The 272,765-nt window shown below is 38.9% G+C and overlaps 42 protein-coding genes, 2 long non-coding RNA genes, 1 other non-coding gene and 1 pseudogene across 66 annotated transcripts in view; 22 read left to right on the top strand and 24 right to left on the bottom strand.

Annotated features, from left to right (window-relative positions):
* Positions 1–2,835: 2,835 nt before the first annotated feature.
* Positions 2,836–7,212, bottom strand: LOC133741164 (probable protein phosphatase 2C 59). 2 transcript variants are annotated; one of them, XM_062169113.1, is made up of 10 exons: positions 7,059–7,212; positions 6,849–6,890; positions 6,607–6,651; positions 5,499–5,626; positions 4,708–4,806; positions 4,449–4,607; positions 4,154–4,240; positions 3,982–4,073; positions 3,588–3,662; positions 2,836–3,377 (listed from the first exon to the last, which is right to left on the bottom strand). In XM_062169113.1, the coding sequence occupies exons 2-10, from the start codon at positions 6,869–6,871 to the stop codon at positions 3,219–3,221; spliced, it is 867 nt and encodes a 288-aa protein (XP_062025097.1). In that variant the 5' UTR covers positions 6,872–6,890; positions 7,059–7,212; the 3' UTR covers positions 2,836–3,218. The 2 variants fall into 2 exon arrangements, with proteins under 2 accessions (XP_062025097.1, XP_062025096.1); XM_062169112.1 differs by having other exon boundaries at positions 6,607–6,693.
* A 4,449-nt stretch (positions 7,213–11,661) lies between these two features.
* On the bottom strand, positions 11,662–18,619 carry LOC133740350 (uncharacterized). 2 transcript variants are annotated; one of them, XM_062168297.1, is made up of 14 exons: positions 18,405–18,619; positions 17,994–18,126; positions 17,646–17,892; positions 17,301–17,342; positions 17,072–17,143; positions 16,826–16,951; positions 16,537–16,701; positions 16,126–16,210; positions 15,302–15,504; positions 14,757–14,918; positions 13,827–13,976; positions 12,912–13,172; positions 12,298–12,579; positions 11,662–11,961 (listed from the first exon to the last, which is right to left on the bottom strand). In XM_062168297.1, exons 1-14 carry the CDS (start codon positions 18,469–18,471, stop codon positions 11,725–11,727), a joined length of 2,232 nt encoding a protein of 743 aa, XP_062024281.1. In that variant the 5' UTR covers positions 18,472–18,619; the 3' UTR covers positions 11,662–11,724. The 2 variants fall into 2 exon arrangements, with proteins under 2 accessions (XP_062024281.1, XP_062024280.1); XM_062168296.1 differs by having other exon boundaries at positions 16,537–16,694; positions 16,816–16,951.
* A 5,157-nt stretch (positions 18,620–23,776) lies between these two features.
* LOC133739877 (protein ENHANCED DISEASE RESISTANCE 2-like) lies at positions 23,777–25,025 on the top strand. The gene has a single exon (XM_062167697.1). The coding sequence runs from the start codon at positions 24,009–24,011 to the stop codon at positions 24,891–24,893; it is 885 nt and encodes a 294-aa protein (XP_062023681.1). The 5' UTR covers positions 23,777–24,008; the 3' UTR covers positions 24,894–25,025.
* Positions 25,026–27,069: 2,044 nt separating this feature from the next.
* Positions 27,070–30,650, bottom strand: LOC133739876 (aspartyl protease family protein At5g10770-like). The gene is made up of 3 exons (XM_062167696.1): positions 30,401–30,650; positions 28,377–28,808; positions 27,070–28,099 (listed from the first exon to the last, which is right to left on the bottom strand). The coding sequence occupies exons 1-3, from the start codon at positions 30,585–30,587 to the stop codon at positions 27,267–27,269; spliced, it is 1,452 nt and encodes a 483-aa protein (XP_062023680.1). The 5' UTR covers positions 30,588–30,650; the 3' UTR covers positions 27,070–27,266.
* LOC133739878 (uncharacterized) lies at positions 28,003–28,300 on the top strand. Its single transcript, XR_009860871.1, has 2 exons — positions 28,003–28,126; positions 28,163–28,300. It is a non-coding gene; the product is annotated as an uncharacterized LOC133739878 (long non-coding RNA).
* A 5,888-nt stretch (positions 30,651–36,538) lies between the features above and the next one.
* On the bottom strand, positions 36,539–38,853 carry LOC133739582 (peroxidase 46). The gene is made up of 4 exons (XM_062167367.1): positions 38,214–38,853; positions 37,897–38,076; positions 37,625–37,790; positions 36,539–37,377 (listed from the first exon to the last, which is right to left on the bottom strand). The coding sequence occupies exons 1-4, from the start codon at positions 38,436–38,438 to the stop codon at positions 36,962–36,964; spliced, it is 987 nt and encodes a 328-aa protein (XP_062023351.1). The 5' UTR covers positions 38,439–38,853; the 3' UTR covers positions 36,539–36,961.
* Positions 38,854–38,988: 135 nt separating this feature from the next.
* On the bottom strand, positions 38,989–41,449 carry LOC133739580 (lariat debranching enzyme). The gene is made up of 9 exons (XM_062167366.1): positions 41,269–41,449; positions 41,020–41,177; positions 40,820–40,941; positions 40,534–40,727; positions 40,263–40,445; positions 40,054–40,172; positions 39,773–39,912; positions 39,552–39,671; positions 38,989–39,408 (listed from the first exon to the last, which is right to left on the bottom strand). Exons 1-9 carry the CDS (start codon positions 41,389–41,391, stop codon positions 39,320–39,322), a joined length of 1,248 nt encoding a protein of 415 aa, XP_062023350.1. The 5' UTR covers positions 41,392–41,449; the 3' UTR covers positions 38,989–39,319.
* Positions 41,450–41,573: 124 nt separating this feature from the next.
* On the bottom strand, positions 41,574–41,647 carry TRNAI-AAU (transfer RNA isoleucine (anticodon AAU)). Its single transcript has one exon. It is a non-coding gene; the product is annotated as a tRNA-Ile (tRNA).
* A 91-nt stretch (positions 41,648–41,738) lies between these two features.
* Positions 41,739–43,905, top strand: LOC133739579 (protein TIC 55, chloroplastic). Its single transcript, XM_062167365.1, has 3 exons — positions 41,739–42,315; positions 42,423–42,525; positions 42,615–43,905. The coding sequence occupies exons 1-3, from the start codon at positions 41,903–41,905 to the stop codon at positions 43,734–43,736; spliced, it is 1,638 nt and encodes a 545-aa protein (XP_062023349.1). The 5' UTR covers positions 41,739–41,902; the 3' UTR covers positions 43,737–43,905.
* A 54-nt stretch (positions 43,906–43,959) lies between these two features.
* LOC133739578 (dynamin-related protein 3A-like) lies at positions 43,960–51,799 on the bottom strand. The gene is made up of 20 exons (XM_062167364.1): positions 51,338–51,799; positions 50,968–51,250; positions 50,823–50,851; positions 50,645–50,746; positions 49,634–49,702; positions 49,472–49,531; positions 49,250–49,363; positions 48,783–48,831; positions 48,268–48,377; positions 47,915–48,007; positions 47,694–47,786; positions 47,466–47,603; positions 47,192–47,278; positions 46,712–46,789; positions 46,167–46,206; positions 45,880–46,010; positions 45,618–45,761; positions 45,440–45,492; positions 44,625–44,724; positions 43,960–44,412 (listed from the first exon to the last, which is right to left on the bottom strand). Exons 1-20 carry the CDS (start codon positions 51,719–51,721, stop codon positions 44,224–44,226), a joined length of 2,346 nt encoding a protein of 781 aa, XP_062023348.1. The 5' UTR covers positions 51,722–51,799; the 3' UTR covers positions 43,960–44,223.
* Positions 51,800–52,433: 634 nt separating this feature from the next.
* Positions 52,434–61,092, bottom strand: LOC133738761 (dynamin-related protein 3A-like). Of its 7 annotated transcripts, XM_062166358.1 has the most exons (22): positions 60,612–61,092; positions 60,236–60,518; positions 60,091–60,119; positions 59,912–60,013; positions 58,887–58,955; positions 58,723–58,782; positions 58,501–58,614; positions 57,981–58,029; positions 57,471–57,580; positions 57,116–57,208; positions 56,896–56,988; positions 56,680–56,817; positions 56,406–56,492; positions 55,940–56,017; positions 55,399–55,450; positions 55,149–55,240; positions 55,044–55,085; positions 54,782–54,925; positions 54,604–54,656; positions 53,832–53,931; positions 53,498–53,621; positions 52,940–53,323 (listed from the first exon to the last, which is right to left on the bottom strand). In XM_062166358.1, the coding sequence occupies exons 1-22, from the start codon at positions 60,993–60,995 to the stop codon at positions 53,241–53,243; spliced, it is 2,379 nt and encodes a 792-aa protein (XP_062022342.1). In that variant the 5' UTR covers positions 60,996–61,092; the 3' UTR covers positions 52,940–53,240. The 7 variants fall into 7 exon arrangements, 6 of the variants coding, with proteins under 6 accessions (XP_062022343.1, XP_062022342.1, XP_062022340.1 ...); XM_062166359.1 differs by having other exon boundaries at positions 52,434–52,966; positions 55,044–55,240; positions 60,612–61,091; XR_009860268.1 differs by having other exon boundaries at positions 52,940–53,274; positions 53,356–53,621; positions 55,044–55,240; positions 60,612–61,091.
* A 9,840-nt stretch (positions 61,093–70,932) lies between these two features.
* On the bottom strand, positions 70,933–73,690 carry LOC133741078 (zinc finger CCCH domain-containing protein 22). Its single transcript, XM_062169017.1, has 4 exons — positions 73,537–73,690; positions 72,991–73,302; positions 72,629–72,689; positions 70,933–72,153 (listed from the first exon to the last, which is right to left on the bottom strand). Exons 1-4 carry the CDS (start codon positions 73,660–73,662, stop codon positions 71,171–71,173), a joined length of 1,482 nt encoding a protein of 493 aa, XP_062025001.1. The 5' UTR covers positions 73,663–73,690; the 3' UTR covers positions 70,933–71,170.
* A 120-nt stretch (positions 73,691–73,810) lies between these two features.
* Positions 73,811–75,684, top strand: LOC133741081 (uncharacterized). Its single transcript, XM_062169021.1, has 4 exons — positions 73,811–74,087; positions 74,172–74,297; positions 74,807–74,846; positions 75,308–75,684. The coding sequence occupies exons 1-4, from the start codon at positions 73,869–73,871 to the stop codon at positions 75,376–75,378; spliced, it is 456 nt and encodes a 151-aa protein (XP_062025005.1). The 5' UTR covers positions 73,811–73,868; the 3' UTR covers positions 75,379–75,684.
* Positions 75,685–75,832: 148 nt separating this feature from the next.
* Positions 75,833–77,100, bottom strand: LOC133741080 (uncharacterized). The gene is made up of 3 exons (XM_062169019.1): positions 76,739–77,100; positions 76,173–76,322; positions 75,833–76,094 (listed from the first exon to the last, which is right to left on the bottom strand). The coding sequence occupies exons 1-3, from the start codon at positions 76,970–76,972 to the stop codon at positions 76,017–76,019; spliced, it is 462 nt and encodes a 153-aa protein (XP_062025003.1). The 5' UTR covers positions 76,973–77,100; the 3' UTR covers positions 75,833–76,016.
* Positions 77,101–87,599: 10,499 nt separating this feature from the next.
* Positions 87,600–91,418, top strand: LOC133738785 (probable monogalactosyldiacylglycerol synthase, chloroplastic). Of its 2 annotated transcripts, none has more exons than XM_062166402.1 (8): positions 87,600–88,475; positions 88,763–88,935; positions 89,389–89,550; positions 89,633–89,774; positions 90,130–90,354; positions 90,699–90,761; positions 90,853–90,927; positions 91,088–91,418. In XM_062166402.1, exons 1-8 carry the CDS (start codon positions 87,948–87,950, stop codon positions 91,322–91,324), a joined length of 1,605 nt encoding a protein of 534 aa, XP_062022386.1. In that variant the 5' UTR covers positions 87,600–87,947; the 3' UTR covers positions 91,325–91,418. The 2 variants fall into 2 exon arrangements, with proteins under 2 accessions (XP_062022386.1, XP_062022387.1); XM_062166403.1 differs by having other exon boundaries at positions 88,335–88,475; positions 88,749–88,935.
* Positions 91,419–92,042: 624 nt separating this feature from the next.
* Positions 92,043–95,338, top strand: LOC133741079 (uncharacterized vacuolar membrane protein YML018C-like). Its single transcript, XM_062169018.1, has 8 exons — positions 92,043–92,296; positions 92,608–92,928; positions 93,133–93,347; positions 93,817–93,887; positions 94,023–94,130; positions 94,525–94,642; positions 94,728–94,863; positions 94,941–95,338. The coding sequence occupies exons 1-8, from the start codon at positions 92,216–92,218 to the stop codon at positions 95,001–95,003; spliced, it is 1,113 nt and encodes a 370-aa protein (XP_062025002.1). The 5' UTR covers positions 92,043–92,215; the 3' UTR covers positions 95,004–95,338.
* A 420-nt stretch (positions 95,339–95,758) lies between these two features.
* LOC133741076 (RNA pseudouridine synthase 3, mitochondrial-like) lies at positions 95,759–98,791 on the bottom strand. 3 transcript variants are annotated; one of them, XM_062169014.1, is made up of 10 exons: positions 98,549–98,791; positions 98,015–98,421; positions 97,878–97,937; positions 97,632–97,790; positions 97,490–97,537; positions 97,304–97,384; positions 96,982–97,098; positions 96,763–96,864; positions 96,523–96,681; positions 95,759–96,429 (listed from the first exon to the last, which is right to left on the bottom strand). In XM_062169014.1, exons 1-10 carry the CDS (start codon positions 98,766–98,768, stop codon positions 96,055–96,057), a joined length of 1,728 nt encoding a protein of 575 aa, XP_062024998.1. In that variant the 5' UTR covers positions 98,769–98,791; the 3' UTR covers positions 95,759–96,054. The 3 variants fall into 3 exon arrangements, with proteins under 3 accessions (XP_062024998.1, XP_062025000.1, XP_062024999.1); XM_062169016.1 differs by lacking the exon at positions 98,549–98,791 and having other exon boundaries at positions 97,878–97,931; positions 98,020–98,196; XM_062169015.1 differs by lacking the exon at positions 98,549–98,791 and having other exon boundaries at positions 98,020–98,196.
* A 12,524-nt stretch (positions 98,792–111,315) lies between these two features.
* Positions 111,316–112,079, bottom strand: LOC133737907 (importin beta-like SAD2; annotated as a pseudogene).
* Positions 112,080–112,510: 431 nt separating this feature from the next.
* Positions 112,511–114,333, top strand: LOC133739749 (uncharacterized). Its single transcript, XM_062167544.1, has 6 exons — positions 112,511–112,744; positions 112,826–112,882; positions 113,144–113,297; positions 113,464–113,561; positions 113,652–113,717; positions 113,957–114,333. Exons 1-6 carry the CDS (start codon positions 112,616–112,618, stop codon positions 113,993–113,995), a joined length of 543 nt encoding a protein of 180 aa, XP_062023528.1. The 5' UTR covers positions 112,511–112,615; the 3' UTR covers positions 113,996–114,333.
* A 253-nt stretch (positions 114,334–114,586) lies between these two features.
* Positions 114,587–115,167, top strand: LOC133739750 (probable steroid-binding protein 3). Its single transcript, XM_062167545.1, has one exon. The coding sequence runs from the start codon at positions 114,643–114,645 to the stop codon at positions 114,949–114,951; it is 309 nt and encodes a 102-aa protein (XP_062023529.1). The 5' UTR covers positions 114,587–114,642; the 3' UTR covers positions 114,952–115,167.
* A 1,775-nt stretch (positions 115,168–116,942) lies between these two features.
* LOC133739747 (ubiquitin C-terminal hydrolase 22) lies at positions 116,943–120,153 on the top strand. The gene is made up of 3 exons (XM_062167542.1): positions 116,943–117,982; positions 118,489–118,607; positions 118,924–120,153. The coding sequence occupies exons 1-3, from the start codon at positions 117,207–117,209 to the stop codon at positions 119,685–119,687; spliced, it is 1,659 nt and encodes a 552-aa protein (XP_062023526.1). The 5' UTR covers positions 116,943–117,206; the 3' UTR covers positions 119,688–120,153.
* Positions 120,154–120,356: 203 nt separating this feature from the next.
* LOC133739748 (probable folate-biopterin transporter 2) lies at positions 120,357–123,759 on the top strand. The gene is made up of 5 exons (XM_062167543.1): positions 120,357–121,501; positions 122,160–122,419; positions 122,512–122,607; positions 122,676–122,846; positions 122,918–123,759. The coding sequence occupies exons 1-5, from the start codon at positions 121,126–121,128 to the stop codon at positions 123,521–123,523; spliced, it is 1,509 nt and encodes a 502-aa protein (XP_062023527.1). The 5' UTR covers positions 120,357–121,125; the 3' UTR covers positions 123,524–123,759.
* Positions 123,760–124,526: 767 nt separating this feature from the next.
* LOC133736209 (protein RRC1-like) lies at positions 124,527–132,231 on the top strand. Of its 2 annotated transcripts, XM_062163654.1 has the most exons (18): positions 124,527–124,762; positions 124,872–124,959; positions 125,037–125,172; positions 125,349–125,394; positions 126,372–126,432; positions 126,529–126,681; positions 127,101–127,220; positions 127,328–127,493; positions 128,047–128,159; positions 128,609–128,680; positions 128,771–128,992; positions 129,105–129,163; positions 129,288–129,372; positions 129,452–129,589; positions 129,716–129,940; positions 130,036–130,835; positions 130,985–131,151; positions 131,416–132,231. In XM_062163654.1, the coding sequence occupies exons 2-18, from the start codon at positions 124,885–124,887 to the stop codon at positions 131,718–131,720; spliced, it is 2,943 nt and encodes a 980-aa protein (XP_062019638.1). In that variant the 5' UTR covers positions 124,527–124,762; positions 124,872–124,884; the 3' UTR covers positions 131,721–132,231. The 2 variants fall into 2 exon arrangements, with proteins under 2 accessions (XP_062019638.1, XP_062019639.1); XM_062163655.1 differs by lacking the exons at positions 124,527–124,762; positions 124,872–124,959; positions 125,349–125,394 and having other exon boundaries at positions 125,035–125,172.
* A 232-nt stretch (positions 132,232–132,463) lies between these two features.
* LOC133738271 (enhancer of rudimentary homolog) lies at positions 132,464–134,945 on the bottom strand. 2 transcript variants are annotated; one of them, XM_062165768.1, is made up of 4 exons: positions 134,791–134,945; positions 134,227–134,320; positions 133,047–133,167; positions 132,464–132,838 (listed from the first exon to the last, which is right to left on the bottom strand). In XM_062165768.1, the coding sequence occupies exons 1-4, from the start codon at positions 134,791–134,793 to the stop codon at positions 132,748–132,750; spliced, it is 309 nt and encodes a 102-aa protein (XP_062021752.1). In that variant the 5' UTR covers positions 134,794–134,945; the 3' UTR covers positions 132,464–132,747. The 2 variants fall into 2 exon arrangements, with proteins under 2 accessions (XP_062021752.1, XP_062021753.1); XM_062165769.1 differs by having other exon boundaries at positions 134,735–134,886.
* A 995-nt stretch (positions 134,946–135,940) lies between these two features.
* Positions 135,941–138,484, bottom strand: LOC133738270 (probable phospholipid hydroperoxide glutathione peroxidase). Its single transcript, XM_062165767.1, has 6 exons — positions 138,061–138,484; positions 137,785–137,861; positions 137,600–137,661; positions 137,222–137,340; positions 136,941–137,108; positions 135,941–136,295 (listed from the first exon to the last, which is right to left on the bottom strand). Exons 1-6 carry the CDS (start codon positions 138,334–138,336, stop codon positions 136,266–136,268), a joined length of 732 nt encoding a protein of 243 aa, XP_062021751.1. The 5' UTR covers positions 138,337–138,484; the 3' UTR covers positions 135,941–136,265.
* Positions 138,485–141,079: 2,595 nt separating this feature from the next.
* On the top strand, positions 141,080–145,588 carry LOC133738267 (eukaryotic translation initiation factor-like). Its single transcript, XM_062165765.1, has 9 exons — positions 141,080–141,438; positions 141,860–141,931; positions 142,083–142,181; positions 142,407–142,580; positions 142,896–142,993; positions 143,189–143,276; positions 143,367–143,717; positions 143,804–144,046; positions 144,346–145,588. The coding sequence occupies exons 1-9, from the start codon at positions 141,313–141,315 to the stop codon at positions 145,396–145,398; spliced, it is 2,304 nt and encodes a 767-aa protein (XP_062021749.1). The 5' UTR covers positions 141,080–141,312; the 3' UTR covers positions 145,399–145,588.
* Positions 145,589–145,796: 208 nt separating this feature from the next.
* On the top strand, positions 145,797–147,885 carry LOC133738269 (pentatricopeptide repeat-containing protein At3g29230-like). The gene has a single exon (XM_062165766.1). The coding sequence runs from the start codon at positions 145,827–145,829 to the stop codon at positions 147,360–147,362; it is 1,536 nt and encodes a 511-aa protein (XP_062021750.1). The 5' UTR covers positions 145,797–145,826; the 3' UTR covers positions 147,363–147,885.
* An 829-nt stretch (positions 147,886–148,714) lies between these two features.
* LOC133738591 (probable protein phosphatase 2C 60) lies at positions 148,715–154,199 on the top strand. Of its 2 annotated transcripts, none has more exons than XM_062166164.1 (11): positions 148,715–149,027; positions 149,437–149,561; positions 149,787–149,850; positions 150,398–150,506; positions 151,190–151,343; positions 152,090–152,215; positions 152,435–152,558; positions 152,831–152,907; positions 153,121–153,173; positions 153,467–153,521; positions 153,683–154,199. In XM_062166164.1, the coding sequence occupies exons 2-11, from the start codon at positions 149,445–149,447 to the stop codon at positions 153,899–153,901; spliced, it is 1,098 nt and encodes a 365-aa protein (XP_062022148.1). In that variant the 5' UTR covers positions 148,715–149,027; positions 149,437–149,444; the 3' UTR covers positions 153,902–154,199. The 2 variants fall into 2 exon arrangements, with proteins under 2 accessions (XP_062022148.1, XP_062022146.1); XM_062166162.1 differs by having other exon boundaries at positions 148,719–149,020.
* Positions 154,200–154,393: 194 nt separating this feature from the next.
* LOC133738593 (uncharacterized) lies at positions 154,394–155,950 on the top strand. The gene is made up of 3 exons (XM_062166166.1): positions 154,394–154,846; positions 155,313–155,383; positions 155,477–155,950. Exons 1-3 carry the CDS (start codon positions 154,739–154,741, stop codon positions 155,769–155,771), a joined length of 474 nt encoding a protein of 157 aa, XP_062022150.1. The 5' UTR covers positions 154,394–154,738; the 3' UTR covers positions 155,772–155,950.
* Positions 155,951–156,361: 411 nt separating this feature from the next.
* Positions 156,362–160,337, bottom strand: LOC133738590 (pentatricopeptide repeat-containing protein At4g31850, chloroplastic). Its single transcript, XM_062166161.1, has one exon. It carries the CDS (start codon positions 160,121–160,123, stop codon positions 156,773–156,775), a length of 3,351 nt encoding a protein of 1,116 aa, XP_062022145.1. The 5' UTR covers positions 160,124–160,337; the 3' UTR covers positions 156,362–156,772.
* A 90-nt stretch (positions 160,338–160,427) lies between these two features.
* Positions 160,428–162,597, top strand: LOC133738592 (uncharacterized). The gene is made up of 6 exons (XM_062166165.1): positions 160,428–160,721; positions 160,812–160,867; positions 160,969–161,023; positions 161,119–161,199; positions 161,293–161,546; positions 162,339–162,597. Exons 1-5 carry the CDS (start codon positions 160,511–160,513, stop codon positions 161,526–161,528), a joined length of 639 nt encoding a protein of 212 aa, XP_062022149.1. The 5' UTR covers positions 160,428–160,510; the 3' UTR covers positions 161,529–161,546; positions 162,339–162,597.
* A 520-nt stretch (positions 162,598–163,117) lies between these two features.
* Positions 163,118–165,562, top strand: LOC133738694 (nucleoid-associated protein At4g30620, chloroplastic-like). The gene is made up of 7 exons (XM_062166275.1): positions 163,118–163,320; positions 163,617–163,750; positions 164,533–164,633; positions 164,727–164,766; positions 165,032–165,103; positions 165,257–165,313; positions 165,405–165,562. Exons 1-7 carry the CDS (start codon positions 163,248–163,250, stop codon positions 165,474–165,476), a joined length of 549 nt encoding a protein of 182 aa, XP_062022259.1. The 5' UTR covers positions 163,118–163,247; the 3' UTR covers positions 165,477–165,562.
* Positions 165,563–165,950: 388 nt separating this feature from the next.
* On the bottom strand, positions 165,951–166,884 carry LOC133735842 (early nodulin-like protein 14). Its single transcript, XM_062163270.1, has 2 exons — positions 166,595–166,884; positions 165,951–166,490 (listed from the first exon to the last, which is right to left on the bottom strand). The coding sequence occupies exons 1-2, from the start codon at positions 166,779–166,781 to the stop codon at positions 166,123–166,125; spliced, it is 555 nt and encodes a 184-aa protein (XP_062019254.1). The 5' UTR covers positions 166,782–166,884; the 3' UTR covers positions 165,951–166,122.
* A 121-nt stretch (positions 166,885–167,005) lies between these two features.
* Positions 167,006–168,350, top strand: LOC133735843 (uncharacterized). Its single transcript, XM_062163271.1, has one exon. It carries the CDS (start codon positions 167,389–167,391, stop codon positions 167,746–167,748), a length of 360 nt encoding a protein of 119 aa, XP_062019255.1. The 5' UTR covers positions 167,006–167,388; the 3' UTR covers positions 167,749–168,350.
* LOC133735841 (transmembrane 9 superfamily member 8) lies at positions 168,083–171,653 on the bottom strand. Its single transcript, XM_062163269.1, has 7 exons — positions 171,437–171,653; positions 170,650–170,814; positions 170,463–170,572; positions 170,270–170,378; positions 170,020–170,132; positions 169,750–169,903; positions 168,083–169,477 (listed from the first exon to the last, which is right to left on the bottom strand). Exons 1-7 carry the CDS (start codon positions 171,557–171,559, stop codon positions 168,320–168,322), a joined length of 1,932 nt encoding a protein of 643 aa, XP_062019253.1. The 5' UTR covers positions 171,560–171,653; the 3' UTR covers positions 168,083–168,319.
* A 19,102-nt stretch (positions 171,654–190,755) lies between these two features.
* Positions 190,756–195,896, top strand: LOC133736973 (BTB/POZ domain-containing protein NPY1). The gene is made up of 4 exons (XM_062164597.1): positions 190,756–191,690; positions 193,367–193,436; positions 193,638–194,816; positions 195,113–195,896. Exons 1-4 carry the CDS (start codon positions 191,629–191,631, stop codon positions 195,644–195,646), a joined length of 1,845 nt encoding a protein of 614 aa, XP_062020581.1. The 5' UTR covers positions 190,756–191,628; the 3' UTR covers positions 195,647–195,896.
* Positions 195,897–196,072: 176 nt separating this feature from the next.
* Positions 196,073–198,845, top strand: LOC133736974 (uncharacterized). Its single transcript, XM_062164598.1, has 7 exons — positions 196,073–196,358; positions 196,441–196,645; positions 196,775–196,976; positions 197,096–197,289; positions 197,513–197,666; positions 197,905–198,069; positions 198,171–198,845. Exons 1-7 carry the CDS (start codon positions 196,145–196,147, stop codon positions 198,630–198,632), a joined length of 1,596 nt encoding a protein of 531 aa, XP_062020582.1. The 5' UTR covers positions 196,073–196,144; the 3' UTR covers positions 198,633–198,845.
* A 666-nt stretch (positions 198,846–199,511) lies between these two features.
* Positions 199,512–203,861, top strand: LOC133738264 (small ribosomal subunit protein mS47). Its single transcript, XM_062165760.1, has 14 exons — positions 199,512–199,733; positions 199,846–199,926; positions 200,048–200,116; positions 200,213–200,276; positions 200,458–200,537; positions 200,857–200,940; positions 201,255–201,339; positions 201,460–201,545; positions 201,639–201,760; positions 202,633–202,693; positions 202,962–203,060; positions 203,144–203,245; positions 203,328–203,369; positions 203,470–203,861. Exons 1-14 carry the CDS (start codon positions 199,617–199,619, stop codon positions 203,587–203,589), a joined length of 1,212 nt encoding a protein of 403 aa, XP_062021744.1. The 5' UTR covers positions 199,512–199,616; the 3' UTR covers positions 203,590–203,861.
* Positions 203,862–203,995: 134 nt separating this feature from the next.
* LOC133738265 (chorismate mutase 2-like) lies at positions 203,996–206,030 on the bottom strand. Its single transcript, XM_062165762.1, has 6 exons — positions 205,804–206,030; positions 205,365–205,608; positions 205,093–205,179; positions 204,812–204,955; positions 204,474–204,566; positions 203,996–204,370 (listed from the first exon to the last, which is right to left on the bottom strand). Exons 1-6 carry the CDS (start codon positions 206,007–206,009, stop codon positions 204,116–204,118), a joined length of 1,029 nt encoding a protein of 342 aa, XP_062021746.1. The 5' UTR covers positions 206,010–206,030; the 3' UTR covers positions 203,996–204,115.
* Positions 206,031–216,406: 10,376 nt separating this feature from the next.
* LOC133739446 (protein POLAR LOCALIZATION DURING ASYMMETRIC DIVISION AND REDISTRIBUTION) lies at positions 216,407–218,093 on the bottom strand. The gene is made up of 3 exons (XM_062167221.1): positions 217,518–218,093; positions 216,981–217,438; positions 216,407–216,858 (listed from the first exon to the last, which is right to left on the bottom strand). The coding sequence occupies exons 1-3, from the start codon at positions 217,837–217,839 to the stop codon at positions 216,574–216,576; spliced, it is 1,065 nt and encodes a 354-aa protein (XP_062023205.1). The 5' UTR covers positions 217,840–218,093; the 3' UTR covers positions 216,407–216,573.
* Positions 218,094–224,536: 6,443 nt separating this feature from the next.
* On the top strand, positions 224,537–233,107 carry LOC133741309 (formin-like protein 6). Of its 5 annotated transcripts, none has more exons than XM_062169247.1 (18): positions 224,537–225,073; positions 225,590–226,321; positions 226,562–226,783; positions 226,897–228,875; positions 228,956–229,085; positions 229,499–229,570; positions 229,979–230,077; positions 230,224–230,265; positions 230,346–230,426; positions 230,519–230,569; positions 230,659–230,740; positions 231,079–231,173; positions 231,353–231,424; positions 231,517–231,633; positions 232,059–232,127; positions 232,236–232,302; positions 232,446–232,809; positions 232,887–233,107. In XM_062169247.1, the coding sequence occupies exons 1-17, from the start codon at positions 225,071–225,073 to the stop codon at positions 232,637–232,639; spliced, it is 4,107 nt and encodes a 1,368-aa protein (XP_062025231.1). In that variant the 5' UTR covers positions 224,537–225,070; the 3' UTR covers positions 232,640–232,809; positions 232,887–233,107. The 5 variants fall into 5 exon arrangements, with proteins under 5 accessions (XP_062025231.1, XP_062025226.1, XP_062025228.1 ...); XM_062169242.1 differs by having other exon boundaries at positions 224,538–225,073; positions 225,621–226,321; XM_062169244.1 differs by having other exon boundaries at positions 224,538–225,073; positions 225,621–226,321; positions 232,890–233,107.
* A 4,038-nt stretch (positions 233,108–237,145) lies between these two features.
* On the bottom strand, positions 237,146–239,401 carry LOC133741310 (probable WRKY transcription factor 40). Its single transcript, XM_062169248.1, has 3 exons — positions 239,012–239,401; positions 238,500–238,859; positions 237,146–238,374 (listed from the first exon to the last, which is right to left on the bottom strand). Exons 1-3 carry the CDS (start codon positions 239,045–239,047, stop codon positions 237,751–237,753), a joined length of 1,020 nt encoding a protein of 339 aa, XP_062025232.1. The 5' UTR covers positions 239,048–239,401; the 3' UTR covers positions 237,146–237,750.
* A 4,676-nt stretch (positions 239,402–244,077) lies between these two features.
* LOC133740609 (probable WRKY transcription factor 40) lies at positions 244,078–246,317 on the bottom strand. 2 transcript variants are annotated; one of them, XM_062168555.1, is made up of 5 exons: positions 245,978–246,317; positions 245,770–245,838; positions 245,235–245,660; positions 244,931–245,047; positions 244,078–244,788 (listed from the first exon to the last, which is right to left on the bottom strand). In XM_062168555.1, the coding sequence occupies exons 1-5, from the start codon at positions 246,080–246,082 to the stop codon at positions 244,303–244,305; spliced, it is 1,203 nt and encodes a 400-aa protein (XP_062024539.1). In that variant the 5' UTR covers positions 246,083–246,317; the 3' UTR covers positions 244,078–244,302. The 2 variants fall into 2 exon arrangements, with proteins under 2 accessions (XP_062024539.1, XP_062024540.1); XM_062168556.1 differs by having other exon boundaries at positions 245,235–245,657; positions 245,978–246,316.
* A 2,565-nt stretch (positions 246,318–248,882) lies between these two features.
* On the bottom strand, positions 248,883–249,371 carry LOC133737908 (putative ubiquitin-conjugating enzyme E2 39). The gene has a single exon (XM_062165374.1). It carries the CDS (start codon positions 249,369–249,371, stop codon positions 248,883–248,885), a length of 489 nt encoding a protein of 162 aa, XP_062021358.1.
* Positions 249,372–263,317: 13,946 nt separating this feature from the next.
* LOC133736127 (CBL-interacting serine/threonine-protein kinase 5-like) lies at positions 263,318–265,444 on the bottom strand. The gene has a single exon (XM_062163567.1). The coding sequence runs from the start codon at positions 265,157–265,159 to the stop codon at positions 263,837–263,839; it is 1,323 nt and encodes a 440-aa protein (XP_062019551.1). The 5' UTR covers positions 265,160–265,444; the 3' UTR covers positions 263,318–263,836.
* Positions 265,445–270,516: 5,072 nt separating this feature from the next.
* The window catches only part of LOC133739311 (uncharacterized), a 2,552-nt gene continuing 303 nt past the window's right edge, over positions 270,517–272,765 (bottom strand). Inside the window, exons 1-5 of one of the 3 annotated variants that reach the window (XR_009860534.1) lie at positions 272,593–272,765; positions 271,908–272,061; positions 271,363–271,470; positions 270,940–271,111; positions 270,525–270,671 (exon numbers count right to left, since the gene is read on the bottom strand). The exon at positions 272,593–272,765 is cut by the window's right edge and continues 302 nt beyond it. This is a non-coding gene — a long non-coding RNA (uncharacterized LOC133739311). Of the gene's footprint in view, positions 271,112–271,362; positions 271,474–271,907; positions 272,062–272,592 lie in introns of all 3 variants that reach the window. The other 2 variants (XR_009860535.1, XR_009860533.1) reach the window with 2 other exon arrangements.

The raw sequence follows: 272,765 nt of genomic DNA on the forward strand, positions 1-272,765 counted from the left end.
CAACAAGCTCAAAATAGGAGCTGGCAGTTTGGATAATCTTCAGGTGATTTTTCTAGCAGGAGTTGGCAGTAAGTTACTCTCAGGTGTTTATCTAACTAACCAAGCAAAGCTAGAGCAAACAGGAGGTGGCTAGTCTACCTATAGGTTCTAATTATTACATCTTCTAGTATAAAAGAGGTATTTACCTGAAGTAAGAAAACACAAGTTAGGAAACAGAACAGAAAACAATATAGACTCTGGAAACAGCAAAGTCCATAAACAAGCTTTTAGAGGTCTAGAAACAAAGCCTCAACTTTACTAAACCAGGTTTAAGGTAGAGGAAGTTCTAGGGAATCTCAAGTATGATTTTATATATCTATTAATATGTTTTTGAATGATATTTGCTGCTGATCAGAATGTTTATGATATGTAAAATATATGCTTAGTTCATCATCATAATATTGTTTTTATCTTGTCTTAGTTTGAAGAAATAATGAAAATAGTTGTGTAGTTGAGTCTAATACTTGTAAGGGACCAGCAATGTCAGCCTATTGTACATACACTTGGGAAGAGAAACCCCTTCAATTATTATTGATAAAATGATCTTTTGTTTGGCAAGATGACACTGGTGACCGAGATTAGTACAAGATTACTAAAAATTGGAGATTAAGGAGTTATTTTATGTCTTACACCATCATTAAAGTATATGTATGAGGTTTGCTCTACTGAGCTTTAAGCTCACCCCTTTTATGACCCCTTTTAGAACTTAAATTCTGGAAATCTAGATCTAGGAGAAGGAGAAATAAACTATTAGCTTGCTGTTTTAGTTTAACTTTGTACAATAAAGCTTATCTTGTAAGAACAAACCTATGTAATAAAGTGTTCTATAACCAAGTCACCTCTGATTCTTATTTTTCTATATAGTTTTTATTTGCCAAAGTGTTTCTTGTCTTTGACAACTAAGAGCTATTCACATCCTAACTCGGAAAAAAAAAAAAAAAAAAAAAAAATCAGATTTTCGGGATAGGGTGTGACAGTGTAATACGTATAATTTAGTGCAACTGATATATTTTTCGACAGATGTTGGTGGTTGAAGTTGACACTAGTGTTACAGATATGGCTAATACCCCTCAGGCTAATGTTCCCCTGGTAGCCTCAGCTCTAGGGAAGCGGACGGGTTTAGGACCTATCTCTTCCACCACAAGAAAGGGGAAGACTAGGACTTACCGTGACCCAATTACATGTGGAGGAACTAGACCGTCTACCGGGGTTGGAAGAAATTGTAGAGTGTGTTGAAATAGTTATTATTATGTTGGATTCTCCTAGTCCCTCAACTAAGAGGAAAAGACATATGGAAGCTTTAAGCTTCAAGTTTATGTCTCAGGTGGTGGATATGGGGAATGATTCAGGGCATACGACACAGCTGCAGACGGTACAAATGATGGCGGCCCAGGCGGCCAGGTCAAAACCCCGGACTGGAAACGGATTCTGCAAAGGCGATATTTTCTACTCCTTCTACTGAACCCTTACAGATTACAAGTGCTAAGCATGCAGCTGAGTTGACTTTGGTTATCTATGCTAAGAGGTTGAAACAGGTTGTTCCTTTCGAGGCGGTGCAAATTGACTTTAATCCCTCTCAAGTTTGCCCTCGCTTGAAGGGGCTATTGTAGTGTCTCTTACTAAGAAACGCAAGCCGGGATGTCCTCGGGGAAGCATGAATAAAGTGAAGTTGAAGGAGGCTAATCAAAAGCCCCCTCGGAAGGTGAGGAAGAAGAAGCTTCAATTAAAGGCTGAGTGTTCTGTTCAGGTGGATAGTGCTTCCGAGGTAATCCTCTCTGCACAGGGAGGTTCTAAAAGCTTTATGGATAATTTAGGGTTTGAAGTTAACCTGGCTCAATTCTTTTCCTAGTAGTGTCAGGCTACTTGATTACTTAAATTACATCGTTGTCCAGTGTGTCTTTACTTAGAGTTTTCGGTTTTCTAAAATCTCTAGCAGTAACTTGATTTTGATGGACCTACTGCGAGTGAGTTACTGTGTTTTGTACGCCTCTTTCTATCTTTATTAATGGATTGACACTCCCTTGATTTTCCAATATATATATACAGATTTTATCCAGAGCGGAGCTCAACTTTGAAATTAACGTGTGAAGTTAGAGTTTTGGGTCACTTTCGGTTGCATATCCACATCTCGACCGTTCAGTTTTTAGGTACTAGTGTATAGATCATCTCAGCAAATTTTCAGCCAAATTGATGATCGTTAAGGTATCTAACTCGCTTAAACCAATGGACGAACTAAATCTGTCAACCTGAACCGTACTAGCTTTAAGGCAATTATCAATGCCTTAACGATCATCATTTTGGCTGAAAATTTGCGGAGACGATCTATACACTAGTATCGAAAAACTGAACGGTTGAGATGTGGATATGCGACCGAAAAGTGACCCAAAACTCGAACTCCACACGTTAATTTTCAAAGCGGAGCTCCGCTCTGGATAGGATCTGTATATATATATATATATTGTTTAACTTTTAATCCTTTAAAGACAAAAGATTTGTTAATGAATTCACACCCCTTAATTTCCCAAAAAGAAAAAATATTGTTTAATTTTTAATCCTTTAAAGATAAAAGCTTTATTATTGGATTTGATACCCCCTTAATTTTGCCAAAAAATAAATAAAAATTCTTAAAGATAAAAGCTCCAAAATGAACAGATCAAGAATTCAGATGATTAAATGCTGTACTAAACAATTATCATCTTTCATAATCAAATTAGATATCAACTCTCATAATCAAATAACTAAATGATCTTTGATTTGCTTGAATAATTTGGGAAAATAATATTTGAAAAGTCAATAGAAAATTAACAATTTTGATCATGACATTACAACGTAAAACTTGGGCGGTTATAACAAAAGTATCTTGGGAGTTGGGACATATTATCCTTCCGTACAGAGTTTAACAATTAGCACGGGATTTACAGCAAATGAAATGAGAATACACTTTACAAACAGATAAAACATTTCTACTACACTTAACACCCCATAATACAAGAACTAAACTCACATGGTCTTTCTATGCTAGAGGCTGAGGACAAGTAATAAACATAAGCAGTCTCTATCCTTGTAAAAGTACAATGCTACCATAGATTTTCTATGACTATCACCACTGAATTCTTTTATTGCAGCCCACCTACCAGTCTGAAGGAATCAAAGCCCTTGATCTGAGCTGGATAAGGTGCTTAGCCAGAACTGCTTCGTGATGAACCGCCTGGATTAGCCAAGAAACGGACAACAACGCAAGTAATATTATCAGCACTTCCTCTCTGATATGCTTCCTGCATTAGCCTCTCTGATGCCTGTTTTGGGTCCTGAATTGGTTTGATCATTGCAACGGCTTCCTGAAAACAGGGTATAGAATCACTCAAACCACAGTCATAACTTGACAGTCCCAGCAAAAGTACAAACAACAAATACCACATTCTTTAATAACTGTGTGGCAAGTCAAAAATGGTATGGTACGAGACGTGGCAGGATGTCATTCACCCTCCACCCTCAGTGCATTGACAAGAAGTACAGAATAGTAATAAGAATGGAAAATCATGGTAAACCTCATTGGTGACAACATCCCACAGTCCATCACTTGCAAGGATAAGAAACTCAAGACTGTTGTCAATCTTTTCCTCCTGCCAAATTATAAAAAAAAAAAAAAAAGGCTAATTAAATACTCTGAAAAGCTGAAGAAAGAAGCAAGCAACAAAAGCATAAGGTATATAAATCAACCAATTCTTCAATTCAAAAATGCAGAAGCATAAGGCCTACAAATCAACTAATTCTTCAATTCAAGAAATGTCTATTTAAACTGGGACTTGAAATCGCATAGGACTGTTACAGATAATAAGCCAGCAATATCTAACTTCCAAGTTCATCAGATAAAAGATTACGAATGAACTAAATCACTTAAAAATAAGTATTGACATTAATTATCAATAATGAGAATCAAACCTGGATTTCTGGATCAGCAACAACATACTGCTTCAACAGCCTATCTCCAAATGCACGAGAAACAGCAAGAACACCTCCAACTCTCCAAGTTCCTGTTGTTATCATCTCCACCATTAAGAATGCAAACTACAAATCATGTGAACGCTTCAAAACAATCATTGAAAAACCTTACCTGCCCACATTACAAATCCTCCTGCATCCTCAATCCGTTGCCGCTCATCAGTTTGGTCCGGCTTGTGATCTCTTGAAACAGCTATTGCTGCAGAATATAATAAGATCATATTATTAAACCGTGATACATGAATACTGTAACAAATAGACAATCAGCATATAGTTGCAAGTCCATATCCTATTTAGATAAAGTTGCAAGCCTCTCTAGCCATAAGCCCATCTCACCAAACACTAGACACGGGGATAAATTCACTACTCTAACATCACAACTGAGGGAACAATCTTCAAATTCTTACCATTACCACCCCTGCATATCACTGCTCTGGAATCCCCAACGTTTGCGACAAGCAAACGGTCACCAACTAGGATAGCAGTGGAAGCGGTTGACCCAGCATCTCTATTCTGGTTATTTTCTGACTTCAGGAATTCAGAGTCTGTATGGCTGTATGCATCAGCTGAGGAAAGAGGCAAATTTAATTTTACATAGTGTTAGTTTCTTCAAAAACAACAAGAAAGCAACAATAAGGTTACTGGCTATAGGTAATAGTGCCAAACCTATGGCAGATTTGGTGTCAGAAATAAACTTTGGATGCCTGATCAAATTACTAAACAGATTTTGCTTGACATATTCAGCAGCACGTGCACCCCCATGACCTGATTCAATCACAATGCAGAATTTTTCTGTGTCATCTATCTGCTTATTTTCAAATGCATGCAACTATATAAAGATCATGAAAATGAATATTTTTTGTTATACAAACAGGAGAACAGTAATTAAGTACTTAAAAGACTTGCTAAGAAAACTAATCCAACAGTAAAAAGTAGAAAAATGACTACAACAGAGTCCATCAGAACTCAGAAGCTATTTAAGTTTGATTAGCAATTAAAGTGAATGAAAGCATGTGAAGCTTGAAACCAATGAAGAGGGGGTCATCCCAAACGTTCATCTGGTCAGAAGATCATCACAGTGTTGTAAAGACAAAAGTTCCAGTGTCCATATACGGTGAGGTCTCAACTGTGACTCAAAGCTAAACCCACTCAACATTAATACCATATTATACCGTACCAACTGCTATCACATCCAGTGAGCTTTTGTTGATACCCACTAAAAGCCACACAGGATGTGCAGGTGAAAAGAATCATATCAATACTAAAGTGGAGAAAAGAGATACCAACACTAGAGAATTTAACATTAAGAAAGAATAGATATCCATGCACTCACAGACATCTGACAATTGTCTATACTCAATACATTGCATGCCAAGCACACCATATTCACTTATTAAATATTTACTTATTCAAGTTTCACAATCATGGATATTAGTGAGTAATAGAGAGAGATGTACCATCAAAAACTCCGAAGAGACCAACTATTTCTCCCTCAACACCATCAATTCTTGTCTCATAAAAATCTTCCATAGAAGATCTTTTTCCCGGAGAACTTGCATATCCATAGCTGAACTTTCCATTCTGACTGTTGCCACATTTAACATCATAACTAGTGTCAGACAAATTTCAACAGTGGATGAATTTAAAATGTAACATAAACACTTAAAATTAAAAGGTGAGGAATAATATTCAATTCCAATATGGCAATGATAAATAGCCCAATTTAAAGGGATCCATGCATGAATGGAATTAAAGATGAGTTTCTATAGCAAAAGGATATGAGCTACATGTTTCCATATATGAGTTCAGCACTCACAGACATACATTGAGAGAAAATGGCACTTTGTAGAAAAATCATAACGCAAACGGAAAGATTTTCTAGAAGGTCCTCAATCACAAAATTCCAGACAATATTGTTTGGAAGATCCATCACACAGGCAAAACAAAATAATATGCAAAAACTTGATTTTTGCCTCTGGCGAACACGACAAACCATAATAAAGTCAGATGTACAAACCATGATGCAGCCTGACACGACAGAACAATGAAACATAAATTGCAAGTTTCTATAAGTGCCGACTCTTGTTTATTTTAACATTTATAATTGGTCGCGTCGCTAACTAAATTTTATCACCCTTTTGCCCTTTCCCCAGTTAAACAAAGATATACGACATAGTTCAGGGTTAGTGGAACAACCAAATCAAAGAACATTATGCGTAAGCAGTATATCATCAGGACCCAGAATAACAAAGGTCTCCTCATGTACGTATGTATACAATACATTACAATAAAACGCGTCAGCAGATCCTTGTTATGAAAATTCCCCAAAACATAAACATTTGCAGGAAATTAGACAAAGACAAATTGATAATCACTTGCTGTTCCTGAAGAGCTCAATGACAATAAACACATCATACTAGAAACATAGATAGCATTTCAGCTCTAACAATGCGAAAAACAGAAAGTAAACAAAAATAGTTTGTTAAAAGCAAAATAAAATTATGATGGGGCAAGAGCAATTGAAAAAAAGAAGAAGCCCTAGATCCGAATTGAGAAATAAGCAACCTGAGGCCACCACCGCTTACGGGTGCGTCGTCAGCATGAACCTGGCTTGAAGATGACAAAACGGAATTGAGATAACCCATGTTATTGCTGGAATGTTGAAATTGCCCACTCGTTATTTCTTTTGCCAGAATGAGAAACTGAAATAATAGGGCTCTACTGCAATTGCTATATTTAGAGAGCAGATTACGACCTATATAATCGATTGTTATTGTTGTTGCAAGCAAAAATAAAGCTCAAATCACCTAGGGATCATCTCTGATTTCATAAATTACTGAGAGTTTGACCTGTATATCATGCCAAAACCAAAATTTAAATAACAAACTTGATGTAATTGAACAACAAAACAAATCCATGGATCGTGTTGTTCATCAATACAATTCGAAAAGAAAAAAAAAATTGGAAAATCAGGTAATAATTGAGATTAATATGAGATTTAGAGAGAGAGGAAATACCCGAAGGGGAGAGGCGTATAGAAAAGAAAATGAAAGGAGGAGTGAAGAGAGAAATTAAAGGTTTGTTTCAAAGCGAAGACAAGGACGAGACGGAGTGAGAGAAGCCAAAGCGGATTCTCTGCTATTTTTGGTTTCAGTTTGGCAACGCAAGCACAAGAAGCAATTATTACAAGTTGAATTTTCTCAAACTAAAATTCCGAAAATTCTAAATAATAATTGTGAAAAATTAAAAATGCAAAAAATTTTTTTTTTTTTTTTTTTTTAGAAGATAACAGAAGGGCAATTGATAAAAAAAGTTATTAATAAAGAAATGATGATGTCATGGTAGTACTGTTTGTTTGTTTGGGTGGGTACTAAAAGTGGTGGAAAGGAGCGAATCATACGTAGGATTGAGACCTAGTCAATGCAAAATACTGATTAGTGGTTACAGACTTACAGCCTTGCCTTCAACAACCCCCTCAATGGAAATTTGTATCAAAAATAAAACCCCTCAATGGAAATTCATTTTTTAACCAATGTTACCAATTCCATGAGCTTGGGCTTCTTTTGGTGACATGAATACATCTCTTCCCATGTTTTTGGATACAACTCGTAACGGTTCGAGACACCTTCGTGCATAAGAGTTGTGACGATTTCGTGCAGCTTTAGCTTTTCTGCTTTTAGAATAAATTCTCCTGTTTGTGTGACTGTAAAAGACAAGATATTGACTCATATAGCCCAAGAGACTGACTCATTTACGTGCGGGATTATGAAAGAATGTGAGAAACTTGATTTAGTTTAGGAACTCGTCCATCCATAAGACACTATCGTAGTGAGGGAACTCTATTTTTAACTTGACATCTTTAAAGTTGAAAATATCATAAAAAAAATTATTAAAATTGAGGACTAGCAATTCCCATTAATCAAAGGGAATTAAATTCATTATAGGGCTTACTCTTTTTATAAGGAGAAACTGTCCATTTACCCAAATTTGAGCTACAGTACTAATCCCATTTATCCAAACATTTAGGGCATGTTTGTTTCACGAGACTACCATGCCTCACCTTAATTTCTACAAGAGTCCTGGACTTCTCAAGCCTGGCTTATGCTAAACTAATCTTGATCCATGTTTGGTGCTCCGTAGGACTACAACAGAAGAACGAACTCTTAATAAGAAAGAACAACACAAGAAAGAACACCAGGAGAATGATTGGTGGAGTAGAACAAAGAACCAACTAATTGATTAAGGATTAACCAAGCCTTGATGAACTATCCAAAAAACATAGAGACAGATCTCAACTTATCTGAAATTTTTGAAAACAAAACATATGGTTTGGCAAGGCAACCAATCCCCCAATCTCTCTCTGCTCTCCCAGACTTTATCACGTAACACCACAACTAGTTTGAACAATTTTCCGAACATTAGATCAAATCTCAAATACCAAAAGCAAAAATCAAAATCAAACTCAAATTCACAAATATGTCTTCTTTGTCCAGCTCTTGCTTCAATGGTTCTGTACTCCGACTGTCTTTTCTTATTTCTTCTCATAATCTAAATCAGAGGTCTTTATTGCCACTGACTAGGAACCCAACTCGAATTTGTGGTAATCGAATTGCATGCAAGAACTCAAATTTCTGGTGAGTAATTAGCCTTTGAACAAAAAACATTTCTTAAACCCAAAAAAAAAAAATAGAAGAGCAAAGCAAAAACGTGAAATTGATCACAATTCTTACCAGGTCAAGCTACTCAGACAACAAATTGATCAAAATCTTAGCAGATCAAGCTACCCAGACACCAAAGAGATAGAAGAAGAAGAAGAAGGTAGAGGGGATTGAAGGAAAGAGTGAACAATGATTAACGCAAGAAAGGGAGTATGATCGAGTAAAGAGAGAAACTAAACCTGGTCTAGTTGAAGGAGACCGAAGCGAAAGATGCAAGTGAGCGACGAGAAGCGAAGAAAGACCGAGCGTTGCTTTCACAGTCCGGTGAAATTTGGGGAGACTATGTAAGAAGGTGCGGAGGTAGATTCGGGGACTGCATAGTCTCATTTAAGTGAGTCCTTGTTTCAGCCAAACATGGGATAACTCTTATTCTAATAAATAAGACAGTCCAATCTTATACAATCCCATGTAACAAACACCACCCTATAGGATTGCCCACTTACCAAACAAATTACATATTTTTTGGCCTAATACCCAATTAAGTTATTTTTTATTGTTTTTTGTTTATATTTGGGACAATTTTTCCCTCTCTCCCTTTGTCACTTAGAGAGAGAAAGACTTCACCGGACTGCGATCACCGGTCGTCGGAATCCGGTTCTATGACAGGAGTCCGGCATCCAGTTTTATTGCCTCTCAATCATACCCAATAAACTTTTTATTGCCCCCCAATAAAAATTTATTGGGTTTTATTAGGGGATAATAAAAGTCTCCGGCGACTTCTTTGGGAACCTCTAGCGGCTGGTGACGGGATTCTGGCGGCCTGTTATGGGATTCTGGTGAAGTCTCCAATGACTTTTTAATTATTTGGAGGGCAAACTTGTCTTTTTATATTTAAATGGGGTAAGTGGGCACACAAATCTTTTATAAAGTAAATGAGCATTTGTTGGGCCCAAATTGGGTAAATGGTTAAGAACCCCATGCCGCCACTAGAACTTGAACATAGATGCTCCAACAAATCATAATATGTTTATTTACTTTAAATGAAAATAAGTTGGAATAAAACTTGTCAATGAGATAAGCTCTTGAGGTTAGCTCAAGTGGTGAGCAAATTAATTCTCTTTACATGTTACTAGCAGTTTTGGCACACGAGGTCAAAAGGGATTAGTCTCTTCTTGAGGTTGGCTATAAGAATGTTTCAGAACTTGTAGAATATCTTCATCATATGTTGCCCAAAAAAAGTGATTTTTGTGGTTAGAGCTTGGACCCTATCGGCTGTAGGCATCTGTAACCAACGATTCTACATCAGGGATTTGAATAGGTCCTTTTCTCTAACTAGGGTAGTTGAAATTTTTTGGACATTCCCACATTATAATCTTTTAGATTACAAGATTTTTTTTTTCAAAAGGATATTAACTTCATTAGATTCAATAGCCATTAAATGTCGCTGAGCCGTGGCCTGTTGGTTAGCTAGCCTAACTAACACCGTGGAGGTCACAGGTTCAAATTTCACTAACATCAAGGGTGGGGTGGGGAGTTACATTGTCGTTCAGAATCACACAAAAAAAACAATAGCCATTAACAAGGGCTAGAGTCTACCATGTACTTGAATCTCCCGAAATTCTATCAAGTAAATGTAACTCATTACAAATCTGTTTTGAGCTTGTTATAGCAGCGCACTTATAATATAAAGAACCACTCTGTGTCTTGTAAGGCAAAATCATCAGCTAACCTCCCATTAGCCAATCATCTAATTGTGATACCAACAGAATGTCACTTTCTAGCAAATAAATAGGAGCAACCCCTTATCCATATATCACCAACTCATGTAGCGGTCGTGATCCGAAAACGGTTGGTCCTCAACCATATATCGACTCAAATGCCCAAGAATGTCGATCTCTTAGGTCAGACCCACCCTCATCACTAAATGATAGATGAAGGTAGTAAGGCACCCTCCTTATAGGCCCACAAAATAGAAGCATTGACCATCCACCACTAGAAAGAAATCAACCCGAGCAAAATCAACGATCAAGATATCTAATCCGACGCTGATGGCTAACTCCGACAGTAAGAGATCCAACCCGACACCGATCTGCTATCTTCGATGTGCCTCAACTCTATCTGCTTCCGTGCTGCCAAATGTTGATCTCGGTTTCGATGTTCTGTGGCCACCACTCAGCACTGAAGCATTAACATGACGCCTTGCCGGAGCCAGAACAAACAGCAATCAGAAAGTAGTTCCGCCGCCACACTTTGTTAAAAAAACCTAGGGCTCTAATCTTGCGCGTTTTTTTTTTTTTAGATTTACTCGATCTTGTTTCTTCTTCAAAAAAAAAAAAAAAACAAGAAAAGAAAAAAGTTGAAATAGTTCTCCTTATCTTGAAAGTTGCAACTCCTTCAAAGTGAGAAAACATGGCAATAATTCATGTGACTTGGAAACTCTCTTATCTTTTCATATGGAGCCGCATACATTCAGTTCTGTTGGATTTACTCATTTTTCTGGTAAGCTCGCAGAGAAATTATGAATTGGAATGATTTAGCCATATCTTCAAACTCGGTACATTCTGACTCCAATTTATGAAGGAATTGCAGAACTCAATTTTTCTTACATACATTCTGATACTGCTGGTACTAACTATTGGTATTAATGCATGAGAAGGCATTCACTTTTCTGATCATTAATTCTTTCAAATTTGTTCAGGTCATTAGCTATTATATGAGAGAATATTCTAATATTTTCTGGTCCCATTAATTCCCTTCTGCTGAGGGCAATAACCTAAGGCTGGTATCCGATACAATGCCAAATCTTTTGAGCTATTACATCAATCAATATATAATACCGTGCACTATGTTTCAAGTGAAAGAAACAAAAGTCTTTAACTTGACTACAACGTTAATGCACGGTGACCTTTACCCTTTCATATATAAGTGAGAAGTCCTATATACAAACTAATGAAACAAGCAGTAAAAATGGGTTCTGATAAAACTTGAGTAAATAAATAAATATATAATACTGTTATGACTTAAATTAGCTGCGGTTTTTTACCAACTTGTGCATAAGTCTAGATAGAGAAATGAAAGTAGTTTCTGGGATTTTGCCACTAAAATGAATGAGTAGCGACGAAAAGATATCTAAAGTAAACCTATGAACCTCTGGTGTAAACGCCACGCGTATAAGCATTGCTGTCCACACCTCTGGGGCCAACTTTACAGCTTGACTGAAATAGTGAAACCCATTTACCACCCTCACGAGCATGGTATGTCCCTGCAAAAACAGGAGAAAAAACACATAAGTAACCTCATCTCTCTCCATCAACTCGCTTTTATTATTTTCCACCAACATCTTTTCTCATGGGTGTGATAAACTTTGCATATTAATTGATGTGGTAATCAGATATATACATCTCATGCATTTTCCTCTGCAAAAACTGGGTGCAACTCTTTAACTTAGCATACAAGCTTGAGTTAAGTGTAACTTCTGAATTTAGCATACCAACTTGAGTTACTTCAAGGGTGAACTTTTGTTTGGAGTTAATGAAGCCTACTTTAAAAGTGATTATTATGATCCCTCTGATAATTTGATAGGAGAAAGTGAGAGAACCTCTGAGTCAAGTGTGTCTCTGGCTTCGGGATTGTCATTGAACATGTTACCAACAACTTCATCCTGAAAAAAAGCATCAGCTGCACCAATTATATCCCGAACAAGGAATACACGTACCCTTTGACCCTTCGCAGAGAGAATGAAGTGTAAAAGATCTTCAGTGGCGGCAACAACAGCATGCATGTCAAATGATTTCCTTCTCAAAGGATTAGGAGTACTACTCTCCTCCGAATTAAGGGACTCTCTAACAGACTCAGAAGCCTGTTCAGATATTGCTGCAATCTGGAAAAAGATATAGATGCCTATTAAGAATTGGATTTATGGTTTTAAGGAATACAATTAACTTGAAAGGAATTCTATGTTGTAGACTGTGGGTGAATTGCTTAATGTGAACAATAAACTAAGTCATCTATCCCAAAATCAAGGAACAGAGGATTCTTTGTTCAACAACTTGGTCAATGACTCCTAATCAAACATATACAATGACACATGAACTTTGAAGGACCTTTTTAAAACTCCATACATTATAGTACATAGTATCTATTATGTACATAAAAATGTATGCTTCTATATGCATGAACTATCAAGGGAAAATGAAAGAATAAGCAACCTACCAGGCGTTCTAGCCTATTCCACCTTATGGATCCATCACTGCGTATGAGAAGTTCTCTTAAAATTCTTCTCATATCAGGATTTGGGTCAGCCAAAAGTCTTCCAACCACAAAAGGATATGCACTCTCAACAACTTTGAAATCAGGATCCAGAACTTTGGCCGTGCCTTCTAGTGATCCCAGAGCCCTTATCACCAGGGCATAGTCCGGAGGAAGAGAGAAGTTGAATTCATACATAATATTGTATAGTTGGTCCATTATTCCCTACAATTCATTGAATGAGTGTCTAACAAAGGGAGAAGCAATGCAGGAAGACAGTTCACCAAAAACCCCATTGTTGTTGCATAAATGTGTGTGTGTGTGTGTATTCAAAATTTCAAACCAAGTTATCATGTACAAGCTTAGATAATTATCGAGAGTGACCTAATTTGTTGATACTGAAATTCCAGGACCTTAAATTATTATTATTGTTTTCCAAAAGAAAAAGAAAAGGAAAAAGAAAAAAAAAACAGTTGTATGTTAACAGTCAAGTAGAGAAAAACTGGTGTAATACACTTCCACAGTTCCACACAGGATTCTCAGTTGAACATGCACATATATAAAATCTGTTGTTGTTGTTTATTTATTTATTTTTATTTTTTATTTTTAAATCCCTTGCTCCAACTAACAAGATCCCGTTTCAGAGGTCATAGTCACACCCACGCCATCTCAATTTAAACGCGGTCACATACTGCTAAAATTCAAAATGAACAGATCTGATGGACCTAATGCGTGCAATGAGCTTTCAAGTTCTTAGAGTTAGCATAATACTTGTACGCACTATTAATCCCATGTATATATTCAAAACAATAATTGAAGAGATCACATAGCCAAAAGTATGGTCTACATGAATATGCATACACGGGCTGAAGCACAAACCTGAAAATCTTGAGATTGTCTGTTCCTGTCACTAAAGGATGCTTTCATTGCATCTGCAACTGGTTGTATATCAACCCCTTCAGGAATAAATCCCAAAGAAAGAAAGTCATTTGCCAAACCCAGAGAGTCACGATTAACAAAGTGCACAAGCTGAAAGAAACAAAGACTTATCAACAAACATGTCAATCATCTGGCAGATAAATATAGCTATGTCATATACAAAAGAGAGAGAAACCACAAAAATACACAACCTAATGAGATACTTTCAGTGAGGCCACTGACTATAAAATTTACATGAAATGATGCTAGATAGATTAAGAACATGATGTGGCAGTTCATGTGGAATTTAAACATCCAATAATTCCAAAGAGACCAATGTAAAAAATGCCCACATTAATTTGCACATCATGTGGTACAAGAAAACTTGGTCTGTGTAGCATTATCTTTTACATGTTAGTAATTGAATGAAAACATCAAAGGGCATGAAATCCAAGTATAGAATACTATTTTAAGAATGGACCAGTGCCCTGAAGCCAACAAGAGATAAAATTGCAATTTAAATATTTTAAAAAGTCAAGAATAGTAGTAGAAAAGAAAACTGAGCCACCAAATGTTAAACGATCAAAACAGAACTAGCTTAATAAAATGTAGCAGCCACTGAATCCACTTGTCCATCTATTTCTTTCTAGCCATTGAACTCGTTCTCTTACTTTTGTTCCCAGACCTCCCATGCAACTCAATAGTAGGTTAGCATTAGGGAAAGTATACATGAATGGAGAGAAAAAATGGGCACGATGCAATTACTCTTAACAAAATGCCAGACCTCCCATCTAAATTATATTTTTTACAAAGGGAATTTAAACTATACTCCTACATACACAACAAATCTAAACATGAGCCCTGAGCTTCAAATAATTCAACAGTACTTACCATTTGAATAAGCCCCACGCGATAATGTCGCGGAATATCACCCATCATTCCAAAATCAAAATATGCAAGAGCACCACTATCAGTGGCAACAAGATTACCAGGATGTGGGTCAGCATGGAAGAATCCCACCTCAAGCAGTTGTCTCAAAGAACAGTATAATCCCTAGAAAGACAGATAAAGGAAAATGTAAGAGCCAAATTATCTGCAGTCTTAGTTTCTAACATACAATGCAAACTCATATTCATTGCTAGTTGCTGCAAGAGCATCTAGGAATACTTCTACATTTGAGCAAGGCAAACCTTTGACCAGCCCACTAGTTGCCATTTGTTATTTTACATGCCGACTTAGATAATGACATCAGATCTTAACTTGCCTAGGGTTTAACTAGAAAATTAAAATTCTAGCTCAATTCAATTATTAAACTCTCTTTGCTGTAGTGTAGTAGCCTATCACTTTATTTTCTATTTCTGCAATGCCACAAGTGGAAACACAGATTAACAAAAATTGCCACTGCAGATAGACGTGGAGTGATTCCATCCAAGTACCTGGTCAATGAGTTCTTTTCTGTTCAGAAAGGCCGTCTTTAGGCCAATTTCATCTGTAAGCTTTATTCCATCAATCCACTCCATTGTCAGCACTGCCCTACGGGTAAGGTCCCAATATATTTTTGGCACTTTTATACAGTTTGCCTCTTTATGTCTACGAGTTTTCCCAGCTGTAGCATTTGGATAATCCTTTTTCTCGTCACCTGTCAATCAGAAAGAAACCTCTACTGATATAAAAGCTCCCTTTTGTAGAAAATACACATCACAGAATATGACGAGTTCTCATATATAACAAATTCCTAGAAGTGAACTGCCATCTGGTATAGCAGAATAATATCACAGGATGTACTAGCTTTTTAAACTAAGCTACAGCAATATGTTATAGGGCACTCATTTTGGCACTCCACTTTGCCATATATTTCATCTCTTGCATTCCACTTTTATGACTGCCAAAATCACTCCCCATACTATATAATAAATTCCTAATTCTTATACACTAAAATTAAGACCATGCTATTTAAAACTTAGCATTCTCAAATAACATGAAGATATGTATTTAACAGTGATAAAGCCAAGACGTGACCATCATAGAAGGTGTATTTAACAGTGGTAAAGTGGTTTAGGCATATTTTGAAAAAAAAAAATTAAAAAAAAAATTCACACTGGAATGTACCCAGAAGACATGATGTCCCAACAAGCAAGCATTCCTCTAATCACTGGTGTGAACATCATAGAAGGGGTGGTACACCAGCTGACCAACATTGTATAAAGACTTCAACATCTACTGAACACATTGTGCTTGTTACATGTGGAGGAAAACTTACGTGGATGTGAAGCATAGAGAGAAGCAAAACGTTCAGCATTTTTTGCCTCTAGAATGTAATCAATTTCATCAAACATGTGCCTCACCTGTTCATTCAAGAGAGACCATACAATGCCCCCAAAGTGTCAGGCAAATTGAATATACCAAAAGAAAGAAACATAAAGGTGAACAAAAAAAATGGAAACACAAAGGAAGGAATCCTACTATAAGAGAACAATTATAACATGAAAAAGTGAAAATTTTGTTGTCGTTATCATGGCGACCAACTTACAATGTAAAGATGTCAGCACATGCATGCAAGCCTACTATATTCATAAACCCTAGAATAAGATCAACAACTCTAGATTCTTATACATAATGGAGACTTAAGGAAATGAAAGAAACCAGTCCACATGAAATCCAGACCACTCACCATCTCATTCACTGCCACTAATAGATCTTTGCGGGCCTTGGCAAATCGCTTTAATTGGCCCCCAATCATATGGAATAACAAGGCATCAAGGGTCAATGAAAGTGACATGCCAGGCCTTTGTACTTTAACAGCTACCAGCTCCCCAGAGTGCAGGTGAGCTGCAAACTTGAACAAAAAAACAAACCATTCAGCAACAATAGAAGTCATTATTTAAACATTTTCTAGGAGAATCTACATCCATCTAATTAAGCATATGACCATTAAAAAGACTTCTGTAACCTTTATAGACCTGCCCTAGGGATGCTGCAGCAACAGGCTGTGGGCTAATATCAGCAAAAATGTCTGAAACACGAACTCCAAGCTGGGATTCAATAGATTTAATAGCTACAGGGGTTGGAAATGGGGGTATTTGATCCTGTAACATACAGTCAAGATTTGATAAGAAAAATTTAAGAGATCTATCTCAGTAAAAGCTATAACATTTAATTAAATGGCTGCTAGCGAAGGGGCTCATGGATGAAAGAAATCTAGTAACCTGTAACTTAACAAGCTCTTGGCAGTATTGAGTTGGTAGTATATCTGGCCTAGTGCTCAAAGCCTGACCAAGCTGTACTTCAAACATCATTGAGTTAATTAGTTACATCCTTTTATCGTGCAATTAGAAAGAGCAAATCATATAAAAGTTGCATTCATTTAGATGCTACAGATCATGAAAAAGAAATAAAATTGGTCTTGAAAATTTCACAACAGATATAGTGACTTGCCTTGATATAGAAAGGTCCCAAGCGGATAAGAGTTTCACGAAACTGCAATAAATCACATTAAAGTTTCTGTAAAATTTAGTTAGAAACTTGTTTACGAGAATAAGTTACATAAACTGAGTTATACATAGCATCCAAAGTTTCCCATATGATGCTATTAAGTCAGTAAAAATAGGGGTAAAAAGTTGGTCATGTTTAACCTGAAATGACAGAAATGCAAAAACTTAAATTCGTAGTGACCAGCCACCAGAATTCAATTTCTCTGGGGTGTTTCTAAATCAACAGACACAACTAAAAAACCATATGAAACAGAGCATCATGTAACGGAAGTAAATATTAGTCAATTACCTTGATGGCACGTTTCCTTATGTCTTGAACAAAAAATTGCCAGATTGTTAGCTTCAACACATGAAACGAAATAATTGCTGCTCTATACAAAGCCAAAAATGGACCAAAACGGTAGGCAGCAGAAAAACTTCTGGAGCGATTAGCTCCAAGAGCATGTCCAAATTCACTTTCTAGTGACTCCTTCCTCAACTTTGCATATTCGGCGGACGGACTCTCACCGTGCACGCTGGTGAAACCCGTGGAAAAACTGCATAACAGGAGACAAGTTAAGCAAAAAAATCCAAAAAAAAAAAAAAATGTCTTGCATCACCGGTATTAAAAATACTGATAAACTTGTCATGAACTCACGAATGTCGTTGTAGCCAGTAATATGGAGACCCATTGTGTTTGTGTTGTTTCCATCCAATTTCAATAAACTTGTGGCATCCCAAAGGTATGCATTTCTGTATTATGGTCTCCACATAAATTTCATGGCATAGAGCTGCACAATTTTTAATTAGTAAGTTGAGAATTGTAAATACCAAGCTAAACCACTGAGGGCACTATAACATATTCAGAATTCGACCTATGTTGTCTATGTATGTATGTATGAATGTATGTATTTGCCAATATGATTAAGCAAAAAATCAAGAGAATAAGCAATTGGATTATAGTTTGATCCTGCATTTCCTCAAATAAACAAACAGAAAATAAAATAAAATCCTAAGTGAAGGGATGATGCGAGCGAAAAAGAAAGTAAAAGAGAGGAGCGGTACGTACTTTGGGAGAGGAGAGTGGCATGGCGGTGAAGCTTGACAGTGGCAAAGACATTCCTCATCGGCAGCATAAATTTAGTGCAGCGGAGCTCGCGAACCCATCAGGTATTGATTTTCCACAGCAAGTGTTTCTAGTAGTGCTCCAGAGGAAAAGAGACCCAGAAAGCTGCCACGTTTTATCAGCAGTGAACTCCTCCACGCCAAACCGCCTCCTCTGGTTTTTTCCTGTTTTTTTTTTGGGATCAAATAGTTTTAGTTTCTTTTATTATTAATATTCATACAATAAATATTCAGCAGTGAAATTGGGGTTAAATGTAATAGATAAAAAATAAAAAATAAAATCTTTTTTATATTTTTGACTGCAACAATCAAATTTAATCCATCACTGGTAAGATTGTTCGAATGACCTAACATAAAACCTAATGTTTAGCGTTCAAGTCCAAAACTTTGATTAATTTGTGGCCAACAGATTCAATATGCATTTGGTTGCGCCAGCGTGGCTCGGCGGGTTGGATCGCGGATATGGTACAGCGGTGCAGATCGTGGCGACGCGGCGATGTGGTTGGCCGGACTGTGGTGCACGACGGGTGAGGGAGGATCGGTGGACTGGTCCAAACCAAGAAGATGGGCCTGAGTGATCCCTTTGGTGACCTTTTTGGGCTCAAGTTTTGGGCTGGGGTTATGCCCTAATCCATTAAAATGTTTTATTTTATATTTTAATGTTTTTAGTTACTAGTATATTTCCTTGTTTTGGAATCCTAGGTTTGTATTACTCTCTAATTTTGTTAGGGAACTACGCACTTTCGTGCCTCTAGCAAATCCTCTTGAGTAGTTACGACTGAGGATTCTCGAGACAAGGGCTTGGGAAGCTTTTGGTTCCCGGGTCTCCTTGCCTAGTACTTGACTTTGAGTCTTTTACTACTTGCTTCTTAGTTCTCTCTAGTTGTACACCAATTGAGGTCTCTAGGCGACTAGGTTTACTTTTCAAAAGAGAGGTTTTGTAGTAAGGATTTGATCTCCTGTATGTAGGCTCAATAAGTGAGCGCATGTGTTAACAGTGAGGGTCACCTGTCCTTTGTCTGATAGCTTATACCATGTATGATTTTGGTGTAATACAGCATTCGATGTACGTGCCTTCTGGTCATGGATATATGAATGAAAGTATCTCATTTTCTCAAAAAAAAATATGCATTTGGATTCATGCACATGTAGCGGGAGATTAGTTTGGAAAGTGTGAATTTCACTCCCCTGCCTTAATTACACAATTCAGACCCAAAAATAAAAAACTTAATTACACAAAGTTCAACTTAAAAGATCATGCTTAGGGTTTAAGTTCAAACTTACATACTACCTGATAAATCTTGGATTTGATTGGGGAGATTGGGCTTGGAGTTTTATAAGCCGGCAGCTGTGGTGTTAAATCGACCCAATTCTAGATCCGACCCACTTCTACCCCCGGTTCTCACATACTCGCATTCTGCTCCGGTTACTCGAATAAACCTTGTGATTGATTGCAGGAGAGTTTGACTCATCACTCTCCGGAATGGCGAATCAGCAACCGCCATCTCTACGGCCATGGTTTCTCGAGGCAGTGCCATTCATCGTGCTTCTCCTAATAGCAGCTCATGTCCTCGCTTTGGTATGCTCAAGCTTTTTTACTTCCGCTCCGTTTTGTTTCTTCTTTTAGTCTCTGATATCTGATTCTGTTCTCCTTTTGCATCATCATGATATAGGTCTATTGGATATACAGATTAGCTACTGAGAAAGAGAAACAACCCCAGAGGAGAAAAGCACACTAAGCAACAGGTTTTGATCTGCGACAAAAAAAATTGTTGATTTCTTGTGGGAAGAATGTTAATTAAGTTTGATTATGAGCTAGTCGTCCTTGTTATTTACTGCAGTTACTGGTTCGTGTACTAATAGATTATGGAGTGCGACAATTTACTTAATTTAAGAGAATTAACAGACACATTTGAGTGTTGTTAATTTCTTGGGTTTTTTAGCTTCCACTCTTTTAATATTTCGATTCATAATTTGTTTTCAAGTAACAGGCACTGCAGTTCTCTTGTTATATATCGGGTGATCTGTGCAATTTATAAGGTCAGTGTGTTCTATATTTGGTTTCCTTTTGGTTTATGAGAATGTATGAGCAAGAGGAACCAGCCTTGTTTGATTCTTGTGCCATTTCCCATCTTTTAATTTAATACTGTTTTTCGGTTGCTGATTAATTTAAGGGAGAATAATAAATGAAAAATGCTAAGGGTTTATCTGCTTGAATTATATAATAAGTTTGATAAATGATTTCATACTAAGTATTTACTGATTAGTTGAATATTACTGGATGAGACAGATGGAATGCTATATACTTGATCAAACTTAACAGGAAGTTAAACATACGTATATTACAAGAGAATCTCCAGTATGGTGTATTACCATACCAATGGAAGTTCACTTTATCATACTTATGAAATTCACTCAGTTCGGTGATTCATGATCTCTAGTTTTAATTGGCCAGTACTTTGCCTAAAGCCTCCTTGTCTTATTTTCTTTGCCCAAACCAATTATTTTTGCATGAAATAATTTGAGCATCCCGAGTGACAAAATGTTTTCTTTAGATGGAATCTTGAACTTGATTATTTACGTCTTATATCACAAAGCAACATCATGTGAATGTTGTAGACTATTCTAGCGTCGCAGTATATGGGAAACCCTAACTGGTTCAGAATGATATAATTGTGGTGGTCATCATTCGTTACCTGCCATTTGTATAGTTTTGGTCTTCCCCTAAAACACTTTAAAATAATAAAACTGCAAGCATACATTTACGATGATACCTGAAATGACAACACCAGTGACTCTATTACTTAAAAAAATAAAGTAACGTATATCTCTTCAGTTCAAGAATGAGATGCAACAAATGCGCCTTTTCTTTTGTTTCCTAAGCTGGATGTGAGAATTGAACAATGAAACTCGGTTCCTTCTTTTGGGGTTTACCTTCATGCTGCATTTTTGGATCTGAAAATCGAGTGCAGCAGCTTCTCTCGTAGTAGTCGGCTTGGCTCTTATTCTGTGGCGGCTGATGAGGAGAATATGTTTGGGATTTGGTTCTTTTGGAGCAGTGATTGTTGCAAGATACAGCGAGAATGATAGAGAGAGTAAAGCCTCATCTTCATTTCTCTAACATTAGAGTATCTCATCCCAATTTTCTTTATATCATGTCATCTGCATAAGAACTGATAGGACAATTGATGAAGAATGATGAAGCATACAAGTGGAATCTTTACATGGTGATGGACTTTGTGGAGATCTTGCCTGGTGGGAAAGTTTAAGTAAATTTAGGCTGATATTATTAGGATATTACAACTAGGATTTCTTTTCGATTCTTCTTAATCTAGAATAGGAAGGTTCTTTATTAGTATGATTTTACTAGGACTTTATTAGGGTTGTTTTATCCTAGTTTATGTAGAATTATCTTAACCTCTCTACATATAGATGCCTCTGTAGTCTTTTATTTTCAGATTTGGGTTAATAAAATTGAAAGCTTCCTAGGTGTGATGCATAGAAACCCTACTGCTATTGCTAGTAATCCTATCCTAGAACCTTACTACTATGATGCTAGTTGTTCTATCCCTTTTCCCATAGTTTTCCTATCCTTAAACTCATAAAATCCCTACTGTTCCTTGAACAACCAGAAACCCTATCCTACTGGTGTAACCATAAACCCTATTTGTCCTGCATCAACAATCATCTTGATGTAACAAATACTACAACAGTCTTTCTGAATAGATTTTTGACAAAAAATCAGGTTCAAGGAAGAATTTTAGATTGAGATAATGCCTGAAATGTCATGCCCCCTACTCATCACTAATCTACAAATACAAATGAGTAATGCAATCAAGGAGGGAGAGAGAGAGGACACACCTGGTCAGTATCCCTTTGAGTGGCAGAGGGAGGTACAGCCGGTGTGGTAAGGATAAAGTAAACGATGTTAAATTTGTGGGGAGGTCACATGGCAAATGCAGAGATCCTATTAGACTGCCTTAATCTTTAATGTTACAAAGTCCAAAGCTATCTATTTTTATGGTGTTCCTTAGCATTGCTATTTTGTTATTGGTCTCTAGTATATTTGAAAATGGAGGTGTAACACTGTTTGATAAGAACTGCTATTCTCCTCCCTGTCATGACATATTATCATCTGTTTGCAAAAAGTTGATCTGTTACTAATAAGACTATTCAAGGTAGATTTCAGAGGCTATGCAATTGTGATGGAAGCTTCCATTCTTGGTTGATAAGCTAAATACTGATGCCAGTCTCAACAATCATAGGGGGATTAATTTTATGTGCTGGTTCAGAAATGACTGGTTTGTGGCTTAACAATTTCAATGTGAATCTAGGCACTGGGATGGTACTTCAGGGCTTAACATATTACTATTGAGGTCTATGGCCTTGTGCTGGACTTTAGATTGCAGTATATGTTGCTGATGTTTATAGCCTGATACTGATGCCAATCCTTCTCTCATTTTTTTGGTTTGATACTGGATTGCTGATTTTTATTTAGTTTGGTCAACACTAGCAGAGTTTTTATGATTAGATATTGGCTGTGGTTATCTCTCATATTTATAAAGAACTGAATGGAGACGGCCAGGCACGCAGGTTTTGGTACTCTAAAAAATTATTTGACTTGGTGTAAAACGTCTCATAGTTTGTTGTAAAAGCTATTGAAATCCTCTATTCCTAAGGCCCATAAGTCCAATCCAGAGTTGATGCCGGGTCCAAATAGCACCCAAATCACTTTAGCCACCCAAATCACTCTAGGCACCCCAATTGGTTTGGGCACCCCTTCATCACCCTTGCCATTCTCAACGCAACTTCATAACCCCGTCGTAGACAATACCAATCATCTCCAGACCGGCAATCATCTTGTGGTGGAAGCCTCTGCCGCGCCACTCCAAAGCCAGCTCCGAGCCGCCAAGCCACTCATGTCCTTCAAAACCAGCATTGATCCACTTCAAACATTGCAAAGCCTCTCATAGCCTACAAAACCAGCATCAATCCAAATCAACAAATCCTTCCAAGTCACCGATCTGTGTCGCACCGCTACCGCCTCCATATCAGGCTATCAACCCATACAATTCCGGTTAGACCCCACGCCGTTGCTAATTCAAATATTTGTCCAAAAGAAAAATAGACCTTTTTTTTTTTTTTTTTTTTTGAAATAAATAGCTGGTGCGACTGCCCTCAAGTCTGTATTAATGAAACTGTCGAATACAAGGGGGACTAATTTAGATAAACTATAAACGGAGGGAAAAAAAATAACTGAAAAACTAAGCCAAATGCCCCAAATGGGAAAAGGAGAAAGCACCGGATGCTTTAAAAAAAAAAAAAATAGTAATGGGGAAAAGAAAAGAAAAATTATATGCTTTGTACGGAAAAAAATTTATATGCGCTTCCAGCATAAAGCGCTCTTATCGTAATATTCTTAAAACTTAAGGGCATCTCTGTATGGTTCTTATCATACACACCCGGTGTAGCCATCCTATTGAGGTTTCCACTCTTCACTTGTATAGGGAACAGTCGCACCGAGAAAACCAAAACCTGGGAGAGTAGTATGTGTCCGACAAAGCCGAAGCACCGGAGTTCCGTCGTCGATCACGCCGGCAAATGCTCCAGATCCGGAGAGTCCACAACCTCCACCGCCGACTGGATCTCCGAGACAATCCAAGGCGGATCCTTACCCCACGTCGACCTCCACACCGGAACGAACGGCTGGGCATCACCTCCCGGCGACCTATTCTCTCTCCGTGGAAAAAACTACTTGACAAGACGACAAAAAGCGCCCGCCGGAGACTACCTACTGACCCCGGTGGCCACCGACTGGCTCAAATCCAGTTCGAAGCTGGAAAATGTACTCGCCCGTCCCGATAACCGTGTGGCGCACGCGCTGCGGAAGGCCCAAGCCCAAGGCAAGTCCCTGAAGAGCTTCATCTTCGCTGTGAATCTGCAGGTGCCAGGTAAGGACCAGCACAGCGCGGTGTTCTACTTCGCCGCAGAGGATCCCATCCCGTCGGGGTCACTCCTCCACCGGTTCATCAACGGCGACGACGCGTTCCGGAACCAGCGGCTCAAGATCGTGAATCGGATCGTGAAGGGGCCGTGGATCGTTGAGAAAACGGTGGGGAATTACAGCGCGTGTTTGTTGGGGAAAGCGCTGACGTGTAATTACCATAGAGGACCAAACTACTTGGAGATTGACGTGGATATCGCCAGCTCCGGGATCGCCAAGGCCATTCTGCGACTGGCATTGAGATACGTGACGAGCGTGACGATCGACATGGGGTTTCTGGTGGAGGCGCAGACAGAGGATGAGTTGCCCGAGAGGTTAGTCGGTGCCGTTAGGATTTGCCAGATGGAGATGTCCTCCGCAACGGTAATCGACGCGCCACCGCACGTCGCTCGTGCCCAGAGTTTTGCCAGGGTTAATCACAACTGTTAGTTTATTTATTTCTTTCTCTTTTTTTTTGCTTTAATTTTTGTTGTTATTTATGCCTAATTGGATCGGCGGGTGTACGTAGTAGACAATAAAATTGAAATCGGAACAACAAATAACAATATTGGTTTTTGTTCTTCTCCGTGATTTTACTGGTAAGCAAGCAAACAACACTGTTAAGATTTTGGTGGTGGGATCAGTTAAGTTGGAAAATGACATTCGTCATTGTCATTATTCCATTCTCCTACGTCATTAACCATTTCCCAGGTTGATATTTACATTTATTCACATTGCAAAAATGCAAAGCAAGCTTGAACCTTTTTTGCGGTGACATATACATCTACCCTAAACTTGTGGACAAGGATGGGGTTGATGAATTCTGGTCGAAGCTAGGTTAGCCATATAATTGATTCTTGAATGAGTTGTACCGCAAGAAATGATTACTACCTTTCGGCCGTTGATACATTATCAAATTGTAGACTGGTATTTCAGGATATTTTTCTGTGTTTTTTTTTTTTTTATCAATAAAGTAGAAACAATTATCTTGAGTTGTATGATTAGCTTCCAAGTTCCAATATTTGCTTTACTCTAGCTTTACTCTTGGCACATCTTTTGTTTTGGGAATATATTTTGTTAGGCTTTACGCCTTTACCTTAATTACTCTAGGCCCTTACTCTTACTGATTTGTTTCTTAAACTTTTTTTTTTTTAATCAAATCAACCAAGTGCGTTAGATAAACATCAATAATACATCAAACATTCAGTAAATGTTACTAGCAAAGATGATAATGTCAACAAAACAATAACAATAACAACTCAAATAAAACGTCAAGCGGACAAATGCGACACTGAGACATCACCAAAATCAACTTTAAACCCTAACCAATCCCACTCAAAATAACAAAAATAATAATCACCAGCAAAAGAATTATTCAACTTAAAATATGATTATCACCACGAACTGAAGCAGTATTGTCACAAGGGCCACTGCATCTAACCAAGAATCGACTGCAGAACTTGGGCAGTATTTGAGAATGATTTTGTCTCCAACGATTCAACTGCGCACAATAGCAAATTGCCCAACAAACTCCTTCTAAACCCATAAGAATATGGATTCGACGAAGATGGCCAAAAACAACTTTAGCCTTCAACTCGAGAAGAGAACTTAACTTAAGAAATCTTTGAGAATGAGTTTAAAGGGAGAGATCTGATTAAACAGAAAATTGAGAATAGGTAATGGTACTTTGAAGAGAAGGGGAGGAGTGCTCCTTCCCTTGTGACTAAGGTTTTTTTTTGGTGACTAGATTTTATTTTATTTTTTGGGTAGTTTTTCGGACTTTTTCCTTTGAGAGAAGGTTTTTCGTTTCATTTGTTTCTTAATTACTAATGGGCTTGCTGAAATTTTCAATTTCTTCTGTCTCTGACAGTGACTATAATCAATTATCGATTGAGAAAGTAAGAAGAAAACAATTGTTGATGGAGAATTTTTGGTTTTGAATTTTGAGTCGACAAACCTCTCCCCAAAACAGCGCATACCAGAATCTGGTGGGTGGGGCTGAATCTTTTGGGTTTCTATATTGACCATCCAGTTGTGTGGCATCGGAGTATACTAGTATAGACTGACCGACATCAATTGAAATTCCTTTTACTCTGTTCCTTATTCTTTTCAGCCATTGTGGCATGTATGCTCTCACTCTCTTCACCCTTTTGTAATTATTAATAGACTGACCCTAGACTGTATCATACTTTGGGAATGAGATCAAATTTAACTAGAATAAAACAAACTCGATGGCCCGGCCCAATACTATTTGGTTTGGTGGCATAGTCTCCTCTCCGTAAATTAGGATTAGTGTTTGATTCCGTTCCGGTGCTTCCTCTAGTAGTGTCAGGTTACTGGCTTTAGTCTTAATCTTAGGATGATATTACATTTTAGGTTGCCTAATTATGTTGTTTCATTTGGTTTTGGCATAGAGTTAAGGATGGCTCACTCTTGTCGTAGCCCTCCTTTTGGGTGAGTTGTTCTTTGCAATGTTATCTACTTTGATATTAATGGATTGACACCCAAATTCTCTTAAAACACTACCAGCAGCTTGATAGACTTTTTTGTTCAACTATCTTGGATGACTACCAACATGACACTTGGGAATATCTTCGTTTGTGAAAGGGCTCAATGAACAACAACATTCAAGCTCAAAACAAAGCAAGGAGAGTTCCCTATATATTATACCTTATTTATGTATAGCTTTCTTCCAAACTATCCATCCATCGACGATCTTTCAATCAGCAATGCTTTAAATCAAACTTACGTAGCCGGCTTAATAACAACCTTATTAATTAAGCCAGCCTAAGCAATAATAACACATAATTTGATTACGATTCATCAGGGGCAACCGGCCGGGGCAAATCCAACCTTTCCACCAGCGACGTCATACACCACCTGCAACCGTTTCTGTTGAACATTCCCAAATATGGCAATGTCGCTGTCATCACTGTTCCCAGCGAACGCCAAGCACACCTGCGAAGCACTGGCCACGTAAAATATGCCCGTCGCATCCAAATCCAACGTCAACCCACCGCTGAAAGCGAACGCTATTTTGGGATACGACACCGTGCTGCTCCCGCTCAGGTCGTAGCACGTGTCAAGTATCGAAAGCTTCTCAGCTTGCGGATAGCTTTTCATTCCTTGCTTAAACGCATCCCTCAAAGCGCTGTACGCTGTTGCCGGAAGCCGCGTTATCACCGTCCCTGAGTCGATGATCGTCCCTGAGGACGAAAAAACCGAAGCGGGAATCGATACCCGACGTCCGCCGACATTGATTCCAACGACATCCAGGCCGTAAAAGGACCCACCTCCAGATACAGTGGATAGCGGCGTGAACTTGACTGCGTTGGAGGGTCCGCCGCCTTTTCCGAAGCTGAGGTAACCGGTGGCGCTGGAAGTTGAGGGTAGGCAGTAGGAGAAGAAGCGGCCGTACTTTTGCGCGCTCTGTTCGACGAGGGAGATTTTGTTGCGGCCCAAGCCCAATAACCCTGCAGACCCGCCAAAAAGGCCTTGATTGTTTTGGCCACAGCCGAAGAGAAACCCGTCGAAATAGTCCGTTGACGTTAGTGTCAACCTTTCTTTGCTAAAGTATCCCACGGAGAAGGAGTTATCTCCGTATTGTATGCCGTATATGCAAGTTGATGTGCCGCTTGAGCAACCAGGTGTATTACCTACATCGATGGTCGATCACAAATCAGGTTTTTTTTTTTTTTTGAGAATTAATCACAAATCAGTTATAGGCATGATATGAAGGGGCGAGGCTCTAGTGAGGACCGTAAAATGAGAATTTCATGAGGATTTTTAAGTCAACGGTTAGATGATATGTGTGATGTATAATTAATATTCAAATAAAATTGAAACCACTTATCTAACCGTTGAATCCTCATTTTAATATCCTCACTAAAACCTCTCCGGATATGCTTTTCCTGTGACTGCGTTGTACGTTACCTGTGGCTGATGTGAGTTGAGAGCAGACTGGCGAATTACAGGAAATGTTGGTATACGATTTGGAGAGGGATGGGTCAAAGATGGGCTCCTTCTGTTTGTAACAAGACTTGACACAAGGCCGACACTGAGTCCAAGTGAGGTCGCTCCCGGTGTCGAATATGAGCGAGAGTTGTTTTGCGGGTGAGCCCAAGCCCACGGTCACAATGTAGTTTCCCGAGCCCACTACGCTGCCGGACTTGGCGGGGATGGATGCGTCGGTTTGCCTTAGGTTGTCACCCTTCCGGGCGTGGATTGAGTCGACTCTGGCTTGGTCCTGCTGGAGGATCTGAGTGTGAGTTGGAGTTGCGGTCTTGTATTGGTTAGGCTTGGACTTCTTAGAGCATGAACCATGCCTGTGTACCACTTTAAGTGATGCCTTCTTCTTATCATGACCTGGTGATAGAAAGCAGATTATTTCCCTTTCATATATGCACTAATTATATACGACATGCGTTACGTTGTGGTTAATCTTTAATAATGATAATATAAATAGAATATTAGAATTTGGTATTTGTGGGTATAGTAGCATGATTGATTAGTGGCATGTCTGCTGGCAATTTGTATCGTACCTGCTTATATTACTGGCCCCATGTCACCAAATGACCAAAACAACTTAACAAATTGATGAATATAAGCTTCCAAAAAGAAATCATCATGTAACTCTCCCAAGTGGGAATTCAAGGAACTCTAAAGTCACATGCGTGTCTTTATCTCATCCTTTTGTGCGTCGACTTCTTTCTCTACTCGGTAGTTGGGCAATTGTAGTCGAATTCAATTATATGATTGTGTCAGATTAAGTTTCATTAAGGATCGTGGTAACCACCACAGGTGGTCGAGTTGGTAAGAGCCTTCAGGTGTGGAACCCCCACACCCGGGTTCGAATCCCGTCGACGCTTATTGGAGTTAAATCCCAATATATTCTTGGTGGCCAGAGAGGAGGAAGCGTTCTGACAAGATCCTCCGAGCACGGATTAGTCTCTGGGCCTAGGAAGCCTTTGAAGACACCGTGTGATTGACAAATAAAAAAAAGGATCGTGGTTATGTTTAGCTCATCGATCAGTTATCATACACACTTTCTTTGGAGAAAAAAAACTTTCAACTCATTCATAGACAAGAATAGTTTACTGCAATAAATCAGAGAATTTCACAGCAAGAAGAAGAACTATCCAATAAATTAAGTTTCTAAGACATCCAAATACCAATATATATATATATATATACAGATCCTATCCAGAGCGGAGCTCCGCTTTGAAAATTAACCTGTGAAGTTCGAGTTTTGGGTCACTTTTCGGTCGCACATCCACATCTCGACCGTTTAGTTTTTAGGCACTAGTGTACAGATCATCTCTACAAATTTTCAGCCAAAATGATGATCGTTAAAGCATTGATAACTGCCTTAAAGCTAGTACGGTTCAGGTTGACAGATTCAGTCCGTCCATTGGTTTAAGCGAGTTAGATACCTTAACAATCATCAATTTGGCTGAAAATTTGCAGAGATGATCTATACACTAATACCTAAAAACTGAACGGTTGAGATGTGGATATGCGACCGAAAAGTGACCCAAAACTCGAACTTCACAAGTTAATTTCAAAGCGGAACTCCGCTCTGGATAGGATCTGTATATATATATATATATATATATAAGCAAGCATGTCAGAAACACAGTATTTCTGTCGCTAATTATGACTCGGTAAATCAATCCATCCTAGTTCTTTGGATTGGATTAATAAACACTTGCTTCTACATCGTACAAACCGTATGCAAACAATGATCAAGGTTAATTTAGGTCGTCAAGAATAAATGAATACTCTTATTTTAATCAGTTCAGTTACTATCTCTTATATCGTGTTTAAAGCTATCTCCCTTGCCAAAAACTTGATTGCTTATTAGTTCCTAAGTTTATAAACTGTTTATCAAGAGGTAAGTACTAGTATTGAACCTTTCATCGATCAGAGAGAGAGAGAGAGAGAGAGAGAGAGAGCACCTATGGTAGAGGGGCTGCAGGTCGATGCTGGTAGTAGAGAGCTAAGTTGAACATCTGTGTGATGAGTACTCAAAGCGAAGCCCTTGTCCAGAGAAGAGAGAATATTAACGCATACAAATACACAAAAGGAAATCAAGTACTTGTTCGCGAGGAAGGAGCAGCCAGAATGAACACTGGGAGTTGCCATGGTAGTCTATTCCGGCCTTCACTCAGTATGATAGTTGCTGGCTAGCTCCTGCAAGAAGCAAGCACGCTCTTATAGCCTTTATTATAAGCTAATTGGAAATGTATGTTAGGTTCTCAATTCTTACACGTCACCCATTACCATGACACCAAAAATAATGCACCTTCCATAACATTATCAAAATGCAAAAAACGACCCCACCCATCGATTCAGCTATTGATTGATTCGGTATTTTACTGTATTAGACAAAAATGTAGCTTTATAATAATATAGCATTAGCAACTGATTGCATGAGAAATTTTGTATGCAAAATTAATTTTTTTTTATTTTTTACTTTTACTATCTAAATTTTAAGGAGTGCACACTGATTAACGAGATTCGAAAAAATTATGCATACATTGCAACCCGCTCGATCTCATAATTCATCTTATCAAATGAAATGAAATATTAATATTTGAAGATTTTTGGTGAAAAAATTGTTCAACAATATACATCATGATTAGAAATGATGGTAGAATGAGATTTCAAAGTTCACAGGACTAGAAATGATCAGGGCCCATCAGCTCACCAATTACCAAAATGATTTTTATACTACGTCGTTGTCAGAGACGAGATTTTTGGGTTTTCCTTTGACACTTGAAAAGAAGCGATTTAATTATGGATTCTCTGAAGTTAATTATTCCGCACTTGAGTTTCAGTGGAGACATGCTGGAACGGAGAGGGCGATGGTAATCATGGAATCATGTCAAATCTCTCATGCTTTTACTGCTCAAATTAAAAGTGATGTTACTTTTAGCTCCAATAAAACATTCGGTTTCAACTGGTTACCCACCAACCCAAGCCCACCAGCCCACTAGTCACAACAAACGTACGCAAGGTCCACTCTAACAATCCAACCCTAGAAAAGAAAGAAATAGTATTTAATGCACCGACGTGAATTTGCACACACAGGAATGAAAAGCTAGATAACATTAAATATATTTTTTAGTTTATTGAGAAAATTATTTGTAAATATCAATGGCTAAGATATGCTGAATCTGTTAGTTTATTTGCACGTGCATATAAGAGCATCTCCAACAGCCCCTATAATTTCTCTATTAGGGAAACAAAAATTAAAAGCTCCAAAAAAAATTCTGCTCCAACTCCAATAGATTCTCTATTTTACAGATTCCATATTCTTCTCTAAATCTTTCCCTAAAATTTTACAGATTGCTGTAAATATAGGGAATTTTGTTTTCTCTCTCATCACTATCTCTATTTTAGGGATAATTATAGGGAATCTGTTTGAGCAAAACAGCCAAATTTTTTCCTAAAATGGAGAACAATCAAGATATGGAGAAGTTGTTGGAGTTGCTCTCAAAATTTTCCGAAAAGCAATAAAAAGTATTTGGTTTCCCAACAGTGCAGAACAAAAAAGAAAGAAGAGTGTCAGCGTTGCTACATGGTCTCATCACAAACTTTCGTTGTGAGAATTAATCATTTTAGGTAGTCTAGTATAGGATAACGAAAAAAATAGTAAAAAGAAACTCGCATTGAAAAAGAACAACAAAATAAATAGTGGGAAGTTCACTTGTAGGCCGAATCCATTTTGATTAAAATCTCGCATCTCATGCAACATGTGATTAAGTTAATGATATGTTTGGATGAAGGAATAAAAGATAGAATTTAAATGAAAATGTTCTAAACATGAATTACATTGTATGACATTCTAAATTTAAAAATTATGAATTTCTCTATGGAAAAAAATAAATGAGTTGATTGTCTGAATTTTTTTAACCACGTTCAGTTTCTTCTTGTTATAAAGCAAATGCTAAATTACGTGCTATTTCATGAGACTTGAGATGAATCAAGACAACACTGTCAGTCATGAACTCATGATAATGTGTTTGCCTGCTTGAACCGAATGTGGGTGGCCAGCAAGCTTGGTCCAGCAGATATATGTATACAGTTGTCTCTCTGTTTAGTTAGATCACCATCACGAATTGAATAATTGTTGCAGCTATCGAGTATAATTGAAAATAATAGCAGCTGGAATCTTTATCGAAAAGAGAGCGACGGGGATTAGAATCTTGTTGGGTGTGTGTGGGGGCACACGCGAGTTCTAGTGATAGAGTGTGCTTAGAACACCCAGAAGAAGATTATGATGGGTTAACTGTCAATCAGCAACAAGAAGCAAGACTTGAATTTGATAGGCTTTCTTTCTTATTGTTTGTTGCCAAACTTTTGATCCATTGGCTTCATTTCCCATTTTCTCACGCATGCCTCAATACTTTTCCATTCTCAGATCCACTTAGGTAGTGCAGTACTGCAGTGTGCTCCCCATTGGAGAAAAAAAAACAGGGTGATAAGTTAGGTGATCAGATAGTTCAAATCATCTGCAGCTAGGTTCTTGATCCGCAGACAATCTTAGCAAACCATTACATAGCCAGATCTCAAGTCCTATATATGCTAAAATCAAAATAGACTATGAATTTATATATTGCTTTTTTATCTGAACGTCCATACACTGAAACAAGCCCAAGTAATTAAATTACTTGATCAAGAGGAACTAACATGTCATATATGATCGAGCTGCATGTAGTGCTAGTTTAGTGTGCAAATTAAACGCCAAAGAAAAGTTGAGGAGAAGACATGTAGTAATACGTAGCTGGAGGGATCCTCTCCATATATGCATGCCAGTACGTTTTAGAGAGAGACAGATCGAGAATCAATATTTGGGGCTACCTAGCGAGCTAGCTTAGAATGGGAAAAGATAAAAGGAAAAGACAAGGCATTTCTGTCATGGCGGCTCAGCTTAGCTAAATTAGTCCTTTGGTTTCTTTAGAAGTTTCCAAACGACATAAAAATGGATTAATTTTCGTGGTATGTATTCACACTTTTAGGCTGTCTTCATGCGCTTATTTCTTGGCCGGCCGGTGTGGTTGCACATGGCCGGATGCCCCTTCAATCTAGAGGATATTTTGGATAGGACGGATACGTGCAAACTCTGATTCACTAATTGACAACTAACTCTTGTCCAAAACAAAAAAAAACAAAAACAAAAATTGACAACTAATTAATTAATTAAATGGAAAACTTACTCTACACGCGATATCACATGATTAACAATTTTTCTTTGTACGTATCCAAATCCGGAAAGAGAAAGAAAGAGATCTTCAAATCGCGGGAAAGAGTCTCAATATAAGCTCACTTGACAAGTTCTGTAATTAGGGTTGGCCCTGACTTTAGAGAGGCCTGAGGCAAACAATTGAATTAAGCCCTCCGGCCTCCACATGAACTTAGAATATAACTACTTAAAAGTAAAAATATAACCAAGAATAATAAAAAATCATATATTTAAAAAAGAAATTGGGTGTCAAATACCTAAAAAATGAAGGTAAAAAAGCATATGAATTTAAAGTATAAACAACTTCAAATGAAAAAATAAAATAATAAAAAAGTAAAAAGAAAAGGTAAGAAGGGTTAAAAAGGCATATGAATGACCAAATTAAAAGAAAAAACAAAAAATAAATAGTAAAAAACGAAACGGCCAAGGTTGGAATCGAAACTTGATATTTTCAGGGCCACATCAGCCATTTACCACTACAACAAAAGCATCCAAGATATAAATGTTGACACAAAATATTATATATCTATACTATTATTAAGAGGAGAGTTTGTCAGCCAAAACAGAAAAATTTTACCAAAATATCCCTCAAATATTAAAAAACATTTGAACTGAAATATTTGAGAAAGATAAAATGGTCAATTTACAAATAAAAGAAAAACAAAAGAAATTTAACAAAAAAAATAAAAATAAAAAATAAAATATGTGCAGCAATTTTCTCCACATTCTGTGAAATAACTTCTCACGTAATTATCCACACTCATAGGCCCCGTTTGGTTGGCCGGAATGTCGAAACAGGAAAAGGATTTATTTTCCTTTCCAAACTGATATGGAATGGAATAGGTTTTGGAATTTCCATGTGGGTGTTTGGAACATATTGGAAATTAAATTCTGGAATTAATTTTTCCATTCCTATCGTAGTGTTTGGTAAGTCATAAGAATGAAATAGAAAATTGTAATTTCCAATAACACCCTTTTACTAATTTAAAGTACAAATATAACATCAAAACAAAAAACCACTGAAATTGCAAGCTTAACTTTTTCCCTTCTTTGCACAATTCTACGTGCCATGCTGCAAGGTTAGAAAACATAATTGTAAATAATAGGAAATCAAGATTAGCTGGGCATTACATGATTCACATTCTGATAAACATAAAGAACCAACAAATTAAACACAATAGATAGCCCAATGCAGCTGAAACTAAAGTAATTATAAACACTAGATTATTTCCTCAAAAAGCAAATCAGATCACTTTCAGAAACAACAGATTGATGATTTGATGTATATACCAGAAAACCCATATTCTAGTAACTAAGCCCTTAGATTTTGAGATCCCTACGGGCCTAAACAGATGATTCATGTTATATAAACATAATAGTGTTTCTAATCTTGTAATCAAATGAACGTCAAACTCAAATGATAAAGAACAAAAAAAATAGGTACAATTATTCCAGATGAACAGATAAAATAGAGAGAAGATCGACCTTTGAACTCACTTTTCACCAGACACAACAACCAATAAGAACTCATATTCACTGAAACAGGTATTCTATCATTCGTAATCCAATAACAATCCCACAAAATTGATCAAAACATACATAAAACAATAGATAATCATAAATGAAAAACTTGTATATTGTTTGCTCAGATCTGAAGAAGAAGAAGATAATCATATTCTTGATGTATCATCTTCTTCCTTCAGGAGCAGAAGAAAGGAATTCGAAGAGAATATATTAAAAAATAAAAAATAACAAAAATAATTCTGTAGAAGATTACCTTTGTTAGTAGAAGACTTCGACAAATTGCTTAAAGAAGACGACGACAGTTTTAGGGAGAAGAAGGGTTATGCGATATATAAGCTGATCCAATAGCGGGAACTATGATCCCGAAAAGAATAATGGTGGGGGAATTTAATTTTTTTAGAGGGGTAATTTATGTAATTTTGCCTTTGACAGGGAGAAATGGAATTAGAATACCACCCCTAACTAGGTAATTCAATTCAGGCTTTATGAGGGAGTCAATTTCCAGTCAAATCTCATTTTTTATTTCCTCTCCAATCTCTATTTACAACCAAACAACACATCTGAATGAAAAATGAAATTAATTCCCATTTCATACCATGATTTCTTACCATCCAAACGGGGCCATAGGGTGTTTGGAGTCTAATACCTTTATAAAAATATGGGGCACCTTGAATTGGAGGCTCTAGGCCCAAGGCCGGCCCTGTCTGTAATCTCGGAGTTGATTACTAGGACCAAAATGAGTTTCTTCATCGCTCACAGAAATGACAGAATTCATATATCAATTTTCTCAACATATATGGTACAAGAATACGAGATTACTTAATTTGTGGATCATACATGCCTGGTTTTGGATTGCTGTGCTTCATCCATCAATATCGCTCTACAGAAATTAAGATCAATGTGATCCATCACTGCAACTGTAATTAATGAGTTAAGCAGACGGATCACTGAATGACGGATGTCAAGTAGTAGGTTGCGCCTGTATGATCCATGCACATGCATATGCTTTGTTTAGTAACATTTATCGGTTATTTCCTCATTAAGAAGAATTGGGAGGAAATTTCTTCAGAGAGCTCGAGAGAGAGACATGTAAGAGGGGTGATGAGCAAGAAAGAAAAACGATGAAATTAAAATGAAAGACTTGTAAGGTTTTGAATTTGTGTTTTAAAGATTAATAAATAGTGAGCCTGCCATATTCTCTATATTCATTTTATGGAACCACAAAGCTAAGTGGCAACAAAACCAAGGATGGATTTTTTTAATCTCAACTCACTTATGTTTCTTCCTTAAATTATAGATTTCGTGGTCATCAAATGACAAAGAAAAAAAAAAAAACCAAATTATACAATTGATAAATATGATTGCTCACTGTCTCAATTATTTTGGGCAAATAAGAAATATACAATAAACGAGTGGCCTTGTTTGGGTGGCCTGTGAACCCACACCTCCATCTCTGAGAACCCTCTACATCTTCTTTTTCATCTTCAACCTCAAAGCACCGAACTTTACGCATTTCAGGTAAAAGTACCAGCTGGGTGTCCTGGGTTTCTCTCATATTCTTTGTTGCCTATGATAGATAGCAACCATTTCAATTTTCTCTCTCTACTCGCATGACAAAGGACATTTTATACTGGTCTTGTGAAAGGAGTGCCAGAAAAAGCAAACGACGCAGAAAAACCCTTCTAATGGACAATACAATCTAACCGTATGCATATCAAAGTAACACTTTAAATTTACTATCCCTAATTCATGCATTAGCTGTAGGACAAAATGCTCGAATTTCCCCTTCATCACCTGTCTTAACATGAATGCTAGTAAGCTTCAAAAATGACTGAACCCAACTCTCAAAAAATCCAACTTGGTCTTCTGCAAAATTCTTCACTTGTTTGCTGGATCTACTGTCGGTGAACAGGACAGAATCTGATTGAAACAGCCCTCTGTGGGCCAATAGATTGCCGTAGTAATGATTATCAAACACAAAGGCAGTTTCAGGATCATTTTGGACTGTTATAGATGGATTTGCGCCTGGAGGGCACTGTTTCATGAGCTTCTCTGCATAGCCATTGTCTAAAGATGTGTCAATGAGTGTGAATTTTCCTTTCGAGTCTTCTTGGAACCGGTCACTGAATGCACTGCAATGAGCTGCTCCTATAGTGTGAGCTCCTGTAGTGTCAAAGCATCAGTATGTATGAATATGAACTAATTAAGAATAGAATAGAGCTTGTTAATGGTTGCCATAAACGGCAGCCAAGTACACTTGAAAAAGACTTGGCCACAATATTTCCAACTAAAAATGAGAGGTTGCATATGCATGTATTACAGAAAATGAAGTTATACGTTATAATGTACGCTGCATGGAGCAATAATCCCCAAATGTTACTTTCGAGTTTAGAGTTTAAGATGTACCTACCTGAGAGGGTTACAAGGTCCTCCAAAGACAAGCCTTTAGAAGAGAAGAGCTTTATCATCTCAGTCATTGTAAAGCTTGTATCTACAATATTAGGCCTGACATTGGAAGCTGATGAAACCTTCCCATCTCGCCTACCAGTTGGAATATGAACCACGGGTCCTCCCGTCTGTTTTCCAGTCATCACAATCAACATCCAATTAGCAAAAGATCAATAGAGAAATATAGCGATGAAATGATTTAACAGAACACCTAATTAGTGAGGGGGATCTAACAAGTTCAACAGCATCTCTAGCAGCCAAAGCAACAATGTCAGCACAAGAAACAGTTCCTGGACAGAAAATTTCAAGCAGTCTTTTTGCTGAATCAATAACTGAAAACCCTCCCAGAGATTGGTTTGCTGGATCGCTTCTCTCAGTTCCATTTCCTTGTAGAAGCACAGAGGCATCACAACCCTGTAAATGAATTCCAATAATCAATAAATCAGGCATGCATAAACCAATACTAGGATCAGATAACTTAGTTCAAAGACATCTAAATACTAGAATGCATCTAAGAAGAAGAAGCTCTATGTTAAGGCAGGACCGTTTACCTCCACAAAGCAGTCATGGAAGAGCAAGCGTAGGAGCTTCCCCGGGACAGTAGGGTCCATGTTTGAAGCTGATCTGACTGTGTTTCTGACCACAAGCTCAGCAGAAGGGCATGAAGTTGAGTAGAAATTCAATGTGAGGTCTGCACTTGCACAGGAAGCCTGACATAACCACACAAACAAGAGGATTTTATGTGTATAAGAGAAGGCTGTTGGTCTTTTCTCCATAGAGGGTTAGCTTTCATGGAGCCTAATACCATTCCAGAGATGAATCTTATCAGGGCCTCAGGGCAGAGAGATAAATAAGGGAGGGCGCTAAATACATTAATACACGTCCATTAAAAGCTGCATTAATGTGGTTTGGTAGTGTCAGGAGGTAGATGGTGGACTTCAGAAAGAAATTACTCATCCCACCAAGAAAAAGAAAATGAATAGGATTTTGTTTATAGCTCAATGAACGCAGCATTCAAGACATCTCAACTTCTCTGTGACTTGTGACTGTAAATCAACTGTGAGAACCCATTTCCTCTGTCAAAGGGAATATTTGAAATACAAATCTCCTAATATTGCCTCTCACATATGTAATGCGGAAAATTCTATTATGGACCGAGGAATGAACAGTATCCGGAATTAACTCTTGGTGCATGTGGACCTTGATCCACCCAAGACTCTTCGATGTAATGCACTGAAGCCTGTAAGTATTTATGCCCTATGTTTGGTATGCTTCCTGTTCTTATGAGACAAATATAGTATAAGATTTACTCACTCCTGAAAGAAAGAAAGACAAAAAAGAAAAAACTAGAAACTGAATTAAAGATATTTTACAATCAACAGAACAAGAAAAAAAGAACAGGCACAAGGCGGGAAGGGTTTTGACTAAAAAAATAGGCCAGAAGGCAAGAACAACAACCTATCCAGGCATTTACATTAAATTAGAATACATCCGCCCTTTACTGAGAGAGAACCTAAACACATTGGTCCGACACACTCAAACCCAAATATCTTGAAACTAATAGAAGCTACATGTTCCACCAAAAAAAAAAGAAAAGCTAAACTCTTGAAGAGCAAAAAGGGTGTCTCTGACCAAGGATGATCACCACACTGGATCTTCATACATCTTCATGTTCAGCATCTCCAGCCTCTTCAGCAAGGTCTTCTAACTCATCCACATCATCAATGGGAATCTCTTCGCTGTCATCTTCAAGAAATTTAAAGAAACCTTATGGATGTTTTAAAGGAAATGGTGTTTAACTACAAACTGCAGAGACTCAAATACATTCTTCTAAGAAAATCTCAGCAAAGTTTAAACCATCATTTCAAGGACAGAGAACCAATTTTTACCTCTATCGCTTGATGGAAAAGGACTCCTGGATACTTCCGAAGATTCTAACATGTCATCAAGAAGATAAGGGAGTTCCAGAAACTGCAACAAAGATTCTGTTTGAGGATTCCGAGTATATCCTGCCAAAAGAAAAACACACATTAAAACAAAATGTTATGGTTTAGCAGCACTCAACATGATATTAGAATAAGGAGACATGATTCCCATAGTAAACTCCTACCAGGCGAGGAACCATTTGAGACAGAATTAGAGGGATTATAAGATGGAGCTGTCTGGCTGAATTCAAAAGGTCGGGCTCCTCTTGCTTGTAGCTTGGTCCTTACCCATTGACGACAATCTTGCTTGTCAATATGTACACCCCTAGATTAACAAATAGAAATAAACTTAGCAGCTACTTTTAACAAGTAGAAAAGACCAGAGAGCTTGGAAGCTTGAATGGTCAGCACAACCCAAGACCCTTATTGGTAGCATGCTCAATAACATTCCTAAGTAAGCACTCACCTGAAATTTGCACTCCTGATTGTGAGAGGGAAAATAGGGTTAAACCTCCGAGTTATTTCTAGCCATTCTTCATCATACTGAATCTCGTACGGCCCTGGCTCTGAGTCAATATCAAGAACCTTAAAACCATGCCAACAAACAAAACCATTAGCTGACTACAGCGGAACATCCTATAAACAACATTCTAAGAATCAAAGCACACCAAACACCTGCAAAAACTTCTTTCCAGGAAGACACTTATCAAGAGCAAGAAAATTCGTCACGGGACCATCTTCCCCATGCTGAACACGAGCAGCAAATTTGCAGTGTAGATGAGCTGAAAACCAATAGGGTGGTTTCAATTTTTCTAGCAATTGAGCAGCAGGTTTACTTCCCAGGGTTCTTTCCCGAACCTAATTACATTATAAATGACATAAGTAATAAAACATACATACTAGCAATCAAAATTTACAAACTGAGGCCAGGGCATGTTGCAAATACCTCGGTCTCAAAATGAGGTTTGTATCGAACAAGTTGCTTCCAGTCCCCACAATCGGTGATGCCAAGAGGCCAATCATGTGAAAGAAAAATATCGATTGGTTCCTCAACTTGCATGAGTTTGTGGACATCATACTGACGAACATGATATACAGACTTGACGGTATTTGCATTATAAGGAGGCCTCTCATAGTGTCCTGCTCAGAAACCCATGGATACTCAAAACTAATAATAATAATAATAATCTGAAATGGCACAACAAGAAAAACATAAGCTAGCTGAAACAAACCTGAACGATAGTCTCGCGACTTATAAATTCCAGAGAGGCCACCAATGCGAAGGTTTCCGAACTTGACTACCCCAGCAAACCCCAAGAAGTAAATATTAGGTGCCGCCCACCCTCCGTAGTACCTATGCAAATATAAACAAGTAATGACACTGCAATCGGAAACAAACAAGTGAAGTGAGGACTAGAATAAGAATACTCACAGTTCCCACAAATAATTAGAAGCTTCGTGATTGCCACCGATGAATATGGTGGGATAGGGAGCGATCTCCTCGCCGGAATAGTACTTCCAGAAGGAGTTCATGGACCGGTACTTGGGGGGCACACTCAAGCTCTCCAAATCCTTCTCATTCCTCACAGCCTATAAAAATTAATTCAAATTATTTTTCATATTTTCATTACCGGAAGGAAAAAAAGAAAATTCAAAAAGAGGAAGGCAAGATTTGTGAAACCTGGAAGTCGCCGCAGCAGAGGAGGAGGTCGATTTTGGTGTTATGAACTTTTTCTATGTGTTGGAGGGTTCTGTACACGTTCTCCAGGTCACCGTGCATACATCCTTCCACTGCTATTTTCATTCTCAACCTCAATTCCCAGTCGCAAACAATTGCCGGTTCCAAAACAATGGGGTTTAAGCCAAACATTTATATGCGACTATTAGGCCCGAAATTGTTCCAGTCGGTTTTCCGGCCCGATCTCTGGCCTAAGGAGCCCAACCCAATTTTAGAGAAAAACAAAAGATAAATTAAAAAGTTCAATTTGGCCCATGCAGGTCTCGAACCTGCGACCTTCGCGTTATTAGCACGACGCTCTAACCAGCTGAGCTAATAGGCCGTTTGATTTTTAAAAACTAAACCAATAGAAAATTCAGAGGCGATTGTGGGTCTGGTTTGACTGGTATTGTTTCTCAAGCAAGATTGTGTGGCCATGGCTAACACAACAAGCTCACAAGCAACACCCAACCCCATTTCGCTTTCGCCCTCTCTCGTATATCACATATTCACATGACTTTAATTATTATTTTCTCCTCTTCCGCTCTCTGTTGGATCATCTTCTTCCTCCATCTCCAATTTACGCAAACTATTGAACATGGCTTTGTTTCATCCATTTCTTTCACACTATTCCACCTCTCTCCTGTCCCCAGTAACCCACAAACAACCACAGTCACAGCCACTCAAACTAGTCAGACCGCCATTCAACGCCCCAACACGAAAGACCAAGTGCGGTGCAGTCGCAGACATCAAACCTGCAGCACCAGCTCCAGTAGGTGATGATGATGAAGATCACAAGGTCCTGCTGGTAGGTCCTACCAGCGAGCAAGAGCGGAGAGGAGAGAGGATCGTGGCGGACTATGATTGGACGGAGGAATGGTACCCTCTGTACCTCACCCAGGACATTCCAGAGGATGCACCTTTGGGTCTAACTGTGTTCGATAAGCAACTAGTTCTCTACAGAGACGGCAATGGTGTGCTTCAGTGTTACCAAGATCGCTGCCCCCACAGGTAAAATAATTGTCTCGTCTCTGGTCTTTTCTAGCTAGGACTAGGACTAGGACTAGGACTAGGACTAACAATAATTCGCTAACAAAATCTTGTCTTCTCTTAGCTAGGTTGGCGAAATTATCAGAAGGCCAACTGATTGATGGGAGACTGGAATGTTTATATCATGGTTGGCAATTTGAAGGTGCAGGAAAATGTGTCAAGATCCCTCAGGTCTGTCTTGTCTTGTAATTAAGGTTCAACTGTAAGAATTATTAAGCAAAAATGATGATGTTTAATGTCCATGCATGTCTGTATTACAGCTTCCAGCTGATGCCAAAATTCCTAGGTCGGCTTGTGTGAAAACATATGAGGTGAGGGACTCGCAAGGTGTTGTGTGGGTTTGGATGTCTCGTAAGACACCACCAAACCCTGCTAAGCTTCCTTGGTTTGAGAACTTTGACAGGCCAGGGTTCCAAGATACTTCAACAACCCATGAGCTTCCTTATGATCACTCCATACTTTTGGAGAACCTCATGGATCCAGCCCATGTTCCGATCTCACATGACAGGACAGACTGGAGTGCTAAAAGGGAAGATGCTCAACCACTGCGTTTTGAGGTCACCGAACGCACCGACCGAGGATTTGCAGGCTGGTGGGGGAAGACAACTGATCAGTCCGCCTCCAGCTTCTTGCGCTTTGAAGCACCGTGTTCTCTTCAAAACAATCGAGAAATTGTTGACGACAAGACTGGGGAAACGCACTACTTCTCAGGTCTCTTTCTTTGCAGACCAACTGGACAAGGGAAGTCCATGCTCATTGTGAGGTTTGGAGGAACAAAAAGGTCTCCTCTGGCAAAATTGTTTCCCAAATGGTACTTCCATCAGAATGCAGGAAAGGTGTTTGAGCAAGACATGGGATTCCTTTCTTCTCAGAATGAGATACTTCTGAAAGAAAAAGTGCCCACCAAGAACCTCTACCTTAACTTGAAATCCTCAGATACATGGGTAGCTGAATACAGAAAATGGATGGACAAAGTTGGGCATGGGATGCCTTACCACTTTGGCCACAGCACAATATCGTTGCCCAAAGAGCCTGCCGTGGTCGAACATGCTCCTGCTGGACTTGTTGCAGGTGTATCGGCATCTTTGCCTGCCAAGGGAGGCATTGGAACCATGCATGCTCCAAATTTGGCCAACCGGTATTTCCGGCATGTGGTTCATTGCAAAGAGTGCAGAAATGTTGTCAAAGCTTTCCAAGCCTGGAAAAATTACCTTTCTGCTGTTGCTGTTGCATTGACCGCTTTGGCAATTCTAATCTCCGGAAGGCAATGGAAGGCTCTTCTGTTAGTGTCAGCAGCCGTATGCTCCGGCGGAGTTTATGCATGCTCGGCTGCTGTTGCATTGAACACAACAAATTTCATTAGGACACATAGGAGATTGTGAGCCCTCAAGGTAGTGCCCACTTGGGTGATGACTATGTTGCTTGTATCTTATACGTTTCTAGATTTTGATTCGAACTTTCTCTGTACTGTGAGAACAAAGATAGGTTATTCCTTTCTGCGAGTATAAACAGTTACTAGTTAAACGGGGATTACACTTTTTTCTGGACAAATTCCGTACGCATTGTTGGATCTGTATGTATAAGTTATTGATGACAAACACCACATAGAAGTTCATATCTCCATTTGCATTACAATTACAAGGCAATAATCCTAAGTAAGTTAATGCAATTAAGGAATGGGAAATACATCAAAACTCCCAAGGGCAACTAATCCCAGCTGTTTTGTGAAATACTCGGTAAATAGGAAAAGGAATTCGCTGTACAACCTGGTAATCACCAACAACAATGGCATAATTACCAGTTCTAACAAATCTAAGACCAAAAACCGTTTGAGTTAATTGACAATGACTGTTCTTGCTGAAATGATCTTCAAGCTGTTGTGTTGGTAACAAATGATCTGGAGAATGAATGGTATCTAGATTGACTCATCTGACCACTGGTTGTTGAGTATTGTTGATGGGGTGGTGAAGTCCTTGTAATTCTTGGAAGTTCAGCGGAAGCATCAATTCCAAAACTTGAAGTATGGGATGAGACATCAAATTCAACTTTCTCCAGTGTCTAGAAGAAAGAAACATGGTAAAATAAAACCAAAAGAAATTTAGAATCATTTCTAGATAACATAGAGGATTTCTACAGGCTAAAGGAACTAACGAGGTTTCTATATATAAATTCTTCATGAAGGGAAATAGCTCAAGGGTGCTCCCCTCATAAGTACGTTCTACTCTTGAAAATATTAAGAAGCAATCTACTGTCTAAAACAGTAAAACTACCTGCATAGATTGTTCCAAAACTCGGAGCAATTCTTGGTTATGTTTTCTTTTCAATACAAGTGCATCCTGCTCCTGCAACAGTTCTTCAAACAGGTTCTCTCTGCATAAGAGCAGGAAAAAACCACCATCATAAGTTTGAAAACTAACCATCTTTCCCATGTTTATACTACCAATGGAAATTAAAACATATCTGTGTGATTCAAGAAGTGCTTTCTCTGTTTATCAAAGCTGAAACTAGCTTGATAACCACACGGCAAAGCTTCTCAAGTTCTGAGAGCTTAAGAATAAGCTTTGGAATAATAAATCCTTGACAATGGAGACCTTATCCTATCCAGACAAAAACATTAAGCCACCATCCAACCCAACAAAGTATCTTATGAAGGCTTCCAAGTATTTTTCCATATATATATATATATATATATATATATACTAGCCTCCTGTGACACACATGCGCGCGCGCGCACTATGAGGGCCATCTATATGTGTATGTGTGTGTGTTAATATATATATCAGAGAGCCATCTCTCCTCTTAATTTTGTTACCAACAAGTGATGCATCTCTCTTTAAATACGGGTAGGACATGATATACCCACACTACGATAGGTGTTTGCTAATAGGTGCGCAACTGCAGTGTCTTCGAGCATCACGAAATAGAAAGCAAGGACGCACTTGGACAAGGACTATTTGAAGCTCAATCAAGAAATGAATAAATTATGCAACAATAAGGATGACCAGTTAAAAGAAAACAATGACCGCTTAAAAGAGAGATGACCAAGGGCCCATAAAACAAAACAACCAAGTAGTAGTAAACATACCTGTACAACTTTTGAATGAAGGTTCGGTGAAGGGTCCGTTTTGTAAGATTGACCTAAAGCATATTAACAATGATGCATGTCAATCAACTTTCTAGAAAGTAAAAAGGAAAAAAGAAAAATAATCAAGGATGCTTGAAATAATATGAAGATATCAACAAATGTAAGAATATAGGTGTACCAGAAAGTGCATAATTGCTTTTGGAACAAGATCTTGAATGTTTTTTCTGACAATGTCATAATATGACCGCAAGAGTAATTTGGTTACAATAATTTCCACTGCTTTATGCTCTGTCACTTCAACTGGCCTTAAGATGGATGGGGGCTGAAATCAGCAAGAACAGAGAGAAGAAAGGGAGCATTTAAATCATAAAATAAAGAAATAGTTAACATGAAGAATAACTTAAAAAGAAGAAATAAACCACGGTAAACCACACTATTACCTCTCTCAATTGGATTACAGAGGGCATCAATTGTGAATGGTTTTGTTCACCAAAAGATCTGCTAAGGGAGCCTCCAGACGATGTCCAATTCCCAAATAATAATGGAAGAGTCCAAGTCCTTGTAGAACCTCCTAAATGGATATAAATTTTTTAGTGATTTTAGAAATGGCAGACAAGATGACAGATGGCTATACCATCATCTTATATCTATACACAAGAAACATGTTAATGAAATAAGGCAACTTATTAACAGAGGTATGCTTTGCAATAATGGAAACATGACTTACCAGATACAGGTTTATTGTTATTCAGCTGTGAATGACTTCCCTGTAAGGCATCCATGAAAGAAAAACAATAAGCTCAAAGCAGTGAGGCCATCAAAATACTAGTTCACATACCCCCATTGGATTCATGAAATCATTCAGATTGGGACAAAGATGGTTTAAAAGGAAAATAAAGGGCCATAACCATGGAAGAGTCCAAATCTGAAATTCTTTTGCACAAAACTCGGAAGAAAAAGAACTAAAACAGAGTGGACTTTTCATTTTTGTACTTATTCATTTTAGCACTACTTTTGTGGCCCAGGCTTTTACCTCTATTAAACAGTTTACTAGCTCATGCTTATGGGACAGGAGAAGTTCTTATATGGAACGGACCCACGCCAGTAGCAAGCACCTCCAATTGTATGGGATGAAGTCTTCTGTCCTATAGACTATTGCTTTTTTTTTTTTGTTCCCTATATTTTTAACTCTATTTTTTTCTCCGTGATCAAACTTCAAACAACCCAATTTCCTTCCTACAATACTTTTAACCAACTGAACAATTTACATACCTGATTTGGTAATTGTCCAATCTTTGCCCGAGCCACCCGAGAAGTTTGGGCTTCAGCATCCGTTATGCCCAGAGATATCTAAAGTATAATGGTACACCCTTATATTATGAGATCTTGCTCATTCCAGAATAAAATGCAAAGAAAGCAATAGAATACAGGATACAGCTATTCAAAATCTATTGATATGAAGTCCAAAGAGGCTCAGAATAAACCCTAAGACGATAAACACACTCAACAGATTATAAAATAGAGTATACAATTTCCTTCCCTAAGATATTAGATCAGATCAGATCAGATCTGAATTTCCAAAATCAGATTGACTTACTTTGATAAAACTAATAGCATAGTCTGAGTTAGAGAAAATTAAACTATCCAAAAAAAAAAAAAAAAAAATTTGTCAGGATTCACCCATCGTATTCAAAATATAGCTGATTGATAAAATGTATAAAATTTCTTTTGCACTAGCGTTGTAGCATTTACCTGTGGTGATTTCAACTCATGCATAGCAATCTCAGCAGCTCTGTTCCCACCTAAAAAATTTGGGTGCGAAGTGTTTATATAATCTACCTGTATGAAAGAAAGTAGATCAGATAGCATAGGTCCAAACCAGCATCAGAGCAAATGCTTGTTGAGCAATCATTTGATAGGAAACACAAAGCAGTCCTAACTAAAGCACAATTTTTCTTCTCATGACAAGATCAATAGATCAAAGAATACCCATATAACAGTGTTTATAAGGTTGACAGAGAGATACCTCCATCTCAATAAGATTTTCTATCATTCTCTCAGCAGGCTGTGCACCGTCACGCAAAAAGTTTACCATGACTTCATCCAAACGCATTCTCAATACTGGAAACCTTTGCAACTCAGTTACCTCACAAGTGCGACTAATCTGCAGAGAAAATTTCAGTTATCAACATTTCTTGATTCATGAAAACGTATAATTCTAAAAGTACCACATAGACGTGTATCTATAACTCACCTTAACCAGTTCCTCATAAACAAAACGAAGACACTGAAGGCTTGGGTCTAACAAGCGTGCAATCTGTCTTCTAACTAAAACTTCAAATGGGACCTGAAAACAATCAAACACAATGCTTATCACCCACTGCGTGCAACCCCGCTACTGGTTTAAAACTTTTAAACAAGGGAATGGAATGTATAACACCATATGGCATCATCATTATTAGTCACCTAACTCACCTCAGGCACAAATAAAGCATTTCTTGCACCAGATGCATTTTGAATGGCCGTTCGAATATCATCATCAGTTACATCATCACAGGGATCTACTTCCTACAATTATGGATAGTTCATAGGCAATCAGATGATAGCATCTATGTAATATTAAATTTGTACAGAAAGAGGGCCTTGAACAAGAATATATTTCAAAGCATCCTCACATTAAGCAGAAATGGAGAACATGTAATACCAGATTATAATTTTTAGTAAGACACAGACCTTTTCGTTTAAGTAAGTAGTAAACAGACAATGTTCAAATTTCTACACATCACAAACATCAATAAAAAATATAAATGTATAAGAAAACATAGTACCTGCAAGCTCTTTACAAAAATTGACTGGAAAATGTACTGGATCCTGGCTCCTCCTGACAATTCTTTAGTTGACATCTCCGGATTTTTTCCATCCAACATGGCAGTAAAAGCTGTCAATTAGTGAAAGAGAAACAGGAACATTACTATCACCAAGAAGAGTAATATCAAAAAGCTAGTGCTCAAACAGCGTAAGCAAGTAGCATGAAACTAAATACCAAGAAGTGCAAAGCAAAAAGAGTACAAATATCAGGCTCCTAAAAATTACAAGAGATGAAAAAATACTAGAAGACTTAACACAAAATTCAGTTTTAGCACATGGCTGCAGTCTCACACACACACACATCAATTTCTCATCTCACAGTCACAATAGCACCTCTAACTTTCAAATTTAATCGTCTCCAACTGTCTTGGTCTTGTTTGATCCTCTTCAGGTGATCATTTGCTGGAATAACATGTCCACTTCCAGGAAATTGAAATAAAAGTATACTAACTCTGCCAGGAAATTGAAATCTCACCTTCACAGTATTTTGACAAAATGTTCAACAAAGTTGCTCCCAGATCTGTCTGGTTCAGGGAAAGGGACAAAGTACTTAGAGCAAACTATAAAGTCAAAATACTATCTATGTCAAAACAGAAAAAGAATGAGCATAGTAAAATATTTTGATCGTGAATGCATGTTCTCTACATAGAAGACCAGTAGTAGCAGTAAGTTAACAACCAATTGCTTACACAGACACATAACTACATCATCATATTTTAGCAAAATCTTAAATGATGATGTTTAACAACTAAAAAGAAAATGTAAAAGGTTATGGGTCCTATAGAGGATAAAAGGAATGCAGTGATACCCCTATTCCAAGACTAGAACCAATGAATCATGTTCTTAAGGTATACCAAATATCAAGGAAAAACAATGACCCCTAACTATCCACATGCAGTAAAAGCACCAGAGAACTTAAAAATGTAAGTTACTGAAACTTACTTTGGATTCCATAACTTTTCCATATGTTTGTAGTTCTTTATAAATAGCATTCATCTGAGAATTCAACTCGGCCTTTAAACCAGGGAGAACAATCCTGATATGGTGCTCCAGAATCTAAAACAGAAAATCAACCATGACAACAATGACAATAAGTGAAGTAAGATATAATATCAAGCACAAGAAGAGGCATAAGCACCATACAATCGTAGGATGCATACAGACCTGATTCAGTTTCCTTGCTAACTGGGGAATGCCGCAACGATCAGAGAGACTGCTATATACCTTTAACATGTATGGCACACAAAAATTATGCTAAGTACTAATACACCATTACCATTATTTTCTCAATAGTCAATATAATACAAAAGGAAAAGTGAAAATTACTGGATTATCACGGAAGAATTTGTCCTCATAAGCAAGTGCTGCAGCAATGCTACGGTTTTTATTGATGTCCTGTGACAAAGATGAGAGCAAAAATGTTAGGTGAATATTAAAGTCCGACCGTAATTCCAGCGTGGACTTTATAAAGAGAGAAACCACTCAATATATACATTAGATAATGCGTAATATATTTTTCTTTCTTTGTCTTCAGCGAACATATGGCCTAAATTCTACTAGGCAGTATACTACGGTGGCTTGTAATGTCAGTTGTTTAGACTTAAGAGTATTACCCCCACATTGAAGTCCAAAGATTCCAAAATAAAGATAGTCCAGCATTCACACAATAAATTAGATTTAAAGTCAAGAACGGAGAAGGTAAAAAGAAATGGTGTCAACTAAACCAATTATCCAACCCCAAATGTTTATCCAGGATGATTTAGTGGCTTCATTTTATCACAACTAACCCTCCAATGGACTATGAGTGTGAGTAAGCAGATCCAAGGTGTATTTAATTTATTCTGAGTCAAGACTAGAGCAGTCGATGTACTGTACGTCCCACAAACGCCATGCCATATGACATAACTAGCCTATATGAAAGGCGAAGATTGCAGGCTACCACATGTGATCCCCTCAAGAAATCAATGATGGAAAAACGATATACAAGAACTGGGGATGGTTGATTATATGAAAATATCTGAAGAGATGAGCTAGTTTTAATTGTCAAATTGATACTTGCAGGCAAATGATTAGCCTAAATAGAGCCATATTAGGCATGAATGTGCACTTCCAATCTAATCCACATTGCAGCATACATTATCCAAGTAGCTCTTGAACAACAATCCACACTTACAACCAATTAAAAGGTCATACCAGTTCCTCAAATCTTTGAAAAATAGCCTATAAAGTTGCCAATTAATATTACCATATATACTCTTAGTCATAGGGAATAAATTTTGTAGCGACGTAGCAAATAAAACTAGTGGTAGACAGATTAACTATTTGAATGATTTGTACCTCCTGACAACGGTTGACAACACCAACATAACCGAGCTTAAGGGGAACAACTTTCCCGAGCAAAAAGTTGCTGGCATCGGTGCCCCTGTCCATTATATCAAGCTGCAAACAGAACAAAAGTGCCTTATTAGACTTTTACCAAAGCATAAAACCAGGAATCAAGAGGAGAAAGACAAACCTTGGTGATGACACCAATGGTACGAAAACCTGTTAATGCATTTGCGTCAGTGATAGAGAACAATGTATGGATTCAGGGAACAAATGAACACTCTGGAACACAATGTATGCATGTAAAGCTAAATTAAGAGCAATAATTAGGATACCAGTAGGGTCAGCTTCTCTAGCGAGTTGCAGTGCATCAGAGGTGGCTAAATCAGCGTTGGCAGGAGTAACTGCCAATATAATGCAATTTTCTTGCCTAATATGTCCCATTATCATCTTCCTGATCCTTGATTCTATGTCACTAGGTTGATCTCCCACCGGAACCTTAGTGATGCCAGGCAAATCAACAAGCGTCATATTAAGCACATTCGGAGAGGTAATCTTGAGCCGAATTTGTTTATCCGAAACGCCTTTGTTCAATCCTGCCTCTTTTTCAGTCTCAGCCTGCAGTAAAGCAAAAGTTGAAGTAACAAATAATTTTGAAAATTCATACTCGTAGTATCCTAAACTGTAAAAAGTGTCGAGGTGTACCTGAATCTCTCGGCGAATGCTGGTGAAGTCGTAGAAGCGCTTTCCAGGCAAATGTCGAAACTCGCCCCACTCGGTTTGAGCGGCATCTCCGGCGGGATTGGGGGGGCGGTTCTCGAGCATCAAGACGAGGGGTCTACGAGTGCATATATCGCAGCCGCGAGGGAGAAAGTCACGGCCGACGAGCGCCTCGAGGACGCTGGATTTGCCGCTGCTTTGGCTTCCCACGACGGCCACTTGCGGCAGCGAAATCTTCGACAATTCGCTGCCTACGGCTACGGGAGCCAGAATGTCCTGCAGCTTGTTGATTATCGGAATCAGCGACGAGCCGATCGTCACTGAACTGGTCGTCGGCTTCGTAGGAAAAGAGTCCACTGCCTCGCCCATTGATGCTTAATTGTTTTTCAGAGAGTTTGAAGAAGAGAGACGGGGTTTTTTTGTTTTTTGTTTTTGAATAAAAAGACGGGGGTTTAAAAGTTAGAGAGTTTATATAGGGTGAGTGTGACAGTTAGAGCTGCTTCGTGGAGAAGAAGAAAATTGGAATTGGGTTTAGTTGACGCCTGAGCTCCCCATTATTTCCGGACCAAGCAACTAAGCAAGGAGCCAAGGACCGACTTCAGGTATTTGGGCCTGGCCCGTGCTCTGGATATTCCTTGTTTAACCACTACTCTAAATTATTCCAATCATCCAATGTGGTGTTACGAGTAAGAGACTGTGGGTGAAAAAAAAAAATTAAATTAAGAGAACCAATCAGAAATCAATGTAAGTTATGTGGACCAATGATATTAACCCAGACCATCACGTGTACCATGATCCGGAGTCCCAGACCATGTACAGGGAGGTTGCTCTCTCAATTTCGATGGAAAATTTTGAAAGAAATTTTGAGTGTTGATTGAAATTTGAAAGTTTGATATATGTCATTCGATATTGTTTATTACTAATTTTAAAGGAAATCTAATCAAATTACAAAAACTTTGACAAAAATTTTGGTTGTTTCCGATAAATTTGAACCCTTGCTTAAGACACAACATTATGAAGAAAACAACAAAGGTCAATTTATGTAAAACAATCCCTGTTATCACAAATCTTTTTTGGATAATGTGATCACAAATCTTGACCTAGAAAACCTTCATAGTTCCACAAACTGTATCCCTATGATTACAAATGATATACAGATAATAATGTTGATCCTAAAACTTAAGCCATCTCTTCTCTTTTTCTCTACTGACGACCGCATTTGATGCAGAAGCCTGAGCTGTCTCCCGCTCTGCCAGGACTTTGCGAGTTTCAATCAATTTTCCCATCGCAGCCTCATAAACCACCTCTTTTTTGTTTCTACTCACCATTTCTTCTAGCTTCCCAACTCGCATCTTCAACTCCTTCACTTCATCAACCACCAAATCCCGCCTATCAACTTTCTTCCCCTCCCCTGACCATTTTTTGTTCTGCTGCTTCTTTGCTGATCCACCATTTAAAGCTTCACCGTGCATAGCAAGTTGGCTATTAATAAAACTAAACATATCAGGTGTTGACTCCACTTCTTTCGCAGCTCTTGTCAATGCTGCAAACTTCTTGTCACGTTTCCTTTTACCCCCTCCGCTACGCTTCTTGTTGAATATGATTTTCATTGATCTGTATGTTTACAATTGTACAATTATATAGCTAAGATCTGCTCTACTGTTACCAACAGAATTCAATGCTATAAATACAAATATTCAAAACTAATCTACAGTTACACAATCAGTTTTGATTGTGGAGAGGTTACACAGTCAGTTTTGATTGTAGAGAGGTTACACAATCAGTTTTGATTGTGGAGAGGAAATAAATATAGGAGAGTGATTTTCTCTAACACTTCTTTCCTTGATTCCCTTCTCCCTCTTCCTTCTCACAAGATTCCACAGCATGATCAAGAGATTGCTTTGGTGGAAGGACCTTCACAGCTGTTTTGTGAAATACTCAGTAAATAGGAAAAGGAATTCGCTGTACAACCTGGTAATCACCAACGACAATGGCATAGTTACCAGTTACAGTCTAACAAATCTAAAACCAAAAACCGTTTTGTGTTAGTTGACAATGACTCTTCTTGCTGAAATGATCTTCAAGCTGTAGTGTTGGTAACAAATGATCTGGAGAATGAATGGTATCTAGATTGACTCATCTCACCAGTGGTTGTTGAGTGTTGTTGATGGGGTGGTGAAGTCCTTGTAATTCTTGGAAGTTCAGTGGAAGCATCAGTTCCAAAACTTGAAGTACGGCATGAGACATCAAACTCAACTTTCTCCAGTGTCTAGAAGAAAGAAACACGGTAAGACAAAACCAAAAGAAATTTAGAATCATTTCTACATAACATAGAGGATTTCTACAGGCTAAAGAAACTAACGAGGTTTCTATATTAATTCTTCTCGAAAGGAAATAGCAGAAGGGTGCTCCCCTCATAAGTACATTCTACTCTTGAAAATATTAAGAAGCAATCTACTGTCTAAAACAGAATAACTACCTGCAAAGATTGTTCCAAAACTGGGAGCAATTCTTGGATATGTTTTCTTTTCAATACAAATGCATCCTGCTCCTGCAACAGTTCTTCAAACAGGTTCTCTCTGCAAAATAGCAGGAAAAAACCACATCATAAGTTTGAAAACTAACCATCTTTCCCATGTTTATACTATGAACCAATGGAAACTGAACGTGTGATTCAAGAAGTGCTTTCTTTGTTTATCAAAGCCGAAACTAGCTTGATAACCACACTGCAAAGCTTCTCAAGTTCTGAGAACTTAAGAATAAGCTTTGGAATAATACATCCTTGACAATGAAAACCTTATCCTATCCTGACAAAATCATCCAACTCAATAAAGTATCTTATGAAGGCTTTCAAGTATTTTTCCATATATATACTAGCCTCCTGTGACGTGCGCACGCACTATGAGGCCATCTATATGTGTGTGTGTGTGTGTTAATATGTATATCAGAGAGCCATCTCTCCTCTTAATTTTCCTGGTAACAAGTAATGCATCTCTTTTTAAATACAGGTAGGGCATGATATATCCGCACTACGATACATGTTTGCTATTAGGTGTACAACTGCAGTGTCTTCGAGCATCACAAAATAGAAAGCAAGGATGCACTTGGACATGGATTATTTGAAGCTCAATCAAGAAATGAATAAATTATGTAACAATGAGGATGACCGGTTAAAAGAAAACAATGACCAGCTTAAAAGAGAGATGAACAAGGGCCCATAAAACAAAACAACCAAGTAGTAATAAACATACCTGTAGAACTTTTGAATGAAGGTTCGATGAAGGGTCCGTTTTGTAAGATTGACCTAAAGCATATTAAAAATGGTGCATGTCAATCAACTTTTAAAAGAGTCAAAAGGAAAAAAGAAAAATAATCAAGAATGCTTGAAATAGTACGGAGATATCAACAAATGTAAGAATATAGGTGTACCAGAAAGTGCATAATTGCTTTTGGAACAAGATCTTGAATGTTTTTTCTGACAATGTCATAATATGACCGCAAGAGTAATTTGGTTATGACAATTTCCACTGCTTTATGCTCTGTCACTTCAATTGGCCTTAAGATGGATGGGGGCTGAAATCAGCAAGAACAGAGAGAAAAATGGAAGCATTTAAATCTTAAAATAAAGAAATAGTTAACATGAAGAATAACTTAAAAAGAAGAAATAAACCACAGTAAACCACACTATTACCTCTCTCAATTGGATTACAGAGGGCATCGATTGTGAAGGGTTTTGTTCACCAAAAGATCTGCTATCCAGGGAGCCATCAGATGATGTCCGATTCCCAAATAATGATTGTTCACCAAAAGATCTGCTATCCAGGGAGCCATCAGATGATGTCCGATTCCCAAATAATGATGGAAGACTCCAAGTCCTTGTGGAACCTCCTAAATTAGATATAAGATTTTTATTGATTTTAGAAATAGCAGACAAGACGACAGATGGCTGTACCATCATCCTATATCTATGCAAAAGAAACAATGTTAATGAAATAAGGCAACTTATTAACAGAGGTATGCTTTGCAATAATGGAAACATGACTTACCAGATACAGGTTTATTGTTATTCAGCTGTGAACGACTTCCCTGTAAGGCATCCTTCAAAGAAAAATGATAAGCTCAAAGCAGTGAGGCCATCCAAATACTAGTTCACATACCCCCATTCAATTGGATTCATGAAAATATTTCAGATTGGGACAAAGATGGTTTAAAAGGAAAATAAAGAGCCATAGCCATGGAAGAGTCCAAATCTGAAATTCTTTTGCACAAAACAAGAGAAGAAAAAGAACTAGAACAGAGTGGATTTTCATTTTTGTACTTATTCATTTTAGCACTACTTTTCTGGCCCAGGCTTCTACCTTAACAGTTTACTAGCTCATGCTTATGGGACAGGAGAAGTTCTTAGATGGTATGGACCCACACCAGTAGGAAGCACCTCCAATTGTATGGGTGAAGTCTTCTGTCCTATAGACTATTGCTTTTTTTTGTTCCCTATATTTTTAAGTCTATTGTTTTCTCTGTGATCAAACTTCAAACAACCCAATTTCCTTCCTACAAAACTTTTAACCAACTGAACAATTTACATACCTGATTTGGTAATTGTCCATTCTTTGCCGAAGCCACTCGAGAAGTTTGGGCTTCAGCATCCGTTACGCCCAGAGATATCTAAAGTATAATGGTACACCCATATATTATGAGATCTTGCTCATTCCAGAATAAAATGCAAAGAAAGCAATAGAATACAGGATATAACTATTCAGAATCTATTGATATGAAGTCCAAGAGGCTCAGAATAAACCTTAAGATGATAAACACACTCAACAGATGATAAAACAGAGTATACATTTCCTTCTCTAAGATATCAGATCAGATCATATCTAATTTCCAAAATCAGATCGACTTACTTCGATAAAACTAATAGCATAGTCTGAGTTAGAGAAAATTAATCAAAAAAAAAAAAAAGATAACAATTGACAGGATTCACCCATCATGTTCAAAATATAGCTGCTTGATAAGTATAAAATGTCTTTTGCACTAGCGCTGTAGCATCTACCTGTGGTGATTTCAACTCATGCATAGCAATCTCAGCAGCTCTGTTCCCACCTAAAAAATTTGGGTGCGAAGTGTTTATATAATCTGCCTGTATGAAAGAAAGTAGATCAGTCAGCATAGGTCCAAATCAGCATCAGAGCAAATGCTTGTTGAGCAATCATTTGATAGGAAACATAAAGCAGTCCTAACTAAAGCACAATTTTTCTTCTCATGACAAGATCGATAGATCAAAGAATACCCATATAACAGTGTTTATAAGGTTGACAGAGAGATACCTCCATCTCAATAAGATTTTCTATCATTCTCTCAGCAGGCTGTGCACCATCACGCAAAAAGTTTACCATGACTTCATCCAAACGCATTCTCAATACTGGAAACCTTTGCAACTCAGTAACCTCACAAGTGTGGCTAATCTACACAGAAAATTTCAGTTATCAACATTTCTTGATTCATGTCTAAAAGTGCCACATAGACATGTATCTATAACTCACCTTAACCAGTTCCTCATAAACAAAACGAAGACACTGAAGGCTTGGGTCTAGCAAGCGTGCAATCTGTCTTTTAACTAAAACTTCAAATGGGACCTGAAAACAATCAAACATAATGCTTATCACCCACCGCATGCAACCTCGCCACTGGTTTAAAACTTTTAAACAAGGGAATGGAATGTAGGATACCATATGGCATCATCAATATAGTCACCTAACTCACCTCAGGCACAAATAATCCATCTCTTGCACCAGATGCATTTTGAATGGCAGTTCGAATATCATCATCAGTTACATCGTCACAGGGATCTACTTCCTACAATTATGGATAGTTTGTAGGCAATCAAATGATAGCATCTTTGTAATATTAAATTTGTACAGTAAGAGGCCCTTGAACAAGAAATAAATTTCAAAGCATGCTCACATCAAGCAGATGGAGAACATAGTAGTACCGGATTATTATTTTTAGTAGGACACAGGCCTTTTCGTTTAAGTATGTAGTAAACAGACAATGTTCATATTTCTACACATAACAAACATTGATAAAAAAAATATAAATGTATAAGAAAACATAGTACCTGCAATCTCTTTACAAAAATTGACTGGAAAATGTACTGGATCCTGGCTCCTCCTGACAATTCTTTAGTTAACATCTCCGGATTTTTTCCATCCAACATGGCAGTAAAAGCTGTCAATTAGTGAAAGGGAAACAGGAACATTACTATCACCAAGAAGAGTAACATCAAAAAGCTAGGGCTCAAACAGCATAAGCAAGTAGCATGAAACTAAATACCAAGAAGTGTAAAACAAAAAAATACAAATATCTGGCTCATAAAATTACAAGAGATGAAAGAATACTAGAAGACTTTACATAAAAATTAAGTTTTAGCACATGGCTGCAGTCTCACACACACACATCATTCTCATCTCACAGTCACAATAGCACCTCTAACTTTCAAATTTAATCCTCTCCAAGTGTCTTGCTCTTGTTTGATCCTCTTTAGATGATCATTTGCTGGAATAAAGTGTCCACTTCCAGGAAATTGAAATAAAAGTATATGAACTCTGCCAGGAAATTGAAATCTCACCTTCACAGTATTTTGACAAAATGTTCAACAAAGTTGCTCCCAGATCTGTCTGTTCAGGAAAAGGGACAAAGTACTTAGAGCAAACTATAAAGTCAAAATACTATCTATGTCAAAACAGAAAAAGAATGAGCATAGTAAAACATTTTGATCGTGAATGCATGTTCTCTACATTTCTCTACATAGAAGATCAGTAGTAGCAGTAAGTTAACAACAAATTGCTTACACAGACTCATAACCACATCATCATATTTTAGCTCAATCTTAAATGATGATGTTTGACAACTAAAAAGAGAATGTAAAAGGTTATGGGTCCTATAGAGGATAAAAGGAATGCAATAATACCCCTATTTCCAAGACTAGAACCAATGAATCATGTTCTTAAGGTATATCAATTATCAAGGAAAAACAATGACCCCAGCTGAATATAAGTAATTGAAGGTAAATACAACATGGCAACCCTAACTGTCCACATGCAGTAAAAGCACCAGAGAACTTAAAAATGTAAGTTACTGAAACTTACTTTGGATTCCATAACTTTTCCATATGTTTGTAGTTCCTTATAGATAGCATTCATCTGAGAATTCAACTCAGCCTTCAAACCAGGGAGAACAATCCTGATATGGTGCTCCAGAATCTAAAACAGAAAATCAACCGTGACAACAATGACAATAAGTGAAGCAAGAAACAATACCATGCGCAAGAAGAGGCATAAGCACCAAACAATCATAGGATGCATACCAACCTGATTCAGTTTCCTTGCTAACTGGGGAATGCCGCAACTATCACAGAGACTGCAATATACCTTTAACATGTATGGCACATGAAAAATTATGCTAAGTACCAATACAGCATTACCATTATTTTTTTCAATAGTCAACAAAATAAAAAAGAAAAAGTGAAAATTACTGGATTATTGCGGAAGAATTTATCCTCATAAGCAAGTGCTGCAGCAATGCTAAGGTTTTTATTAATGTCCTGTGACAAAGATAAGAGAAAAATGCTAGGTGAGTATTAAACTCCGACCCTAATTCCAGCGTGGACTTCATAAAGAGAGCAAGCACTCAATATATACATTAGATAATGCGTAATATACTATATTTTTCTTCCTTTTTCTTCAGCGAACATATGGACAAAATTCTACTAGGCAGTATACTACAGTGGCTTGTAATGTCAGTTGTTTAGACTTAAGAGTATTACCCCCATATTCAAATCCAAAGATTCCCAAATAAAGATAGTCCAGCATTCACACAATACTTTAAATTTTAAAGTCAAGAACAGAGAATGTTAAAAGAAATGGTGTCAACTAAACCAACAATCCAACCCCAAATGTTTATGCAGAATGATTTAGTGGCTTCATTTTATCACAACTAACCCTCAAATGGACTATGAGTGCGAGTAAGCAGATCTAAGGTGTATTTAGTATGAGTCAAGACTAGAGCAGTCGATGTACAGTACGTCCCGCAAATGCTATGCTATATGAATAACTAGCCTATATGAAAGGTGAAGATTGCCGGCTACCACATGTGAACCCCTAGAGAAATCAATGATGGAAAAACGATATACAAGAACCGGGGATGGTTGGTTATATGAAAATATCTGAAGAGATGAGCTAGTTTTAATTGCAAATTGATAATTGCAGGCAAATGATTAGCCTATATAGAGCCAGATTAGGCATTAATGTGAACTTCCAATCTAATCCACATTGCAGCATACATTATCCAAGTAGCTCTTGAATAAGAATTCACACTTACAACCAATTAAAAGGTCATACCATGATACCAGTTCCTCAAATCTTTGAAAAATAGCCTATAAAGTTGCCAATTAATATCACCATATATACTCTCAGACTCTTAGTCATGGGGAATAAATTTGGCAGCAATGTAGCAAATAAAAAAAGTGGTAGACAGATTAGCTATTTGAATAATTTGTACCTCCTGACAACGGTTGACAACACCAACATAACCAAGCTTAAGGGGAACAACTTTCCCGAGCAAAAAGTTGCTGGCATCGGTGCCCCTGTCCATTATATCCAGCTACAGACAGAACAACAGTGCCTTATTAGACTTTTACCAAAGCACAAAACCAGGAATCAAAGAGGAGAAAGACAAACCTTGGTGATGACACCAATGGTACGAAAACCTGTTAATGCATTTGCGTCAGTGATAGAGAACAATGTATGGATTCAGGGAACAAATGAACACTCTGGAACACAATGTATGCATGTAAAGCTAAATTAAGAGCAATAATTAGGATACCAGTAGGGTCAGCTTCTCTAGCGAGTTGCAGTGCATCAGAGGTGGCTAAATCAGCGTTGGCAGGAGTAACTGCCAATATAATGCAATTTTCTTGCCTAATATGTCCCATTATCATCTTCCTGATCCTTGATTCTATGTCACTAGGTTGATCTCCCACCGGAACCTTAGTGATGCCAGGCAAATCTACAAGAGTCATGTTAAGGACATTCGGAGAGGTAATCTTAAGCCGAATTTGTTTACCCGAAACCCCTCTGTTCAGTCCTGCTTCTCTTTCAGTCTCAGCCTGCAGTAAGCAAAAACTGAAGTAACAAATAATTTTGAAAGTTCATATTCGTAGTATCCTAAACTGTAAAAAGTAAAAAGTGTGCAGGGTAACCTGAATCTCTCGGCGAATGCTGGTGAAGTCGTAGAAGCGCTTTCCAGGCAAATGCCGGAACTCGCCCCACTCAGTTTGAGCGGCATCTTGGGCGGAATTGGGCGGGCGATTCTCGAGCATCAAGACGAGGGGTCTACGAGTGCAAATATCGCAGCCGCGAGGGAGGAAGTCACGGCCGACGAGGGCCTCAAGGACGCTGGATTTTCCGCTGCTTTGGCTTCCCACGACGGCAACTTGCGGCAGCGAAATCTTGGACAATTCGCTGCCTGAGGCTACGGGAGCCAGAATGTCCTGCAGCTTGTTGATTATCGGAATCAGCGACGAGCCGATCGTCACTGAACTAGTCATCGGCTTCGTAGGAAAAGAGTCCCCTGCCTCGCCCATTGATGCTTAATTGTTTTTCACTTTTTTGAGAGAGTTTGATGCAAGTAGAAGAAGAGAGACTGGGTTTTCTTTTTCTTTTTCTTTTTCTTTTTTTGAATACGAGAGAGTAGAGACTGGGGTTTTAAAGTTAAAGAGTTGGCGCTGCTTCGTGGAGACAACATTACGTCTAGTTGACGCCTGAGCGGGCTATGAACCGTCGGATCTTGATTAAAGCTCCCCTTTATTTCCGGAATAAAGCAAGGACTGACTTCGGGTTTTTTTTATTCGGGTTTTTCCCATATGCCTAGAATCTCTCCGTATTAAAGCCCATATGCCTAGAACCGTCGGATCTTGATTAAAGCCCATCACTGGCCGCCGGAATCCGGTCACCGGTCGCCAGAATCCGGCCAACTTTCGCCGGAATCCGGTCACCGGTCACCGGAATCCTGTCACCGGCCGCCGCCCACCGGAATTTGCTGAAAATCTCACTGGAAATGTTTTTTTGCCCCCAATAGACGTCTATTGCCCCCCAATAGACGACTATCAACCATGTATTGCCCCCCAATAGACGACTATCAGCTATGTATTGCCCCCCAATAGTCGTCTATTGCCCCCAATAGTCGTCTATTGCCCCTCAATAGAACTTTTGTTTTCAGAATGAAAACTAATCTTTCTAAAATTAGACAGATAAAAATTTGATTAAATAAAAAAAAACGAAGAGCTTACAAAAAAAAAAACTGATTTGGGTCAAGCACCAACAGACCCGACCCAATCAAGGACCCGGTCGGAGTCGCTGCAGGTATAGCGGTGGAGAGAGGCCGAAAAGCTCTTATCCATCTCTCTCTTCGGAATCGGAACCGGAAGCCAATGGCCAAGCTCTCTAAGGCCGGGAAGAAGATACGACGCCAAGCTCTGCCAGTTTCTCTATGGCCAGGTGCTTATCGTCGCCGCCGATAACGTCGATCTGGTCGAGATCGAGACCGAGGAAGAGGAAGACTGTAGGGCGCTCGGTGTCGTCGACAGAGCCATGCCGCCGTTCTGCAAATCATCCGGTCTGAATCGGACGGCGTGGTTCGTCGGAGGAACAGAAAGAGATTCGCAGAGAGACGATCACCGCCACGGCGAAGACCAGCCACACCTTCGTCTCAAACAACATCTTCGACCGTCGTCTTCTTCTTCAACGGCGCCGGCAAGCTCATAAAGTCTGCCATGGCGTCTTTTCGGTTTGTAATGATACCATTGTGGTTTTGCCGGAGCTCCGACGTTGATATCTCGACAACAGAGAGAGAGGAGAGAGAGAGAGAGAGAGAGAGAGAATCTGGTGTGAGAGAGGGAGTTGAGTGGAAAGAGAGTGCTAATGTTGTAGTTTGATAATTAAGCTTAGGGCAAAATGGTCTTTTCTCATTAAATTATGTAGGTGGGAATAAAAATCTCTTGCTGGGGTAAGTGGGATAATTTTCTTTTATTTTGGTGCTTTGGGTCAAGAACCCTTTATTTAAACATAATTACAAGCTAAGAACTCAGATCCGACTCAGAGCCTCGTTCTTAGGTAAACAGCTAAAAAGCTGTTTAGCTATCCATGAGTACAATTACAAATACTTACTTAAAATGAAAGCACACCACTCCACACGATTTCTTCCAAGAAGGAAGGCACACTGCTACTTTAGCTATACTACAAGCATTCTGGCTATCTTACTTTTCTTGAGAGAAGAGAGAGCTTTTATCTCAAGTTTTTCTGATGCCTTACAAACTGACTCTAAAGCTCCACATATACGGAGCAGAACTCAAACCAGAATTCAAAACATAAAAATATACAGGAAATTCAATTATTTTCTGCTTCTGTGAGTGCTCCACATGATTGAAGTCAGTCGACGAAAAGCAGATTCTCCTTTGGTGAAGTGTTTTTTACCTTATTCCTTTTGAAAAGCATATTCTTCTTTTGAAAAGCAAATGTTACTTTATGAAAAGTCTAAAAGCAAATGTCTTTTACACCTGTTTCTTCACATGTTCTCATCTGTTTCTGAATTATAGCCTAGGACGAAAGAGTTGTTTTCCATTCTTGCTGTGGTTTTGTTATCTTCTACATCTGTATCTTCATACATTTTTTAGTGGTTGTCATTTTCAATTTTTTCGACTCACTGAAAACAGGCTAAGGTGAAATCGATTTCCTTTTTCTTGAGCGATAGGAAAATGTCTCTGCTAATAACCTCAGGATGATCATAAGTAGTTATTATGATCATCTCTCCTGCTGCCAGGAATGTATTTTCGGTATCTTCTTCGATGATCTTTTTGATGTATTCTAGAGAAATAGCCTTCATCTAGGGAATGCTAGAATTTGGTTGGTCATTATATCCTTCGCATGCAGGCTGCATATATTTTACTTGAGTAATTCTCACATAATGGTATGGAGAAATGTAGTCAACTTCACCACTTTTCTTTTGGATCCACTCTGGTGGAGTAGATCTAAACTTCAATCTAATAATGCAGTCATTCTTGCTAACATTCTTGACTGTGTTGACTATGATGGTTGGCAGTCCTTTGAGATCATCATTTGTTTTTGTCTAGAGATTATGGACAAAACCATTTTCAACAAGCCAGATCTTGTGTTCTTGAGGATGTTCACTCTGAACTTTAACTACATATCTTCCAACATAAGGTCCAGGGACAATAAATAGGGTTTGAGGAAGACATGAGTTGCGACTTCCAATAAGATTATGAAAGTCTAATCATTCTGATTGTTTTAGTGCCAAAACAGGAACTCTAGCACTTTCAGGACCTTCAAGATATTGAATCTTTTCATTTTGGACAACACTCTGTTGTGTAGTATTTTCATGAAATTCTTCGAATAATGGTCTAGCGTTTTCATGAAGTTCTTCAGCTAAGGCAAACAAAGCTGGGAACATGAGTCCGCTATTTATTTCCTGAAAAGCAAACAAAATGTTATCCAGTATGGCCTTCTGATGATAGGCTAACCTTTTATGAGTTCTGAACATAGGTTCTTCAAAAGTCTTTAATTGGTAATTAAAAACATTTGTAATTCCAGATGGAATGATTTTCCTTTTTGGCAAAGCAACAGCCTTAAACGGTCTTGATAAGCCTTTACCATCTGCCGTTCGAAACGGGCTAGCCAATCCATTACCCTGGGATTGATCAGTTGTGGCTAGACCTTTTGGACTTGGCAAGAAACTTTTCAGGATTTTTTTCTTTGGATTCTTCAGTATTTTCGGGCTCTTTTCCTGGTCTCTGGTTTTTGGGGTTGCGACCTTCACCACTTTCTCTTCTGTTGAACATTGTCATTTCTTTTGTTAGGGCGTTAGGAAGATAGTTATTGTTTCCTGCAATTAATTCAACATTATAATCATATTGGTTAAGAAATAATTCCAGTTTGCTAATCTTCCTCTATCAACAGCTTTATCAAGTTTAAAATTTTTACATTTTTTTACTCTAGCACAATCGGTGCGTACAGTAAAAGGTTTTCCTAAAAAAGCTGGAAAGTTCAAAATTGTTTTCTTGACTGCTAAGATTTCTTTTTCTCCTGTGGGATAATTTTGTTCTGCAGGGCTGAACTTGCCACTAAAAAATTTACAAATCTTTTCAATGTTAGTTCCAGGCGTTTTTGCCAGAACAACACCGAACCAGTAATTATCACTAGCATCAGTTTGAAGTATGATTTCATCATTTTATTTTGGTTGTTGGAGAGGAGGGAGATTTTTGCATAGGGCTTTTACCTGCTTCACAATTTTTTCATCATCTTCTGTGAAGTTCCATTTTCTTTTAGAACTTGTCTTGGGAGATAACATTGCTGTTAATCCTGAGATTTTGGGAATCAAATATCTCCCATAGTTAATAACTCCTAAGAATCTTTCTAGACTTTTAGCATCAGGAATTTTATCTGGAAATTTCCAGATTTTTTGAAGGATATGCAGTTGAAGTTTTGTTACTCCATTCTTGATGTTTATACTAAGAAAATCAACTTCATCAAGGATAAAAAAGACTTTCTTTTCTCTTAAGATGATTCCATGCTGAATTATTAATTTAACAATCTCATAAAGGTGTTTCATGTGTTTTTCTTTGTTTGAGAAGACAAGGATGTCATCGGTATAGACGACACAGAATTCAGCAATATGTTTGAAGATGTTATCCATCTTTCTTTGAAAGATTGAAGGGGATTGTTTTAGGCCAAAAGGCATTGCTAACCATTCGTAATGACCTTGTGGTGTTCCAAATGCAATGAGAGGAACACTATCTAGATGCATCTTGACTTGCCAAAAACCTGACTTTGCATCAATTTTGGAAAATACTTTAGCTCTTTTGAGCTGATTGATCAAGTCTCCTGCTTGAGCTATTTGGTAACTGTCTTTAACGGTTTTATTATTGACGTCTCTATAGTCAATCATCATTCTTGCCTTTCCTCTAACATTTTCTGCATGGTTTCTCACGTAGAATGCTGGAGCATGATGAGGACTAGTAGATGGTCTAATTAATCTCTTTTTAGGAGATCTTCTATATCTTTTATGAATTCTTTTTTATCTTCCTCTTTGTACTGAGGAATGGCTTTAACATGACAAATAGCATTCATATCATGTGAAAAATACAAGAACAAAACGTGTTTTATGAAAAGCGAGGATTGATAGACACATTGCAATCCTTACTGGGCAGAAATCAAAAAATTCACACAGAAAACACAATTTTGGTTACTCAGTGAAAACCTCAATTTTGAGATTAAAAACACTGCGGGGCTCTTACTCTTAAGAACCCAAATAAAATCAATCAACTTATTGATGAAGGATATGGTTCTTTACAAATACATATAGCTCTCTACGCGGCTACAATCTCTAGACTCACTAGAGAGGTGCTTGTCTTGAATCTTGATCTTCTTCTTCACTTGAACGATCTGCAAATATCGCTCCACTTGCAACACCAATCTTCTCTACTGATCTTGAGAGAATCAATGCATGTATATGAATGATTAATGAGACACTTCTATATGGAACAAGTGTCTTAAGACTCCTATGCAATTCTTTCTAATTAAGCAACACAAGAAGAACAATGATTCTTGAGTCTCAAAAGCAGTTCCCAAATAACCTCACGTTTCTGAATATATGGAGGACAAAAACCAAATACTCAATCACAAAGATTTACCCTAATTGGACTCCTAATAGGAAAAGACTTCTTAATAAAAGATTTTCCAATTTAAATAAACAAATCCTAAAATGACTAGGACTTCAATGGCACGATTTCACCAGTTAGAAAATATCTTTAAAACAATAATATTTGAAAACCAAAAGATACTTTCCAAAAACAAACTCCTTAAAACATAGGGTTGACTGGGACTGACTCGGGCTGACTTGGGGATTGCAACACATGTTGCAATCCCATGCTTATACATGAGACGCAATTACCTGAAATTCTCCGAGACCAATTTTGATGAACTTTGTAGGCTTCGTTTTCCAGCTTCTAAGGATGAAATGAGATAAGATATTTCACTTGCTTTTGTATGGGAATGCCAACACATACAATGTACAAACTTTTGTACTTACATCATGTAATCTTAATTCACAGATCACTGGGTATTTTTTCCAAAATTTATGAGGGTTGACATATATATTTTGTTCAAGCATTTTCTTGATTTTTTCAAGCGTAGGGATTTTCTGGGATTCAAGCTTATTTTTGAAAGTGCTTGAGGTTATGTTCATCTATAAAACTAGCTTCTTCATCGTCACTAGTTTCTTCTTCTTCATCAGAAGATTCTTCAATAAGCAGTTCTTTTTGTTGTTTATATTGTGACAAAGGTTCAAATCTGGGCTTATAGTCACCGCTATTTTGTTGCGACTTCTGATATCAAGTAACAAAGTTTGGTCCTATTATACTTTTTGCTTGGGTAAGCCTGTCTGCCCAAAATATTCTATCTCTTTTTTTTAAGCCCATAGCTTCTTCATCTTGAACAAATCTTTGTTGGAGATGGAAATCATTTCCCAACAAGAAATATGCTCCTTGGCCTTCTACTTGCTAAAGGGTGTTAATGAGAAATATTCCTCCACCGATGGTGATGTGAACATCTCTAGCTACATTTCTCATGGTAAACTGGTTTCCATCAAACTGAACACCAGTAGCTATTCTTTTATTAACTTCTTTCCAGAGTTCTTCTGGAATTACAAATTTTTTTGCAACTGTGAATCCTGACCCATTATCTGCATGTAGATGATATTTTCTGCGATCAGGGAATTTTAATCCAATCTCTATGTAGTTGCTGTATCTACTAGTAGAGATGACTTTTGATCGTTATAGCTCATAACCAGGCAGAATAAACTGACCTGTCATCATCTTCTTCATCAGAATAAGCTAGCCTTTTATATTTGTTGTTTCTACTATAAGCTCATAATCTTCAAATAGAGCTTTTGTAGATCTTTTATTCTTTTCTGGACATTCAATGGCATAATGTTTTTCAGCTTTACATAACCAGCATCTGCATGCTTTATTTTCTGGTTTATTCTGATGGTTGCTTTGATGATTCTTTTTTTTGAAGAGTTTGTTTTTTGGATTTCCATTATATTTCTTGAAATTGGAGCTTTTCTTAAACTTCTAATTCTTTTTGTTTTCATTCTTTTTGAACCGTTTTGAATAATATTTTTCTTTTCTTTTCTTGCAAAACTTAGATTCATGGCATCCCCAGTTGGTAGGCATATCTAGAATTCCATAACAGAAGTTTTCAACTCCTTTGAGTTGCTTCTTGGCCATTTTGGCTCTTATATTTGTTTTGCATTGTTCTTTTAGTAATTGTCTGATTCTATCAGCAATTCCTCCTACTGAAAATCTTTCAATTAGTTTTTCAGCTATACTTTCTCTCATAGCTGTTCTCCATGGTTCAGGAAGTTTTCTGTGTAACAGGTTTACTAGATCAGTGTTTTCTAGTTCACTTATTGTACAATAATATTCTTGAAATTCGTTTCGATACTCTTCAAAATATCGCATGTCGCAGATCTTGAGAGCATAAATGTTTGATTTGGCTGATTCTTTGGCCTTTTCACTTATGTTTGAGAGATCTCCACAAAATTGATCATACAGGGGTACTGCAAAATCATATGGTGATTTTGAGTTTTTGATATGTTCTAACCAGTCTTTTCCTCTTTCAGTTTCTTTGAACGAGAAGTAGTATTTCTTGGGTACTCTAGTGAGAGTAGTTTCATTACACCTGAAGATCTGATGCTTCAAATTTTTCAAGGGTGAGAGCAAAAGCCATCATGAGGCTATCTATCCATTGGTCAATAGCTTTTCCTTTATCTAGAGGATTGTCTAGATTCAGCCATATACCGTAATTTGTAATTGGCACTCTAGGCAGATTATCATCTGGGAAGAATTTTTGAGAGTTTATTTCTCCTTCTCTGCATGTAGGTGCTTTCTGTATAGGGAGTTTTAGTTTTTCCTTCTCTCTAGTGATGAAAGTTTTAGAATTGGAGTTTTCTCCTTCTTCCATTTCTATATCTTGATAGGGATGAACTTTTCTTACCTTTCCTACTTTGAAATTTTTTATTTCTTCTATTAGTTGCTCCAATCTTGTTGTATCTTTGCAAGATTCTGCTTCATTATAAAGTTCATATAGTTTTTTCTGCTCTAAGCACATTTACTGGTCTATTTAGATCAGCTTATAGTTCTTCTTTAGTAATAAGATCTGTTGGTTCTTCTATAATAAATTTAGTACCACTGGTACTTGCTTCTCTAGTGCTATTGCATCTTCTGAAATTTTTGTTTATTTTGATATTTTCAGGACATACATCACTTTTTCTGTGATCGTCAAACTTTAGACTGATATCTCTAGTCTTTTTGCTTTCACAGATTGCTGCTTTAGCACTTTCTGGTGGTTTCTTTGGACTAGATAATTTCCATTCAATAGAAAAAGTTACTTTATTCCAAGTAACCTTGTGTATTTGTTGTGAATGGTTCATTTGGCTGGTGAGAAACCCAGTAGTAAGACCTGGGATATTTGATATCCTTGTCTTGGGTTCTACTGTGGTACTCATCAGTTTATAGTATATTCTGTATATTGTTGCAAGTTCTTGCATATTTTCTTTCATTGTTATGTCATCTGTCTTGACTCTCAGTCTTAGACAGTGAGCAACATCTTTTAAGCCTTGTTCAGAAGTTTTGGAAACAGTTGAAATATGCCACTTGATTGCATAAAGATGCTTTAAGTGTTCCCAATAGACTAGCTTGAAAATCTGTTAGTCTATTGTCTTGTAAGGCACATAGGACTGAACAGTTTATGCCTTCTCGGGTAAGAAGTTTTATGCCAACTTGGATTGCTTCAATATGCATAAATTGATAATTTTTTGCTTTTGCTCTAGCAACTTCTTGAGGAGTGATCATTAAGAGATTTGTTTCTCTTGTTGTAGATGGAGCTGTAAATTTCAATAATTTGAAATGATGGCTATACATCAATTCAAATTTTTCTCTTTTATAGATTTGTTTAAAATCTAGTTTCGGAACTGAAGAGTTTTTTTACCTCCTGTTCTATTTCATTGTATTCGAATTCTTCTGCGTTTAGGAGCTGTACTCCTTTCTTTTTCCCAAAGATGCTCATCATTTTAGCATCTCTTGCTACCAAGTGTTTTGGTTTTTCATACTTGATGCTAGTCAGACTTGTTATTAGTTCTGGAAAAATTATATTTGGAACAAGATATTTTATAGGTTTCTCTAATGTTTTGAATCCATTAGATTTCTTGGATTTTACTGGAAGACTTTTCTTATTCTTCAGTAATTGTTTCATAGAATCCAATATTTTTTTATGTTCGCTGATTTTTCTATTAACACTTGTAAGCTTTTCTTCTTCCCTTTTAGGAAGATCTTTTATATAATCTAGTTTATTTTCCAATTTTTCTAATTGGAAGATTATATCTAGTAATTTTTTTAGATGATCTTGACATCTAGATAATTCTTTTATCAGATTTTGATGTTTCTCATCAGGAAATTTTAATATAGAGTTCCAACTTATCTATAATTAATTCAGACATTGTCCCCATTGGGGATTTTTTTTTTTAGCTTTTAAGCAAGCGTTGATACCAGTTTTTTGCCGATCTCACCGATACTCAGATAATCAAGATGTTTTTGTTTCTCTTCAAGAGTTTCTTTAATTTCTTTAATATTTTTCTCAACTTTATAGATTCTTTTCTGGACTACGAAGATAATATCCCAGTAACCTGGAGTTTCTCTTCTGACCCTTGATCTAAAATCTTTTAATTTTCTCAACTTTTTTTTTCTTATGTAAAGAAGCTAGTTCTGCTGAAAATAGCAAGTAAGTCACTAATTTTGGATAGGATTGAAACTATGAATGGTAAAAATTAATTGTTTACCTTTGGATATATAGAATGAGTCTTTACCTGTAATTGATATCTAAACAGATAACTTCAAAATATGGGCCCACCTCGCTCCATCAGAAAAATAAAATAAAAATATTGTTCAAAGTGAAACAAGTTAAAATGATAAAAGATGGTGAAAGGTAAAAAGGTTACTAATGGTACTCTACTAACTGATTTGGGTAGAAAGGAAGAAAAAGGAAAAGGTTTTGTGTGAAAGGGGATAAAGATAAATTTGTGGGGTGTATGGGAAGTATTTTGGTATTTTAAGGGTGTATGAGCATTACCCCTCATTTATTTTAATTCCTTGTTTAAACACAACTCTAATTCCTGATGTTATTCGAATGTGGTGTTACGATTAATTATTCTGTGGTTCCGGAGTATCACGTGACATTGTCATGTGATGGGCCGGGCCAATCATATCATTCGAAATTGGCTGGGACCTTGCAAGGAGGTGAAAAAAAAAATTAAGAGAACTTATCAGGACCAAGTGTAAGTTATGTGGATCAATGACATTAACCCGGACCACTACATATACCATGACCCATGACCTGTATGTTGCTCTCTCAATTTTGATGGAAAATTTTGACAGAAATTTAGAGTGTTGATTGAAAGTTTGATATATGTATTACTAGCTTTAAAGGAAATCTAATCAAATTACGAAAATTTTGACAAAAATTTTCGGTTGTTTCCAATAAATTTGAACCCTTGCTTAAGACACAACATACAAAGGTCAATTTATGTGATCACAACCAAATCTTGACCTAGAAAACCTTCATAGTTCCACAGAGTTAGGATGGTTGTATGCCTATGATTACAAATGATATATAGATAATAATGTTGATCCTAAAACTTAAGCCATCTCTTCTCTTTTTCTCTACTGACAACCGCATTTGATGCAGAAGCCTGAGCTGTCTCCCGCTCTGCCAAGACCCTGCGAGTTTCAATCAATTTTCTCATTGCAGCCTCATAAACCACCTTTTCTTTTTTGTTTCTACTCACCATTTCTTCTAGCTTTCGAACTCGCATCTTCAACTCCTTCACTTCATCCTCATAAGCCACCAAATCCCGCCTATCAACTTTCTTCCCCTCCCCTGACCCTTTGTTCTGCTGCTTCTTTGCTGATCCACCATTTAAAGCTTCACCGTGCATAGCAAGTTGGCTATTAATAAAACTAAACATATCAGGTGTTGACTCCACTTCTTTCGCTGCTCTTGTCAATGCTGCAAACTTCTTGTCACGTTTCCTTTTACCACCTCTGCTACGCTTCTTTCCCTGATTCCCTTCGCCCTCTTCCTTCTCACAAGATTCCACAGCATGATCAAGAGATTGTTTTGGTGGAAGGACCTTCACAGAGATGGGATCTACAATTCCCTGCCCAGATGCGCCTAGACCTGTCCCTTCAAGGTAACCCATATTGGCCATCATCTTGGAAGCAATACCACGGGTGTGGTTCTCCCACTTAGCAAATATGGCCGTTTCTGTCTGAATGCCCCTCTGTAGTCGGGTGCTTTCAAGAAATCCTAAACCCTGTGAGGCCTCATCTTCGTACTCACTGTAATCCGATTGTTCTGAGCTAGAATCTTCTTCATCACTCATTTGAGAAAACTCAGATAATGCTATAGCTTCTTTCCCAAGATTTGCAGAGCTTCCATCATCTTGGAAAACAACTCGCCCAACCTCAAGTAAACCATCCCATGATTCAAGTTCAGCTTTCCTCCAAATACCTTCTTCACCATCTGAGACAGCCCAAATACTTGACCCTACTAGTGACTGCTCCCACATAATTGGCGTATACATCTTCAAGGAGGAGAGTGGGACATCAACTCCTGTATGCAATAAAGATAGGTGAGAACAAAACTGCTGGAACGAATTGGTTCAGAAAAACAAAGGTATTGTCAGCAGTTTTCAGAAGCATGCATTATACAAGTATAACCAAAAGAAATCAAGTTAAGCTACATAAACATTGTGTCCCAAGCTGAAAAACACATATTTCCTATCGCTCAAAAAAATAAAAAATAAATAAACATACTAATCAAAAAGTTAATGACCAACAATAAGCTCAAAAAAATTTAAAACGTAAAGGTGGAATACAACGAAACATATACAGCCTGGTTATGCCCACGAACCTAAAATATAGCCTGCCTATGCTCACCAACCTAAACTATAGCGTGGCTATGCCAACCAATCTATGTCATAACCAATAAATTGCTCTGAATGCTAATAGCAATGCAAAAATGGGAGCAAGGAGACTTTAGAGCTGCAGTACAGACTTATCGATTAATAGATAAGAGTACAACATACCATGTGATAAGCGGCAGTTAGTACCAAATCGACATCGTTGTTGTAGAAAGAACTTGCAACTCTGCACTTTGGTGGTGTAGCATTAGTATACGGAAGTGATTGTCTAGCATCAGCATATTGAAGTGAAAGGGTTATATAAGTAGTAATTTGAAGTGAATTTATAGCATTAGTAATTTAGTATTATTAACAGGACACACATCATCAGGTTCAACTTTACAAGAAATCGTATAACCATGGATTATATATAATAAAATCAAAGATTTCACCCATGGATAGTATTGCTCTCACAATCACTAAAAAAGAATATAGAAACAAAAATTATAATTCACAAGATAAACATAGGATCAGTGAACTGTACGCACCAGCATACTTTCAGAAGTAGGATTGAGGAAAGCAATTTTTGCGGTATTAGAAGCATCCAGTCCTATAACTTGACCATTGTACCAACGTCCATCAGAGTGACGGAACCTACATTTTGATCCAACACTGTAACTTGGTTCCTCAAGAGGCTCTGGCTGAACCTCCGTTGGATCAAGAGTCTCTGCCTTGACATCCTTATCAGCGTGATGAGAAGGATCCAGAGCTGAATCGACTTCTCGTAATAACCTTGCACGCTTTAGGTGCAGAAGCCCTTCCTCAACATCTTTAATTGCCTGAACAACCTCCTCTTGAAGCTGGTCAAATGTAAGCGCCACGTGACAATGCGAACGAGTAAGTCTTAGCAAAGTACTACGAAGAGCTTAGAAACTAGAGTCTCAACCCAATTGAAATCATATTTGAGCTACTAAGCCTATGAATTAGAGGAAATGATCAAGTACACCAATTCAATTAACACAAAACATAGGTAACCGAACAAAACGAGGCGTTGAAACGAGAGAGAGAGAGAGAGAGAGAGAGAGAGTACGTACAGCTCGGAGCTCGGGATTGTTGGGGTCGGAGACTAAGGCGTGGTTGAGGGTTGCAAGAGAGTCTTTTTGCTCTTGCAATTGAACGTCTAGCAAGTTCTCCAGAACCCTCTCGTCCTCGCTTCCCATCGCTACCCCTCTCTCTCTCTCTCCTCCGCGAGGTAACCTTATGTTTGTTGAAGAAGAACTTGTTATGGGCCGGGCCGGGCCGGGCCTCTCCGGCCCACCCGTTTATTTATGTTTTTATTTATTTTATTTTTTTGAAAATAAAATAGAAGAAGAAAGTGGAAAATGGAAGAAGGCAGTGTGCCGCGTGCAGTGAGTGGGATCGGGAAATGGGGCAAGAGCATCATGAAGCGACGGAGGGGTTGGTGAGGCTGCTGACGAAAGCGAACCACGATCTGACAGTGGTTCAGCACAGGCTCGACAAGGAGTTTCAGCAAATCTATCCCCAAAATGCAAACCCGATGAAGCTGGTTTCCAGAATTAAGAAAATTCAGCAAGACTTGTCCACTTTGGAAGACCAGTGCCGTCAACTTCTAACAGCCAAGCAGGTATCACTCTCTCTGTTTATCTATATCTATATCTGATGAGCATGTTAGGCTTTTGTTTGTTGAATAGGGTTTTGGGTTTTGCAGGATTTGATTGACAAGGCTAGGACCTCTCTCGTCGGGAACAGAAATCTAGTGCAGCGGATGGAGGCATCCATGGGCATTTCTCCCAATACTGATTCTGATGATTCTGCTTTTGCCAACTTCAATCAGGTGTTCTTTTTGTTATTTGCACTGCTAAACTAGTGTATTTGGTGTAGAATATATAAAAAGCTAACTACTTTGCATGATCACATTGCAATTTCCAAAGTTTTTTATGGTCCTTGGGATTATTGGATGCAGCCAGCAATGTATCGATAGTTGAAAACATGGTTTCTATCCTTATGGCAATCAAATGGAGTATCTTTGTAATATGTGTTTTAATCTTGCTCAGTGTTAGCATATACTGCATGGTGCTCGGTTGTTTAGTTTCCAGATGGTGTCTCAAGTACTTGCACCATTTGCCAGCAAGCAACCAATATCAAACCTAGCTATCGGCAGGGCTAAGTTTATGTAAAATAATGCCCATTTAACTGCGGGTAGCTTTGTTCTTCTGATAAATTACAATTAAGCCTTGCTACATTCCCCCAGCAACTTCTCATTTGTTACAGCTTTGCTGATTTCCATGTACATAAAAGGGGCCTAAAACAGAATCTTATGACCATATTGATCCCTTTTTGCAGATCATCGATGAGTGGAAGGTCCAAGCTAGATCAAAAGCAGGTAATGATTTACAGTCCACTGAATTGTATTATCTTATGATCGGTAGCACCGTTTTGGGGCAATTGATGCTTCTACTATTATGAGTCACCACTATTCATCAATAATGAAAGGGGTATAAGTAATGAGGCTTATCTTATCAACAAATTAGCCAGTGGAGTGAGATTGTTGTTCAGATTAGCTCAGCTTTATCACAGAACATTATCACTGAGTAGACATTTCTAAGTGAGTTTATTTGGATCAAAGAAAAAAGTATGTGCGAGTGAATTCTAGATTAGGCGGGTTTTGGAAAAGTAGGAAGCTTGATAGTTGCCGATCAATTTTAAGTTTTCTCCCCTATTTCCTTCATCTGTTGTGTACTTCTGTATCACCCTCTCTATTACTGCTGCAGATAACCTCCATAACCTATATTCAGCAATTGGTTTATGTAGAGTAAATATATTGACGAAGAGTTGTTGATGCAGGTGATGACATAGATACAGATGTGCATGATATCAATACATTACTATTTTCAACCATAGTTTCAAGCAACTGAAGATGCTGAGCAACTTTGATGATCGAAGGCTTTGGGAAACACACATTATCTCAAGCTCCTGAGAGTAATGGAACTGATGACTTCTCAATTTCTGTACCTTGCTAATTTTGGTATTGCGTTGTAGTGGGAGAAAAAGCTTACTTTCTTGTGGCAAGCTATATGACGGCCAATTTATGTTTCAAGTGTGAATCTGACTCGTTGGTATTGCCTCAAAAACATGTTGATTGCAAACATATGTTTCTAGTGTGAATCTGACTCGAATGATTTGTGCACTTTCCTATCAAATACATTGTTGATGAAGTACCAGATACGGCATCAGTATTATGAGCACTCTGGCAGGTGAAACAACGGAAGGAAAGAAGGCATGGCACGCTTAAAACACAATTCCACTGCATCTCAAGGTTTAAGACGAATATGTGAAAGGCAGAAACTGGCGACAGACTTGTTAACTATAGACTTTAAACAATAAAGGATCTAACTTTTATTGTGATTTAAAGAATATTCAATTACAACAACTGGACCATAAACCCTATTGAAACAGGATATATGATACCACATGAATTCTATGTTAATACAGTTTCTATTTGAGCTTTGATGCTTGAAGCTTTTCGACATCAGATCTCTATCAAGCAAAGCTGCTACTTGGAAATAGGAGGCTGTCCTAACCACTTGGCACGAAAACCTGTTCCCTTACAATCTGAGCATCGCATTGCTCCCTGGATGAACATAAGATATAGGGGGCTTTAATTAATGTTACATATAAATTGTATAGTGGCATATTAAAATTTGATTACCTTTCCAGCACATATAACACAGCTAGTACTTTTTGAAGGGACTTGGCAAAGCATGTTATCGCCAAGAACAAAGAAGCCCGTACCAGCACACCATTTGCAATCAATATGCCCATTTGAGTTGCAAGAAGAACAAGCAACAGGCCTTGGTTGCTGTAAGTAATAAACAAGGAAGATATTAGAAGACGCCATCAAGAACCCTGCATCTTCCAATAAATTAATCCTATACTTCCTTTCCGGCAAGATATGACTTCCAATAAATGAATAAATATAGACCACCATCAAGAACCCTGCATCTTCTTCAGTAATAGACCATCTAAATACGCCAGACTAACCATCCAACAAATCAAGACCATAACAAAGGTTATACTCCACGCTCCACCATATTAATTAAGCAGCGTTTGGTCAGGAGACATTACCATCAAATTTTCAAAGTCGCCTCAACTGAACTTAATAAAATTAACAATTGGATTGATGTTTGAACCAAAACCCAATTAGTAACTACACATTACACAATCGAAGCATGTAAAATCTCAGACAACAGATAAGGGAAACGAGATATAAACTACCTTAGAGATTAACCAGGCTTTCTCCATGCGATTAGCGAAACTAGAGGAGCCTTCATAGGATTCCACAGCTGAAGCTCGCACGCCGCGAACCCTTGAATTCCCGAGGGACCTGGTTCTTGAACCATAAGGAACAGAAACCCCAACACGACTTAGAGCCGTGGTCAACGACACAAAACCATCGTTGTGAATCGGATTGGCCACAATCGATGACCTGCAAGACATACAGCTCGTCATTTTCGAGTTCTACAAGTTGTGAAGAGAATTTGGGTTTCTTGAAGGCGGTGGTTTTCAGTTTTCACTTTCCCGTGGCGCACTCTTCCCTCTTTCTCCCACCTTATTTCAGCAATCAGCCCACTTTCTTGTTTGGACCTGGCACCTCAGAATATTCAGCAAACGAGCCCACTCAGAATTTTCTTTTTTCTCCTTTTCCCATTTTTTTTAATGAGAAAAAAGACTTACAGGGCAAAAGAAAAACCTCTAGAAACTCCCCCTCCCCCAGCTGATCTAACTGGAACGCTGGGGACACTGAAAGGGGTAGACAATAAAACCAAACTTTAGGATTCTGGAACTTATAAACTAGGGACGCTAAATGATCTGCAAGGAAATTAGCTTCTCTAAAGCTATGTCTGAAGATTATGGCTTGAAATTGGTGAGTTAAAAGTCTAATATCTCTCACAAGAAGCCATATGATCCAAGGTATTGACGAATTCCCCTGAATACAGTCCATTAAGAGTTTAGAATCACCTTCCACAATGATATGAAACATCCGTTGGAGAGCCGCAGTATGTAATCCTTCTCTTAAGGCAATCGCTTCAACAACTAAAATGTTTGTAGATCCAATTATCCTCCATGATGCAACAATAGGGTTACCATATGATTTTCTAATAACAAAACAAATAAAAGCAATTTTTCTTTAAATAAAGGTTGGTGCGGCCGCTTTCAGGCCTTGATTGATGAAACTGATGAATACAGGAAGGGAGAGGGGGGCATAAGGCCTAAATCCCATATTACAATACACCGCAAGAGAACCTCCCGAATAATAACAGGAGTCTCCACTACTACAATTAATGTATTCAAACATGCACCAAGTAGCAAAGAGTGTCATATTGACTACTCCATTTGCTTTACAATAATGATGGCATATCAGAAAGTTAAACTAATGCCATAAAACCAAAAAAGTACCTTTCCTAATATGTTGACCAGCATAATTAAATCCGTCAACACAACGTTTCATCTTACCACTATGAGGTTGCACCCAATTCATGATTTGCCACCTTGCTAGGGCATACAAGGCACTGAGTATGAAACCTAGTAGTACAGAGCCCGCATGACTTTACCAAGAGATGGCAGGGATTTATTGTAAATAAAACAAACCTAAACTTGATACAAATCATTAAAACTAAATAAAACATAATATAAGCCCACCAACAAAGGCCCAATGACTGGAAACAGGCCCAAGACCCATGTGTCCCTTTACTGTCAACCTTTCCGGGTCGGAACTGCTGCACCGCAACCAACAAACTGCCATGCCATTCAAACGAAGCCGGAACCAATGATCAGACCACAACACTATCGATCCTCTACGCCGCCGAATCACACAAACATTGTAGCCATGTTATCGAAGCACTCCAATAATGAAGGACGTCCAACAACCATAGCCGGATCGCCATTGCAGTCGGATTGCAGCTGGATTTGTAATGTCGCATCAATTGAGCACTTCGCCCTCCCCCAGACTTCCACGACCTCGGCCAAAGGTGACTATGATTAGGCTTTCTGGTTTTGGCCCAACTCGGGGGGTTGCGGACCTGTTCTTGATCCCTGCGATTGCAAACCGTTAAAGCTCCAACAACGAGCGTCCGTTTTCCAACCTGTATTCCGCCTCAGACCTTCACCAGCAGACTAATAATTGAGACCTACCCGTCTGACGACGACGTCCCGAAGACGTGCCGCCGGACAGAACATGAAAACACAAACGGTTCGACTTTTCTTTGAAAATGATATTGTTAAGCTTTTCTCCGAGAAACATGGAGACACTGCAATTTGTTTACCCTTTAAAACTGTTTTACCAAAATTTATTTATTTATTAACAAATTGTCCGTACAGGGTTTCTTGGGTACGGACGTCCGCACCTGAGAATGGCTATATATATATATATATATATATATATATATATATATATATATATATATATATATATAGATCTTATCCAGATCGGAGCTCCGTTTTGAAATTAACGTGTGAAGTTCGAGTTTTGGGTCACTTTTCGGTCGCATATCCACATATCTACCGTTCAGTTTTTAGGTACTAGTGTATAGATCATCTTTGTAAATTTTCAGCCAAATTCATGATCGTTAAGGTATCTAACTCGCTTAAACCAATGGACGGACTGAATCTGTCAACCTGAACCGTACTAGCTTTAAGGCAATTATCAATGCCTTAACGATCATCATTTTGGCTGAAAATTTTCAGAGATGATCTATACACTAGTACCTAAAAACTGAACGGTCGAGATGTGGATGTGAGACTGAAAAGTGACTCAAAACTCAAACTTCACTCGTTTAATTTCAAAGCGGAGCTCCGCTTTGGAAAGGATCTGTATATATATATATATATATATACACACACACACACACACACACACACACACTATATATATATATATATATACAAGCCGGTTCTGAAGAGGACGTCCGCAACCCAAAAAAAGTGCGAACGTCCCTCCTCCGGTGTAGAGAAGGCGGCGATGGCTGCACTACGGTTGCCGGATGAACCTTCTGGACATCCCGAACCAGTTTGTAGTCGGGTGGACTCGTCGGCTACCACTTTCCAGTCGACCTTGATCGGACTACCATTTTGCAGTCGACCACACTGCCCAGACCTCCGACCTCGATCTCTTGGCCTTCGTCTTCACTGCAAACTGGTCTGGGATGCCCTTGGCCTCCATCCGGCAAGAGGCGAGCCGCCGTCGGAGCTTAATCGTGCAGAAATCCCGGACGTCCACACTTTTTCTGGGTTGCGGACGTCCTCTTATATATATATATATCAATAAATGTAATATCCGGAAAAAAAAATATTGACAAATGTGATTCTACAATAATTTTGTTTTAAAAGTTTGAGACACACTTTTTCCTTCCAACGTGACCGAATCATTCTCAAATGGGACTAAATCCACAAAAAATTATAAAGACTAATTAATATATTTTAAATGTTATAGTAAATATATATTTTTAGCAAAACCTCGAGAGCTCCAAGAAAGTCGGAGCAGCGAAAACCCTAAGAAATTTTTCTATGCCGCGTCCGGCGGCGCGTCCATGGGACGTCGTCGTCGGACGGGCGAACTAGTTGTGTCAGTCCACCGGGGAGGACTAGGAGTTTTTGGGCAGGAGCAGAGGGCTGGAGGCTTAGTCGCGTCCGGAGAAAGAACGACCAGCAGAGGGGCTCGTCCTTGTTTTTCGTTCTGATCTGCACGGCGGAGGTTTTTTCGAGCAAGGGGGTGCGACGGAGGGATTCTGGTGCGCGGCGGAGGCAGGTTGTCATTGCGGTGCCCTGGTTTGGGGTTGAGAAGGTCTGACGGAGGACGGAGGTTGTGGTGATCGAACCAGTATCAGATCAAATTTCGGTCTGGAATCGTGATCCACGACGTTCCTGCCGACGTCGTCAGTTGGTGGCGGTTTGATGCGGCGCCGATGATCTGTCGGAAGCCGTGGTGCTGGTCCGGCTACACAGGCTGGTTCACTCCGACCTGCGCTCCTTGGCTTGGTTCTTGGGCCTTTGGGTCTCCCTTTGGCTACTGGGCCGTATCTGGTGGGCGGGCTTTTTACTCATTTTATTTTCTAGTTTTTTGTAGGCCTTTTTTGGGCATTCTAGTGGTTTTTTCCTTATCTAGTTGTAGTACTGGGTCTTAGTCTTGTCGACTTAATTCTCAGTATATCTAGTTGTACACCAATTGAGGTCTCTAGGCGACTAGATGTACTGTGTTCCGGGTTAGGTTGGGAGGGCTGGATCCTTCTAGTTTTCTAGCGCCTCCGGCGTAGTACCAAAGGGGGATTCCGCTATGTCTATGATGTATTCAATGTCAAATGAGTGTCCTAGTTTCTATGTACCACTGTGGATACTAACACATCTTCTTGTCTGTCTTATATGACAGCGGAAGGGTATGTAATGGTCATTCTGGCCTTTGATCAATATATTGGCTACTGCCTTCTTCTTCAAAAAAAATGTTATAGTAAATATATAGGAAGAAATACAGTTTTAGTCACTCAGCTTTCGCTTGATCTACACTTTGGTCACTCATGTTTATAAAATCTCACTTTAGTCACTTAACTTTAACTCTGACTATCACTTTAGTCCGTCGGTGAATTTTTTCGATAAAAAAAGTCATATAACGCCTCACATGCCATTTTTGAAGTGTTATTTTAAGATTCTGAAGAGATGTGAGACATTTGGTTTGAATATAGATTGAAATTTTCTGAAATTATAAGACGAAAATAATCCTTAAAAAATGGCATGTAAGGGGTCAAGTGACTTTTTTTATCGGAAAAATTCACCGGCGAACTAAAGTGATAGTCAGAGTTAAAGTTGAGTGACTAAAGTGAGATTTTATAAACATGAGTGACTAAAGTGTCAATCAAGCGAAAGTTGAGTGACAAATCCAAATATATATAATTCAATAATAGTTGTCAATATATAATTCAATATATATATTTTCAGTTCAGTAAGGCTGTAAGGGAACGAGTGCTAGCTCGCCTCAATGGTTGGAAGTTAAAACTTTTATCAAAGGCGGGGAAAGCTGGTGTTGTTGAAAGCTATTGTTCAGGCTAATTCCAAATTATCATATGAGTTGATTTCGAATGCCCATGGGTTTGTGTCATGAGTTGGCCTCTCACTGTGCTCAATTTTGGTGGAGTAAAAAGTATGGGCAGTGTAGTGTACGTGCATTGGAAAAAATGGTTGGTGCTTTGTGAAATAAGAAAGTTGGAGACTTGGGTTTTTGGGACTTTAAACACTTTAACCAGGCACGTCTATTCTTATTTCCAAACTCTTTAGTTGCTCAAGTAGTCAAGTTTATAAGGCTCGTTACTTTCATACTGGTGATTTTTTCACTGCTGGCGAAGGGCTTTCCTCAACTTTTATTTGGAAATCATTATTATGGGGGAGGGAGTTGCTTGTAGCAGGCCGCGATTACGTTGGAGAATTGGCAATGGCTGTTATGTAAAGATCTACTCAGACTATTGGCTACCAACCAGGTTCTTATCCTTAATCAGTTCATCACCCATGTTCCCATCTGATACTTGTGTCTCCTCTGTAATTACTCCGGACGGAACTTGGAATATTGCACTTCTATCCAATTGTTTTTCTGATTTTGAGGTGGCACTTATTCTATCTATCCCATTACCTACCAGAAATGTGGAAGATAAGCAAATTTGGCACTTTCATCATTCAGGCAAATATTCTATTAAGAGTGGTTATTGGGTTGCACAGGCTATTCAGGAACTTATGGCGGGTGATGAAGGATCTTCAATCTCTGTGGTGGATTGTACTTGGAAAAATTTATGGAAGTTGGCTGTTCCAAATAAGATCAAATTATTCTTATGGCGATGTCTTCATGCAATTCTTCTTAGTGCCGGTAACTTATTTTCTAGACATATTATCTATTCTCCTATGTGTGGACGTTGTAATCAACAATTTGAATCAAAATTACATGCTTTATGGTATTGCAAAGCAGCGAAAGAAATGTGGTTATATCTCCTTTCTTTTTCTTTGGTGGGTTCCTGGAAAGGAGGCTCTTTCAATGACTTATTTCGCTATGCCACTAGTGTCTTTTCTTCTTCAGAAATGCTACTTTCTGTGTACATTAGTTGGAGTATTTGGAATGCACGGAATGATTATATTATTTGCAATAAGTTGGTTGCTGCTCCAATAGTATTACAGAAAGCTTATAGGTTGATGAAAGATTTTGCTAGTACGTGCTAATATCGGGAGTTTCTTACCTATTGGGCAACAAAGAAACCTACAGCCATCTCACTCTACATGTCCCAAATGGGTGAAGCATGTTTTCCCTTTTGTGAAAATCAATGTTGATGGTGCAGTTAATATGGAGAATGGGCGTAGGGGCTTAGGGGTTGTGATTCGTCGTTGGGATGGTTTTGTATTACTGGTTGTTGTCAAATGTTTAACTGGAAATTTCTCTCCAAGGGCAACAGAGCTTTATGCTGCATCTTTAGGTCTTCATTTAGCAAGGAATGGAGTGTACATGTATTGCTTGAGATGGGTGCCAAAGAGGTAGTAGACTTCCTTAACTCTACAGATGAAAGTTGGGCTGCTGATGGAGCTCTATTGACTGTAGTTAAATCTCTATTTTCTTATTTTGATGTAATTAAGTGTATTTTCTCATCCCATGAAAGAAATCAGGCGGCAGATTTGGTAGCTAAATATGAACTCATGTCCCCTGACTTCCACGTTTGGGTATGTAATATCCCTTCATGGCTAAATTATGTATTATTTTCAGAGGTCTAATTCCTCTGTGATTAAATAAAGTCTATTCCAACAAAAAAATAATAATAATAATAGTTGTCTATAGTTCACTTATATGACCGATTTAGAGCATCTTTAATAATGCTGGTAATTTTTTAGTCAAATTTTAGCCACAATAGCTAAAAATTCATTTTGGCTAACTAATTTTAAAATAAGTCTGCATCATCAGTCCTCTTTATTTTAGCTACTTTTAAATTTATTTTATTTATTAAATAAGTAAAATGTAGATTATATGTATTTATAAATTGCATAAAACAACTTAAAAGAAATGTTTTGAATTAAAAATAACAAATATAGATCTTTATCTCGCTCGCTCTTTATATTAAGGAGCAAGATAGCTAAAAGTTAACATGAAAAGTCACTTAGGAGTATGGTGCAGCTGCGAAAATCAATAAAAAACTAAACATGCTATCCAAAATAGCTAAGTAGTTAACATAGAGAGTATGTTAAGGATGCTCTTATTAAAAAAAATAAAAAAATTGCTAAAGCAATAAATAACTTATATAAAACACGATTCCAATGTTGTTTGGGTCCGGATCATGGGACATTTTATTTTACACATATTTTTACACTTCTTTTTAGCCATTAGATTTAAATACTTTCAATGGTCTAGATTCATTATAAACATGATGTGGTAAATGACATGGAAATAATTATATAAATATTTTTTCACATAATCCAATTAAACTAATTTTATAAGGAAAATCAAAAACCAAAAAATAGAGGATGAACGTCTTGCTTCTTCTTTTGGAAAATATGAGAGATTGAGAGACCTTGCTGCTCTTCTTTCAGCACCATCTCACCTTTTCCTTGAGTTGAACAATCAACTTTTTTATTTTTTGAATGATACCTTATTGATTTCATTTCATTTAGGTTTCACACGATTTGCTACAAAAAATCTTCTCACCTAGATCATTTTGTCTTACTGCAATTTGTGTTGTAAAAATTCATCCTCCCATAATCCCCTTCTTTTATTCCATCAAGTTAGTATTAGTAATTGTACTATAAGTTTTTAGATTTGTCATCTTCTCGGGTCTTCAATTGTTTGCATACCCCTCTTCTTTCTTTTAGGCCAAAATCACAACCTATCATTCGATCTAGATCTAGATGAAGAAGATTGAGTGGTTTTTCTATTTCTCAATCTACATAATCTTACTGGGTTCTGCGATCGAAACATATTTAACAATTACATAATTATTGTTACTGCAATTAACTTGGAGAATATACAGTTGGAGACTTGGAGCAAGAGAGAGGCCATGTCTCTTTTTCTTTTTGCGTGAAGAAGAAGAAGATGACATTCATCTTCTAATTTGATTTGATTTTCTGTATAAAATCATTTTAATTTAAGTTTTTTGTTTTTTGTTTTTATAAAAAAATATAATTGTTTCCACGTCATTTGCCACATCATACTTGAAAGTAATCAAGACCATTCAAAGCATTTAAATCTAATGGCTAAAGAGAAGTGTAAAAATATGTGTAAAATAAAGTGTCTCAGGAACCGGACTCATGTTGTTTAACCTTCCACTATTACACCATCATAATCTCTATATGTCTCTGATGGGAGCTTTGTTTATGTTTGTTAGTGGAAATACCTTAACTAATAGCATAATCTTATATTCTTATATGTAAGGGAAAATCTCACAAACAGTACCTGACCTATCGGCCACTAATAACTTTCGTACCTCAAGTTCAAAAAATATCAGATTGGTACCTGAACTTCTGGCCCCGACCCAATATCAGTACCTGGGAACAGTAAAATCGTTAACGGGGTTAATTTTTGAAGGTAAATCTGTCATTTCACTGTTCATCATCTCCAAAACTCTCCCCTCTCTCTGCAATACCAGATTTCTTCTTCTTCTTCTTCATACCTCATCACCACTATCAACCAACATTTCACTTCTTCAATAGCCACCGTCCCATCCACCACCAACTCCTCTCACCTCTCACCTCTCACCTCTCCTTTGGTCGATTTGGGTTTGTGTGTGTGAGGTATGAAGAAGATAATGAAAAATCTGGGTTTGCAGAGAGAGAGGGGAGAGTATTGGAGATGATGAACAGTGAAATGACAAATTTACTCTTCAAAAATTAACTCCGTTAACGATTTTACTGTTCCCAGATACTGATATTGGGTCGGGGTCAGAAGTTCAGGTACCAATCTGATATTTTTTGAACTTGAGGTACGAAAGTTATTAGTGGCTTGAAGTTCAGGTACTGTTTGTGAGTTTTTCCCTATATGTAATGAAGGAATGAATGCATCAAGCAAGAATTGCAATGGCGCACCAGCCCCTTTTGGGTCTACCGTGGGTACGCCAATGCTCTCAACCTATATTACTGTTATATAATAGCAAATGGAGATGCTTTTACGTATTGAGGTCATAATTAGATCGAGTATTTTCACGTCTCATCATATTGTTTGGGATTTTTCCTAATTTCTAATTGATGAACAAGATCTACATCTTTATGCCGGTAGCCCGACACTTTACTATAGCGAATCATTTAGGGATCAATTGTACTTCCAAAGATTAACTTTTGTCATTATATTCTATCTCTTCATACTCGATTGAACCTTATAGAGAGAGATGTTCGAGTTGGTCATGCCGTTCTCTAAGGCTGGCCTTGAGGTGACGCTGGCAATCACAATATATATGTAATTGAGCACGGTCTTAGACTGAACCATTTAGGCACGATCTTCTTCCTCTTATGCACATGGGGCAGGTTCGGGTCCTATTTACGAGATGTGACATATTTGGGTCTTATTTGTAAGATTAGTTTATGGAACACTATGCTTCATCTACAGTGTACATTAGGATAGATAAAATGAGCTGAAATTGACACCCTTTTCTTTACAAGCCACTCCTTAACATGCACAAATTCATTGGAAAATTACCGGAGCTTCTTCTGCCCACCCAGGTGGGCACTCACCTTAGTCTTTTAACAGCACGTGAATACACGCGCTGTTAGTCTTTGAACGAAGACCAAAAACTGTGTAAATGCAGCAACTCATTTTTGCCAGCAGCACGATGCAGTAATCAAGATCGGCAAGTAATTCGAGCCCACATCGGATATGGAGAATCCTCCAAATCTGTTTATGAGTCTTGAGATCGTCGCCCTTCCACCTCCGTCGATCGTTCTCCCAAATTTGGGTTTTTGATGGTCTTCAATACAAGAATTTCACACTGCAAACTTGATTTGATACCTGCGTACTGCTAACTTTGAGATGTAAGAACCCTCAAGTCACAACATTACCAATGTCATCAATGAATTCAAAGTGTACAAGATTAATTTCCACCATACCAACACAAACCAATAATCAGTCTCATTTATCAAAGTTGCAACAGAACCATTATTGCTTTTAGGCCATGTTTGTTTCCCGGAAAGTGGGCATTGGGAAAGGAAATACTTTCATTTCCTGCGTTTGGGACAGCCAAGGAAGGGAAACACTTTCCCAAAGAAAGAGAAAAAGTGGAGGAAATTGGTTCCCTTCCCCCCCCCCCCCCCCCCTCCGGATTCACTTTCCCAAAGGAAAGGAAAATGATTCCTTTCCTTTCCACCAACCAAACATGGCATTATAGATGAGAGCATTATTTCAAATTCAATCCATACTGAGTCACTGACAAGTGGGTATTACAACTACTTTAATTCCAATCATCCCCAGAAACATATACAACCCAGAAACATACGCAAATATTTCCTTCATATTTAAATAGAACTGTTTGGAAAACTAGTTTCCCCTGAGCTAGGATACCCAGATTGACATTCTTCGACCTCCTCTAAAACAACTCCATAAGCTGGTATTGGTACCAAGTAACCAACATGGATCTGGGTTTTCAGTGGTGTTTAATTCCCCTCCGTTACTACCATGACTTAACCTCTACCATCCCAACTGTGACTTTGATTTCTGACGGTGACGGCCATATTAGACTAACGACTTGATCGACGGCTCACATGAGTTAGTCGCGTGAGAGTGGCTGGATGTCTGACACGTCACGTCAATCAGGTGACCCCCCACTTGGGTGGGTAGAAGAATTTTCGGAAAATTACTCTTTAAAGGTCTCTAAACGAGGTGTGGTTTCATAAAAAAATGGGTGCGGTTATAAAAAGATATATGAAAAAAATGGACGGTGCTGTTGACTCTGTTGGCTCCTGGATGGTTTCCACTTTCCAGGGTCGTTTTATAATAATGGGGCATATAAACCACATGGGCTGCACGCACTGAAGACCGTGGTTGATTCGAAAACTAAAAATTGCATGAAAATCACATGGTTTCCCTTTAGCGGAGCACTAGTGTTGGTCCAACCCCATCAGCAGCAAGATGGTTGACACATGCACTACACATGATCATTGTTATTATTTCCATTAAAACCTTAGCCAGCCCAGCCCAGCCCATCCCAGCCATTCTTCTCTTTCTCGGTTTCTTCCTCACGCGCGCACTGCGCACACACCAAAATCCCTGCTCTGTGGCCACAAACCCCCTCGAAGATTTCCGACTCTCTCTGAAGCCTAATCCCCTAAAACCCAGAGTCCCTCTGTATGTAACTTGTTCTCTCTTGTCTACTTTCATTTTGTTTTCCATGCGTGTTACTCAAAACGCATTTGACCTTCCTATAAGATCACCATGGTTTAATCTCTCCCTGTTCTGCTGTTACAACACACTTGTCAAACCCATAGTCCAGCGATGCATAATCCTTCGATAACCACCACCCAGGAACCCAGTCCTGTCTATGACCTTGTGTCCCAATTGGGTCGGTTTGCCTTGAGCACAAGGTTTCGAAACCTGCGCTCTGAGGGCCACTCCGCCCTTTTGTCTAATTTCCTCTACTTTGATGGGCCCAGAAACCCCAAGGTCAGTGCTTCTCTCAGTTTGAACACTAGAGGCAGCGGCTCCAGCATTCGGAGAATTGTCACCGAGTTCAATAGAGCTATTAGGTTCCATTGTGACAAATTCCCTATTGGCTTCGCTTCTCTTGGCGTTGGTGGTGGGGATAGCAATGGATCAGATAATGGTGCCGGTGCCGCGGACGACAATAATGGATTGAGAGACAATGGCTGCGCTCTTAACGACAATGGAGTAGCCTTGAATGGTGCGGTGGCAGGCAGCGCCAAAAAAGTGCTGATTTTGATGAGTGACACCGGGGGCGGTCATAGAGCTTCAGCAGAAGCTATTAAGGCAGCCTTTAATGAAGAATTTGGAGATGAATATCAGGTCAGTTATTAGTCATTGTCTACTCTTATTATCTGATTCCTTGGCTAATGTCATGGACCATGATGAAGAAGATGAACTAGCAATATTGTTTGTCAAAGGAGTTATACACCACTGTAATACAATAAAGTAACACCGTAGCATATAACACAACTTTCACAAGACTTAAAAAATGCAGTTCCGTATCTTTCTTGTTCAGCAATGAAACATAACACTTGGGGGAAAAAACTAAATGGATGTGGAAGTATAAATTTGTTGATCATGTTTTGTGTCAAGAGTGCATGTCTCAGGTGTTTGTTACAGACTTATGGTCGGATCATACGCCTTGGCCATTTAATCAACTTCCCAGGAGCTATAATTTCTTGGTGAAACATGGACCATTATGGAAAATGACATATTATGGAACTGCTCCACGCCTGGTGCATCAATCTAATTTTGCTGCGACTTCAACATTTATAGCTCGGTAAGACTTGGTCATTGCCCAAGGTTAATGCTTCTAGTCCATCTAGTCTGTTTTCTGTCAAGTATGGTGACTATGGTCCATGCTTTTCTTCTCAGAAAGTTGACATCCATATAGTATCATGCTCATAACTTAAACAAATTTTTTAGATTATTGTATAGGCTAATTACACTCGGTTGGAGCTTTGTATTTGCAGCAGTGACTGACTGTAACTTTTACAAAATTTTGCAAATGTATCTGATGCGCTGTAGTGCTAGATAATCTAATAGGAAAACGCTGACCTTGAGGACTTGGTGTCATTTTATGCTCTTACAGAACCTGATACACTGACGTAGCAAATATAATAATGTTAGAGGAAAAAATCCAAGTTAATTTTGTCAAGTTATGATTTAAAGACAGGCGTTGGCAAGTAGTACTTCTTTTATTTTCTCTGATTCTGTTTTGTTTTGTTTGCAGGGAGGTTGCCAAAGGACTGATGAAATACCAGCCAGATATTATTATCAGTGTGCATCCGCTGATGCAACACGTACCACTTCGTGTACTGAGGCAAAAGGGTCTGTTGGAGAAGATAGTTTTTACTACAGTCATCACAGATTTAAGCACTTGTCATCCTACATGGTTGGTTATGCACAAAGCCTTTCCTAATGTTGTCCTTTCATAATTATAGTTTTGATATTTATTTATATGTATTCATTCTCAGGTTTCATAAGCTTGTAACAAGATGTTATTGTCCGACATCTGAGGTTGCGAAAAGGGCATCGAAAGCCGGACTCAAGCCTTCGCAAATCAAGGTTTATGGCCTCCCTGTGCGGCCTTCTTTTGTCAAGCCTGTGCGACCAAAGGTTAGTTTCTTTGTTGTTGTTTAACTCTTTGGACTTCCACAATAAGGTTTGTATAACTGAAAGAAAATGGTTTCAACTTTTCGTGGGAGTTGAAATCTTTACTGCCTGTCTTATGTTACGGTTATGGATGACATTATATAAATAGGAGGCTGATACATGGGATTATAAATTTGAAGTTTAAGCTTGAAACCATCAAATTATTACCTTTCTTTTGTTAGGTTAAAACAAAAACATTTGTCATGGAAAAAATAATACTAGTAAAGATGATATAGTAGGTCTGGAAATCTAGTGTGGAATTCGAAAGAGTTGAGATAAATGCTTACCTTTGGCATGCTTTACCTGTGTGCTACTGTAGGCTGAGCTTCGGAGAGAATTAGGAATGGAAGAGCATCTTCCTTCTGTGTTGCTGATGGGAGGAGGAGAAGGGATGGGTCCTATTGAGGCTACAGCCCGAGCACTTGGGGATGCATTATATGATGAAAATCTTGGGGAGCCTATGGGTCAGGTCCTTGTGGTATGTGGTCGCAACAAAAAGCTTGCAGAAAAGTTGCGCGCAATCAATTGGAAGGTTCCTGTCCAGGTATTTTTATACCATCTGAAGTGAAGTTCCAAGCTCAGCATGTGTATCATATGCTTTTCTTTTTCTACCAATGATTTGTGGCCTAGGCTTTTGAATGCCTTGGAAAGACTCATCTGCAATTTCATCTGTAATTCAATTCTAGCATGAAATCCCTCTAGGAACACATCACCTACCTAATCATTAGAGCTTTTCGCCTATGCAACATTCGTACAGATGCATGTGTATACCTGTATGTATAGAAGTCAATAGCCGAAACTTATTAATATTAGAGATTAATAGTTTTTCAATGAAATGGAGGAATGCATGGGAACAGAAGTTGATATCTGAAGTTACTTGGTATTTAGGTGAAGGGATTTGTCACTAAAATGGAGGAAGGCATGGGAGCTTGTGATTGCATAATTACAAAGGTAAGTTCCTCAGTTCTTACCATCATGAATATCCTGGCAATCTCTGCTGTTGTATTATCAACTAATTTAGTTACAACTATCTTCTTAATAGGCGGGCCCAGGGACTATTGCAGAAGCAATGATAAGAGGCCTCCCAATTATTCTGAATGATTACATTGCCGGGCAGGTAATGACGGTCTTAATTTTCACTGCAATTTTATTACAGTGATATACAATATTATTATTTCTTTTAAATTTCATCTCTTTTCGTAGTACAGTGTTACTATATAATTTGAGAACCTTCTTACTGGAAAATGTAGTAAATGATAGATTTCTTTTGGTTATAGGAAGTCGGAAATGTCCCATATGTTGTCGAAAACGGGTGTGGGAAATATTCTAAATCTCCAAAAGAGATAGCAAGGATTGTTTCAGAGTGGTTTGGTCCAAAAGCTGATGAGCTGCAGGCGATGTCGCAAAACGCATTGAAGCTGGCAAGGCCTGATTCTGTGTTCAAGATTGTTCATGATATGCACGAGCTTGTTCGACAACGAAGCTTTGTACCCCAGTACTCATGTACAACCTAAACCATGTTTTCCCCCTCCCCCTCCCGACCAATTTTGTTACTAGCCTTGTAATTGTGCAAAATAATGATATACGCTAATTCTTCCCTCTTTGTCATTTCATTTCCATGCCCTTTTCTCTAATATATATATATATAAATAAATAAATAAATATTGCGACTATCCGTTTAGCTCTTCATGGCCACTTTAATTGCTTCCCATGTGTGAAGATGGTCAATTTGCAATTGCTTTGTTTAGACTGGGCGCTCTTGCATGTGTAAACTAGGGTAAAAGACCCGTCTCACACTTGGGACATGGCTTGAACGCTGCTAGATGATCAGAGCTATGTCCGTGGCTGGCTGAAGATTTCACCTCAGACAAGTACAGTAGGTGAAGATTTATTCTCTGGTTCAGTTTGGGGTGAACCCGGAGATGACCTCACGTAGAGAGATTCTTGCGTAGGGCACCCGCACGGGACACGTGGTGGGGAGGGCCAATCACCGCCCAGCAAGGGGGGTGTTTTGGGTATTGCACATTAGGGAGCAGGGGCATTTTCGGAAAAGATGAAAAAATTTCTTTCCTCTGATTGGGTGGCCGTAAGGCCACGTGGTGGGGAAGCCCCCACCTAAGTATTTTTCCCTCACGTAATGCCATTGGGAAAACAAGAAAACGAAAAAAAGGTACGAAATATATATGTACCACCGTGTCCCCTTTACCGTCAAACATAAACCAGGTGTCACTATCATAGACATATCGCTCACACTGACGTCCTACAAGGAAGCAAGTCCTACTCTACTCTTCCCATTTTGATAAGCTTTCTCGTCATTAATTCTCTCACCTTCACATACAAGTAACTCTGGGCTTGAACAAAATTACTGTGGAGCTTAAAGTTTTACCTTTCTGTTGATTTTGGTGATGGGTTGGAAATACAACGCAGGATTGGGGTTGATTGGTGCCGTCGTCTTCATATGGGTCGCCTCTGCAGAGGTTACTCAGGTTACATGCTTCTTTTCAACCTCCCCTTTTCTCTGTCTCTTTCAGTTTTAGTGATCATATTTTCTTACCGTCCCATTTCTATAATTATTCGTCTTTTACGGGATGATCATTCTTTGCGGATTAAATTTTGTTTGAGCAGATTCGTTTTTAGTTATTTGGGAAAAGCATTTCTCTGCTGAAATATTCTTTCTTCCATCATATGCTTCAAACTAAATGGAGCCTGAGTTGCATTAATTTGTTACTGTCTGATTAAAACAGGCTAGGATGTTTGCTTATATTGCTATGATTTTCACAAGTTGTTCTCACCGCAGAGAATTTTCACAGAGTACAAACAGCCTTTTTCACTCACCTATCTCGGTGTGTCCCTCATGGTCGTCTATCTACCTATAGCAGCCCTCAAGGACTGGATCTGCAGCTTACTGAGAACAAATGAATTTCATGACAGTGCAGAAACAGATGTCACAACTTCCTTAATTACTGATAAAGACCTCAGTGATCGAGAAGAAGGGCGCCCTGTAATGGATAAGAATGAAGTAGATGAGCCTTACTTTCTTGCAAAAAGTAATCAACTTGGTCCATGGGAAATTGCAAAATTTGGCTTAATACTTACTCCAGCATGGTTTATCACAGAGGTAACATATGACTTATTTGAGTGAGACTTTACTTGTCACTTCTCCTCGACGGTTAAAATTGCTCAAGCAATGATTATATTGCATTAACGGATCTAGAAATCTATTGCAGTATTGTAGATATAGTTGTATGATTTTGGCCAATGTCATCAATGTCCCTTGACAGAACAATGAGTGACTTAGTGAAATCTCTTTGATCTCGTGCAGTATATGTCAAATTCTGCACTGGCAAATACTAGTGTTGCAAGTACAACTGTCCTAACTTCTACGTCGGGGCTCTTTACACTTTTGTTTGGAGCACTTCTTCGTCAGGACTCCATAAACATTCCAAAGATGGTTGCTGTTTTTATCAGCATGGCTGGTGTTGCCATGACCACAGCTGGAAAAACTTGGGCACCTGATGAACTGCCGAGCGTCTCTGAGTAAGTCTTATTGTTGCTTAAACCAGCAGTTGTATTTTGTTCTATAAGGGTCTTCTTCCTTTGTCTTATTTGCCCATCCCATGGGTTTCAAGTACCAATTTGTATTCTATTTCCACCTTGGCTTCCCTAGCTTTTGCGAAAGTTGTAGCTTATATAGGAAGATCGTATTATCATGAAGTTGCCTTTCAAGGGTAGAATTTGTTTGTTTTTTTACCACCCGGGGTGGGGGGACAATCATTGGTTTACAGCAAGACAGCAAGACAGGTGACAGTCTTCTTTCTTAAGAACCACATCTTGAAAGTTTCAATATAAATTGCTAACCATTTTTAGTTGGACTTTTATGTAATAGCTATAGAAATAGATTCTTCTGTAGCTAGGTCAATTGAGTTCCTTAAATGTTATGTTTGTTTTTTACTCACATATTGTTTACTTTAATTTTCTAATATTCTGTTTTGTTCCTCTTGCCAAGGACTAGAAAGCACTCAATAACAGGAGACATTTTCGGTCTTGTGTCAGCAGCATCATATGGATTATTCACAGGTATGACTATTCCATCCAGAAATCCAGTTTTACTGGAAGTTTACAACATAAGTCATAAACTGAGATCTATAACTGATATGCAATCAAATTATATAGATTCTTCTGTGACTATTGAGTTACTTGTCTTATACCTAGTGTTACTCAAGAAATTTGCTGGATCAGAAGAGGAAGGGGATAAGGCTGATGTGCAAAAGCTATTCGGATACATTGGTCTCTTCACTCTTCTTGGTCTGTGGTGGCTTGGTGAGTGGAATAGTACTTCCATGATCTATTTATTGTCTTCATCATTCCAAATATTTTGGCCAAATTAGATTACATTAGCCTAATTTTTAAGTGAAACTTCTGTTAACTAGAGCCATTGGACTATACCTTGGGCCATCACTTTTCATTTTTGGGTTTAGGGTTTGGTTATATTGCTATGATGACTTCTAGAGCTTTTTAGCACAAAATCATCTTACTAGGAAGGTTGGGAGAAGAAAAGAGAATAGAGCAGAAATTAAAAGATGGTTGAACTTTGGTTTCTCTCCTTTTATGGGTTTACAAGCGGAGAGGGCTTATAATGAAGATATACCACGGGCTCATTAGTAGCGTTTTATTTCCTGGAGTGCACCTCTCATAGCAATGTTTTTGCATGCAGTGTGGCCGCTGAATGCTATGGGGATTGAACCGTCTTTTGAATTTCCACCATCAGGATCTGTTGGGGAAGCTGTGCTGTTAAATGGCTTTGTGGGGAGTGTTCTTTCAGATTATTTTTGGTATGAATTGTAAACCATCCTTCACATACATTGTGGTACATTAAATTTACCAAATTCTTTTTAACACCGACTCAAATTTGGACAGGGCTCTTTCTGTAGTTTGGACATCTCCATTAGTTGCAACTCTGGGCATGTCCTTGACAATTCCCCTTGCTATGGTTGCTGACATGGTGATTCATGGCCGTCGTTACTCTGCAATCTACATCTTTGGTTGCATTCAGGTATGTATCTTATAACTTATGACTATTAAATTGCCAGTGTAATGCAGATTACAATAACTAGCTTTTATTGGACCCAGGTTTTTGCAGGATTTGTCATGGCAAACCTTTCAGACAAGTTTTCTAGCAAGGAAGAGTTGTAATAGTATGAACAAAGCTCAAAATTATTGTAGTTTGTATATGCACTATGGCCCGGTTTGACATAGTTTTTAAGTGTAAAAAGCATTTTAAGCAAAAGATGTTTGGTGAAATTTTGTAAAATAATTTATTTCAAAAGTTACACTATTAAGTTGAAGTTTGTAAAAAACAGCTTTAATAAGCTAAAAGCTACAGCAGCATATGATTTAAGCTAAGCTATCCAAAATTGGGCCTACATGTGTAAGAATGTAAGATATAGGACATGTACGTCTGCCACTTACCTTCTATTGTACTTGACTGCTTGTACGGTTGTAGTGTAGTGTTCAAATTGTGGTGTGGATTTTGGTAGCTTCTCTTCCCCTCCCCCTTTTGCATTCTATTATCAATACTGTGACTCTGTGAGAGAAACAACAAGGACTGTGTCATTGTTTGATTTCTGACAAATTGAAGGGTGGCATCACTTGGATGCCTCCCTAATGGAAGAATAGGATTACACTTGCTGACAAATTGAAGGCTGGCATCACTTGGATACCTCCCTAATGGTTATGAGCTTATGACTAAAGAACTTCATATTTCATTACGAGGACAAAGGACTGAGAAAGAGGGCTCTCAGGTTGAGAGGCTACTTCTTCCAACTCCTGCCTTGTCAATAGTCTAGTTGAGGGCTCAAAGTTTAGGGCTCTCAGCATAAAACTAAAACCTGATACTACATAAAAAGATAAGATAAAGAACCTCTAAGAGAAACTAGCAAGAAAATGGATGAACAAAGAAAAAGAAACAAGCTGTTGCCCTCAGCGCAGAAAACATTCAAAAGTATGTAACAGAAATTTTCACTGTTACTCGACATCAATTTAGCTAAAATGACTATAGTGATACAACTAGCAACTAGCAACTAGCAAAACGAGCATTGAACGTCTCTGTGTTTTGACTTTCTCATATACTCTGAAACTATATTCCGGTTATATACAGTGCTCAAAGAAGTAGAGTCAAAAGAAGGCTTTGGAAAATTCTATCAGGGGAAGAACTGAGCTGATTGACAGCTTATTAACCTATCCTCTACACCAAAAAAGATGACATGAGATTCCAACTAAGTTTCATGTGCGTTGGCATTGATGCCACAAACCGAAGGACATCTGGCTTCGAACGATCTACAGGGTGCCGGTTGTCTAACTTCTGATCCAATAAGACAAGGAACTTAGCAATATTGGGGAGTACGAGCTCTCTACAATGTAGATGTAAAAGAGGGACTTTTGATAGAACACTTCCCTTCTGTACATCCATACCCGCTGGCCTCCGCAACTTGTACTGTAGCCCAGTTGCTGGCTCGATATCGACTTGAGGCATTTGTTTCCATCTCCGGTGAACATACCACCCATACTTATAGTCACCCACAATTGGTGTGCCTAGAGCTTCAGCACAATGAACACGGAGCTGTACAAATACAAAAGAAATAAAAATCATAGACGGCCTTAAAATTCAGTATCCACCAATTCTCAATTTTTGGAAGTATGAAGGAATTTGTACCTGATGCTTTCGGCTAGTGAGTGGTTGTAATTCAATCCATGAGCATCCATTTATCGTAGGACCAAGCACCCGATATTGAGTTAGAGTCGGTTGGGAAGCTTCTAATCCTGATTGATGAGCCAAGATGACCCTCTCCGTCTTCCCATCGTCAAGATGCAGCTGCAATCAATGATGAAATAAATACAATCTCACTATTTCTTCACAACAGAAATCTGAAACTTGACTTTAGAGATAGAGAACCTTTGTAAGAGGAGCACAAATTAAGCCTTCCTTTTCCTTGGGTGACCCTATAACCAATGCCCAGTACCTCTGACATTTTGCTCTACATGCATCATTCCAAGCCTAGAATTATCCAAATCATGTCAGTTTTGAGAATTAAATGTTAACAGTTTTACATATTTCATATTACAAGTTAGTGCCTCGCGCTAGAAGAGTGATTAGAAACATGAGGTACGATACCCTGCATGATGATTTCCCAATGTTGATGTCAGTGTATAACGACTGCAGAACAGATACACTTTCTTTTGTTCTTCCCATTAAAAGGAGGCCACTGCTCTCTCTATCAAGCCGATGAACCTGATAATAAACTTAAATTATGCAATTAGAAACTAAGTGTATTGAAGAATGAACTTAGTTCAAAAGAAAACCAAAGAGTCGAAGACTGCTGATATGAACAGTCTATTATACTACAGAAAAGCTAGTAACTAGGATACAAAGCCACATGTTTTTAATATCCCCAAGAATTTTATTTGATGGGAGTCATATAGAACTGAAATCTTACCAATTTAGGACCTTCATCATAATCATAAGATAACGCTGCTGCTGCCAATGCATCCATGCTGTTATGGACTGGCACATTACCCTAACCAAATCATTTACATGTACATTAAATCAAAGGGTAAGGCAACATGCTGTATAATGAAACAGTAGGAGACACTACAAAGACCGGCACAGTCTAGATTCTAACCTGAACCGGCAATTTTGGGGGCTTGTTCAGCACTATTATAGCAGAGTCCTGACATATACCCAAAATACAACAATCAGAAACGTAAACACACTGATGAAACTTGACAAGAGTGCAGACCATGTAAAGAGTGCAGGAGTTGGACCTTGTACTTGACAAGCCTTTGCAAGTAGTCAATCTCATCCGCATTTGGGTACAATGTCTCACTCGGTATGCAGTCAAATCTCCTTGAAACTTTACTATCCGCAATCGACACGGGCACATATACTCTTGCACCTTCCTCCATTACCTCACTAGGCCTAATCTATTTCAAATAGTCATCACAACACATAAAAATGGAAATGCTTTCTTGCTACACAATCAACCTGACTACATGAGCAAAAATGATTACCTTTCTCATATGTTTCACTTGCCCTTCCTTCCGAATTGAACTTGGGCATTCCATCTGAACCTATAATTAAATTGAACAAACTATTGAGAAATAAAAATCAAAACTTTAGGGAGAAGAGTTGATCGAGGTTTACTTACAAGACCTTTGTTGAAATGGGACCGAATGGCAGTGTCGTCAATCTCATGGAAGTAATACTTGAGCCAACTGACAGCGGTGACGTGTGAGGGTCGTGAAACGACGCCGTCTTGGTATGACTTCTTCTTCCCCGGCAAATGTCGACCGGGAAAAGGCGGCAAGGAGAGTAGCTGCCTGGGCTTCGGGCCTTCTTTCGGTGGGCCCAATTTGGCCACGTGGTTCGATACTCGGATGAGCGGCGGCGGCGGTCCGGCGATTTCCGATGAGCTAGAGTATTGGCGAGTACAGAGTGACACGTGGCAGAAGCGGATGATTCTTCTCCGCATCGTTTTACATGTCAGGATGGCGGGAGTGGGTGACGGACTGACGGCGACGGTGGAGGTAGAGATGGCGCGAGATGGGTAGATTACTGAGGAGAAATATGAAAGCTATATATATTAGACAAAATTGTCTCTTTAGGAATTGCCAAATACATAGTCCTATCTATACCTAGACACCTTATTAGGAATAATGCGAAAGAAGAGTTCTTCAAGTACCATTTTCACGAAGGTGAAAATCACCAAATCTTTGGAACACTCTGCTGTATAATTGGCTACTCCAGGACATTATAGGCCGCTGAATGCTATGGGATCGAACCCTCTTTTGAATTTCCACCATCAGGATCTGTTGGGGAAGCTGTGCTGTTAAATGGCTTTGCTGGGAGTGTTCTTTCAGATTATTTTTGGTATGAATTATAAAGCAAGCCTTTACATCCATTGTGGTACATAAAATCTACCAAATTCCTTCTAACACCGACTCAAATTTGGACAGGCCTCTTTCTGTGGTCTGGACCACTCCATTAGTTGCAACGTTGGGCATGTCCTTGACAATTCCCCTTGCTATGGTTGCTGACAGGGTGATTCACGGTCTCTTTGGTTGCATTCACGTATGTGTACCTTATGACTATTAAATCGCCACCATAATGCAGATTACAAGAACTAGCTTTCATTGGACCTGTCATGGCAAACCTTTCGGACAAGTTTTCTGACAAGGTAGAGTTGTAATGAAGGACCAAAATATCGAGTTTCGAGGAAATTTCGATGGTTCCGGAAACGGAAATATCGAGGATATCAATTTCGGTAAATAATCAATAAAAATTATGGAATTTTGAAGAAAAACATGGAAATTTTAAGTGTAAAACTTTTAGATATGTTTATTTAATCAATTGTCTACTATATATGAAAAGAAAACCTTAATAAACATTGTTATATAGTAATTTGTAATAATTTAAGATGAAACGGTAAATGCTGAATAGCCTACAACTATTTTTTTGAGGAGGAAAAGAAAATTACAACAAAAAACCCCTACTACAACCAGAACTAAACTGATCAAAATTAAAAGCGGACAAAGCCGAGAAAGGCAGCTTTCTTGACCAAGTGATAGGCGTAGAAGACTTGTGACCCATATTTGTAACAGCATCGATCAGCAACGAAGTTGGCTTCCTTGGGAACATAGGAGAAGGAAATAGCTTCGAAATTGTTAGCCAGACTCAGGATGTCTTTCACAAGAGTACGAAGACGCCAAGGAGGAGCGCATTTCTTGTTGATGGAGTCTATAATTAACTTGGAGTCACCTTCGACATAAAGCTTTCGACAGTTAAGGTGGAGCGCATGATAAAGACCATCACGGACTGCACTTCCTTCAGCAATAGGGACATAAGCATGACCAATGGCTCTCGCACCAGCAAAGAGGGGGGAACCATCATGATCCCTAATAACAAAACCAGAAGAAGCTTTCTTATTGTTGACAACAGAACCATCGAAATTGAGCTTGGCGAAGCCAGCAGGAGGAGGTAACCAGTGGATAACTTGAGGGATAGAAGCAGGACCCTTGAAGTGGCAAGGGTTGTTTCTTTTGTAGTTCTCACCAATGGAGGCCGCAGCATGAACCACCATGTTAGGAAGAGAGGAGGAATGTCTGAAAATTAGATTATTCCTCGCCTCCCAAATGTTCCAACAAAGAAGGAGAAGATTTTCAGTAATAGACTTTTGGTAATCCTTCCTGAACCAGGAAAGAAACCAATCTTCAAAGGTTTGGAAATCTGAATTGATAATACCAGCAGAGCGCCAAACATTTGCAGCAAAGGGGCAGGAGAAGAAAAGGTGGTTTATGTCCTCATCCCCTGAGCTGCAAAGGGCACACAAAGAGTCATAATTAGTAGAATAACGAGCAAGCCTTGCCCTAGTTTTCAATCTCCCCCTAGCTAAGAGCCAAGAGAAAATCTTGACCTTCGGAGGAATGTTAAGTCTCCAGATTTCATTCAAAATTTTAACCCTCGAATGAGGAGCAACAGAGTCACATTGAAGCCAAGTGGCAGATTTAACAGAAAAAACACCACTAGAGGTTGGGCCCCAAACAAATTCATCCTTAGAGTTCAAAGCAGGAAGAGGAATACTCAAAATAGAGTTAACAGTATCAGGATCAAGAAAAACAGAAAGTTTATTAGCAACAACCATTATCAATATAATCACTCACATTCTCATCAATATTAATAGAATTTCTATTAGTAGTCGAAATAAGATTGATCAAAGGAAAAGAAAAGGCCCAGTTGAAAGTCCAGAAATTGATCTCAATACCATTACCAACAATCCAGCTCATACCCTGGATTATAAGATCTCTATTTTCAAGAACACCTTTCCAGGCTATAGAATGGTTGGCCTGCTGAGTTTGCATGAAAAAAGAATGTTTTCTTAAGTACTTCCTACGAACAATATCAACCCACCTGTTATCATGATCAGAGATAACTTTCCAGCCTAGTTTTGCCAAAGCAGCCTTGTTGAAAGAAGCTGCCGGCCGAATTCCAAGACCACCTAAGGATTTAGGCAGGCAAATTTGGTTCCAGGCAACTGGGGGGGAATGACAATCCTTACCCCAGAAGAAAGATCTAGTTTCTTTGTCAATGGCTTTAGTAACTTTTGGAGGGCATTTGAAGCAAGACATAACATGGTTTGGCATTCCAACAATATTAGACTTTATAAGAGTAAGTTTCCCTGCTCTAGAAAGGGTGGCCTTTTTCCAACCACTGAGCTTATTTGAAATCTTCAAAAGTAATTCTTTGATGGCCGGAATTGAGTGACTCAACAGACTAATACTTGGGATGGCGATCAAAAGTAATTCTTTGATCGCCTACAACTATGAAAATTTTAGAAATAAACATCTTTTTTTTTTTTGATGGCCGGAAACCCAATGGGAGGCTAGGCCATTACATATTATATACATTCTTTGTACATATCATACATTACACCTTGAATTGCATGAGTAACTTAGAATCACGTAGAAGACTTCTGAGGTACAAAATTCAAAATGTAATTGATTGTTCTATGTTAGTTATTGATTGAACATTTACCTAAGTTTTCAGATTCGTAGGCAAAATGAATATATATTAGAATGTTGCAATGATAACACAAGTGTAGGTGCAGCAGAGTTGGCTAAGGCTCTTGCTCAAAGAGCAATGAAGTGACCAAGGTTTGAGCCTTGGTGACTTTGTTGATTTTTTTTTATTGGAATTTTTGGCCAACTATATGTCAGTCACATGATGTTGATGTTGCATGTGACTGATGTGAGAAATGGTGGTAGAGTGGTTGTCACGCCCCGAATTTTGAATAATAAATTCAAATCCGAAACATGAATAAACAATTAATACAAATAACGTTCTGAATTTTTTTTTTTCAGAAACAAACACACCACTCGCCACTCAACACAAAACTCGAAAACCTCGAGTTAATTATTACAATTCACTCTTACAAAGTAAAATCGTAAAGCTCTAAATGAGCATAACAAACCTCACAATATAATGCTGTAATTCACATAACACTACTCTAAGCAGCCCGATCACCGTCCTGGTTCTCCTGACCTGTAGGATTACCCGCTACACAATTTGAATAGTATACCGGGAGTTGCAACAACACAAAACCCGGTAAGCTTTTTACAGCCAGTATGAGTAAACAAGAAAGAACTGTTGATTTTAAATTACAATTCAAGTAAAATTCAACAGTATTACGTATGCAAAGAGACATCAAACCACTCATGGAAAACCACAAGGAATACATTTTCACAATCCTCAAATCACAATACACCACACTGGTCCTGCAAACACCCAACCCACATAACACCACTCTGGTCCATCCCAATAACACGTTAGAGCTCTAACTGCCTCGTTACCTCTGACACCTTGGCCTAGGGTCAAGCAACGGCAAAAATACTTCGGTTAACACTATAACCGTCGCGCTTTGGACATCCCCGTCCTCAGCACCATATACTTCGGTTAATAATAAACCGTCGCACTTTGGACATCCCCGTCCTCGGTACACAACTTCGGTTAATAATAAACCGTCGCACTTTGGACATCCCCGTCCTCAGTACACAAACACTCCGGTTATCCATAACCGTCAAACTTCGGACACCTCGTCCTCAGAATCCTACATTCTCCAACTCTATACATACTCCAATGTAAATCATGAATATTAACAAGCACTCATCAATCATGATCATCACATATAAATATGATAAGTCAAATTTCAATTCATAGTATTTTAATCATCCCAAATTCCACACTCTTCAATGTCACACCATTCCACATATAATCACGTAAATATATATATACGTAATCACCCACTCAGGAATGACCACTAATACCAACTATAGTTCACACAAGAAAATCGTGAAATTCATTTTGTATAATTAAAACCATTTTACTTACCTATGGACCGTAATTGATCAAGTCCATGTGATTTTAAAACAAATATTTATTCCATAAATATTTTCACACAATTACGACAAAATAAGGTAAATAAATTTATTCGGTTCGTAATATGAACCACGTGAGGTTTACTCACCTCTAAATTCCCGCTGCGTCTTCTTAACAGCTCAAAAACAACGATCCGAAATCGTTCACCAATCAATCCATCAACCACCTAGTCAAACACGATCTTAACTTAGAAATCATTCATAGACCACACATATACAGAAATCCAACGGTCGGATTCTAATTTAATGATGATCCAACGGTCAGATCAAATTTATATGATGATCCAACGGTCGGATCCTCACGGATCGCCCTTAGGATCATCCTCCAAAATTATCACGAAGATCCAACGGTCAGATCTTCCTGAATCGCCCTTACTAACATCTCCACAAAATTATATGAAAATCCGACGGTCGGATTCTCACGAATCGCCTTCCGAATCACTATTTCTCAATTATACGAAGATCCAACGGTCGGATCTTCGCCCGTGACCTCACAAAGTCACCGGGACAGTCATACGATCAACATACTAAAATTTGAAGTAAAACCGATGGTCTGATCTTCGCAGATCGTAAACCGAAGATAAAACGTAAAAACCGTAAATAGTAACGTAAAAACGTAAATCCACTATTTACCAACTTTTTCTAACATAACCTTGTAATATATCAAAACGCTCGTATGGATGCATAGATCACCGTCCAGATAATATAAACTCAAAATATGGTCCGACGCGCCGCCACATGCGGAGGTCAGACGGCGGTCAACGCGGCGGTCAACGACGGCCAACCACCTCAGATGCTAAAGTGACCAACTACAAACTGGTTCAAAATGAAAGGGTGGTCGACTTCCATACCTGGAGCTAAGTCTGGTTTGGCCTAGATCGTCCTAGATCAAGCGTTGAAGTTGGATTAATCTCGTGCGTCTGATCAGATTCCAGATTGAATCAGGGACGTCGAAATTTTCAACTCGTGATCTTTCACTCCACACTCCAAATCGTCAAGCAAGGAGGATATGAGGATGATCAGGGGAAGGAGGAGATCACAAAAATGGGGAGGATCGGCCCGTGCAACGCCGGAAAAGTGGTTTTCCGGTCGGGTCGGGTTCTAGCTTCGGGGGGGCTTCGATCCACTTCTGGGGGCAGCGGCGGAGCAAGATGACACCACCAGGCGACTGAGCGTGCGGCGGCGAGTTCGGGAGGCGCCGGGTCCTGAGCCAGAGGACGCCGGAGGCGGCAGAAAAGCCGGGTCGGGTCAGCTGGTACCCGACGGTTCTGAGGAGAGAGAACGGAGGGTTTCGGGGACCGTTCAGCAAAAAGAATAAAATTTCGTCCTCAAATGAAATTTCTGATTTTTTTTTCGATATTTATAGAAAATTCCCAATTTTCAAATATTCATAACTTAATCATACGAACTCCGAATATTGCGTTCCACATGTCCACGAACTCGTATCGACGAGCTCTACAACTTTCATGAAGGAAGTTTTCCCAAATTTTGAACGTATAAAAAGTCAACTTTGTTGACCCCCTAAAAACGTTCGTTTTCGAAAATTAAATCGTTCGAACTAATTCCACAACTTTTCCAAGCTTCGTACTCGCTCCTATTATCGTGAAATCATTTCTAAAAATCCACGGAATTTAATTTGGATTTTTCGGGGTATTACAGTGGTGGTGACTTTGCGTGTGACTGATGTGAGAAAGGGTGGGAAGAGTCAGAAGGTTCCAGAAATTACCCAAAATTTCAAAAAATATCGCCAATTTCTCGATATTTTCGGAAATTTCGAGAAATTTCTAAAATATCTGTTGAAATATACTTGAATGGTCACGGAAATTACCCAAAATTTCGCAAAATATCATCAATTTCTCAATATTTCCGGAAGTTTCGGGAAATTTCCAAAATATCTGTTGAAATATACTTGGATGGTCACGGAAATATCAACACCTCAAAAAAACGAAAATTTCTGCGAAATATCGCCAAAACTTTCGATTTTTTAGTCCTTGGTTGTAATAGTATGAACAAAGCTCAGAATTTTTGTAGTTTCTATGTACACTATATGTGTAAGATATAGGACACATCTACTACTTACCTTATGTTGTACTTTTAGTGTAACTGCTCAAATTGTGGTATGGATTTTGGTAGCTTCTCTTTGTGACAATCCCCTCCCTATTTTGCATTTAATATTGCGACTTTGTGAGAGAAAGCATTGTTTGATTTCTGGTTGTCTAATCTTACTCAAATTTATGTATCTCACCGTTTTTTTGCCACTTCTCACTGTCCGTAGCAGTTTCTTCGGACATGTTCTAGTATCAGAAAGAGACGCTATAATAATGAGTACCACTGAATATTTACGAATATGAGTAGCAACATTTACAATTGTTATTGTGGCTCTTTTCTTGGAGAGCATGTTTAGAAAAATCAATCTCGAGCAATTCCTTTAAATTTTTTTCCTATATGGATCTCTAACAACAAAATGTGTAGGCATTTCTTATTCTGAAAAAAAATTGGTCTTAGAGAAATTTAACAACCACCTTCAGTTTTTTTTTTTTTTTTTGACAATAAAATTTTCATACTTAGATTAATTATAAGGGAAATTATGGAAAATGTCATATTAGAGTATGAAATGATAAAAAGGTCACCTAGTTTCCCACTTGATAAAAAGGTCCGTAATGAATTATTAGTAATATTAATTTAGTCCTTATGAATAATAAGTAAATGTTAAAAAAAGTCAGTTTTTAATTTTTTTGATTCCCATTCTGCCCTTAAAGCCAACTCTCTCTCTATCGTCTTCTCCTCATCCACAAGAGACACAGACCTCGAGAGAGTGCGAATGGCGAAGAACGACGTGTCTTTGGGATCGCGATAAGAGACTCGCTGGTAATCAAATCGCTCCAGATCATTCAGGTCGATCGGGCGTCGTACGAAGCCTCTTCGTCTCTTGACATACTTGTCGAGAACTTGAGATTGGAGAGCGCGATGGTGAAATCGAACGCCGCTTTGCGCTCGACGAACCCGAGGTCGATGAAGGTGTGCTTGCCAGTGCCATCCTCGATCCTGAGGATGAAGTAGCGCGACGATTCGAGCACGGTCTTGACGGAGGTCGCTGGAATTTGGATCCTCTAGTCGGATCTCGCACCGGTCCTTGCACGACCTTTTCCGCTCTCGGCGAGCTTCTCGTCGCTGCTGGCTGCATCACTGACTTTGATGAGTACCGCTCGGTGAGTTTATCTTCCCCGGTTGTTTTGATTCGTGTTGCTTAGTTTCTCAGAATTGTTAGCTTAGTTTCTACAATAAGCTTATTGCATTGGAACTGTGGAGCTTAGTTTTGTTAAAGTTAAGAGTTTTTTGGTGAAATTTAGATAGGCAATTGTGAATTTCTAATGAACTGTACTCGATGAGTTATTGAATTGTAGGCTTTATGGTGTTAGATGTTTAGTACTTACAATTAGGCATGGTTGAGATGACACTGCTTCTGAAATTAGTATTTTTGATTGTGATGCTGATTCGATGAACCAAGTTATAAGAATTGAACATGTTAGTTGTGAAATTGATTAAGAAAATTAGTGGTCAAGAAATTGATTAGCAAATGGACTCAGTATTGTGATGAAATTGATTAGTTGTTGTGATGAACTGTTGGATTTGTTTTTCGGTCAAGAAACTTAAGGTGTTGAACTGAAAATTGTGAATCAGATTCTGAACTGGAACCAGCTGCTGCTGGATTACAGATTACATCAGATGGAAACCCGAAAATTCTAGATGTTCTTGATTGGTTAGTAGATAATAGTCTACCTTAGTATGAAATTGGTGGTTTTTATCGTGCAAGATGATAAAAACCCACATATGAATAGTCTATTTCGTATAAAATCCCAAATTTCAATTCTGTCATGATTTTTTTTATGTTAAGGATATTGTTTGTTTGCTATCACATCTTGCACCATGCAGTCATTGGTTAACACTAAGGATTTGTGTTTTGTGTTTTTGGTTCGTAACTTGGTAAACTCTTTGGTGTCCTGTTATGGTGTGGATCTTTAGGAGATTCTTGTTCCCAAGTCCATATTAGACATTTGTGCCCTTTGAAAACTTAAAGATGATGAGAGAGGTAACATGATTTAAGCATGGTAATATATCCATTTCCATGATTTAAGCTGTGCATTTCGTTTTGTGTTGTTTAGGTTTCTTAGCAATTACAAGTGCCTATGGTGCATGCATAATTGCATACATAGCAGCATAATTGCATACACTCATATCCATGCGTAGCTTACTTTGGATGGTCTAAAGGCATCTCAGAGTTTCATGTCTTGAGGCAATGATTACAAAATTGCAGCTAGTGTATAGTGTTTCTCTCTGCTTATGATTCTAGATTCTGTTTCATATTGTCTATTTTCATTGATCTGAGGTCAGTCTCTCTCCCTCTCTCTATTGTCTATTGTGTATGATTGTGGTCTCTTTGTACTCTTGTTTATGGAACGCTTTATAGAAGAGGCCCTTAAAAGGCTGAAAAAGAAAGAGGTCTCTTTATACATTTCATACTGATTGGTGTTTGCCCTCTATATCTGCACTGGATGCAGTACAAATGGAAAGAACAACATTACTGGGAAATTCCTTCCAATTGATATTTCGATGTCATTTATTTGTTTGCTCTGTGCGAAAGAGTTGGTTTGAAATGGTTTCAGGATGTGGAGGCAAACTATCGAAAGGTGAAAGTGTATGGTAGGAATTATACATTCATTGAGACCAGATGGAAGAAGCTCAGAGTTGGTGATCTTGTCAAGGTGCACAAGGATGAGTACTTTCTTGCTGATCTGCTTTTGCTTTCATCAAGCTATGAGGATGGCATTTGCTATGTGGAAACTATGAACCTTGATGGAGAAACAAATTTAAAATTGAACCATGCACTGGAGGCAACATCCCATCTTCATGATGAAAATTCCTTGGAAAGATTTAGGGCAGTGATCAAGTGTGAGGACCCAAATAAAATTCTATATTCATTTGTTGGGACTTTGTTCTATAACGGCAGAGAACACCCACTTTCCTTGCAACAGATGCTGAAAAATACAGAATATGTCCATGAATTTGTTGTTTTCACTGGGCATGACACAGAAGTGCGGCAAAGTTAGACAGCTCTCTTTTCTTTCAGTGTCTTTTTTTTTTTTTTCCATTCTTTAATTATTGAATTTCTAGTGTTGCATGTTGGTCTGTATGTTAGTTTTGGAGGTTTGGATTGGTTAATTGTGCCAACTTGGTCTCAGTTTTGTTTATATTCAAGAACTGATTGTTTGATTTATCCAGATTATGTGACTTGGCTACTGACAGTTACTTGGTTAGTGACATGTAATGTGACATGGTCAGTTACTTAGTTAGTAACATGTGATTAATTAACAGTGACTTGGCTATCAACTTGTGACTTGGCTACTGATAGTTACTTGGTTAGTTACTTAGTTAGTGACGTGATTAACAGTGACTTGGCTATCAACTTGTGACTTAGCTACTGACAGTTACTTGGTTAGTGACATGGTCAGTTACTTAGTTAGTGACTTGGCTACTGACAGTTACTTGGTGGTGACATGGTCAGTTACTTAGTTAGTGACATGGTCAGTTACTTAATTAGTAACATGTGATTAACAGTGACTTGGCTATCAACTTGTGACTTGGCTACTGACAGTTACTTGGTTAGTGACATGGTCAGTTACTTAGTTAGTGACATGTGATTAACAGTGACTTGGCTATTAACTTGTGACTTGGCTATTGACAGTTACTTGGTTAGTGACATTGTCAGTGACATGGTCAGTTACTTAGTAACATGTGATTAACAGTGACTTGGCTATCAACTTGTGACTTGGCTACTGACAGTTACTTGGTTAGTAACATGGTCAGTTACTTAGTTAGTGACATGTGATTAACAGTGACTTGGCTATCAACTTGTGACTTGGCTACTGACAGTTACTTGGTTAGTAACATGGTCAGTTACTTAGTTAGTGACGTGATTAAAGTGATTTTTGGCAGTTACATGATCAGTGACTTAGTTAGTTACTTGAGGTTAATAGTTACCCAGACAGTGACTTGAAAATTCCAAAATATGTAAGTCACATTGCATGTGACTTGGGTAAATGACATGGATATAATAATGACTTGACAAGTGACATGTTATTGACAGTGACTTGGCCGATGATTGACAGCGACATGGTCAGTTACTTGAGATTAACAGTGACTTTTGGCAGTTACATGATCAGTGACTTAGTTAGTTACTTAAGGTTAATAGTTACCTAGACAATGACTTGATTAATGACCTGACTAGTGAGTTGACCAGTGACTTAAGGAGTTTGGCTATATTCAACCATTTGTTGTGTAGGAACATGCCAAGAGGGAATACAAGATCAGAAAAAGGAACAAGGCATGAGAACTCAAATGTTATACTGACTATAGTTCTAATAAGTAATACATGGTCAGTTACATACATTGTAAGTTACATGATCAGTTACATAAGAGGTAAAGAAAAAACCCTTTTTCATTGAAAGAGTAAACAAAATATTGACCTCACTGGTCAGTTACATGGTCAGTTACATATATGGATTAAATATTGTTTACTCCCTATACTTATAGGGTTTCATCGTTTCAGTCCCCGACCTTTGAATTTCACCTAAAAAGTCCCTGAACTCTCAATTTCCTCCCAATTCATCCCTGCCGTCAATTTTCTGTCAATTTCTCTGTTAAGTTGCTGACGTGGCAGCCATTTTATGCCGAAATGTCTATTTTACCCTTAGTTAAAAAAATTTCTGTTTTATTTTTATTTTTCTCTTTACTTCCTCTTCCATTCTCTCGCACTCTCTCACCTCCCAAACACCACCAGCACCACCACCTCTTCCTCCTCTCTTCCTTCACCAACGACAACGCCAACACCACCACCACCTCTTCCTCCTCTCTCACCTCCCAAATACCACCAGACACCTCACAGTCTGAAATCCTTACATGCATAAATACAAAAAGGGTCTCCCATTATTGAATTTCTCTCAACTCCCAACATATACAATCAAAGTAGCCAAATCAAACACAGATTAATTCTTATAATACCAACTAATAACATCTAGTTCTTACCAAATAATCCAAACACTAATCAACAGAACCAGAATCACAAATCATAATTAAAATCTGAACAAACCCAAATGAATTCTAACCAATACTAACAATTCCCAAGCATCAAAATCTAATCCTTTTACTTATTTCTGAACGATCTCTGAGAACCCAAACAGACCTAAACAAAATCTCACCTCCTGATCATCGGTCTCCTCGGCGCACTGAATCCATCGATGACTCGGAGAAAGCTCTCGTCCGCGTTGGAAAAGTAGTGTGGGCTTGGAACCTGAGGGCTCATAAAGGAGGGCTTCCGGCCGGCGAAGCTGGAGTGGTTTATGGCTGTGATGACGGTGGTGTAGTGGTTTATGGCCGGAGCCACCGGAAAAGCAAGGAAAGTTGCCGTAAAAACCCAAAAGCTTCCCCCTTTCGATTCTCTCACTTGGATCATCATCTGAACAAATAAACACCATGGATAGATCGACAAGGTCGAGAGGAAGACTCTGATATAGGTGTGGCACCGCGATTTGGCCGGAACTGGAAAACCCACCGGCGAACCCAGAAATTTTCGGGCTTCCTCTTGCTGCAGTCATCGGTATTTCGGAGCAGAGACTACCGGGATACGCATCGTGCAGTCGAGACGAGTCGACCAGATCGATCCAGTGTCCATCCGTGGCCATCCCACCATCCATCCATCATCCCCGTCATGCCGGCAAGCACCACCACCCCTCTCTATCTAACTCAAGTTTATCAGAACGTCAGATGGAGGAGGCTAGTTTTTAAAATTGGGCTGAGGTTTCTGGCTTGACGAGGCCGGTTGGGGTTTGCAGCTCCGTCTCTTGGGCTGCTGCTGCTGATTCTTCTTTGGAAGCAGAAGGAGGGGGGGAGAGAGAGAGAGAACGAGAAAAAATAAATCGAAGGAAGGGGTGAAAAGAAAAGAAAAAATAGAGAGAGAAAAAAAATAAATAATAAAAAAAGAGTAAGTGAGGGTATAATCGTCATTTTAGTGTGAAATGAATGCCACGTCAGCAAGATAACCGAGGTTTTTTACGGCAGGGACGAATTGAGCGGAAATTGAGAGTTCATGGACTTTTTAGGTGAAATTCGAAGGTCAGGGACTGAAACGACGAAACCCTATAAGTATAGGGAGTAAACAGTAATTAACTCTACATATATTGTAAGTGACATGGTCATTTACCCCTTTCATCAACAAACGATTTTAATCTCAGCTCTGCAAGCCACTCCACTTCTTCCAACCACACCAACTTCATTACTTGCATTGTTGTTCTCCAATTGCTCAATAAAGTTGGCCCATCACTTATACATTACCGAAACCTGAGGAATCTTGTCATCCCCACCAGATAAGAGAACATAATTTATCATTAATTGCTATAACAATCTTGTGATCAAATACACATTAAGCACACAGTATGCCTCAGATGGAAAACTACTAGCTAAACTTGTAGTTTCTTTTAGAAGGTCGTGCAACTCCAAGCAATAACCATATATAAGAATCACTTCATAAGAATAGTAGATTATGATACACTTACTCTTATTTTCTGGAAAGAATCTGCAAAACTAACAAAGCTCCATGAACTTGTTGGTCTTGCAAGTTGTGCTTCACCTAGTCTAAAAGTTGTGGCCACCGCTTAGGGTAATCGACATAAATAATTGTCTTTAAGCACTCACCCAGTTGTACCCTGTACAATGACATTAGATCACCAACAAATAAGCAGGAACATAATTTCTCAAGGCATTATATAGAACTAACAACTTAAAACAAAACATAAAGACAATCTGCGTGCAGTCACAAGCCCACTATTGCCACAGTAGCCGAAACAGCAAACAAAGTACCTTAACAATGGGGGAACCTGTGTAACAAAGACAAGAACGTGCTCTCTAACCACGTCTTTGTCAGCTTGTGATATCTTATTATGCTCATCTACAACAATCAACAGGTGAAGAATAAGCACAGCTAGACTCATCCATGGATTTCAGATACTAACCAAAACCCTATTCAATCAATCATTACATACCTGGCTCATGAGGTAACCAGTTCTTTCCAATGAAGTTCTTGAAATGGATGCTGGCAACCTGACGTACATCCATGTCGCAGTTACCATCCATAATAATTTGCAACAGTCTCACCAAATGCTGCGGTATATACTGAATCTGCAAACCAAAACCCCCAACATCAACATCATCAGATAAAAACCCCCACATACACATGAAACCAATTTTTCTTCAACCACATATCAATTCCCCATGAAACAAATCAAACAATTAAGAACTAAAAATCAATCAAAAATCGTTCTCTCCTACTCAAAACCCAGTCTCGAATTACACAATTATGATCAACACGAGTCAAGATTACATATCCAATTAACCCAAAAAGATTATCAAAAGGTCTCCGATACAAGTAATCACAAGAACCTGATTGAGGCTGTGCTCGGTGGCTTTACGTTCAGGATGAGGATGAACAAGGAAATGACATTATCAAAAGCATTCCTCAAGATTGTAAAGCGGTGACCTTAATTATCATAAGGACATTTGTGTGTCATTAAATGACATCTTTTATCATTGGCCCTTAACGGAGGGGGGGGGGGGGGGGTTTACAACAAGTAGGTGAAAAGTACTGTTATAAAGGGAAAACAAAAACAAAAACAAAAACAAAAACAGCGGAGTGCCGACCGGAAGTGGAGTCGAGAGCATATTCTATTTGGATTTTGGATCGAAGAGAGAGAAATCGAAGAGCAAGAATGGAGAAGGGAAAGGGAGTTATGGGAGCCGGTCGAAGATGGGCCGTTGACTTGACGGACAACTCAACCTCTCCTTGTTCCCGCGACGTCCCTGACCCTCCTGGCTTCTCCAGGGCCTCCTCCGATCAGGTACCCCTTACCATCTCTCTATCTCTCTCTCTCGATTGGATTTTCGGTCTTGAATTCGACCTAAACCCTAATTTTCTGTAGGACGATTCAACTGTGAGTCGCCAGAAGAAGGAAGCTGAATCGACATGGAAATCTCAGGTAATTTCACATCTAGTTTTAATGTTACTATCAGTTGGATTAGGGTTTCTCTTCCTTGCTCTTTGATTTCAAGACCTATATGTAGGGATAACAAGTTTCACTTTACATCTGAACTTAATAATGAGTTGATTACAAACCATGACCTCCATGGGAATTAGATGTTTGTAGACTGTGAACTTGTGTTTTTTCCATATTGGATGCATGAGGCTGATGGTCAATGTTTGCTGTAATATAAGATTATGGTTCTTTCTGTTTGCGCAGAAAGCTTGGGAAGTTGCTCAGGCCCCTTTTAAGAATTTGTTAATGATGGGCTTCATGATGTGGATGGCTGGCAGCACTGTCCATCTGTTCAGCATTGGAATTACATTTTCTGCTCTCTGGCAGCCCATAAGTGCCTTACAAGGTGTAGGAAAGGGTAAGATGTCTGCTCTTTTCTTTTCTTGTTCAACAGTTGCTGCTTTTCCATTAGCCATCGCTCCATATGACTCTGTAAAATACATGAATCTCTTCATTGCTGCATAATTGATGTGCATATGGCGTTGGGTTACTTGATGTAGTGTTTTTTTAATTTGGTTCTGCAGTTTTTGAGCCCTACAAGGACAGCAAAGTGGATCTTCTTGGCCCAAAGTTGCTCTTCATCGCCCTTAATTTGGGGGGTTTGGCACTTGGTGTCTGGAAGGTGAATTATTCTTTAGCCTTCTTAATTGCTTTATCCCTAATGATATCATTAAAGGAATTTAATTTGTTAAATATTCATTGTTCCTGGCAGCTTAACACATTGGGGTTGCTTCCTACACATGCATCCGACTGGGTTTCATCCTTACCCCCTGCTCAGGTACTGTTTATCCTCCCCTAGACATTAAATTTCATCTGGAATGTGGTCTTTGTTCCATTCCTGAGGGATGTGAACTAAATATTAGGTGTCTGGCCTCTAACTCTCTCTTTGTGGGAGGGTGACGAGATTATATTTTCTGCCACAAAAAAGCTTCTTTGAAATGTTTCGCGGCATTAGGTTGTCATTCTTGATGGCTTTCTCATAGCTGTTGTTCTAACATTTTGTCGTCCAATTTTCAGGAGGTTGAGTATTCTGGTGGTGGCATTCCTCTCCATTGACATCCATGTTTGTTTCGGTTTGCTGCCAATATCGGCAAGGATAATGAGACTTGCAGAAAGTAAAGCAGGAGGAGGAGATGTGTTGCTGTGTATTGGCTGATGGCGCATATATTGCATGTGACTTAGTCTGGATCATGTGATTCTAGAGTTCAAATGATATCAACTAAATTTTTTGGTGGGCATAGAGCCGGTTTGTAGTACTTTTATTCAAGCTACTCGATGGATTATCATCAAATCTATATTTTAACAGTTTGATCTTTGCTAGCATTGGCTTTTCAGTGTGGGATTGTAATCCAAACTGAATTATACTTTATTAGTCATTTTTATTCTCTTCAGAATATGCTTTGTTAGTCAAATTAGTCACCCGGTAATGAACAGACGAGTATGATCATTTTTCTGTTCCAGTGTTAATAATGTCAGGTTCTAGATATATACCAGAACAAACAGGTCTTGCCTGAGTCGGAAGGGAAGATTATCTTGTAACCAAAGAAAGGGAAAGGGTATAAATAAAATTTGCGCATTTTTTATTAAGAAAATAAGAAATTTGTTCGGGGTATAAGCGTCATTTGAGAGAGCGATGATAATTGAAGTCCAACAACCTCCTCCCGAGCCTGAGGTTGGTGATTATCGAAGCAGCGAAAGCGAAGATGGCAATGGAGCTAACAGCAGAGGAGCTGAGACAGTACAACGGCTCAGACCCATCGAAGCCGATATACGTGGCAGTGAAGAGCCGCATCTTCGACGTGACCAACGGCAAGTCGTTTTACGGTCCTGGAGGTCCCTACGCCATGTTCGCAGGCAAGGACGCCAGCCGAGCTCTGGCCAAGATGACCAAGAACGAAGAAGACATCACCGCCGACCTCCAAGGCCTCTCCGACAAGGAGATCGGCGTCCTCACCGACTGGGAGAACAAGTTCGAGGCTAAGTACCCCATTGTTGGCCGTGTTGTTTCTTGAAATTCAAATTCCCCTTTTTATCTCTCTCTCTGTAATTTCAATCCAAATAAGGGCCTTTTGCGTCTGGCTCAAACTATGATCTTGGATGTTTAGTATGTTTAAAAGTGGATCAAATATATGGATTGTTGTATTTGTGTGTGTGGATTAATGTTTGAATTGTGGATTTGCGGCAGCTCTTGCTTTTGTCTATTCTATTAAAGACTCTTGTTTACTCAACTCTGTAATTGTGGTTTGGGTATGTCTGTTTATAGGATATAGGATAATCATGCGGGCTGTGCCTGTTTGTGTAGGAGGGTATATAAACTGTTTCTGTATGCTGATTTCTATTTCAGACCCTTTTGCTTCTGGTTAATTTACTGGAAGCAGTTTGAGCCCTGTGGCTATGGCTGATCATAGTCTTGGGCTCTTGGCCATCATCAGCGGGGAAGCTGAAGATTAAAAGCTTGGTACTTTCTTTTGTCGTTTTTTTTCTTCTGCTTGCGACTGGTGATGGATCTATGCATAGGGAATAGATGATTAACCAGATGCATATACACAGGTATGATTGTTGATGTGAGCAAGTTCTCAAATGCCTGTATTGCAATCTCCTCTCTTCCCCCATCAAACTTCTCATGCGTTCAAAGGTTGTCAGCTTTCCCTACAGCACAATAGATGGCATTATTGCAATGAGCAAGTTCTCAAATGCCTGTATTGCAATCTCCTCTCTTCCCCCATCAAACTTCTCATGCGTTCAAAGGTTGTCAGCTTTCCCTACAGCACAATAGATGGCATTATTGCAATGAGGTTCCCGACAGCACAATAGGTGGCATTATTGAAATGAGGACATTGGCAGAGAGCACTAATAACAGATAAATTGTAAGCCCTTCTTTTATAAAGCTCTATGGGACATTGATGCACTTCTTTTGTCTCCCTTGTTCAATATCTGATAAATATCCATCTAGCCTCCTTTGTTATAGAGAATGTTGCTATCAAGGTACAATCACAGCTGGATCGACCAAGAAGTCTGGACATTTTGGGATGAATTCAACCAGGACTCGTTACAATTCGGTGGGGTTTTACCAACCAAAATTAACATCTAGTGGGAATCAACCAAAATTATGCGTAATCTTTAACCAAATAACGATCGAATAACTTTTTCGGTCTGAACTGAGAATAGTGCAGTCTTTCAGTGACTTTTTATTGAAAGGTCAACTCATCGGAGATAATGGTGACGTCGTTATAAGTGGCCGCAAATAGTTGGAAGTGGTTGGACTGGCTGGAGAAGGTTGGTACAACTCATCAGAGATAATGAGATGTGGCCGCATATAGTTAGTCTGAAGTGGTCGGAGGACGTTGGTGGTATGTATTTGGGAAGATGGTGAGGTGAAAAAAAATCAAAAATAAGACGAAATAAGAGTAGAGGCAGTTTGATGACAATTTTTGAGGGAGTTTACATACCAATTGAATGTCGGGACAAAATCACTCGATAATAAACTACATGTTACGTATTTTTTTCAAAGGTGAAACAAGGTGGTCTAGCATTTGTAAGAGCATCTGCCACCGTATGGTATAATTGATATGCTATATAGCCATATATGGCTTGAACCAAAGGAATATTCGGTGGTATCTTTGATTAAGATTGCATGCTGTTCCCACCGTATGCCATAATTGGTATGCCATAATTCAAAGATTGCATGCAACGGTTACTTTTCTTATTTTTTCCAAATATAATAATGGAGATGGCTTACTAGATTGAAGGCCATATATGGCTTGAACATCGGTCCATACGGTAAAAACTTTTTTTGGGAATTGTGGAATGCCTTACCATGGGAGAGGGTAATAGGCTATATATGCCTTTATAGGGTACGATGGCAGATGGTCTAACGAATAACGTAGATAGAGGAGGTATCAAACTTTGTTGCTGCTAATTGTACTATCCTTTTCAAGAGCATGGACTTGCAAAGTCTTCACTTCAAAAAAAAAAAAAAAAAAATTAATGGAGGACTTTTTGTTTTCTGGGTTACTGTATGAGTCGGTTTAGAAATCATAATTTATGCTGTAAAACTTGAAAGCACCTTCTTCATAGTTCCCCTACCAACAGAGCTCAGAGTCTCAGACCTTTTCCTCTGTCCCCTCTCTTATCAGACGTTAAACAGCAACCAAATAGATCCAAGCCTATTGTTCCTAGTCCATATTTTTGGTGGGAAATTGGATCTTACTGTCTCAGTATTTATACTTGTAACAAATCAGAGATTCTTCTCTTAATCTCTAGCAAGATGTCGACAAGAAAACCTTCATACACAAACCCAAGACCCTGCAAGCACCTTTCAGCTTACAAGCTCAAACATGGCCTGAGTGGGTATAAATCACTCCAAGAGTGCCTCAAGACCACCCCAAATGGAAGGACAAGTGTTGAGAATCCGGGCACAAAGATATCCAGATGCAGTTCCTGTAATGGGTATCAAGGTAGACTCTATTTTTGTCTGATTTGCTCTTCAATCTCATGCTCAAGTCACACCCTTTTGCACACCCAGTCTGAGATTGGCCATGATTTAGCGGTGGACATTGAAAGGGCTGAGCTTTATTGCTGTGCCTGCTCTGATCAGGTCTACGATCCTGATTTTGATAAGACTGTCATGTCTAAACACATGTTGGACTTGAGTTATAGCACAAACAGAAACAGTACAGATAGTATAGGGGAGAGGCTGTGTGAGAGGAAGAGGCTGGGTTCTGGGGTAGAATTGGCAGATTTGAACAAGTCAGGACAGCTGGCTTTGATGAGAGATCATAGGGCTAAATCATGTTATCCATTAGGTTTGAGGGGACTGAATAATTTGGGCAATACTTGTTTCATGAATTCTGTGCTGCAAGCACTGTTGCATGCTCCTCCAATGAGAAATTACTTCTTGAGTGATCGGCATAACCGCAGGACGTGCAGGAAGAGGTCGGCCAACCGGCTCTGTCTCCCTTGTGAGCTTGATGGTATCTTCTCCGCTGTCTACTCGGGTGGTGGTGATCGCACTCCTTATAGCCCGGCTCAATTTCTTTACAGGTCTGACATTGCTCTATACCTTTGCTCTTTGGTTACACCATATCATGCCAAGTTAATATTGCTTAGATTTTGTGATTTGATGAATGATTTATATTCAATAGACATCTGTTTTAGGCTAGTTCATTTCGCGTTTAAGTATCTGAGAGTTTTCATATTTGAAATTGCTTTGATAACACTGTAGAAAGTGTCATATTGCTGTCTTAGCAAGCGGAGATGAAGTTTAGAAACCCATAAGTTGTATTAAGGTATCTAAGCCATATCCTTCAAGAAAGACACTCAACCTAGTCATCTGTCTTTATATGCTTGAACTGAAAGCTTCAAGGAAATCTAGTTGGAAGAAGTCACATGGAATTGCTGGGGTTGATTGCGCCCTCTTGTAATTTTCGTCGACCCTTATTTACAAAATGATGCTAGATACCTTGTTGATTCTTGGATGTATAAGTTTACTTAGTTGAAGTGTTAAATGGACTTACCTTTAAACTGATGGAATTATCCTTTATCTCAAGTTGGTGGCAGCATTCAGAAAATCTGGCAAGTTATGAGCAGCAGGATGCTCATGAGTTTTTCATTTCAGTGTTAGATGGGATCCATGAGAGAGAAAGCAAAGCAAGGAACCAAACTAGAGGTAATTAGTTATTCATTGAGATCTCATATATGCCTGAAGTTCCTAAACGTCTGGATGCTATTGATTCTTATGTTTTGCAAGAGAGAGATTATACCTTGAAGTGTATGTCAACCTGGTAAGAAGGAAGGTAGAATATGTAACCATCTTCGACCATATCCTAAGGAATTTTGAGATTTTCAACGTGATTGGACGCGTTTGTAGGTAGAGGATCATAGTGCATTGTAAACGTAATAGATGCACGTTCAGTTTTTTTTTTTTTTTTTTTACATTGATAAATAGTTCTCTTTTACTCACGAAGTTATCCTCTATTTCACAGATAGTGGAGATTGCCAGTGTATTACTCATAGGGTCTTCTCTGGACAGTTGAGATCAGATGTCACTTGTATGACTTGTGGATTCACTTCAACAACTTATGACCCTTGTTTGGACATATCGCTCGACTTGGACACAAACCATTGCTCTAATAAGCCTGTCAAACGAAATGACAACAGCAGTACATCTACTCTTCTTGGTTGTTTAGACTTGTTCACCAAACCAGAGAAGTTGGGAACAGACCAGAAGCTGTTTTGTCAAAACTGTCAAGAACCGCGAGACTCATCGAAGCAACTGTCTATTAGAAAGCTCCCTTTGGTGTTGTGTTTGCATATAAAACGATTCGAGCACTCCCTGGTCAGAAAGATGATGAGGAAAATCGACAGCTATATGCATTTTCCTTTCTCCTTAGACATGACTCCATATCTGTCCTCTTCAATTGTCAGAAATAGATTTGGGAATAGAATCTTTGCCTTTGAGGGTGATGATTCCGATAATTCTACAGAATTTGAGATTTTTGCAGTTATTACTCATTCTGGGACGCTAGACTCTGGCCATTATTTAACTTATTTACGCATAAAAGAGCAATGGTATAAGTGTGACAATGCTTGGATTAGTGAGGTTGATGAGAGGGTTGTAAGAGCTTCACAGTGCTATATGATGTTTTATGCGCACAAGACGCTTTACTATAAAGCAAAAGAAGATTTGAGTTGCTTGCCAGTTTCCACACGGAAGGAGGCTTTTCATAGGGTTGCCGGTTGCTGCTAAAGAGAATGTTTAGAGTGATTGTAACTTGCAGTTTTCGCTGAACTAGAAATGGGCTTCTGGTATACACATTCAAGGCAGGCTGGGCACGAATCCACTGAGATGGTGAAAATGAAGACTGCCACTGCTGAAGAAACTTTTGCAGGAATGAGATCCTTCTGGCCTGGAGGAAGTCATAAATCCATATTGAGCACCTGAAAAAGTGAAAAGCATCATCAAATGGTAGATTTCTGAAGATCGAGATTGAAGCAGAAATACATGGTAACTAATTCCAGTATATCTGTTAATGACTTGTTAATGGGTATCTTGTGAATGGTTTTTGAGAGATATTAAGGAACTGGTGGAGAACTCTCTCTTCTATATGTCAGGTGTTTTGTTCTCTTTAACAGATTATTGCTCAGCATTCTTTTGACTGCAGGTCAGTCATGTACAGAATAGATCTTTGGAACTAATGTTTATTTGGGGTTCCGCTAACTATGCTCCTTCCTTTTTCCCAATGTCTATAATTTGTTCCTCGATTATTGGTACTCTTAATTCTCATCTGTCTTTTATGATTGTACTAGAATGTCAAGCACATAAGCAAATCTGGAAAATTCTATTGTAGATTAGTGTACCAATACATTAAGTAGATTAGATTTTGTACAGAGGTAGAGTGACTTCATGCATAAGTAGAATAGCTTGATTTGATCATAAATTAGTCTACCTCAGTATCGAACTAGTTGACTTGATGTATATGGTACATTAATGTACCATTAACGAACTCATTTATAATATAAAAAAAAAAATTAACAAAGAGCAAGACAAACGCCATAAAGAAGGCATCAAAAAATTCTTCAGGGCCCGTTTTTGGTAAGGATTCGGTAAGATTTTAATTAATGTGATCCATTAAGATGAAGAGTTGTTGTTTGGAAAGAGTTTTTCTGTATGACTCGTGAGTCGATGTGGAGTGTCCAATCAGCACTGGAGCCACAGTCACTGGGTACGCAGCGTATTCTGACTGGGTAATAGAACAAGAGCGGTCCTTTTTTTGAGGCCCTCGGCGGCTCGGCCCTTGGCTTCACCTCAAAATACCCGAAGTAAATAAAAAATAAATCTGATCGGTGTCATCGCCTCATTGGTGGTGTATACGTAGGTGAGCGGTGACTGTCAGGGAGGCAACGACCTTTCTCTTGTTTCCGGCTGAAGGAAGAAAAAGAAGAAAGTAGTTTCTTTCTTAGCAGGATGAAAGTAAGACAGTACCAAACGGTAACACTGTAGAAACCAAGATCAGAGGATGGAAGGGGATAGGGTTTAAACCGTTTGGTTGGTCAAAGTCAACGCCGCTGTCTGTGTGAGCTAGCTACCAGTACCGTACCAGACTGCCAGGCTTTCTTGAGATCCGTCAATCTTCAGAAAGAAAGAGTGGACTGATCTGAATCAGTACACCGGAGCCGGAAAGTAAATGATGGTGGAGGAGGAAGAAGAACTCAAACCCTGCGGTGGAATTGATATTGCAGAAGAAAATGAAACGAAAAGAAGGAGGTGTTGTGATGGTCCAAGTCCAATCCAATGGTTCAGGATGCTGTGTAGGGAACTGCATTGGAGTTTTGTATTAGGGGTGGTTGTTGTTTATGGAATAAGTCAAGGATTTGGTGGAGCTATGAACCGGGTGGGCACAGAATATTACATGAAGGATGTTCAAAAGGTGCAGCCTTCTCAAGCTCAATTTTATCAAGGAATTACTTCTATTCCATGGCTTGTCAAGCCTCTCTGGGGTCTCCTCACCGATGTTCTTCCACTTTTTGGCTATCGAAGACGCCCTTATTTCATTCTAGCAGGTAATTACTTACTTTCACAGTTTCATCTTAAACTCAAAACTCGTATCTTTTTGCTCAATCATAGCTATATATATATAGAGAGAGATCCTATCCAGAGCGAGGCCTCGCTCTGAAATTAAAGTGCGAGGTTGGAGTTTAGGGTCATTTTTCGGTCTCATATCCACATCTCGACTGTTCAGTTGACTGTTCAGTTTTTAGGTACTAATGTATAAATTATATCTGCAAAATTTCAGCCAAATTAATGATCTTTAGAGTATCTAACTCGTTTAAACCAATGGACGAACTGAATCTGTTCAACATGAACCGTACTAGCTTTAAGTCAGTTATCAATGCCTTAACAACCATCAATTTGGCTGAAATTTTGCAGAGATGATCTATACATTAGTATCTAAAAGCTGAACGGTCGAGATGTGGATATGAGACCGAAAAGTGACCCTAAACTCCAACCTCGCACTGGATAGGATCTATATATATGTGTGTGTGTGCATGCTCCCGTTCTGCCTTCAATGCCAGAAACTTGATTTAGCTCCATTTATGTGAATTTCAGTTCATTTTGTGTTTTTGGGGGTTTCCACATGAACCAACTATTGTCTTCTAGAAATTAGGATCTTGCTGACTTTGTTTACTAATTAGCTAGTTAATAACTTGTTCATATCAGGTTCCATTGGCGTGATCGCTATGCTTGTGTTATCATTCCATGAAAAGCTGCACATTGCATTTGCCATCTTGGCATTAACAGTTGGAAGTGCTGGAGTAGCTGTAGCCGATGTCACCATAGATGCTTGTGTGGCACAGAACAGTATTAACCATCATTCACTTGCAGCCGATATGCAAAGCCTGTGTGCCTTGAGTTCCTCCATTGGGGCACTTTTTGGATTCTCTGTCAGTGGTATATTTGTTCATCTTATAGGCCCAAAGGTTAGCTTCTTTCAGTTGGAGCAGATCAAAGCATTACAACTTGTCTTTGTTTTTCCATACTCAAGTTAACAAAAGTAATCATTTTATGGCAGGGGGTATATGGCTTGTTGGCAATCCCATCTGGACTTGTATTTTTACTTGGAACTCTGCTTAAGGAACCTCATTCACCCAATTTCGCTTACACGCAGGTAGTCTTATACTCTTTTGGTTCTTGGTTTTTTCATGCTCATGGTCTAATATTGCCTGTTGGGCACAGGTCAATCAGAAGTTTATTGATGCTGGTAAGTCTATGTGGACCACATTGAAATGCCCTGACGTATGGAGACCATGCTTATACATGTACTTATCACTTGCATTAAGCTTGAACATCCTTGACGGAATGTTCTACTGGTATACAGACTCAAAGGGGGGTCCATCTTTCTCTCAGGTATTGAGTAAAATTTAGCTCATTCTTTGCAATCAATATGAGTAAAACTTAATATTCACATCTTTATGCAGGAGAACGTGGGATTTATATTCTCTATAGGCTCAGTTGGTTCCATTTTGGGGGCAGTACTCTATCAGTATGTCCTAAAGGATCATCCTTTCCGGGACTTGCTCTTCTGGACTCAGTTGGTTTATGGTTTATCAGGAATGCTAGATTTGATGCTGGTCTTGCGGTTAAATTTGAGATTTGGCATGCCTGATTACTTCTTTGTTGTGATTGATGAAAGTGTATCGCAAATGACTGGAAGGCTCAAATGGATGCCTCTTCTGGTGCTTAGCTCAAAGCTTTGCCCCCCAGGAATTGAAGGAACTTTTTTTGCGTTGCTGATGTCAATTGACAATGTTGGACTTCTATCGGCGACTTGGGGAGGAGGCTTCCTGCTGCATGTATTGAGGGTTACACGGACACAATTTGATAATCTTTGGCTTGCAATTCTGATTAGGAATGTGTTGAGATTAACTCCACTATGTCTGCTATTTTTGGTACCTGGAGTTGATCCCAATTCTTCCATCCTTCCAACTGAAATCTTGAGTACGAAAGAGGATATTGAACTTGATACTCCAGAAGCTGAGAACATTGAATTGGTTTCCCTTGTAAGCAGAGTTGATGGCAAATAGCCCCCGACTAAATACCATTTTACATAAACACTATCATTTTATATTTCAGACATATTTAGGAGGCCAAGCCAGGGTTGTTTTATTTTGATACTGGAAAGAGTTGGATCTAAACAAGGTCCCCTTCGGTTATACTGAACGTGCTATTTTTGCATCCATGTGCTCATTATTATTCACATTAACTTTTTGTAATCACTCTGATAGCTATTCATGATAATGCAACAAAACATATTAAGATACCATGCGAGCAAAATGTTTGAATGAACAATATTTTGATATGTATTCTTTTGTGTTGAGGCATCAACTATACATATGGTTAATTCAATAATTTTGGTGGAATCGAAAAAAGAACAATAAATATCTTTGAAACAATTACACATGGTTTTTCGAAAACTCCCAGAATCAGAATGTTATTATGTATAATCAAGTCAGGACATTGAGAGAACCTTAATCTGTTTCCCTCATTATGCTTCTTTATGAATACTCATTTAAAGTTCATAGGTTTAACATTGGTGGTGAGTACTACCGGTCCAAACACTTTTTGTTCGGGTAAGGAAAATAATCTAACCTAAATTGCTTCTTTCAATCTTGACCGATCAGTTCTATGTTGACATTCATCAATAGAACAAGTCATGTGTTTAGTTATTGCTAATTATTTTGGTCAACCTGGCTTAATCACATGGCCGATCTTGTCGTTGTCGTTAGATTCATTAACACATCAGTCACTAAATTTTTTGGTGAGGATGTTTAGTACGTTGTTGGTTCTAATCCCTTAATATGTGTCATGAACTCTTGTAATTGCAGTTTTTAGATTGTTCGATTTAAAATTACACACGGTTAAAGTAGCCCAAATAGTGAGTGAGAAGAGAAAATAAGATAAGAGAATTGAATTAGGATTAGGATATGTCAAATTTATTTCCATCTAAGATTCCTTATTTTTTTATTATTTGTTTTTAAGAAAAAGGAAAAAAAAATATATATATATATATATAAAAAGTGAAAAACAATAGAGGATTATAGGATTTTGTTTTCAGCAAAAGGTGTATACAGTAGCGGGTCGAGCCCCCAAGTTAAGAATTAGGGCGTGAGAGGTGTGTTCTGATCGTACACCTTCTACGTTCATAGTCGTCGTCGGTCGTCGGTCGTCGGTCGTCGGTCGTCGGTCGTCCTCCACAGCTTGGGCTTTGCAATCGGAATCCGACTGGTAGGGTTAGCGGCAAAGGCTTCAAGCCTACAAGCTCGGTAAGTAGATTTGATTCGGAGATCGGGTTTTGAAATTCGTAGCTCAGAATGGTATCGGTTTTGGTTTTTCATATGCAAATTTTGTTTAATTGATGAATCCGGATTTCAGAAGTTGATGCAAAATGAGCTCCTTCTTCATCACGCGGAAGAAGACCCCCTTCCAAAAGCACAGAGAGGAGGAAGAGGCCAAGAAAAAGGTGCGGTGCTGCCATTGCGATTGATTCTAATTACTTTGACTTTACTGACTCTATGTTATTCGTTGTGGCTGTTGCAGAGAGCTGAGGATGAAACAGCTCGCTTATATGCGGAGTTCGTGGAGTCTTTTCAAGGGGATAATGCACCTGGCTCAAAGGCTTTTGTGCGAGGAGGGACCATCAATCCCAATGAAAGGGTTAAGGCTGATTCCCAAGGTTAGTATAGCTCATCAACACTCTATACTGCCTTGCCTTTCAGTTTTGTTTTTCAACTTTCAGTTTCTTGTGATTTGTTTTGCGTATTATGGCTCTGGATAAGTAAACTAGTTTTCTATTGTTATCGGTGCACTTTAATAAAAGTATGGACCTTTTTATTCATTCGCGGATCGCAGGTGAAAAGTCCAAAGATGGGGTATCTGTTCCAAAGAAGGGGAGTAGGTAAAGAAATGCTTTTGATTAACCATGCTGCAATGCTCTTTGATAAGCCATCATAACTAGAACAACTATATTGGTTATAATTTGATACTGAATGATTTTGAATTTTTAAGGTGTGTAAGACTTTAAAATAGAAACATGTTGGATACTCCTGTCTTTTACTTCATGGCATTACAGACAGAAATAAATAAAGTTTCATCTCACTTGAATAAACTCAAAGCTTGTATATGATGTTCTTCTGTTCCCAATCTAGAAAATAAATGGTAATCAAGTCTTCCACTATAGATTTCAGATAGACCAGGTTAAATTGTTTACATATCTTGCTCATGCCCCTTCTCTTTTGATAACGGTTTATGAGCTTGCTACTTTTCATTCATAAACCGTCAAATGCGATGAGGATTTATACAATATCTTAAGTAAGCATTTAGTTCTAGGTTGTAAGCATCAATATATATATATATATATATATATATGCTCTTATGCACGTAATACTAACCTATGGCTGGCTGACAGTCATGGATGAATTGTCATCCTGTGTTTCTTCAACCTACAATGTGCACTTGAGACATTGTGGAAGCCTTATTTTTAATTCATTTACAGTGAGGTTTTTACAGAAACAAAGTTATGGGCCTGTATGGCTTAGTATCAAATAATTTTCTTAGTGGAAAATAGTTGCTTGTCATTTTTCTTTTCAATAGTTTAGCTTCATATTACCAAAAACTCATATTTGATTCTATGATGTGTAGTAATATTTGCATTTTATATTGCTTTCAAGTTTTTAGCTCAAAAATATTGCAGAAACGAATGAACGGGCCCCATAAGTTAGCTCCTTAAAATGGCATAAGTAAAAATAAGCTATAGCTGATTGATATAATGTTATTATCTCTTACATCCCTTTTCTCTTGTATATTCTAATCAATTACTGTCAAGTAAAAGTGCTCTGGTAACAAGCAAGTTTGTCATTAAATTATCTTCTGCAGGTATGTGCCATCTTTCTTACCACCTCCTTTGGCATCCAAAGGGAAAGAATCTGATAAGAAGGTTAGTCTCTACATAGAGGAAATGGCTTCATATCTAGTTTTTCAAAGTAAATTTTCTGGTAGTTTGTCTCTCAATCTTGTCCATTACACGTTGTAGAGGGAGGAGGAAAAGCCGAAGGAAAAAGAGAAGGGGAAGTCTCGAAACATAGATCACTTTATGGAGGAGCTGAAGCACGAGCAGGAATTGAGGGAGAGGCGAAATCAAGACCGTGAACATTGGCGTGATGGGCGGCCAAACGATAGTTCTGTGGTATGAGCTAGTTTTAAATCTCATAGGAAAGATAGTTTGAATGCTAGCTCCCTGATTTAGTAACCAGTTGTCATGAATCGGTTATATGTCTTTTTCAGTTTCCAGTATATCTTGTTTGCTTTGTTTTCTATCATCTATATGCATTTATTTTTATTAAACTAATACATGCATATATATATATATATATTTTTGGCATCAAGGAGAGTGCATTTTATTTGATGGATGTTGTTACTTTTACTACTGTATCATTTACGCCCCAAATTTTCACTCCTTGTAGTTCGATTCTAGTATATTTATTAAATTTTTATACTAATATGCCATTTAGATCTTTGTCTTGTACATCATTTGTTTTTACCTTTCCATCAATGTTGTTTTTCTAATCTTAAATCATATATTCACTAAGATAACACTATTTGCAGGCCTCTAGTCGTTTTGATGAAATGCCTGATGAATTTGATCCAAGTGGAAAACTTCTCGGATCATTTGATGATGGTGATCCACAAACTACTAATTTATATGTTGGAAATCTTTCACCAAAGGTGTGGTCCATCTTTTTAAAAAAGAAAATTAAAAAAAACCAACTTGGTTCTCTTTTGCGCATGATACAAAGGACTTTTGTCAATGAATACTCTGTTGATATGTCCAGGTTGATGAAAATTTTCTTTTACGAACTTTTGGAAGATTTGGGCCTATTGCCAGCGTGAAAATAATGTGGCCTAGGACTGAAGAGGAACGGAGGCGTCAAAGGAATTGTGGCTTTGTAGCTTTCATGAATAGAGCTGATGGACAGGCAGCAAAGGATGAAATGCAAGGTTTGGTTACAATTGAAGCATCCCCCTTGCCCACTTTGTGATTTGATTTGTTTTCTACACGTAGACAAGATATATTCTTAATTGGAAAATATATCACTCGTAGTTGTAACATTGCAAAATTTACTGCCTTCTCATAAGTATCCCAGTACCTCGAGATTGTCAAATATAAAGTTCTAGCTCATTTTAGCATCCCAGCCGATCAGGAGTCGTGTATTAGCAGCTAAAAGTTAACCCTCCAAGTTGATTAGAGACATTCATGTCTCAAGTGTAAAGATTTGTATTACAAAGCTATTACCATTTATTGGATACTGCTTGTTACACCCAAGTAGCCTGATATTCTCTATAAAAGAAAATAATGTTTGGCTGCTGAATTTAAGCATATAAATCATAGAGGAAATATATTTTAATGTGTCCTATACTGGCTGATCATTGCACTACTAATTTTACGTCTGACTGAATTTAGTGTAGCATATTATCTGCTTTTTGAATAAATCTATATGCACTATGGACATGCAAGGATAGAAAAGGATGAACGAGAATGTTTTATGTGCAGGGGTAGTTGTTTATGAGTATGAGTTGAAGATTGGATGGGGGAAGTCTGTAGCTCTCCCATCACAAGCGTTACCTGCACCCCCTCCAGGACATATGGCCATCAGGAGTAAGGAGGTGTGTTTCATATTCATTTTCTTGAATTTGATGCTTTCTGACTGATCATAGCTTAGAAAGGAGTGAACGTCTCAGCATCAATTTAAGTGTTGAGCCGAATCCATGTGCCCACTTTTACTAGTATCATATAGCAATTATATTGAGCCCACCTTCACCACCTGTCTTCCTACCTTGGCGATATCAAGCCTGTGGACATCTCTAGGTGTGGAGTTATATCTCAAAAAGCATCAGTAGTATCAGTAGTGAACGCACTCACTTAAATTATATAGGTTGTTGTGTCACAGACCCTACAATTTCCACCTTGGGAAGATGCAACCTTCCTCACCAACCGTTATCCCTCGAGTAGGAATCAGCTCTGAGCTGTTTCCTACCTATCACATCTTTGAGTTGTCGTCTTCTCAAGTCTCAACCCCCAACACTAAGTACATCTATTCTTTTTCTTCTTACAGGGTGCCACTGTAATTTTGTCTGGTCCATCAGGCCCACCTGTCACCTCTGTTCCTAGTCAGAATTCCGAACTGGTAAGTAAACTTGTTCTTTTATTTTTGGTGTTTTTTGACTGTTCTCTAATAACCTTGTATTCTTACTTCGTATATCTTTTTTGTAAGTAGGTTCTTACCCCAAATGTTCCTGATATAATGGTTGTTCCGCCGGAAGATGATCACCTTCGCCATGTGATTGATACAATGGCTTTGTATGTTCTGGATGGTGGATGTGCGTTTGAACAAGCTATTATGGAGAGAGGCAGAGGGAATCCTCTTTTCCATTTTTTGTTTGAACTTGGATCAAAAGAGCATACTTACTATGTTTGGAGGCTTTATTCATTTGCTCAGGTAAATGTTATATGTTTATGGACATGATTTGTGTAAATAACTTCTGAACTTTTCCATGATAAGAGGATCATTTTTGTTCTGACTGAAGATTTTGTTGTTGTGATGAATGCAGGGCGATACGCTGCAAAGGTGGCGAACTGAACCTTTCATTATGATTACTGGTAGTGGAAGGTAAGTAAAACATACTTTTTTGTCTTTCTGTAACCTAGTTATTGTTATGGACTTCATAAATTTTATTAGTTAGTTGATATCAAGAACTATAATAATGTTGCAATTTTGAATTTATCTCTTCCAGATGGATCCCGCCATCTCTTCCAACATTAAAAAGCCCTGAGCATGAAAAAGAGTCTGGTAGCACTTATGCTGCAGGGAGAAGCAGGGTAATTGTCACATACCTGAATAGGAAAATCTAATTCAGATAGTTTCACATGGTCTAACTTTCTTTTCATTATATTGTAGCGTGTAGAGTCAGAACGAACGCTCACTGATCCACAAAGGGATGAGTTTGAGGATATGTTGCGCGCATTAACATTAGAGAGGAGTCAGATAAAGGATGCTATGGGGTTTGCATTGGATAATGCTGATGCTGCTGGGGAGGTAATGCTGATAATATAACTTAATCAATTTGTCATTAAAATTTTACAAATGAAAGCAGTGGTCCATTAAACTAGCTCAGCATACTTTTCTATGCGTGCATTTTCTCATGCTGTCTTTCTGTTGCAGATAGTTGAGGTTCTGACAGAATCTTTGACTCTTAAGGAGACCCCTATCCCAACCAAAGTTGCTAGACTCATGCTTGTCTCTGATGTGCTTCACAATAGCAGCGCTCCAGTGAAAAATGCATCTGCATACCGCACCAAATTTGAAGCAACATTACCAGACATAATGGAGAGCTTTAATGATTTGTATCGTAGCATTACGGGAAGGATCACTGCTGAGGCCCTTAAGGTAAGATTACATGGTAGTTTCATCCAGCCGTAGTTATACCCTTTTATATACTTATCTCTCTGATGTTGATGTATATTTTGCTTGAATTTCCACAGGAAAGAGTTCTGAAAGTATTGCAAGTATGGTCAGACTGGTTTCTTTTTTCAGATGCCTATGTCAATGGATTGCGGGCTACTTTTCTTCGGTCTGGGAACTCTGGTGTGGTCCCCTTCCACTCTGTATGTGGTGATGCACCTGATATAGAGAAAAAGACTACTGAAGATGCAGGTGATGCTGCTAAAACTAACCAAGATGCTGCTTTGGCTATGGGCAAAGGAGCAGCTATGAGGGAGTTGTTGAACCTTCCCATGGCTGAATTAGAAAGACGCTGCAGACATAATGGATTGTCTCTTGTTGGTGGTCGAGAAATGATGGTTGCACGATTGCTTAGTCTGGAAGAGGCAGAAAAACAGAGGGGCTATGAACTAGATGATGACTTGAAATATACACAGAACCATTCTAGTTCAGCTAGACATTCTAGTAGTCGAAAAGAAATGAATATTGAACCAGATCCGTTGGGACTGTCTGGATGGAATCGTTATGTAGAGGATGAGATACAGCCTCAACGGAAAGGGTCTTTATCAATGGCCCAGACCCATACCAGTCCACAACCTGAACTAAAACCTTTAACCAAGAAAGAAAAAAGTGATCCTGTTCTAACGGCCTCTAAATGGGCCCGAGAGGATGATGACAGTGATGATGACCAAAAGCGAAGTGACAAGGGTCTCGGGTTAAGCTACTCATCTTCTGGAAGTGAAAATACTGGTGATGGTCCCAGTAAAGCTGATGAGATGGAGGTTGCTGCTGATGCAAGAATTCCAGCACTGCCTGATAGTGGATTAAGTGAGGAGCAGAGGTATTTTAATACTAGTTTGACCTTTCTATTTTTTTTCCCTTTATTTTTTCTAAGCTTTGTCAAGTGTGATTTGTTAGAGAGCAATGTTTTAATCTTTATTGTAACCTTGCGAAATAGTGCTTAGATTTTGCTTAACTGTGTTGCTGTAGGCAAAAGTTGAGACGTTTGGAAGTTGCTCTGATAGAATATCGTGAATCTCTTGAGGAGCGGGGAATTAAAAGTCCTGAAGAAATTGAGAGGAAGGTTGCAATACATCGCAAACGACTTGAATCGGAGTACGGGTTATCTGATTCTAGCGAAGATGCTTCTGGGCGTAGTAAGTGCTAACTTTTTTAGAAGACAAGATCTATATGTGAGGAATAATGTACATGTGCTGGGTTATATTATCTTTCTGGGGATCCAAATGTGAACTAGTTCAGATTGTTTCAGGTGTTAATAGTAATCGTAAGAAGCTTAGAGTGATTATATGGGGTGTCACCATTGTTCAGGGTGTTACCTTAAATTTGTGGCAATTATTGGACATCATATTTGTTTGTAATACTCAAGGTGTGTGCTTATACTCTTTCCTTTGGATTTCCAGAGAGGACTTCTTCCGAGAGGAAGGATAGAAGGGATGATGATTCCCGTGATGCTTCAAGAAAGCGGCACCGCAGCGGAAGCCAAAGTGATAGCCCGTTACAGAAATCATCAAGCAGAGACCGGGACAGGGAATATGATTTGGATAGAGACCGAGAAAGACAGTGGGATAGAGACAGAGATAGAGCCCATGATTTTGAAGGTGACAGGGGGAGGGATTGGGACAGGGAGAAGAGTGGAAGTAGAGAGAGGGATGACCATGATAGAGATAGAGGAAGAGACAGGGATAGGAGAAGGAGAATGAAATGATCTATCCTTCTTTGGAAAAGAGTTGGGACTCTTGTCGTAAAGATTGGCATATGGTTCATTTGAAAGAAAACCGATATCTGGTGTTTTCACATGAACTGACATCCAGGTCTAAGATGGAGCTAAGCCAGATTCTTATTCTGGGAGAGGATTTCTTGGTTGTTCGGTTCAAAGGTCTTGAGGTGACCGGTTACTGACGACTCCTGGAAGAGGGACCCTGGCAATTGTTAAACAAATATTTGGCAAAAATACTAGTATTTCATCAAAAGAATCACTTATCTCAGTTGTGTTAAGGAGAGTAGGTTGTTTGATTTGCTGCTTTTGTACTGCAAATTTTTGTATTAGTCCGGCAGAGAAGCCATTAGTTCTGGACCTTCCGTATGTCTTGTGCAATTATACTGTTAGTGTAGGATCTGTGTAACAGAAACTAGCCTAAAGTTTGAGTATTAATTTGTGTTACTTGGCCAAAAGGAATTAATTGGTGTTATATTGTAAGGGTATATCTTCCAAAATATTCCAGTGTCTTAGATGGGTTTTGCACGGGCTTGGTTCCGTGTCTTGTTTTTTTTGTCTGAAATGTTTCTATTTAAGAATCAAGTGTTTGAGAGTCAAAACAAGCAAGCAACAACTCCACCACCTTACCAGCTTTCAAACTCCAGTTTTGTGGGCAAAGCCAAACGCCTTAACCAGAGTTAAGAGAAAGCTCCTCATTTCTCATAAGCAGAAAAGTTATTGGAACCAGAGGCTTAACAGTGGCAAACTCTTTCTCATATTATAACACAATGAAGTACAAAGTTAGAGAATACAAAATCCAATGTCACAACATCAAGCATTTGAAACAACGAGTACAGAAAGCCAGGCAACAAAAGTTGCTTTTAAGTGACAGATAATTTAAAGATATGTGCAGAAAGGGAAACCGTACAACACTAAACACAGACCAGCTGCAAAGCCCAGATGTCTCAAATTATACACTTCAATAGGTACTCCTTTTATAAAATACTCTTCCGGCAATCATTACCCAACCAAGCTTTTAATGTGCCAGTTTCTGTAGATGTCGGAGTGTCCGCTGTTTAATCCATTGTCGGTCATATGGCAGATAAGCCTGCATTGAGTGGTCATAACTGCAAACCAAACCAGAGGCACAGTATTAGTTTCCTACCTTGATTTTAAGTGGCAACCGCCAAATAGCACATAATTAACCACATTAAATTTTCTAACCCAGTATCCAGAGATCATTCACATAAAACTATATAAGTTGTTCAATTACAGGCTACACTGGTTGGGGTGAGAGAGAGAGAGAGAGAGAGAGAGAGAGAGAGAGAGACATACACCAAAGCACTCATGTCAGCAAGGCCATCAATAAAATTGTAGAGATCTCCGATGTCATAAGAGATATTTCTAATTGCTGGATTTAACTCCCTGAGCTTCCTCTCATATAGTCCACATATACCTATGCAGGCACAACAGCATAACCTCTAGTGAATGGATGCAAAAAAATTGAGGGTTATAACCGCATTATATCTAGGGCCCAAGAACCCCCTTTCAGCCAAAAATATTTCAAGTATGCAACTGTGAACAGAGGTTTAGAAATGATCACCAGAAAGATAAATATAAAGATGCATACACAGACAATTGAAAACAGGAGACACAGGCAAGATGTGTGAATTCTAAAACCTCTGTCTCAATGAAAAAGAAATTACGTTCTAAAATATCATCGATAATTCTCATAGGTCTTATCCCAACAGATGAGTGATTTTTCATAATTACAATTTAACCCTATCAAAACCTGTAATATGACATGCATAGTTCTTTCTCTACAGACTAAGGTATAATTAACAAACTCAGTTCTATGTGTTATTTGGCTAGCCAGAACTCAGAAACCTGAGACACTATAAATCCAAAAACTAACTTACATAGGTACCTTTCAAGTATGATGGAAAGCACTAGGAAAATGGAAACTAGAAACTGAAGAAAAAAATTCCTAGAAAAGGTGATAAATTTCAGCTTTCAGGTGCCCTTCTGTGGGTTATCTAATCCAAAAAAATGGATCTCTCTATGGATTCTGCATAAAGTAGACATTCAGATCTGCTAAGGGCATCCTAAATCTTACTTTCCTTAGACCATAACGGTTTACGGCTCTCAGTTGCAAAGCAAGGTGCCTCAAGTTTTCAAGGATAAACTTGGTTATTCGTCCTATGAGCTGGGGTGTAAGTAAATGTCTTATGGCACGTTAGTAGCCCTGTCTGCAGTTACTTATGAGAAATAAGCAGATCATAGGTGTTTTTTATTTTGAAATTATGTTTTTTTGTTTTTTCCTCCCTTGCCAACATTATATATATTTCATTGTTATGAGTTATGACATGATGAGGCAACTGCATACCTTGAAGAGCTAAATTCACTCTGGAGTGGAAAAAACAAATTAAGGATGGTAATAATGCAAGTGTAATGACAACAATGACTGTAAGGAAAAGAAATTGTGCAAACAGCAACAACTATAAATACAGCATACCATCCATTGCTTGACTTATTGAACCATAATCCATAAAAGTTCTCGTTGCCTTGTTCTGTGAAGTTTGCATAAGAATGATGGTGTGCTTGTTAGCCTACACATGTTCAATACAATTTAGTCAGCATTCGAACAAGACACAAGCATGTCTTCTTGCTACATCGGCTTACAATGAAACATGAAAAATACTGTTCACACCAGAAGAATATTCAAAGAAAATCATGATAAAAACCAATCGTTCTAGACATAGTTGCGCTTTTCAGAAGGCCAAATTCATATCTACTTAAGATCGTCTTCGACATTCAATCTCCTATAATAAAAAATTTGAAACAAAAAAGATAAATGATGTCACAGTTTTCTAGATTCTGACAAGCGCGGATTTATAGATACTCAGGTTCCATAATGATCCAAGAACAGGGAGAGTTAAATATTTGAAATGAAAAACCCTAATTTTGCTGTCAAGCTTAGAGAGAGAGAGAGAGAGAGAGAGAGAGAGAGAGAGAGAGCATACCATTAGTTGAGAAAAACAAGGACAAAGGAGAAATAGATGAATGAGAAAAGAGTTACCATGTTTGTGAGAGAGAGAGAGAGCAGAGAGCAGAGAGCTGAGAGCTGACAGTGAAGAGTTTTGAAAAGCTCGCACAATATTTCGTAGCAACGACGCGACCAAGAAGAAGACTTGAGAGGCCACTGGATTAGAGCCACGTCAATGTTGAGGGCAATATATAGAGAACCAAGGGACACGGCTGCACTAGTCTTTGATAGAGAACCACCCGTCCGATTCGCATACTTTCTACCAAAGACTTTGGGCTTGGGGGCAAGTCCACGCAAGACCGCAAGTCAATGTTACATTTGTTTTTGGAGAACATTGTGTTGAATACCATTTAGTCTAGTGGTATAGTCTCTTCTTCTTCTTCGTAAGTGAGAGGAGGTTGTGAGTTTGACGACTCAAAAAAGACTAATTTTGACATTTGAATTGTTTATCTGATATCTGATTAAAAAAAAAAAAACATAATAAACATTGTGTTCTTGGTAGAAGTCCTATATTAATTATACGGGAATCAAGTATCAAAACCTGGAATTGATCTAGCTCAGAGTTAAAAAAAAAGAAAGATGAAATCGAGTCTCAAATCTACACGCACGCATTTTTAACAGGAATGACCAGCCATATGTTTGTAAAACTAGTCCTTGTGACACTCGACTATGAAGAACGACTCTCTCACCCCATTTACATGTGAGTTAATGCTTATCGGGGGAGAATAAGATGCAAGAAGCTTTTGGCTTATGATAATGATGGGCATCCATCAATGTTCGGCTAAGGATTACAGAAACGCATTCTTCCATGATGAGTTAATGCTTATCGGGGGAGAATAAGATGCAAGACTTCAAATGCAAAGCTTTCGGCTTATGACAATGATGGGCATCCATCAATATTCTGCTAAGGATTACAGAAACGCATTCTTCCATGATTACAGAGACATAAGCAGGAATACCCAATACTAAATTCCACCTTGGGATGAATATAAGGTCGAGCATTCTTCCTGTTAGATCTGCACTGTGGCTGAAGATTGTAGGGCTATTTGGTTTTGTTTGTTGTTGTTTGTTGGTTTTTATTTGGGCCCGTTTTGGGTATTTTGTTTGTAATGGTGTTCTTATTTGAATATAAGCATACTTGACCAAAACAAAAAAAAACAAAAAAAATCTTACCTGACAGGACTTGACATAAAAGGCTAGGTCGAGTGTGGAGTAGATTTCAGAATAAGGATAATCTTGTACAATCAACAGGATAAAGAGAATAGAAAAAACAAATATCAAATTAAGGAGTACAGCTAGTAATATATGCTATTAGGAAATAGAAGAAGAAAAGACGCAATAACAAGTGTGTCCATTAATAAAAAAGGAAGAACAAAAAACTACAGACGAGACGGCTACGTATGAACTTCGAAGCCATTTAATATACAGAGATTCCCTCATATATAACAATGCATCTCCCCCATCTTCCACTTACCGTGCACTCCGTGAGTGTTGCCCTGCCCTTTTACTCAAGCTGCAACCAGTTTCTGGATATCCTTCTGAAATTGTTTACAGAAAATTAGATACATGGTAGTGTGCTCCTACTCATATCATAAATGCTTGTAAAGAGATTCATATCAGATTTCTTTATTGGCTTCAATAGATCAAATTTATTCCCTAAATGCTGAAGTTGCCATTCTCAAGTTGTCATGCTCTTTTGACCAAATGTCTCAGTATGTAAACTTTCAATCTTCAAATTGTACATATGTCATTTCTGTAACCAATACCAAGTTTTCATATCATAAATGCTTGTAAAGAGATTCATATCAGATTTCTTTATTGGCTTCAATAGATCAAATTTATTCCCTAAATGCTGAAGTTGCCATTCTCAAGTTGTCATGCTCTTTTGACCAAACGTCTCAGTATGTAAACTTTCCATCTTCAAATTGTACATATGTCATTTCTGTAACCAATACCAAGTTTAGGGGCTGATTCATTCTGTCCTCGTTGCCTACTAGTCTCGTTAACTATGTGCTTAACCAATCGCCTTTATTTTTGGGTATGAATGAAATTTTTACCCAATCCAATGAAAGCTGCAACGGCAGCTAACAATGCAAGCTAAAAGGTTACAAACTGAAAGAGACTATCTCAGGAAACACACCTATGAAGGAATTGCAGAAACCCAACCAAGGAAAAGCATATACCTCAATTTGAAAAGGTGATGTTGTTGGTGGATACCTCTCCACTACTTTACCATTCTTGTCCACCAAAAACTTCTCAAAATTCCACTTGACAATGTCACCTAAGAAACCTCCCACACTTGATTTCAGAAACTGATAAACCGGAGCTGTGCTGGGACCATTGACATCAACCTGTTATGCACCTTTAGATTTTTAGTACTTGACTGAAACACTTTACTTAATTAATAAAAATTTACATAAAAAGAAAGAAATACAGGGACATGTAGTTGAGCTTATAGACCTACCTTATCAAAAATGGGGTATTCGGCTTTATACCGTGTACAAGCAAATTGCTTGATTTCTGTATTTGATCCCGGTTCTTGGCCCCCAAACTGATTGCAAGGGAAAGCTAGAATCTCAAATCCTACAGTGAGATTGAGCACACATCCAGCAACTATTATCACCAGTTTATAACTCTCACTCAAAGGGAACTCATGATAATAAAATTTCTGCAGAGAGTTTTGATGCAAAAGATGAATTAGTAAAAACCTAGAATTGTAGAGCTAATCTGCCCCATGCACCCACCACCGTCACCAACCCAAAAGATATGAATTTGTGTAACAAGAAAACAAATTTGTCAAGGATGAAACTAAAAGGACTCTTCCAAAGGACTGGAGGTTTACCTTGAGTTTTGTACTTCTCATACACATGTGACAGTTCTGAGTAATTTGAAGAGGTCAAGCCACTGTAACAATTTCGGGTTAATTCATATCACAAGAATGCAGCAGATGTCCTTTCACCAAAATAGCTTAAAAGACAAAAATAATTAATCCAAAGGAGTCTGTGTCTGTCAATAACAAAGGGTTACCATTTTGAAGCAACGTTGACAACCAAAAGAACCTTCCCCTTAAACTTGCTAAGAGGGACATCCTTTCCATCGATATCCTACAAAAAAAAAAAAACCAAAATCCTTGCATGAGCAATAAAACATAATATATATCCATGCCTTGTCCAGAAAATTGTATCAAGTAAGTTGCCAAAATTAACAAGCATCAATTCCAAACATCTACAAAATTGAGTTACAAATCTTGGTTCTTTCGCAGGGTAAAGATTAATTCATGCATAAACCCCGAAAATAATATACCTTGACTGTAAAATCATAGAGAGTCTTCTCAGTAGCTGCTCTTGCATAAACACCCGAGTGAGAGTAGTGACGGGATTTGAAGAAGCGCCCATTTGAATAAGATGATTGTAGAAGAGAGAAGCCATGTTGGAAAAGTGATGATTTAGAGGAGCCGAGTGAGGATTTGATCGAGAAAGCCATGGATGGGCATGGAGCTGAACTACTACTTGGGCTTCTTTTTGTTTTCGTTTGAACGTATCCTGTTGCAACTGTTGGAGAGAGAGAGATGGAAGCCATTTTCGTCTGCTTCTAATAAGAGTTTTGAGAAAGTCTCTTCTAAAACAGCTCATTCAGCTAAATATGAACTCTATACCAGCTCTCCGCTCTCCTCTCTCCTCTCTCCTCTCTCCTGTGGAGGGTGAGGTAACACGTGGCCTTTTCGTTGTTCCTCTCCGTTTTCCTAGAAAGTAGAAAGGAAAATACTCAAATCCAAATTGAAGTCTAAATTTTCTGTTATATATGGCGGTGCTATCGCACCAAAATTAAATTAATATTCAAATTATGCAAACAAATATTGTTTAATCATGCAAAATAGAATTAATGATTTTAGTGAAAATTAATATTTTCATAACTAATCATTTATTTGTTTGATCTTAATCGTATGATTAAATGATATCTCTATTTGCCTTTGTGGCTTAGGTTTCAATTGACTTGGTGTAGATCAAAAGATAACATATTGGCAAACGGTCGACCTACAAGTCAACGCACGGGATATTTTGGTACTGGGCCTTTGGGCTTTTAGTGCTCTCTTTCATTTTTTTGTTCTTAAAAGTTGGGGTGGGCCTAATGAGAATGGCACACTCAAATGGAGACCTCCTAACAGCTGATTTTTCATTAGTCTCTGTGGCAAGTTACCTTAGCAACTACATAACTTCTCGTATCACAATTGCGTGTCTTGGTAAGGGTTATGCATGTACCAAGGCCAATGGTGTGGGATTGTATTGATAAGAGCTTTTAATGTTCTTCTAGAATGCGTGTGCAGTGAAGGTCTTTAATGGGCTTTAATTAATTACTAGAAATATTATTTCCGTTATGCTGAATATGCATGGCAATGTGTTGCTTCGGGGCTTACACTCTAGGGTATGTAATTGTCTAGCAGTGACTCAATGCAATTGTGTAATGATTTATACGTGCAATCGTGCAGTGATTTAGAATCTATGAATTGAATTCATTCCCTTCCCCTAAAATATACAAAATTCCAAACGGAGTCTATGTATCAAATATCAAAAGGGATTTCAAATAGAGTTTGTATATCAAGTATCAAATGAGTAGTTGTTCTCACGTTCACCTCATGTGTAAACTTTCTCGTTGACTCATTAATAACTTTTATATTTTCACTTTACATGATCATAAATAAAATCGTTCAATTTCAAAATGTGGTATAGAAATCATCTTTATCAAAATCGATCAAATTCTCATTTACTCATCCCTATTTATAACCAACAAACTGATGAGTTGACAACAACCAAAAACATTTTACTAAATAGATAATTTATTCGATAAAATGGATGATCAAATAATATCGGGTAAGAAATAATGGGGCCATAATTATCCCCGATAAATTGTGAGGCTACTGTCTGTAGTTTCTGGAATGATAATGGTTGGGACTTGAATCTACTTTCTGCTTGTCTTCCTACTGCTATTACTGATCAAATTTTGCGAATCCCTCCTGGTTTTGATGGTTGTGAAGATGATATCCAAATCTGGGGATGCACTTCCAATGGTTCTTTTTCTGTCAGGTCAGCTTACAGCACTTTCTTTGAGGACTATGACCAAATGAACTCTCCTTGGAAATTTATTTGGAAAATGCAAATTCCCCCAAAGCTCAAGACCTTCCTATGGGTCCTTTGTCATGGTAAACTTCTCACCAATGCTCACAGAGTTAAAAGAAACCTCACTGATGATGATACTTGCCCTATATGCCACTGCACTAGTGAGTCCCTCTCTCATCTTTTCAAAGATTGTCATGCTGTTCTTAATGTGTGGAAGTCTTTCACCTTGCCTCAGCCTGTGAAATTTACTTTCTCCATGAGTTGGGAAGGTTGGTTACAGGCGAATCTTTTTTGCAAAGCCAAATGTCATGCCGGAAATCTTTGGTGTTCTACCTTTGTTTTCATATGCTGGTTTATCTGGAAATGGAGAAACAAACATATTTTTGAGACTCACTTTCGAAAACCAAATTATCCAGGTATGGTCATTAATGCTGCTATCTCTGAATGGAACAATGCTCAGTTGAAATCTGATTTGAACATAACTTATTGTCTTAAGCTGCTGAACTGGATGAAACCTCCTCATGGAACCTATAAATTAAACATTGATGGCAGTAGAAATGGACATTCTGGAAAAATTGGTGCTGGAGGGGTTATCAGACGTTCTAATGGATTATGGCTCAAGGGATTCCAGATAAACTTGGGCATAGGTGAAGTTTTAGACGCTGAATCCTGGGGCCTATACTATGGTCTCCAACAAGCTCTTGAAGCTCACATTACTCATGTTGAAGTAGAAACGGATTCTGCAATCCTGGCAAAGTTGATCTCTCATATTGATGTCGCTCTTCATCCCATGGGCTCTCTTATTTATTGCTGCAAAAATTTGATCAGAAACTTCATTTGCTTCTCCCTAAAGCACATTTATAGAGAAAGTAATATGGTTGCAGACTGCCTTGCTAAGGAGAGCATCAATCATGATTATGGGATAATTGAGTTTGATAGCCCTCCCACTCATGCCTCTTCTGCTTACCTTGATGACCTTGATGGTAAACCCGGCAAAGAAGAATCTCTGCCAGGCATGATGATAGGCCAAGCTAGTTAGCCTTCTTTTCTGTTTCTTTGTTTCTGGGTCTTTTGACCCCTTACTTACCAAAAAAAAAAAAAAAAAAATTATCCCCGATAAAGAGAGAGAAAAAAAAAAAAAAGAAAAAAAAAAAACGGCAATCGCAATGAAGGGTTTGGTTTCACTCTTATTTTAAGTAGGGCTTGAGGAACACAAGCGCCTCTCTTTGCAGCTGGTGCGAGGAGATTGCACGTAAAACAGAGAGAGAGAGAGAGAGAGTGCCTCTTCCTGTCTTTATCTCACAGAGAGAGAGAGAAACCTAACCCTATCCACCATTTCGCACACTCTCTCTCAACCAATCCGACTCTCTTCCGCTTCTCTATCTATCTCAATAACCTAAACAAAAAAAAAAAAAAAGGTTAGGTTGTGGAGTGGCGAGTTATGATGGCGGATCCGACTGTGATAAGTTTGAGGCCCGGCGGCGCTATTGGCCTGCGCGCCCCACGATTCCTCACACCTACTTCAGAGCCTCAATCCTCCTATGCTGCTCTCTCTTCCGCCTTCAAGGTCCCTCCTAAACCTAACAATCTTATTGATATCTATATCAATTATGTATACAAGCAGATCTGCACCTTTAATTTGGATTTCCTGTTTCTCTCTGTTGCTATCCAAATTTCCCTTTCGGATGCCTTTTGGTGTTTTCTAGTTTTGACTTGCCATTTTGCTGGATTTATTTGCATGAAATGGAACAACTTGTGATTGATTCAATTTGTATTTCTATAGTTCTGCTCTGTGAAATGGTTTCTGTTTAGAATCAACATTACTATATAACAATCATAACGCACGTGGTATACAACTTCCTGATGACTGCACCGATAACATATCTCCTCTGTGTATGCTTGCTTGCTTCTTGTTTTCTTGTATTTAGTCAAGTGACTGAGAATCACAATTCTATATTTTGACTCTTTCAAGCCTGCTCTTGTAATAGACTGGTGACTTGCGGTTTGAAGGTCGTGAGCGTGTTCGATATACTAGAGATCAGCTAATGCAGCTTAGAGAGGTACTTTTCCTAATAGCCTGCTATCATATTGTTCCTCAACTTGATTCTTGAGCAGCAGAAGAAGTAGCATATCACACATTCTTACCATACTTTCTCTCAAAATTGGGCCAATAGTTTATACGCTGTATGATCATATGTACTTCTTGTATAGGCTGCCACTACTATCCCCGAGGCTATTTTGAAGATTAAACAAGAAATAGAGGCCGAGTTTGGTGGAGATGATCCTACTTGGGGACGCACAGATGCCAACGTGAGTTTAATCACTATCTGCTTCTATTTAAGTAAATGTTGCAATTATCTGGATGGTAAAATTGTGAATGTTAACTGTCATTTTTACACATGTTGAGTCCATGTAATTTGATAATTTCAAATGTATTTGGCTTCCTATTGCAATATTAATCAGATATATTTCTCTCCTTGAATATGTTATAGCTATTTTAAGAACTCTAACATTTACTTGAAAAAAAATCTTCAGCCACAGCCTCAATCGCAAGGTCGTTATACTGAGTTAGATAACCGTGATTGGCGTGGTCGATCTGGACAGTTACCTGCTTCTGAAGAGGAAAGAAATGATTTTTCAAGGCGACAGGGATTGAATAACCAGCAGGACCAACAATTTCCAAGGCCACAAATTTCTGGTAACCAAGTGGTAATAAATTATTATCAGATTGTGTAAGATATACATGATCTCTTAAGATTCTATGTTTTCGCTTGCTATACTGCACGTTAGAGTTCTTTTCTTCCTATATTTGATCTATGCAGTAGCCAGTAGAAAATAAGTACTGCATAGGGCATATTTATCCTCATCACTGTTTCTGAGAATTAGTATAAAATGATTGCAGACTGTAAGATGTAGAATTTTATTGTGGGCCATTGTGTTTTTAGTTCTTAAATCATTGGTAGTTCCTTCCAATTGTAGGTTCCCTTAGTGTTCCCCTTATTCTAACCTTTTGCACAAAACCAGGCAGGACCTGCTCCTGTTCTTCTTAAGGCGGAGGTTCCATGGTCAGCTCGAAGAGCAAATCTCTCTGACAAGGACCGTGTATTGAAGACAGTGAAAGGGTATTAATTCTTAGCTGGAATATATCACATCTTGTATTACATTTTAAAATTGTTGTGAGGAAGGAATAAAGTCTGATGGTCTAGTTAAAACCTGCAATATAACTGTCCTTCATCCAAATTTTCTTATGTGCAACACTGCAACTGCTTGGTGTTCTATGTGATTAACTTGCATAAGCTGCTCTTATTTTTGTGTAGAATACTGAACAAATTGACCCCAGAGAAGTTTGATGTTCTCAAGGGTCAACTAATTGACTCTGGAATCACAAATCCAGATATTTTGAAGGTATGCATTGCTAAATACCTTGGTTGTTGTGTACTCTAAACTAAGCTATGCTTTCTGCTAAAGAGCTTGAGAGTTCAATTTGCGTTGCAGGATGTTATCTTTCTGATATTTGATAAGGCTGTGCTGGAGCCAACATTTTGTCCGATGTATGCCCTTTTATGTGCGGATCTTAATGCGAAACTTCCTCCTTTTCCACCTGAGGAGCCTGGTGGGAAAGAAATCACTTTTAAACGAGTCCTGTTGAATAACTGCCAGGAGGCTTTCGAAGGTGCTGACAACCTGAGGGCAGAAATTAGGCAGATGACTGCTCCTGAGCAAGAAATGGAATGCAGAGATAAAGAACGAATGCTTAAGTTGCGAACTCTAGGAAACATACGCCTTATTGGGGAACTTTTAAAGCAGAAGATGGTGCCTGAAAAGATTGTACACCATATTGTTCAGGTCCTTTCTAGTGTTAATTCACATTCTCTTGGCTGTTCTTTGAAGGAGTTAGACTGCTGGACTAACTAGATTCTTGTGTAATACAGGAGCTTCTGGGATATGATGGAAAAACATGCCCTGCTGAAGAGAATGTAGAGGCAATATGTCAGTTTTTCAACACCATTGGTAAGCAGCTTGATGAGAGCCAAAAATCTCGCCGAATCAACGATACCTATTTCAGTAGGTTGAAGGAACTGACTACAAACTCCCAACTTGCACCACGGTTGAGGTTCATGGTCCGCAATGTTCTTGATATGCGGGCCAACAACTGGATTCCAAGACGGGAAGAGGTGATTCTAATATTTCTCCTTGTTGCTGATAGGGGAGGGAAGGGGTTGTTTAATAGTTAGGAATTCTCCTTCACAATTGTTATCGTTTTATTCTTTGGAACTTTTTGAAGCTTCTTAAAATGTGGTATGTTTTGCATCATTCTTTCATTGTGATTAGGGTCTGGAACTTCACCAACTATGAAATTAACTGCATCATAGTTGGTTCTTGTGTTTCTAACTTCTATGTAACTATGAAATTAACTGCATCATAGTTGGTTCTTGTGTTTCTAACTTCTATGTTTTTATCTCTGTTTTGGCAGGTGAAAGCAAAGACTATAACTGAAATTCATTCAGAAGCAGAAAAGAACTTAGGGTTGCGTCCAGGTGCAACGGCAACGATAAGGAATGCTCGTATTGCAGCTGCCTCTGGGGATTCGAGCCCCGGAGGTCTTCCTGCTACCCGGCCTGGCTATATGCCTGGAATGCCTGGGAGCAGGAAAATGCCGGGAATGCCTGGACTTGATTCTGACAATTGGGAGGTTTATCGATCTAGATCAATGACCAAGCGCGATGGTTTGGTTAACTCTCCATCTGGAGGACGTGTCCAGCCACCGTTGATCAGCAAAGCACCGTCTCTTAATTCAAAATTTTTACCTCAAGGCAGTGGTGGAATCATAACTGGGAAAACAAGTGCCTTGTTGCAGGGCTCTGGTGGTCCTCCTCGAACTAATTTGATTTCTGGAGTTGAACCTCTTACTCAAAACGCCAAGCCTACAGTTCCAGCTGCATCATCAGTTTCTTCTGAGAAGGTTCTGGCCCCTGAAATTGTACCGACTTCTGCTAAACCTCTGATTCCAGCAACAGTACCAAATTCTGCTGCTCTTCTTAAAAAATCTGTATCCCTGCTGGAAGAATATTTCAGTGTTCGGATTCTCGACGAGGCACTTCAATGTGTGGAGGAGCTGAAAGCCCCAGCCTACCATCCGGAGTTTGTTAAAGAAGCTATTGCTCTTGCTCTGGATAAGAGCCCACCATGTGTAGAACCGGTCATAAAACTTCTCGAGTACCTGTTCAGTAAAAACGTTTTGACATCGAGAGATATAGGGACTGGTTGCCTTTTATATGGGTCAATGTTGGACGAAATCGGCATTGATTTGCCGAAAGCACCAAATAATTTTGGTGAGATTATTGGGAAGTTGGCTCTGGCAGGGGCATTGGACTTCAAAGTTGTGAAGGAAATCCTTAAGAAGGTGGAAGATGACATGTATCGGTCGGCCATTTTTGGTGCTGCTATGAAGAGCATTACATCATCGCAAGATTTTTTGGCTAGCCAGGAAACTGAAATTCAGGCGTGTAAAAGTTTGCTTTCCTGATTCAGGCCAGTTTCTATGGCCACTGGAAAACATTTTTGCCTTTGTGACATTTGGCTACAGGGGAATAGGGAGTAGATTTGCTTATTTCCCATATTTTTGAAATTTTGTTTTCATTTTAAGCAACTCAGGATAATTTTATTCAGTTGTATATTTAATTTTGGGGATTTGTTTATTAAGCTGAGAAACATCATCATGTCTTGTATTCTTCTCGAGCTTGGGTAGTTTTATCCCGGGAATGAGATGATTATGATGATTTTACAGGTTCCTTGGTGTTGGAATCGGTGTACCAAAAATACTCTGGAATTTGCATCTGTCTGTGTGTTTTCTCATATGATAGTATTTTTTGTCCTGTAGCTTTGGTAAATATCATCCACCTTATCATCTATCTTCAAAGGCTCTCGTTTCCCTTCCCTTGCTAATGTTTTGAGATGGCTCTTCTGAGCTTCAACTCCATTTGTTGCCTGTCGACTTGGCCGGATCTTCAAAAATGGAATAATATTATAAAGACTCAAGTGCTCGAGGGGAACGCCGGGCAGGCAATTCGGTCGTATGTAAAAATGCAAAGACTTGGTCTCTTTGCTGATAACTATACATTTCCGGTTTTGCTGAAAGCAGCAGGTAATGCTTCCTATTTGGGTATAGGGTTAGCACTTCACGGACAGATACTGAAAACTGGGTTTTGTGACCATCTTTTCGTCCAAACTGCTCTGCTGAAAATGTATTCTTCTCTTGGAATAGTAGCGGATGCCCGCAAAGCGTTTGATAAAATGCCTGTGAAAGATGTGGTAGCCTGGAACTCCATGTTATATGTGTATGCTTCTAGTGGGCAGATGGGGAATGCAGTGCAAGTCTTTGATACAATGCCATCACAGGACCTTTTGTCTTTCAATATTATGATCTCTGGGTTCGCAGGGACCGGAAGCAACATATCTGCCGGAAGCATTTTTGATAGAATTCCTGACAAGGACATTGTGTCTTGGAACTCAATGATATTGGCGTGCATGAACGCTGGAGATGTGGCTGAAGCGCATGAGTTGTTCGAGTCGATGCCTCAGAAAAATGTCATAACTTGGAACACAATGATAATGGGTTATCTGAACAATCAGGTTTACTCTAAGGCAATCGAATTCTTGGACAAAATGAAGATGGGAAATATCGAACCAGATCATCTGAGTGTGACTGGTGCTTTATCTGCCTGTGCTCATTTGGGGTCGCTTGAAACTGGCATAAAAATACATACATATGCCAAACTCTCCGGGCAGGCTTCCAGTCCCCATGTAGCAACAGCACTTATAGATATGTATGCCAAGTGCGGAAGCATACACAACTCTTTAGAGGTGTTCTACAAGTTCAAACAAAAAGATGTCTACTGTTGGAATGCCATGATTTCAGGACTTGCTCTTCACGGTTTTGGCTACGCAGCTCTGAAAATCTTCAACCAAATGAGAGCCGATTGTCGAGTAAAACCAGATGATATCACCTTCATTGGGGTTTTAAGTGCTTGCAGCCATGGAGGGTTGGTAGAACAAGGATGTGAATTGTTTGATTCAATGGAAAAGCAATTCGGGATTACTCCAAAGGCAGAGCATTATGGGTGCATGGTCGACCTTCTGAGCAGAGCGGGTCTTTTCGACAGTGCTTTGACACTCATAGAGACAATGCCTTTTGAAGCAAGCGAGTCCATCTTGGGTGCTTTGCTGAGTGCTTGTGTGATTCATCAGGACCTTGAAAATGGGGAGAAAGCAATGAAGCTGCTTGTTTCGACCAAGGCTGCTCGGAGCGATGGGGAGTACATGATGTTTGCAAACTTGTACGCGTCATGCGGTGAATGGGAAGAAGCACAGAGATGGAGAGATATGATGAATGAGTCCGGGATTGAAAAGACTGCAGGTTGCAGCTTAGTTGAGATTAATGGAAGGTTTCACAAGTTTATGGCTGGAGATGAGAATGGTATTGTATATTGATGCACTTGCTTTAGCAGTTAGTACTGTAGTAGTACATGACAATAGAGAATAGACAAAGACGTACGTACTTTCAAATTGTGTTCACACTTCCCATGGCTCTCTCCCAAACAAACTTTGACCTTTCATATATGGACACTGGTTAATTTGAGTGCAACTGCTAGCTCCATTCGATAGGCTTCAGTCTTTGTTGTTGAAGTGTTGGTAGAAATGTGGAAACAACCATAGACTGCAGTGCACACAAGCATGTTAGCCTGCAGTGAGTTCAGTTGTTTGTTTTATTCATATACTAGAGAGATTGAGGCAGAAATAGAATGGACAGAATATGGCAATAATATTTGATCCCTTTATCAGGCGGCGGAACAAGGAATCACGTAACTATCTGTTAGGACCAGACAAATATCTATTTATGTATTCAGTGGGTTAGGGAAAGCTCGATCAATCAGCCCACAGATTTGACACCATATCCTTATTTGTCATTTTCTTTTCCCGGGCCAAATATTATGAATTTGTTTAATGGAGTAGATCGATTTGGTTCATGAACAGCCTGTACGTATTAGTACTCATCCACATGAATTGGGTAATGGACATGTTATCGTATCAGCCGGAGGATTTGATTAATTATGATCCAATATCATCAAGTTAATTTATGTTGAAAATAAGCATTAGCCTCTAGCCGGCCTCCAGTTGCTGAGAAGAGAAAAACAGTTGTTATTTGAGCTCGATGGTTTGGCAACTTTGACATTGATATGATACCAACCAAACTGATCCCATCTCTTATATATATCACCTAAAACAGACGATGCCTGAAACGTACTGCAGGAGATCCATCCTGTTATGTAATTTGGTAAATGAAATGAAATTGAAGTTCTTTCCAATTGTGAATTGTGGGTGATCATCATCAGTTTCACATGCAACTGTTGCATATTCCGGTGGGTGTATATATTTGATGGATAACGAATTTAACAAGGTCATCACTCATCCGCCTTTTTATGTCTTGACTTGGGCTCAAAAGCAGCCAACTGCAGCAACCAACTTCCCAAATATGGTATTTTTCTTTTTCAATTATGAAAATAAGCACTAAATCTAATCATATTATTTGCAGAGACAAAAAGACGAAAATAAATTATATCAATATTACATGTCACATTATATCATCTCACTAATATTCAAACGACAAATTTACGTAAATATCACGACACAATATGTTTAATAATTAATCGTGACATCATCAATCGATTCTCATCAACAACCACCATAATATAATATGGGAAATATGCAACAAAGCAACGGTTCATTTGAGTTAGGCATCAAGATTGAAATTTGAGAGAGTTGTCGGAGGAGGATAGTGTACCCAAAAAATAAAATAAAATAAAATTAGCTAGAGAAAAAAAAAAAAAAAGGAAATTAGGGTAGACGACAGACTTAGTGTGGATGAGGCTTCGCTATTATTTCTCTGAAAGAAAGAAGGAAATTGCCAAATTGGAAATATTGATCAGGTTTCTCGATTTCCTAGTCTACGCTTTGGCTGACAAACAGTCTTCCTGTTCCAAAAGTCATCATCATTCTCTGAGTCTGAATTGAACTGCTGAATAGCTCTGGTTTCCTTGTCTCCGATTTCGATCTTGAGCTCTTCTCTGCGGCCTCGACTCTCATATCATGTAATTTGTACTCCACGACTTCTTGTTGCTTCATTTCTCGATTTATCTTACAAATTAGCATCTGGATCTTTCAGTTCTTTCCTCAAACGAATGTAAACTATATGCTTGCGATGATGATTGTTAATTCTTGCGTGATTTACTTTTGAAATTTAACTAGTAACGAGTTGCTGATCTACTCTTGTTTGGTCTGGATCATGAATTTTTTACTGAACTGAGTTATTGCTGTGAGCGTGATCAAATCGATCCGACTCCTGTAACCCCTGGCTTTGTTTACTCTTGACTTAAAAGAGTAATAATTAATTTGACTTTTCTGATAGTCCTGATATGTTTTCTGGCCCAACCTCCTTTCCTGCTTGTAGAAACTGTGGGAATTATGTTGTTGCTGACCGAGTTTTTGTTTGAATGTTTGATTTTAGATTGGAATATGGGTATATATCTCAGCACTCCCAAAACTGACAAGTTCTCTGAAGATGGAGAGAATGGCTGTGTCAGATATGGTCTATCGTCCATGCAAGGATGGCGTGCAACTATGGAGGATGCTGTTAGTATATCAAACTTTTCTGTTACTACAACTTCTTTGTTTACAATGTGGTCTACCCAAGTGTTTTCTTGCTCGACTTTGTTACAAAAATGATGGAGACTAACAAATTTTCTGGTTTCTTCATACTTTGAAGAAAGTTGCCTTTATTTATTATTTTTCTTTTTCGTTTGTTAGCAATCATATTGTTACTAACTTTGTATGCCTGGTTTGTTACCATTTGGTTAGCATGCAGCATATCCCGATCTAGATGCATCCACCTCGTTCTTTGGTGTTTATGATGGCCATGGAGGTAAGAATCAGTAATTTCATTTATCACTATCTGTTCTAGAAGATTAGTTCATATACCTTTGTTGGATTTACCCCCCCTTCCTCTCCCTGCAGTCATTGGTCATATTCTTATATGGAAGCATATTATAAGCTCTGGTGGTACTTCTTTATATGTAAAACTTTTAATCAACAGATTTTGCTTTCTCTTCCTCTTGTGTGAGATTAATAATTCTAGGTTTGTAGCTGGACTAAACAATTATCTGCACATTAAGCATGCATACCAATCTTTATAATGCAGTCCTGTCGTCAGTCAATACTTATATTGTACTTCAGAAGTTGTTATAAGCTATAGAAATGGTTGATTTGAATGGTGAAGGAGTTAGTTCGTTCTTTTTATTACAATTTGTTTGAGATGGGGTGAATTTGATTACCATATTTCTTGTCAGTTCTGTCTGTGTTACAAAAGAATGAATGCCTTCTGTCTGTGGTTGGACAATTTGGACCTTCATATGCAGTTTGTAAAGATTTATTTTAGATTTGTTACTCACCCGAGACCAATAATTCTACAGGAAAGGTAGTTGCTAAATTCTGTGCCAAATATCTTCACCGACAAATGCTCAAGAATGAAGCATATTCAGCTGGAGACATAGGAACTTCTGTTCAAAAAGCTTTTTTCAGGTTACACCTTTAATGCTATATTCAGTTGCCTTGTATCATTACCTGAGTGGAGGGGACAAGTACAAATATAAAACTGCTGCTTATTGTAAAAGGACGCATCAGTACTTAAACCAGCAATCGAGAAGATTCTAGAGCCTTCTGTAATGGTTGCTACTTTATAATAATCTTTATCATTTAATATGTTGTACAATTTTACTTCCATGCCATGTTAATGATGGTCCTTCCAATTTCTCAGCTTATTTGCTTAGTAAGCTTATTTTGTCTTTGCTTGAATCCTGAGGAAATGCATGCTATGAGTAGAAGAGTTTATGACTGTCATCTTAAAGTTTTGATATATTAATCAGACGCTACAGATTTCAAGTAGTATATTTTTAAACTTTTAACCGAGTCTCAAATTTGTGTCATGCTGCTGAAGAAGGATTTGACTGCATTGTCTTACTTAAGTAGATGCTGCTTTCAGATGGCTAGCTTTAAGCTAAAAATAGGCTGCGTGAGTCTATCCCTTTTTCATCATTGATTGTTTATGAGGTCACACATACTTGAGATAGAGATATCAAACTGGAAATAATTTTAATTGAAAAATAAAACAAAGTCTTGGTATCTACCTCTGAAGTTATGGTCTTGTTATGAATCTTTGTTTTCTTTTTTTAACGTATAGGATGTTGGTCCTTTGGTTTGTGCAGAATGGATGAAATGATGCGTGGACAAAGGGGTTGGAGAGAGTTAGCTGTTCTGGGAGATAAGATAAACAAATTTACTGGCATGATAGAAGGGTTAATCTGGTCTCCGAGGAGCAGTGAGGGTAATGATCAAGCTGATGATTGGGCTTTTGAGGAGGTAGGTGCAAGAACCATTAACTTGATTGGAGTTAATATGTCTTATCTGGAGAGGATTATGATTTACTTTTCTGCTTTATCTGGGTTTATTGTATAGTAATATGAATACTAGGACTCCTTTGGTAGTTCAGCATTTAATCATTCAGTACAATGAAAATTGTATGCTCAGTTATAATCTTTTCCCTGCTAAATTCAGCGCCATGTCAAGAGTATGGGCAAACACACAAAAATACAAACCTTTCCTGGTCCACTGTTTCATTTCTTAATCTTCCCAAGAGTGGAAGATTGGAGGAAGGAAAGAATCTCCACACACATCTGAACTTTTCACTGGGGTGAAATTCACTGTGCCCAAGTTCAAGGATGAATTATGGGAAACACACAAAAATACAAACCTTTCCCCGTCCACTGTTATATTTCTTAATCTTCCTAAAATTGGGAGATTGGAGGAAGGAAAGAATGGGCCCATGACAATGCAGACAGCTCTTTTCCTTAATAATAATACACATCGGTCTAATAAATGCTGCTTTTACATTATTTATGTTTACTCTATTTATATCAAACAAGCCCAGTTCTTTTCCCTCCTTGCCAATCAAACAAGGGAGAAACGTGCTCCTTTCTGTCTCTTCTGTTTTCCGTCCTTATGTCCCAATCTTTCAATTCCACTCCTATTTTCAATTCCTCATACCTGTAGGTTTCGTATGATGGTGTCAATGCATTCCATAATATAAACTCTGTTATTCTTTTCAGGGGCCTCACTCTGATTTCAGTGGTCCAACTTCTGGGAGCACAGCTTGTGTTGCAATTATTAGAAACAACCAACTTCTTGTTGCAAATGCTGGTGATTCTCGTTGTGTGATATCTAGGAAGGGTCAGGTAATTTATCAGTTTCCGGTGTTCTTTTGCATGATTGTTCTGTTGATTGCTTAAACAATAGAAAGGGTTTTTACTTTTCATATAGTTGTACATGACTGGCATAGTTGACTTTACCAAGGGTGTTTAAAATTTTAAACATGTCTACAACTGAGAATATTCTACATTCTTGATTCTCAACAAACTCTACATATGGTTTTTGATCTGACTCATCTTTTTCAGGCATATAACCTGTCCAGAGATCACAAACCTGAACTTGAGCTTGAGAAGGAAAGGATTTTAAAAGCTGGTGGTTTTATCCATGCAGGACGAGTCAATGGCAGTTTGAATCTTGCAAGAGCTATAGGTGTCATTCTACTTTCTGCGCATTAATTCATAGTATACTAGCTTTTCTTAAATGTTTATTAGATTGTCACCAAAAGGCATTACATATCTTTTGAGATTCAGCAAGTGAAAAGATTCACACTCGCTTCTTGTTGGCTAGTTGTATGAAATGTGCACTTGGTGTGCAAACTCATACCTTTTGAACATCTTATACTGCATGTCCATATATGTGGAAGGAGCTAAAGGGAGGCTTGAGCAGTCCCCATCCTTACAATAGTTCTGAATATATTTCAGGTGACATGGAATTCAAGCAGAATAAATTCTTGCCAGCGGAAAAGCAAATTGTCACTGCCAGTCCTGATATAAATACTGTATGTTTTACATTGCAGAACAAACAATTCTGACCAGATTATTATTATTTTGCTAAAAGAAAATAAATATTGTGGGTTCGATGAAATGGTGGTTGGGGATATCTTGATTCATAATTGTGTTATAGTTCCTGTTTTCTTGTCAAAATGAAAATTTACAGAGTTATTGGCTTTATTTTATTCCATACTAATCTATTTTCTTATATTTGTAATTAGGTTGAACTTTGTGATGATGATGAGTTTATGGTCTTAGCATGTGATGGTATCTGGTATGTGTTCTTCTTTTATCTATCTATTTATTTATTTGCTAATCTTGAAGAAGTTGACTTCAATGTTCTCTATGTAGAAGTTGAGGGTAGAAGGTTGATGAATAGTAATTTATGCTTCACTTGCAAAAGATGAAATTTGAACCTAGGACCTACTAGTTTACCACCATACCTGAATGTGACTTAAGCTTCAGCTCACACAGTTCTCCTTTTAATACTTCATACTAATAAATTGTGTTATGGATGCTTGTCAGAATCTAAAGTCAGTGATTGTTGCTTTTGTTAATATCTTACAGGGATTGCATGTCAAGCCAGCAACTGGTAGATTTTGTGCATGAACAGCTAAGCTCGGTGAGGGCATAATCATTCCTTTTTTCCCACCTTTTGGTTTTCAAATCGATCACATCACTTTTGGAATGGAAATGAAGTGATCCCAGGCTATAATGGCATATGTTTTTGTGGCTTAATATATTGCCTTGTCTGTGACACACGTATGATTGGAAATCATGCAGGAAAGCAAACTGTCTGTGGTGGTTGAAAGAGTCCTTGACAAATGTTTGGCACCATCGACTGCTGGTGGGGAGGGATGCGATAACATGACCATGATCTTGGTGCAATTCAAGAAGCCCATTGTGCCAGTTGAATCTGCGGGCAAGCAGCAGGAATCCTCAACAACCGAAGAAGGAGGACCTGGAACGGATGCAAATCCAAGTGAAAGTGAATCAAATTAGCGGACAGCTAATGCGTTCCAAAATCAGGAGAGCCAAGACTGCATATTTCACTGTTTTCAGATTGGTTCTCAGATTTGTAATTGTAGATGATTTAGCATGAAGATTAATGGATCAGCAATTAGTAACATTTCGTTTTTATGCTGGTGAATGTTGCTGTTTATGCTTGAGATACAACTGGTATAGTATGCATGTACAGATAATAAATAGCGAGTAGAACCAAGTGTTCTGGACAAGGACATGAATGATACTTTTTTCATTGAGAAGCTGTTTAATCTAAATCCCATTGCCGTTGCCTTCAGTTAGTGATTAGTTGAACAATTCTAGCTCCCAATTTTTTCTTGCAAGCAGAGCATTAGTGAGCGACTGAGCAAATGTCCGAAATCGAGAGAGGCTAGAAACTCGGGTCTGAAATTCTAGACAGGGTATTTTGGTACTTTTATTAAAGACAAAGGTCGAAGCGAAGGAGAAGGATCTAAAATGGCCCAGTTCATCTCAGCTCAGCAGGAGAGAAAAACAAAAGAGAACTATCATGCTCAATTGCCAAGACCAACCATAACATTATTATTATTTCCCACATCTGCCCTTGTGTTCTATGTATGGATTCTTCGCTTCATCTTCATCACTCGTTGCTTCTACTCTTATCTCCGACCTTCCTTCATGGGCCTTTTCGCCTTCTCACGTTCCCTCTTCCAGTCTCTCCCCATTATTCCTTCTTTCCTTTTAGGCTCCTTCTCTACTCTTATATCAAATCGTATTCACATATCCTAATTGGATTCAGATTTCTACGCTACATAACCTAAGGTCGTCGCTCCCGGAATTTTCCGATTGGTTTTCGTAATGAAAAGGGTGGCTGTTAATTCTAAGAACACCTCTGTTGTTGACGACCAAGCTAAGCTTCAATTGAGACATCAAACTCTTCTGCAAGATCACCTTGACCTCCAAAAGGTTTGTTTGTTTGTTTTTTTTTCATTTGACTTTTCGTATTGGGTTTTTGGTTAAGGTGTCTAATCATGATGTTTTTAGTATTTTCAAGACTTATCGCAAGCCTGTTATCATCCTAGTAGCTTTCTTTCATTGACATGTTTCAAGTTTCAACCTCCTAGATAGTTAGCCTTCGAGAAAACACAAGGTATAGCATTCTGAATTTTGAAAACTGACCTCAATATAAGACTTGGTTGTATTAAGTGAGGGATTGTCCTACTTTCTGGATTCTGAATAACCCAATTGTGTATCTAAAATCAAATACCTTGGGACATAAAAAGGAAGACTATATTTTTAATTTTGCATACATTTTTTGGCAGCAATCAAGTGGACGTTAGTTTGAAGAAGCGCAAGTAATTTGCGAGTTTTGGGATTTTTTTTTTTTTTTATGGTATGAATATGTGAATGGTTCTTTGTATCTTTTTAATAGGAGGTTGTGACTAAGAAGAAGAAATTGCAAGCTGCAAAGCAGAAGAGAGACATCCTTTTGGCTGAAATTGGGTATGATATTTGTACAATATTTATCTGTCCGAATGTAGGAAACTGACAGAAGTTTGTAACTAATGTTTTAGATTTCTGTGTTCTGTGCTTCAGATTTCTGGGAAGAAGGCTGAGGCATTTGCAGAAGCTAAAATCTGCAGAAACCGAACCAAAAGTTGTCCAGCATGAAACTTCCAACACAAAATCTATAAAGTTTTCAAGGAAGAGGAACAATGATGCCAGTGAAGCTGTTCCAAGTAAACACTCCCATGTGGTGCACAAAGAAGGAGAAGAACTTGTTTGGGAGCCCATAAGAGTAGAGAAGAAGTCTAAAACTTGGTTAATCAATGACAAACGAGTTGGAAAGAGAAAAATTGAGGTGCAAGATGAGGTTGCTTTGAATGTTTAAATTACTTTTATGTTAGATAATGGAGAAAATACAGAGATTTGTGCGAATTGGAACAATCTCATAGGCTTTGCTACAGATAATACAGTCTCCTTTTACTTGCTGTATCCTTCCAACATTCCTTCCAAAGCAAGATTGAAGAATGTTTGTTTTCAGTTTTAATTGTGGCGACTGTTCTATTATTCCTGATCTTGAATGCAGTGAAGTACTATGAGCTTCTTTTGTCTAGCATAATTTCCCTTAGCATGATGTGGCTTTGAACACCTGAGATTTTATATGTAGTGAGGTCGTTATGAGACTTCTGTAGTGTCCATAGACTTTCATGCAGCAAGTGCATCTCATGTCATGCTCTGGTGTCTATTATGTATGGGTAAGGGGGGGGACTTGGATGATAACCTTCCTTCTTCTAACTCCTCCACCAAATAGCTTTAGCATACATAACAAAGTATCACATTTTGAAAGATTGATTCAGGACACACACAGTCCACTTCACATTCAGACCGAAGTTAAAAATCCATCTCATTACTTTTCAATTAACCTTTCACAAAAACAATCGCAGCATGACAGTAAATATCAGAATGTATCCATCTACGGTACTGTAAGTATGTAATGTTGATGGAACCAGTATTTAACAGAGCAGGTAGCGCCAGAGTTATAAAACTATAGGTACAGCATATACACTATATAACAACAGAAACCTTTGCAGTTGCACCATATACAGGAGTACATCAAAACTGAATTGGAAGACTTCCATACATGATATTCCTTGTAGATGCACATCCAAGCTCAGATGACAAAATCAACACCAAAAAAGTGGACTTGTGTGCACTCGATCATCACCGAAATCATCGAATGTGAGTGAGGTAAACGCCGTGGAATTGTGTTCAGAGAAAAACCCTGAAGCACCAATTCAGTTGTTTAGGAAGAGCATATCACTCCATATACATTAGATTCAGAGATTCATTGATGTGCAAAACTTGTGGCTTATGCGTATCTCCTGTGAGTCAAGTTTGATTGGGAAGCTGTGCATATGTTCCTACATTGGGACTGCAGCCGCCAACCATCATGTTCTTGTAGACTGCATAAGCATCATCTGGATTTCCAGAAGTGCTATGCAGCCGAATGAGAGCATTGTAAGTAAACACATCAGGTTCAAGACCAGTAAGTTGTAGCTCTTTATAAATCCTTCCTGCTTGCTCCACCATTCCAACAAGTCCAAGATTGAGTATTAATGAATTGTAGGTGAAAATATCAGGAGTAATTCTTCTAGTCCGCATTTCATCATAAAGAGCGAGAGCTTCCTCCATCCTCCGTGATCTTCCAAGTCCATTAATCATAAGGTTGTAGGAAACTGAATCAGGATCAAGGCCACTTCGTCTTAACTCCTCAAAATAGTGCAAAGCATCATCCACTCTTCCAGCCTGGCAGTAGCAATCCACAAGAATGGTGTACGACTTTAGGTCTGGTCTTATTCCTTCTTTAATCATCCTTTTAAACAACTCGCAAGCAGTTTCCACATCACCTGTTTTCGAAAAACCATTTATAAGAATATTGAAGATCGCACAATTAGGCTTACATCCATATTCTGCCATCTCCTCAAAGAAATGCATTGCTTCCTCTAGTCTTCCCGACTTGAAAAGTCCATCTATGAGAGGGCCGTATGTACAAGGAGAAGGAGAAAAATCACCACTTACAAGATCATAATATAGATCTATAGCCCTGTCTAGGCTATCAGATTTCACAAGACTGGAGATAACTATATTGTGCGTTATGGTGTTAGGCTTGTATCCCCTGCAAATCATCTCATCATACAATTCAAAGAGTTCAGTGATGTTCCCAGACTTCCCATGAGCATCAAGTAACAAATTGTAGGTGAATACATCAGGGGCACAGCCAGCAATTTTCATCTCCTTGAATAGATCCCAAGCTTGTTCAGTGAAATGGTCTTTAAGAAGCCATTCGATCAAACAGTTATATGCTTCTAGTGTTGGCTTAACTCCAAGAGTTCCAGTAAACTTTGCAAACAAATTCTGAGCATCAAGAGTTTTCCTACGTGTACACAAAAATCGAAGTAGAGGTATCAGAACAGAATCATCTAGGCAAATCCTCTCAGAAATCAACCTTTCAGCAAATAAAATGGCTCGGTCTACTTCAGCTTGAATCACAACCCCTCCAATCAAATCTTCCCAAAAAGGCCTGTCTGCTTGAACCCCAACCTGATATGCGAAGTCCTCAGCAACTTTGAGAGCATCCTCAATGCGCCCATCCTTTACTACACCCGGAAGGAGGGTGCACAATGTTATATGATCAGGAAATAGGCGTTTCTTCATCTGATGGAAGAACCAGAATGCATAATCAATTCTGTTTTCTCTGATTAAGCCATAAATTATAGTGTTATAGGTCAAAACATCAGGACAGCAATTCATCACGGTCATTTTGCAAAGCATTTTCAAGGCCAAATTGACCTCATCATTCTTGCAAAGGCAATTCAGGAGTGTGTTGAAAGTTATTGCATTTGGAGGACACCCTTGTTCAGTCATATTCTCAAACATTTCAATAGCTTTTCTGACTTGACCCTCTTTCCCTAATGCAGCCAGTAATGTATTGTAGGTCACAACTGTTGGAGTGAGCTTCATTTCCTTCATTCTGTAAAACATTTGCCATGCCTCATCTACTCGGCCAGCCTTGTAAAGCATGTCAATCAACGAATTAACTATGATGACATCAGCCTCACACCCATTTCTTTCCATCTCTGAGAGTAACTTGATGGCTTCATCTATTTGCCCCACCTTACTATAGCACTTCATCATCATGTTATAAGTTACTGAATCCGGAGAAAGCCCACTGTATATAAGCTCATCATAAATATGTTTTGCATCTTGAAGTCTACCCTCCTCAGCAAGACCATACAAGGAGGCATTACAAGCAACAATATTAGGAACAATGCCTCGAGTTTTCATCCTCTCAAATGCCTCAATAGCTTTTCCCGAGTCACCAGACTTTCCATAATAGTCAATGAAAAGGATGTATGTGTAAGCAGTAGGTGCAACACCAAGAGAATCCATACTGTTGAAGAGTTCCAATGCCTCATCCAACCTCCATAACCGCAGAAGTCCACAAATTAACGTGTTGTAGGTATGAAGATTTGGTGAGACCCCTTCTTTCCTCATGATATCCAACATATTGAATGCCTCATCTACATTTCCAGCTTTGCATAAAGAATCAACCAGTATAGTGAAAGTAACCACATCAGGAGCATAACCATCAGCTTTCATTTCACTCCAGAATTCTTTTACAGTGTCCAAGTCTTTACTATCACTAAACTTGTCCAGCAGCGTAATGTAGGTTACTTGGTCCGGCTTATGACCACTTGCTTTCATATTTGCAAACAACTTCTTGGCATTATCAAGTTTACCTGCATTACAAAGAGCATCAATGAGGACAGTATAAGTGATAACGTCGGGGCCACATCCCTCATCATCCATTCTCTTGAAAATTTCATACGCCTCATCAATTTTCCCGGCTCTCCCGAGTACTCTAATGCATATAGTGAAAGTATAAACATTAGGCCTGAGCCCCAAAGTTTCCATCTCTTTTAGTAAGCCCATAACAGTTTGAACATCCCTTCTCTTTCCCAATGCCACCATAAGTGCTGAGTAAGTCTTGAGGCTCGGCTTAAGTCCCTCTGACACCACCCTTTGGTATACCTCCAGAGCCTCCCTACAATAGCCAGACTGGATAAGCATATAGATCAAGCCATTGTACGAATATGCGTTCAAGATAAACCCATTTTTCCGCAACCTTCCAAGAGCATACGGGGCTGCTCGAATCCCACCTCTTATATTAAGACCCTTAAATATAATGAGGTAAGTGTCTACAGTCCTGTTTATGATATGCTTTTGCATCAAATCAAACACAAAAGCCATATCATCCACCCTCCTATGAACACCCAAGAGTTGAAGCATGTAATTGCAAGTTTCAGTGGTGTGAATCACACTAGGCAACTCAGCAATGGACTTAAAGAATGAAAAGGCAGAAGTCGGGTCTGAAATGGACTTGAGAACCCTCACAACCTCCTCAGAAGACACTGAAGTTTTGGGCTTTTTCTTCTTCACCACCACCACCACCTCCTGCTGCGGCCTTTTGATCACAAAGCCACAGAAACCCAACCTTTTGTTCCTCTTGCTGGTCAAGTTGAGCAGCGAACCACAAGGCCAAGCCTTTAATTTTGGTGGATGTAGAACAGAAGGAGGAGTGTGGGTGCTTATAGCAAATATCCTACTACTAGTGGTGGTGTCAGTATAAGTAGTACTACAGCAGCACATAGTTGAAGAGCAGAGTATCAATAATGCCATAGACACACAAACAGAGAGAATAGTGGCTTAAAGGATGACAAATATCATGTGCATTTTTGTGGTTGAATGACTCACTTACTTGCTTGCTAGATTGATTGATTGGGTACCCTCCCTCTCAATCGCTCAAGGCTCCTTGCTTGCTTGCTTGCTTGATTGATTGAGCGGGTACACTCTCGCGCTCTCTATCGCTCGCTCAAGGCCTGGTAATGGATATGGGGGTGGGTTTGCTTGGCTCCAAATATAAAAGATGACTCTTTTTTACTGTATTTTCTATTTTGGGTGCAAAAGATATTTACTTGGTAAAACTGTCATTTAACCCTAATTGGCGAAAACAAAGAGGAAAAGCCCTAGAGGGGTCTCTGAAGCGCATTGGGTGAGTTGTAGAGAATGGAGGAGGGAGGCAGCAGCTCCACGGTGATACCAGATTCAGTGATGGAGTCAGTAAAGAGAAGCATGGGACATGTAGAACAAGTAGGAGCCGAGTTGCCCCAATTCTTGTCTCTCTGTTCTGACCCCCAAGTCCTCGCCCAATTGCCGCCTCTTCAGCGTGCCCACTCACTTCTCTTGCTCTCCAATCTCACTACCACTCTATTCACCCGTATATCTCTTTCTTTTACTCAATTTTTCATTTGATTTTTCCATATATACTCAAAAAAAACACTTTGATTTTCGTTTGTTTGTTTTCCAGTCAGGTTGAGGTGCAGTGGAGTATACGATGACGACCACCGCGTCAACACCGAGCTTGTATGATTCATTGGGCTGCGCGCTCTCTCTTTCATACTTTGCTTCAATCTTTCATCTTTTTTGTGACATTTTTTTTTTTTTTTTTTTTTTTGTGTGTGTAGGAGAGGTTAAAATTGTATCAGGAGAAGCTACAGCGTTTCATAGATCTGAGCAAAGGTATGCATACCCTCTTGTCTAATTTGCTGTCACATTTCAAATTGTTTTCAGCATTTGGCTATGGTCTTACAATTGACACATTGGTTTTGTTCAAGCACCGTTGCGACCATCCACCACTTTAAATTATCAGGCAGCAACCCGTTTCATCGAGCATTCTCTGCCAGACCTCACCCAAGGTAGCTAGCTGCTCATTTGCCTTTTCATCTCACGATCATCGCTTTTAACAACTCGATCTCTCTTTAACGCAAAACTTCTTCATTTGTGTTCAGATCAGAGGCAGGGTATGAGAGATATTAGTAAAGCAGAGGGGAAAAAGATGAAGCATCTGGAAAGGAATGTTCAAAAGAAGAGGAAGTATGAATCACCTAACAGACAATCAGTTCAATCTGCTGCCAAGGATTTCCTAGAGAAAGCTGCTCGTGAGCTTCTTGGTGATGACAATGGTGGTCTTAAGGGACCTCTAAGGGCTGAGTTCTCAGACACAGATAAGCTGAATTTGGACTGATTTCCTCATTTTTTGCTGGTATAGTGTTTGTTTCACTCTTCATTCACATTATTACCTCCGTTATTTGGTTGTTCATTGTCTTAGTCTAGTTTCTAATACTGGAGTCTTAAAAACACTAGTCGTTAGGTGCCCATTCTATTGTTGGCCTATAATAGTATGGCTTTGCTGGTTGTGCTACTTGGGTAAAAGTGTGTGTGTGCATTTTTGAGTTAAAATTGGAACGCAAAATTACATGTAATTCAGCATGCCAGAGTTGATGGTTGAGTTGCTAATGAGTGTAGTTATATCCTTCTGATGTTGGTAATCCCTTACATTTGGGAGGAGTACTAGTTACCATTATTACCAATGTGAAATGAAGAATTTGATGCCGATATGGAAATGCATGGTGCAAAGTTACTTGAATCTTATTACCAAGAAAAAAAATTTGTTACTTGAATCTTGTGAGGAAACTTAGACACTCTACGAAACACAAATCTATTGTTCAGTTAGGACCTTAATTTGGTTATCAATGTCATATCCATAGACAGAAATATCCTGAGCACTTATTTCTTTGCCTTTATACTGTACATGCTAGGTACAAATGTGGCTCCTACTTATAATAACTCACCGAGTCATTAAAAAAAAAAATGATCTTGATAAGACATAGCTCTTCAGATGAGTTCTTTACTTGCTTTATCTTTAGTATTTCTTTCCGTCTGCTAATATTATGTGCCCCTTCATTCAGGTTAAAACATTGGATAAGAATGCTTCCAAAGTTTATAAATGAACACTACTCTTTTGACTATTTTCTTTCTTATTCTACTTTGACAGGATTTGCTGAGACCAAATTCACTGGTGTTCATTATGTCTGCCCTCTCTTTGGAGCTTTTCGGTTTGGTGGCAGTACAAGTTTTCATACTTTTACGGATTTTGTTAGTAGAAAAATTTTCATAATTTACCTGAGGAATGTATTAGCTAGCATCTTTATTAGGCATTTCGTTTATTTGTTGTATTTGTATTTTTAAGCATGTTGTTAGTGGAAACATTTTCTTATCTACAAGAGGAATGAATTAGCATCTTTATTTGGTTATATCTTCCAAGGCATAGATTCATGGCTTTGAAGGTACTTCATGAATGGTAATGTTTAGGCAGGGAAAATCGTAGTCATGCACTCATGCTTGCCAACAATGTGATGATAACTAAATGGTGATGATTTCGAGTTTAACAGATATCCTTAACGCAAGTAAATTTGTGGCAGCCAAACAATTTGGTGGTCTTTACCCCAAACCCAACTAGACACGGATCCAGAGTTCATTTGATTTTCTTCAATCGGTTATATATAATTCGGAGTTGAGTACTTGGTTGATCAAAGCGGTTTTGGAATTCAAACTTTAGCCTATTAACTTTGTAATGCTGGTGTTACTAATAGGGTCATCAACAGCCCACCGACTTATATAAATTGAACGATTAAAATCAGTGATAAATGATAAAAAAATATAGAAAAGAAAGAAAAAAATCAGATATTTTCACAAAAGAAAATGCCAAGACATATTGTGTGCTAACTGCAAAGTACAAAGATCTATCTATCTAATCCAAACCAAGACAGCGAGTGTTGTTTGTTTATTTGCTTTTTCGTCTGTAAGTTTTCCTTCCCTATTTCACTCACAACTCTATTATTATTATCTATCCTCCGAATTGAACCGAACCGAACCCTCCTCCTCCTCCTCCTCCACTCTCTCGATGGCTTCGACCAGTGCTTTATCCTCCTCGCGCCTTTCCAGCTTTCACCGACTCACCGACCATCACTCTTTCCGTAAGCTCTCTTTCCCTTTTGGGTTCTGCTTCCCTTTCTGCGCGTAAAGGGCCTTGAATTGAATCTTGTTTAGCATCTATGGCTTCATTTGAACAAGATAGGAACTGAAATTGGGTTTCTTTACTTACTAATTTTATGCACACACTTTGGGAATAAGAACAAGAAGCCACTTGTTATGGTTTGACCATTATTGTAATTGGGTATTCATAATTTGATGCCCCATTTTGGGCAATGTTTCCCCTTTCCCCTGTGGGGTGGGCTCAAGCTTGCTTACTCTACTCTGCTGCACCTTTCAGGTGAAGTGAGCTCATATCCAGGCAGTCCAATAGTATCCTGGCCTGGTATTAAGACTGCGAGGACGGCCCGATCATCCCGTGTTTATGGCTTATTTGGAGGGAAAAAGGATAACAATGAAAAGGGTGATGATAAGGTCCTCCCTCCCTCTTTTACTATTGCTTTTCCATTTTTGCTGCATCTCATCATCTTTGATACTTCTTGTCCTTTGATTGCTTCCTTTCATGCATTTCTCTGTTCAGTTCTAGGAAGATACCCTGCCCATATCTAGTCAAATACATTTTCTATTAGAATGAGAGGGGATTTGCCGATTCTTTATGCATCATCGGAGGTCACTGAATTAAGAGTATGTATGCTTCCTCCAACTTAACCTGCTAAGTTGGGACCCGTATGTTAAGGAGCTAAGTACCATATCTTTAGCAGTTCTAGGTCGACCAGGTTTTAGCATATGGCAATATCCACTTTTAATTCGCCCAACATGTGGTTGCCAGATATCTGTCAACTATATCTTGCATCATTTGGTGGACGAGGAGATCTAAATAAAGGCAATGGGTTACGAGGCGTTGGTGGTCTAGTTGTACATATTAACTATAATTTTTGTATACTTATGGGGTAGCTAGGCTGAAAGTAACGTTTATCTGAATCAATGGTGGCATTGGGAGCTTGAGGTAGATTATAATTTCCTTTGGTGGCAATGGCCACACTTGGTTAATGGAACACGTGTCATGTTCAGAAACTAATGAATTTGTCCACAAGGTAAGAAAATTTTGGTTAGCCTGGTATTTTCTGCTACAGTCTCCTAAGTACTGTGTTAGCCAGCCTGAAGCTATTCAGGGATTGAAAAGAATAGAACCCTTGATTTAAATTTTTTAAGTTCAGGTACTCATATGTTAACGGTGACCTTCCACTTTGATACAGGCTGGAATATTCGGTAATATGCAAAATCTGTATGAAACAGTTAAGAAAGCCCAAAATGTAGTACAAGTTGAAGCAGTGCGTGTGCAGAAAGAGCTTGCTGCGTATGTTTTATATATTCTACCCAGTAATGTGATACTCATATTACTTCATATTCCTTTCAGTGTTACTAATCTTTTTCATCTTCTGTTTTACAGGGCCGAGTTTGATGGTTACTGTGAAGGTGAGATAATAAAGGTATGTCATACTCTTGCTAGAGGGCAGTTGTCTTTTATATGTACAATTTGGGCATCCAAGTTTGCTTGTTTGCTTGTATCTCAAATTCTCAATGGTAGTTTAACTTGTAAGTTCCCTCAAAAGGTTTTAAACCTCTTTCAATCAGTACATTTTGTTTTATCTGTAGTTACATGGGACTTCCAGTCTTCCCGTTGACTGTCCAATTGCATATATACTCTTGTGTCTGGTTTCCCTGTGTATATAATTCAGTAATTTTTGTCCCTAGGTAACGCTTTCTGGTAACCAGCAGCCAGTACGCACAGAGATAACCGAGGCTGCTATGGAACTAGGAGCCGAAGTAAGTAAAGATTATATTTAACCCATTTGCCAGTGTACACATTTTTGTCAAGATTCATAGTTTTTCCATGTGCGAGGGAGAAGATTGAGGGAGAGAGTTTCTATTGATCGTAGTTGTAAGTTTTAACTTTTCCTCTTTATCTGTGTAATGCAGAAAGTCTCTCTTTTGGTTACTGAAGCATACAAAGACGCACACCAGAAGAGTGTCGTGGTGAGAAGAACTGTTATCTCTTACACATTTTTGGGGGACTAAGAAATAGCTCACTTCTTTTAACTGATTGTGTTTGTTTTCATCTGTTCAGGCCATGAAGGAGAGAATGAGTAACCTTGCTCAGAGTTTAGGAATGCCACCAGGCCTTGGCGAACTGAAGTGATATCAAGTGAACATGTGGCATTTGTATAATGGTCCATTTGTTAGTCGTTTTTGTAGTCTCTGAGTTGGGAATTCAAGGAAAAAGATGGTTTATTTATTCATGTAATACTCACAATTTTCATTGAGGCTGAATTTCATTGCTTCGAACTGCCTTTTGGATTCTGTGAACAACATCAGCTATTTCAATTACAATTATCACAATATTAATTTCCTCATCCATAAGGAGAGGAGAATTGAGTAATTTTCTAGCCTTCAGGCTAAATCGGATTGCCAAGTAATTCGAGACCTATATATTATTTTTTTAGCAGGAAAATGAATAGTTAAAGCTTGTGTATAAAATTGATTCAAGACCTAAATTGCATGTTCTTCCATCTCTTCCAGAGTCCAGAGACGTGGAAGTCCAGTAGAGAATCTTTAGTTGTTTTGTAACAAGTAACAACAGAATTAGAATTGAGTAAATTTAGAAAGAGTTCGATATAGAAATTAATATATATTATGATAAAAGGAGATGGAATTACATATAACATCATCTAAGATAAGATGAAACCTCCACTGATATACCCCCAATAAAGAATAAAATAATAAATCACCAAACCCAAAGAAGCCCAGATCAAAAAAGCCCAACCCAATGCTCACTAAAACCTCACTCAGATGAGGAGAGCTGCCGAAAACCCCATTAGTGCCGCCACAACAAGGACACCAGCGGCCTTGAAAGGCGAAGCAGTGCTAGTCGGAGCCGGAGCAACGGCAGGACCGTCGATCTCGACCGCGGGAGAAGGTGCTGGAGAGATGGTAGAGGCCCTGTTTCTGGGAGACATAACGACAACGACGAGCTTCTGTCCCTTTTCACAGTGGTCCTTGGTTCCGCTAATGAAATAGAAGGGTCCTGGTTTGTCAAGCACAATCTTGGTCTCACCATCCTTGTACTGCTTGATTGGGCTTGACATGTTGCAGTTAACATAGTCTTCCTTGGTCACATGCAAGACTGAGTCTTTTGCACTGTCATACTTCCACACTGAATCAAGGGAAAAACAAGTTAATTAGTTTTTCAGATGGGGGATGGAATTGAAAGCTTTGTTAACTAATTACTGGATTTGAAAATGGAAAATAAAAGATTACCGAGAATGTCGCCGGTGTTGAACCGTTTGCTTTCGGCCCATTTGTTGAGAGATTGGGATTCAGAGGAAGGGACTGCCCATGCGTCTGCTTTGCCTCCCACCAAAAACTCTCTGGCTTCTGAAAAGCTCAACATGACGAGAAACACGACAAGCACAGAAGCAGCAGCTATTGATGAAAACCCAGCCATTGATTGATAAACGGAGAGTGTTTTTGATTTGAGAGAGAGAGAAATTGAAATATTAGAGCTTTAGAGAGCTATAGAGAGTGAGGAACGGCTTGACCTTGAGGATTGTGGTCCAGTTGTGTCCGTCTGTAAGGAATTTATACAGGTAGGAAGACAACTAGCCGTTATGGGCTTGGGGAAAAGGCCAAATCCAACGGGAAAAAAAAAGATAAATTATGACCAAGCAGAAACGGCTGGTTCCCATTCAACGGTCACAAGAGCATCAAAAGTCGAGCACAGTACGTGCATGCCCGCCATCTGGAAATTCAGTTTAAACTTATGGCCCAAAACAAATGCGGCCCAGGTTCTCAGTTCAACCCGAGCTCGGGTTGGGACACCGGGTCGGTACCGCTTCTGCATGCACACCACCTGTCTCTGACAAAATTGTGAATCCTACTTACACGAACCCACTACGTGTCAACTGCCCCAACCTTGAGTTGGTGCCTTGTAACATGTAAAAGAAGAGAGACCGAGACGGAGGGGTGAATTTGCACACTGCTAAACTGCATCAATCACTCGCATATCATAAACACAAGTAACAAACGAGAGAGAGAGAGAGAGAGAGAGAGAGATGGCAGCCGGGAATGAAGAGTGGAGGAAAACGGCAGACACTCACAAAATGAGTCCAGAGGAAGTGAAAAGGGCAGGAGTGGAGGGATCAAAAAGGCCACCTGGCCATAACCCTGGGGGTGTTCTTCACCAGAGGCGCAACCTTCCTATTAGCCCCACAGGGATGCTCCTCGGTGGCTTCCTCATCTGCACCACCATAGGCTACTTCACCCTCTACGCCATGAAAAAACCCGAAGCCTCTGCACGAGATGTTGCCAGGGTTTCCACCAATATCGCCGACCCTGAGGACACAAAACCCAGGCCGGGTGACACAGTGCCCACGCCAGGCCGGAAGGGAACTAGTAGTAGCGCTGTCCATTGAGCACTAATAATCCTGTCATAGTTGTAATTTTCTTGATATCTGCGGACTAGTTTCGTGCAGATCACAATAATATTCGGCTTTGCTCTTTGATGTTTTTAAAGAGGTTGTGCATGTTAGCAGTAATTTAACAAGTAGTTGCTTCTTTCCTTCAACAAAGATGCTAGAATGCTAGATGACAAACCATTGCAGAGTGACAGTTTCTTATTAAAGAGAAACTTGCCTCCTTGTTCTCATTCAATTATTCACAGGACATAACCATATCCTACCTAAAAAGAAAAGAGGACAACAACATTTCTGCCGCTACCTTGAAAACCCACCATCAAATACAGAAATATGAATCAACAAGGTACGAGGTACCCAACAACCGAGATGAATTCTCGAAAAATAAACAATAGAAATATACTCTAACAGAATTATGGCCTTGACGGCTTTGTCATGGTTCAAAATTGAGCAATAATAGGATACATTTGAAAGCACAATCCAAAGTTAATTTCAAATTCTTACACTAGTAACATATGTGTTGCACCTTCCAGGAGAGAGCAGCTTCAAAAACCCCCAATCGCGCATCTATTCAGTCAATTTTCACAGATGAGTAGATGAGTCTCGTGAACCAAAAGCATGCATAGAACCCAATGGTACCAGTCACCACAAAGAATGCGTACGAAGCAATAAGCATGTATCCGAAGTATAACATCCCAGAGACCAGCTTTGTGATTTCAAGCTTTGTGAAGAAGTAGAAAGTAGCATACAGGAAGAGGTACAGGGCTGATGAGCCTGATGTGAGGTACGATCTCCACCACCACAAGTAATCCTCACTGCACAGCTGGAAGTAGCAAAGCACGATGGTTATCTCAGCACAAGTGACAATGAGGATGATGAAGACCAAGAAGAGGAAACCAAAGATGTAGTAGAACTGGTTCAACCATATTGAGGTCAGGATGAAGAACAGTTCAATGAAAACTGCTCCGAATGGGAGGATTCCTCCTATTAGAATTGAGAACACTGGGTTCATGTACCAAGCCTGTTCTGGGATCTGCCTTGGGATTTTGTTTGTCTTAACGGGATCCTCTAGTGCTGGCTTCTTGAACCCAACATAGGCCCCAACAAATACAAGTGGGACTGAGATCCCGAACCATAAAAAGACCAGGGCAAACATTGTACCGAATGGCACAGCTCCAGATGACTTCTGACCCCAGATAAGTGTGTTTAGGACAATAAAAATGGCAGATACGCCTGCTGGGAACAAGACTGCAGTCCTGAAAGCAATTTTCTTCCATTCTGTTCCTTTAAACATTTTGTATAAGCGAGCAGAGGCATAACCAGCAAAAAGGCCCATGAAGACATAAAGCAAAAGCATGGCCGTCATAAGACCACCTCGGTTGGAAGGGGAGAGGAAACCAAGGACAGCAAAGATCATTGTCACAAGTATCATCCCGAAGAATTGAACCCCAGTTCCAACATATACACAGAGCAAATCTGAATTGCTTGGAGCCCTGAAAACATCCCCATGGACAAGCTTCCATCCCGTCTCTTCCTGCGCTTCTTCCTGGGTCTCAAGTTCATTATACTTGGAGATGTCACGGTAGAGTGTTCTTAGCATTATCATTGCTACCATCCCGGAAAGAAAGAGGACAATCATCAACGAATTGACAATTGAAAACCAGTGAATTTGGTCATCACTCATTAACAGATAAGCATCCCATCTAGAAGCCCACTTTACATCACTCTCCTAAAGAATACACATGAAAAGAAAAAATTAAGGAGATTATTGACAGCACAAAAAAGTAACAACGGATGTCCACTCACCACTTACATCACAATGGACACTTAAAAGCAAATAAATATATGAAAGAAATGATGAAAAGGGAGTTCATGTTTGGTAATTTAGGCATTGTCCATTCAAACTACATATGCAAGCTACACAGGCTCCTGTACACCAATAAAAGTTGCTAAAAGAACAACCAGTTTAATACGAGTTATGTATTGAATTAAATAACTCACCTGGAATTCAACATCGTATGTGAATATGATTTCTTGTTTCTCTGCAACTTCTTGAGGAGAGTTAGAATTAACAACCGTGTGTTTGGAATGGGGGTCACAGGTAGTTAAACGAGTATTCGCATCATTCCATTTCCCTTCATATTCATGTTTAACACTGTAGAGATTGAACAGTCAGACAAACATATCATCAATTGACATTGCAGAAAGAAACTTCAGCAAGAAGCCAAGAAGGATAATTTAGTAAAATAGAAGGATCCAGAAAAACCTTACCTGAATGGCTTAACCTCAAATCCCACAATTCTTGCAGTTTCAGTTTGCAAATCTCTGTGAAACTTGACAGTAAATGCCAAGTGGTTGTGGATAAAATATTTTTCTTCCTTGCTCTGAGCAAAACAACATAAAGTAAGATATAAGATACAGAATAACAAAAATCACCCACAAATCCTTTTTTTCTTTTTTCTTTTAACAGAAGTAAATAACTAAATGATTAAAAAAATGGTGCCAACAAATATTCATATACCCCAGCATAATGGCCTTTAAGCCCAACGTGAAAGCCAAGCTGATAAACGGTAGGAGATTCCTGATCTGGCCTTTGAATGGGAACCACTAGAGGCAGATTATCAAGGATCCTATCATTGGAAAAGGGTTTTTGTTACGATATGCAAATTCAATCACATATACTCTATATAATGAAATGTCTGAAAAGCACATACATGTTCACTCGATACTCATCATCTATCTTCTCTTTAAACTGCTTTACAGTTTTGGCATCAGGTGTAAACCGACAGACGATATTGCACATCTGTGGCTCCCGCATTTTAAACTGCACAGATTCAAAAATAAGTTAAGAGACCTTAGGAGAGCAAGCAGCTTTAGAGTTACAAATAAAATTTCACTTACCACATAGGGTGAGTTCTCAATCCGATCACCACGAAGCACTTCACCAAGATTCTCCGTACTGTCCAAAATTTTTTCGGGCTTACAGTAAGGGAGAGAGTAATACGAATAAGGAAGCTGAGTCTTCGTAGATGTCAATTTGTTCACTTTCACCTTCAAATCATCTCCCTGCATTCGAAAAGCCCAAGTGAAGGGAGGTTAATACAAAACATCAAGCGTTATCACAGCATTGTGAGATCCTTCTCCTGAGTCAAAGTCCTTTTGGTCTTATAGTTCAAGCCAAGTAAAACGACCAGAAATACGCAATCTAAGTTGAAAGAAGTAACTCAAATTTGTACAAGCAGCACTTGAAATCCAGTGGAACCAAATGTAAAGCTTCTCATTGAAGTAATCTACGATGCATGCGGATCTCTACCAGCTATGACCTACATCGATCTGATCTCTAGTTTCAGCATCAAATGACTCTTATCATTTGCATAATTGACGCATTAAACTAACACTTAAGCACAGCCGAAGCATAATTGACGACTAGTTGAAGAACATGGCACACGGATTAAAAAACGAATACGTCTCGGGGTTTGAACTCAGCTAGAGGTCAACTACAACTAAAAACGACGATAAATTCATATCAATTTCACAAAATCTCTTACATAATCAGTTCATTTTCTCGACGAAAACTAATAGATCCGAGAATCGAACACACAGATCACTCATTTCATGCACAGAAATACAGAATTTGCAGAAGAAGAAAAAGAATCAGAGACAGATTTCGAAGTGATTTAGAGCTGACCTTGATGAAGTCCTCGGGAGCGACTCCGGGGAGGTAGAAGGAACTGGCGCCATGGATGAGCAGTAGAAAGATGGCGGAGATCATGATGAGTGAACGGTCCGGCTTGGATCGGAGAGACTCCATGGCCTCCGAGTCTGACTGTGAGAGAGATGGAGAGAAAGGAGAAGAAGGCCTAGATCTGGAGGGGGTTTGTTTTACTTATTGGTTGGTATTTGTGGTTCGCTTCGTATTTGTCTGTTGCGTAAAATTGTAATAACAATAAACTATAGGTGTCAAAAAAGTATTTTAAAAAGAAGGAGACGAGTGGACTCGAGGTGAGATCTGGTGCACTCTGTCGGTGTCACTGAGAGGTGCTTTGTCTCACTTTGGCCCATGGATAGTCATTCTACAAGGCCCAGCCCAAAATGTCATTATTAAAGTAAATCTTAGAGAAGATCCCCTTTCCTTTTATACAGTAGTGTCAGATCCCCTTTCCTTTAAGCTAGTTCTTTAAAGCGACATGTCGTTGCGCGACACAAGGGACTAAGAGAGATCTTGAGCGACATTGACATTTCTGCAACGTTTTCACTTTTTGTGTACTTCAAGTTATATGTATACCGTATAACAACCGCAACATGCCATTGGTGCTCATATGACGGCAATTGATTTTAGTCAAATAAGAATGATATCATTCAACGGTCATAGACATTGAAGTTAGATAATAGTTAAAGAATATACTATAATAAACCGATAAAAGTATTAATAAAGATAAATGAACTCATTTCTAAAATAACGAAAACACTAAAATCATAACATTATGAAGAAGAACTCTGATTATTATGGTATCAGTGTAATATTAGTTTTGAAGGTATTGATTCTATGCCACCTCACGTGTATTGTTTTTCAGGTAATAATATGTATGTGAGGTTAAACGTTTTAGCTTGAGTGAGTTCCAAATCTCAATTTAGAAGGGAAAAAAAAAAGATATAAACAACTGTATCGAAATTGTTAAATTTGGTATTTGAAATGAACTATATCAACCAGGAGCATCTCCAAGACTCGGACATGAACTGTGTCATATTTAATTTGATTTCGGATGTGGCCATCTATTTAACTTATCATATGTATGTCCCAATATAAATTATCTAATTTCAAATTATAGACATGAAAATGGAAGTGAGAATTAAACATTTCAATTCATTTCAAATCTCATGTGCTATTAACACCATTATAGATATATCTTGAGCCGGATGGACTCACATTTTTATCAAGTTGATCGCTTATTTTCATAGGCTACATATAAACAACAACAGGCAAAAAATTAATACCCTATTCCGCACCATGTCCAAAATATGCTAGACCACAATCACCACGTGTAATCATCATTCGTCATCATATTGACTGATTGACAATAATAGCATATATCAAAGAAGAAATGATTAGTTTATACCAAAAAAGTAGAAATAATTAGTCCCGAAAATAACGCAATAACTATGGCACTGCCTTAAAAGTTAAAACCACACCTTAGCTCAATCAAAAGACCAGAGACTTTTATTATCTTAAACAAACAAAAAGTAAAAGTAAACACCAAACTAAAAATTCAACAAGAAAATACCAAAAATCCAACAAGAAAATACCGAAATCCACAACTCTTTTCCGAGCCGCTGAGCCGCTGACGAATAAGACCCGCCACCGAAATGGTATGGGTCACATGTTTTCCTCCAGCGCCAGATCTGAACTGTCCATATCCCATCACTACCTACCAGCCTTCTAAACGTCGCAGCCAACCTTTTCTAATTTCTAGTAGTAAGGTGTTCACTGTTCAGATATGGAAGTTGGATTCAACCCAAAAAAAGATATGGAAGTTGGGCTCTTTACTTGGTGCTGATATTTACTTGGGCAGTTGGGCTTTGGGTAAAGAATTGGTTAAGACCCCAAAACACAAGAAACTCTAAGACATGAACCATACATTTTGTCTTCCTCGACTTCAATTGGAAAGGGTGCTCCTCCATACAAGTCAAAGGTCATCGATCCAATGACCATTTGGATAAGCATGTTTTACTAGTCTTCAATTCTTCAAACGAGTAAATCACTAGAAGTGGATGATCATCTACTTGTGCAGTTGTACCCAAAATAAGCAGAAGGGTAGGCAAGTCATTTTCAGTGCTTAAATCCCACAACCTCGAAAGTGACACACATGCAGTGATGCAGAGGTTTTCTCCTTCAAGATCTATCTGCACGGCCTCGTTAAAAATTAAGAAAATACTAAATATATTAAAAATATTGTATGGTTATGGATTTTTGGTGACAAATATTTACTTTCTTTCTAATACTAATGATGATGACCGGTCCATTTCAAATTTCAATTAATGACATTTAAATAGAATAGACTAATTTTATAACAAATTACATATAAGTTATTGACAAAAGATGACTTAACAAATACATCATTTAAAGATTGAATTAAACATAAGTGCAAGAAACATAACTCTCGTGAATGGTTCTCTCTCTGACTCTCGCAAGAGAGGTAGCTTGGCGGCGGCTAGGTTTTCCTGGTAGCGGCTCTGTATGCTCATCCAAGAAGGGGGTCTCTTCACCTCCCTCTCGGTTGTTCCTTGGTAACGGCGGGCGTGCTCGACGATGCCTGTATTCTGTAGGCTTCGGCCTTATTTTCTTTGCTGCGTTCGTGATTTGCTTTCGCGGCAATGGTGGTGTGGTTGATAAGGAGGCGATCTGGGGTCATCCTGACGAGTCTCAATGGATGGGTTTTGCAAATGCCAACGCTAGTGATTGGGTTGCTGATTGGATGACAGATCCAGATCAAAGTGCTCTGGGGATGATGGAGGCAAGGTCTGGTATCTGTGTATGCTCAGATTGCGGCGAAGATCGTTGGCAGAATTGGGGTGATCTCAGACTTATAGGGATCTGCTCGCAGTCGGAGTTGTTTAGCCAAGAATCGGGTCCGTGTGCTACCAGTGGTGGTGGATGCACGGGCGTGGGTCTCCGGCGAGTGGTGCATGGTGGCGGTGGCAGGGCTGTCTTCTCACTTGGTATTTGTCCTAGGTGGGTTGACTGGGACTGGTATTGGGATGTTTTCATCTCCGGTGATGGAATTTGGAGAATAGTGGTGTAGGCTTTCCAAAGTGGTGGTTGCGCAGTCGGTGTCCTCCGGCGGATGGTGTTTGGTGGCGGCGGCAGGGCTGCTTTCTCACTTAGGGTTTGTCCTAGGTGGTTGGGTTGGGCCTGGAATTTGACTGTTAGGGTGCCAATTTGGGCCCTAGTAGTTACCCTAATTTTATTTGTTATTTTAATTTTGATCCTTTATCTTTTTGTTCTAAAAGATAATGGGTCTGTTTGTTTCTTGCTTTGAGTGGGAAAGATCACAAAGAAAAGAGATACCCGTTGAGCCCCTATATTGGAGGCGTTATTTTTATTCCTCGGGCTTCTACTTTTCTTTGTTTGGGCTTAATCCTAGAAGGTGGGTGTGCTAGGAGATTACTAGTTTAGTTTACTCTGTTTAGGGGTAGCTTTGTAATAGTTTCTAAGGAACGGTTCTTTCTGTCGCCCCCATAGGGGGGGATCGTTTTTGTACTGCTCGCTGAGCTGCATAATGGATGACATTTTCGACTCAAAAAAAAAAAAAAATTGAATTAAATATATAATGACTAAATCTTACAAATAAGGACAATTTGCTCTCCACTTGCCACATGTCATGAGTTAATTTACTTTTTTATCCTTAACTACTTCTTTTGACTTCTAATCCCTTTATAAGGATTAAATCTTACAAATAAGGACAATTTGTCCACCACTTGCCACTTGTCATGAGTTAATTTACTTTTTTACCCTTAACTACTTCTTTTAACTTCTAATCCCTTAATATTACTCTTTTTTTTTTTTTTTTTTTTTTCTGAGAATAATCTCTTTATGTTACTTTGTTACCATGTGTCAATAAGACATTTACAATTTTAACCTTCATTCATAGATAACTACATCTTAATTATTTTCTTTAATCCAAACTCTTTTTCGTTCAAATCCAGCTGCTTGCTACTGCACTTGTACTCGTGTTATGCTACTGCACTCGTCATCGCCTAATCCTGCTACTGCACTCATACTCGTCCAGTTCTGCTACTGCACTTGTACTCGTATTCTGCTACTGCACTCGTCATCGCCTAATCCTGCTACTGCACGAGTTCAATCCTGCTACTACACTCGCTACACTTATACTCGTCTAGTTCTGCTACTGCACTTGTACTCGTATTCTACTATTGCACTCGTCATCGCCTAATCCTGCTACTGCACTTGTACTCGTGTTCAGCTACTGCACTCGTTATCGCCTAATCCTGCTACTGCACTAGTTCAATCCTGCTATTGCACTCATACTCGTCCAATCCTGCTACTGCACTCGTCATCGCCTAATCCTGATATCCAATATCACCCTTCAAAACTAACTCAACCAACTTCCAAACTACCATCACAATAATAACAATTTGGCAAATTCAAACATGCAAGTTCATGTAATCAGAGAATCCCATTTTCAATAACATCAACCAGGGACATTCAAACCCTAACCAAAGCAACTATAATTCACCCACAAACTCCAAGGCCTTTTCCAATAAAATTTCAACTCACCTTATTTACAGTATAAAGAAATGGACCTTAAGCTGTTGTCCTCACTTCACGACAAGAACACAACAATTCTTGAGAAATTCCCTTCTCCTCAGTTTCACCAACTCTGTAAATTAAACGTATCAAGCATCAGTTCTCATGCTAACAGTAAGAATCGAGCTAGTAATAACCTAAGGAAACCCGAAATCAACACCATGAACAGTTATTTGAACAGAGACTGTAAACACCCAAATCCAACTTTCCCCAAAATGTAATCGAATTCAAAATCTATCTACACTAGCATGTAGAGCTCAGAGAGGAGATTAAGTTTCATACCATGCATGGCTCAGTCCCTACCCGAATTCGTCAGAAAATTTCCAGAAAGCTCGCCCGAAAGCTTGAGACTTCCGGCTTCAATTCGACTTCATTTGAGCTTCTCTGTGAAAACCCGAACCATAGACGTGATCGAGACACCGAGACCTTTCGAACATTGGTGGTCCGCCTCCGCATCACCGCCGGAATTTGCAGAAAACCCGCAGAGATACTCAGAGCTTTTGAGCTTCGAATAGTCGCCGTCCGACGTCGGATCAATAAATTAAGGACATGGATCACACCGCCGAACAGATGGTTGGATCTCTGTCAGGTAGATCGATTGGGTCCCTGATCTGCAGAGGTCGCAGCCGAGGCCGGGATGGAGAATGGGTCGAGGCGTTGAGCTATCTTGATGCTTATCTGTTTTAGGTTTTCGTTTTGGGTGTTAGTATTTGGTCAGTGGCATACGCGTAAATATTTCATCAAACTGAGTATTTTGGTCATTTTCCATTAGAATTGGGAGTCAAACTTGCATCATTTGGCTTTTGGGCCTGGGCTCATGTCCTTATTTGTATAAATCTTTTTGAAAGTGAGTTTTCTGTGTTTACATCTTTGGTCATGTGCTACTATGTAATTTTCTACTAATTTTATTTCTGATTTCCATAACTATTTTGAGTTAGTGACTTAATGAGGTCTGAGATCGACATAAAATCTTGGTTAAAATTTAATAAAATGGCATGCATAAATTTGTATGTATAATGGGGTAGCTGGGGCAGTGCCCTCGGTACTTACATTGAGCTTCCTCGGTGTGTGACTGGGGGTTTGTGGATTGAGGTACCAGGGGAAGCAGAGGTTGATGAGTCAAACAGAATAAAGACAAAGAGAAAGTTTGGTAATTTCTGATGTATATTGATTTCTCCAAAAATAGAGTATATATAAAGTATGCAAAAACCTAATAGGAAAGTGATTACCTAATTACATCGTAATATACTCCTCCTTAACTACATAACATTCTAAATAATTATACAATCCTAATTACATAACAATTGCTACAATCAAGGGATACAATTAAGGAGTGACTCACTCCAACACTCCACCTCAAGTTGAAGCATACAGATCACGTATGCCCAACTTGTCAAGTGAGTCATAAAATACCCTACTAGAAATTGCATTTGTGAGAATGTTGCCAACTGCTCCTCAAAAGGTACAAAGGGAAAAGAAATAATCTGTTGATCCAACTTCTCTTTAATGAAATGTCTATCAACTTCCACATGTTTGGTTCTATCATGCGGACAAGATTATGAGCAATTTCAACCGCAGCTTTGTTATCACAAAACAAGGACATGTCCTTTTTCTGTTTGAATCCCAAATCCCTCAACAAATGCCTCAACCATAACATCTCACAAACTCCACGGGCCATTCCTCTATATTCTGCTTCAACACTAGAGCGGGCCACCACTTTCTACTTCTTACTCTTCCAAGTAACCAAATTCCCACCAACAAACGTAAAGTAACCAGAGGTGGATCTTCTGTCAGTTATACAACCTGCCCAATTTGGGTATGTACACCCCAAAACGTCCAAATGCCTATGCTTAGAGAACACCAGCCCCTTGCCTGGGGCAGACTTCAAATACCTCAAAATTCTAATCACAGCTTCCATATGAGCCTCACTAGGATTATGCATAAACTGCTCTTTACTTGGTGCTTTTCTGACCATTAATTGTTACTTATTTTCCAACCAGAGTTATTGGAGTTGAGTCTTAGCAACTTAGGGCATTGACTCTTGTAGTGTCTAACAGTTTTACAATAGTTGCAAGTCACCTGACTGTTGAACAACGAACTAAGGGACAAATCTGCCATTCTTCTTCTTCAAGCAGCAACACAAACCACAAAATTTGACACGACTAAGGAAAGAGAGGCTGACGGCAAGGTATTGCAAACTTTAGGGTTTTAGGGCAAAAGGAATAAAGGATGAAGACAAAGGACAAACTCTTAAAGAGAACAAAGACAAATTTGCAGCGGAAACAAACGAACAGAGTTCAGACGGATCTCTGCTCTGATACCAAGTCAAACAGAACAAAAACAAAGAGAAAGTTTGGGAATTTCTGATGTATATTGATTTCTCCAAAAATAGAGTATATATACAAAGTATGCAAAAACCTAATAGGAAAGTGATTACCTAATTACATCGTAGTATACTCCCCCTTAACTACATAACATTCTAAATAATTACACAATCCTAATTACATAACAATTGCTACAATCAAGGGATACAATGAAGGAGTGACTCACTCCAACATGATGTGTGGGGTAGGTCAATGTCGACCTCGCTTTAAGATAGCTGGCACCACCATGCAGATATATATATATACAGATCCTATCCAGAGCGATGCCTCGCCCTGAAATTTCAGAGCGAGGTTAGGGTTCAGGGTCACTTTTCGGTCGCATTTCCACATCTCGACAGTTCAGTTTTTAGCTACTAATGTATAGATCATCTCTGCAAAATTTCAACCAAATTGATGGTCGTTAAGGCATTGATAACTGCCTTAAAGCTAGTACGGTTTAGGTTGGACAGATTCAGTTCGTCCACTGGTTTAAGTGAGTTACATACCTTAAAGATCATCAATTTGGCTGAAATTTTGCATAGATGATCTATACATTAGTACCTAAAAACTGAACGGTCGAGATGTGGATATGAGACCAAAAAGTTACCTTAAACCCTAACATCGCTCTGAAATTTCAAAGCGAGGCCTCGCTTTGGATAAAATCTGTATATATATATATATATATATATATATATATATATATATATATATATATATACAGGGCCCTTCCTCTAAGGGATCCCTTTTTTTGGTATTTTATAGGGATAGGCATTTTACCAACTTTGGGATCATATTTTCACATCTCAACCGTTCAGTTTTTAGGTCCTAATGTGTAGATCACTTCTGCAAAATTTCAGCCAATTTGATGATCGTTAAGGCATCCAAAACTGCAATTTACCATTATAAACACGAACGGTTCCGGTTCGACAGATTCGGTCCGTTCGTGTAAATTGCAGTTTTGGATGCCTTAACGATCACCGATTTGGCTGAAAATTTGTAGAAGTGATCTACACATTAGGACCTAAAAACTGAACGGTTGAGATGTGAAAATATGATCCAAAAGTTGGTAAAATGCCTATCCCTATAAAATACCAAAAAAAGGGATCCCTCATTGGAAGGCTTCTATATATATATATATATCACCCAAACTTGCAACATGTGTATATGTAGATAAAACGTGTACTGATGTGCACAATAACACGAATGGTTTGGTCCACCATGCACATTATTCTTTGGCTAATGGCTAGACATCGATCATTATTCGTCAAGCAAATTAGACCTCGTTTGGTTCGCGGAAGTAAGTATCAAAAAAAGAAAGTTGTTCTTTTCCTGTGTTTGAGATGCAAAAGAAAAGGAAATACTTTCCTGAAGCAAAGGAAAATAGGGGGGAAATGGTTCATTCCATACTCCAAATAAATCACTTTCCCTCATTCTTTCCTTACATTTATTACTCACAACACATTATTTTATTTTATTAATTATATACTTTTTAACAACTTTCCGGATAACTTTCCTTACATTACCAAGAGAGTTTTTATTGGGACCTCTTAATCTACTTACTATACCTTCCTCATTTTTTAATTATTCAATGACATATGTATCTTTATACAAAAAGACTGTTACAGACAACAAATTAATTAGAAAAAATATATTTTCCCTCTGCAAAGGTTTATAATAATGGAAACACATTTACATTACTTTAATTATTCATTTTTATTTTAGTTCTAATTTCATATTTCTCATTTTCTTTGTTTATAAACGCTTATGAAGAACAAAAAAATCAAGAGAAAATGCATTAAAATTACTTGCGAATTATATAAAAATAATATTGTGATGCAAGAGAGAAAAAATAGACAAAGGTCTTTCTCTTGAGGATCATGAAACAGGGGTAGAGAACCCTCATGTAAACTAACCAAATAAGTTTGTGAAGCGGCATATAAGACAAAAATAAATAATAAATAACAGAGCATGAACAAATTTAATATCGCAACCTATCTAAAATCCAACATGCAACCATAAACCATAAAAACTAAGCTTTGAAAATCCATAATTAAGTATGAAATAGCAGGCTTGAAAAACCCAAATAAATTTCTGTTAATCCTGTTAATTACACTATCTTTTTTCAATAATTATCTCAGATTTTTTTTTAGGGGTTTTGTCCATTTACCCCATTTCTAGGGATTTTTTTCCCACTTACCCCATTAAGTTTTTTTAATTCCCTCTTACCCAATAAACTCTAAGGGAGTCTTCCCTAATACCCCATTAAGATTTTTTTTTTGTTTTTAATTTTTTTTTAATACCATTTTACCCCTCACCCCTTTATTACTTAGAGAGAGAGAGAGAGAGAGAAACGATAGGAGACTTCGCCGGAGCCCATCACCGGCCGCCGGATTCCGGTCACCGGATTCCGGCCAACTTTCGCCAGAATCCGGTTACCGGCTGCCGCCCACCGGAATTTGCTAAAAATCTCACCGGAAAGTTTTTTTGCCCCCAATAGACATCTATTGCCCCCTAATAGAGGGGCAATAGAGGTCTATTGCCCCCCAATAGACGTCTATTGCCCCAATAGTCTATTGCTCCCTAATAGACGTCTATTGCCCCTCAATAAACGACTATCAGCCATGTATTGCCCCTCAATAGACATCTATTGCCTCCCAATAGAACTTTCGGTTGCCGGAATGGGAACTAATCTTACTAAAATTAGACAAATAAAACTTTAATTAAAGAAAAAAAGGAGGAGATTACATCAATTCAAAACGTCTATTGCCTCCCACAGTCAAGATCACCTGGTCACCTACTGACCAAATATTATTTGGTCAGTCACCGTTCGATTGACATCGGACGGTTGACAGCTAAGTGATGAAATCTGAGATGAGAGCTGTCAACCGTCTGATCTCAATCGAACGGTGACTGACCAATGATATTTGGTCAGTAGGTGACCATGTGAACGGGGCCGTACCTCCTAATAGATGTCTATTGCTCCGTAATAGAATTGTTTTTTCTCCCATTTTTCTTACCTTCTGGCCTTCTACCCCATTTTACCAAAAAAAAAAAAGATTTGGCCACCCAAAAAATACTCTGGGCACCCACTCTTCTCTTCTCTTCTCTTCATCCTTCTTCACGGGTTGTAGACCTGCATTTTTAAGCAGAGAGCAGAACCATTGCTTTTAACAAAACACAACTGCACGGTGAAGCTATCCATGAATGGATGAGAAAATTCACAACGAATCAGAATAATTGAATGGATCGTGTCATGGAGCACCAACAAGAAGAGCTTCGTTGTTTGGAACCGAAATTGGGCCAAGAACTCGGCCCAGGACTTGACGAAAAAGAACCCGAGACCGGCGGTAACATTGACCGAAATCTCGGATTCGGGCCTTTCCGGTAGGAATCAAACAACTTCTTCAAATCGATGTCGCGGTTGACGAGGTAGAGCACCGGCTTGCCGTTCTTCTTATTGTCCACGTGTTCAACGCAGAGGAGGAGGACCACGTAGAGCGACTGTCGTCGCCGGCCTGCCGGAGAAAGTCCCTCATTGATGAAGACGTCGTTTCGACAATGATCGGTTGAAGAGAGGAGAGAGATCTTGCCGGAGCTGAAGGTCGTGCCCGAGTAGAGCCGTCCCCGACTGTGAACGAGGACGACCTGTGCGCCGACGAGGATTTGGCCGACATCGTGTGAGAGAGAGAAGAGAGAGAGAGGAGAGAGAGAGAGAAGAGAGTTTGATCGGAGAGATGAGAGATAGTGGTATGTAATTGTTTAATTAATATGAGGGTAAATTTGTCATTTTCTTTTAAATTGGGTTAATGGGAATGAAAATCTGTTGTTGGGGTAAGTGAGATAGTTTTTAGTCATTTTGGTGCTTTGGGTCAAAGACCCTTTTTTTTAAGGGTCATTGACCAAAAGCCCCAAAATGAACCAAAGTTATCCCACTTACCCCAGCAATAGATTTTTATTCCCACTAACCCAATTTAAAGAGAAATGACAACTTTGCCCTTCACCTAATTAAAAAATTACATTATGCCACTCTGTCTTCTCTTCTCTCTCTCCACGCCGCCAGCAAGCCCCTCTTTCTCCTTTCTCTCTCTCCCCCTGATCTCCACTTCCGATTTCTCTCTCTCTGTGATCGCCGCGCCGGAGATGCAGTCCAAGCCTGAAGACGACGAAGAAGCTCCGATCGGAGCTCCAGCCACTCGAATGTTCTCGTCGTCGTTCGATTGTTCGCCAATCCCGAGCCTCCGCAGCCTCGCCGTCGTTCGATTGTTCGCCGATCCCGAGCCTCCGCAGCCTCGCCGTCGTTGCTGTTATCATTCCGGCACTCGCTGTTATCCCTCTCACTGGATTTGCGTTGGCGTACTCGTCGAAATCACTTCTCGGAAAACGAAAAGTCAACAACATCAACGTTAGGGACCATGGTGGCCGGAGCGCAGTACCACACGACCTCAAGAACCACCGAGTACGTGTACCTCATCCGCGTTAGCTGGTCCGCCGTGATCAGTTCCCGGACCTTGGCCAGAATCTCCGGGTGCGAGTCGAGCGACGCCACCGCCCACAGTAGCGACGACGTGGAGGCGTCTTGAGCAGCAAATAGAATGAAGAAGAAGTCGACTCCGACTGCAACAGGAATGGAGAAGAGGACATGGGTGCCCAGAGCTTTTCATTGGGTGACTCAAACAATTTCTCTGTTTTTTTTTTTTTTTTTTTTGGGTAAAATGGTGCAGAATGCCCGGATAGAAAGAAAAAATGAAGAAAAAAAAGTTCTATTGGGGCAATAGACATCTGTTAAAGCGTCTATTGGGGGGTAATAGACATCTATTGGGGGGCAATAGACGTTTTGAATTGATGTAATTTTCTCATTTTATTTATTTAATTAAAGTTTTATTTGTCTAATTTTAAGAATATTTGTTTATATTCTGGCGACTGAAAGTTCTATTGGGGTGCAATAGACGTGTATTGGGGGGCAATAGACGTCTATTCCCCCTCTATTGGGGGGCAATAGACTATTGGAGGCAATAGACATCTATTGGGTCTATTGCCCCTTCATTGGGGAGCAATAGACGTTTATTGGGGTAATAAACATGTCCGGCAACCTATGACCGGAATCCGGCGGCCGGTGACCGGATTCCGGCGAAAGTTGGCCGGAATCCGGCGACCGGTGACGGGCTCCGGCGAAGTCTCCTATGGTTTCTCTCTCTTCCATCTTCTCTTTTTCTCTAAGTAACAAAGGGGTGAGGGGTAGAATGGTATTTAAAAAAAATTAAAAACAAAAAAAAAATCTTAATAGGGTATTAGGGAAGACTTCCTTAGAGTGTATTGGGTAAGAGAGAATTAAAAAAACTTAATGGGGTTAGTGGGAAAAAAATCACTAGAAATTGGGTAAATGGACAAAAACCCTTTTTTTAACAATGTCAAGTTTCTTTTATGGTAGATAAATAATTATGGGAGCATTAAAACTCATCTTTAATGCTCCAAAAAAAAATTCTTTTATTTAAAAGAGGTTTATTTAGTAAATTTTACTTTTAAAAAAACAAATAGGATGTGTAAAAAGATGAGAAGTCAAATAAACAAATATGGAGGTCTCAATATAAAAAAACATCGGAATTGAAAGTTCGTCGAAAATTTCATTTCCCTTTCTATGAGAAAGACAAAAAAACTAGTTTGATTTGCAGAATCTATGAGAAAGACAAAAAAACTACTTTCATTTCTGCAAATCAAACGAGATCTAAGCATGCGTATATATCAACCTCAGCCCTTTGCCAAAAAAAATTTCATATCTCAACCTCAGCCAACGTAAATTGGTACTTATATATGGTCCCTCTAGCTCGTCCCTACTGCCCAATAATGTTGCCACTATAAGTAGTTCGGGTCCTCCATCGTCGCACTTCTTTTATGATCCATGGATCGATCGTCCATGGTAGGGTCACGCCTAACCATTTATTCTTAATTTGAATGATCTACAAGTTGATTATAGACTTGAAAACACAAGTTCGGATATTGGCATAGATCATATAATAAAGGAAATAATAATAATAATGGCAAGTAGTTACTGTTGAGGGAAAGGTCTTATAATTAACCTCATATACTGCAATGCACATATTTTTAATGAAAAAAAAAAACAATGATGGAAGTTTCCACATGTTTGTGAGCAGCAGCTGTAAAGATTTGAAAGGATTAATTAGCTTACCATAGTTCCTTTCATTGATTCTATTATGAGTTTTATTTTTTATTACGAAACGTGTTATAAGTACTTCATATATAGGTGAAGTTTGACTGTTTGACACAGAGCTTTTATTGATATAGAAAAAGAGAAAAACGTGGCATTTTTTTTTTAATCTAATGAATTTCATTCATATTGAAGAAACTGTTATAAGTGAAAAAACATTACAGAACAGGAGCCAATAATTGGCCAACTCGTAACTTCTATTGTCTAAGGGGACGAAAAATGAGCTACATACTCTCCATCACATCACGAGGTTGGAAAAACGGTCAATCAAACCATGGAGACTTAGAAATCAACAAAATGGCACACAAATGGTACAGGGCCGTCGGTATACCAACCGGATCATGGCTCTACATACGGGAGGTACATGTGTTTGAGTCATATATTAAGTGAAAACAATAAAATATAATTACCGTGTGAATGAGATCGAAAAAGATATATTAGTTGGGTCATCTAATGATGGACATGCAAGAGCTAGCTGATTAACCTCCTATATATATAATTTGCTAATTATTTTACGGGCATACTTAATTTGAAATGAGAAAGAGTTTTGATATATATAGTTATACTTAGCTAGCTAGTTCGATCCCCGGCATGTTTATATTGTCATTATTGATTACCTGTAAAAACATTAAATATCGACGCGAGTTAGCTAGAGACTTGATCGATCATTGAAGGTTGGGGAAAAAATGCAGAACGAGTAGTTGAGTGAGCGGTAGCTAGGAACAATGATGAAGCAGCAGCTGTAAAGATTTGAAAGGATTAATTAGCTTACCATAGCTATTAGCTAGCTCTCTGTAGGCAGTACTGGATCTGATGATGACTCTGTTCAAAGCTAGCTTATAGCAGCAGCTGTAAGCTTCTTTTTCTCTTTCTCCTTCTGGATGAATCGTCAAGCTAGCCAGCTTTGTCCAAGAAATGAAGCAAACATTTAAGCCGATGTGTATATATATCCAGCAGATTCTTACACATGTAGGAGTACGACTACCTAATTTAATTTAAAGGTCCCCCCGCTCCCTTCCGCTGCATGCATGCCCAGAGCTACTATCTCAGACCCTCTGGCTATGGCTATATATATATGGCTGTTCTTCGTTAGTTCGTTATATATGGCTGTTATATATGCATCGACCACGAATTAGATTTAGCAGGGACAGGGCCTATATACATATATATCATACCAAAGTAGATATATAATCATTCATGTATATAAAGGCCAGGGAAACATGGTTCAGATAGTGCAAATTCATCAATGAAAGGGTACGAATATACGAGCATAAAGCTCACAAGAAACGTACTTAGAATTCACAAAGTTTAAACCCTAGCTTACGTACATACTTAAAAGACTTTGTTAGTATGGTCTGGTCTTCTGGGAAGCGGTAGCTAGTTAATTTGACATCAACGAATAACTGAATAAGGTTCACTTGAATCAGTTGCAGAGTTAATAATAACTTAATAAGTTAGGTGATGGACTGGAGCTAGCCCACCAACTATCGAAGCAACGGTCCACATATATTTATTTGATGCATGTAATTCTGATTTGTGAGGTGTAATTGTGTTATTGACTAATAACCAGTAGAGCAATTTCAACAACTTTTTTTATAATATTTATACTATAGGGAAGTAAAAGTTAAAGATTTAAGTAATTTTTCTTCTCTAACTCCAACAGATTTCCTATCTTACAGCAATCTCTAAATCTCCATAACTATTTCTTAAATTTTTAGAGATTGTTGTAAATTTAGGGAATTTTATTTTCTCTTTCTTCATTATCTCTAAAATATGGATAGTTATAGAGAATTTATTGAAGCGAAAGAGACTCGTTTTTCCCTAAAATAGAGAAAAATAAAAATATAGATAACATATTGGAGTTGCTCATGTTGTAATGTTGAGTAGTTGACTGGTTACTGCCTTGGATAGATTTGACTCGAACCAAATTGATGAATTACTTGTTTCCGTTTGAATTCCTCGTTTGACTACTTGACTCATTGACTATCACGTTTTGTTTTACAATTTACTACGTACTATTTACTGCATGCAATAAATGTAGGCTACATGTTGTTTTTACTCTTACACAATTAACCATTGTCATGGAATTTTTTTTTAAATAAAGAATTCATAAATTAATATGATTATGACCATGGATAAAAATAGTACAAAAAACGACAAATTCATTAAAAAATTTCAGCGCGGAATAGTGTATGGTAACAAAAATACCAAATATTATTACCAAATGATGTGGCACATGTTATGACATCAATTTTGCTTCTAAAGATTATTCAGTTATAACAATGAAACCTAGCAGAGCTCTGCTAGGTCTGGGAGCGCACCAGCGGCTCTGCACCTTCCTCCATCCTCGATGGAGCACTGTCCCGCCGTCCTCATCGATGTTGGGTAAGCCAAAGCCGGCTTCTGCCATGTTTTCTTCTTCGCTTTCTTCCTCTGTATCACTTGGGCTGAGCACCGATGGATTTAGATCGCGGTTGGGATCGCGACTGGTGTCTTTTCCTTTGGCTTCAGTTTCATCCATTACTGTCGAGGGTATCTGGTTTGCGCGCTGCATCTTTGATCCCTTTGATGGTGATGGGGTGAATGGCGTTGGCCTCTATTGGGCGTGGTTTGCTGGTTCGATGGTGGTTATGGCGTCTGGCTGTGGACTAGCTGAAGGTAAGGCTAGCTTTCGACCTTCGTCTGGGGGCGGCGACGTCTCCTGTGGTGGTGGTGTAGTGACAGTGCTTAGCGCCCGTTGGATCTGGCAAGCTCTGTAGGCGTTGGGTTGGGTTGATGATCCTGCTGCGTCCGATGGCGTTGGCTATGGTGGAGGCAGCATGATTTTCACCGGCAGTCAGGAGGTATCCTTGGTGGAGGTTGCTAGGGTTTCTCCAATCTGGGCTTTGGGCTCACAAGTGGTTTTGGGCATTTTATTTTTTATTTTTTATTTAGTCATTATTCCTCTTTGGTTTAAGGGGAATATGACTATGTTTTTTTTTTTTTGATTTTAGTTTTGGGTCGCAAAATCTACTGCTCGGTTGAAATTTTATTTAAACAACTTCTGAGCAGTTAGGTTTTGTTAGAATAATGGTGCGTGGATTTCCTAAAAGGTGGGTGTACTCTGGATTGTGGAGTTCTCTATTTGTTAGAAATAGGTTCTTTGTAAGTCCTAAATGACAACTCTTTATTGACGACTCCATTGGGGTGTATCGTTTGGTACTGCTTGCTAAATTATAAAATCGGGTTGACCTCTTTCGATTAAAAAAAAAAGTGTATGGTAACAAAAAACATGAGATTGATGCATTTTTTTCTTTGGTTTTTATTGTTTTGAGAACCCTTCAACATAAAAAGAATGAGAGTAGTCTCATGAACACAAAAGTATATGAATTTTAAGCTCATATTTAAAGTGAACATGTAGTAATCAACATTTTCATCTTATAAAGATATGTGCGACGCATATGATATTATGATGCGTTAATACTTTCAATATAATATAAAATAAAAAATTTAGTTAATTTATAAGATATCTCTATAAGTGAAAAAAAGAAAACAAATTTTAAATAGTGCCTCAAATTACAAATGAGTGAGATACAACTAACTGTAATCAGCATATTACACACTATATGTGTCAATAGACTAATTCGATGTAAAACATGCAATAACTGAGTAACACCAACGCTAGCAATTCGTATAAACCAAACTATTTCAATGGCTCCATATACAATACCTAAAGCTAATATATCAAGCACATCATCACCTACTTTGACTCGCTATTTCGCAATTAATCATGTGTTTCATAAAGCTAATTTTTCAGTTGATAGTTTAATAAATTTAAGTAATTCTAATGATGCGGAGATGTATTGGGAAAACAATTTTGCCATTTTAGAGCATATTTAGCAGACTCTCTATTGTGGCTCCTTAGCTATTTTGGAGAGCATGTTTAGCTTTTTATTTATTTTAGCTGCTGCACCAGACTCCTAAGTGGCTCTCTATTATAACTTTTAGTTATATCGCGTCTAAATATTGAGAGCGGAATGCGACTCTCTATAATTTAAAACATTCATTTTAAGTTATTTTATGTAATTTATAAATACATTTAAACTATTTAATATTCATTTAAAAAATAATATAAATTCAAAACTAGCTAAAATAGAGAGTATTGATGCAGACGTAATTCTAAAGTGGCTAGCTAAAATGACTAGCTAAAATGACTTTTTAGCTACTTTAACTAAAATTTGACTAAAAAATGGCTAGCATGGCTACTTTAGTTAGGAATGCAGTTCTTTTCAACCGGTTGTGCTAGAGGATTTTCTTTATAATTTAATTTTTCTTATAAAATAATATGGGAAAAATGCACGAACAGTGTCTGGAGACTCTAAGGACTGTCAAAATGATACCTGAACTTTCAAATGTATCAATGTGATACCTGGACTTATATTTTCTTGTCAACGTAGTACCTACATCAACTTTTCGTTACGGCTCCTTCAGTTCGAGTCACGTGTGACGCATGTGAGGCCGAAAATGAGGGCAAAAAAGACTTTTCCACTCCATCAAATCCTAAAGGGAAAAATGCACGAACAGTGTCTGGAGACTCTGAGGACTGTTAAAATGATACCTGAACTTTCAAACGTATCAATGTGATACCTAGACTTATATTTTCTTGTCAACGTAGTACCTACATGCATCAACTTTCCGTCACGGCTCCGTCAGTTCGAGTCACGTCTGACGCATGTGAGGCCGAAAATGAGGGCAAAAAGGATTTTTCCACTCCATCAAATCCTAAATGAATAAGTTTAAAATTGAAAATAAAAACATAATAATTTATTATATTGAAAATAAAAGATGATTAATTTTTTTTGCTTTTTCTATTAACCAAGATCAATCCAATATATTCTCAAAAAAAAAAAAAAAAAAATCCCAATCCGATAAGTATGAACCTAACATTTCTTCATGTTCATCTTCTCAAACCCAGCAAAAAGGCAAAAAAAAAAAAAAACAAAAGAAATCTCAATTGTTTATGTTCTTGAACCCATTCTTGTTCATCTTCTTAAACTCGACAAACCCATTTTGAAAGAGAAATGAAAGATCTGGGAACTCCAAGAACAAAAAAGAATGAGAAATAATTTTTTTTAGCAAAGCTTCTCCCTTGTTCGATTCACTTCTAAAACACAAAACCAAGTCCAACTTGTTTCTGCAAAATCATTCAACCCTATTCAACTCCCAAGTCTGCCTTAATTGGTGGCAACACCAGAAGCTGCGGCGAGGACCACGAGGTCCGCGCCCCGAAGAAGCGGGCCGAGCATTGGATCTAGGAGAAGACCCGCTGCCTTATCATTTTCGGCCTCACATGCATCAGGCGTGACTTGAACTGACGGAGCCGTGACGGAAAGTTGATGTAGGTACTACATTGACAAGAAAATATAAGTCTAGGTATCACATTGATACGTTTGAAAGTTCAGGTATCATTTTGACAGTCCTCAGAGTCTCCAGACACTGTTCGTGCATTTTAAATGTTAGTTATAGGGCAAATCAGTCTTTTTACCTTCATTTTGTATGTCACGTGCCTCACACGTGGTAAATTTAACGGTGCCGTGACGGAAAGTTGATGTAGGTACTACGTTGACAAGAAAATATAAGTTTAGGTATCACATTGATACATTTGAAAGTTCAGGTATCATTTTGACAGTCCTCAGAGTCTCCAGACACACTGTTCGTGCATTTTTCCCAAATAATATACAATACCTAAAGCTAATTTGTTTTGCAGGAGTAAAGAGTAAACTAACTCCAATGGAAAATCAACGGCACGATTGGTGTAATGACTGTAATCATCCTGTAAATAGATAACTTACCCAAATTCTCCTCGGTTAGCGTAGTATTGACTATAAAGGAATATTGGATCAAAAGTCAGAAGTTGTTGTCCATATAAGCTACGCGTCAAACGGCGGGAACATCATCCGCTCTCAAGTGGCGCGTAAGGCAACCTCTCCGGCTCCGGCGTGTAAGGCGACGGAGAGACACCCAGCGGAAAAAAAAAAAACAAAGAGGAGGGGTAAGATAGTCCATTAAAGGGTGGCGTGCCTTAACGGCATAAAAGCTAGTTAAAAAGTCATCTGAGCCACTCTGTAACAGTCCCCTACTCTCTATACACACTCACACTTTCTCTCTCTAACTTTCCCTCTCTTCTCTCTCCTCTCTCTCTAATTTTTTCTGCAAAATACTGGACGAGGAGGAGAAGAGAAGAGAGAAAGGAGACAAGGTGCGTCAGAGCCAAACCGATGAGATATGAAATATCACCACGTATAGTAGAAGAGAGAGAGAGAAGAGCCATTGAGATTTGCGCCCCCTTTAAACAATTAAGAAACGAGAAGAAGATCTTCAGAGGATCAGGGTTGATTTAAAGCAAAGGCGGCGAGAATTTATGATATGAGCTTTGTTTCTAGAGAGAACAATTCCTCTGTGTACCCTTGCCATTGATGCAAAATTACAACAATCCCCTGTCTGCTCTAGATTTTGTTTTCGTGGGGTTTGGTACGTATTTGTGTAAAGATAAGGAGCGTCATCAATGTCATCATAAAGGCTTGGAAGAAATGAATGGGAAAAGCACCAAGCTCGAGGAGGCGGTGCTGGTATCATAAGCCCACACCACCCCTGCTCTCTGTCTCTGTCTCAGTCTCTGTCCCTGTCTCTGTCTCTGTCTCTGTCTCTTGTCTCGCTCCAAAATTTATGGTCTTCCCTTCTCTTCTGGTTGCGTGTTTCAGAGAGAAACACAAGAGAGAAACACAAGCATAACAAGCATTCAAGCAACTAGAGAGAGAGAGAGAGAGAGAGAGAGAGAGACCGCTCCATTCCTGGTCTTCAAGAGTTTTAGAGAGAGAGAGAAACTCGACATTTGCCGCTGCTTAATTCAGACGAAACGGAGCCCGTCTTTAGACTCAAGACTTGTTTCCGTAATTTGTGGTGGCTTAGAAGGACATTTTGGGGTCAAGATGAAGTTTATGAAGTTAGGGTCCAAGCCTGATGCGTTTCAAGCTGATGGCAAGTTGATCAGGTAAACATATTTCATCTTTTCTGTGCACACACCTGTAATATTACTACAAACTCAAGCATCAGCTCTAACAAATCATTTTCATCTCTTCGAATTTTGGTTCTGTTTTTTTTTTTCCCCTATAATGAAGCCCTTGTTTTAGCATTATATTTGTTTTCTTTGCCTCTGCTTCAATGCGTCTCTTCGATCCCCAGTTTTAGGTCTTATTTTCCTGTATAAGTTGTGAAATTGGACCTAAAGTTTGAGGTCTTGTTTGTATGAGTATGCACTTACTCAGTTGTAAGTGGCTAATTCTTCTGGTGAATCGGTGATGATAAATACAGCAAAAAAAATTCTTCTCTTTGGATAGGAAGGACATAGAGAAAATAATAAATAAGAAAACAGAGTAAGAGAAACCACATGGGCGTTCGTGATGTTATTATCATTGTTTTCTTTTTTCATCTCAAAGGTGTTGCTATTGACAGTATGGTAAAAGGGAGAGATTAGGGTGTCAAAGGGCCTTTCAGGTGGTGGTCCAGCAATGGAATGTCATATTTTAAATGAGTTTGTGTTTGTGGTCCAAATTTGGGCAAGTCATATGTGATCACCCAAGCTCTCAAATCATAATCACACTGGGCAAATTCTTCCTCTTAACCAACCATTTAGTTGCATGTTCTTCTTTTTTAATCTTTAAACAAGATCAGCTTGGTGATTATATCTTGCAAACTTGGATGAATAGCATCTGTATAAAAAAGATGACATGTTTATCTTCTGATGGATCGCCTTTAATCTGATTAAATATGCAAATGGTCGAGACTGTGTCAGATCCTGCATGTGCTGGTTTTCTGGCTGCAAATTGTATTGTTAGGCTGGAAAAGAGCTACATCTATTAGTTAGTTTGAAAGATTATTACAGCATGGACTACAATGACAGATATTTGTTTTTTTTTTTTTCTTTGGCTGTACTCCAGTCCAGTGTGGTCTTATTCCACTGGTAGATCTTTGCTAATCACTGCAAGGTTATGGGAAATTAGAAAGTTAAGTATCCTTATGACCTTTTGATTTCCAAGTCAAAGAGGTTTTGGACATTGTGCTACAGCATGCTATATCTAATTTGATTTCCAGACCCTGACTTGGAGCTTGGACTTTCCTCAGATTAGCTTCTCTAAGGTGAACTACTAACAAAAATATAGAAACTCTGCACTAAGTTGCTATCTAGCCTCATATGAGGAGTGTTACAACCTAAACACTACAGGAAGTGGTTGAAATGGACCGTATTCCATTCTCTTGCCAAAATGCTGACCAATCTATAGCTGTAGTTGTTAAAAGTTTGATGATTGTAATCAATTCCCGAGTAATGTAAGGATGTCATATTCCTTCTACTGTAATATAATTTTTTAACAAATGTCTGAACAGAAGATGAATTTGTTCATCTACTTTAGCAATGTAGGATGCACCATTTGTTATTAGAAGCTTTAGGGAAATAGGTCAATACTTTGAGCATGTCATCTCTGTTTTATCCCTGATGAAATTAAGTTACTCTCCATGTTTCTTATGTTTGTTTGTTATGGATCGGGAGTCGTGCATATATTGTTGTGATATGCTATCCAATTTTGAAGATAATTTTTATTTGCATTCCTCTTATAGTTTGTATTGCCCTCGACTCTTTGGGCTCAATTTTATCTTCCTATGCTCATGCAGATATGTAACATCTGAGTTGGATTCAGATGTCATCGTAAAGGTTGGGGAAGTGCAATTTTACCTTCACAAGGTATGTTTTATTAATACAGCATTAGATTTGTTTTGATGGTGATATATGATGTGAATATTCCCACTTTTGTTGTTCCTCTTTTGCAAAATGAAAACCTGGGGTGCTCTTTCATTTGACGTTTTATTCCCTCTAAATTTAATGATGCTTTTCTCTAGCAAAGCTTATTCTGTTTTGTATTGCTGAATCTCTTTGTATTTTCAGTTCCCTCTCCTTTCCAAGAGTAATCGCTTGCAAAAACTAGTACCTAAAGCCAATGAGGAGAAAGTCGTCGAAGTTTGCATGGATGATTTCCCCGGTGGGGCAAATTCCTTTGAAGTCTGTGCAAAATTTTGCTATGGAATGACTGTTACTCTCAATGCTTACAATGTTGTGGCTGCTCGTTGTGCCGCTGAGTATCTGGAGATGACCGAGGATGTTGATCGCAGTAACCTGATATATAAAATTGAAGTATTCCTGAATTCAAGTATATTTCGTAGCTGGAAAGATACCATTATTGTTCTCCAAACCACCAAACCTCTTCTGTCATGGTCCGAGGATCTGAAGATTGTCGGAAGATGCATAGATTCAATCGCTTCTAAAACTTCTGTCGACCCTGCAAATATCAGCTGGTCCTACACATACAACCGAAAATTAACAGAGCCTGATAAAATTATTGAAGAAGGGATTAATTATCGAGACAAAATGGAAAATATTCCAAGGGATTGGTGGGTTGAAGATATATGTGAGCTAGATATTGATCTCTACAGGCGTGTCATGATTGCTGTGAAATCAAAAGGAAGAATGGATGGTGCCGTTATTGGGGAGGCTCTGAAAACTTATGCACTTAGATGGTTGCCAGATTCTGTTGATGCGTTGATTTCTGATGATCATGCATTGAGAAACAAATCTCTGGTAGAAACTATTATTTGTTTATTGCCATCTGACAAAGGTGTGGGTTGTTCATGCAGTTTCTTACTGAAACTTTTGAAAGTTAGTACTTTGGTTGGAGCAGATGAGTCATTGAGGGAGGTTCTGGTTAACAGGATTGGTTTGAAGTTACCTGAAGCTCGTGTTGGTGATTTATTGATCCCTGCTCGGTCTCCTCAAATTACTATTTATGATGTTGAATTGGTTCAGTCCATTGTGAATCGGTTTGTGATACATGAAAAGAGTAACTGGGATTTAGATGTTGTTCGGAAGAATGAAAGGGGTACTGATAATTTTATCTTGGGGCATGGATCCTTGGTGGGTGTTGGTAGACTGATTGATGGGTATCTTGCCGAAATTGCTCATGAGCCTAATCTTAACCTTGGTAGTTTCATAGACTTGTCACAATTGCTTCCTGAGTTAGCGAGGCCAATTCATGATGGATTGTACAAAGCCATTGATATCTACCTGAAGGTATGCTTTCATGTCAAGTGCGTGTGTGATTCATTCATTTTCTTATTTATACATCATCATGCTTTTTGCTTCTCATGTGAGAGATGTCTGTCGTGCTAATAGGATTGATTTACCAATTTTCTTTCACATCCTGGTCTCAAAAACGAACATCTTTGGCACAATAAATTGGAACCCGTTTTATTTATGTTTGCATTCCCTTTTGTACTTGGTGCCGTTTCTGTGGATTGCTAAACATATGCCTCTTTCAGATTTTAGTGAACTTTTTTTATCGAGTACTGATCGGTTGTCCTGTCCAGGAGCACCCTAGTCTGACAAAGGCTGAAAGGAAAAGAATATGTGGATTAATGGATGTCAAGAAACTGACAATGGAGGCATCCATGGATGCTGCACAGAACGAGCAGCTTCCACTGCGAGTTGTTGTCCAAGTTCTCTTTTTTGAGCAGGTGAGATCTTCAGCTGCTGCTCGGTCCCTTAACAACCATCCATCCGATGCTTCACATTCCACCACAAATTTGGATGAAGAATGTGACAAGACAGCAGAAGAAAACTGCAAACCTTTAGGAAAACAGCTGAGTCAAATGAAGGTAAGCGAAGAGTTGCAGAAGAATGGGAAATTGGGTAAGAAGAACAGCAAGAATAGTAGAAGTGGTGCACAGTTGTTGCCGTCTAGGTCAAGGAGGATATTTGACAAGTTATGGTCTGTGGGGAAGGGGGGGCATGGAGAGAACAAGAGCTCGGAGACTTCTGGGAGTTCTCAGAGCCCAACTTCTATAGTTCCTGGTGATTCCAAGTCTGTTTCATCAAGACACAGGAGGCATTCTATATCCTAGGGTGGTATCTTATTTGAATGAAGTGAGGAAAATTCAACTGCCAAGTGTACAAAAATGGTAGGATTTGTTGTAGCTAATGATCAAATTGTCTTTCTGTGGCTGGCATGTTATTATTTCAAAGGGAACAGAGTTCACTGTAGTTAAAAGTGTAATCAGTTATTTGGTGGCATTGCCTTGACATCTTTTGGTACCGATTGTAAAATTCTCTGTGCATGCATGTTGATCTTAAATAAGTGCCAGTTCATTTTCACTTTTGTTGCAAACTCATCAAACTATCATGTTATGTCGATGTTTTAGAAAATAGAATTGACCAGGTTGCATGTGAATGAATGATTGAGATTACTGTTACTGTTTTACATTTACATGAGACGTGATTATTACTTCTACTTAATGCTAATAAGGATGAAACAGAATTCGGAATATCAGAGACTATTGGATTAGCATACGAGTTTGCGGGGTTTGACTTTATGCCTATTATTGTATTTGTACACAAACGGTATGATGATATATACACAGTTACGCAGTCGAGACAAGAGAAAGATGAAAGTCATTCACAGTCGCATTATCGTCGTCATCGTTTTGGTTTTAGTCAACCTTTCTTTGCTACCCGTCTCTGAATGTTCAGGTTCGGCGAAATGCAAAGCATGGCTGGTCCAATCAATCCCCACCGACATGCCGGGTCTCCGTCGTGTCCCTGGTGTCCTCTCCACCGGTAACATATATATGCTGTTTTATCTCAAAACCCAATTCATTGAATTTGATTATGTTGTGATTGTACATGTTTGTTTGTGCAGCGGATGTGTTCCGGTGGCTGGCGCGGAACTCATCACAGAGACTGGACATAATTGCTCAGTACTGGCAGTTTGTAGCCAATCCTAAAGACCCTCAATCTGGAGATTTTGGATACTCAAAACAGGACATGAAGAGATTTGGAGCTCACCAAGGTGCTTCTGTTTATGGCGCCATAGATGATGCTGCTAATCGCAATCTTACTATCAGGTACACAACTTTGACTTGGGAAACTAAGCCATTAAATTACATGTCATTTCTGTGCTAGTTTAAAGATTGTGTCTTTTAGCTATCTTATCAAATGCATTGTTCTTATTTGATACTGTTATGGGGTTTTAGGCTGCTATCACACTCGGGTGTATATCCTGACTACACCAAAGAGCCTTCCAAACTTGCTTCAGGAAGGCCCAATGTGAAGAATGTCACTTTGTTACTTAGTGAATGGTGGGGTTCTGGCATAGTCCATGCCAAAGTTTGGATATCAGATCGGCGTGATGTGTATATTGGGTCTGCAAACAATGACTGGAAATCTCTCACACAAGTATTTCTTCAAACCTTGCTACTTTAACGAGTTTATCCTGTTACTTTGTATGGTTTACTGTTTTTACATGTCATGTCCTATTATTCTTTATTGGGGGAGTCTGAATGGGTTGGTTGTAGGTCAAGGAAGTTGGAATTTATCTTGCTGGTTGTCCAAAAATAGCGAGAAAGGTTGAGACCTACTTTGACAACCTGTGGAAACTTGCATCTCTTAATTCTACAGCTTACACAACAAATGTATCAGATAAACAGTGGCAGACCGAGAGACAAGTTCCTTGCTGGTCGCATTTCGTGGATTCTAAAGCAAGGTGTAGGTATGTATTTTTGGGGTTTGTGATGGAAACCAAGTTCAATTCTAGTTAGTTTGAAATGTTAGATGATACTCGTATCAACTTCTTTGCCTCAAGTGTCTAGAATCTAGATGCTTTACCCACTGCAGTTTTTCCTTATACTAGTGTTATCTCTCCTATGCTTCTAGGATTCATACAATCCAGTTCTTCAACTTTACTTAAGTCTTGTATGGTTGTGTCAATGCAGTTCACCTCTCCCTGGGATTGTGGAGACTGACCATGTAGCAGGATACCCCATACTGTCAGACCCTCATATGTTCAAAATGCAGCTCCAGACTCCTGGACATAATGAGTCAAGTTTGCAACCCCAATCCAGCTATCTATCTTTTGCTCCTCCAGAGGTAATTGGCCAGTCACTTCCTGGACATAATGGTTTTTATCTTGTGTTCATTATATAGCACTGAACTCTTCTAGGTGCATACAAATGAGAAGTTGCTATCATATTGTAATTATGAGAAAGGAAAGGAACTCTTTGAAAAAATCAAGATGTTGAAAAACAAAGTTCTCATATTTCAGTTGTGTTCCGAGTTGTTCTGAGTTTTCTTATTTATCCATTTTAACGGCATTTGTGGTCCGCAGCTGTCATTTGGCAAGTACCAGGCAGATGAACAAGCATGGATAGAGACTATTAAATCTGTAGGAAGTGGAGGGACTGTCAGGATTAGTATCATGGACTGGCTTGGTCAGTCCCAGTTTATGAAGCATACAATTTATTGGGCATCCCTCTCCTGTGCAATATCAGAGGTAACATCCATTGCCACGACTCCTACTTATTTTCGTGTACTTGTTCCTTTTCCATGGAGTAAAGCTTTGAACTTACAAAACATTCGACTGGTATTTGGTAGGTTGCGTTTGCAAAGAATGCAACAGTGAAATTATTGGTAGCACACTGGGCACATTTTATCAACAGCACAGATCAATACCTGAAATCTCTCCTCTACTCTAATGTTCTCTGCAATTCATCTGAGTATAACCACTGTTCTGGGAAAGTTGAGATCAAGTATTATATGGTCCCAGGTTTCAACTCGACGGGACCTGCCAGAACTGGCAATGGTACTCATACTGGAAATATATACCCTGGTTACACCAGGGTTAACCATGGCAAGTATGCAGTAAGCGATGTTCGAGCCCATATTGGGACGAGCAATCTTGTGTGGGATTACTTTTATACAACAGCGGGTGTCAGCTTTGGTACAAATAACTCTGCCATTGTTTCACAACTTCAACAAGTCTTTGATGCTGACTGGGATTCGGAATATGCTGTGCCAGTTGATGAGTTGGGGGAAGGTAATGCTTTTTCAAGCTGATGATGAGCAGTTCATTGTGTCATGGACAAATGACCTGAAAATAGAATGTCAATGAAAGAGATAATGTCATGTAGGTCCTTTGGAGTTTGGATAGATTAACACAATGAATTTCAACTCATTTGTTCTTTGAAAATTTGATGGTGAAATGAACCAGACATTGTTTGTAATTTCACTTCACTTGAATAAGCATAGTAAAGTCTTCCTTTCCCTCTACTGAAGTCTCAGCTCACTCTTCATCTCCACTTTTTTTCTTTTTTGGTTTTCAGAAATTGAACAATTTCAACATGAATAAGAGTATAACACTATAACTTAAAACTTGTGGTAATTAGAGGTAAGAGGGCTTTTTTATTGTTTAAATCTAAAAACGTGAAATGAAGAAGGGTTAGACTTGTCTCATTACAACTCGGCACATCATTTAAATAGAAATGAAGCTTTACATGGTTTGACACATTAGTAGGTGTCATCCTGGAGGAATTCATGAAATGCATGGCGTATGCCGAAACATGTTAAATCTTTTTATTTTTTTTCTTGAATTTCTTCTCTACCAAAAACTTACAATTGTAGAACATGATTTTGAGAATGAGTTCCATTTGACGAAACACTGAAATCTCGAACAATTTTTTTTATATGGATTTTATTGTGTTTTTTCTTTGAAAAATCGTAAAAAGAAGGAAGAATTTGGATAAAAATCATGGTTTGGTTTCTTTGAGATATATATATTTTTTTTCCTTTTAACAAAGTTACAGAATTTAATTTCCACGAAATTGAATCATATAATATGCATTAATAAGACCAAAACAAGAGAAATAATAGCATATTTGAGCCCTAGAAATATTAAGAGAAAGAGTCAGACAAATCGAACGGTCGACAGCGTTTTGTGAGTTATAGTGGAAAAGGTGCGCTCGGGTTCAGGGTTTTAGCTCAGTGAGAGCTGAGACTGAACTGGGATCGATTCGGACGGAGCCCGCTGAAAGAGAGAGAGAGATGCAGAGAGCAAAGGGTTTTGAAGCAGCTTTGAAGAGGTGTGTGAATCAGCATCACAGAGCCTTTTCTGCTCAGCCAAACTATGCCCACCATCACCACGATGACCCCCAAGACCTGGTCTGTCTCTAATTCTTTCATTTCAGGAATCCCCTCCTCCTTTGTTTTCTTTTATGTATTCTTCTACTGTATTTATGCATTCCTTCATTTTATTTTACGAATTTAAATTCAGGTCATGGTTGAGGGGAGGACCAAATCAAGAGCAGCCATTCTCAATAGACCATCTGCACTAAATGCCCTCAATACTGCTATGGTCTCTCTCTCTCTCTCTCTTCCTTTTCATTGCTCTCTGTTTTCTGGGTTTGCTCAGTTGCTTACTGATGCACATAACCAAGTATTTAAAAAAGTTTTTATCTTTTTGGGATTGTTTATAGGTATCTCGCCTCAAGAGACTTTATGAATCATGGGAAGATAACCCGGATATTGGTTTTGTCTTGATGAAGGTATCATCTTGTTCTGTGCGGACACACTTGTTGGGTTTAATGGTTTTAGTATTATGTCAAATTTACTTCTTGTCTCTTGATTTTTCTTTTTTAAAGGGTAATGGGAGAGCCTTCTGTTCTGGTGCGGATGCTGTTACCCTTTTTCAACTAGTCAATCAAGGTAAACTTACGTTCCCTTTATCAGCTTTCAACTCAAGCCTAGTTGGTTTTCGTCATTTTGTTTAATCTTCAATAACTTAACACAACAAATTATTCCATATGTCTTTTAATATTTCAGAATCCCGTTTCTACTGTCTAAGTGACATGTCGGTTTTCTTTTCATCTGTTTTCATAATGTGCAGGGAAAGTTGAGGAATGCAGAAAATTCTTCGAGACATTGTATAAGTTTGTATATATTCAAGGAACATACTTGAAGCCACATGTGAGTATCGGATAAGAGCTTCTTTTGAAATCTATCACATGAAACAGTGGGACATTATAATGTTGACGACATTGTTGTTCTTTGTACCTAACTACTTGATTACTTTTACCAGTTTACTTAATACTAGTTTAGCAGTATATATGTGGGATCATGTGATTTCTTTCACAAACAGTAGCATATTTTGATTTGTAGCATACTCTGTTCTACACATGTTAATATTTCTTTAAAATTACTAATTGTTTAAGTACAGAATGTGCAATCAAGTGCCTAGACAAACTTAAATGTGCTTTTGATGATCACTTAATCAGAACTCATGCAGGTAGCTATCTTGGATGGTATAACTATGGGAGGTGGGGCTGGGATTTCACTCCCAGGAATGTTTCGTGTGGTGACTGATAAAACTGTACGTGACTGCTGCTTACATAATGAATGAGTTTTACCAGTGGTTCTGTTTTGTTTGAAGTAGTTGATTCTTTTCTCATATCATATGAAATGTAGAAGATTTCACCAAAACTACAAACTACATATCATATGAAATGTAGAAGATTTCACCAAAACTATATGTCTAGCCATGAAACAACTCTAACCTGAATATGCTAATGTCTCACTCATGAGAGAGAGCTGATAAAAAATACAGTTCTGCATCTTTTTCTATGTCTTAACTCTTAAGTGAGGTGGGGTTGTGTCATGTCTTATTGATGTGCCACATTTTTGCAGGTTTTTTGCAATCCAGAGGCTCAAATAGGTTTCCATCCTGATGCAGGAGCTTCATATTATCTTTCTCGTCTACCTGGCTACTTAGGTAAAGTATACTTAGAAAATTGGAGATGTTCTGCCTTTATCAGAATTTCAATTTCTATATCATTTATCTAGAAGAATTTCATTTCATTCACTGCCCGTCTTATTTGTTTCATTTGTGCAGGAGAATACTTAGCTCTTACAGGGGACAAGCTTAATGGTGTAGAGATGATTGCATGTGGCCTTGCCACTCATTATGTATTAAATGCAGTTTGTATTCTCAACGCCTCATTCTTTTGCTTGTCGGTTTCAGTATTTTGTCATTAATCTTCATCTGATGATCATGAAAATTCTTCCTGCCAGAGACTTGCTATGGTTGAAGAACGCGTGGGTAAATTGGTCACAGATGAACCATCTGTTATAAAAGCATCTCTTGCAGAGTATGGTGACCTTGTTAATCTAGACCAGAAGAGTATACTTGCTAAGTAATTTTCTATCACATATCTCTTGGTCTCGCATTTTCTTCTTCCTTTTTGTCCATATTTATCTGTGAAAACCTTAAATTCCTAAGTGAAAAAGAAGTGTGCTGTTATTGGTAAGATATGTAGTTCAAATAGAAGGGGTAGAATTGAAGTTCTTGAATGTTGAGATTGCAGCTATTTGGTGTCATATGGCACCTTTTGTTGCACATCAGCTCCAAGTCGGATGTAATGGGACACTGGGGTGGGAAAAAAGAAAGGAAAAAAAAAACAGACACATAAACCCCGTTCAAAGACTTATAATGTCCAAGCATCAAGTTTGTGGGCCTAGCTGCTATTTTTCCATATGAAACAACATCATTGCACACAAAACAGATGTTTTATACAATTTCCGGTTATGGACAGGACAACTCATAAACATGTCTAGTTGGTTTGGTTTAAAATTACCAAAGTTCAGTATCTGAGGGTTTTCTGAACAAAACAGGACCATAATATAACTTATCAATAATGAATCACCGTTACAAGGTGGATTATGTATTCTATACCTGAGTCCCAATTGTTTAAATTGACATGTGAGAGTTAAGGAAAAATTGTGCTGTATATGTTAAAATTTTCAACCACAAGAGAGATTCCTTTCTGTTTTGTATTACTATTACCTCAGGAACAAGCATTAATTCTTTTTTCGATTATCAGCATATATGTGTCCTTTGGTTTGCTTCCAGCTTTGATGCTTGGGGCAGTTCCTCTGCACTAAAGTTATATTCATCTCATTGTGTACTTCAGCAATAACGACATGATTTCCCAATACAGAACTTATATGTAGTATCATCTATCTGTTTGTCTGACTTGCTTTACCTCCAATTTTCATGTTGACTCAGGCTTGAAGGGATTGACAGGTGTTTCAGCCATGACACGGTTGAGGAAATTATTGATGCTTTGGTAAGCATGATATATCTGTTCTTAAACCAAAATACAACTTGCTCTACAATCTAAACTTTTGGTCACTACATAAGTAGGTCATTATTGGTTTCGCTGGGGACTCAATATTACCCATGGTTAGGACCCAAATCATTGTCCTATATCAGTCTTAGGTCTAGGAATGTAACCCATGGATATAAAAGATAACTTGAAAATCTTACCCAGTTTATGCATATTCTAGAAGTTACTTTTGGTACTATATCTTAGAAGAAAGTAATGAACTGCTCAGGAAAAGGAAGCTGCTGATTCTTATGATGAATGGTGCACCACAGCCCTCAAGAAACTAAAAGAAGCCTCCCCTTTGAGTTTGAAAGTTTCCCTACGATCTGTGAGTTATTGCTCCCTAGCATTTTATGGAGTTATACCTGTATTGATTTTCTATCTATGCCTGACTTTCACCCGTTGATTCAGATACGTGAAGGCAGATTTGAATCTCTTCATCAATGTCTGGCTCGTGAATACCGGATATCCCTAAATGGAATTTCCAAACGGGTCTCAAGTGACTTCTGTGAGGTATGGGGTTTTCAAATATCAATTTTTTAAGCATCTTTTAATCTGGCCATTACATCAAGCTTTGTTACTGTATACTTAATAGGGTGTTTGGGCGAGATTAGTGGAAAAGGACTTTGCACCCAAGGTACCCACCCTACTTTTAGTCCTCACAACTGTATGGCTTACTTTCTATTATCCCCTTTTCAAGCTGTGATCATATGACTAATTTCCATGCCAATCTCCAGTGGGACCCTCCTAGTTTGAAAGAAGTGTCTAAAGACATGGTTGACTGCTATTTCTCTCCGCTCCCTGAAGTTGAGCCTGAGCTGGAGTTGCCAACCGCGTCGCGAGAGCCATTTATGTAGGAGTGAGTCACTCGAAAGAGGAGACTGAATTTTGTGCAATGCTTGATGAAGAAAAACAAGAAGAAACTTGGCTTTGTCGATTGTGAGCTAGTTTTTGTCCATTTTAAGATTATCCTTGGAACTTATTTTTAACACACTTCTTTGTAACACCTAAAGATCATTTGTTGGAGACCAGCAGCTAGTTGCCCGCTAAAATTTAACGATGGATTGTTACTATTTATTTTAATGAGATAAAATAAAAATTACATTTGAAACTCTGAAAGAGTTTAATACACATAAATTTCCAGGCATACAGCTGACAATAGGCATAAATTAAGACCAGTTGGGTATGATGTGATAATATTCTCTGATTTTTTTTTTCTTGGCGTGCGTATCATATCTTGAATAACATATTAACAAGGCTGAATGATTCAAATTTGAAGTTTCATGACCCTCACATCTCACATGAATTTGTGAATAATACAGATACAAAAAATTGGACAGAGATTGACTTGAATGTGGACGTAATCTAATAACTTGAGTGTGTCTAGTCTAGGCGTCTAAGGAGGTACTCAACTTGAACATCCTTTGTGAGAGGCATTACCCATTCTCCATAGAGACGAGAAACTAGAGACGGATCAACCTTGTATTTTCCATTTACAGTTCCATTTTGTTTTACACTGTTAGTGTTGTTGTCAAGGCTCACTTCTTGCCCAAAGATCACTGCTTTCTTCTCAACTCTCTTCTTCACCTGCTCTTCCACATTCGTAAATGTCAACAATTTCATGAGACCTTCTCTGTCCTGGAGAAATTGAAACAACCAGTTCAGTACTTGTACTTACATTTGATCAAGAACCAGCTAGTTCATTGACAATGAAGAACCAAATAATGAAATTGAAGCATACCTGAGCGCGAATTGCAGGCTCATAATCTTGAGGGGCGTCCCTGAATTTGACCTCAGCAACATAGTATCCATAATGAATCCTTCTAGAGATTGCCTGCAGCAGCAGCAGCAAGTGTGATGAATACCAAACTCTCAGTTTCACTTAATTTTATCTGAATAACTTATTGAAACACCCAAGTGCCCCTACACTAGGTAGTAGACTATATGCATTGTTCCTAATCTAATCTTAAAAGAATGGATTAAAATATGAATAAGAGCATCACTAATGCGCACAATGAAACTTTGATGGGGCCAAGTTACCAACCAAACCAATAGCATAACTGGTGTCAACCAATATACCTGTAAACAATCAAGATCACTGGAGGCAGTTGCTGCATAGTTTCCATCATCACCGGGGACAGCAAACAGAGGAAGCAATTGTTTCAAATATATATCCAATATCTTTTTGTTAAGATTAATGGAAGCTGCAGCAGGATGCAATACCTATATATACGTACACAATACATCATTCGTCATATCAAAAAAGAGATCAGTAGAGACAAAATTGAAAAGGCACATCCACAGAGACAGAGACAAATACAAATACAAATACAAAGACTTAAGACTTTGTGGGTAATTACCGGTGGATCAGCAGGAGGCGGCAGCAATGAAGGTGGTAAGTTTTCTGGGAAAAAAGGCAGTTCTTCAGGGATTTCATATCTACCGGCCTGCACTAACACAAACATATATTATTAATAGACCAGACCATACGATTTATACAGAGACAATGTAAGTTTGGATTTTACGATATTTCAAATGAGAAATGAAGAAACAAACAAAACATTTCACGTGAAATTAATGCCGAAACCAAGAAACGAACAGAAAAAGAAATGATTGCAATGTGATTAGTTACCTGAGATTGAAGGGCCTCGGTGCTCTTGACAATGAAGTTAAACACAGAAGGTGAAGACGAAATTTTGTGGTGGTAGGTAGGAGAGTTGAGAGGGAAGGCGGCTCTCTCAATCAGCCTAAACACGATGGTGTCTTCTTGGCTGATCAATGCCTGTCTTACCTTCTCAAGCGTCAGCGACTGATCATTCTTGCTCGCCGAGTTGGGTTTTGGTGCTTCTGCCATGTTAAGAATGCGTCTGCTGCAACTGCAACTGCCAGATGTTAAAACAAGAACCAGAAGAAGATGAACAAGTCCCAAACCCCCCATTTTTGTTTAATTAAATAGTTAACAGGCAATTGGGATTCCGAGCATATATATAGATATGTGTAGACACAAGTTCCTGTCGTGAAATAAACAAATAAAGAGATGACTATTTTTAGAGAGGGAAACGAATAACAACCTTGGAATTGGCGTATCTGAGATCGTTGAACGTGAAACAGGCAGCAGAGAGAGAGCAGTTAATTTGTTTCCAATTGAGAGGAGGTAAAAAAGGAAGAGAAGATTGTGACCTTTATAAGTTTGTAACGGACAACAATGAGGAGCAGAGATTGTGACAAGCAACAGCGTTAATGGAAGATAGGAAGGTGCCCAATACTGGCATCTCATTCTCTCTTTATAAGGAAGGCAAGGGAAGCGAAGGTTGCTTAATAGGGTTAATACTTAATAGAGGTAGCGTGCGAATAATTTGCCTGATACGGGTGACCCACAACTTCTCATTCTTTAATTTCTTAACGGGTGAGAAAGTGGAGCCCCACACGGGTACGCGGATTACCCACCCAAATTTTTCAATTTGAACGTTTTTCTTTTTTCTGTTTTTTCGGTGTGATTGCTGATTTGAACCTAATTCTAGAACAATTTATTGAGGTCAACACTCTGTAAACACATGTATAGACATGACAACTCTGAAGAAAAGTTGCCGAAAAATTTGTGGAGTTATGGAAAATCTGTTATCTTCAAACCTTATCTGCTGTATTCACTACAAATTAATAAAATAAATCACTTTCGAAGAAAAAAATATCAGATTTCAAATATCCAATAATAAGACAGTGAAGATATGATCACGTTTTTTATTAGTTGATCGATACTCACTTAAGTTTGAACTATTGTGCGATGTGAACTTAAGATTTTTGTTAGTTAAGCATGAAGCTGAGATTTGAAAAAGAGGAATGCTAGCTATCTTTCCCTTCAACCTTTCTCTTTCTACTTTTTCTATTCATTACATGATGGAAAGAACTTGGCTGACCAGCCCTGGTCAGGAGGGGCTGACCACAGCCACTAACAATCTGACAGCTGTCCTTTTTTTTTTTTGCACCTTTTCCTTTCGGTTATCCTTCTTCAGTTCTTCCTCCTCTGTTCTCCTTCTTCCTCTTCTCCACTCCCATAGCGCAATGGAGTCCATAGTCGCCTCAGCCGCCCAGAAGCCACAAGAGCCACTCATATCCGCCGTCATCGAAGAGCCCAAGGTCCCTCTGCGTGAGTACCATTTCAGAGGATACATCTACCGGGAGGTCCGGAAAGAGCTGTAGGCTTACGGGTTGCGAACTGCAGCAACTTTTTCCGTTGCCGTCGTCCTCCACGCATCCCTGATTAGGAGGGTCATTCAGATCCCACATTTTTTCTTCTTCTTCTTCTCTCGCGCTTTACTTGCTCAGTAGCTTGACGCGTCCCTGATTAGGAAAGATCTACAAATAAACACGGGTTCTTAACATCAAACCCAGAATTCTGGGCAAAACGGTATAAAAGAACAAGAACAAGAACAAGAGGAAGAGGAAGATCTGTTATCTTCAAACCTTATCTGCTGTATTCACTACAAATTAATAAATCACTTTCGAACAAAAAAATATCATATTTCAAATATCCAATAATAAGACAGTGAAGATATGATCATGTTTTTTATTAGTTGATCGATACTCACTTAAGTTTGAACTATTGTGCGATGTGAACTTAAGATTTTTGTTAGTTAAGCATGAAGCTGGAATTTGAAAAAGAGGAATGCTAGCTATCTTTCCCTTCAACCTTTCTCTTTCTACTTTTTCTATTCATTACATGACATGTGTACTCCACTATTCCTAAAAATCAGATATTTAATACATTAATTAGACAAGTTTTCTCTTTTCTTTTTTACCCTTATTTAATTCCAATTTTCTTTCAAGCTATGGTTGACTTTTTCTTAACTCTCTGTCTCCCCCTCAGTTTAGTATTCTCTTTTTCTTTGAATCTGGGTTTCCTTTTCCACCTCCATTCCAGTGATATATTTCATTATTTCCTACAAATTGCATCATCATCATTTAATCGACAAAATTTCAATAAATTGCCTACTTGCCTAGTGCCTAAAATCAGAACTCCCAACTCAAACACGAATCTTCGTAAGCCTTTGATTTACTAACGACCCTCGATGACTAGTCATCTCCGGCCATTGTAATCTTTCATCATGAATTTTTCATTAAATGAAATCTCAATCAGAATCACCACTTAGGGCTGACGTCAAACAAACCTCATCATCCTCGATCAGTATGTACCCACTCCTAGTTATTGGCATGTTGCTGGTTCATCTTTTATTAATTTGAATTGATTATGGATTGAGTGGGTGGGAGGCCATATATAGGGATAGCAACTTAGCATTGTGTATCTTATAAAAAAAAAACTTAGCATTGTGTATCGGTTCATGAAGGCATGAACCCAGAAATGAGAGCCCAGCAAAAAGTTCTACGCCAAAAACTTAAATATGAAAAACAAAAAAGAATGTTGAACATTTAATAGAATGGTAGACAACGAAAAATGGTGATTTATTTTTCAATGGAATAACTGATGAGTTTTATATCTTAATGGAGTACACATGACATACAATGAATGAAAAATGTAGAAAGAGAAGGTTGGAGGGAAAAATTGTTAGCGTTTCTCTTTGAAAAAATCGTTTATATAATTTTGTGTATTTGTTCTAATCATTTTCAATGCTATTTGTTGTTTTTAATCAACCGCCAAGAATCTCCGATGTGAAACTAGAAGGTCTCTGTCCAGAATCATATGATTGGTGTCAATTTACAAAGACTTAAACCTATAAAGGATCAACCACTTCGCCACCTACCCAAAGCCACTTGGGCTAGCTAGTGGATTTAATATCATTACTCTGTGACTCTTGCATTGCTATAATACAAAGAATAAGCGGCAGCCCATGATCATGATGTATTGTGTGTCACCCGAGCACTTCCGTCACAATAATAAACTACTCAATCAAAAGGTGAGCCTCCTTTAAAAAAAAAAAAAAAAAAAAAAAAAAAAAAAAAAAAAAGGTGAGCCTCTCACGAACGGGCTTTTTTGGGACCCTGCCGGGCTTTTGCGGGCTCCCAGGCCCATGAGTCAAATAACAATACCTACATTTTGTTTTTACCCAGGGACGTAACCACTCACAGGGCTACTTGGGCTGTAGCCCAAGGGAGAATTTGGCTCAAAATGTGTCAAATATGGGTATAACCCAAATAAAATAAAAAAATACTAATGCTTCGAAGAGTTGTTGGGTTGCTGCTGTCGGTCCCGAGACTACTCTCCCCGTTCAGAACTGCAGATCGGTTCCGCCTTCCACTCTTCCAGGCTCCAGCCACGGAGCCACCTCCAATCGGTGCGAGCCACAGAGCCACTTCCATTCGTTGCGAGCCACGGAGCCGGGAGCCACCTCCAATCTCAGAGTTTCAGTCCACCGAGCCACCTCCTACTCTCACTCTCCTCGTCTCCCCGTTCAAAACTTCAGATCAATTTTGATTCCACCTTCCAGAGTTCCAGGCTCCAGCCACCTCCCCTTTCAGAGTTTCAGTCCGCCTGAGCAGCTGAGCTACCTCCTCCGCCACCCGTCCACCGAGCCACCTCCACTGCGGTCTGCATCTTTGGATTCTCTGCGACAGTGCGACTCCTTGAACTCTTGAAGGCTTCAAATCTTCAATCCCTGATGCTCAGATTCTCAGGTAAACACCGTATACCCAATACCCATGCTGATGATGTTTGAATCATGAATTCGTGATGGTGAGGTGACTGAGGTCGTAATTGGGAATGGGTAATGGATTGATGTCGATAATTGGGAATGGGTTGATGAGATTCTTTGATATTATGCAGGTTTGGCTATAGAGACATAAAAAACAAAAAATTTAGGCTTCGCCCAAAAAATTGCCACAATAAATTTAGCCCACCCCATTGTCGAATCCTAGCTACGTCCCTGATTCTACCCTCACTCTAGATGGAGCTTGAATACATGATCTCTCAAATGAGAAATCATTGCCTTACCATCTCACCAAACACACGCACCCATATGCCTAGGTGTCACAATAAAACGCACACTAAACCAAAAATAAGAAATTCAAAATAAAATAAACACCACAACAACAACAATGGGTTTCTAATGATGCAGGTATCCAAAACTAATTGACTAGGCCCACATTCCCAAATTTAATAATTTGGCCCGATTTCTTTGAAAGGACAAAATTAAACAATAAAAAACTCTAAAATGCTCACTCATTGTCATTGCACATTACTAGTTGCATAAGTTGAGCGAAGAAAGAGGGTAATGTCTTCCTTCTCTCTAGAACCTGTGTGTCTCTCTTTCTCCAGCAGATTACCTCCTACTACTAATTTTCAGGCATCTTCTACTTGGGATTTAGAAGGTTAGTAGTTGATTCGTAGGGTTAAGCCCTTCTGGTTTCCAACAGGAAGGGAGCAATCTGACTCTGCGCTTTGGCTCTTCTCCTCTGGAGTTTTAAGAGCCTACAAAAGAGTCAGATCCTTAACCCTTTGTAATGATTCTATCACATTCTGTCTCCCTAGCCATTACTTAACTATCTAGTGATATTGTGCCCAAGTCCCAGCTCTCTCCTACCTCTTGTCTTTACAGCCTTTATTCCTCACCGACTCTCAATGAGTTAGGCCCCCAACCCTTGTGGTTATACTACAGAGCTTTGTCTCTTGTTTTTCTTGTGCTTATACTGTTGAGCATTTTTTTTTACTCTCTATTATCCTTATGGCTTCATCATCTACCCCACATGATGAAACCCCTTTTGAGGATGACGGAATTATTGAGGCGATGTCTGTTCACTTTGAGAATACTGCTGACTTTATTGACCTGGAATATGGTATCAACCTACTTGGGATCTTAATTGCTGATGAAGAACCTGGCCTAGGTGGGATTAAAGCTATTCTAATGGGAATCTGGAAATCTCTGGGCCAGATTCATATCATTCGAGTCAAGAAGAATACCTATTCCTTAACTGTTGGTTCAAACTTCAAAGAAGCTAGCCAGGAAGTTGATTGAGGATAGCCCATGGAATGTAAAGGGCTATTGCTTTTCTGTTCGACATTGGCCACACTATCATTCTATTGATGATATTGAGGTCAACCGAGCCACTTACTGGGTACAGGCGCATGGTGTCCCCCTAGATCAAATTACTCGTAACAATGGAAGAAAATTGGGGGAAATGTTGGGGGTCAGTTCTTGAAGTTGAAGACCCATTAGTTGTGGGGAACAGAGGATATCTCAGAATCAGATTGGATTTTGATACAAGGAGGCCTCTTGCTACTTTTGTCCAACTCCCTCGTCCCAATTCCAGAGTCTCAAGGATTAGATTACAGTATGAGAATCTCAAGAATTTCTGCTATCACTGTGGAAGATTGGGACACTCAAACACTTCATGCAGATACCAGGTCAATCCTTACTCATCAAGCTTGGAATAGTTTATGATAGCTCTTTAATTGCAGACCCACCCCATAAACCGGTTTTCACACAAATGTCATACCCTCTGGAGTTCCCTTATGCTCCAACGACCGGGATTTTTCGTCGGAAAAAATGCAGCTCCGGTTTGCCTAATGGTTTGAATGGGGAGAGTTTGGGATCACACGATAGGGACAGCTCTGGTTTGACACATGTCTCAACAGGTGATGGTGACAATACCTCTAGGCCTGCACTGACAAAAAAGGACAGCTCACTGTCTGCTGTTGTGATACCAAGACCAAGGTACATAAAGAATGGTCCCAGTATGTTTGACCCTGATGCACATGGGGCTATGTTTCGCAACGGTAGCATTACTAGAGCTCTGAATGGGATGAGCATCCATCCGGGCTCGTGGGCCGACCCAGAAGTGATCCCCCATTGGGCCTTCAAAGAGAAAGATGAGTATTTTAATGACAACCCTTTTTTTCCTGTACCACTTACTATGGATAATTTTGCTGGGCCAACTACTCAACCCACTATGGTCAGACTAGTGGAGTTAGGAACTGTGAGCAACAAGACTTCTAATGAGCCCATCACAGTTTCTAGCTCTCACAAGTCCATTCCAGCTTATATCTCTGAGGTGACACCTTTGAAAAGAAAACACAAGAAAGGCACTGATGAGGAGGCTGGCTCCCGAAGCTTTACAAAGAAAGCTAGAGTTGTCCACAGTCCAAGTCTCAGACTCTCCACTGGTGTTGGAAGGGGAAGAGGTAAAAGAGGTCGAGGTAAGGGGACCTCTGAACCCATTGAAGTCACAAGGAGTACCATAACTAATGCAGCACCTGATCATAACCCAATGGAGACACCACCTATTGATCATGGAACTGAAGGTAAGGAGGAATTTACCCACCTCCAACGCTGTGGCGGCTGGCCTAATTCAGCTGCACGGCCTCAATGAATTGCATTGCTTGGAACTGTCAGGGATTGGGGAAGTCACTGACAGTTCAAACATTGCGGGAGTTCACACACTCCCATTCTCCGGGTTTCATTTTTCTTTCAGAAACACATAAAAGTAGTAGTTATGTAGATAGTGTTCGGAGGCAGATGGGTTTTTGTATGGGGTACAATGTTAACCCCATTAATTCTACTGGTGGCTTGAGTTTATGGTGGAAATCTGATTATAGTGTGGCTTCACTGATTATTCAAAGCACTTTATCGATACTATCATTACCATTCCTGGTGATGGTAGTGTGGTAAGAGTAACGTGGATGTATGGACCTCCATACTACACGGATAAAGCTGATTTCTAGAATTCATGGTATTATAAGAACCATAATGATGGCTGCCCTTGGTTAGTGATCGGTGATCTAAATGAAATGCTTTTTCAGCATGAGAGAGAAGGTGGTGCTTCTTGGGATCCAAATAGAAGACCGTTCTTGGGGTCTTTTATTTCATCTAATGCTCTACTGGATATTGGTTTCAAAGGCCAAAGGTTTACTTGGGCTCGAAAGGAGGATAATGTGGTGGTTTTACAAGAAAGAATTGATCGAAGCCTTGTATGCCAGAATTGGTTACTAAATTGGCCTGATACTTGCCTTACTCACCTTACTAGAGTTGGGTCTGACCACAACCCAATTCTACTTGAAACAAACCCGGTGCAAGCGAAAAGAAAACCGTCTTTTAAGTTTGAGGCCTATTGGGCTGATGAAGATGAGACTCTTCCTATTGTTAAAGATAGTTGGAGATATGATCCTTGCCTTCCTAATATTAAGCAATGGATAGACAATCTCAAGAGGTGCAAATCAAGACTGATCTCTTGGAGCAAGCAAAAATTCCCCAAGTGCAACAAGGATGAAATCAAAGCTTGTTTGATCGAATTGGAAGAGCTTCAGTTACTTGATCCGTTCAACTGTACGGAGCAGCAACAATCCATTTCATCAAAACTAGGAACTCTTTGGGTTAGAGAAGAGAAATTTTGGCACCAGAGGTCCCGGGTTAATTGGTTGAAAACCGGTGACTCAAACTCAAGGTTCTTTCATCTCTCCACAATTTATAGAAGACAAAGGAACCGTATTTTGAAGATACAGAATGATGATGCTATGTGGATTGTGGGAGTGAAACAGATTCGCTCTGAATTTGAAACACAATTCAAACGGGTGTTTCAAAGTACTGGGACAAGGCAATGGGGAGATGTGTTCAAGGGTGTTGTTCCACTTGTAACCGATGAGATGAATAATAGTCTGCTGGCTATGGAGGAAGTCAAAGAAGCCGCCTTACAGCTTGGAGCCCTTAAAGCTCCGGGGCCGGATGGTTTTCCTGGGCTTTTCTATCACAAGTATTGGAGCCTAGTAAATGAGGTTGTGCTAAATACTTCCAGAGACTTTGGTGCAGGGTCTGTCAGTTTACATAGCCTTAACCAAACACACATAGTCCTTATCCCTAAAATCCCAAACCCAGTGAAAACATCCCATTTCAGGCCCATCAGTTTATGCAATAATTCATACAAAATCCTCTCTAAGCTTCTACTCCCCCAGCTGATATCCCCAGACCAAAATGCTTTTGTCCCTGAGAGGTTGATACAGGACAACATCATGCTGGGCCATGAAGCTTACCATTATCTTTAGTTGAAACGAGAGGGTGGAAATCACGAGTTTGGACTCAAACTTGATATGAATAAGGCCTATGACCGTGTCGAGTGGGCTTTTCTAGAGATGGCTCTCACTAAATTTGGTTTCTCAAGGGCTTGGGTGAATCTGATCATGGCTTCCGTGTCTACTGTTTCCTTCTCTATTGTTCTGAATGGCAGCCCTGGAAATTTCTTTAATCCTAGCAGAGGACTTAGGCAAGGAGACCCCCTTTCTCCTTACCTATTTCTAATTGTTAGTGAGGTCCTATCCTGTCGTCTTTCCACTGCTATTTACAATAGTACTCTAGTGGGAATCAAGCTTACTAGGTCATGTCCAATCTTATCCCACCTTTTCTTTGCTGATGACTCCCTTTTTTTCATGAAAGGCACTTTGCTAAACTGTTGGCAGCTTGTGAGCCTCTTCAAAGAGTATTGTGAGGCGTCTGGTCAACAAATCAACCATGAGAAGTCAAGCATTTTTTTCTCCCCCAATACCCCTGAACAAATGAGAAGGATCATGGGTGCATTATTGGGTTTTGGGATGGTTGACAATCCTGGTACCTACCTTGGACTACCCGCAATTTGGGGTAGGTCAAAGAAGGAAGCTTTATCTTACATCAAGGAGCGGATTAGTCGGAAAATTGAGGGGTGGAAGGCTAGCTCACTCTCTACTGCCAGTAAAGAAGTTGTAATCAAATCTGTTGCTATGGCTATACCTGCCTACCCAATGGCTTGCTTCAAATTCCCAAAAGGAATCTGTGATGACATCAACTCGGCACTTAGCAACTTTTGGTGGGGATCTAATGAGTCAGGCAGCAAGATCCACTGGAAGAGTTGGGAGCATTTGGGAAAACCTAAAGAAGAGGGAGGACTTGGTTTTCGTGACCTCCACCATTTTAACCTTGCCCTATTGACAAAGCAGCGCTGGAGAATTATTCAACATCCTGACACTATTTGGGCTAAAGTACTAAAAGCTAGGTACTTCCCAGATTGTGATTTCATTAAAGCTCAGAAGGGTTATAGAGCTTCTTGGGGCTGGTCTAGCCTTATTGAAGCTAGAGATATACTTTTTAAAGGAACAAGCTGGCAAGTCATCAATGGCTACAAGATTAATATCTGGGAGGATAATTGGCTGCCTCCACCTAATATCAGACTGCTTTCAACTACTGGTCTTGATCATGGTAATGCTCCCAGGCTAGTGCATAATTTGATAGACTAGGACGCGTGCTCATGGGCTTTTGAGAGTATTCTGCATCTTCTTCAACCTATGGAGTTCGATAAAATCCTAGCTATACCTATAGGTCTTGGAGAAGGGGAGGACAAACTTATTTGGCTGTGGAGTAAGAGTGGGGTGTACTCAGTCAAGTCTGGGTGTCATTGGGTTCATTCCCTGAAATCAAGTCCCAGTGTCCCAAGGACTGGGTCCTCTCATTCTATTACTTCCAAAAGCTGGAAACTTTTATGGAAGATTAAAACCCTCCCAAGAATCAAATTGCTCCTATGGAAAGTCCTAATTGGAGCAGCCTCATCTTTCCTAAATCTCTATCGGAGAAGGTTGATATCCTCTCCTCTCTGTCCAATCTGTGGGACTTTTGACGAATCTTTTGAGCATATGCTACTGCTTTGCCCATGGGTAGACTTAATTTGGTTTGGATCACCACTGGGACTCAAGTTCGATAAGCAAAAAATCACTACTATTGATATGTGGTTACATGATATATCAAAGTCTCATTTTAGTACAACAGAAAGGATTTGGGTACTCACTTTGATCAGTTTCCTGTGCTGGGCTATTTGGAAAGTTCGGTGTGATTATGTTTATCAACACAAGCAGCTTAACCCTCCTCAAGTTCTCCAGTATGGTGTCAATTTGGCACTTGAATTTTGGAATGCCTCTGTTCCTCGTCCCAAGATCCTTTCTAATGATGGTTCTACTGGTAAAACTTGGAAACCTCCCCCACTTGGTATCGCTGCTATTAATTGTGATGCAGCCTGGATTAGCCCGTCGGATAGTGGTCTGGGGGTTGTTATTAGGACGGACGATGGAAGCTCGATCTGTGGTGCCTCTAAACATTGCTGCAATGGCTCACTGATAATTGCAGAAGCTCAGGCAGTACTCCTAGGAGTGAACTTAGCTACTGAAATTGGCCTGAAGAGAGCAATTGTTCAATCTGATTCATTAGATGTAATCATTGATCTCAAGTGTAGCACTACATGCAAGAACTGGTCTATTGCTCCTATAATCGAAGAAATTCGTAAAAGGAGTATGTTTTTTTATCAGATTACCTGGGAATGGATTCCCCGAGAAGCGAATCGAGCAGCTTATGTAGCGGCTTCGCTTGCCAATCGGAGGGTGGGTCTTGACAGATGGGCCAACAGGCCACCACCTTCTATGACAATGGTCCTCCGGAATGATGGTCTTCCATGCCCCCATGTCTGAAGACTGTCGAGCTGAATGCTCGCACTTTTGTGGTTTCCTATTTCTATTTCTGGGTTGTATCCCCTTCTGCTACAATAAGCTACATCCAACGGGGCCTCTTTATTATGTTATGTATGGGCCTCTATGCCAACTGGGCTATTTCTGGGCTTTGCCCTTTTCAATGAAATTTTTCAGTTATCCAAAAAAAAAAAAAAGTTGCATAGGTTGAGCTGTTTGTAAATTTGTTTCGCTTACAATGGAAAACAACTGTGAAAAGACAAAACTATGACGATATATTCTCGATCAAAGTAGTACAAAGTTCAATCATAAACAGACAGACTAGCTACATGTCACACTTGACTACTACAATTGAAAGACCAGGACAGCCAATCTTCAAAATGGAAATCAATCCTCACCCTCTGTACAATTTGGTTGTTTCCTAACCATGCGAATATGAAGGTTCTGGATCACGGCCTGACATAAGTATTGCAGCGTTTCTCCACCAAGAAACCTCTCTTTCTTTCTCCTCAAGCTTCTGCTCTGCACATTCTAAAGCATCTTCCAGTTCTTTTATCCGCTCTTCTTGTCTCGCTTCCAGCACTAGATGCAATTTTCTCTCCAGTTCAAGCGGAGCAAATCCACAGCCCCAGAGCATTTCATGATCACTGTAATCCGTTGATGCTGAGTCCCCTTCACGACGGTTTGAACCAATGTCTCCCATACCCTGCCACATTTTCAACACTTAGAAACATTCATTTCACGAGGTATTTAATCCCCCAAAAAAAGTAGGAAATCAAGTCCATCTTTTAAACTTATAAAAGTAAACAAGGGGTAATTAATATGTACCTCTAGCCTCTGCTGCTGTGGGGACTTTGAAATGGATGAATTACTTTCTGAATCCAATTGGAGCTGCATTCTTTCTAATTCGGCTCGAAGCTCTGCCTCTAGTTGATCTATTCCTGCCACGTATTCGTCTCCTTCTCCTTCATTTCCAACACAATAATCTGAGCACTCGTCGCGGCCGCCAACAGATTGAAGAGAAAACTGGCTACCAGAGGTCGATGCTTGTTGGAAATTGGTGGAGAAAGAAGTGAAATTAATCTCATTAGACTCCGCCGCCGGCTTAGGGTTGTTTGTAAGTGCATTCTTACCGCCCATTTCCTGTTTGGCATTTTGGAGAATCAGCTCCATCTGTGTCCGCAATTCCACCATCTTGTTGAGTTCATTTTTACCAGCAGCAACCACACAAAGCAGACCACACGCCACCCCCAAATTGAACGAGCTCGAATCCATACCACAACGTCCTGTAATTTGTAGTCATAAGAAAAATGAACCAGACTCGACAAAACATACAAGTAATCAACAACTTCATTTCAGTCGTACCTGACCCTCCGTCGCTGTTGAAACCATTTGTGGAACACCTGGTGTGGGGGAGATTGCTTTCTTTGACGATTTCGTTGTCTCTTTTGTCGCTCCGTGCGTTAACTTTTCTGTGTCTGGCACGCTTGAGAGCGGAGAACCATCGGGAAACGATCCGGCGCGGCGTGGAGCACTGTATAATGGTGAGGTGGTGGTCGGTCTTTCGGGGTTGGTCCATTTCAAACAAGTCTCCGTCTCCGTCTCCGTCGTCGAGTAGAATATCAGCGATTCGGAGAATGCGGCGAGTCTCGTGGGTTTTAAAGGACTCCTCCTCCTTCTTCTGCATCTTTCTGAAATAAATGCGATGATTTCCCAGTGACAGAGTGGACGGACAGATTTAAATCGTCGACAGATATGGAGGGAAATTCATTGGGACTTCGCCGCACATTCCCCTAGGGTTTACCGATTTCAATTTCCATTTCCTCTCTCTACTCTAATACAGTATTTATGATCATACCCAACCAGATTTTATTTTATTTTTTCATGGAATTTGATAATCAAACATTCAAACCCCTTTATTTAATTTAATTTAATTTCTACGAAACAAATTTTGAATTTCGAATTTCGAATTTCAAATCTGCTGGTTTTCTCTTTTCTTTTAATATTGTTGTCCAGTTATTATCACTTTTTATTAATTTGGAATTATCAGCACCAACCAAAAAAAACAAAAGATTTATCACCACCAACCTAACAAGCCAAAACCATTAATTAGGAAAGTTAATGGAATGATTCTCTGTATACGCACCAACGGTTTCAAAAATAACCAGATTCATGCCATAATAAGATGAAGCAATCGTTAATTATGGTATAAAATCTTGCCAGAATTTCAGTCTACCGGTGGTTACAAATACATGAACTAAATCTAATTAAAATGAATATGCCCTCACTATACCATTTAGAACTTACGATCTCGCACTTAGGTTATAAGTTAATATTCCATACTCAGTCGTGCTCAACTAAATTAAAAGTACGGATATAAATTGTGAGCTCTGAAAAAATATATCGAGATAAAGTGAGATCGTTCAAAATAAATTTTACGATCTCGATAATTATTAAGGTCTTCGGGAATAATTATCGAAAATTTTCACAAGGTGAAATCTTAAAATTTTGGATTTTACAATAAAGTACATGATGTGACGAGTCCGTGAGAATTTTCAGGTAATTTTTTGGACACCGCGGTCCTCCTTGGTCGTTCTATGCTTTTGGGTTTGTCTCCGACCTTTTAGAGTACGAATTGGCACCTGGACGAGCTCGATACATTGAAAAGGTTCAAGTGGTGAGTTGGGGTGCACGTTGCCATTGTGGTACCACCACTTGTGGTGGCGGTTTGAATTTCCTTTTGGGTTTAATTCCGATCACAGTGTGTTTTACTTATGGGTTATTGATGCTTTGTTATCGAAATCACCGAATGGGTGAAAAGTGGAGACGGTGAAGGAGAACTTTCTCCGGTTCACTGTATTCCTTTGTAGAGAAAGCGAAGGCAGCAACTCACAATTAATCTTAAATTCATACGAGTAAGGTGAGCTAGAGATTATGATTGTTGTTGTTGGATTTCTGTTGGAATTTGATTCCTGTTGTGGAAGGTTGTTCAAGTTAGAACTGGTCATATAGTTGTTGGAATTTGATCTCCTGCTTATATGTTTGATTTTATCAAATTGTCGTTGTTGTTGTTGTTGTAGTTTGAAGTATGTATTGAAATAAGGAAGAAATTGTGGATCAGTTGGTGAATCTGTTGTCAAAACTGGTCGGATATCAAAGTGTGAACCGTAGTGATGCTAAGAAATGGTTTAAGTCGTAATATGGGGTGTCCATAATAATTTAACGGAATTACTATGCGATGCAATTAAGTCAATTGGAAGTGATATGTAAATGGAATTAGGACTCCAGTTACCCGAGGAACGGAAGGTTCGTGACTCTTAGAGTACGTGAAGAAAACATCGGAATCTAGGTAGGGGATTCGGGATTCTCCTCGATTAGTGGTTTTATTATATTATGCTTTTTATAAAACGATGCATGTTAAGTCTATGTGGTTTGGTTATGTTAAAATGTAATGCGGACTAACCAAACCGTGAGAGATGTGATGGCTTGAGAGCGAAAGGTGACATTGACATCCTTGGGTTCAATCCCCTTAACCTCCGAAGGGTTTTAGCTACACCGGTCGGACGATGCGCGATCGCAATGACGACCCGATTCCGTGTGTGTATCTAGGTAGTGGACGCTCTCGCTATCTTTACCTGGTTATTAATTAATTTAATTTGAGGTAAGGTCGTGTAGTAGGTCTATGGGACCGACCATAAGGTAATTCTTGGATTTGGCGCCGTATTTATTTAAGCATTATGCATCGGTTTTCATATAAAATTTGTCGTTCTTATATGACATGGTTTTGAGTATATTTTTATACTGTGGCCACAAAGCAATACTATATTGTTTTCAAACCTAGTCGAGATGTTTTCCCAATGAGCAGCAAGGACGAAAGCTCACCCCTACAACAGTGTCGATGTAGGTACTGTGCACTGGTGACGGGATTGACGGATGGAGCAGAGTGTGCGGAAATAGCTTTGGTGAATAGTTGTAATGGAAATCAGGTTCCGTGTCTAGTCTTGAACTCTACTTCTTGAAAGTCATTAATCCGGAACTTGATAGTCCTTGTTCCGTCTTATATCGAAAATGTGTCAAGTCTTGTTTACTTTACTGGTGAATCAAAATCACTCTAGACAAACTAGTTCGATAAATAATTTTTTAAAAAGTTTTCACCTCAAAAAGTATTTCGAAGTTTCTGCTACGCGTTTTACGAAAAGATATTTAACAAAAATGCCTTGCAGGTTTTTAGAATGTAAACTGAACATTTAGTTTATGTCTTAGAGACACGCGGCACTATGACGTGCTCAAGCTGATGAGGTGCAGTTTGGGGCGTTAAATAAATATTTCACACGTGTGTGTAAGAAACCGGAAATGCTAGTATTCATCTAAAACCTCACATATTATATTATTCAAAGACAAAACAACCGAATTCCCTCTATATCGGCAATTTTAAATAATTAGATGCAAATTTGTTAAGTTCACCTCTTGTTTTATGACACTCAAGCATTTTTAGAGTTCACACATTAACATGATATTTTGGTTATTTCACATCATCGATAAAACATATTGAAACATGTTAAGGTAACTCATTTGGAGTATATGAAACATTAAAGTTGAGTTTAACGAAACTTTGGATGAAGTTATATAAAATTTGACCTCAATTTGATGATAGGAGACAAATTAGTAAAAATTTAAAAAATAATAATAATAATAATCTGTGGTCTCTTGTTTAGCTTACCTCATTACCATTGAGGAGGTTGCGGTTTGAAATCTTAGAGCAAGTCCACCTGTTGGGGGTAAATGTCAAGGTCGAAAAGTTACTGGGTCGACCGGTCAAGAAATTGTTCACTGCCACTAGACATGAGTTTCCACCCGTTCTGTTTATTGACCGGTCAGTTACTGTTCATTGATTTTTTTTTTTTAAATTTGTTTATTGTAAAATTGAAATATATTTGATGTAAATCGATCATTTGCATACTCTTTGTGAGTCCCGGAATTCATCGAGCTTAATTGAGATCGTTCGTTAAATTATTTGCATACTCTGTAATTATAAAAGATGCTTGAGAATATTTTTAGAAATTTTCACAAGTGAAATCCGTGATTTAAGAGTTGGATAATAAAGTACATGATACAACGAGTTCGTCGGGATTTTCGGGGAATTTTTCAGATACCCGAGTTATTTATAATAATTTTTCAAAATTACGGGATTTTAGAAATTATTAAAAGAAAAAAGAGAAATTTGTGCTATGCGATTTGGGCCATTGAAATACCCACAGACTTCATCGTAGCCGTCCAAATTCAATTATTGGAGGCTATATATTGGATCAGATCGGGTCAAACATGGCAGACCACAAAAGCTTCTTATGGGCTTTTGACCTACGGGCGCAACTCAGAAACCCAGAAAGAGAATCCAACCGGCACTCCACCGTCCGGCCATCTCCCGACGGCGGACCACCTATGTCTGATCCCTCTCCTCAGCGCCGACATCCTCCTAGCGGTAGATTATCCAATCGGTGACCACAGCGACTATACGAGGCTCGAGAAGCATGAAGTTTTTCCGGCAGTTCGTGGCAATTTTTCGGCTGCTACGACGGCCGATTTAACTGCATGAGGTAGGAAATTTAGTCCTCTCAACACCCTCTACATACTAATATTCTCAGTTTTTGAAATCGATCAAGTTTTGATGATTTGGTTTCTAGGTACTCCTCGGTTCCGTTGCGGCTCTTCGGCACCGGCGACATCTCCGACACTGCTGGCTCAGTTCCCGTCGTGGCCTTGCTAACGTCAGCCATGATATGGAGCGGGCCGAGCTGGCAGCCGGTCTCCATGGGTCAAGAATTATGTCAAGGCTTTGCCTTTTTTCTTGGCCTCGGTCATGAAAATCCAAACTTTGGCTGGTTAAAACTTTGCCAGTGAAAGCTTCTTTTTCCCAATTCATGGTCACCACCTAAGATTGATGAGGTGGGGAGGCCGGTCAAGGAGAAACCGGTGGACATGCTCTTATTGCTATCACCGATTGGTGGGGTGGCATGGAAAGCCAGGAAAGGTGAAGGGAAGCAGATAACTTTATTATCCTAGATTGCACACTTGGTTTTGATTCAGTTTAGTCAGTGATTAGCCCTTCCTAAATATTGACGAAAATTGATCACACTAACAATGTCATAAATAATCGGATGCATTGAGATCAGTTGGTGTGCCGTGAGTAATACTAAGGTGGCTGTTCACCAACCTCTTTTATCCAAAAACCAAATTAATATCGGTTAAATGGTGTTGGTGCAAATTTATAAAAATATGAAATTGACGTTGTTATTTACTAATTATTTCTTAACCGGCGAGAGATTCTTAGGTATAGCAAGTGTGCTACATGACGATATGCCCAACCAATCAATGCATATGCAGGGGGTATTTTGAATATTTTATTTCATTAAACATGAGTAGTTTCAAAATACAAATAAAGAACAGATAAACATAATTGACCGGACGTACCAGCCACATGACACGTCTGCCCTACTAAAAAATTTCTCTTCCAACCGACACACCGAGTACAACCCTATTAAATTCTAATGTACACAACAAGTGAACAAACATATCCGCTCTTTTTCCTCTCATCATAAATCCAAACGAGAAATAAAAAGTAGTGGCCCTTCCAATTTTTATTGGCTAATTAATTTGGTCGGTTGTACAAATCATTTGTAGTCTTAAACAATCTGATTAAGAATGCTAGATTATCGTCGTCGGGTCCTCTGTTCACCTTTGATATTTTAGACATATTAAAATCAGGTGGCACATATAATTTGCGTGTTTTTTGGAGCTTTGAAACCCTTATACCTGCATTAATTTGCGTGTCTTAGTTCTTGTTTCACGTTAGTTACTCAAGATGATAATATTATGTGGTGAGCATCTAATTTGTTGGGGCAAAGGTTTGAGAACATTACAAGTAGATACTTCCCGCCATATTTCATAAAATTAGTCACTAGTTATTAATGCACTAGGAAACACACGTAACAACAAAAATCTCAACAAATAAAGAATTAGAATAACTAGGTCCGCTTATCTAAGGAATAATTTTTAAGAGAGTGTGAGGAATAAATGAATCTAACAGCTGAAAACAAATACACAGTTTTAAGCTGTTATAATTTCAGCTTTTTAATTTAACAGATGCGGTTGAGATGTATTTGGCTCTCACAGTTCCTTAAAATTGTCCATTCTTTTTTAATTAAGAGACAAAAGTTTTTTTTTTGATGCGGAATCAAGAGACAAAAGTTTATGATTTTATTCATCTCAAGCCAAAATGGCCGTTCCATACCTTTTCGCTGCCATCAAACAAAAGAAGAATATGTGTTAGCACCCGCAGTGGTACATAAAAATATGTCACTCATTGAATAATGCTCACAGAAAACAATAACTTGAATCCTCATTAGGTTTTACTCCAGAAGATTTGCTAGAAACACAAATAAAAGTGCGTAGCTCCCTATAAAACGTAGGGAATTATTGAAAGTAAACTAAGCTACTAACATATGAACAATTGGTTTGAGTTATGCCACCGACAAAGCAACTCCGACCACCCATGAGCCCCAAACACGTAACTCAAGCAAACCCGAACACAAATTGGTTTGAGTTCACCCATATGCCAATTTGATGTAGTCCCTCTCAATTTGCCATTGACATCCCCATAATCAGAACAGCCCGACCACCGTGCTTCAGAAGTGTTGCACCAGAATCACCCATCCTGCCAAAACTTTAAGCAGCAGCACTCCAAGGAAAATGCCCTTTAGCCCTTGGATGAAATCACCCGTCCGACAACAGACCATGAAACATCGGCAAAGTTGGTGGCTTGCTCAGATGTCATGCGCCACTGGAAGAGCGCTATTGCACAAATACCAGACTCTACTTGGCAACGGCTATTCATGCGCATTTGAGTTCAAGTGTAGGGTCATTTTGGATGTGCTTCATTGTTTCATTAAAAAGTTAAATTGCTTAGGTAACGGCTATTTCTGACAACTTTACTATGATGGATCCTTATTTATAATTTCGCTGATTTATAAAAGAGTGTGAAACAAATGTTTTTAGAAAACGGTTTGTGGCTTTGTGCGAGTGAGTCAGGAAGAGAAGTTGCACGCACGCACGCAAAGTAAGGAAATAAAATAATTGTGTAAAAGAAAGAGAAAGTCTTGCGTACGGCAGACGTAAAGTACACGTGGTACGGGCTGACCAATCAGACCCTTAGCAGGGGGGTATTTTGGGTATTTCACCTTTAAAAATCAGAGACATTTTCGGAATGAAGTAAAATTTTTGTGGGTTATGATTGGGCAGCCGCACGGCCACGTGGTGCGGCTGCCGTACGCAAGAATTTTTCTTAATGATGTCGCTCGTAACCTACAGACAGAGACACAGAGAGAAAGAGAAAGACAAAGCCCCGATCCCCCTTCCTTTCCTTTCCTTGATTATTATCTCTTCCTGTTCTGTTTAACAAAATTCCCAATATCCGACTTGTTTCTCTCTCCTCTCACTATAACGTACGAAGAGGAGAAGCTCACAACGTTCACGTTCTCTGTCTCAGTCCCCAACGACGACGCTCCTCTGTTGTTGTTCTTGTTCTTGATTGAAAGCTAAGTCTCTCTCTGATACACACACACACACAGACCCCAAGTGTGAATGCCAAGACAGCCCCTGCAACAACAACAGCAACACGATTAAAGTTTTCCTTAGAGACCCAGCAAAATCACACGCTCTCATCTCATCATCACCCCACTCCTATTCATTATATACATTTCCCAATTTTTGCCATGGGTTTGTGTCTTGGCCCAATGTCCCTGCGGTTTTAGGTCTACTACTCCTTGCTTGTTCTTTCGGATCTTGAAACGCAATGGCGCTCTTCAGAAAGTTCTTCTATCGGAAGCCGCCTGATGGCCTCTTAGAGATTTCCGAAAGGGTTTATGGTATGCGTCTCTCTACTTTCTCATTCTAGTTTTCGCTTTTCTCTGGGTTCGACATTGTGCCTTCAATTTCAAACACTGGTGCTGCTACCAACCTACGTATTTATTTGTTAGATTCTGGACTCATAAGTTAACTGCCTAGCTATTTTAATTTGAGGTGTCTATTCTTAGTGAACTTCACTAGTTTTATAGAAACTACATGAATGGAAATGGAGATTGTTCAACTATTGAACATGATTTTACCCATAGAAAGAAAGAAATTTGCAGATAACTTACTTTTTCCATATAAATGTAATGGTGCCCTTTGTGAGCTTATTTGTAATATGAGAACAATTTAATATTTATTAAAATTGTGTGGCATGATGCATTATAATGTGTAATAATCCATTTTATCTTCTCTTTTTATATACCCTTTGAAAGTTGAACAATGCGCATATTACTGAAAAGAACTATTTGTATGTTTGTTGGATTACATGTATGTGCTGCAGAAGAATTTACCACGTACATTTTTTTTTCTAGATGATTGCTATTAATTTCTCTCCACATGCAGTTTTTGATTGCTGTTTTAGCACGGACGTTTGGGAAGATGATGAGTATAAAGTCTACATAGGAGGCATAGTGGGTCAACTCCGTGAACAGTTCCTTGATGCTTCATTCATGGTCTTTAACTTTCGAGAAGGAGAAAACCAAAGCCTGATTGCTAATATATTGTCTGAGTATGACATGACAGTAATGGACTACCCACGACACTATGAAGGTTGCCCACTTCTCACAATGGAGACAATCCACCACTTCTTGAGATCAAGTGAAAGCTGGCTATCACTCGGTCACCAAAATGTGCTCTTGATGCATTGTGAACGAGGTGGATGGTTGGTTTTGGCCTTCATGCTGGCTGCACTCTTGATTTACCGGAAGCAGTACACTGGGGAGCACAAGACGTTAGACATGATCTACAAGCAAGCACCTCGAGAACTTCTGCAGTTAATGTCACCGCTGAATCCAATGCCCTCACAGCTGAGGTATCTTCAGTATATAACAAGAAGAAATGTTGGAACGCAATGGCCTCCACTAGATAGGGCACTTACATTGGACTGCATAATCATTAGATTAATTCCTAATTTGGATGGAGAGGGTGGTTGCCGTCCAATATTTAGAATATATGGACAGGATCCTTTCAGGGCTGCTCATCGGACTCCTAAAGTTTTGTTTTCTACTCCAAAAAGGAGCAAACTTGTACGATATTACAAGCAGGTGGTTTAAGGCATTTCTTTCACTTACATGCTGTTTTTTTTTTTCCCTGGTAATCGTAGATGGTTTTGACTGTGTTTTTGTCATTGCTCAACAAGAGCTTTTTCTTGGTAATTTGTTCTCATGTACGTTGATCACATTTATCTATCTGCTGATAAGGATATGGAAATGTGTTGTAGACATGTGATGTTTACATTTATCTTTATGTTGGAGTTCATTCTAATTCTTCATATATTGGTGCAGGTAGATTGTGAACTAGTTAAAATTGATATCCACTGCCATGTTCAAGGTGATGTGGTTCTAGAGTGTATTAGTTTGGATCATGATCTGGAACGTGAAGAGATGATGTTTCGAATTATGTTCAATACGGCCTTTATAAGGTCCAATATTCTAATGCTTAATCGTGATGAAATAGACATACTATGGAATGTTAAAGATCAATTTCCCAAGGATTTCAGAGCAGAGGTATCCATCCTCCCCTTCTGCTTTTCCTAATGTATAACAGCACTTTTTTTTTGTTTACATTACTACTATTTTCATCTCCAATAATACTATTATTAATTTTTATCTGATTGAAGGTTCTTTTCTCGGAGATGGATTCCGGTCCTTCTCTTATATCAATTGATTTGCCTGGTATTGAGGAGAAAGATGGCCTTCCAGTGGAAGCATTTGCAAAAGTCCAAGAGATCTTTAGCAGTGTAGATTGGCTACATCCAAAAACAGATGTAGAGCTTAATGTGCTCCAGCGGATTGCATCATCAAATGCTATTCAGAAACTGGATAGTGCTTCGGTCAATACCACAGAGCCAACTGCTGAACAACTTAAATCAGAAAATAATATCAAGAGTCCCACCTCCGTGGCTCAGGGGAAACATGGCAGTGCTTCTGCTTATGCTACAGAAACAGGCAAGTTATTGCCAGAGTCAAAACTTAAATCAGGAAGTAATATCAAGAGTTCCACATCCGTGGCTCAGGGGAAACAAGTCAGTGCTTCTACTGATGCTCCAGAAACAGGCAGGTTCTTGGCAGAGTCAATTCCTGCAAAACTTCAATCAGAACCAAAGGAGCCAGAAAATAATATCAAGAGTCCCACTCATGTGGCTTTTCGGGAGCAATCTATGTCAAACTTTGATCTGTCTGTAGATGCCTATTTAAGTAGAAAAAAGATTGAACCCCAAGAACTGCAAGTAGCTCTCCAACGGCCTGCCCAATCAAAATTCATAACTCAGCGAGTACATAAAGCTTCACTATCTGCACCAGTTTCATATTGTAGTTCCTTGCAAGGATCACCAGTGCCTATGTCGAGATATCAAAGTGCACCATCAGCCCTTGGCATTACAGCTCTGCTGCATGATCACGCTGCATCAAGTAGTGAAGAACAAATCACACATCCTGTGACTGTATCTCCACCTTCCCACTCTAGTACAGCTGCTGCTTTAACTGTACCTAAATCTGTGCAGCCTGGTCAGCTGTCTATTCCCATGCCTCGACTACCGTCATCATCACAATCACCATTGCCATTGTCATTGCAATCTTCAGGGAATGCAACTGTAGCAAAGACTCCTGCTGTTAATCCACCCTCTCCCCTGCCAGCAGCGGTTACCCAACAAACTTCAAATGCACTCCAAGACTCTGAAATTACATTACAGGGTAGAGGTCAGTCAGTGTTAGTTCCCTCTTCCCCTCCTCCACCTCCTTCCCTTTCAGGGGCATCTCCATCATCCTTTGTCAAGAGCTCAGTGTCAACTCCCCCTCCCCCTCCGCTGCCTCCGCCTCCACCCCCTTCTGTTTCAGAGGCATCTCCATGTCTCTCTGTCAAGAATTTAATTTCATCTCCTCCCCCTGCCCCTTCCTTTCGAGGAATATCCTCCGTGAAGAACTCAGTTTCAGCCCCAAATCCGCCTCCACCTCCAGCTCCTCCTTCCTTTCCAGGAACATCATCCTCTGTCAAGAACTCAGTTTCAGCCCCACCTCCCCCTCCGCCACCTCCTTTTTCAGGACGACCTTCATCATCCATTGCCAAAACCTCCACTGCAGCTCCCCCTCCCCCTCCCCCTCCACCCCCTGGTTCTGCTTCTTCAGCTGCTTGTCCCACTTCTTCTGTGCTGCAAATGGAGCCGTCAGCACCAGTCATATCTGGTCCCCCTCCACCACCTCCACCTCCTCTACGTTCAGGGCCTGCCTCAACTTCTGCTGCAACATCTTCAGCACCACCACCACCCCCTCCTCCAGCATTTGCATCAAAGGAATCCTTCTCCAAGAATTATGCACCTGTTCCACCCGTACCACCTCCTCCTCTTCCGAATGGAGTATTAAAAACTGCTGGTTCTGCCCCAACATCTCCTTCGAGGGCTAGTAATGTTAATGTACCTTCAATTCCCGGACCACCTTCTGGAGTTCTATTTAGTGCAAAGGGACGGGGTCTATCGCGTTCAAATTCAAGAAATCAGGCTCAACCTAAAAAGGCGAATCTGAAGCCATATCATTGGTTAAAATTAACAAGAGCGATGCAAGGGAGCTTATGGGCAGAGGCTCAAAGGCCTGATGAAGCAACCAAGTATGCCTCACTTGTTAAGGGATCTTTCAATTCATACAATGCAGAATCTTATAATTCTGATTTCATTAACTGTGTTCCAGGGCTCCAGAGTTTGACATGTCAGAACTTGAGAGTCTTTTTTCTGCAGCTACTCCAACTTCAGATCATGGAAATTCAGGGGGGAAATCTGGACGTCGAGCCACAGGACCTAAATCTGAGAAAGTTCAGCTGGTAAGTAGCATTCTATACCTTTTCCCTTTTTTTTTTAGTAACAGTGTGAGTTAACTTATGATTATAATTGGTTCTGCTTTCCGATGGCTTCCTCAAGGAATTTTGTAGCGTATAAATATGGATCAAATATTGATTTAGCTGTTTGTGCAGATGGAACATCATAGTATGTTTGCACCAAACCAATAGCAATGGTGCTTGGTCACTTAAGTCTATCCGTGCTTGCAACAGCTCTCTGATTATCTTTTTTTTTGCATATTGTAAAAGATATGATATTTGTGTTTTTGCAAGTCATATGCCATGAACTGAATATTGCTTTAGCAGATTTCCTTTTCTAGGTCTTTTTTCTTTTACACATGATTAATTGAGTTGTCTTTCTGCCCCAATATTCACGAGGGATGTTCTGGTTCTTGCAGATTGAGCTAAGGCGGGCTTATAACTGTGAAATAATGCTTACTAAAGTTAAAATCCCCTTGCCTGATTTGATGGTAAGCTAAATATAAAGGCATATATCTATTTCATTGCTTGCATATGCTCCTTAACAATTTGAGTTTAATTTGTGATTCTGTAAATGAATGGGTGCCAGACTGCCAGTAATAGGATGACATCGTATTTCTCTATATTGTTTCAATTTATATAAAAACAGTTATTCACTGTGGGATATTTGTGTTGATTTTACTTGTGTTAAAAACAGTAATAGTATCCTTTGACTTGACTACTGAACATGATGTCCTGATTAAGCAGGACAGTTATAAAAGCGTTTTTTTTTTCTTTCCTTTAATAGATGCATGATATATGCTTGTGTTCTGGTAACTAGATATTCGATGCAATGTTCTTAATCAAGAAACTCCAGCTTGTTTAATTGGTTCCTTGCTTTCCTTATTAACGTCTTTCAGAGTTCAGTGCTCACCTTGGATGAGTCAGCATTAGATATTGATCAGGTTGAGAACCTCATAAAGTTTTGTCCAACAAAAGAAGAGATGGACTTACTCAAGGTAACTTTCTATTTGTAATCCTCCACTCCACCTCAAGTTGAGAGCTTTTGTATATTTGAGCTGATTATTTTTATACCTGGAATTGCATACAAGACGTATGTAGGCCTTCTGTTTTCTTGAATAATATATTATGCTTTGGTGGGCAGGGTTATAACGGAGATAAGGAAAATTTGGGAAAATGTGAACAGGTGAGTGTGGATTATAATTTCCCCTGTTTACCTCTCACGTCATGATGCATACATTAATTTCCTTATGCAACTTATGACAGTTTTTCCTAGAATTAATGAAAGTGCCACGGGTAGAACCCAAGCTCAGAGTTTTCGCATTCAAAATACAATTCCATTCCCAGGTAAGGATAGTTTCTCTAATTATGAAGTTCCGGACGATATCTTAGTCTTGTGCTTGTTGTTATACATTTGTCCATGGCGCTGCATTTTTCAGGTTTCTGACCTTAGAAAGAATTTAAACACCGTCAATTCAGTAGCAGATGAGGCAAGCTTCTTCTCATTTTCTAGTATTTAAGGCTCTTTTCTTGATTGAACAATTTTCTCATAAAGCATTCCAATCAATGTGCTTTTCAGATCAGAAATTCAGAAAAGCTGAAAAGGATCATGCAAACCATTCTTTCTCTGGGTAATGCCTTGAATCATGGAACTGCAAGAGGTGAGTATATTTGGTTTATACATGTTCATGATGTATAGTATGGATATGTTATATCTCACAGCACACTTTGATGTTGTACAAAAGTTAAAGTACAGCTGTTGTGGTAAAAATACCAGAGTTGCAAGTTAGAAATAGTTTTCTGTTAATCGTAGCAAAGAAGCAGTAACTTATGAAAGAAACTACTTTGGCATGCATAGAAGACAAAAAAAGCTATATAATTAGTATCAAACTGGTCCTATTTCTTCTGTGGTTATTTTTAAAGATCTTTTTCCTTAAAGCTCCAATGCCCTGTATTTTTTCTCTGTGGCAGCAGTTATCTTATTTAATTACTCCTATAGGTTCTGCTATTGGATTTCGATTGGATAGCCTCCTAAAGCTCACTGATACGCGAGCCCGGAATAACAAGATGACTCTCATGCATTACCTTTGTAAGGTGAAGCATCATTTTTAAGACTTTTGGTCCATTTTATTTGGTATAACTTTTTTATATATTTAGCAACAGAAAACAAATTCTTAGGTTTAAATACAAACTGAACAGTGGCTGTTCTAACGTCATGAATTTTGAGCTCCTTCGCAATTGTGTTCATAATATTCACCTTTAACAAACTATAGGTACTTGTGGAAAAGCTGCCAGAACTTCTTGATTTTCCTAAAGACCTTGTAAGTTTGGAGGCTTCAACAAAGGTATGATGTCCTTTTTCTTTTGAATTCTATTAGGTACGATAAATTCCTTGTACATTTGGCATGAGTGAGCTGAATTTTCAATTATTATGTAGATACAATTGAAATATCTGGCAGAGGAAATGCAAGCCATCAGCAAAGGCTTAGAGAAGGTTGTACAAGAGTTGACTGCCTCAGAAAATGATGGTCCAGTGTCAGAAACTTTTTGCAAGGTTACATACACTCCTTCATGCATACATATCCACTGGGGTTAGCTAACTAAATTGCCTTTAGGATACAATAAGCTTCAAAGAGAACTAAGAAGAAAGATGTAAAGTAACCAAAGTTTCCAATGAAAGAAAAGGAACCAAAATGAAACGGGATAGAGGTACATGTAATTACCTCTCCTCGGGATTATGCAATGACCTGATGCCCCTTGTTTACTCGTTGAGGACCAGTCTCAGATAAATTTGAGAGTAGTATCTACCACTTCTTGGTATTCCTGATAACAAAAATATGGTCATCATAAATGAATACCATAAAGGTTCTCATATCAAACAGATTACCAATTGCAAAGATCTTGTTGCTGTTCATAGTATTTTGTTTCTATATTGTTATTTCAATAGTCACTTAATATTACGCACTTTGAAATGTTCAGACGCTAAAGGAGTTTCTTGGTCATGCTGAAGCTGAAGTGAGGTCCTTGGCTTTACTCTATTCTAATGTGGTACGTATGAAGTTTTGCTTAAGGCAGTTGGATTTGAACACCAATGGTTTGTTTGTGACGTGAAACGAAAACATTGTTAAGCGTATTATTCAATGGGTCTGTCTTCAGGGAAGAAATGCAGATGCATTGGCTCTTTATTTTGGGGAAGATCCTTCTCGTTGCCCATTTGAGCAAGGTAAATATATTGTAACAATTTCAGTTTATTATCTGCATATCTCTTGTGATCAAGTGCTGCGTCGTGCTTTTGTTTTCCCTTTCTACCTGTTTGTGTTTAATGTGTCATATTTTCTCTGTGCTTATTGGGAATTTATCCTTTAGTTGTCTCTACTCTGCTCAACTTTGTGAGGATGTTTGTCCGAGCTCATGAGGAAAACTGTAAGCAGCTTGAATTCGAGAGAAAGAAAGCCCTGAAGGAGGCAGAAAATGAGAAGATGAAAGCGGGAACTCTTTCAAGAAAGGAATCGGGGCGCTTGATACAGACTCCCATTAAGAGTGCCAATATTAAATCATAATGAATTATTTAACCACGTACTTTTGAGCAACAAAGCTGTTCTCACATGGATATATTTCTTCGATCTATGAATGAATCATCTGACCATCAGTTTTGATGACGTGGAGTAGAATGTCATATGATTCAAAAGTAATGTTGGTGGTATGCAGAAAGGGGAGACGTCCACTGTAAGTGAGTATTAATCCTATTAGATCTTACTTACATGTGATTATACAATTCTTCCTATAACATGGTCTATTGTTTTGCAGCAGAAGTTGATTCCAGAGTTCATGGAGCCTGTTCGATGAGCCGCCAATTGTGAGATACATTTGAGGAGTTGTATAAAAATGCCCAATAGTTAGCTTACTATCCTTTTTATATTATTAGTTACATAATGATTTTTCATTTTCAGATATAGGAATGTAAATCTTGATATGAGATGATAGTAGAGGGAAATATATTATAAAATCAACCAGTTATTTGAGGATTAGCTGCTAGTATGAACTTGTTGATATGATGAAGGGAAAAATTCACCAATGGTGTCTGAACACTTAGGGGACTTTCACAATGATACCTGAACATACAAAGTTATCAATGTGATACCTGGACTCATTTTTTCATATCAACGTCGTACCTACGACCAATTTCCGTCACGGAGCCGTTAAATTTTGCACGTGCGATGCACGTGAGTCACTTAATGAAGACAAAAAGACCGATTTACCCTCGGAAATAATTCACCAACGGTGTCTGGACACTTAGGGGACATTCAGAATGATACCTGAACTTACAAAGTTATCAATGTGATACCTGGACTCATTTTTTCATATCAACGTCGTACCTACGACCAATTTTCGTCACAGAGTCGTTAAATTTTGCACATAAGATGCACGTGAGTCACTTAATGAAGACAAAAGGACCGATTTACCCTCAAAAGTTTTTTTTTTTCCTTTTCTTTCTTTCTTTCTTTCTTTATTCTTTTTTTTTTTCCTTTTCTTTTCTTTCTTTCTTTTTTTATTCTTCTTCTTTTTCGGTTTCTTTATTATCTCCTTCTCTCCTTGCCAACACCACTGCTTTCGGAGAACCCACCATCGAATATGCAGAAAGAAAAATGGGGGAGAGCCACAACAACCTCCACCACCGCCCAATGGCGTCGTCCTCCGCTGCTTCTCGATTGGGTTTGGGGATAAGGACTGCTTCTTCCTCCACCGCCAGCACAATCGTGGAGCCTCGAGGCCACATTCTAAGGGCCACCGGCCGGAAGGACCGCCACAGCAAGGTCTGCACCGCCAAAGGCCCCAGGGGCCATCGCGTCTGGCTCGCCGCCCACACCGCCATTCAATTCTACGACGTGCAAGACCGGCTCGGATACGATCGGCCCAGCAAGGCCGTCGATTGGCTCATCAAGAAAGCCAAGGCTGCAATCGACGAGCTCGACGAACTGCCGCCGTGGAACTCGAACTCAATTTCTGTTCAGACAACATGCATATTCTCCGACGGTGCCGATATCCGCCGCGCAGGACATGCAGAACGCGAGCCTCCATTTCTCGATGGTGGAGGCTCCAAGTTCTTTGTCTGCTAATCGGCGAGGCGCAATGGTGGGTAGCAGCAGAGTGGCAGAGCTGGTGAATCAGAACAGCTCGAATTTTCTGCATGTGAGGATGGTGTGGAGGCCGAAGTTGTTAATCTTTGTCTGCCTACAATTGCCTCTGATCGAAGTTGGGCTAGAGGCCGAAGTTGTCGGCTAGACCGATGAAGTTGCAGGTGAGGATGGTGTGGAGGTGGTGTTGCATGTCAGGAACGACGGAGAGGATGGCGGGGTGGGATTGGAGCTGTGATTTGAGAGTGGAGGGCTGGCAGGGTCTGAGTTTCTGATCAATGGTGTATAAAAGGGGGTCGGAGGAGAGAACGAGAGTGGTAGTGGCTAAGTCGTTAGTGGTGGCGGCGAGGATGAACTCGGAGTGAGCGGCGAAGCCTCAGTGCACAATTTCAATTTGCTGTAGGTTTTGAAGTGGGGGGAACTAGAAACATCTGCGGTGCATGAAGGTGGATTGAGACGCAGAGGCGGTGTTTGATCGGCGATCGGCAGTGGGAATCGGAGTAGCAAGATGATTTGAATCTTGATGTTCATACCTACACTAGCAAGCTAGTTCTCTACATCACCAAGCATAAGTAACACCCTCTTTGGGACATCCACAAGCCATGGTGAGGCCCAACCGAGACTTGCATCTTGTAGCCCTATGTTCAAGCTACGCGGCGGTATCCGGAAGTCGCAAATCCGCCACCGGGAACCCACGTTCCCGCCCTTGCCAAGATGCCTCCACAACATAGCTTTCTACATGCTTCTAGGCTTTCTAGACTAGAAATATGTGGAAACTTGTCCCACATCGAAGAATAAGTAGAGGAAGGGCATTCCTTCATCTATAAAAGGAATGCCTCCTCCCACAACTCAACACATTCATTACATCTCTTGTAATTTCGTTGGGCCGCAAGGCTCGACACACTAGTACAACATTCAAGTGGACGTAGTCTCCCGCTCATGCGGAGGCGAACCACTATACATCTCGTGTCAACTCTCTCTCTCTATCTCTCTTTACTTATCGTTAACTAGAGTCCCCACGGATTCTAACATTAACATTTGGCGCCGTCTGTGGGAAGCCGACACACAAAGGCTTCGTCACCTACCACGAGCTTTGGCCGATCAACGCTCGCTCAACATGATTGGTCAACGCCCGGCGGGGTCGGTCAACGCCCATCAAGGCTTGATCAACTTTTGGTCAACGCCCAACTCAAAAAAAGTCACCGCTGAACTACCAAAAAAAAAAAAAAAAAAAAAGCTTCTGGGCGCCTCTCGGATATTACTTATGCTTGATGACTTCATGATTTGAACTCCCCAACCAAGAAGCTACTCTTACTTGGGGACTTCGGGGACTTGTTCATACCTACACTAGCAAGCTAGTTCTCTACATCACCAAGCATAAGTAACACCCTCTTTGGGACATCCACAAGCCATGGTGAGGCCCAACCGAGACTTGCATCTTGTAGCCCTATGTTCAAGCTACGCGGCGGTATCCGGAAGTCGCAAATCCGCCACCGGGAACCCACGTTCCCGCCCTTGCCAAGATGCCTCCACAACATAGCTTTCTACATGCTTCTAGGCTTTCTAGACTAGAAATATGTGGAAACTTGTCCCACATCGAAGAATAAGTAGAGGAAGGGCATTCCTTCATCTATAAAAGGAATGCCTCCTCCCACAACTCAACACATTCATTACATCTCTTGTAATTTCGTTGGGCCGCAAGGCTCGACACACTAGTACAACATTCAAGTGGACGTAGTCTCCCGCTCATGCGGAGGCGAACCACTATACATCTCGTGTCAACTCTCTTTCTCTATCTCTCTTTACTTATCGTTAACTAGAGTCCCCACGGATTCTAACATTAACACTTGATGATTCAAATCAGGGGAAGAAGAAACCAAAAAAGAAGAAGAAGAAAGAAAGAAAGAAAGAAAGAAGAAGAATAAAGAAAGAAAGAAAGAAATAAAGAAAGAAAGAAAGAAAAGAAAAAAAAAAAAACTTTTGAGGGTAAATCGGTCTTTTTGTCTTCATTAAGTTACTCATGTGCAAAATTTAACGGCTCCGTGATGGAAATTGGTCGTATGTACGACGTTGATATGAAAAAATGAGTCCAGATATCACATTGATAACTTTGTAAGTTCAGGTATCATTCTGAAAGTCCCCTAAGTGTCCAGACACCGTTGGTGAATTTTTCCCTAAAACAAACTGAGGGCAGAATGTCTTTTTTGCCCTCATTTTTGGACTCACGTGCTCACAGTTGACGGAGACGTGACAGAAGTTCGCCAGAGGTACGACAATAATACGAAAAGTAAAGTCTAGGTATCACATTGATAACATTCAGAGTTCAGGTATCATTCTGAAAGTCACCAAAGTGTCCAGATACCGTTGATAAATTTTTCCCATATGATGAACTCGTATTATCCTATGTGGCCTAACGTGCAAGGAATCATTTTGTTTCAAGGTACAAATCGTATTGCTTAAATCACGAACCAACAAAATCTTATCCGGATGAAATTTTGAGTTGACTTGTTTTAATGTCTATAACTAATTTTTTTTGTGAGAAATATTAAAATTGAGAACTTCATTTGTCGGTGCTAAGTGCTAACAACCTTGTTGAGAGGCCAAAGGAATATGAGGAACGTTATGGTAGGAACAAAAATTGAAGGAAACCAAGTTTTTAGATCGGATGGAGACTGGTTTTGCTGGTCGAGATAAGAAAGGGACATGTGAGGCAACAAGACGTCGTTAAGTCCGTGCGTGGCTGGCTTTCAGTGTAGATGATAGGACAAAGTGAGCAACGACTAAAGCTGCATCACTTGAAATTAATACTGTTTTGATTCTTTGGTCTCTACAACAATGTCAGGTTAGCAGGGTAGGTTAGGCATCAACATTTAACTTCCTTGTAGCCAAAATAGTTAATTAAAGTCGTATTAGATTATACCAATTTCCCAATTTTCTACGACGCGCGTATGAGCACGCATGCTTCAACCACTTTCATATGAGAGATGAATGTTTAGTAGCTCCTCTCAGAGTCTCAGACTGAAGTCAGATATCCGATGGAAACGCAAATACTTTTACAAACAAACAAAAATGAATACTAGCTAGCAAGTATAGCAAAGACAGAAAAAGTCTGGCAGAAACAACTCTCTATTACCGGAATCCACCATGTGCATCCATTCCTCTACATCTTTGATCGGCGGAGCCAATATAGGACCATTAGGACGACAGGGGGCTGTGGCCCCCATTGAAATTTTTTGTAATAGATTTACATCTAAATTATGTCCAGAAATTAAATGTAATTAGTTCCTACAATTATCATATTACATGAATTTTTCTGTATTTTTTCTCTATGTAAACACTATTACACTTATATTGAAATTTCTTATTATTTTATCATGGATGATATTTGTGAGATTTAAAAATTTTCTACGATTGATTGCCTCCACAGAAAAAAACTTCTGCCTCCTCGGCTCCGCCACTGCTTTAACCTACCTAACTACAATCTGCGAAACTTATCTAACATACCATATTCAATGGTTAATACTTAATACAATGGTTTAGGGGTTACGTGCAGGTTGATCAGTTTTAATGGAGCGGGCAACAGCAGCAGCTAAAGCTACAGTGAAATTCGGATCTTTGGTTAGATAAGTAACGTATTCTTGTATTTTATCATTTTCACAGGTCTGATCAGTAGTACTAGTACTAGTAGTACCAGCAGGGCTTCCTCGTCCTGGTCTGTTCTCTTCTTGATTGGATTTGGATTTAGAGCCGGAGAGAGTAAGATCAAGCGTGATAGGCTCCGGCTGAGAAGGAGGACTCCTCATAGTAATAGGGTCAGCTGCGGTACTAGTACTGCTGCTCTGTAGCAATCCATGTACTGCTGCTGGAGGAAAATCAACAGACATAATTTGATAATGAGGAGCTGGGGCTGGTGGTGATGAAGATGAAGATGAAATTATTTGTCCAAGCAGTAGGGAATTAGAATTATTGATGATATCATGGTTGTGGTGGCCTTCATATGTTGCCACAAGGATTGACTTGTCCTGCATGCATCTCTGTACCTTCTTTTTGACTGGGCAAGTTGGAGCCATGGAGCACCTGAAATAAGCTCGAGGGGATGATGGGTTGTCCTTGGTCACCTTCTGCCCGTACTTCCTCCATTGATATCCATCTTTCACAATCTGTAATATTTATTAATAAGTAAACCCAACCCAAGCAGAAAGCTAATTAACTAAGCACTAGTTAGTTAATTAAGAAAACTTATCACGAACTGATTGATGCATAGACCATCTAGCTAGCTACTTACAAGGGATTTGTCTTTAGAGTCGGTTTTCACTAGGAACTGCGATGTCTTATTAGCTACTGGAAAGTGATGATGCTGCTGGTGATCATAATGAGCAAAAGCAGTTGTTCTTGCCCTCTTGTTTGCAGTTGGATCAAAAATATCGTATGATGAGCATCCTGAGCCAGTAGTAGTCATCTCATGATGATCATGATCATCGTGTGTTGAAGACTTGTTTTGTTGGAGTTCGAGTCGGATCAGTTGGAGCTGGGTCTCAAGTCTAGTGTACTTGCTGCTCATAGCTTCAAGTAGGAATCTTAGAGCTTCATTCTCTTTTCGCACACATTGCAGGTCTGCTTCCAGACTATCTCCCTGCTGATCAACCTTCCACCCAAGACCAGAAAGAAGCGATTAATTAATGACTATTAGGTCAAACATATAGAAATTGAGTAAATGATCACATCAAATTAACAGCATGAAAATCAGCACGTATGATCGATCCAAGAATCTAATCATCAAACCAATCAATCAAGTACCTGCTTTTCTTTGCTAGAGGTATGAGGATACTCCATAAGCCGGTGATGAAGATTGGATTAGCTAGTTAGCTTGATGACGTACAAATAAACTGTTGGCTAGCTAATTAACTATCCAGCCAGGAGATAAAGATATTAAAGATGGATGAGATCGATGAAATTTGAAACAGACTAACATGTACAGGTAGTGATGGAGTTGATGATGATCGAAATCGAATGAAGAAGCTAATGAATAAGAATCAGTCCGTAGTTGGTGATCGAATGCAGTAGTACCATATAAATATATATAGGTTGAAGGTTTGCTAGCTAGCTAGGAGGAAGTTTCACATGAATGAATGAATTGATTCAACATACGCAAATACAAGTCTACACAAGACCGTACGTAAATGGAAAGTTTCCTTAGCTTGACTTCGATCTCTAGCGTAACTAGTCCATATTTATGCGTTTGAGTGTGATAAGACAACTTAATTTGGAAATTAAGTCGATCCACGTGTTAAGAAACGGGACAACGTACGTATATGTGTGACGAGTGACGACGTCCCTCTTGTGATGTGAGCAGATGAATACATGATGAGTCATAAGTCATTATATTATGGTCTTTGTATATATAGTCTTTGATGGCTTCTTTCTTTTATGTATTTATGTATTTCTTCCACTCCATTGCCTTTTAATTTCTTATGAAAAAACCAAGGAATCGCTAGACAACAGTGTCCACCGACGCATGATCGTATATAGAATTATATTGTTGCCAACCGTTGGTTTTTGTTTCATCGATCCATCTAAAACTAACAACTTAATTTCAGTTTTTTTCACTTCCTTTCATATACTCAATAAACCACACGTTTTAGGATTAGCGATCTGTTTTATAACAACTACAACTTAAAGATTCTAGATATAATTTCAACCTCAAATGAGTCCATGTTTCATATAGTCCCTCAAAATTGTGGTTTATGTGAGCAAGACTATCTGTATTCAATAATTAAAATTCAATATATTGCGATTGGCCATGAGAACACACTTGGAATACTGCTATTTGATTAAAATTAAGATGATGGGTGATCGGGCAGCCAAAGTCTTTGTTCATATGATATTATTGTTATTGTTGTTAGTCAATCACCTAAAACCCAAACCTAACGACATGATGAAAGGCACAAACCGAGAGCTCAAGTCCATTCACGAAACCATACCGAGGGTGTCCCTTCCCATGCATCATTGTATATACGTCACCCCATAACAACCTGCACGCGTCATGCATCTCATACAATCCTACGTACCATAAACACCAAGTCATCTCAAATTGATTAAGTAATTGATCGACTTCTTCTTTTTTTCGCTTTAGTAAAAAAGATCCAAAAGGAGCAAATAGCCAGCAATTAGCTATCTGTATTAGAAAGTACTACTAAATGTACATGGTAAATATCTATGTAGACTCAACAAGATTTTTACACCCAACAAAATTATAGAATTTTTAATTGCACCCAGTAATTTTTCCAAAAATACCCTTATTTTTAATTAAACCCAGCAAATCTCACACCCAACAAAACCAAACCCAGCAAAACCCCGATAACAGATAAACAGAGTTACTTTTATGATCCGCTATGCAACACAAGCCCTCTTTCCGCTAATACGGTCCCGTTCACCTAGTCACTAGCTGACCAGGGATTATATGGTCAGTGACCATCCGATTGAAATCGGACGGTTGACAGTTCTCTAACTTTTTAAAAGATAAAAGCTGTCAACCGTCCGATTTCAATCGGACGGTCACTGACCATATAATCCTTGGTCAGCTAGTGACCAGGGGAACATTTCTGTCCGCTAATATTTGATACCTAAAAACCTGCCTAGACTAGCAGTTGTGTCCACCATGTGAAATAGTTGCTTAAACGTCAACTGGGGTAAGACTTTCTTTTCAACACAAAAGATTCGGGGAAGTTCTACAAATAAATCTACAGGAATTCATATACAAATCATAATGCGATGTAAATCTTATACCCAGTTTGTGGTGCTATGTGGCTTCTCTTCGTATCAATAAGGGTGCAGGTGCGGTCATAGTTTTATCCTTACCTGTTGGATGAGGTTCTTCTTTAACTGAAGAAAGTGCCCTATCTGGATTATACAGTCCCTTTGAAAATATGTTGGGACTTGGAGAACCAATTATGCCGGTCTTAGTTGGGCTTGAGTAGTTCCCCGAAGGAGTATTTGGACCAGACCCAAGTTGACCTACTCCATCTTCACGGGGCAAGGGTGACATTGGTGGCTGGCTCGGAATATGAGAATATCTGTTTCTTTTCTGCAAACCTGTCTTCTACAATGTCATAGGTATTCCATGTTCTCACTTCCTGGGCAAGAGAACACCAACAACAGAAAAGCCACAACGTGCAATCAGATACTGCCGGTTCACCAAAACAGAAGTTATACCAGTAACTGCAAGAGCCTCCCGAACAATCTCATTGTCAATATTAATAGCAGCCAAGTTAAAGATCCAGAAGGGAGCGATGTAAAACAGAATAAATGTCATAATATGAACACACATGTTCCCGAACCCAAGTCTGTCCATATTCCACCCAAATACACAAAAAGCTACAGTACAGTGAGACATATGCAAGAGAAATAGAAAAAAAAATTGAACCCAATGAACTGCTGGGTACAAATAGAAAAATTAGAAAAAAGAGTTTCAAACTTTATGATTTTTTTTGTTTTTGTTTTTGTTTTTATTTTTATTTTTATTTATCATGACTATTACTGTAACTTCATATGAGGATATAACTGTCTTTTCATACAAAATTGATTTGCTGGGTATAAATAGTTGCTGGTACATTTAGAAAGACCATGTAGTTAATTAGAAGAGTTTAATACCTCTAAATTACACAAGATGTCATTTTCTTATTCTTCATTTATGAAAAAATTTATTTTGCACTTTAGTCGAATGTTCTTTTTTTTTCTTTTCTTTTTTTCAAAAAGAATCTAGACTTTTCTTTTTTTCAAAAAGAATCTAGAAAAGAAGAAAATGACATAAATGTACCACACGCAAGGTGCTTAATTGGACGCCATCAATCTCATCCTTCGAGATCGGACTTGAGAGACCAAGTCATATATGCACATGCAGCTAGTATGAATGCGGAATAATATCTATATAGTGGGTAGTACGATTAGTACGTGAAGCCACTTCCTCTATTCGATCATCCAATGATTCCAATCAATAACATTAGAAATTGTTTTCACGTGTAAAGACTAAAGGCGAAGCTGGTGCTTTTGCATCTTTGTATTGGATATGCCACATCGGTCGTAAAGAAAGAAGACCAGCTTGAATAATAAGCCCAAGAGGACCAAGACCTCGACCTTTTAATCAAATCATTTCCACTTTTCAAAAAAAAAAAATCAAATCATTTCCAAGACTTAATTCCTGTCCTAGCTACTTAAAAATTATCTTTCAACGTATTTACAACTGGAATTTCAATTGAATACCCACTTAATATTGGTTAGTTTAATATATATATATATATATATATATATATATATATATATAGTATTTGGATGGGGAGGTAGTTTATGAACTATATATATATATATATATATATATATATATATAGTATTTGGATGGGGAGGTAGTCCACCAGTTCATAAACATTATGAATCACATATGATCCGTAAGAACTCAATTAACATTTGGGTATAGCGTCAATTACCACGTCAGAGTAGTTAGACCTCGTAAGCATCCGGCAGTCGGGCCTCGTGATGACCCAGACTCTCAGGAAGCTGACACCTTCATCAGCGTCACATGAATCCCACAGGACTTCAGTATACAACAACTTACCAATGAGGTACTTATGAATATTGGGGCTCGAAGTTGGATGGGGTTCCACTCAAGCAAGTGCCTTGTCATTCCTACCCACCCTCGTTGGCGACTAACTACTATATATATATATGTGTGTGTGTGTGTGGGTGGTGCGCCAAAATATTTAGTCAACTTACACAGCTAGAGTGGCTGGATGGTTATGTACTTCTACTGAAAGAAAATCAATGGTTTGCAACATAATTGTATATACACTCTCGATCACTTTATATTATTCCACGAGCACCTCAATTTTACCATTTATGTCCATCCATGACTACATTACAAATAGCTAGCCCTAGTTAGTCCATGATCATTGATGCACCGCTTTTAATATACCTGAATTATTTCCATATATATAGTTCTATATCAGTCCGTCTCCGCTATGGACGTCCGTATCTTTTCTTAGGTACGGATTTCTAGTTTTTTTCCCACTTTCCGATCACACATTCACATCTTAACCGTACAGTTTTGAGGTCCTAATGTATAGATCATCTCTGCAAAATTTCAGCCAAATTGATGATCGTTAAGGTATTAAAAACTGCAATTTACAACAATGTATACGAACGGTTCCGGTTCGTTCGTGTAAATTGCAGTTTTGGATGCCTTAACGATAATCAATTTGGCTGAAAATTTTTAGAAGTGATCTATACATTAGGACCTAAAAACTGAACGGTTAAGATGTGAATGTGTGATCGAAAAGTGGGAAAAAACTGGAAATCCGTTCCTACCTCCGTTCCTGAGCAAAGTTCTATATCTATATATCCTCTCTCAGTCTTGAACGGATGGTTAAATATTACACCATTTTAATATTTAGTTTCCTCATCAATAATAATAAAGATGAGTAAAATTCACACTCTTCATTTTACGATCTACACTTCATGTTTTCTTTTTATTATCTTAATTAACATCAAACTGAAGTTTTCTTTTTATTATCTTAATTAACATCAAACATTTTTACAATGTACATTGGAGAAAGACAAAACTTAAGATACCAAAAATAGAAACATAAAGTGTGGAGTGTGGGTTGTAGAATGGGGAGTGAATTTCACTCCTCATAATAAAATTGATATTATATATAACTGATTTATAAAAGAGGTCTGTTCGATCAGCACTACGTGTTATACAACATCCAATACCAGATGATAGATAGATAATACCAGTGTGATATAACTTCATCCCACATTTAAAAAAGTCCACTAACTAACAATAAGAACACACACACACAAATTAGTAATTAGAATATATAACCAGCTCCAGTTCTTGAGTTCTTCAAACTACGAGAATATTTATATACACAGAAGAGCAGTTTACAAGTCTGAAAGGACATAGATATCAATAGACAGAAACTTGAAAAAACAGGAGAAAGGCCACATGGATAATGGTCTATTCGATCTTTGATATATATCTATCTCTAGCTCTAACTTGTTAACTAATTAATTTATAAAGATACAGCAATTGGTCACCATTTTGGGATGGGAGGATGAGGATGAGGCTGGTCTAAAATATTAAATCTTCCTGCAGAAATTGCAGCAGCAAGAGCAGTTGTGAAATTGGGATCTTTTGTCAACGAAGAAGCCATCTGTTGGACCAAAAGCTGTTGGAAATTAGTAGCCTTCTCATCATAAATAAGATCATCGGAAGCTTGCCTTCCTTGATTAGGTTTGTAACCAAATGATGAACCCGGTTCTGTTGAACAGTCAAGTACAGATGACGACGACATAGACATAGACACAGTAGTAGGACTTGAAGATGGTGATGATGATCTCTTGGGTGCCAAACTATTACTGGAATGATCATTACGTAATGGTAGGGCAGTAGTAATTAGATTTCGACCTTGGCCTTGGTGATCTATTGTTATTACTTGAGGTTCGACGGGGTGTATGTGGTTGTGTTCCCCTTCATATGTAGCCACCAATAGGCATGGATTTTCCGCACTTTTTTGAACCTGATCGTAGAAAATATCAAAGCAACAATTAATTAAGAATTAGTTTTCATATGTTGTTTTTGAATTTCAAGCTCTGCTACAAAGTAAACAAGGAAAAAGTGAGGGAGGTTAATTAATTAGATACGAAAAAGTATATACGTACCTTCTTTTTAACTGGGCAAGTTGGGGCAAAAGAGCACTTGTAGTAAGCCCTAGGAGAAGGATTATCTCTGGTGACCTTTTGACCATATTTCCTCCATTGATATCCATCCTTCACAATCTGTAAGTAATTAACAAATTAAACAAGAGAAAGTAACAAAGCTAAGCTCTTAATTAGTGGATCGGAAGATTTCCAATTGTAAGTACATGAACATAATTAAACCCATGCACTAGGTCCTCGCCTACTAGGTGCAGCTTAATTATATATGGCAATACAAAGTAGAAATGTTTAGGGCTAGCTCAATTACCAGGCGCGTGTCAGAGACATCAGTGCGAACATAAACCCTAGAAATCTTCAAGTTGATGTTGCTCATCTCCTTGGTTCTTTTGTATGATTCTTCGTCACTGGAGCTTGTCTCCGCAGTACTTGTATTTGTAGTAAATCCAATCATATTGACGTTATTGCAGTAGTCTTGATGATCATCAACTGGTGACTTTCTCTTCTTGATCAAGCAGTTATTTCCTAAGATCATCGACTCGTTCTCAGAGGCCAGCTGTTTGGTGGTCATCAACTCCTTTACATGAGTTTCCAGAGAGTTGTAATTCTCGCATAGTACAGTTAGCATCTCAGTCAGTTTCTTGTTCTCCGAACTTATTCTATTCAACTCCTGAGCCATTAATACACTACAACCTGCACCTGCACCTGCACCTGCACCTGCACCTGCACCTGCCTGCTTCAACATTCATAGAAAGAACATGCTTAATTAGTACAATAATGAGACCGATTTGTAGAACTAATTAACAACCAACAGCTGTCTAAGATAAATTATCAAATACTCTCACCTCCTGTTTCACTGATCGTAGGTTACTTTCAAATATGGCATATTCTCCTTCAAACTCTCCTACTTTTTTCTGATGGATATCCAAGTAGATGAATGAGTACTTATAATTTCTATCAGGTTAGTACATAATTAACAAGAAAAGCCGAAAGACGTACAACATATCAGAAAATGATCTGAATACATGAAAGCATTAGATATATGGTACTCACCGTGATAGTCGGAACAGGAGGTTGACCTTCGTCCATGGCGTGGAGTGAGTCGTTAGGAACAAGATTGAGGCCAAGAGAAGTGTTCACCCACGTTGAAGAATCCATGAATTGAAGTAATTTCGATTCTGGAGCTATATATCTTTGCTAGCTAGTTAGCTTGACGCTCTCCACCGAGAGTAAACTGGTCAGGACTGTTCTAAGGGTGTAGCTGAGCAATGCATATATAAGCTAGCTAGGTTGGGGATAAGACCGGACTGAGCGGCAGGCCTGATATCACAGAAATTAATTAATGGTGGGAGGGAAAACGCGAGGAAAGAGCGGAGATGGAGATGGCGATATGGGAAGCCAATAATTAATTGTATTCAATTACATGTCGGTATATATCAAAGTCTTGGTAGTGATCAAGGTCAAGGTCAAGCCTCAACTTGCGACAAACAAGATAAAAAGTAGTCGGAGGCTAGTTAGATTTAGCCTATATGCAATGCACGCATACATGAATGAGTGGTTGGCAGGGCCACTCCAGCAATAAGTCTAAATTCGATATATCCATCTTTATCAACAATATTGACTCGTCAAAAGCTACACAACACTCTGGGACGGCGGAACACGGTTTTGAAAGGTCTTGGACCTACCCGACCACCTAGCTTCAACCTTCAACCAACCCTAGACTTTTCTATCTTCTCTCCTCTTCTCTTCCCTTCTCTTCTCTTCGATCTGCACCTCAATTTGTATATATTCAGCTCCATCTATCTACGTGTTTCTCCTCTTCTCTTTAGTTGTCTCCATACGCTGGTAATTTATTAAATAAAGAAGAAGAAGAAGAAGAAGAAAAATAGATCCAGATCTAGCTAATATATATGTAATATTCAAGCATATACCATATATCCCGTTTCCTGGTTACTTCCTACTTCATTATATCATATGGTCAATTCCATACTACATATATGCTAGCTCTTAAACAAGTCGTAGATATGGGAGAGAGAGAGAGAGAGAGAGAGAGAGAGAGAGAGAGAGAGAGAGAGAGAGAGAGAGAGAGAGAGAGAGAGTCACACGATGTGAAATGAAAATCTGATTTTTAACTAATTTATTTGCTGTGTGAAAAGAATTAAATTTTTTAGAATGCATATGCAACTAGTGCATACGAACATTATGGGGTATTATATCTTAGGACCAAAACATCATGTGTTATAGTAAGGGGTTTTGGCTCAAATATGATCAAATAGCATAAGTCGAAATACAATTTTGTTAAAAAATGAGATTTCTGATGTTCATGAAAGTCTACTACTAAAACATGTCTTAGCGATCGAAAATTCACCTAATACGTACCTCAAAAAGTAACAACTAGACTTATTAAATGAAACATACTACAAGTTTGTGATTTTGTGATCGTTCCTCATAAATATCATAGATCTATATTGAGAAAACTTATGAAATTCCAAAGACTATTGTGATGTCTCAACGATCTAAAATCCACCTAATATGTACCTCAAAAAGTAATAACTAGACTTATTAAATGAAACACACTAGCTAAAACTTGGTGATTTTGTGATCGTTCCTCATAAATATCATAGATCTATTATGAAATTCCAACGACTATTGTGATGTTATAAGGTCATTATTCCCGAATGAAAAAAAAAAATTAGTTCATTTAAAAATTAGTTTGAGGTTCATATATATATTAAGCATAAGAATCATTTCTCGATTATCAGATCTATATTGATGTTAACGATATCAGATGGATATTAAGTTAACAAGTTGCATACATTGTATATATAAGTGCAACATGATTGGATAGTATTTATACCGATACACGTACATATGCATGTCTCAACACTATAAACAGTTGTAGATCGATAGACGTAACACGAATTCCACACGCCTGGAATATTAATCGATCACATGAATTTGATGCTTGACTAACTAACGATATCAATATTAATTTGATGTTACTCGACCGACCTTTGACTTAAATAGTTAATCGACCTACAGTTATAGTACTACTGTCAAATGTGAACTAGCTAGCTAGCAAGTTGTCAAATTGAATTGCCGGAAAACCGAAAATGTGACACCAGCTGCTTGCTTGTCTGGAAATTATTCTATGTACCGACGGTGCAAATGACCCAACACTTATAAGATGATCTCAACCCTTGATATTTATAATTAATATTTTTATTAGGGGAAATGATCATTTACCCAATTTTAGTTTAAAAATTGCCCACTTACCCAAACACTCTAAGAGATTATTTCCCTAATACCCAATTAAGTATTTTTTATTCTTTTTTATTTATTTTTGGGACAATTTTGCCCTCTCCTTCTTTGTCACTTAGTGAGAGAAGTCATCGAAGACCTTGCCGAACTCCGGTGACCAGTGGCCGGCCAGGGACTCCGGCGACCGGTGACCGGAATCCCGAATCCCGAATCCAGCTACCGGACTAGTGATCGGATTCCGGCGTATGAATTTATTGCTCTCCAATAATACTCAGTAATCATATTATTGCCCCCCAGTAATCATATTATTGCCCCCCCCAATAATCATATTATTGCCCCCCAATAAACATATTATTGCTCCTCAATAACAAGTTTATTGGGGATCAATAATTAGTGAAAAATGAAGATGTTTTGAATTTTGAAAGCTTTCGGAGGTTTATCCAAATAAATAATTTTATTATTGCCCCCCCCCCCCCAATAATCTTATTATTTCCCTAATAAACATTTTATTGCCCCCCAGTAATTTTTTTATTTGTTTTGTTTCGGGTTTTCACGGAGGCCGTGAAAACAGACCGACACCTCCATCAATTGTTGCCGACACCTCCATCCTGGAACACTAAGCCTATATATATTTCTGAATCATCATCATCATCATGGCGGTGGCGACAATGGGAGCGGCGTTCCAAAAAATCTGCGATCAAGTCACCCATGCGATGGAGAAGAACACAAACCGCTTCTCGTTCAAAACGAGCGCTTGGATCAAGACTAGAACCTGGAGGACGGTGGACTGAGCCGGGTCCCACTTCTCCCTCTTCTTTCTGGTCCAGGTGCTGAGCAGGCTCAGGCAGACGTACCCGCTCACGTAAAGATTTGGGTTGACCCGCAACCCGTAGAAGCGGTATTGCACGTTGGGCGGCTGGGTCGAGTAGTCCGACTGGAAGTTGATATCGAAGAAGAGCGCGTCGTGGTAGGGAGTCCCGGCAGCGCCAACGATGACGGCTCTGAGAAGATCAAGGCGCGTCTCGTACACGCACGCGTAGATAGAGTCGGGGAGATTGTTCTCCAGAATCCTCCACTCCTTCATGATCAACTTGTGGACGGATCCGCCGTATTTCTGCTTCTTGCCGGAGGCACTGTAGTAGTTGTCTGAGTGGTGCGAAACGACGTCGAATATGGTGAAGGCCATTGGGAGTGCGACAAAAGCAAATCAAATGTTTTCTCTTTCGCCTGAGAGAGAGAGAGAGAGAGAGAGAGAGAGAGAGAGAGAGAGAGAGAGAGAGAGAGAGAGAGAGAGAGAGAGAGAGAGAGAGAGATGAGTGTAATTTAATAATTAAAATAAGGTCAAAACTGTCAATAGATGTTAGATTGGGTAAATGGGGTTAAAAAAATTTTAGTGGAGTAAGTGGGCAATTTTTAGGCTAAAATCGGGTAAGTGGTCACGACCCCTTTTTATTAATAACCTAAGAGTGTATTTAATATAATCTAACCATCCATTTATGTCGGTGTAAGTGCACGTCGGTGCATTGAATCCTCCCCCATGCTTGTCTCACTCTCTTCTATGTCGACTGGACTATTTTTTTTTTTTTTAGAAATAGATAACTTCATTACTTATCCATGGCTAGAAGACACGTACATCATAGGTTGTCTCATACCAACAGAATTCGAATGGTACAAGCCGCCAAACATATGACAGGTGACCCTCATTGCAAACAAATACGCACAATTATGAAAGTGCCTAGCCAAAGAAACAAAACTCCAAAACTATCTAAGTTCATGCCATGACCACCCTAGTCGCCTAGACACCTCAATTGGTGTACGACTAGAGAAGCCAACCTACATAGCACCAGACTTTACCTCAATTGCTAGACCCTAGATAGGAAAAAAAACCACTAGATTGCCCAAAACAGGCCTACAGAAACTAGAAAATAACATAAAGGAGTAAAAAAAACCAGCCCACAGATTCGACCCAGTAGCCAAAGGAAGACCAAAGGCCCAGAAACCAAGCCAGGGAGCGCGGTTCCGAGCGAACCCGCCTGTGTTGTCGGACCAACACCTCGGCTTCCGACGGACCATCGTCGCTACACTAAACCACCACCAACTGACATCGTCGGCCGGATCGTCGTGGATCACGATTCCAAACCTAAATCTGAGCCGATACAGGTTTGATCGCCACAGCTTCCAGCCTCCGTCAGACCTTCTCAACCCCAAACCAGGGGAACCGCAATGACAACCCGCCTCCGCCGCGCACAGGAACCCCTCCGTCGCACCACCCTTGCTCGAAAAAAACCGCCGCCACGCATATCGAAAACGAAACAGTGAGGAGCCCCTCTGCTTGTCGTTCTCTCTCCAAACGCAACCCAGTCACTCCCAGCCCTCTATTCCTGCCCAAAAGCTCCTGGCCCTCACCGATGGACTGACACAACTAGGTCGCCCGTCTGACGACGACGTCCCAAGGACGCGCCGCCGGAAGGGACGTGGCATAGAAAATTTCTTAGGGTTTTCGTTGCTCAGCTCTCGGGATTTTTTTTTTTTTTTAGAGTAATAGTCAACCATTTTATTAATAATAACCATAAGAAAAATTACAACTTATAGATGTAGAAACTACATCAAAAAATAAAATAGCAAGAGAAATTTAGGATTTTCGCTGCTCCGACTTTCTTGGAGCTCTCGGGATTTTATCGTCTTGGCGTAGATACCTTACATGTCGACTGGACTAATTAGTCAGATAGATTATTGATTAATTGTTTTTTTTTTTTTTTAAAGATTATGGATTAATTGTTATCACTAGCCAGACAAATGATTTTACTTAGTTATCATTACTTTTGTAATTGTTTTGACTAATTAACGATGTTACTGTACTTGTATGTTGCCGGTGGAGTTCCACAAAGACAACAAATTAAACTCGACCCTATAAACTTACAATCTCTAACGAACAAAAACTAGATCGAGCTCCCATATTCTAAATCCAAACACAACAACTCTGTCATAGATTCGGATGCGAAAATGACTAGAATCCCATATTCAAATTCAAACCGACTCTAAAATACTATTTCGCTTTTGATATTCTCTTATTGCATAAGCCCATGAAATTAAACCTTGTAGGTCTATATATTTATATACTCTAAATCTTTATATTGACATGACACAAGATTTTCCTAATTTAAGAGTCCCGGAGTGATTTAAAGTCGAGGCATTAGTCGTGATGCATGCTTATTATTAAACCAATAAGTGTTGGTAACTTGGTATATAACTATACATCATTTTCGTAAGACAAAGGAAGATGGATATATTATACTGATTCATGGAAAGATGTCACACTTGCAGTGAGTAGTATATAGAAGAGTAGTTTCTTAGTCTTTTCTAAACGATCTTGAAAGAGACTATCAAGCTATAGCTCGATCAATTGACATTAACCAAGCAAGCAACCGTGTATACATAAGTTAGTCAAGCCTCAAAGTCACGTGATCGATTAATATTCCAGGCGTGTGGAATTCGTGTTACGTCTATCTACAACTGTTTATAGTGTTGAGACTTGAATACGTATGTATATCGGTATAAATACTATCCAATTACATGTTGCACTTATATATACAACGTCTGCAACTTGTTAACTTAATTTCTTTCAAGTTTCCACGAAAGAGCTTAACACCTCAATTCCCAATATAGAATTACATCGAATATATATATATGGAAACTTGATCATAAATACTAGCGTATATAAATGAATCTAAGTTTGAATAGAGTTTATTATGTGAGATGATCGAAGCAAGTAAGAAGTTACATGCATGCATGCTGATTAATGAATTAAATTAAGATTACATGAGTCAATTAGACTATACATGAGATATTTAGTTTGAGATCAAATGCATGCAGTTCATGGGGGAGAATTCAGTGCACTGACGTACACTTGCACCGACATAAATGGATGGTTAGATTATATTAAATACACTCTTAGGTTATTAATAAAAATACTAATTATAAATATAAGGGTTAACTTATAAGTGTTGGGTCATTTGCACCGTCGGTGCATAGAATAATTTCTAGCAGTTCATGATGTAAAGTTCTATTGATGATCATTTCTCACAATATATCACCACATGCATGCTGATTAATGAATCAAATAAACTAATACGATAAAGATCAAGCTAGCTATTGAAATGATCCTGCTCGATCATGGGAATTGCACCGTCGACGTCATCCATGGTTAAAAATTAAAATGATGACAAGTTACAAGTAGCTTAATTAGCACAGTAGCACTCAGATTTTAGCACCATGCTGTGTTTAGAAATTAGCTTATATTACTAACTCCCCCCCTACTACTAAATGCTCCTGTTTCTCCGGAGCGAAACCGAAACCCTCTAGGTTTCGCGTAGCAAGCGGCGGCTCCCATACCGTCTGCAGCAGGGCGCTCCGGCGCTGCAAGTGACAGAAGGACGAGGCTTCTTCTCCTTCGTGTGGTTGTGGACGTGGTTTGGCTGGAGGAGAAAACCGCAGGTTCAGATTGCTTCGGATTGGTTCTGGGGCGGCTTTTAGGGTCGACGAGGAGGAGGCAGCGACAGGCTTTCGGGGTCTAGCGGAGGAGCGCGGTCGGAGACGTCCTTCAGGCGAAGAGGAGCCGTCCACTAAGGCTTTGGTTCGTGCTTTGCAGGCCAGATAAGTTGCAGAGGGCAGTTTGGTAGGTGGTGCGATGGGTGCTCTGGCCCCTTGCCTGGGGAGGCCACCGGATTGACGAGCGGCTGGCGGACGGCTTCTTGGAGGTTCCAGATCCGGTCGGCGGTTGGGGAGCGTAGGGTTTGGGCAGTGGGTCTTGGGCCTCTGCCTTTGAATTGGGCCTAATAGTTCAATTCCCCTATGTTCTCACTCTCAGTCGGGTTTGGGCTTCTTGGGGGTGGTCTGTCTTGCTCTTTTGTCCTGCATATGTCCCTAGGATGTTGTCGTGGGTGTGTTGAATGTTGCGACGTACACCAAAAGGGTCTTAGGCGTCAAGATGTTCAGGACATTAGTTCCATTTTAGGGCAATGTAGGATTAAGGAGTTTTTAAATTCTGCATTTTTTTCAGCGGTTCCTTTAGGATTTTAGTCTTTTGGAAGTTAGTTTTTTAGGATTTCTTTTGGATTTAGTACTCTTCATGAGCTTGCGTTGTAATATGATGGGTGTTCTGTACCCTTCATGCTTGACCGAGTGAGGTCGTATGATTTACCATCAATGCATTAGTCTTCCGTTGCCCTCAAAAAAAAAATTAGCTTATATTACTTGGTTTCGTTTTAACATTTTCTTCAATTGGTGTCAGGAATACAATTGGATGAATTAGTGATATTTAAGATATGTGTTTCACGTTTCCATGTAATTCTTAAACAAATGCATACACGTGTATATCAATGTTTCATGTTTGTATCTTTTGGAGTTATTTATACTAATTAAAGACGAAGAACCCATCAATTAATTTTATATTTGTGTAAGACAATGAGACCATCTATAGGCAATTATTAATCAAAGACTATAACAATATTTTGCGGAGTCATTTTGGCAACAGATTGCATGCATTTTTTATTTAGGTGGATTCATGGTTCTTTGTTGGATAGGCTGCATCATGGTTTATTAATTGGTCGAAGTGCACAATTGCATGAGCTTTGGCGTATTGCTTTTGTTGGGGTGCTTTGGTGTCTCTGGAGGTTTATGAACAAAGTGAAATATGATGGTGATTGTGTTAATGTGGCTGGTGCTTTTCAATTGGTTAGTGGGCAGATCATTTCCTCTAGCATGCTTGCTTCAGGTACCATGTTTAACAATGTCCAAGAGCCTGCTTGCATTTTAATGAGGCTTCGGGTCCCTTGTCGTCCTAGACGTTCTCCCCGTATTATTGAAGTTAATTGGTTTCCTCCTATTTAAAATTAATACGGATGGCGCTTCGAGGAATGCCTCAAATCAAGTGTGGTATGGTGGAGTTTTTCATGATTTTTGTGGTCATGTAATTGGAGCTTTTTGCTGCAATCTGGATATTCCTAGCTCCATTGCTGCTGAAGTCATGACAGTAATCAAAGCCATTGAGTTGGTTTGGGTTCAGGATTGGAAACATGTATGGTTAAAGGTTGATTCTACTCTAGTTCTTATCTTCCTCAAATCTCCCCATCTAGTGCCTTGGCAGCTTCGTGTTTCTTGATTAAATTATTTATACCACATCTCTCAAATGCAATTCCGCTATTCTCACATTTATCGCGAGGGGAACCAAGTAGCGGATGCTCTTGTTAATCACGGCCTCTCTTTAGATGGTTTGATTTGGTGGGATGTAGCTCCTGATTTCATTCTTTCGAAGTGTAGGGTTTGCCCAATTTTCGCTTTCATTAGTTTGTTGATCATGTATTGCTTGTTTACTTTGTTTTTGTGGGGGTCGACTTCTATCACCCCAAACTTGGTGTATCCCTTTATTTTTATTTTTTCTAATAAATAGGTGATCGGGTCTTCTGATCTTTGTTTCAACGTAAAAAAATAAAAATAAAAAATCATAAATTGGAATATAATGCTATCGATGTGCAAGCTGTGAATGTGATTCACTCATACATTTATATATTCTAAGTTGCGCATGAGATATATAATGATCTTCAATTAGATAGCTACCTAATAATTAATTAAGCTAATATATATACACGTCCTAGACTTCTAATTAACTACGGGACTGACTTTGTTGGTATTGCAAGGAAATTTTGTTCAAACAGAAAAATATATATGTACATTATTAACAAATTCGTGAGATATTGTATGTGTTAATAATGTTAATGATTAATTCAGAGTTAAAAGAAATAGAGAGAGATAAAAGGTGGTTGTGTATCTTTACCAACTATGTGTTCAGGGTAAAATGTGTTTGCACATTTCTTTAAATTCTAAAAATTTATATGGTAACATATTTATCAGAGAAAAATTTGTCGCCAAGAGTTGAAAAGTTCATACGGCATTAGGGCAATATTTTTGCCTATAAACTTCCCTCGGTGAAGAGTTAAAAAGTGTATACGGAAATATTATTGCCAAGTTATTATGCATCTTTTCACAAAATGATAAAAAAATAATCCATGGTTATATTTTTGGGGATGAACCATTTGATGCGAGAAAGGTAAAACTAAAGAGAAGTGCTAGAGAGGTACGTTGGCAGAGTCCTCCAGACGGGTGTGTTAAGATAAACATAGATGAGGCATTTGTGATTGCATCTGGAGCAGGTGCAATTGGCCTAATTTTGAGAGATAGCTTAGGCCACTTTCTTGTGGGTAAAGGCCGGCCGGTGCTTGGCTTGGTTTCTGCGGAGCACGCTGAGCTTTTAGCGTGCAAGGAGGCGCTCGAGTTTATTGTTGAGTAGTCCTTGCAACCTGTCATTGTGGAGACAAACTCATTGGTGATTATGCAGCAGCGTTCTAGCTCTGGAGTTAATCTATCTAGACTGGGACACATATATGAAGACTTAGGAGTGCTTTTGGATGCACTGCCTAATGTCCGGATTGTGCACACACGAAGAGATGCAAACAAGGCAGCGAATTTATTGGCTGCACAGGCTTCATCTACAGGCCAAGCTTTTTATTATTCTTCTGTTCCTTCCTTTCTTCATGAGGTTATTGCTCATGACCTTTGTAATCACTAGTACTTCTTTCTTTCAATAAAGTTTGACACCATTTATCTCAAAAAAGAAAAGAAAAAGAGAGATGCTTCCAGGACCAGACATAAGTATATTTATTTTGAGTTGGGCCCATGGAACCGATATACTTTACTGGATCCAGTTTGAAAATGAATGGTTTGGGCTTTGTTTTCTATAAAACTAGGGACCTGATAATCGATAATCGAAACCATGGATTGAGTTCATGTGAGCTTCCAAAAGTGCGTTTGTTTCATCAAGACCTTCCTCGATCATCATGATCGAATCCAAAAGAGATCTTTGTTATTCCTTTCTTTCTGTGTGAAAGGAAATAGATATATGAAACTGCTAGCTAGTCAATTCAATCTAATTAATTTCAGAATATGTGAAGGTGGTTTGAGAAACCATCCCTTTCCCCGATCGACCTTGTTCACTAAAAGGTGAAAACCCTCATCTTATCTTCTGATGTGGATGGGGAAGTGGATGTACAGTGCTGTGCTGTCCTAGTAAGAGGTTAACACTTGGCATCAACTACTAGTCTTAGTCCATTGTTCATACTTCATAATGATCGATTGATCTGTACCCCAGCAAGCACAGAGCTTAGAGAATAAACATAAAAGATGGATCCTGTTCCTACGCGCAAGTGCCAGCTAGCTGGGGAGGGAACCCTAGCTATAGTCTATGAAGTTAGCTATAGCCCTAGTAGGTAGCTTAAGTTTGTTGGGCAATGCAATGCAGCTGGTCACATTTGCCCGGCCATACATGTCTATTAAAACTCGATCTGGAGTTCTGGACCTCATAAAACTTATTAAGTTATTAATGAAATATTGAGTCAATTAGTGTGCTAGCCCAGCCGGCTGCAGTTAGTTACTTGCAAGGCAATCTGTGTCGACTAAATATATACGGTGCCACAGAAAACAACATGCCAGAAAGCATCAATCGACCCATCACACTGTTTCTTGCAACAAGAAGCATTACTCGACTAATTAGTTCGATTCCACTTAGTAGTTTGCTTGCTGGACACGCGTCAAAAATTCTAACACCCAATTAAGATCAAGATATTCCATATGTGAGAGAATCTCTCTCTCGATCACCTTTCCAACTACTAGCAATATATATATATATATATATTCTATTTTTTTTTTTTTTTGAAATGAGGGCTTGGTGCGGCTACCCTCCAGCCTTGATTAATGAAACTACTGAATACAAGGGGGGGACATTGAGCCTAAACCCCTGATTACAATAAGCACCTAGAGCACGTCCTGAAATAATATCAGAAAACTCTACAAAATACATGTATTCTAACAAGCACCAATTAGCAAAGAGTGCACTATTGGCTACTCCATTTGCTTTGACAAAGCGGTGACATAACGGAAAGATAACTCGACTACAACGAAGCATAAATACCAAAATCACAGCTTTCCTACTATGTTGCCGCCGGAAAATAAATCCGACGACACTTAGTTTCAATCTGCCACTAGGAGGTTGCGACCATTTAACAATAGATCGTCGCCTCGCTAGGGCTGACAAGGCACTTAGAGTGCACACACATGCATGTAACCCGACTCTCCCTACAAAATATATGTAGGAACTTATTACACGCCGAAGGCGAGACAATAATAACCAACTAAAATAAATAAAACTAAAACAAGCAATTAAAAAATCAGCCCAGACTTGGGCCCAAAGAAGGGTCCAAACCCAAGGCCCAATCCAGGAAGCAGGAGAGACACCAGCCAAGCCTGGCCCGATCCCACCGCGCTGCTCCACCACCTTCGTCTGACCGCCGCCGACATCAATCTGCCCCATAGAGGTGCGGCGTCCCAGATCGTGTCCCATTGAAGAAGAAGCACCATGGAGAGAACCCATACCAGATCGGATCCCTGAGACCCAAACCAGATCGACGCAGTTCGATCAGACCCCAGCCGCGCAGCCATTGTCGCGACACTGCCTGGCCGCCTCCAAATCCGCAACCCAATCAGCCGATCGATCCAGAGAGGGACGAACCACAACCTGCCCACCGGCGCGATATCCTCCTCCTATGCCTCACAGACAACCACTGTGGCACACCAGACCCACAAGGGATCACCAATGGCCCGTCCGACGACGGCGAAAAGGCTCGCCGCCGGACAGGGAGGAAAACTCTCTTCGTTCTCTCAGGCGCGTCAGGCGCGTTCTCTATGTCTTGTGAAGAGATGATGTTTTATATCTATACTATTATTAAGAGAAGAAGTTTTGGTAGTCAAAATTAAAAATTTTGACAAATTCAACCCTGAAATATTAAAAAACTTTGAGAATAAATTAAATCACAAGGGTAAATATAATAATTATAAAATAGATTTTTATTAAGAAAATTAAAAAAAAAATATCCCACTTTTCTCTCCCACTATTTTCTCTCTGCAATAACTGTTGTGTTTCATCTATTTTTTTCATTTTCTTAAAAAAAAAAAATTATACGTGCAGAACATGTATGAAGAAAACTAGTATATATACACACATATATACAAGCCTTCTTTTTTTTTTGAATAAATATACATGCCTTCTATGCTAAGGAGGTCCTTAACTTAGCTTAAGGAACGAATTTCCATATTTTGACCACTTTTCGATCGCATATTCACATCTTAACCGTTCAGTTTTTAGGTATATATGAGTAGATCACTTATGGAAATTTTCAGCCAAATTGATGATCATTAAGGCATCCAAAACTGCAATTTACATAACAAACTGAATCTGTCTAACCTGAACCGTTCGTGTAAATTATAGTTTTGGATGCCTTAACGATCATCAATTTGATTGAAAATTTTCAAAGATGATCTACTCATATATACTTAAAAACTGAACGGTTAAGATGTGAATATGTGATGGAAAGTGGTCAAAATATAGAAATCTGTTCCTTAAGCTAAGTTAAGGACCTCCTTAGCAGAGCAAGATTCCACATGTGTGTGTGTGTGTGTGTGTATATATATTTATATATATCGATCATGAAGCTATATAATTGGATTCCACTTTACAGCGATTGATTCAAATCATCCAATTAAATTGGTGGTTCACTGTAGGCAATGTTCTAAAACTCGGCCGCCCAGGCCGCCTAGGCGCTGGGCGGCAGCAGACCAAGGCGAGTAGTGGTAAATCGGAATCCTTAGGCGGATAGGATTTGGGCGGCCGCCTAGTCTGCCTGGGCGTCCGCCTGGGCGCTCTGGGCGGTCTGGGCGGCTAGGCGGTTTCTTCCTTCTTTTTTTTTTTTTTTCCCCTTCCAGAATCCTAAACACGACATCAGTGAAACCTAAAACCCATTCGACTCCATAACTGAAAAAATAGACCACCAAGCCACCGAGCTTCTGCTCTCCCCACCAAGCCACCGCGCTTCTGCTCTCCCCATCTCCACCAGAGCTCCCCAGAGCCACCGCAGCTCCACGCCTCCTCCGCGCTTCTATTCTTGGACTCTTGGTAATGATTAATGCATTCTGCCACTATGAAATGCATTCTGTTAATGAAAAATTGCTGAAGAGAGAAGCCGGAGATGGTGGCTACTGGTTTCGCAAAGGAGAGAGAGAGAGAAATGGAGTGAAAGGAAAGTGAATGGGGTTGTTAATTGTGTCAAAGGCTCTCTGTGGCTGTATTTAGTTGGCAGAGAGAGAGGATAGGATCAGCACACGTGTGCAGGGCAACAAGAGAGGATAGGATCAGCACACTTCTTATAATTGCATACTCTGCTTCTTTTTTTTCTGTTGGATAATTGAATACACCTCTTTGCTATCTCTATTTAATTAAATAAATGGTTAATTAAATAAATATTTGGTTTATTTTTTTTCTTGAGAATGATAAATATTTAGTTTATTACCCTTTATAAGTTTATATATATTTTTAATTACATAAATAAAACCTATAAAAATAAAATAAAAATTAAAAAATACAAAACCGCCTGGGCGCCTGGGCGCTCCTCCCTAGCCCACCGCCCGACTAGCGCCTAGCGATTTTTCGAACCTTGACTGTAGGTATATTGTGCGTACGACAATCTAGCTAGCTTAATAATAACTAGCATTTCTCTACACATGCTCTGCATGTGCAAGTTTTTTTTTTTTTTTTTTTTTTTGCAGAAAAATAATAAAGAAAACGGTTATTGCATATATAAGATCATGGGAGAGAAAAGTGGATTGTGACTTTTTTTAAATTTATTTTTTTAATAAAAATGTATTTTATAAATGTCATAATTGTCCTTGTAATTTAATTAACTCTCAAAGTTTTTTAATTTTTTAGGGTCATTTCTGTCAAAATTTTTGATTTTGGCTAACAAACCATCTTCTCTTAATAATAGTACAGATAGATAATAAAAAAAAAAGAAAAATTCAGCTACCGTCCCCAAACTATTCTGCCAAGGTCAATTTGATACCCGAACTCTCAAAACTATCAATGTGATACCCAAAGACCTAAATTAGCATCAACGTGATACTTCCGTCCAAAAATTTTTACTGCGCCGTTTGTTTGCTGACTTGGCAAGCACGTGGGTAAAAAAAAGAAGTGAAATGACCCATTTACCCTTCTTTTTTTTGGAGAAAAATTCAGCTATCGTCCCCAAACTATTCTGCCAAGGCCAATTTGATACCCGAACTCTCAAAAGTATCAATATGATACCCAAAGACCTAAACAACGTGATACTTCAGTCTAAAATTTCTGACGGCGCCGTTTGTGTTGTTGACGTGGCAAGAACGTGGGTCCAAAAAAAAGGTGAAATGACCCATTTACCCAAATCGAGCAATTGACAGTGTGTGAGAGAAGCCAAAGGTACCAAGTACCAGCTGCCAAGTCTTTTTCTTGATCTAATTGTGCTCAAATGCTATCTGGGTTGGTTTTGCTTTTTTGGTTTATGTTGGGTTTGTGTTTAGTTCTTGTATACATGAATTCATAGTTATATGTTGCTTTGACCTTGTGATTGTGATTTTGATCGGAGTATTTGATATCTGTTGTTACTGACATGACGGTGGTGGTGGAGGAAGATGACGCTGAGGTTAAGGCGGTGGAGGAGGGCGTTTGATGAACGGAGGTTCTATTAGCGAATGGGTGATGGTCTTTGCGAAGAAAGAAGATGGTTGGTGGAGCTAAGGTTCACCAGAATTTGGTGTGCAGCGAACCAGTTTCCCAGTTGGTTGTCCCGAAAGAGGAAAGTTGTTGGGCGGAGAAGAAGGAAATGGGTTTTGGCGGAGAAGAAGACATGGGAGTCTCTGGGTGCCCAGAGCAGTTTTCTGGGTGCAGAAAGATTTGATTTTTTTTTTTTTTTGTTAATCGTGTCACCCAACTTTGGTTTTGGGTCCGTCCGCTGGGAGTTGAGTGCGAAGAACATGAATTTGTAGCAGGAATTGGAGAGGATGATGGCAGTGTTGGTGATGGTTTGGGCGGAGGGGAAGGAGATGAGAGAGAGGAGGAGGCGAGAGAAGAAGAAGAGGACTGAGGTTGAAGAAGAAGCATAAGCCATTTTTCTTTGATTCATGGGTGGAGGAGAAGGAGCGGAGCTTGCGGCGGTTTGGCTAGAACAATATCCCAGAAGAACAAGAACAAGAAGAAGAAAAAAGAATTAACAAAAAAAAGAAGGGTAAATTGGTCATTTCACTTTTTAAAGGGCCCACGTGCTTGCCACGTCAGTAAACAGATAGCGCCGTTAGAGATTTTTGAAGGAAGTATCACTTTGATGTCAAAATACGTCTTTGGGTATCACATTGATACTTTTGAGAGTTCGGGTATCAAATTGGCCTTGGCACCATAATTTGGGAACGGTAGTTGAAATTTTCTCAAAAAAAAAAAATGAAAATTAACAAAAAAAGAGTAAAAAGTCGATTTTGCCCTTCTTTTTTTTTACCCACGTGCTTGCCACGTCAGCAAACAAATGACGCCGTCAGAAATTTTGGACGGAAGTATCACGTTGATGCCAATTTAGGTCTTTGGGTATCACATTGATACTTTTAAGAGTTCGGGTATTAAATTGGCCTTGGCAGAATAGTTTGGGGACGGTAGCTGAACTTTTCTCTAAAAAAAAGTAATTAGTTTCCTCTTCTAGCTCCAAAATATACTTTTATTGAAAAGCTACCAGTCTTCGCTACCATTAATTAGGATTAGGAGGACTAACTCGGTTGGTCTTGCTCTTCCTCCCACAAAAATTAAAGATGAATTATTGGGTTTCTTCTTTGGGGTCTAAAATTAATGCATATAAATTCATTTCAAGTTGGAAACTTGGAACCCAATTTTTCGACCACATGTCATCCTTTCTAGCTTCCACTTCAAAATGAGGATGCAATTGCAAACTAGCCAGCCTTTAGGAAACGTAATATGTATGGAAATGTTTGATTGCAAATGAGATTTTTATTTTTTAAATGAAATGACAATATTATATTGTTAAAGCAAGTCTACCCGTTGAGGTTGGCAGGTCAATACTATTCACTGCTTTTTGTCTTTCATTTCCACCATTTAGGTTGGCAGGTCAGATACTGTTCACAAAAGGTCATTTTGGGTCAATTTCTTGACATGCCAACTGACATTCGGTGACCTTTTGTGAACAATATCTGACATGGCAACCTAAATAGTGGAAATGAAAGGCAAAAAGCAGTTAATAGTATTGAACTGCCAACCTCAACAGGTGGACTTGCTCTTACATTCCACAAAATGAATCACTATTAAAGATCGATAACATTTAACATCATAAAACCGATTAATTCGTACAGTAAATTTGAGTTATGTTTATTATGCCGTTTTCGCATACAAAAATCTTATTTAACAACAACGGCCTCCCTTTCATTAATCATTAGAGCAAGTGCACCGGTGCTCTTTTGCCCGGGCACCACCTCAGCATTCCATGATTTTGACTGGGCAAGCTCTATTTTTCCCCTCCACCGGCTCTGTTTTGCCTGGGCAGCTTTTGCCTTTGTTTGACCAAGGGCAAGAAAAATGTCAAGCAGCTGCCTTTTTCTTTGCCCAGGCTTGGCCTGCTACCACCTCTGCCTGCCACTGATCGTGGCTGACGTCACATGGGCCAGCAAGAGAGAGACGCACTGGTGAGAGGCCGTGAAGAGCATGGACCAATTAATGTGATGAACAGTGAATTTACCCAGTAATATGAACAGTAGCTGTATACAGTAAAAACCACTGGTGAACAGTGAAAGCAATGAACAGTAGAGATGAACAGTGAACAGTGTTGACAGGGCAAGAAAAAAAAACGGATGCAAACCTATGTCCAGTGTCAGTGAATAGTAACTTGACCGGTCAAATTCTCGACTTCTCGACTTTGCCCTTTCTTGACTACCCTTATGGCCAATTTCATACTCCGATTAGTAGTTTTCAATGTTGATTCCGTTTCAATACCTTTTGATTGAATCTCGAATTTATAAGTCTCATACATCAGTTCCACGAGTCAGTCTTAGAAATCCAAAACCGGCCGGCATGGTCATCCAAAACACTGGCGGACCCGTACCTTTCCGCCCGTAGCCACTCTTTAAGGATGTCGTTTGAATTAGATAGGTTTAGAAAAAGAGGAAGAAAGGAATAATAGCAGATGCATACATATAAACTTGCACAGTTGCACAAATCGCTATGAAATGAGGAGTGTTAACTGTACAACTTTAATCATATCAATTGAACAAGGAAATTAATATGGAACTCTATTCTCCAAAAAAAATAAAATTAGAAACAGTGTACTAATTCCACCATTCTCCTCTGCTTTACAAACAATATTGTTAGTTTGTCCCTCTAAGGTCTGCATTAGTCAAAGTTGGAATGGTTAATGCAGCTCTTGCTTTCACAGATGCCGGAAGAGGTAGTCATGCTCAATTATGTAAAACATCCTCAGTTCCCATCCTTTCCTTTCTTCTTGTATTCAAACCCCATCATATACTACTTGAAATGCTAATCAAGCACAAACTATATACAGGTCCTACTCCATCAAACCAAAACAAAATGTAAAAACAGAATCAACTATAATGAAAACTCATCTGAACCCCTAAAATCCGGGTTAGTGTGTGTGTTTCCCAGATTGTTTTTCTTACTGTTATTAATCTTCAGTCTTCACCATCGACTTTGTTACCGTCACCTTGCCATGTCCAAACAATGTCTTTCAACGCTGGCCTAACATCTTCTTCACAAAACTTGACATACTCCAAAGTATCCCCGGCGGACTTGGAAAACTCGACCACCGCAACCTCTGGAGCCACCTCGAAGACCTCCGCGGTCACCGAAAGCCTCCCTTTCCTCCCTTCATTTGGGCCTTGTAGTCTTAATTTAAAGTCCTTGACGTTCCCCACCTTGAAGCTCAAGCCCTTGGCCGCATGCTCAATCTTGGCCATAATAGCAGTTGCCGAGCACTTGGAGGTGAACATGGTCGCTGCCCTTCTCTTGCTCTCAAACAAATTCGACAAATCGAATCCGGAAGACATGGATGAGATAAACTGGAAGGCGTTGAAGAAGTTGGGCGACGACGCTTTGTTGGCAGCAGCAGCAGGGGCAATAGAACCAAAATCGTCTTCGGATTTTTCAGAACCAGGTTCAGGGGGTGCCGTAAACGCCAGGGGGCGCGTGTACCCTTTTCTGAACCAAGGCACGCGCATGATTCCAGGGATGGTGATTCGTCGCTCAGGATCGGAAACCAACAACTTGGAGATGAGTCGTTTGGCTTCGGTTGAAAACCACGGCGGGCATTCGAATTCGGCTTTGAAAACCTTCCTGTACATCTTCATCAGGTTCTCGTCCTGAAACGGAAGGAACCCCGCCAGCAGAACGAAGAGTATGACTCCGCAGGACCATATATCAGCTTTAGAACCATCGTAACCCTTCTTCCGGAGGACCTCGGGTGCCACGTAAGCAGGGGTACCACACTGGGTGTGTAAAAGGCCGTCGTTTCGGAGCTGCTCCGGCAGAGAGGAGAGGCCGAAGTCAGAGATCTTGAGGTCCTCGTTTTCGTCGAGGAGGAGATTCTCGGGCTTCAAATCACGGTGGGAGACTCCCCTGCTGTGGCAGAAATCGACGGCGCTGATCAACTGCTGGAAGTATTTGCGGGCTTGATCTTCCTTGAGCTTTCCTTTGGCGACTTTAGCGAAGAGCTCGCCGCCCTTGACGTACTCCATGACGAAGAAGATTTTGGTCTTGGTGGCCATCACCTCTTTGAGTTCCACAATGTTTGGGTGGCGAACTAATCGGGTGACTGCGATTTCGCGCTTGATCTGCTCCATCATGCCTTCCTTCTTAACCTGGTCTTTGCTGATCACTTTGATCGCCACGCTTTCGTTGGACTCTGTTTGTCTGCCGTAGTACACTTTGGCGAAGGTGCCTTTGCCCAGCAGCCTTCCCATCTCGTATTTACCGAACAACACGCTCCTTTCTTCCATTGCTGCAATTCGATTCAAATGAGGTTTGTTGTTGGTAGAGAAAGTTGGGTTCTAATTTGGAGTGTTGGGTGAGGAGTGTATGAGAGGAATCCAAGACAGTATGGCAGAGAAGCTGATTCCAACTGATTCCATTCAACGGTTAAAGTAAGTGAAGCTGTGGGCTTTATGGCGCTGGCAGAGGAAGGTTTTGATTGGGTGATAGAAAGGTAAGGGAGAGAGGGAAGGTTGGCCTGAAGCCATTGGAGCACCTGGTAATAAGTAAGGCCTTGGGGTCGCACACAGAATGAAGAAAAAGATCGTGTCTTTTTATGTGTTGGATAGGGTGCGGTGGACGAATAACAAGTGGACGCGTGTAGGAAAACAAAACCAATTTAGTTTCATTTATTTTATTTTCTGGAGTGATATTTGTGTCCTTTTCAAAATTGTTAATTACTTTGATTTTGTATCATGCTCTTGTTTATTTAGTCCACAGTTTCATGCTAAGAATAAGGATTTGGCTGGCGGATTGGATTTATTAGAAATACAAACTGATTAGTATTGAATTTTTTCTTTGTTGCATTAAACTTTCCTCACATTCAGTCTTTTGTTTTAAATTAGCCGAATGTTTGATTCTAGTTCATTTAGGGTCTTTCTAAATGTACCCCGTAAATATCTAAATACACCCTGCACTTAAAATATTGTCCTATACTTTCCAACTTTACCCTTGCTTTGATTTACAAACCCAGCAACCAGATCCAAGAGATGTAGAAGACCATAGGCTACGTGCTGCTTCATTGAGTTCAATACTCCTCTGGAAGCCGAACTTGCCAGGGAGAAGACTCATCGATACAAGCTGGACAGATCACACATTTTTGCTGTCAGCATGTTTGATGACTTTGATTGATTCATGAAAGTTCCTAATCAATGGGCTCCTCCTGAAACAAGACTAGTGTTCTTTCTCTTTGGTCACAACTCTCAAGTCTTAATTGTGATGATTGAGATGACAGGTTTATATCATTATCAAGTATATGTTTGCTGGGTTTGAATGGTGTTTTTTTTTTTTTTAAAGGAAAATAAATGTACTTGTAAATACTTAATAATAACTTGATACAATCTGGAAATGATCCAGAGACAGTATCAAAATTGTCTTAATATACTCTGGAAGCCATTGAAGCATTGAGCTGCAAAGAATCCGCAAACCAATTCAAAGTTGTTTAAGAGATGTAAGCTACCTCATATCTCAAACTATGCTCTGCAAATTTACTTGCTCTCGATATCATAAAGATCCGTCACCAAATAAGAGCCATGAGCAAATGCTCCAACCAACACAGCAGTAAAACAAACAGTCCCACACAACAGGATTCTTCCGCATTGTGAGCCGAATGAGGGGAAGAACAGGGGCGTAGATGAGAGGAATCAATAACTTAATTTGATCAGACTTGTTTCTCTTCCTTATTGCAACAGCCTCCTGATTAGAAGGATTGGATGAGGAGGGTCAGGTGGCCATGGCGATTATGAAAGGCTTGAGATCTGGGGAGGGTTTGGGTTTGCAATGGGTTATGTTCTTCGTTTCAAAACCAGAATTGGGCCATCTATGGTCTCTCTACTGGGTTTAAATGGTGCTTGCAGCCTAGAAGTTTGCTGGGTGTATTAGTAAAATTTGGAAAATTTAATATAATATTCTAGACCTGGGTATGTTAAGATATTTGCTGGGTACATTTAGAAACACCCTTAATTTATTAGTCATTGTACAATTGAAAAATAAAAATAATTAAAATTCAATGGATATTTCTTAGCCTTTTTTTTTTTTTTTTGAAAGAAATGTGGATTTCATTAACTCATGTCAAGATGGCCATTACATATCCTTCTGCTGCCTTAGACTAGACAGATCAAGAAGTTGTAGTAAGAGAACTACTGTGATACATAGAAACAGACCACCTATATTCGAACTAACCGCTCACTTATTTAAAGCGAGCCTATAAACTATGGAGAATAGCAAGACATAGTAAATAGGCCCCTACCACAATTACCTATATCGTTTCCTTGCCCTTAGAACTAGGGCTAGGAGGATTATACACACCAATTTTTGAACCAGTCCCAAGACAGGCCCAATCCCAAACCCAAATCCCAGTGTCTTGATTGATGAGCCCTAGCCCATTTTAAGGCTTCGTCGGCATAGCCAAATTCACCGGCGTTGTGCCATTGCACTTCCCGAGCGGGATCAAGTTTTCCAAGCCAACAAAGAAAAAAAAAGGCCAAAGAATCTAGCCTGACCCTGCAGCAGTCTCCACCGACCTCCGCCGCGGATCCCCTTATGGTGCGCAAATCGAAGAAACCATTTACGCAGGCAAGTCAGACCCACCCATCGCTCAATGAGTGATCGATGGCCTGTGAGGGTGGAACGCCAGGAGCCCAAAAAAGCATTCCAATTTACTATGGGCACCCCGAAAAGAGTTACCCATACTCTTAGCCAGGATGCCGGATCGACAACTACCTGCATCTCAACCATCTTTATCGTTACACCAGGTTCAACGCCACCGCCACCATGGATCGCCTTCATGCCATCATAACTACTGCTATTAAGAGCCGGCCGAATCACCGGAATTCCCTTCCAAATTGCAGCAAACATATCCAACCCGAGTATAATTTAGTTCTGCCTCAAGACGCCTTCAAAGATCAGCAGCGACCAGGAAAATTGATGGAGGCCACCAGCCCGAGGTAGACCAGATGCTCCACCATGTCTAGTACCAACAGAAGTAGATCGAGGCTGTTGGGATTGAAGTGGAAAAGAAATTGACGATGAGGATTGGATAATGGGGACAACCGGACGCACGCGTCCTGATATGTCAACAGGGCCGGAGCTGCTGTGATCGATGCTGCAACAAGGTTGCAGCGTTAGGATAAACGCAATGAGGAGCGCCGTTAGAGAGAGAATGGGGTTTTCCATTAGGGTTTTTTTACTTTAGGGGACAGGTTCGGATATCTTTTTTTTTCCTTGTAATTCTTATGCAACCCCGAATATTTCTTAGCCTTGAATTTAGACAGTTGACTTTAAATCCAATAGTAAGTAATAATGTAGACACTTCCAATAGGATACAATGTTTGTAACTTTGTATAGTATATCTTCTAACTGTATCGGTCTGACATTAATTTCAAATCTTACTTTTTTTTTTGAGAAAAGTCAAATCTTACTTATAACTACAGATAATTGTAATAACTTTTTATTAATTATATTTTTTAAAACACAGTTTTAAATTAAAAACAAGACTAACATATATATAAAATGGATGGAAGTCCTTTCAATTTGAATTTATTTTTTATTATGCTTGCGGAATTATTATACTCCCTGTGTGGCGGGGCTTGCTCAGCAGATATTTCTGTAGCGAGTTATAAAATTCAAAAATTCAAACAGGCTGCCGACCTCAAAATAAATACTCTTGCAAGTTGTGCAGGTCCGTCAAACTCAGAGAGTCGTGACTGTAGCACATATAAGGAACAATGATGTGCTCCACAAACTTAAGAAAAACTGGATCATCGATGCTCGGATCAACGTCAAAGCTCGTGAGACAACCCTCCACACTAGCCGTTGAAATAGGAAACAAATTAACTATGATCCATGTATAATAATATTCTGATTTCTAGACCTAGTCAAAGTCCTACTCTCTTAATTTATTTTATATCGAATCAAAACTGTGGATGTTAAATATCGCGATATTAATGATCTTTAAATTATAGTCTTTTAGCATTAAAAAAAAAATATATCTCAATACTAATAATTTTAATTGTAAAGAAAAATGTTAATATATTGATGAATCGTTGAAAGAAGTTCCAACAATTTTCTCTATTGGAAAAGATAAAATCACGTCAAGTACGATCAGCCGATTGCATAATCTATATATTTTATTGAATAATAAAATTCAAAATAGTTATTTTTTATGTTTTTTTTTTTTTAATTAAAGAGTACATACCAGTTGGAATCTGAGAAAGAGAGCACCACGACTTCGACACCCACGACAAGAAGCCTCACTTGCTAGACCACACGGAGATCTGAGGGAACCAAGAGGGTTTCGCCGCCGCCGTCACTCGTCTGCTCTCGTCGAGCCTAAGGTTTTTGAAAAGTTTTCACAAAAGACGAGTGTAGCTTTGTTATTTTTTATGTATTTATTTTTCTTGTTGTGTGAATATGAAAGTCGGGGTTTTTTTTTTTCTCTCGTTCCCCTAAAATAGATAAGATTTTAGAATAAATGTAGATTGAAGAGGAGTATATTGGAATCAATCTAATCGTCCAAAGAGGAGTTTTGGCAAGAATATATATCATATATAATAGTTAGTCTTACAAGTTAGAAATTAAGATAAGAATTCTAGAAGCTTCAATAGGAATGATTAAGTTAAGCAAGCATATAGAGCATAACAGGTAGCGACGCGCAATGGTGGTTAAGGCCTTAAGGGTGGGTCATTATTGTCTAGCAGCTGCAACGTCATGAATCTTTAATAGTTAGGTTAACTTGTCCATCCAACGATGGCATACCTTAATCCGGAAAACAAGAGCGGATGGAGACCACACGATTAACTTTGATTACATATGGACGACTTAATACAAATGAGTTCGGGGTCCCCTAATCACATGTGACGTGCTTTTGAAAACTGGAATATATAGGTACAGCTGGCTCGATCTTTATAACTTTATAAGTGATCCATGATTCAAACTAAATTTATTTATTTTTTAATGAGAAAAAGATTCAAACAGCTGCTTTGTCTCTAATTTATCTTACTTCTTTTTTCCATAAAAGGTTTCAATTCTTGTTGCCTCATTTGCAAGTAAAGCCAATTACCCGACAATAAGAAAAGGCTCATATAGATTATTCTGTATATAAGTGCAGGCAGGCGAGAATTAGTGGACTGGAGCCTGGAGGGACCAAATACAACAAACCCGATCGACCCCATTGACACACCCCAGAACCTAGACTACTTAACCACTAACTTTTTCTCGCACCATTATATTAATTCTCACTCACCTTGCACCTAAAACCAATTAGCATCATTATTTGATCGATTTCCCTTAATTTAAGAGAAAATACAAATGTGACTTCTACCATCAATCACATATCGATGTGCTTGAATATAATGCATGATTTAATGAATATAAATGTGTGACCATTATATGTCATAATTATCATTATTCCTTTCCAAATGCTCCGTATATACATAATGGAATGCATATTGATGTCATCAGTGATGAATGCTCCATTGCGCATGCCCACCAATTGATTACTGTAAACGAATACGTACGTATACCTTTTTGTTGATCGTTCTGAATTATATTATACTAGCCTTCCTGCACGCGCGTGCGGAAGTGCGGTGCTCGGGTGTGCAATTAATCTTTGTTTGATTTATTATGATTATTTTATATTGTAACAAATTCTGTAAATGAAATTGGATTTTATTGCAAACGGAAGTGAAAAAACAAACTGATCTTTCATTTACAATCCAGCAGGAGTAGAAGCACTGACAGGGGAGATAATCTTGCATATACCTGAAGATATCATTGCAAATTAGTAAGGCAAAAGTCGGCCAATATTACTCTGGTAAAACTTATCAAAGAATTTATCAAATAGATGTTGTTGTAATGAAACAGGAGAGAGCTAAATATCATTTATTCAAGAACATGAGGCAATGATAAACTGTAACATATTTCAGGGGAATGTGTAACAAAAAGCATTGCCAAATTATGGATTTTCTATAATACCCTATATTTATAATTTAATTCAAATGCAATGCAATAATTTATAGTGTGTTCTTACTTTAGCCTTTGTAATCCATTTTGGTTAGATAAAGGTGTTGTAAGGTTTGACCTCGATATATATATCTAAGCATATGTATCTGAGCAATAATGATAGGACCTCCTTGAGAAGCAAATGGTTTCTCTTTTTTCATCATATCCACGATCAATGTAGTGAAATTCTTCATGTTATTCTGCCAAAAACAAAAGATAATGTTACCTACAAAGGTCGAAGACTTGAACTGAATTAGGTAAAGTGAAAGTGATTTCAATTACCATGAAAACATCATTTGCTGTTAGATGGAAAATGTATACATTTACTTCTTAAAAACAGGCATATATAAAACATGACCAAACTTTGAAAAGTTAGGCTGGTTTCCAATGCTTAAACATTTAAAAATTATCTGCTATGTCAACGAAGATGTGAGAGTTTCTATAATCTAACCTTCTCATCTCCCTGATTTTCAAGCCCCAAATGAATAGCCGTCTACTGAATCCTTCCCTCTGATTCATCTAGACTACGGTCCTTGGAACTTCTATCGTCTAGTTTCACCTGCTTTTCACACATTAAGAGAGAAATAAGTCAAGATTTCACACAATGTTTTACATAAATTTAACGTCTTTTAACTGATATTTTTGAGATTTTACATATGTAAAGCATAATTATTCTTATTTCCAAACTAAAGTTTTAATTCCTCTATGCAAGAAGTCAATTGGATGTCTTCAGAACCTAATCTATACATCAATTAATGTGATTACAAAATAGATGCAGCCAATTAAAGCAAACATATCAATTCATTTGGTATCAGAGCACATATGTATGTGTATACTTCCAGACTTCAATATATATAGCAAGGAAATAAAGACCACATGGTTATCTTGTTCTCTCTAGTTATTAGTTAATAACCTTTTGGCAGACAAAAGCGAAAACCCTCAACAATCACATATTGGTCGAATTATTGGTAACACAGGCATAACCTTTTTCCTTACCTTCAGTTTCTTCTCTGACCTTTCTGCAATTCCCACTATTTCAGAATATAATTAGCTTCCTCTGCTCGATTTCAAAATAAGAAGACTGTATCTCCCTCTCTCTTCTCTTATCTACAGGCATGCTGCAACTCTATCTCCCTCTCTTTAACACAGTCTAGTATTATATTGTGAAGAGTGAATTGTTCAAATTAGAACCACAAATTGAGTCAAAATAAGAAAAAGGGGAAAACCCAGATCAAGTCAGAGCAAACCCTTCACTTTGAAAGCGATCATACCATTCCCCATGATCAATCATTTTCTTTGTCCACCAAAAACTAAGAACAAATATTACAACATCGCATGCATCCAAAAAAAAAAAAAAAAAAAACTATCCATTAAACTCATCAAATTACATAAACGAAACCTATTACAAATCTTCTTCCTTTTTGTTCTTTGTATCTTCTTCCTTCCATTTAGGTAATCCTTTTGTACTTTTCAACTATATAATAATAAGCAGACGTGAAGGAAAACCCAGCACACTTGCAATATGAGTTTGATTTCAAGTGAGAGAACACAGACAAAATCTCTGTCACCCACAAAACCGCAATCACACGCACTACCCAAAATTGCATGCACCGAAATACAAAATCCAATCAATCGCACCCAAAATTCAAAACCAAAATGTCAGACCAAATAAGAAGCTTACCTGAACGGTTGAACCTCAACAGGTCAAAGATATCTGATTGCTCAATCGGATCCTCCGATTCGATCAAATGGATGCTCAATCAGATATTCCGATTTGACCAAATGAGCTCAATTACGCACGCATTGGTCTGGGTTTGTTTTGGATTCTTTGTTTTTGATCTGAAAAGCTTGCCG

The sequence above is a fragment of the Rosa rugosa genome, chromosome 3 (assembly GCF_958449725.1).
Source record: "Rosa rugosa chromosome 3, drRosRugo1.1, whole genome shotgun sequence".
NCBI classification, from domain to species: Eukaryota; Viridiplantae; Streptophyta; class Magnoliopsida; order Rosales; family Rosaceae; genus Rosa; species Rosa rugosa.

Bases quoted from the DNA above. Each gene is read 5' to 3' on its own strand.
- LOC133739582 (XM_062167367.1), bottom strand. From the start codon at position 38,438: ATGGAGAAAAGACCAACAGCCTTCTCTTATACACATAAAATCCTCTTG. The intron at 37,791-37,896 runs GTTAGATCCCCC...ACTGGAAAACAG, and splicing joins CTAGAGATGCTGTTGAACTT to ACGGGAGGACCCGTGGTTCA. The intron at 37,378-37,624 runs GTAGGTACATCT...TTGACACTACAG, and splicing joins GGACCTTGTAACCCTCTCAG to GAGCTCACACTATAGGAGCA.
- LOC133740350 (XM_062168296.1), bottom strand. From the start codon at position 18,471: ATGCTGCCGATGAGGAATGTCTTTGCCACTGTCAAGCTTCACCGCCAT. The intron at 16,952-17,071 runs GTTACTAGATTT...TGTATGTTACAG, and splicing joins AAGAGCTTGTTAAGTTACAG to GATCAAATACCCCCATTTCC. The intron at 16,211-16,536 runs GTGAGTGGTCTG...TTGAATGAACAG, and splicing joins TAGTGGCAGTGAATGAGATG to GTGAGGCACATGTTTGATGA.
- LOC133739748 (XM_062167543.1), top strand. From the start codon at position 121,126: ATGATGGTGGAGGAGGAAGAAGAACTCAAACCCTGCGGTGGAATTGAT. The intron at 121,502-122,159 runs GTAATTACTTAC...TGTTCATATCAG, and splicing joins CCCTTATTTCATTCTAGCAG to GTTCCATTGGCGTGATCGCT. The intron at 122,608-122,675 runs GTAGTCTTATAC...TGTTGGGCACAG, and splicing joins CCAATTTCGCTTACACGCAG to GTCAATCAGAAGTTTATTGA.
- LOC133739749 (XM_062167544.1), top strand. From the start codon at position 112,616: ATGGAGAAGGGAAAGGGAGTTATGGGAGCCGGTCGAAGATGGGCCGTT. The intron at 113,298-113,463 runs GTAAGATGTCTG...TTGGTTCTGCAG, and splicing joins CTTACAAGGTGTAGGAAAGG to TTTTTGAGCCCTACAAGGAC. The intron at 113,562-113,651 runs GTGAATTATTCT...TGTTCCTGGCAG, and splicing joins TGGCACTTGGTGTCTGGAAG to CTTAACACATTGGGGTTGCT.
- LOC133739750 (XM_062167545.1), top strand. From the start codon at position 114,643: ATGGCAATGGAGCTAACAGCAGAGGAGCTGAGACAGTACAACGGCTCA.
- LOC133739578 (XM_062167364.1), bottom strand. From the start codon at position 51,721: ATGGGCGAGGCAGTGGACTCTTTTCCTACGAAGCCGACGACCAGTTCA. The intron at 47,787-47,914 runs GTGAGTTAGGTG...GATTGTTTTCAG, and splicing joins ATGCTTTATTTGTGCCTGAG to GTCCCATTTGAAGTTTTAGT. The intron at 45,493-45,617 runs GTACACCTATAT...AATATGCTTTAG, and splicing joins AAGCAATTATGCACTTTCTG to GTCAATCTTACAAAACGGAC.
- LOC133738593 (XM_062166166.1), top strand. From the start codon at position 154,739: ATGAAAAGGGTGGCTGTTAATTCTAAGAACACCTCTGTTGTTGACGAC. The intron at 154,847-155,312 runs GTTTGTTTGTTT...TCTTTTTAATAG, and splicing joins ATCACCTTGACCTCCAAAAG to GAGGTTGTGACTAAGAAGAA. The intron at 155,384-155,476 runs GTATGATATTTG...TCTGTGCTTCAG, and splicing joins ATCCTTTTGGCTGAAATTGG to ATTTCTGGGAAGAAGGCTGA.
- LOC133736209 (XM_062163654.1), top strand. From the start codon at position 124,885: ATGAGCTCCTTCTTCATCACGCGGAAGAAGACCCCCTTCCAAAAGCAC. The intron at 125,395-126,371 runs GTAAAGAAATGC...TATCTTCTGCAG, and splicing joins GTTCCAAAGAAGGGGAGTAG to GTATGTGCCATCTTTCTTAC. The intron at 129,373-129,451 runs GTAATTGTCACA...ATTATATTGTAG, and splicing joins ATGCTGCAGGGAGAAGCAGG to CGTGTAGAGTCAGAACGAAC.
- LOC133741080 (XM_062169019.1), bottom strand. From the start codon at position 76,972: ATGACGAGCTGTATGTCTTGCAGGTCATCGATTGTGGCCAATCCGATT. The intron at 76,323-76,738 runs GTAGTTTATATC...TATTACTTACAG, and splicing joins AAGCCTGGTTAATCTCTAAG to CAACCAAGGCCTGTTGCTTG. The intron at 76,095-76,172 runs GTAATCAAATTT...ATGTTCATCCAG, and splicing joins GTGTTATATGTGCTGGAAAG to GGAGCAATGCGATGCTCAGA.
- LOC133736974 (XM_062164598.1), top strand. From the start codon at position 196,145: ATGATGATATATACACAGTTACGCAGTCGAGACAAGAGAAAGATGAAA. The intron at 197,290-197,512 runs GTATGTATTTTT...GTGTCAATGCAG, and splicing joins GATTCTAAAGCAAGGTGTAG to TTCACCTCTCCCTGGGATTG. The intron at 197,667-197,904 runs GTAATTGGCCAG...TGTGGTCCGCAG, and splicing joins TATCTTTTGCTCCTCCAGAG to CTGTCATTTGGCAAGTACCA.
- LOC133738592 (XM_062166165.1), top strand. From the start codon at position 160,511: ATGGAGGAGGGAGGCAGCAGCTCCACGGTGATACCAGATTCAGTGATG. The intron at 160,868-160,968 runs GTATGATTCATT...TTGTGTGTGTAG, and splicing joins ACCGCGTCAACACCGAGCTT to GAGAGGTTAAAATTGTATCA. The intron at 161,024-161,118 runs GTATGCATACCC...GTTTTGTTCAAG, and splicing joins TTTCATAGATCTGAGCAAAG to CACCGTTGCGACCATCCACC.
- LOC133735841 (XM_062163269.1), bottom strand. From the start codon at position 171,559: ATGGAGTCTCTCCGATCCAAGCCGGACCGTTCACTCATCATGATCTCC. The intron at 170,815-171,436 runs GTCAGCTCTAAA...TTTCGAATGCAG, and splicing joins CTCCCGAGGACTTCATCAAG to GGAGATGATTTGAAGGTGAA. The intron at 170,133-170,269 runs GTATATGAATAT...TGTTTTGCTCAG, and splicing joins TTAAAGGCCATTATGCTGGG to AGCAAGGAAGAAAAATATTT.
- LOC133738785 (XM_062166402.1), top strand. From the start codon at position 87,948: ATGCATAATCCTTCGATAACCACCACCCAGGAACCCAGTCCTGTCTAT. The intron at 88,476-88,762 runs GTCAGTTATTAG...TGCATGTCTCAG, and splicing joins AATTTGGAGATGAATATCAG to GTGTTTGTTACAGACTTATG. The intron at 90,928-91,087 runs GTAATGACGGTC...TTTTGGTTATAG, and splicing joins ATGATTACATTGCCGGGCAG to GAAGTCGGAAATGTCCCATA.
- LOC133738761 (XM_062166355.1), bottom strand. From the start codon at position 60,995: ATGGGCGAGGCAGGGGACTCTTTTCCTACGAAGCCGATGACTAGTTCA. The intron at 58,956-59,911 runs GTACAAATTATT...TCTTTGTCACAG, and splicing joins TTGTCAACCGTTGTCAGGAG to GACATTAATAAAAACCTTAG. The intron at 56,493-56,679 runs GTATCTCTCTGT...TCTTTCATACAG, and splicing joins AAAATCTTATTGAGATGGAG to GCAGATTATATAAACACTTC.
- LOC133740609 (XM_062168555.1), bottom strand. From the start codon at position 246,082: ATGGATTCTTCAACGTGGGTGAACACTTCTCTTGGCCTCAATCTTGTT. The intron at 245,661-245,769 runs GTGAGAGTATTT...TGAATGTTGAAG, and splicing joins TACGATCAGTGAAACAGGAG to CAGGCAGGTGCAGGTGCAGG. The intron at 245,048-245,234 runs GTAATTGAGCTA...AATTACTTACAG, and splicing joins ATGTCTCTGACACGCGCCTG to ATTGTGAAGGATGGATATCA.
- LOC133739579 (XM_062167365.1), top strand. From the start codon at position 41,903: ATGGCTTTGTTTCATCCATTTCTTTCACACTATTCCACCTCTCTCCTG. The intron at 42,316-42,422 runs GTAAAATAATTG...TCTCTTAGCTAG, and splicing joins CAAGATCGCTGCCCCCACAG to GTTGGCGAAATTATCAGAAG. The intron at 42,526-42,614 runs GTCTGTCTTGTC...TCTGTATTACAG, and splicing joins AATGTGTCAAGATCCCTCAG to CTTCCAGCTGATGCCAAAAT.
- LOC133741079 (XM_062169018.1), top strand. From the start codon at position 92,216: ATGGGTTGGAAATACAACGCAGGATTGGGGTTGATTGGTGCCGTCGTC. The intron at 94,643-94,727 runs GTATGAATTGTA...AAATTTGGACAG, and splicing joins GTTCTTTCAGATTATTTTTG to GGCTCTTTCTGTAGTTTGGA. The intron at 94,864-94,940 runs GTATGTATCTTA...TATTGGACCCAG, and splicing joins ACATCTTTGGTTGCATTCAG to GTTTTTGCAGGATTTGTCAT.
- LOC133738270 (XM_062165767.1), bottom strand. From the start codon at position 138,336: ATGGCTTCCATCTCTCTCTCTCCAACAGTTGCAACAGGATACGTTCAA. The intron at 137,341-137,599 runs GTAAACCTCCAG...ATCTCACTGTAG, and splicing joins TGAGAAGTACAAAACTCAAG to GATTTGAGATTCTAGCTTTC. The intron at 136,296-136,940 runs GTATATGCTTTT...AAACAATTTCAG, and splicing joins CATCACCTTTTCAAATTGAG to AAGGATATCCAGAAACTGGT.
- LOC133739877 (XM_062167697.1), top strand. From the start codon at position 24,009: ATGTGTCCGACAAAGCCGAAGCACCGGAGTTCCGTCGTCGATCACGCC.
- LOC133738269 (XM_062165766.1), top strand. From the start codon at position 145,827: ATGGCTCTTCTGAGCTTCAACTCCATTTGTTGCCTGTCGACTTGGCCG.
- LOC133738591 (XM_062166164.1), top strand. From the start codon at position 149,445: ATGGGTATATATCTCAGCACTCCCAAAACTGACAAGTTCTCTGAAGAT. The intron at 151,344-152,089 runs GTAGGTGCAAGA...TATTCTTTTCAG, and splicing joins ATGATTGGGCTTTTGAGGAG to GGGCCTCACTCTGATTTCAG. The intron at 152,908-153,120 runs GTATGTTTTACA...ATTTGTAATTAG, and splicing joins CCAGTCCTGATATAAATACT to GTTGAACTTTGTGATGATGA.
- LOC133739446 (XM_062167221.1), bottom strand. From the start codon at position 217,839: ATGCAGAAGAAGGAGGAGGAGTCCTTTAAAACCCACGAGACTCGCCGC. The intron at 217,439-217,517 runs GTACGACTGAAA...TACAAATTACAG, and splicing joins CAACAGCGACGGAGGGTCAG to GACGTTGTGGTATGGATTCG. The intron at 216,859-216,980 runs GTACATATTAAT...AAAATGTGGCAG, and splicing joins CACAGCAGCAGAGGCTAGAG to GGTATGGGAGACATTGGTTC.
- LOC133736127 (XM_062163567.1), bottom strand. From the start codon at position 265,159: ATGGAAGAAAGGAGCGTGTTGTTCGGTAAATACGAGATGGGAAGGCTG.
- LOC133741310 (XM_062169248.1), bottom strand. From the start codon at position 239,047: ATGGAGTATCCTCATACCTCTAGCAAAGAAAAGCAG. The intron at 238,860-239,011 runs GTACTTGATTGA...CTTGGGTGGAAG, and splicing joins CCTCTAGCAAAGAAAAGCAG to GTTGATCAGCAGGGAGATAG. The intron at 238,375-238,499 runs GTAAGTAGCTAG...TAAATATTACAG, and splicing joins ACTCTAAAGACAAATCCCTT to ATTGTGAAAGATGGATATCA.
- LOC133741164 (XM_062169112.1), bottom strand. From the start codon at position 6,871: ATGAAATCAGAGATGATCCCTAG. The intron at 6,694-6,848 runs GTGATTTGAGCT...TCAACATTCCAG, and splicing joins AAATCAGAGATGATCCCTAG to CAATAACATGGGTTATCTCA. The intron at 4,608-4,707 runs GTTTGGCACTAT...CTCTTTCCTCAG, and splicing joins TGACACCAAATCTGCCATAG to CTGATGCATACAGCCATACA.
- LOC133738267 (XM_062165765.1), top strand. From the start codon at position 141,313: ATGATGGCGGATCCGACTGTGATAAGTTTGAGGCCCGGCGGCGCTATT. The intron at 142,581-142,895 runs GTAATAAATTAT...GCACAAAACCAG, and splicing joins AAATTTCTGGTAACCAAGTG to GCAGGACCTGCTCCTGTTCT. The intron at 142,994-143,188 runs GTATTAATTCTT...ATTTTTGTGTAG, and splicing joins GTATTGAAGACAGTGAAAGG to AATACTGAACAAATTGACCC.
- LOC133739580 (XM_062167366.1), bottom strand. From the start codon at position 41,391: ATGAAAATAGCAGTGGAAGGATGTATGCACGGTGACCTGGAGAACGTG. The intron at 41,178-41,268 runs GTTTCACAAATC...TAATTTTTATAG, and splicing joins TCTGCTGCGGCGACTTCCAG to GCTGTGAGGAATGAGAAGGA. The intron at 40,942-41,019 runs GTGAGTATTCTT...ATATTTGCATAG, and splicing joins TCTAATTATTTGTGGGAACT to GTACTACGGAGGGTGGGCGG.
- LOC133738264 (XM_062165760.1), top strand. From the start codon at position 199,617: ATGCAGAGAGCAAAGGGTTTTGAAGCAGCTTTGAAGAGGTGTGTGAAT. The intron at 199,734-199,845 runs GTCTGTCTCTAA...ATTTAAATTCAG, and splicing joins ACGATGACCCCCAAGACCTG to GTCATGGTTGAGGGGAGGAC. The intron at 202,694-202,961 runs GTAAGCATGATA...TGAACTGCTCAG, and splicing joins AGGAAATTATTGATGCTTTG to GAAAAGGAAGCTGCTGATTC.
- LOC133741078 (XM_062169017.1), bottom strand. From the start codon at position 73,662: ATGGGAAGCGAGGACGAGAGGGTTCTGGAGAACTTGCTAGACGTTCAA. The intron at 73,303-73,536 runs GTACGTACTCTC...ACATTTGACCAG, and splicing joins ACAATCCCGAGCTCCGAGCT to CTTCAAGAGGAGGTTGTTCA. The intron at 72,154-72,628 runs GTATGTTGTACT...TATTGCATACAG, and splicing joins TAACTGCCGCTTATCACATG to GAGTTGATGTCCCACTCTCC.
- LOC133739747 (XM_062167542.1), top strand. From the start codon at position 117,207: ATGTCGACAAGAAAACCTTCATACACAAACCCAAGACCCTGCAAGCAC. The intron at 117,983-118,488 runs GTCTGACATTGC...CTTTATCTCAAG, and splicing joins CCGGCTCAATTTCTTTACAG to TTGGTGGCAGCATTCAGAAA. The intron at 118,608-118,923 runs GTAATTAGTTAT...TCTATTTCACAG, and splicing joins AGCAAGGAACCAAACTAGAG to ATAGTGGAGATTGCCAGTGT.
- LOC133736973 (XM_062164597.1), top strand. From the start codon at position 191,629: ATGAAGTTTATGAAGTTAGGGTCCAAGCCTGATGCGTTTCAAGCTGAT. The intron at 191,691-193,366 runs GTAAACATATTT...ATGCTCATGCAG, and splicing joins GCTGATGGCAAGTTGATCAG to ATATGTAACATCTGAGTTGG. The intron at 193,437-193,637 runs GTATGTTTTATT...TTGTATTTTCAG, and splicing joins TGCAATTTTACCTTCACAAG to TTCCCTCTCCTTTCCAAGAG.
- LOC133738265 (XM_062165762.1), bottom strand. From the start codon at position 206,009: ATGAGATGCCAGTATTGGGCACCTTCCTATCTTCCATTAACGCTGTTG. The intron at 205,609-205,803 runs GTTGTTATTCGT...TGGCAGTTGCAG, and splicing joins TCAGATACGCCAATTCCAAG to TTGCAGCAGACGCATTCTTA. The intron at 204,567-204,811 runs GTATATTGGTTG...CTGCTGCTGCAG, and splicing joins GTGATCTTGATTGTTTACAG to GCAATCTCTAGAAGGATTCA.
- LOC133741081 (XM_062169021.1), top strand. From the start codon at position 73,869: ATGGGGCAAGAGCATCATGAAGCGACGGAGGGGTTGGTGAGGCTGCTG. The intron at 74,088-74,171 runs GTATCACTCTCT...TGGGTTTTGCAG, and splicing joins AACTTCTAACAGCCAAGCAG to GATTTGATTGACAAGGCTAG. The intron at 74,847-75,307 runs GTAATGATTTAC...TTGTTGATGCAG, and splicing joins CCAAGCTAGATCAAAAGCAG to GTGATGACATAGATACAGAT.
- LOC133739876 (XM_062167696.1), bottom strand. From the start codon at position 30,587: ATGGCAACTCCCAGTGTTCATTCTGGCTGCTCCTTCCTCGCGAACAAG. The intron at 28,809-30,400 runs GTGCTCTCTCTC...TTCTATCACCAG, and splicing joins CTGCAGCCCCTCTACCATAG to GTCATGATAAGAAGAAGGCA. The intron at 28,100-28,376 runs GTAACGTACAAC...CCATCGATGTAG, and splicing joins TCAACTCACATCAGCCACAG to GTAATACACCTGGTTGCTCA.
- LOC133735842 (XM_062163270.1), bottom strand. From the start codon at position 166,781: ATGGCTGGGTTTTCATCAATAGCTGCTGCTTCTGTGCTTGTCGTGTTT. The intron at 166,491-166,594 runs GTAATCTTTTAT...CCCTTGATTCAG, and splicing joins CAACACCGGCGACATTCTCG to TGTGGAAGTATGACAGTGCA.
- LOC133735843 (XM_062163271.1), top strand. From the start codon at position 167,389: ATGGCAGCCGGGAATGAAGAGTGGAGGAAAACGGCAGACACTCACAAA.
- LOC133737908 (XM_062165374.1), bottom strand. From the start codon at position 249,371: ATGGCCTTCACCATATTCGACGTCGTTTCGCACCACTCAGACAACTAC.
- LOC133741309 (XM_062169242.1), top strand. From the start codon at position 225,001: ATGGCGCTCTTCAGAAAGTTCTTCTATCGGAAGCCGCCTGATGGCCTC. The intron at 230,266-230,345 runs GTGAGTGTGGAT...AACTTATGACAG, and splicing joins ATTTGGGAAAATGTGAACAG to TTTTTCCTAGAATTAATGAA. The intron at 230,570-230,658 runs GCAAGCTTCTTC...TGTGCTTTTCAG, and splicing joins TCAATTCAGTAGCAGATGAG to ATCAGAAATTCAGAAAAGCT.
- LOC133738271 (XM_062165768.1), bottom strand. The intron at 133,168-134,226 runs GTATGCTGTATT...GTGCCTGCATAG, and splicing joins AATAAGTCAAGCAATGGATG to GTATATGTGGACTATATGAG. The intron at 132,839-133,046 runs GTATGTCTCTCT...TTTGGTTTGCAG, and splicing joins GCTGACATGAGTGCTTTGGT to TTATGACCACTCAATGCAGG.
- LOC133738694 (XM_062166275.1), top strand. From the start codon at position 163,248: ATGGCTTCGACCAGTGCTTTATCCTCCTCGCGCCTTTCCAGCTTTCAC. The intron at 163,751-164,532 runs GTCCTCCCTCCC...ACTTTGATACAG, and splicing joins ATGAAAAGGGTGATGATAAG to GCTGGAATATTCGGTAATAT. The intron at 164,767-165,031 runs GTATGTCATACT...TTTTGTCCCTAG, and splicing joins GTGAAGGTGAGATAATAAAG to GTAACGCTTTCTGGTAACCA.
- LOC133741076 (XM_062169014.1), bottom strand. From the start codon at position 98,768: ATGGATGTAAAGGCTTGCTTTATAATTCATACCAAAAATAATCTGAAA. The intron at 98,422-98,548 runs GTACTTGAAGAA...ATTTCTCCTCAG, and splicing joins TTTTCACCTTCGTGAAAATG to TAATCTACCCATCTCGCGCC. The intron at 96,430-96,522 runs GTACAAATTCCT...GTATTTGTACAG, and splicing joins TCACTAGCCGAAAGCATCAG to CTCCGTGTTCATTGTGCTGA.
- LOC133738590 (XM_062166161.1), bottom strand. From the start codon at position 160,123: ATGGCATTATTGATACTCTGCTCTTCAACTATGTGCTGCTGTAGTACT.